Here is a 239,371-nt window from a genome sequence, read left to right on the forward strand (position 1 = left end):
ATGAAAGCAAAAGGGGAAACTCAGAGTAAAGCAACTGCTCAAAAAAAATCAGTCTTTACTAGAACATATTGAGAATACTGCCTGCCCGGTATCCAGGAGGGCATGGTCAGGGCAGTGAACAGCTCTGCAGCATCACAGCGCTGAGGAAATCAGTCAGCCATGTTGGTCATGAATGCTCTTAGGAGTAACAGGACGAACACCCCAAATCCACCCACCTAGAGACTAAGGAGGGGATACGTCTTCTTCTTATTTTAGAATTCAATTAAGTCTTACAGAGTGTCATTTAAAGACTTTGGTATTTCCTTCCTAGAATAAACACACCTTTTTCACAGTGTAATATTCTCTGATTGTGAAGCTGAATTTTTCCATCAGTGAAGACAACGATAGCAGAGGAAAGTGATAGTATAGCGGTACCAATTTCCTCACGTGATCAAGTAGGAAGTTAGTAGATACTTTTGGGGGCTGAACCGTATACCCCAATAAGCTATGTTAAATCCTAAACCTGGTATGTGTGACTGTGACCTTGTTTACAAATAGGGATGAGAAGCTACTGCAAAGCCGTGCAGAGGAGGCAGGAAGTCGAAGTCGAGCAGGGGTTGGGTGGGCACCATGGTTGGCATCGCCACCATCGAGACGGTGAAGCGCGAGATCCCGGCTCTAAAGCAGCGGGCTGACGATGCCCAGGAGAGAGCCGAGCGCCTCCAGCGGGAAGTGGAGGGAGAAAGGCGGCCCGGGAACAGGTTGAGGCCAAGGTGACCTCCTTGATAGGTTAGATCCAGTTGGCTGGAGAGAAGCTGGCCACTGCCCTGCGAAAGCTGGAGGCAGAGAAAGCAGCTGATGAGAGTGAGGGAGGTATGAAGCATATTGAAAACTGAGCTTTAAAAAATGAAGAAAAATGGAACTGCAGGAAATCCAATTCAAAGCATCTAAGCAGAAGAGGGAGATTGGAAGTGCAAGGAGGTGGCCCGCAAGTTGGTGATTATTGAAGGGGACTTAGAACTCACTGAGGGACAAGCTGAGCTGGCAGGGTCCGGTTGCCAAGAGACGGATGAGCGGATCAGATTGATGGACCAGAACCTGAAGTATCTGAGCACTGCTGAAGAAAAAGACTCTCAAAAAGAAGACAAATATGAAGAAGAGATAAAGATTCTTACTGATAATCTCAAGGAGGCAGAGACCTGTGCTGAGTTTGCTGAGAGATCGGTAGCAAAACAGGAAAAGACAATTGATGATTTGGAAGATAAACTGAAAAGCACCAAAGAGGAGCATTTTTGTACCCAGAGAATGCTGGACCAGATGCTGCTTGACCTGAATGAGACGGAGAGCACTGCAGTCCCACCCTGCTGCTGCTCCTCCCCTTGACTCAGACTCCGCCTGAGGCCAGCCTGCCTGAAGCTGACCTTTAAGCTGAGGATTGACCTGTAACCAGAAGGCTGCTTTCTCCTCTCGCTGTACAGCCACGCACCCTACCTCTGGCCCCATGTCTTTTTCCCCAAACTTTCTCTGCCTCTCCCAGAGACTACAGCTGGGTTAGGGGCTGAGCACCTTTGGGAACATTTAAGGGACAGTGAACACAATGCAAGCATCTTTAAAAGCATGCTGTGGGAAGCAGACTTGGCCCAATGGATAGGGCATCCGTCTACCACATGGGAGGTCCACGGTTCAAACCCCGGGCCTCCTTGACCCGTGTGGAGCTGGCCCACGCGCAGGGCTGATACGCACAAGGCATGCCCTGCCACGCAGGGGTGTCCCCTGCATAGGGGCATGCACCCCGTAAGGAGAGCCGCCCAGCGTGAAAGAAAGTACAGCCTGCCCAGGAATGGCACCGCACACATGGAGAGTTGACACAAGATGACACAACAAAAAGAAACACAGATTCCTGTGCTGCTGACAACAGAAGTGGACAAAAGAAGTGCATGCAGCAAATGGACACAGAGAACAGACAACTGGGGGTGGGGGGAAGGGGAGAGAAATAAATAAATAATAAATCTAAAAAATTAAATAAATAAAAAGAACCATTAAAAAAAAAGCATGTTGTGATGTATACATTTTTATAAATATTCCCCGTTTTTGTTGTTGTAGCAACCATTTGTAAAGCATTCTGTGGGGACCCACAGGCCCGGCTTTCCCTAAGTCCTCAGCACAGAGCCACCTGCGTGACCTGGACATGAGTTAAAGGTTAATAACCCTCCCCGGAGAGGACGGGATGTACAGATGGTATCGTAGGTAAACCACAGTCTCCTCAGAGCAGTAAGACTTCATTCCTGCGATAACATCACGAGACCCTAGCAGGAACTCTGCTCTCATACCCTAAGACATGTCTTTGTTCTGAAGCCCCCCTTACATTACCCCTCATTTTCCCACCTCTTTGCAGAGTGCTGTCTTCATGCTCCAGACTGCTGCTATTGGAGACTCTCCTGTCCTAAATCCACCTACAGCTTGTGGCTGACTCAGTGCCAGGTGTGTGCTTTGGTCTCACGGGGGCCCCAACATTTGCCCTTCAGGAGTTAGGTGGGAACAAAGTCCAAATAATTCCACAGATCTGAAGCAGCAATCTAATCCCTTTCTCACTTTTGGAAGGTAATTTTTCAGCCTAAAACCTATTGCCCTCTCCAGAGGGGAGGGAAAGAGGGATGGGCCTGCCTCACTGAGAATGGAGCTTAGGCCAGGGAAAACTCACTGCTCTATGCAAAGCACCAGCCAAACCAGAAAAGCGATCCCAGGAGTTAGCCTTGGTCAAAAAAAGAGTGCTGTTCAGGTTTTCAGGGCAAATGTATTATTATTATTTTTATCATCAGAAGTAATTAATATGGTGAGCCCTATGTCTAAGAAAACTTTCCCCCATCCTTTTACTATCCCCTTCCCACCAGCTCACAGAAGGGATCATGTGCTCCTTATGTTGGGGTGACTGCTGATTTACTCTCCTGCTTGCTTTTTAAAAAGGAAAGAAAAGAAAATTACATTCTTGCGACTGATTCAGCCATACGAAATATCTTTTCACCTTTTTCTGGGTCAGAAGCTGCCGTCTCCAAAAGTGCCATCTCATACTTTGGTTCAGTCAGTGCTGAAGAAATCTTGACTAGCTTCTGGACAAAAAAAAAATTTTTTAACTGTATGTTATTTTGAAAATTTGCTTCTTTGCAGTTGGGGAGCCCTGGCCAAGCCACCTGGCTGTGAGTGCTCTCTGCGCTGTGGGTGGCTGTGTGCTGATCCCTTACAGTTCCTTTCCCCATCCAGTTCCCCCTTTTGGTGAGGTTTCTGTGAGGTCTGTTAGGTGGCATCCTGGAGCCTATTGGCTTAAAATGTACTCTCCTTTGGTGTGGTTTCTTTTGGGAACCAATTGGGAGAAAGAGAAACCAATAGCACAACTGTTTTGATACCAAAAATTGACAAGTTTCTTTTTGAAATAAAGAAACAGTTGATAGAAAGAGAAAGAAAGAAAATATTATTTGCATATCTATCTATTCAAGCTAAAATGAGGTCATCCCAAATTAGGGTAGTCCCTAATCCACTATAGATTGGTGTCCTTATAAGAAAAAGAGGGGAGATACTGACTCAAGGCACAGTGAGGAGAATGCTTTGTGAGAACAGAGACCAATAGGTAGAAGATGGCCATGTGGAGACAGACACACAGATTAGAGTTATGCTGCCTTAACTTGTAGGGCCCCACAAGCTGGAAGAGACAAGGAAGGATTCTTCCTGGAAGGTTCAGGCTGAGTATGGCTTTGATGCCACCTTGATTTCAGACTTCTAAGTTCCAGAACTGTAAGAGAATAAATTTCTTTTGTTTTAAGCCACCCAGTTTGTAGTAATTTGTTACATTGGCCCTAGGACGCATAGTACAGAACAGTAACTTGCTTTCTCAGTATGTTGAGTTTACATGTGGTACTCCTAACTGAAGCAGTCATTTGGGGACCATAAAGGGGGCCAGGCTAATAAAATAAGAAACTACAAATGAAGCAGTGAGAGAAAAAAGTAGAAAGAAATCTGGATCTTTAAGGAGGCTCTTGAGCTACACATTTAACCTGTATGATTAAAAGCTTACCTCTAGATTTCTTTGAAACTTAAACCATTGTGTAAGCCATTTTAAGTTGTTTTCTAATTTTATTTTTAGCCTAAATTATTATTTTTTGTTTGTACCTGCATTATTTTTAAATTAGAGTTAATAGATCACAAGGAATGTTGCATTAAAAAACAATAAAAAACCTAAGAGGTTCCCATATAACCCATTCCCCACCCCCACCACATCATTTTGTAAATTGTGTTTTTTTGAAAATACATACATCGCACACAAAAAATGTTACATTAAAAAATGCAAGAGGTTATTGTATATCCCCTACTCCCCCACCACCCCACTCCTCCCACACCAACAACCTCCCCCATCATTGTGGCACACTCATCACACTCGGTGAACATATTTTGGGGCACTGCTGCACTACACAGATAATAGTTCACCCTGTAGTTTCCACTCTCCCCCAGTACATTCAGTGGGTTATGGCAGGATATAGAAAGTCCAGCATCTGACCCTGCAATACCATTAAGGACAACTCAAAAACCCAAAAAATGCCCCCACATCACATCTCTTCTACCCTCTCCCTGCCCTCAGCATCTACTGTGGCTACTTTCTTCATGTTGATGCTAAAATTTCTTCTATTACTCGTCACAATAGTTTTATAGTAGAATATCAGTAAGTCCACACTAGTCCATATTTTATTCCTCCATTCTGTGGACCCTGGGATGGTGACGTCTTCCCCACCTCTAGATCAAGAGGGAGCTTAAATTCCACATGGATGATGAAAGCAATTCCTCTGCTCACAGCTGTAGGCACTCTTGATTCCCTGGTGTATGGTTAACCATCTTCACCTCCCTGTTAGCTGACCTGGGTAAGACTAATGAACCAGAGAGTAGGAGTCACCACTCTGCCAAGGCACAGGGCCCAGATGGCACATGGGCAGTCCAGAGATTCAAGTCTCCTGAGTATGGACCATCCCTAGTGCCAACCAGAGGTTCAGTAAAAGTGACAGAAGAGGCATGTGTAGAAAATTACATTTGAGTCCAGCTCCATCACACTCAGGAGCACAAATTCCAAAGTAGGGCCCTCTAACATGGCACAGAGCTCCAAATCTATCTGCTTTGACTATATACCCTGTGGATCTCTGTAGCCTTCAGGAGAACCAGTACCTAGGGTTGTATTACTTTGGCTTTTTCTGGGGTCTTGATGACGCGTGCATAAGTGTGACCCCTCTGATGACCTCCCAACTCTTTTTGGAAGACTTTTAGTCATATAAACTCATTTGTCTTTGCCATTTCCCCCTTTTATTCAAGGTCAAAGAGCAGTTTTTAACACTTGATTCAACATATAGGCTGAGATATTCTGCTGGTCTAAGTTGACCCTTTTATTCGAGGTCTCTTTCTAGTTGCTTCTCCAGTTAGTGATTGGTAATAATCCTTTGGCACTGGGGAGGCTCATCCCCAGGAGTCATGTCCCATGTTGGGGGAAAGGTAATGCATTTACATACTGGGTTTGGCTTACAGATTGGCCACATTTGAACAACATGGAGGCTCTCAGGAGATAACTCTAAGGCACTCTACAGCTCTAGGCCTAGTTCATATTTCAGGCACAGAGGCTCCTAAGCATAGTCATCAGTATCAAGCTCATTATTGGACCATCCTTTCTTGTTTCTTTGTTTTTTTTCCAAATTCTACTCAATTTATTCATTTTTTTAAAAATATTACATTCGAAAAATATGAGGTCCCCATTCACCCCCACCGCCCCCATCCACTACCCCCACAGTAACACTCTCCCCCATCATCATGACACATCCATTGCATCTGGTGAGCATCCTTTCTTGTTGATCTTGGCCGTCGCACTTGGGGGATTATTGTTTTTCCATTGGGGAATGAGACAGAGCTCCCCTGGGTGGGAACTCGGCACTCCCTCAGTTGACATTTGTAACTGTAACTACTATAAAAATACCCAACATATATCTTAACATATTTATGTTCCCTATATTTATGCTCTGGAGAAATCCCCCACCCATGTACCCCCCATCAATAACACCCCACACCAGAGTTCCTCCCTTGCCATAGTTGAGCTTCTCAAAATTTCTTCAACAATGAATCCTAATATATTGCCAAATTAAATTAATAGGAAATTGAAATACAGTGATGGATTTAAAGTTTAGAAATAGAATGCATAGTAATTTAGAAATACTAAAATAAAGTAAAAATAAATTGGTGTATTAATAAAATGAAAAATATTATAAAGCTTTGTTTCTAATGTTTTGTTTTTCATCACTGTAGTAGGTGTTGCCCTGTATGTACAGTGGCAAGGCCCTTTTATTACTTCCTCAGTGTCTAAACTCTGTCTTTATTTTTTCCTAATTTTTAATTTTGCCTTCAAAAAAGTTTTAGATCACAATAATTCACATACGCAATATAGGAGACTCCCAGATATCCAACATCAAACCCTTTTCCCCTTCCCCTGCAATGATCTTTTACATGTTCATGTTATATTTGCTGCAGCTGATGTACAAATTTTGAAACATAGCTATCAAACATGGCTCCATTTTGGTTTATATTATTGTTTATATTTTAGACTGTACAGATGTCTAAATTTTTAGTTTCCTTATGTTTTACATTATGTCAGAGTCAACAGACCTGAAGGGTATTGGGAATGAAAGACAAAGAGAGAAGGGAGAAGCAAACAGAGAAAGAAAGAGTGAGAGTAAAAGAACGAGAGAGCTGGGATCAGGGGGTCTGTGAGTAGAGATGCATCAGACAACTTTATTGATTATAAGGGGCTCTTTATATACCACAGTGTACGTGTCTACAAGCAGGACCACGACAGCCTACATGCCAATAAGCACAGACCTAGCACAAACATAGCTTACATGACATTAAGGAGCAACTGGTATTAACTATCAGCATTACCTATAGTCTAAGGAATTTTAGAAAAAAACCTTATCTCAAGGTCTAAATTCTAAGTGTTCTATACATTACAAAAGGTATGAGCTCATCTTTTCTTTCAGCCTTTAACAGCTTTAGCCCATTTGCCGGGAACTCTCGATCACTGCATTCCTTAGGTTGCAAGCGTAGTCTGGAGACAGCACGAGCATGGAGACAGCATGTCTCTCCTTGAGAGGCCACTGTGCCTCAGTTTCCAACATTTCCCCCTTTTTGTTTTAGTCGAGGTGACCATGCCTGTCTTAGGTTGCCCTCCTATAAGGGTCTTACCCGTCATTGACTACTGGCCAAGCTCTTCAATTTGGGGAAATTATTGAAGTGCTTCTGCTAGCACCAGATTATTCACATGTCCCATGGCTGTTACGCTTTGCACTTTTCTTCAAAAGCACTGTCTGGCACAGGTGAGAATCATGAGCAACAGAACAAATATGATTAACCCTACTCCTAAAGCTGACAGGAAATGCTGTGATTTCCACCAATTTACTGGATTAAATTTATTGAAATGAGAAATCAAATCATTAAAGATATCCTTATCATCGGCTACATTAATCTGATTAAGAGACATTTCTAATATCTTTTTTCTGTAATTCTTCTATTTCTATTGACATATTACCTTTATGACCTATCAAATGATTCTCATTTTCCATACTATATCTGATGAATTATATGCAGAGTCATACAGAAATTACTTTCATTCCAACCATACCTCAATCCCCTTAACAAATTTAAATTATACAACTGATCTCCAATATGCAAAACAGCAGATTCTAAATTATTACCCTGATTATGTAAAGCTACCAGGGCAGTAGCAGCAGCTGTAATGATTCCAGTCAGTCCCATAATACTTCTAATAAACAGTCCAATAAAGTGTTTCAAGAATTCTTATGCAGCAATAATTGACTTTCAGAAGATGACTGCCAAATCTACATCATTCTCACTGGTATCCAGATGCACTTTCTTCTTCTGGTCATGGCTATTGTTTCTCCATCTTGCAACACACTTCCTGATATGTATACAAGGCACCATTTTCATAAAACAGTGAATCATTCTTAATAGTTATCTTACCAGTTATGAAAACAAATGGATCTTCAACACAGGCTTTAAAATATGTTTAAGGGTCAAATACTGTCCTGTCTTATTTATATTTCCCAGCCATTCATACGGAGGGGCAATTCCAAAAATTATTTTCCACAAATTCTTTTGCAGGTTATGACTATGAGTGCCATTAGTCCAAGGGGCCAGTATCCATTTTCCTTTGTGATGTTAACAGTTCCTGCCACAGTAGCATAAGTAGAGGGCACACAGGCCCAAAGTCCATAGGCATACACAAGCTGCAAGTTCACAGTTTCAGAATTTGTAAAGTTAATATGATGCATGGCAGCAATTGAAAAATTTTTATGATTAAAGTTAAAATTGCCACAGGTCTCAGTGAAGTATTTTAATTTCTGGCTGTATTTCCACATTTCCCCCTTTTTGTTTTAGTAAAGTAATGAATACAGCTTCAGTGGGTTTGAATAGTGCATCTGAGGGCTCATTCCTCTCAAGAGCAGGAGGGCTCTGATGTCACAGTCATTGGAGTAAGCATGAAGGAACTTATGGGGGATGTCTATGAGCTGTTGGCAAATAACAGGCAGCCGGAACTGCTGGGCTAGGCACCACAAGGTTTGGTACTCATGATGTTCACCTTTCTGGTGGAGCCACTCTGCCTTTTCTCAGGTTTCAGTGGAAGGCCCTGGATCTTCACAAAGGCATCTGTGTCAACAGTCCTAAAAGGGATGTTAGAGGAGTGGCAGGGACATGACAGTCACCTGGATGTTTTTTCATAATCTGAGGGTGATTTATAACAGTCCGTCATTTCTGTCTTGATTTTAGTGTTTGCAATCCACCCCTGGATAGGGATGGCTGTCTTTAGAGTGACCAGACGCTATTGGGTTAAGTCTTTCACTTTTAGCAGGACTTCTTACGCTGCACACAATTGCCTTTTTATATTGTACTTTTGACCTCCTTCCAGAATTGTGATTAAAACTCAAGGGTTACTTGTTTAGAATTTTGCTTTTGCCACAAACTCCACCCAAAACCAATATGGTTGCTTGCTACATCCAATTCATAGGCTAAGTTAGTGTCCACAATTTACCTTCCTTTTATTATTATTTAAAGCAGCTTGCTGGAGGTTTTCCTACTTCCATGAAGGACCTTTCCCAATTAATACATACAATGGTTTTAATATTTGAGACTAAGTGAGAGAAGAAAGATTTTCAGTATTCCAGCAATATTACAAACTACATTAACATGAGAAAACATTGCATTTTATCAATTACAACAGGTTATAGTTTTGTTTTACCGAATTAAACATCACTGAAGAATTTGATAGAGCAGCAGGGACCCTGCAGCCTGTCCCAATTGTTTGCTTAGTTCAGGCTTTTAAGAGAAGATACTATTATCTCTGATGTTTCTTTTCATTCTGAAAAAAGAATTACTGGTTAACATAATGTCATCAGTAGAGTTCCAGCCACCGATTTTATGCAGCTAGATTATTATCGCCATGCCAGGACAGATGGTTGGGCTATGCACACAGCCTTGGAGAAGCACTGCAAAAGTCCCTTGTTGACTTTTCTACAAGTAGGAGAATGCAGGCTGGCTTGACTTGCCTAAGGAAATACTAAAGAAAGTCTTACACATTTTAAAACAAAGTGATAGTGACATAGTTGGATATTAACAACTAGTTTTTTGCAACAAACTAGCAATAATTGTGACTGCTGCATACTACAATGTTGTTTTAATTTATGATAAGAGGTTGTTTTTGTGACACATACTCTTTTATAATAATTAAAACCATAATTAACCACATTGTACTTCTCTTTACTATTATGCTGAAATATTGGTAAATTTATACACTCTTAAGTATTCATTTGAAATTTTTACTCATACTTTAACAGAGGGTTAAAAAATCCTGTTAATTTTATAACACTTTTAAACACTCTCAACTTTTAACATATTAAATGAACTTAACTGTTACTTTAATTTTTCTTTCAAGGTAAAAGAACAAATCTCTTGTAATTAGTTTGAAATAAAAAGCTACTTTTCAGAATTTGATTTTTAGAAAGCAGGTTTAAACATTATTTTCCTTTAAAAGAGATAAGACCTTTTCTTCCTTGAACACTGAGGAAATGATGAGGTTAAAGCACAAGAAGCTGTTTTGATAAAACAGACTCTCTGTATACTGATTATTCAGGATAGAAATTTTCCATAAACTTTCCCAGAACAAACTAATGATTTGAGAGACTTTGAAAAAGGACGAAATTTTTAACTTTGATACATATTACTTGCTACTAAGGCTTTTTCAAACTTTACAGACAGGCCCATCAAATCTTGCTTAACTTTAACCATAAAAATTTCTTTCCACAAACCTTCTACACTTCCAGTATTCATTCAGGTTTTGTCTCACATTTTACTCTTTCACGGTAATCACTCATTTTATCTTAGGATGAAATCATCTCCTGTTTCCTTAATAATAAAAACACATTCCATATATCCTACATACTAAGTTACCAGGCAAACTTCTTACAACATATCATTGCCATCAACACTAAACGAGCTTGTTAAAATAATGAACTTTTCTTCACTTTAAATACTTAGTAGCATGTAATACCAGAAACAGTCTCCTAGAAACCAGTTTGCAGGGAAGACTAGCTGCCAATGAGTTTTCCTATTATAAAATTACCTTTTATTATTGTCATCATCAATTCAGTTTTATACATATTTAATAATGTCTTTCTGGAATTAGCCATTTAAATACCTTAATTTAAACAATGTTTCATTAAACTTCTTATAATTATTTATAACCATATAGATTATTTATTTATAACCATATAGACTATAATCATATTATTTTAAGAAAAAATTTACCTTCACAGAACACATTCCCTTACTTAAAGTTGCCACAATACCTTCTCTAACTTGCCACATGCAAATTAAGTTCCAAGGGTTTATGAAAATTAGCCATCCTATTTTAGGACAAAACACACCTTTTAGAAAAAAACTTATTAAATTTCAGTCAGCATTCCCACAAACTTTTAACCTTCTTTAATATTCATTTAAGTTTTACATCCTTCATTTTATCCTGTGAAGAAAAATAAACTTTTCATTTCAATCTAGGCAAGAACCATTTTTTATGAAAAGACTTAATTTTCTTAATCAAAACTTACAATTTTTATCATTGTAGATATCTTATTAACATATAAACTTATGTATTAATATAATAAACTTAAGTATTAATATAGGCACTTATTTAATTTTTGGCCATTTGAATAGAGCTCTTTTTTAAAATTTTTATTAATTTATATTTACCATCCAGAGGTATCACAATATACACTGACATTGAACGAACAGACAGACAAACACAAAACAATTACAACACATTAACAGAAACATACGGTTTACAATTAACTCATAATTCTTACTTTCTTGGTGTAGCTGTTTTTAAGTTCTCCGTTATATCACATCTTAAGATTTTACTTTTAAAGATTTCTTCTGGAATCCATGTTGCCTGTAACATGCAAGCTTGTGCTTGGAAACATTTTTATTAGTTATCAGCAATCAGTTAAGATAACTTGAGCAGCATAAATGTAGTTAAGTTCTTATTTTGCAGTTTAGACAGACCATTAACACACATTTTTGGATTATTACTCTGGAAGACTATACTGAGACTTGGAATTCCGGAGATTTAAAACTGAAAATTCCTTTTAGACCTTAATAAAAATTTTGTGCTAATTTTATTATCTTGGCTAAATAAGCCCAATCACAATTAGCATGCAAACAAAACAAAACACCAATGTTGCCATGTTTTTCTCTTTTTTCAGTGGCTTAACTCTATTAACCCTCACTAGCCCACAGCTACATTGTCATGCAGACAGCAGGGGGTTTGCAGAGTTGCTGCCAGAATTGTTTCCTTATTTTAGTTAACACTGTAACAGAGAGTTTTCTTACAAGACTGATTTCACTAACAAGGACTTTATTTAGTATATTTGCCTGTTTTAATTTTTCAATAGTTTAAAAGGTTTTGGCTCAGGATGAAACTCGACACCCCTTGCAGATTATTTGTATCTGGTGGTATTACTAGCATGTAATATTATGGGTAAAGCAGATAATAATTGTTTAACATAAGGCAAAGCATCGGCAACATCTGAAAACATTTCTAACTTAGGCTTAGTAACAGAAGGCAATTCAGTAGGTGCAGAGGGTCGTACTGGATACACAGAAGGTATTTCATTAGGACACTTCACTGAGCTTTTGTTGATGAAAGGGTTAATATTAGGATGAGGGGAAAAACCTGACAGTTTCCCATTCACCTCAAGCTCCTGTTCTTGTTCCAATTTACTTTCTTTTATTTCAAATTTACTTATGAGCTTAGAAAATACAGTAATTTCATATTTCTCTCCTTCTTCAGACTGCAAAGGATCTAAGGTAGCAGCAATTTGCTGGCACAAAGTCCACACAGATAATAGTATAGTTTCTCCCTTTTTGGTATGCTCTACATAGCACCCTCATTACCTGTTTCCACTGGTTAAGATTTAAAAGATTCTTTAAATCTGCAGTTTCACTGCAACTCCAACAGTTTTTAAAAGACTTTTCAGTACCTGTGAATATTCTTCCAGGCATCCCGTTTGATTTCCCATACCCTAATGCTAGCAGAAACAAAATCAATTAAAATTCTTACTTTTATTTTCTGACCCAGGTCACTCTACATTGGACATCTCAACCTTTAAGGAAGGTTTCCTGTTTCTGCATTCCTGATATGACCATGGAAGAATCTCTGCTACAGTAACTACTTCAGGCCCCACATTGGGTGCCAGTTGTCAGAGTCGATGGACCCGAAGGGTATCAGGAATGAAAGACAAAGAGAGAAGGGAGAAGGAAACAGAGAAAGAAAGAGCGAGAGAAAAAGAACGAGAGAGCTAGGATCAGGGGGTCTGCGAGTAGAGACGCATCAGACAACTTTATTGATTACAAGGGGCTCTTTATATACCACAGTGTATGTGTCTACAAGCAGGACCATGACAGCCTACGTGCCAAAAATTACAGACCTAGCATAAACATAGCTTACATGACATTAAGGAGCAACTGGTATTAACTATCAGCATTACCTATAGTCTAAGGAATTTTAGAAAAAAACCTTATCTCAAGGTACAAAGTCTAAGTATTCTGTACATTACAAAAGGTATGAGCTCATCTTTTCTTTCAGCCTTTAACAGCTTTAGCCCATTTGCCAGGAACTCACAATCACTGTATTCCTTAGGTTGCAAGTGTAGTCATGGAGACAGCACCAGCATGGAGACAGCATGTCTCCCCTTGAGAGGCCACTGTGCCTCAGTTTCCAACAACATTAGAGTTTACATTTTAGTTTATAGACTTTTATACACTTTAGATGTAAGTTGACATGTCCATCATTGCATGATCTTGTGGAGCACTTCCATTGTCCCCCAGTTGCCCTGCTTCCATTTATGTTATACTTCTCTCCCCCTCCCCTCAGGGCACACTGTGACATGCAATCTTCACTACTTGAGGAACCAGATTTACAGACACTGCAACAAAGCTGAGGGCTGGACATACTAGACTGCTCTAACTGGGAGCAGTGATCCTCTTGAAAGACACAATTCCCTCTCTTTGGGAACATCAGGTCTCCCCAGTATGTGGGTACACTTTCACACTCATTGTATGGGTTTCCACCCAAAGATACAACACATTATGACAAAATGAGCACTCACATACTCCCTAGAACCTAGCCCCTGTACCAGATGCCCCCCCTTTAAGCACCTTCAACACGTGATCCTTCCTTATTATATTTCTAAAGAGTTTTCTCATCAGTATAGTTTCAACCCTATACCTGACATTCTCCAATATTCAATGGTTCCCCCCAGCCCTCCCCCCAATTCTTTGGGCTATCTGACCCATACTCCCAACCCAAGCCCCCCTCAAGCCCACAAAGCCCACCCAAAGTTATCCCTATGCCCCCATCTTATCCCCTCCCTGTACAAATACTTACCTCCAGCTTATCATAGACTTCACCCATGTAGGCATCAGCTTGCAACCTTTTCCTCTCCCCCCAAATTCCTTTAAGCCTATGTTCCAGTCTTTAGTTCTCTGAGACAGCTCAGTTTGATTGTTTCATATCAGAGAGGTTATGTAGTATTTGTCCTTCAATGCCTGGCTTGCTTCACACAACATAAGGTCCTCAAGATTCATCCATGTTATCACATATGTTTGTACTGTATTCCTTCTTACAGCTGAGTAGTATTACATTGTGTGTATATACCACATTTTATTTATCCATTCATCTGTTAATGGGCATTTGGGTTGATTCCAACTTTTGGCAATAGTGTATAATGCTGCTATGAACATTGGTGTACATATATCAGTTTGTGTCCTTATTTTCAGATCTTCTGAGTATATACCCAGCAGTGGAATTGCTGGGTCATATGGCAAATTGATAGTTAACTTTTTGAGAAACCATCAAACAGTCCTTCAGAATGGCTGCATCCTTCTGCATTCCCACTAGCAGTGGATGAGTGTTCCCTTTCCTCCACATCCTCTCCAGCACTTGTACTCTTCTGTTTTTTTTGATAGCTGCCAGTCTTATGGGAGTAAGATGGTATCTCATTATAGTTTTGATTTGCATTTCCCTAATAGCAAGTGATTTTGAGCATTTTTTCATGTGCTTTTTAAACCATTTGTATTTCTTCTTTGGAGAAGTGTCTGTCCAAATCTTTTTCCCATTTTTAAAATGGGTTGTTTGTCTTTTTATTTTCAAGATATAGGAGTTCTTTATATATGTAGGATATAAGTCTCCTATCAGGTGTATGGTTACCAAATATTTTCTCCCATTTTGTAGGCTCTCTTTTCACTTTCATGAAAAACTCCTTTGAGGTGCAAATGGCTTTAATTTTGAGGAAGTCCCATTTATCTATTTGTTCTTTTGCTGCTCGTGCTTTGGGTGTGAAGTTCATGAAGCCATTTCCTATTATAAGGTCCTGTAGATGCTTTCCTACATTGTTTTCCAAGGTTTTTATGGTCTTGGCTCTTCTATTTAGGTCTTTGATTCATCTTTGATTCCTCCAGTTTCATTTTTCTTTTTCAATATGTCTTTGGCTATTTGGGGCCTCTTTCCTTTTCAAATAAATTTCATACTTATTTTTTCTAGTTCATTAAAAAATGCTGTGTTGATTTTTATTGGGATTGCATTGAATCTATAGATCAGTTTTGGTAAGATAGACATCTTAATAAAATTCCTATCCATGAACAGGGAATATTCTTCCATTTATTTAGGCCTTCTTTGATTTCCTTGAACAGTTTTATATAGTTTTCTGCGTATAAGTCTTTTACTTCTTTGGCTAAATTTATTCCTAGGTATTTGATTTTTTTTATTTAGTATTGTAAATGGTGTTTGTTTCTTGATTTCCTCCTCAGATTGCAAATCATTGGTGTACAGAAATGCTACTGATTTTTGTGCATTGAGCTTATACCCTGTGACTTTACTGAACTCATTTATAAGTTCTAGAAGCTTTGTTGTAGACTTCTCAGGACTTTCTATACAAAGGATCATATCATCTGCAAATAGTGAAATTTTGACTACTTCCTTTCCTATTTGGATTCCTTTTATATCTGGTCTCAGTGCTTGAGGAAGTACTTCTAACACAATGTTAAATAGAAGGGGTGATAGTGAGCATCCTTGTCTTGTTCCTGATCTTAGAGGGAAAGATTTTAGGATTTCACCATTGTAAATGATGTTAGCTGTGGGTTTTTTCACATGTACCCTTTATTATGTTCAGAAAGTTTCCTTCTATTCCTATCTTTTGCAGTATTTTCATCAAGAAAGGGTGCTGTATTTTGTCAAATGATTTTTCTGCATCTATAGATATGATCATGTGATTTTTTTCCTTCATTCTGTTTATGTGGTGAATTACATTATTTGATTTTCTTATGTGGAACCATCTTGCATACCAGGAATGAAGTCCACTTGGTGGTGGGGTATAATTTGCTTAATGTGTTGTTGAATACAATTAGCAAGTATTTTGTGAAGGATTTTCACATCTAGGTTCATTAGAGAGATTGGTCTGTAATTTTCCTTTCTTGTGGTTTCTTTGTTTGACTTTGGTATCAGGGTAATGTTGGCATCATAGGCATTGTTTGTTCTATCTCAATTTTTTGGAAGAGTTTAAGCAAAATTAGTGTTATTTCTTTCCAGAATGTTTGGTAGATTCACCTGTAAAGCCATCTGGCCCAGGGCTCTTCTTAGTTGGGAGGTTTTTAATGACTGATTATCTCTTTACTTGTGATTGGTTTGTTGAGATCATCAATTTCTTCCTTTGTCAATGTAAGCTGCTTATGTGTTTCTAGGAATTTGTGCATTTCCTCTAAATTGTCTTTCTTGTTGGAATACAGTTTTTCAAAGTATCCTCTTATGATAGTCTTTATTTCTGTGGGATCAATGGTGATATCACCCTTTTCATTTCTTATTTTGTGTATTTGTATCTTCTCTCTTTTTTTCTTTGTTAGTCTAGCTAAGGCTTTGTCAATTTTATTGATCTTCTCAAAGAACCAGCTCTTCATTTTGTTTATTTTTTCTAGTGCTTTCCTAATTTTTATTTCATTTAGTTCTGCTCTGACCTTTGTTATTTCTTTCTTTCTTCTTTCTTTGGGGTGAGTTTGTTGTTTTTTACTAATTCCTCCAATTGTTCAGTTAGTTCTTCAATTTTAGCTCTTTCTTTTTTTTTTGATGTATGAATTTATGGCTATGAATTTCCCTCCCAGTACAGCTTTTGCTGCATCCCATAAGTTTTGAGATGTTGTGTTATCATTTTCATTAGTTTCAAGGTAGTTATTGATTTCTGTTGAGATTTCCTCCTTGACCCACTGTTTTTCTAAGAGTGTATTGTTTAACTTCCCTATCTTGGTGCCAAATCTGGGCCTCTGGCCCTTGCAGATTTCCAGCTTCACTCCACTATGGTCAGAGAAATTATTTTGTATGATTTTGATCTTTCTGAATTCATTGAGACTTTCTTTGTGGCCTAGCATGTGGCCTATCTTGGAGAATGATCCATGTGCACTTGAGAAAAATGTAATTCTTGCTGTATTCGGGTGTAATGTTCTGTATATGTCTATTAGGTCCAGATTAATACTAATATATTGTTCAAAGTTTTTGTTTCTTTATTGATTCTCTTTTGAGATGTTCTGTCCAATGGTGATAGTGGTGTGTTAAAGCCCCCCAATATAATTATAGAGGCATCTATTCCTTCACTTAGTTTCTCCAGTGTTTGTCTCACATATTTGGAGTTGCCCTTGTTAGAGGCATAAATGTTTATGACTGTTCTTTCTTCTTGAAAGATTATCCCTTTCACTAATATGTAGTGTCCATCTTTGTCTTTCACAACAGTTTTGGATTTAAAGTCTGTCAGTGTGACGGACCCGAAGGGTATTGGGAATGAAAGACAAAGAGAGATTGGGATCAGGGGATCTGAGAGCATTGATTTCTCAAGCTCATCAAACAAGTTTATTAATATCAGGGGCTACTTTATATACCCCAAGCAACCGTGAGAACCAGCAACTATCCTAGCTAACTATTCCCATAACTTCATTAATGAAAACACAGCGCACAGTGGATAAGAAAGTAACTAAAGCCTAAGATGTTCCATTATGTTATTGAAACAAGTATACTCATAAATCTTGTTGCCTAGGTTACTTGAGATATCAAGTCTGGGTACTGCTGGAATGTTGTGTTTCACAGAGAGATTAGCCACCTGCACATACATCTCCAGGGACAGCATGACCCAGTGGTCAGAAAGTAACTTGCTACCATGGAAACAACATGCCTTTGTTTCCCACGAAAGTCTATTTGTCTGATATTAGTATAGCTACACCTGCCCTTTTTTTGGTTATTGCTTGCCTGTAAGATTGTTTTCTAGCCATTCACTTTCAATCTCCTTGAATCCCTGGGTCTACGATGAGTTTCTTGTAGACAACATATAAATGGGTCCTATTTCCTTATCCAATTTTCCAATCTGTGTCACTTAACAGGTGAGTGTAATCCACTGACATTTAGCGTTATTACTTTCAAGGAATTATTTATATTAGCCATATTTTCTTTGGATTTGTGTTCGACATAAGTCATTTGATTTTTTTTCTCTTTTTGTAGTTTCAGTTGTTCTTACACTCTCTTCCAATTCTGGCTCTCCTGTTCTTTTCTTTCCTCTTGCAGAACTTCCTTTAGTATTTCTTGAAGGGCAGGTTTCTTGTTGGCATACTCTCTTAGTTTCTGTTTATCTGTGAATATTTTTAATTCTCCATCATTTTTGAATGCTAGCTTTTCTGGCTAGAGTATTCTTGGTTGGAAATTCTTTCCTTTTAGTATGTTGACTATGTCATACCACTGCCTTCTTGCCTCCATGGTTTCAGATAAGAGATCAGCATTTAATCTTACGGGGCCTTCCTTGTATGTGATGGTTCTCTTTTCTCTTGCTTCTCTTAGTATTTTCTCTTTGTCTTGTGCATTGGATAATTTGACAAGTATATGTCTTGGAGTAGACCTGTTGGGATTTATGCTGTTTGGGGTGCGTTGTGCTTCCTGGATATGTACATGCATCTTCTGCAATAGGTTTGGGAAGTTTTCAGCCATTATTTCCTCCAACACCCCTTCTGTCCCCTTTCTCTTCTCTTCTCCTTCTGGGATGCCTATAATGTGTGTGTTTGTGTGTTTTGTGTTGTCATTCATGTCTCTAAGCCCCTGGTGGATTTTTTCTTTCTTTTTTTGATTAATTCTACTGATTTCAGATATACTATCTTCCACATTACTAATTCTTTCCTCTGCCTCTTCAAATCTGCTGTTACTTGCTGAGAGTGTATTTTTGATTTCTTGGATTGTGCTATTGATTCCCATCATATCCATGATCTTTTTGTGCATGATCACAATTTCTTCTGTATGCTCTCCAAGTGTTTTCTTAATATGCTTAATCTCTTCCTTTACTTCATTGAATTGGTCCATGATACATGTTTTGAGAGCTTTAATTACTTGGTTGATGTTTCAATTCTCTTCATGGTTTTTAATTTGTTCATTGGATTGGGCCATGTTTTTCTGATCATTGGTATGGTCTGTAGTTTTTGTTGCTGTTTGGTCATCATTTTACCTTGTTGGGTTTATTCTGTTGATTATCTTCTTCATTTAGTCTTGGGGTTTAATTAGTTGTTTTAGTGTGCATGTTAATTCTTCTCTTTGTTACTTTTTTCTTCTTATTCTATTTCCTTGTTGTTGGCTAAGTTCCCTTGAAGGAAAATATTAGTCCAGAAAAAGCAAAAGGGGTAAGAAAAGAAAAATATAATAGTAGTATTAATAGTGAATGTTAGCAGAAGAACCATGTGAAATCTAGGAGAATGGATATAGAACTCATGTAAGCTGTGTATAGTTAGAACTGTAAAAAAGTGGAGTACCTATAATGAGATAGTAAACTGAATATGGGGAGGAATATACTATGAATTAAAAGGTCACTGTGGTCAGGAGAGAGGGAAAAAGAAAAAAGAGGATAATAATATAAAGAGTGAATAAATGATAGAAAACAGATCTCTAATGAGATAAAAAGTCAGAAATATTGGGGGCTAAACAGAGAGAGGTGGAATGTAAAAGAAACAATAAATGATGGATGAGAGAATGATGTAAAGGAAGGGGGATAGCATTGGTAGCAAAACCAGTACACACAGAGAAGAGAAAGTTGAGGATGAGGAAGCATAGCAAATAAGAAATGTTGCCTTGAGCAAACACCAATTCTGCTGCAGTCTCGCCAGATCCATACCCAGACACCTCCCACCCTGCTTCCCAAAACAGCCCGGTCCAGCAGGACTCTCTCACCACACAGCCGGTCCTCATAATTTTCTCTTTCTTCGAATCAGTATGTGTGGAGTCCTTCTTCCATCCCCACCATCCTCCAGCACACCTGGGGGGGGGGGGGGTTCTAAAATTTATATTATTCTCTTTCTTCGATTCAGCATTTGTGGAGTCCTCCAGTCTCTACCATTCTCCAGAGTATCAGTGGAGTCTTGCATTATTTTTATCATTTAAAAAATAATTCACCACACCAGGGAGCCAAGAGTGCCTACAGCTGCAAGTAGGAGAATTGCATCCATCATCCATGTGGAATCTAAGCCCCCTGTTGATGTAGAGGGGGACTGCACATAGCCATCCCAGGGTCCACAGGATAGAGGACTAGAGTATGGATTAGAGTGGACTTACTAGTGTTCTACTGGGGAACTATTGTGATAGTAAGGGAAGAAATTGTAGTAGTGATGTGGAGAAGGTGGCCACAGTGGCTGCTGAAGGTAGGGAGACAGAAGAAGAGATATGGGGTGGGGGCACTTTCGGGATTTAGGGTTGTCCTGGGTGGTACTGCTGGGATGGATGCTGGACATTGTGTGTCCAGCTGTGGCCCACTGGGTGGACTGGGGGAGAGCGTGGATTACAGTGTGGACCACTGTCCATGTGGTGCAGTGGTGCTCCAGAATGTATTCGCCAGGTGCAGTGGATGTGCCACAATGATGGAAGAGGTTGTTGATGTGGGAGGGGTGGGGTGGGTGGGATAGGGGGTATATGGGGACCTCATATTTTTTTAATGTAACATTAAAAAGAAAACAAAAAAGAAAAAAATTTTTAAAGAAAGAAAGAAAACAAAAAAAATAATTCAAGGGAATGGGAAAATATATTTTTTTAAGTTTTAGAAAACTCAAAAGTGTAGAAGTTGGTTTCTCATTGTGAAGCAAACAATACAGCTTTCCAACAGCCAAAATTATACCAACTGGTGAATACCAGTATCATGCCCTTCAGAATCATTATCACCATTATTATTTAATATGTTTCTGGGGTCCTTAGTCCATAAATTGAGCCCCCCAACTTGTTGTACCCCAGATCTTTCTCTTGTTCTAACACATGAGCAGGATATTTGGCTTCCCGTCTCCTTCGAGTATTGAATTGAGGATGCTTCCTCAGCATCATGTGGTCATTTGCTCAGTACTCCTGGCTCCAGAATAGGCCATTATTTTGCAGATTAATATTTTCAGGTTTTTTTACCAAAATACATATAACAGGATGACACATTAGGAGGGGCCACTCTTCCCTGTTGTACCCTTTTGCCTACCTGCAAAATGCAAGCACAGAAATCACTTCATGAATGGTCAGGATAATTTCAAAAGGCAATTTCAACATAGGAGGGAAAGTGGCTTCATTTTTCTTAATTATATTTCTTCAGATAAAAAGGTGAAGACAAATGCCTGTCAAATGAAAGTCCCCCCGTGGCCTTCCTATTTCCTAATTTTGTCCTTCTTGCCCCGGCTCAAGAGCACTTACATAATACCTGGTCATCCAAGTTTATATGAGAATCTTTAGTTGCATACGCGAGACATCTATTGGTTTAAAAAAAACAAAAAACAAAAAAACAAAAAACATTCTTGGAGAACAGATAGGGGACTCAGGTGCTCCAGATCTCCATATCTTAGATTTTCTTGGTGATCCCAGCAGATTCTTTAACAACTAAGCCTATCAGAGCAGAGGTTCTTAACCAGGGGTCCATTGACCCCAGGATTCTGTGGAAAGATTTCAGGCGGTCAGTGAGCTTGAATTGAAAGAACTCGACTTATTATCTTTATTTTCTCTGACCTCTGATGTTGAATGCATAAAACTATAGGCTGCTACATTCTGATAAGGGGTCTGTGGTACAAAAAAAAGGTTAAGAACCCCTGTATTAGAGCAAATACTTGCACCTTTCTTGAGGACAGATAAGCCTGAGTAGTTTAATGTAACATTAATCTATATATAGAAAGTAAATACTTTTTAATTAGCAAAATGCCCCATTTCTTTTGAAGCCATTTTTATGTGGAGTGATATTTGTATTCTTTCAGCGTCACAGTCCAAAATATCGCTTTAACTGTTTCCCCTGCCTACCCTTGGAAGATGGGCTGTTCTAGAAGGGTGCAATTGAATCACCTGGTGCTCCTCCTCCTGATCTGGGTGGGGAGGAAAAAAGGCAAAGGGACTGGACAATTTTCCCAAATTACATAAACTACTGAACAGCAGGAAACAAAATTATGCCAAGACAAGTAATTAAAAAGGTACTTGGTATCAATTAAAATGTCTAAAATATAAAAAGGCTATTTAAAAAGTAAATATTTAATACCATATGCCTTTCCTACATAAAGATGATCTTCACCTCAAAATTTAAATAAACTAGAAATCTGGCCCAGCAGCAAGATAAAGAAATGAACTGGAAAGGCGATGCTAGGTCTAAAAGGGTGCAAATCCAAGCCATTTAATAGCACTGCGGCTCACGCCAAGAACCGCAGTTTCTCCTTTCTGTGGTTTAAATAGCGGTGCAAACAGCAAGGGAATCTCGTCGCCTTTGGGGTGTAGTGCAATGCCCCTCAGAATGAAGGTGGAGGTTACACACACACACACACACACACACACACACACACACACACACCCCGGGGGGGCCACTTCGCAAGTACTCGAGGGTTGCTGACCTCGCTCCCTTCCCCCCAGACAGCAACAAGGGTGCCCGGCACCGCGGGCACCCTCTCCTAGAGCTTGAGGCTGGAGGAGATCACCAGCCCTCAAGCAGTTCCGTAACTCCTGCCCCAGCGCCAACACAAGCCGCTTCACTACCTAGAAACCCAAACACCCTCTTCTAGGCCGACTGGCACCCTGGGACCAGCACCCAAAAAAAGCGGGCAACACACTAAAGCAAAAACAACAAAGATACCAAAAAAAAAAAAAAAACTCTACACATGCACAGTGGCACTCAGCATCATGACAGCCCCCAGTTGATGCATTCTGTTTTGGCTACCAACAACTGGTCAGAAAATACACCAGGAAAAAAAAAAGAATCAATAGTAATAAAAAGGAAGCAGACTTGGCCCAGTGGTTAGGGTGTCTGCCTACCACATGGGAGGTCCACGGTTCAAACCCTGGGTCTCCTTGACCGGTGTGGAGCTGGCCTACGTGCAGTGCTGATGCGCATTAAGGAGTGTCGTGCCATGCAAGGGTGTCGCCTGCGCAAGGAGTGTGACCCATAAGGAGAGCTGCCCAGGCGAAAGAAAGTGCAGCCTGCCCAGAAATGGTGCCACACACACGGAGAGCTGATGCAGCAAGATGACGCAACAAAAAGAAACACAGATTCCTGTGCTACTGACAACAGAAGCAGACAAAAAGAAGAACATGCAGCAAATGGACACAGAGAACAGACAACTGGGGCAGGGAGTGGGGAAGAGAAGAAAAATAAATAAAAATAAATCTTAAAAAAAATAGTAATAAAAATTCAAAAAAATTTAACTACAAAAATAACTTTAACAGAAATTCGAATTTTAATAGAAATGTAGAAAACTGCCAAATAAATACTAAGAAACATAAAAACAGTTTTTCATAGAGTTTCAAAACATCCTCCAAAATGGAAACAATCAACTAAGATATTAATTATCTATTAATTTATATTTGCCTGCCATATTCAATATAATTCTAACAAAAATTTGGGAGGAACTTCATAAAATGAACCAAGTTCTCACTAGGAAGAATTAGTTGGTGAAATGAGTCAAAACCATATATTGGAAAAGAATTCCAGATATTAAAATGAAAAATAAATTATTATCATTTTAAGGGTGGTACTTATATTTCATCAGAATAGACAGGAGAACAGAATGGATGGTTGAGAAGCAAATTTAAATATTAATAAAAACAGCTGTCTAAGCATTTAATAAATTGATCCATTTCCTATAACTGACATCAAAATAAATTACCCACGAATAAAGTTCCAAATGTTCAAAAAAATGTTTCAAAAAGTCAAATTGGGAATCTTGAGACTAACTGCTTTTGAATTCAGTGCTGCTCCTTCCCTATACCCTCCTTCCTTTGGTTTTATTAATTGGGGGCAAGTCTATCTCAATCCCTAAAGTAAGTCCTATTTAGAGCCACGACTGTGCCTAATTCGTGTTCATACACACCTAGGAACCTAGCCTAGTGCTGTGCCCACAACACAAACACTCATACGTGTATACATATTGTACACTGCTTTTCAACTTGCTGGTCTTGCCTCCATTGTACATGAGAATCACTGACACCAGCTGAATAAATGAATCTCTGCAGGCTCACACCCTGGACAATGCCATATCAGGGTTTTTTTAATGTGAAAAGCAGCTTAACATAAAAACTTTGTACATCTAAAATTTAAAGAGTGTTCTTGGTATTTTTAAAAGCAGGACCATATTTGAAACCATGCTGTGTGTTCTTGATTCAATGCATTCTAATTTGTGTAACTCATCCTTCAATATCACATATCTCTCCTAAAGCAATTTTAGAGACCTAAGCTCTTACAGAGCTGTCCCCCCCGAGCTTCCAGAGTAAATGTCAGGTACTGAAATAACCTATATTTAAGAGACATGCTCCTATACTTTAAAAGATGTATGTTCCAAATAACATGAAATTATGCCCATTCATTTTTCTCATGATGCTCCAGCAGCAAAAGAAACTTCGTATTTGATTTATATAGAAAATAACAAAACATAGTAGGGTATAAAAAAAAGAACATATTTATATATTTTAAAAGATAAGCAAAGGAAGCTCATTAACATGTCAGCATTAAAGGTGATTTGGTTGATAGGCATCAGAGAAAGTGTAGCTCTTTTCTCCAACACTCTGCATATAATCTTTACCCCTGTGTTTGTGTCTGTGTGTCTATACAAGTATGCAACAAGATTTATAAATTGCTCTGTCCCCAGGAGACAAAGGGGCAGAAGATTTTTACAGAAATTATAAGAAATACATATGAGCATCTAAAATATAATAAGATGTTCAAAAATACTTACAGAAAAAAATAATTATTTATTGCAAGGACAGGATACCACTTTCCCACTGCTTTAAGCAATGCTTAGTGGCAATGCTCCACATGTGTTCATCAATTGCAATGAATGTACCACATTAATGAAAGAAGTTGTTAAAAGTGGGGAAGGGTGGGAGGTGTGGGGAGTGGGGCATATGGGAATCCCTTATATTTGTTTGTGTAACATTTTGTGTAATAGAAGTATCTTTTTAAAAAACAAAAAATATATTTAAAAAAAAAGAAGATGAAATTAGAGTAGTGGTCATGTAGGGCTGGGGAAGGACTGCTAAGGGATGTGGAGTTTTTCTTTTTGGAGTAATGAAATTGCTCTAAAAAGTTTTTGTGATAATGAATGCACAATACTGTGATTAAACTAAAAGCCACTGATTACAAACTTTGGATAGATTGTATGGTTTGTGAATATATCTCAATGAAACTGCTTAATAATTAAATAAATAAATGTGCAAGAATAGCCATAAATAGCAGCTGTGTACATCAGGGGAAGCATAAAGAGATTTGAGAGATGAAGAATTTTGTCTGTTTTTTATTATTAATATTGAAATAATGAAAATGCTCTAATAATAATTGAAGTAATGAATGCACAATTATGTGAGTATACAAAATACCATTGATTGTATTTGGATGAATTGTATTCTTTATTATTATGTATCAATAAAATTGATTTTTAAAAAAAAGAAAACATTTTAAAAAATAACACATTGTACTGGGAAGAATGAAGGAGAATGTGTACTGGAGGATACTTCTCCAGGAGAAAATTTGGTTAAGGAGTATTGAAGAATAAACTAAGAAAGAAAATATCTAGGTTCTTTCTTTAATCTAACTGACCATCTCCAATATTTTTCAGGAGAAAGGGAGATCCCAAAAACGAAGGTCAAGGAGAGGAAAAGTGAAAGTGATGTGGGCTATAGGTGGGAGGCTCTTTGTCTCTTCAGAGATAACCTAAGCTGTCTGTCCCTACTTATGGATGTGGGACGGTGAGAGGCTGCAGTCCTGCCCTTGGTGACCATGGCAACGACTCCAGTCCCGGGAGGCAATTTAACAGTGCAAACTATATACATACCAGTCAGTCCAGGGAAACTCTGAGGGTGGTGATGCTGAAACTTAAGGGAACTTGGACTTGGCCTTGAATGGGAAATATAATACAGCCTGTGCATAAATTCAAAATCATCTAATTCTGTATCCAAGTGTGCCTAGTCTAGAAATCCAGTTAAGTGATATGGGCTTGGAATGTTCAGAAAGGATGTAAGACTGAATGTGTATTCGAGGTTGCATCCAGACAGAATGTGGGCAAGATGCTAATTCAAGCTCACCTGAAATGTGGGCGATATATTAATTCAAAACCTATCTGGTACTCAGGCAAGACTTAACTAAAAAAGAAAGTAGTTTTCTTTGATAAAAGCACCATTTGACTTCCCACCCTGTATAAAAGGAACTTGAAAATCTTGTTTGAGGCTCGGGTTTGAAACAGGAAACTCCCAAGTCTTGCCGGCTGTCAATAAATCATTTTTCCTTCTCAAAATTATTCCTGAGTCCTGGCCTTTCTACACGCAAATAATTGACCCTCTCTCAACTTCTACAACAAAAGGACAGACCCCATTGCTACCCACTCTCTGAATCCCATTTGTCAAGTACAAATTTGGGAAGAGAAGCTATGAACTTTGAAACAAAACTGAATTTGCCTTGATGGGAATATTTTACAATCTGAAAAGATCAGAAAGTTCTAGGACCTGCAGAAGATGTGATTAAGGGTTGAAAAGTAAAAGGTGATGTAGCAAGCCAGAAGATAGTGCTTGAAAACATGTTAAGCCATTTTACGTTTGTGCCACATAGAGTTCAACTGTGCAATATATTTACCAGTATCTTTTTCTGCCTCTCTCCTCTTGCTTAAACCGCCATTTCCTGCTTAATCTTGACATACAGCTCTCAACATGGAGTATAACATATGGTGCTTAATAAAATCAGGAATGAATGAATGAATGAATGAATGAGTGAAAAATGTTCTGGATGCGGTTCTCCACTAATTTTGTTAATTAAATTGACAATAGTTTGGTACATATTCTTCCCAGCCTTTTCCTAATCACATATGCATAAATAGATGTGGTAGTTGGAATTATGCTACCCCAGTTTCTTAATCTGCATTCCTGTGGGTGTGAAACCATTATAAATAGGACCTCTTGAAAATGTTATTTTCAGTTAAGGTTAATCCACATTACTGGAGGCCTTATAGAGAAAGGAAACAGGAAACTAGTAGTTAAAGTTACAGGGAGTAACAAGAAGCCAGAAGTAAGCAGAAAACAGAAGAGCAGAAAAGCCAAGACTGAATTACCATATGAAGCAGAAATACTAGCCAAGAAATCCCAAGAATTGCTGGCATCCAATACCAGAATGCTGCAGACTCTGGGAGCAAGCCAGCCTCACCAAAATCTTGATTTTGGACTTCTTCTAGCCTCAAAACTATGAGATAAGAAATTCCTGTTGTTAAGTCAAACCAACTTGCAGTATTTGTGAAAGCAGCTCTGGGAAATTAAGACAATGAATTCTTTTTTTTAAGTGTGAGAATTCTAAAATATGATAAAAATAGGATCCGTGACTAATATAGCCTGTGCATAAATTCTAAATAGTTTCCAAGTGTACCTAGTCTCTAGAAATCCAAATAAGTAATATAGGCCCTACAGTCTTCGAATGTTCAGTAAGGATGTAAGACTGAATGTGTATTCAAGGTTGCATCCAGAAGAAATGTGGAAGATATGCTAAATTCAAGCTGGCTTGGAATGTGGGGAATATGTGTTAAATCAAGCTTACCTGGAGGAAATAACCTATCTGATATTCAGATAAAACACTTGAAGAAACTTAACAAAAGGTCTTTTTGCATACAAGCACCATTTGTCTCCCTACTCTTATTTCCTCTGTATAAAAGGGACCGAAAAATTTGGGGCTCGGTTTTTATTAGGACGGGAGTCCGCTAAGTCTGGCCGGGCAAAATAAACCAACTTCCTTCTCAGAGTTCTCGTGTCCTGGCCTTCGATACCGCATACACCCAACTTCTCTACAACATGACCATTATTAGAAGATGAAAGGATTTGAGAGACAGCAGCTCAAAGTACATGGGAAAGTAGGGATAATCAGTTTCTTCTTACCAAAGTTTAAAAGAAAAAGTCCTTAGAAAATTATTCAAGCATGCTGACATAAAAATGAAATGTACAAAACAACTCAAAATTCATTGTACTAAATAAAATACAATGAAGCTGTTTTCTTAACATCTAGTTCATTTCCCAGAAATGAAGAATTTACTTTTGCTTTCACTTTCAATTGTAAATATACTCAGGAGAAAAATAGCTTTAAGTTGTCCTGATTTGACACCAGAAATTCTTTCCCTCATGAGAAAAAGTGAAGGAGAGCCAGGGACTTTTTATTACAAAAAGAATAGACTATCGGAGAGGGTAAAGGAGGACATACTGTACCAGATTTTCTCATTCCATTTTGCAAAATAGGGAACACTGAATGGATTTAAGTTAACCTTCCTCCTTTAACATACTGTGTCATCATTTGGGAAACCCCAAATCAACCGACTGCCAGAATCTTGTGGCTTATAGAATTGTATGAAAAAGCCATTAAGAAAAGTGACATCAGCAAAATGGGAGTGTCAGCAGCTCCAAATTCCCATCCCTTTGAAGCTGGTTAGTAAGATAGGGAATCAATAGATGGATCTGGAACCTGGCAAGAAGTCTGTGTGGATGTTGAAACCCCCAAGAGGGCTGTTGGAACGAACACACACACACACACACACACACACACACACACACACACACGATTCTGCCACTCAAAACAAGATTTCCTCCAGAAGCCAGGAGAAACCCCAGATATTCCCCAAGGACTTTATCATTGGGCCCATCTGGGGGATTGATGGGTAGGGTAATCAATCAAAACAGTAAACAGCTGGGACTCTTCCTATGCCATTAGCAAAGGGATGGAATAATTAACAATTCAAAAAGCAGGCCCAAGGCCTGAACGCCCTTGCCTTTACCCTGTACTGGCACCAGACCGGTGCCCATCCTGCCCTGTTCCTGCCTTCTGTGCCCTGCTCTTGCTGTGTCGTCCTCATGCCTCCACACCCCCCCATGGATCAACACACAAATAAAACCTGAGCATTTATAATCTATAATGAGAAACTGTAGTCTGTAAATTAGCCAGCTTTATCTCTTTTCAGCCCTTTCCTCTCTACCTGGGACCCATGATCTCCCATTTCTCTTATCTCCCTACCTTAATAAATTAACGGCCTAACTCACCCAACATGCTCTTGAAATTCATTTCTGCAGCATTTGAAGCAGGCTAGTAAGATAGGGAATTAATAGACAGATCTGGCACAGAGGCCACATGGCTATCAGTAACCCCCAAGAAGGCTGCTGGAAGACCCCTACCCCCAAGATTCTGCCATCCAAAACAAAGGCTTCTTCCTGGGAGCAAGGAAAAGTCCCAGATGTTCCCTAGAGACTCTATCATTGGGTCCTCACTAGGGGATTGATGATGGGGGGAGATAATCAAACAAAATAGCAAACAGCTGAAACCCCCTCCCCTGCCGTTAGCAAATGGGTGGAATAATTGATAGTTTAAAAGCCAGGCACAGGTACAAACAGCAAGATGGTGGCAGAGTAAGGAGCTCCTAGAGTCAGCTCCTGCTATGGGGCAGTTAGCAAACACCCAGAGCTCTCTGGAGCTAGCTGAAGCACCTGTTTGGGGGCTCCAGGAGACCAGAAGAGCATCCTGCAATGTCCTTGAAGGAGTGGAAGGAGGAGACTGCCCATCTGCAGAGAAGACTCATAAGTAGAGCACGCCACACCTTGGAGACCAGTGCCCATCCTCCACTGGAGGCACAAGCCACCTCAAGGCTGTTCCGCAGCTGGAATTGAAAGCTCCACTTCCCCAAAACAGGGGAGGAAGAGACAGTTGGGCACCAATTTCAGCTACTGATGAGGAAACTCAGTGGGCTACAGTATAATCCTGAAAAGAGCTAAAGCTTGAGCCTGTCCAAGTCAAAAAGAGGCCGGGAGCCTCCATCTTAACTCTGTGCCTGGCACGAGGGGAAGTGGGGCAGACTGAAAATCCCAGTGCTGGTGAGGACCAGCTTCTTTCCATCCAGATCATACTGCAGGTCTAGCCTAGGCCCCAGTGCCACCTCCAGCAGGGAGGAAGGTGCAGGGATCTACGCCAGCCTCTCCGGAAATTACCAGCCAAGCTGCGGAGATTGGTGATCACCCTACTCTGGCAGCACAAGCCATCCCAGGAGCTGTTCTGTGACAGAATTGGAAGCTCCATTTCCCAGAACCAGGGGAGGAGGAGACAGTTGGCTGCCAATTTTGGCTACTGATTGCTGGACTTGGCTGGCTAAGAGAAAACCATGGGAACACGGGGGTGTGAACCAGCACAAGTCAGAAAGAGGCTAGTAGCCACCATTCTGCCTCTGCCCCCAGCCTGAGGGTAAGCCTGGCTGTCGGCAGGAACCAGTTTCTTTCACCCAGATCAGCCTGCAGCCTGCCTAGACTTCAGCCCCACTTCTGGCAGGGAGGAGGCTGTGGAGCCCTTCACCAGCCCATATAGGTAACTGCAGGTAACTTTGGCTACCATAGACTGAAAATCATAAGTCTACCAGAGTAACTGCGGTTGTCTTGGAACCACACAACATAGAGTGCTGCCTACACCTGCAGCCCCATCCCTGCCCCATGCAAGGGAGAAAGGGATGTGAAGTTTCATCAGTCTCTCTGGGCAATACAGTCTAGGCCTGCACATGGATTATTCCACATAGCTGTGACTCTGTCCCTACCCCTGGGAAAGGAGAAAGTTGAAAGAAGCTTCATTGGTCCCTAGTACAATGAGGGCAGCTTGAGCCTCCACAGCTTACAGCACCAACTGCATGCTTGGCTCCTACAGCACAACCAGCAAGGGAGAAACGATAGGAAGCCCTAAACTAAAGAGAAAAATTACACCCAGAATATATACTCTAGGAAGCCAGAAGTGAAGATACCAACAAAAAATTACAATCCACACCAAGAAACAGGAAGCTATGGCCTAGTTAAAGGAAGAGGATAAGCCTCCAGATGACATAAAGGAGTTAAGACAACTCATCACAGATGTTCAAACAAATCTCCTTAATACATTCAATGAGATGGCTAAAGCGATTAAGGATATTAAGAAGACATTGGATGAGCACAAAGAAGAATTTGAAAGGATACATAGAAAAATAGCAGATCTTGTGGGAATGAAAGGTGCAATAAAAAAATTTTAAAAAAACCTTGGAATCATATAATAGCAGATTTGGTGAGTTTAAAGAAATGGCCTCTGAAAGTGAACATGCAAAAGAAGAGATGAAGAAAAGAGTGGAAAAAAATTGAACAAGGTCTCAGGGAACTAAATGACAGCAAAAGACATGCAAACGTACATGTCATGGGTGTCCCAGAAGGAGAAGAGAAGGGAAAAGGGGCAGAAGGAATATTTAACTAAATAATGGTAGAAAATTTCCCAACCCTATTGAAGGACAAAGATATCTCTTTCCAAGGAGTACAATGTACTCCCATCTGAAAAAATCCAAATAGACCAACTCCAAGACACGACATACTCATCAGAATGTCAAAGGCCAAAGACAAGAGAGAATTCTGAGCACAGCAAGAGAAAAGCAATGCATAACATATTAGGGATATCCAATAAGATTAAGTGCTGGTTTCTCACCAGAAACCATGGAGGCAAGAAGACAGTAATCTGATATATTTAAGATACTACAAGAGAAAAACTTCCAGCCAAGAATCTTATATCCAGCAAGACTATCTTTCAAAAATGAGGGCAAAATTAGAATATTCACAGATAAACAGAAACTGAGAGAATTTCTATGCAAGAGACTAGAATTTCAGGAAATACTAAAGGGTGTGCTAGAGCCTGAAAAGAAAAGATAGGAGAGAGAGGCCTGGAAGAGAGTCTAGAAATGAACATTATACAATAAAAGTAACTAAAAGAGTCAAAAGAGTGGTGAAAACAAAATATGCCAGATAAAACTCAAATAGTCAGGAATAAACTTAACCAATGATGTAAAGCACTTGTATTCAGAAAACTGCAACTCAGTGTTAAAACAAATCAAAAAAGCCCTAAATAACGGGAAGAACATTCCATGCTCATGGATTGGAAGACTAAATATCATTAAGATGTCAATTCTACTCAAATTGATAAACAGATTTAGTGCAACCCCAATAAAAATTCCACCAGCATTAAAGAAAAAATTGAAAATATGATCATTAAATTTATTCAGAAGGGTAAGGAGTCCTGAATAGCCAGAAACATCACAAAAAGGAAAAGTGAACCCTCATCTCCAGACTTTAAATCATAATAGCTACCTATAGTGGTAAAAACAACATGGTACTGGCCTAAAGACAGACACAATAGACCAATGGATCCAAATTTATGGTTCAGAAACAGACCTTCACAGGTATGGTCAAATATTTTTGACTAGCCTGTCAAACCCATACAGCTCGGGCAGAAAAATCCATTCAACAAATGGTGGTGAAAAAATTGGACATCCATAGGTGAAAGAAAGAAAGAGGACCCTTATCTCACCTCTTTTCGAAAAATTAACTCAAAATGGATAAAAAAACTAAAAATAAAAGAACCATAAAACTTCCAGAAGAAATTATTGGAAAAAATCTTCAAGACCTGGTGGTAGGTGGTGGATCCTTAAAGGAGATAAGAGAAGGACTGAGTGGACAACTGATGTTTAATGTATGTAGAAGTTTTAATTAGCTTTACTGTAAAATTGTGGAAATGTATAGAGTGGATGGTAACACACAGTGAGTAACAGCTAGTTTATAAATGGGGATGTGACTGGAAATGGTAGTCTAGTTAGGTAAATGCCAATTGATAGAATGCTTGAGAATAATCTAGGAACTGGATAGCACAGTAAACCAAGAGGTGGATGAGAATTGTGGTTGATGGTACAGATACAAGAGTGTCCTTTGTTAGCTAGAACAAATGTATATCACTACTGCAGGGTGATGGGAATGTGGAGAAGCATGGGAAAAATACAGCTGGAGTGACCGATGGACTGTGGTTAGCAGTAATAATATAATATTCTTGCATCTATGTAAAAGATGTACTGTGTTGATACTGAGGCAGTATGGAAAATGTGAGCCAAATGTACACTATGGACATGGTAACAATCAGATGATATTATTTTATCTGTAGCAAATGACATACCACATTGTGGTGTGTTGATGGAGGGATGTTGTTTGGGAATTCTGCACATGTGCATGATTGTTTTATAAGTTTACAACTTCTGTCATAAAAAATATATTTTAAAAATAATAATAGGGTATTTTGGGGGAAAAAACACACCAAATGTAAGATAAGAACTATGATTAGTAGTAAGATTTTGACAGAGTTCTTTCATAGTTTGTAACAAACATCTCATGGCAATGCAAGGTATTGGTGGATGGTTGATGTATGGAACCCCTGCATGATGTTATACATGCTTGCTTTGTAAGTTCACAACTTCTACTATACACTTGGTTTATGCATGTTCATATATAAATGATATAAAGATAATAATCAAATTGGTTAGGGGAAAACTATTTTGTTTAGTAGTAATATTTTGACAATGCTCTTTAATCATTAGTTTAAAAAGTTTAAAAACAATGCAAGTTATTGGTGGTAGGGTGAGCTGTTATGTATGTTTGCTGTTATATATGTTTGGTTTGTAACTTCACAACTATTGTACATTTATTGTTTATATATGTTTATGTATGAGTGATATATTTCAATAAATTTTTTTAAAAACCAGGCACAAGCCTGAGCGTGGGCTCTTGCCCTGCTCTTTTGCCTCTGGACCTGTCCCTGCCCTCTGCATGCTGTTCTCACCATTTTTCCTCTGCCATGTGGCCACAAAAGTAAACCTGGGGATTTATAATCTATAATGGGGAATTGTAGCTTGTAAATCAGCCCTCTTTATCCTTGTTCACCCCCATCCTCTCTACCTGGGACCCCTGCTCTGTTATTTTCTCCCATTTCTCTTCCCTCCCTACCTGAATAACTTACTAGCCTACCATGCTCTTGAAATTCATTCCTGCAGCATAGCCAAGAACCTGGATAAAATCCAGTAACAGCATAGTCAAGAACCTAGAAAAAATCAAGTTATACCTCCACAGAAATATCAAAAAGGGGGCAGAAATTGTCAGAACCAGATTTGTCAGCATTCTAGGAAACAGACAATGACTTATAGCAACCAAGAAAGTGCTGAATCAAGAAAAAAAGAGAATGCAAAAGCAGGAAGCTTTGTGGCATTTATTTTACTTGCCCTTGCCCACCCCTTCTCTAGTTCATTTGCAGGCTTAAAGGCAGCCACATTTCCAGAGTGGGATCTTGGTCACTGGTACCAGAGGGAACAGAGCAGACCTCACTCACATTGCCTTTTTCTTTTCTAAGCTGTCTGAGGGCTACCTGAGGACTGAAACAAGATACTCTGTTTCTCATAACTCAGAACACATTCCAAGCAGATAAGCAACTGAAGTGTTAGCAGATGGCTCTGGTTTCTGAACATCTAGGTTCTTGGTTTATGTCACATAAAAGAGTTTAAGGACAAGCCATAGGGTAGGCAAGGGAGCAAAAAGTTTATTAAGAAAGAAGAAAATGAGAAAAGTACACTGTCGGAGGCAGGGAACATGGGTGTACTGCAGGGTGAGCTGGGCGCATGGAGCCCAGGTCAGGGCTTTTTAAAGTCTTTCCTCCTCCTGTACTTCATTATGTTGGGGCAGAGCCCCAGCTTTTTGCTGTTCTGATTGGTTGCCCCACCTGTCATTTTCTCAGGGGCCAATGGTGAGGCCTTTTGAAGGTACTTGGGGCTTTCCCTTGACTCCAAATGGGATTCTCATTCCAAATGAGATTCTTATTGCTGGGATCTCACAGGGTCTTTCCAGCAGCCTTCTTCTCAGGAGGTTTCCAGACAGGGTCTCATGGCCATGTGGTCTGCTGGCTGTGTGGTCTGCCAGGCGGGCCACCTTCCCCCTTTCACTATACTAACCTGCCTCAGAAGTGCTTGAGAACATTGTAAAGCAAATGGTAACAGTTGCTACATTCTACTGGATCTCCACATGTAGAAGAATGATGTTGGACTCCTACCTTACAATATACACAAAAATAAACTCAAAATTAGTGTATGACCCAAATATAAAGGCTAAACCATAAAATTCCTAGGAAAAAGCACGGGCATAAATCTTCATTACCTTGGTTTTGACAATGGTTTGTTAGCTATGATGCCAAAAGCATATACAACAACAACAAATAAATTGGACTTCATCCAAATTTTAAATTTGTTGCATCAAAGGATATGTGAAATTGGAATGATATATGATTTTACGAACCATCTTGATTTGTTCGAGCTTCTGTTTTATCCAGGGAATTATAAAGAAAAAACAGTGGTTAAGTGAAGCAAGCTGAAACACCAATAATTCTATTGGTGAATAATGAATCACCAATAAACCCCCTACCCCACTTTGAGAGGAAGAACTTTAAGAGAATTCAAGCTGACACCATCAAGATTTGCTGATCTTAACCAGATAGCCACAACCTTGATCAACATACTGCTTGCTAATTAGCCAACTGGGCCTCAAGGACACCCTGCTCAAAGAGCCCTGTAGGCCTTAGTACATGGAATGCATGGAATGCACATACCAGGCATTGATAATGTCCCCTTTATCCCTCCCCATTACCCTGACAGCAATATAAGCTGCTCCCCCAACTCAAACTTTTGAGCAGAAACCTCTTTTGATGCTATTCCTGCATTAAAGCAACTCTAGCTCAATAAACTTGCTCTGCACCCCTTTTTTATAAGTCTTTTTATTTTCATCACAACATATATTATCAAGAATATGAAAAGACAACTTACAGAAAAGGAAAAAAAAATTGCAAATCATATGTCTGAAAAGGGTTTGGCATGCAAAATATGTAAAGAACTTCTGTAACCCAGCAGTAAAAAAGACAAACCCATTTTTAAAACGGCAAAGGATATGGCTAGACACTTCTCAAAAGAAGACTTACAAATGGCCAGTAAGCACATGAAAAGATATTCAACATCATTAGTTATTAGGGAAATGCAAAGCAAAACTAAACTGAGGTATATTCTTACACCTGCTAGGATGTCTATCATAAATTTTTTAAAAACCTGAAAATAACAAGTATTGATGAGGAAGTAGAGAAATTGGAACCCTTGTACATGGATAGTTGAAATGTAAAGTTGTACAGACACTGTGAATAACAGGTTGGTAGGTCCTGTAAAAACATAGAATCACCTGACTCAGCAATTCTACTTCCAGGTATATATCTAAAAGAATTGAAAATAGGAACTCAAACAGATATTTTATGCAAATTATCATTGTGGCATTATTCCAAATAGCCAAAATGGGAACCATTCCAATTGCCCATCCAGAGAAGAATGGATAAACAAAATGTGGTATATTCACACAATTGAATATTATTTCCATAAAAAGGACTGAAGTTCTCATAAATGGTGTAACATGAATGAACCTGAAAAATATTATGCTAAATGAAATAAGCCAGACACAGACATTTTTTTTTTTAACTCCACATATATGACATACAAATTCAAAGAGACAAAGTGTAAGTTAGAAGTAACCAGGGGCTGGAGACAGGGAAGAATGGGGAGTTATTGCTTAATAGGAACAGAATTTCTGTTTGAGGTGATAAAATAGTTTTAGATATAGTGATGATGGTTGTGTAACATTATGAATACAAATTAATGCCACTGAATTGTACTCTTAAAAAATGGCTTAAATAGTAAATTTTATGTTCTATATATTTTCCCACAAATTAAAAACTATTAAAAGGCTTAAGATGTATTAATTCATCAGTAAAATGGGCATAATACCTACATCATACCTACATCATAAGCGCATTTTGAGGAGTAATTAATGAATAGCATCTGTAAAGAATTTAGCACAATGCTTGGATATAGTAGGCACTAAGTGCATTTTACTTATTACATCAGTACCTTGGACTTCAAGGCTGGAAGTAAGCAATGATGAAAAGTAAGATGAAATGTGGTAAGAAGTACTATATGAAAATATATTCCATTTCAGTAATAGTCAAAAAGTGCCTATTAAAACAGCATTCCATTTCCCACTAGTCAATTTTGTGAAGATTAAAAAATCATGATTTCACCAGTTAGGAAAAAAGAGAAAGGAACAATACTTTCATAAATACTTGGAGGAGTGGGAGGGGTTGCAAACATTTCTAGCGCAAATTTCATAATACGTCTCAAAAGTCTTAAAAAGAGTATCACTTTTGACCTCCATGTTCTACTTCCATGGTTTTTATTCATTCAGTCAACATGTGTGTTCAAGGCCAGGTCCTGGATTAGATATATGTGTATATTAGGTGCAAGTGTATATGACAGGTCCTTCCCATCACTTGCTGTATCTATAAATCACTAATCAGGTCCTTTGGGAGTATGCCAAATATTTTAGAAAATTAGACCTGAAAAATAATGTGATGCTTTTTCATCCTTGACTTCTCAAAATGGTGCACATTGTATTTCAAATGACCCAATTGAGTTTCTTTTTCTAAGATCTCTTACAAAATGTAAGATCTCTTCCAAAAGTAAGTTTTGATGATGCTGACCCACCCACCAGCCCAGATCTCAGCATTTACCTTATGGTTGTCAAGTCACTGCCTTGCACTCAGTGCTTTCAGTTTCATTTAACTCAAATTCCATTACAGTGGTTGTTTTTTCACAAAAGAGTCTCTGAAGGAAATCCAGAAAACTCCAGGACATTGCAGGGATGAAATAAAAGCATAAAGGTCCAGTGAGAGATGGAGAAATAACAGATATCATTCCACCTAAACTGAGGAGGAAAAAAAGTTAAGAATTCCATCTACGTTCTCACCAAAGTCCCTTTCTTCCCAGCTCTTAAAATCTCTGCTCCAGGACACAGAGCCTAAAATAAGGTTGAGGACAGGAAGAGATGGGATTTATAAGGGCCAATTCGTTTTCTTAAAAATGACCACCACCAAGATAGACTGCAGCTGAGCCCAATTAGGATACCAGTTAAGCTGAAATCCTGGCACTCTTGGGCAGACTCAGTGTCCTAAGTGCCCAATATTCTGCTTTGTGTTGAATTAGGCACCAACAGAGGTGAGGCCTAAATTGAGAGTTTCAAATACTTTAGGATTGTCCTTTTCTGCCTTGACATTGTCAACTGGGGACACGGTTAAATTGCTATTGTCTTCTATAGAACCTGCTCAGACTGCTCAGTCTTCAGCTAAGAGACTCTAAGGGTTAAGAATGCTTTATTTGCTCATGAAGAAAAGCATAGCAAATGAGAGGCACTGTATACGACCCATTGACACTGTTAAAGACAATGAAACAAAGAACTGAAACCCAGAGGGAAAGATGAAGATTGATGAAAACAGCATGTTTTAATTATTGTGCTGAAAATAAAATAAAGACTTAAAAAGGGGGTATATAGAGCAAGTTTATTGAGCTAAAGTTGGGTTAAAGCAGGAGCAGTACCAAAAGGTTGCTACACAAACAGTTAAACTGAGAAAGCAGCTTATACCGCTGCTTGAGACAAAGGGAAGTTGTGGGTGAATGGGGAGGGGCAAAGCAGACATGAGTTACACTGGGTACGTGAGCTAGGAGAGTGCTGTGAACTACAGTAAGTAAGGGGGGGCATTGGGGGAATGTGGACTGTCTGGGCAGGGTTTCCTTGAGGCCCAGTGCCTTAATTAGCAACAAGGATATTGGTGTAAGATTGTTTCCATCTGGTGAAGATCAGCAGACTTTGCTGATGTCAGCCTGATTTCTTTGTTACAGTTCTTCTTTGTGGGTAGGGGTGAGGTCTTTATTAGCGCGGCAAAGGATCATTGGTATGTCAGCCTGGTTCAGTTAGCCTCTGGTTCTTCTTTGTAATTCCCTGGATAAAATAGAATCTCAAGTAAATGAAGATGGTTAGTAAAATCATTTATTAATCCAATTTCAATTAATCATAAGCTTGTACTTTGTTTGGAAGTGGATTTTTTTTCCTTTAGAAATAGTCCTGACTCAGTAGATCTAATTTCTTTGAGCCATTGATTTCTTAACCACTTACATGTAAAATTCTGTCCTGCTACTTTATTGAACATCTTCCTCTTTAAAGAATCTACTGTAGTTTATCAGTAAAGGTAACATCTGCATTTACCTTTACCTTTCCATGCCTTCCTTTTAAGGAGGTACTGGGGATTGAACCTAGGACCTGGTACGTGTCAAGCAGGTACTCAACCACTTCCTGCACTTCGATACCCTCTAGAAAATCCTTTTCTGAATTCCTTGGCATGGCACTAATTTGACTCAGCACCTACTTGTCTGACAGCACTCTCGTTCTCATTTGTCAGCTCCTTCTCCCTATACTCCTCCAGATGGGAAGAAAAACATCAAAAAGAAAACAGAAAACCTAGAATTATATAGCAGGAAATATAATTTCTTAGAACCACTGCTTCTTTACTTCTCCTGGGCTCCTCCTCCTCTTTTAGTTCTTATTTCTTGCATTCTCTTCTGCATTTTTCTCTCCTCTTGCTCTCATTATAATGAAAAAAAAAAATGCATTATTTATTTTCAGTCCCAGCTTAACCCTAAGAACTCAGTGTAACTATTTCCATTTTGTAGAAAACACACTTAAAAATGGTTGTGACCTGCAAAATGTTATGCAACTAATTCTTGCTCCAAGTGAATACTCTGTAGCCAATATATTATATCGACTTTTTGGTGCCTCTATTCATTCTTGCATTTATGCTAATACCTTCATATTCTAAGGGTCTTTTTTATATCTCATCTTCTATATCTTTACTTAACTTTTTGAACATACAGAATACAGTTAAAATAACTATCTTAATGTCCTTTTAGGCTAAGTCTAACATCTAGGTAAGTCCTGCCTTGGCGCTGATTGATCAATTGATCTCCTCATTATGGCTTTTACCAGTCTTTTTTAGTCATCTGATATGCATACACTGATCAGTATTCAGCTGATAATTGGGAGGACTTCAGTTGTGGAAAATTTTCTCTGTGCAGCTGTTTCTTCTGTAACAATGCCCAGGTTTATAGAAAAATTATGCAAAAAGAATAACATTCCCCTATTTTTAACACATTGCATTAGTGTGATACCTTTGTTACAACTGATGAAAGAATATTAAAATTGGCATATTAATGGCAGTCCATAGTATACATTAAGGTGTAATTTTTCCCATGTATAACACTATTATGAGCACCTTCCATTAGTATGGTACAATTGTTATAATTCATGAAAGAACATTTTTGTAAGTATATTATTAACTAAAATCCATCATTTTCAAAAGAATTCACTGTGTTTAACATCACTATGTTTTATCTTTTAACTTTTATTCTAGTAACAAATATATACCTAAAATTTACCCTTTTCGGGAAGCGGACTTGGCTTCAAACCCCGGGCCTCCTTGACCCGTGTGCAGCTGGCCCATGCACAGTGCTGATGTGCACAAGGAGTGCCGTGCCACGCAGGGGTGTCCCCTTTGTAGGGGAGCCCCACGCGCAAGGAGTGCACCCCATAAGGAGAGCCGCCCAGCGTGAAAGAAAGTTCAGCCTGCCAAGAATGGCACCACACACATGGAGAGGTGACACAACAAGATGACACAACAAAAAGAAACACAGATTTCTGTGCCGCTGACAACAACAGAAGCAGAAAAAGAAGATGCAGCAAATAGACATAGAGAACAGACAACTGGGGTGGGGGGAAAGGGGAGAGAAATAAATAAATAAATCTTTTTTTAAAAACTGATTGTCTTAAAAAAATAAAATAAAATAAAATTTACCCTTTTAACCACACTCGCATATATAATTCAGTGCTGTTAATTACACTCACAATATTGTGCTACCATCACCACCATTCATTTCCAAAACTTTCCAATCAACCTAAAGAGAAATTCTATACAAATTAAGCATTAGCTCCTCATTCCATACTCCTAACCCAGCTCCTGTAAACCTGTATTCTAGACTCTACGCATATGCTTATTCTAATTATTTCATTATCAGTGAGAGCATACAATATTTGTCACTTGTGTCTGTATTATTTCACTTAGCATAATGTCTTCAAGATTCATCCATGATGTTGCATGTATCAGAATTTCACTCCTTTTTTATGGCTTAATAATATTCCATCATATGTCTATACCATATTTTGTTTATCCGTTCATTGCTGATGGACACTTGGGTTGCTTCCATCTTTTGGCAATTGTGAATAGTGGCTCTATGAACATCAATTTGCAAATGTCTGCTCGAATCCCTGCTTCGATGTTCTTGGGTCATTGCAATATCATGCAGAATGATTCCAATGTCTCAAAAATGCCCCATGTTACACCTATTCTTCCCTCTTCCCTCCCCTGAGAACCTACAGTGACCACTGTCTTATATATTAACGTAACAAGAGCTCCCATTACTAAAATATTAAGAAGTCTAATTTAGTCCATAGTTGCATTCCCCCCTAATGTTTGTTCATTCCTTTATCTTGAGGATTCAGGGATGGTGATGCCCACTCTGCTTTCAACTGAGAGGGGGCTTAGATCCCATGGGGCAGATGTATGGAACTGTCTTGCTTCCAGTTGTAGATACTCTGCTTCTTGGGATGGGTTTTGTCCATCATCATCCATTTGTTAGTTGTCCTGGGTGACTCTGATGATCTGGAGAGTAGGTGTTGGCTGCAACTCTGCTGAGACTCAGGTTCACCCAACATATGAACAGTCAGAAGATTTGAGTCTCTGGGACATATATTTAACAGGTATAATGTTAACTATAGGCTCAAATAAACGGGGCAAAAGAATTATGTGTAGGAAAATTATAAATGAATCTAACTCTAATACAATGGGGGACATGGATTATCGTGTATTCCAAAATAAGGTCCACTGATTGGGTGCCAATTTCCTGGGGTTGTCTAATCTGTCTATAGCGTCTACATATTTCTAGAGCCCCCAGGAGCACACCTAATCAAGACACTGTTTACTGTGGCACACAGTGAGATTTTCTGAGATGTGCATAGTAGTAACCTCTAGAATGACTCCCGACTCACTTTGAAATCTCTTAGCCATTAAAAACTCTTTTGTATTTAATGTTTCCCCATTCTGATCTAGATATTTCTCCAAATGCATCATTACTTGGTGCTTGGTATTAATCCCTTGGTGCCAGGGAGGCTCATTCCCAGGAGTCATGTCCCACATCAGGGGGAAGGCAGTGAATTTATATGCTGAGTCTGGCTTAGAGAGGCCACATTTGAGTAACAAGGAAGATTTCAGGAGGTAAGTCTTAGGCAGTATATATTACTAGGCCAAGTTTCAATTTCACAAGAACAAGGTCCATAGGTCCAAGCTTCAATATCAAGGTTTTGGTGCATTGTTCCACCCTCCTTTGTTAGACACTGCCCATGTATCCAGAGATTCTTGTCACTTTATGAGAGAATGTAGCAGGACTCACCAGGATGGGAATTCAGTATTCCATCAGTTATTCTGTAGGTCTCCACCTACTGAAACAACACCCCATGACCACATGAACACACATTCCATAGAGGCATGTCCCAGGTGCACCCAAACACACACATCCTCCAGCCACTGACAACCCATACCAGTGATCCTACCCTACCATGGCCGGAAGGCCTCTGCAACCCAAAACCTCCCCCAAAAACAATGCCAACGAAAAATAATAAAATTTTAAAATTAAATAAAAATTTTTTAAAAATTAATTTTTTTGCATTTATGTGTTTCACCACCAAAAAAATCTATTATCTTTTATGTATATTTACAATTTCTTCTGTATGTTCCCCAGTGTCTTATTTTGTTTTTCACTTTATTTTCTCAGAAGCTTTAGGTTATAAAAGTCATAGAAAATACAGGGAATTCCCATACACCCCACTTCCTCTCCTACACACACATCCTCCCTTACCAATAACACCCTACATAAGTATGGAACGTTTGGTACAATCAATGAACAAATATAAAAGAACTGATACTAATCATGGTCAATGGTTTACATTATGGTTTACTCTTTGCCTCATATAATGTATAATGGGCTGTATCCATCATTGCAAGATCTTGCAGAACAACTCCAATGCCCCAAAGATGCCCCATATTCTACCCATTACTCCCTGCCCCTCCCCTCGAACCTATGACAACCACTAAATTTCAATTGTTGAAGAATAACAATTATAATTGCATACATTAACATTGAGGGCTTAACATACTGGTCTGTTTTCTTTCACTGCGTACTGCTTATGTATTCAAGATGTTCTTGCCCCTCTATTTGAGAATGTAGCAGGAATCCCCAGGATGGGTGCTTAATATTTTCTTGTTTATTGTGTGGGTCTCTACCCACAGAGATAACACACTTTGCCAAGATGAACGCATTCACATTCCAAAGAAGCATGCCCTAGGTGCACCCTTACCCACATATACCCCACCACCAACGCCCTGCAGCAGTGACTCTCCCCTACTATGTTTGGAAAAAAAAAAAACATATCCACCATTTTAGTTTCAACCACAATATACAAATCCCCAGAGTTCACCAGCTCCTTCCTCCAGTCTTCCCCTCAGTTCCACAGACAATTCATCCCAAACCCCCCTGCCCTCTGCTCAACCTCACATTCCAGCACCATTGACAACATTCACATCCCTGCATCACCATCACTCCCCTCCACTGCCAAATTACCCTTTCCACCTAATCATGGGTTTTCCCATATTGAGCATCAGCTCACCACACTCTATTCCCTTTCTGTCACCTGATAACCTATTTTCCAGACTCTAGCTCTCTGAATCTGCTCAATAGGCTTACGTCATATCAGTGAGGTCATGCAGTATTTGGCTTTTAGTGACTGGCTTACTTCACTCAAAATAAGGTCTTCAAGATTCAATCATGCCATCATGCATCAATACTTCATTCCTATTACAGCTGAGTAATATTCCATTGTATGTATATACCACAGTTTGTTTATCCATTCATCTACTTACGGTCATTTGGGTTGCTCCCAACTTTTGGCAATAGTGAATAATGCCACTATGAACATTGGTGTTCATATATCTGTTCATGTCCCTATTTTCAGTTCTTCTGTGTATATACCTAGCAGTAGGATTGCTGGGTCATATGGAAATTCAATAATTAGCTTTCCGAGAAACCGCCAAACCATCCTCCACAATGGCTGCAGTGGACAAGATTTCCCATTTCCCCACATCCTCTCCAACATTTGTAGTTCTCTGTGAGTCTAATAGGTGTAAAGTGGTGTCTCAATGTGGTTTTGATTTGCATTTCCCTATTAGCTAGTGATGTTGAGCATCTTCTCATGCAAGTTTTAGCCATTTGTATTTCTTATTTGGAAAAGTGTCTGATCAAGCCTCTTGCCCATTATTTAAATGGGTTGTTGGGCTTTTATTTTTGAGATGTAGAATTTCTTTATATATACTGGATATTAGGCCCTTATTATATAAATGGTTACCAGATATTTTCTCCCTTTGAGTAGTCTGCCTTTTCACTTTCTTGACAAACCCCTTTGAAGTGTAAAAGTTTTTAATTTTGTGGAGGTCCCATTGATCTATTTTTTCTTTTATTGCTCATGCTTTGGTTGTAAAGTTTATGAAACCATTTCCTACTACAGGATCACACAGATGCTTCCCTACATTATCTTCTAGGAGTTTTATGGTCTTGGCTCTTCTGTTTAGATCTTTGATCCATCCTGAGTTAATTTTTGTATAGGGTGTGAAATGATAATCCTCTCTCACTCTTTTGGCTATGGACATGCAGTTCTCCCAGCACTACTTGTTGCAGAGGTCATTCTGTCCGAATTGAGTGTGCTTAGTGGGCTTGTTGATTATCAGTTGACCTTATATGCAAGGATCTATATCAGAACTTTCAATTCAGTTCCATTTGTCATTATGTCTATCCTTGTGCCAATACCATGCAGTTTTGACCACTGTAGTTTTGTATTATGTTTTAAGGTCAGATACTATGAATCCTCCTATTTAGTTTTTCTTTTTCAATATGTCTTTGACTTATGGGGATCCCTTGCCCTTCAATATAACTTTAGCGATTAGTTTTTCCAATTCAGTGAAAAACGCTGTTGTAACTTTTACTGGGATTGCATTAAATCTGTAAATCAATTTGGGTAGGACAGATATCTTAATGATGTTTAGTCTTCCAATCCATGAGCACGGAATTTTCTTCCATTTATTTAGGTCTTCTTTGCTTACCTTTAACAATGTTGTGTAGTTTTCTGTGCACAAATATTTTGTATCTTTAGTTTATTTCTAGATATTTGATTCTTTTATTTGCTATTGTAAACAGAACTTTTTTCTTGATTTCCTCCTCAGATTGCTCATTACTAGTGCACAGAAATGCTACTGATTTTTGTGTGTTGATCTTATATCCTGCCACTTTGCTGAACTTGTTTATCAGCTCTAGAAGCTTTGTTTTTGATTTTTCAGGTCTTCTGTGTCTAAGGTCATGTCATCAGCAAATAGCAAAACTTTTAGTTCTTCCTTTCCAATTTGGATAACTTATGTTTCTTTTTCTTGCCTAAGTGTTCAAGCAAGTACTTCTAACACAATGTTAAATAAGAGCAGTGAGAGTGAGCATCCTTGTCTTGTTTTGGATCTAAGAGGAAAGTCTTCAGCAATTCCTTACTGAGTATGATGTTAACTGTGGGTTTTTATATATACCTTTTATGATGTCATGGAAGTTTCCTCCTATTCCTGTCAGTTGAATTACTTTTATCAAGAAAGGATGGTGTATTTTGTTGAATTCTTTTTCTGCACGATAGAGATGATCGTGTGATTTCTTTCTGTCAATCTGTTAATGTAGTATATTACATGATTCATTTTCTTATGTTGAAATATCTTGCATACCAGGGATGAAACCCATGTGATCATGATGTGTAATTCGTTTGAAGAGTTGTTTAATAACATTAGCAAGTATTTTGTTGAGGTTTTAGCATCCAGGTTCATTAGAGAGATTGGTCTATATTTCTCTTTTGGCATCATTATGTAGCTTTGGTTTATCTTGATGAGCTTATTCAGATGGTTAGCATTTCTTTCTATTCTAGGGTTTTATTTTGTTTTGTTTTGTTTTGTTTTAAGGTTCCTCTTTGACCATTGGTTTCACTTAATCTATATCCTTTTGTTGTCCATATTCCCATGAAAAAAAATTAAGATCATAAAAAAGGAAACAAAGGAGAAGAGAAAAATGATAATAATAGTAATAATAAAAACAAGCTGGAAAATGAACCTTAAAAGAACCAAGAAGAAAAAATAATACAAGTAGAAAGTCTGAAAAATGAAAAAGGATTAAGAATAAAAAATGTAGAGTGGAAAACAGAAAGAAACAGGAAAAAAGAGAAAAAATAAAAGAGCAAAAAGCTAAGAAGAGAAGAAAATGAGGCCTCACAAGAGACGGTAGAACAAAAGAAAAGCAACAGAAGAAAAGATGAAAGAATGAAAAACAATAAACTAAGAAGAGAGAAAAAAGAAGAGGAAAGAAAATAACAACTCCAAAAAAAACACACACCCCCACACACAAAAAAACAGGCTTCTCTCTCACTCAGGCCACTAGCAAACACCCTCAGTTGCTTGTGTTCAACAATCAATCTCCTTGCAAGTCTGCTTTCCCCAGGTTAAGATACCTGGGTATAAAGAAAAGAACAAGGAATTTAAAAAAAAAAAAAAAATCAAATAACCTTAAAAAAAAAAAAAAAAACAACAACAACTCGGTCTAAACTCCCAGTCTCAAGACTGTCTTTCATCTCCTGTTCCCTGAAGCTCCTGAGGTTCTTCTCCCTACTCCCTTTATCACTGGAGCCATTTAGGCTTTGTCTATTTTTTTTTTAAGTAGGTACCAGGTATTGGACCTTGTATCCATGAAGCAGGAGATTGACCACTGAGCTACACCCACTCTACCAGTTAGATTAGGCTTCTGGAGACTTCTGAAGGCTTTCCCTCTTCCTTTGCCTGCCCTCCTTTGCATCAGGCCAGTTAGGTTTCTGACGTTTTTGTATTGCTTCTCCAGGCTTCCCACTCTCCCGAGCTGTTAGGTGCCTGTCGGCTAGCCCTCTCACTGCCCCATTTCCTCTCTTTCCCAGGATGGGTAGGTGTGACAGCCTGCCTGATCATTCCCCCCCTTCCCTCTCCCTGGAGCTGTTTCAGCACCCATTGGTGACTATTTTATTCCTAGTTCATCCACCCTATCATCCCTTCTCCCACACTTCTCTCCCCCTAGATTAGCTGGATGCCTGACCCCCACACTAGTTTGCCCTGCAGCTCCCCCACCTCAAGAGCCTACTGGGTGCTGGGAATCTCCCCCGGTCTCTCCAGGGGTGGGAGACTTAACTCACTCTAGGAACCTGATGAGCACTGGTCTTCCTGCCTGGGATGCAACATGAATGCCCTATCTTCTATGGGTTCCCTTCCCCCACCTCCACCCTGAACAAAAGAGTCTCCCCTCTCTAGGTACCCTTTCCAATTGTCCCCAGGTTCCAGGGCCTCCCTTCTGCCAGTAAACCTACCTACCTTCCCATAGTTTCTGGAGGAGGATGGCAACCTGCCATTCCCTATTCCACCATCTTGGAGCCCCCTTTGACCCATCTTTTAATTGGGTTGTCTGTCTTTTCATTGTTGAGTTGTACGGTTACTTTATATAGTCTTGATAATAAACTTTTATTGAATATGTAGTTTCCAAATATATTCTCCCATTGAGCAGGTTGTCTTTTCATTTTCATGATAAAGTCCTTTCATATACAAAAGTTTTAAATTTTGATGAGGTCCCAATTATCTATTTTTTCTTTTCTTTTTTTTTAAAGATTTATTTATTTTTATTTAGCCCTTCACCCCCACCCTGGTTGTCTGTTCTGTGTCTATTTGCTGCATGTTCTTTTTTGTCTGCTTCTGTTGTCAGCGGCATGGGAATCGGTCTCTTTTTGTTGGGTCATCTTGCTGTGTCAATTCTCCATGTGGGCGGCGCCATTCCTGGGCAGGCTTCACTTTCTTTTGCACTGGGTGCTCTCCTTATGGGACGCACTCCTTGCGTGTAGGGCTCCCCTATGCGGGGACACCCCTGCATGGCACAGCACTCCTTGCGTGCATTAGCACTGCACATGGGCCAGCTCCACACAGGTCAAGGAGACCCGGGGTTTGAACCACTGACCTCCCATGTGGTAGACAGATGCCCTAACCACTGGGCCAAGTCAACTTCCCTATTTTTTCTTTTGTTTCTTGTGTTTTGGGTGTAGTCTAAGAAACCATTGCCTAATACAAGATATTGAAGATGTTTCCCTACATTTTCTTCTAGGAGTTTTATAGTCCTGGTTCTTATATTTAGGTCTCTAATCCAGTTTGAGTTCACTTTTGTTTTTTTTTACAATTTATTTTCTTCATTAGAGAATATTTGGGTTTACAGAACCTTATCATGTGTAAGATACAAAATTCCCATATACCACCTCACCACCAACACATTCCATTGGTGTGGAACATTTGTTAAATTTTATATTCCGTTGTATGTATATACCACAATTATTTATAAATATATTGGTTGATGTACAGTTGGGTGGCTTACAGCCTTTGGAAATTATTAATACTGCAGCAATGAACATCGATGTGCAAATATCTGTTGCAGTCCCTGCTTTCAACTCTTCAGGATATATACAGAATATTAAGATTGCCAGGTCACATATATATACTTAGCTTTCTGGGAAACTCCCGACTGTCTTCCACAGAGCTGCAACATTTTACATTGTGACAAGTGATATATATGTGTTCCTATTTTCCTCATCCACTTCAACACTTATTTTCCATTTTTTAATATTTTCATTTTCATAATAAAGTCCCAGGAGGTACAAACATTTTTAATTTTTATGAGGTCCCATTTATCTATTTTTCACTTTTGCTGCTTGTGCTCTGGGTATAAAGTATAAAACACTATTGCCTAATGCCTGGTCCTGAGGATGTTTACCTACATTTTCTTCTAGGAGTTGAATAGTTCTAGCTCTAATATTTAAGCCTTTGATCCATTTTGAGTTGATTTTTATTTATGATGTGAGGTAGGGGGGGTCTTCCCTTTTTTTTTTGCAAATAGACATCCAGGTGTGCCAACACCACTTCAGCTTTGTTGAAGAGAGTCATCTTTCCCAATTTAAAGGTCTTTGTCCCCTGGTCAAAAGTTAGTTGGCCATAAATGTGAGGGCTGATCTTTGAGCTCTCAATTAAATTCCATTGGTCTACATGTCTGTCCTTGGGCAGTACCTTGCTGTTTTCATTACTGTACCTTTGTAATAATTTTTTTTTTGTAATAAGTTTTAAGATGGGGAAGTATGAGACCTCCAACTTAATTATTCTTTTTCCAAATGGTTTTAACTATTCATAGACCTTTACTCTCGCATATAAATTTGATGATTGGATTTTCCATTTCTGCAAAGAGGGTTGTTGGAATTTTGATTGGGATTGCATTTAATTTATAAATAACTTTAGGTAGGAATGACATCTTAATGATATTTAGTCTTCCAATCCATGAACACAAAATGCCCTTCCATTTATTTAGGTCTTCCTTGATTTCTTTTAGCAATGTTTTATAGTTTCATGTGTACAATTCTTTTACATCCTTATGTATACTTATTCTTGGATATTTTATTCTTTTGCTTGCTTTTGTCAATGGAATTTTTCCTTGATTTCCTCTTCTGATTGTTCATTGCTTGTATATAAAAACACTACTTGACTCGAAGGAGTTGATCTTATATCCAGACAATTTGCTGAATTCATTTATTAGCTCTAGGAACTTTGTTGTGGATTTCCATCAATTGTACCAAAAGTAACCATTTTGTTTTTAAAAAAAGTACAATTATTAAAAAGTGCTTTCAACAATTGTGCCAAATGTTCCATGTCAATGTAAGGTGGTGTTATACAGTGGTCTGTGGGATTCCCATATTTTATGCACGATCGATCTATAATCCCACAGCGTCTCTAATTTAAAAAAAAAGTATACATTCTCTGGGAGGAAGGAAAATGTAAACATTAATTTTGGTCTTTGATATGTTAAGGACGAACAATATAATTTGCACAGTAACCACTAAATGAATTGTACTTGACTGTTTAGCTTTTAGACACTGGTTGAGAAGGATAAAATAATTTAAAATAATATTAACTGGTCCAAAAGACAGTATTAAGATAAAAAAAATAAATGTTCAATAAGGAAAACAAATGGAAAGCACTTAAGACCATAGTTGATCAAGTCCAAAATTAAATTTAGTACAAATGTTTTAATCTGCACTGTCTAATAACATAGTCATTAGCCTTTGTACATTTAAATGCAGCCAATCTGAACTGATATATTCTGTGACTATGGAAAATACATCAGATTTTGCAGACTTATTACAACAAAAAGAATGTAAAATGTCTAATAACTTTTCATATTGATAATATATGTTAAAATGCTAATTTTTGGACATACTGGGTGTAGCAGTTTGATATTATTGATGAATTCCAAAAAGAAATATTGGATTATGTTTGTAAACTGATCTTTTTCTCTGGGCATATTAGATTACATTGGATTCACAGGTTTACTTAATTATGTAAACCTCTTGTGTCAGTAGGGCTTTGAGTCCCCACCCTTTGGTGGGTAGGAACTCACAGATAAAAGACATGGCAAAGGACAGAGTTGAGGTTCTTGATGTTAGAGTTTTGATGTTGGAGTTTGATGCTGAAGCTGGAACCCTGGGAAGAGAGGAACCCAGGAAGCCTGAACCCTGTCAGACATCGGCAGCCATCTTGCTCCAACACATGAAAATAGACTTTGGTGAGGGTAGTAACTTATGCTTTATGGCTTAGTATCTGTAAGCTCCTACCACAAATAAATACTCTTTATAAAAACCAACCAATTTCTGGTATTTTGCATCAGCACCCCTTTGGCTGACTAATACACTGGGTTAAATAAAACATAACTATTAAAATTTATTTCACCAGGGTTTTATGTTCTCTTAATGTAGCTACTATAAAATTTTAAATTACATATATGAATTCTATTCTATTTGGACAGCACCAGTCTAAATGCTTTAGAGAAAACATTAACGGACTGGAAAATGAAACCAAATTCTATGCTATAAAATAATGAAAGGATGGAAAAAGATATATTATTAAAATTTAACCAAAAGTGAGTTGAGTAACATAATTTCCTCAGACAAAATAGAATTCAAGGCAAAAACCTTTACTGAAGATGAATATGGTCATTTGACAATGAGAAATGCTTCAATTTGCCAGAAATATATAAGGAATTTAAATTTGTATGTAACTAATCATATGGCTTCAAATTAATATAAAGCAAAAACTGGAGAACCAGATGGTGAAGAAATAAATCAACAATCATAGTGGGAAATTTTACCAAAATTGTCAGTACTTATTAGAATAAGCAACCAGAAATGTTTCTGTTTTTTTAAAAAAGAAAGCACAGTGAAAGAAATTGTGAGCAACATAATTAAGAAAATTGGCCTAATGAATTGTTCTAGTTTGCCAAAGGGCTGCCGATGCAAAGTACCAGAAATGGGTTAGTTTTTATAAAGGGGACTTATTTGGGGAAAAGCTTACAGTTCCAGGGCCATGAAATATCCAACTCAAGGCACCAGAACAGGAGCTTTCTTACCCTAGTCAGCTGCCACATGGTAAAGCAAGATGTCGAGTGCTCTCTGCCTAGGCCTCTCCTTCCTCTCGAGGCTGTACCAATTCCCAGAGCTCAGCTGTGGACACTAGCCATAGGGTTTGGCTCTTTTCAGGCCTCTGCTTTCTTCCTGAGTTCAGATGCAAGCTATCAGGCACATGGCTCATCTGTCCCTGGGCCTCAGCTCCTTGAGCCTCTCCTTTCTCTCACATGGCAGAATCAAATATGACAAGAGCTTCCTTTTCCTGTATGTCTCCATTTACATCAAAACCAGCAAGAGAGAAGAGACTCAACCTGAGTCATGTCTCACTAATGTAGCTAATTGGAAGGGTCTCACACCCATGCAAAACATATGTTCAAAAACATAATCTTTCTCTTCTTGTGATTCTTAAATTTTTTCAAATTGGCACACAGATATACATAGAATACTGCACTCAACAATTGTAAGGTACATATAGCTTTAAAGTACATCAGAAATATTTTAAAATACAAACTATATTGGAGAATGGGGAGTTATTGTATAATGGGTAAAGAGTTTCTGTTTGGCATGATAAAAAAGTTTTAGAAATAGATAGTGGCAATAAATATATAATATTATGAATGTAATTACTGCCACTGTATTATACTTAAAATTTGTTGAAATGACAAATTTTATCTTTTATGTATTTTACTTAAACTATTTTTTTTTAATGACATGAGGGAAAAACTTAGGAAGTCTTGAAAAACTGATATCTTAGGCCATAAAATAAGTCATAACAAATTTTCAAGGATGATAATCAAACCGAGTATGTTCTCTAGCTCAATAAACCAATGTTAGAAATCAAGATAACTAGAAAATGCAACAAAGTATGAAAATTTTAAGAAAGGAAATCACTGTATATCCAAATGTGCAGATGCAATTAAAGCAATGCTTAGAGGAAAATGATGTTTAATTGCAAATTCATATATTAGAAAAGAAGATAGGAAGCTAATACTATAAGCATTCAGCTCTCCATCTCTTTTTCTAATTCATTGTCTCTCTCCTTTCTTTTAGAGACAGTGAATGGAAAAAGAGTAGTTTAAATCAAACAGATTTCAAAGTTTGAATCATACATCATCATCATCTTAGCTTGAAAGAGTTAGCACATAACCTCAGAAAGAAAAATTCTTGATCTCAGTCTGCATTCCTCTAAGTGTGAACACTTTGTAAGTAAGACCTCAGTGAAGAGGTTGTTTTTAGTTAAGGTAAAGCCCAATTGAAATGAGGGTGGGCCTAAATCCAGATTACTGAAGGCCATTCAAAGAGAGCAGAGGTCAAGGAAAGGAGGAAAATAGAAAAGCCAAGGACATCCAAGGATTGCAGCAGCCACACTAGAATGCTACAACATTTGGGGAGAAATCAAGCCTTGGCAAATCTTGATTTTGAACTTCTTCTAGCCTATAACTGTGAACCACTAAATTCCTGTTGTTTAAACTCAACAAACTCAGACACATGGTAGCTCAAATGCCAAACAAAGGCATTTATTTAACCTCTCTCTGATTCTTTTTGCTCTTTAGATAATGGGGATAATAAATACTCCCTATCATGAAGGATTATTTTGAGGTTTAAATGAGATATGTAAAGACTTTAGACTTAGAAAGGAATCAATAAACAGGAAATATTATGAGATCTGGAGAAAGATTGCTGGGGTTCAAATCTTACATAGTGCTCTGTGATTTTAACAACTTATTAATCTCTTTGTAATATTGTGGTAAATTGTTTATGTTGAGAATTAAGATGACCTGTGTAAAGAATTTACAACTGGACTTGAAACAAATATGCAATAAGTGGAAGCCATCCTCATTATTATACATCATTTAGGTGCTAAGTGCCAGGACCTCAGTTAGGTGCTGAGAATTCATAAGGGTATGAAACGTGGTCATTCCCACAAGGCACTTAGTCCTAACTTCCTATACAATTCCTACACAGTCCATTGTGAATGGGTCTACTATTCTAGGAAACTAGACCTACAATAAAATTATATGAGGTTTTCTTATACTTATGCTTCTCAAACTGGCCCCCAAACTGAAATAAATACCATTGCCTTTAAAATGACTGAATGGGCCATTATTTATTCAACAAAGTCTCTAAGCTTTCATCCAATAATAAAAGGTGATGGTATTGAAAATTAACAAATAACTAGAGTCACTGAATTATTAGGCATTTTCTTACTTTTAGTATAATGTAGAATGACTTACTCATGTAATTGTTGTAGAGAAGTGGGGTGTGTGCGGTATTGAAAGCCAGGACACAAGAACTCTGAGAAGGAAGTTGGTTTATTTTGACCGGCAGGACTTGGAGGACTCTTGTCCTAATAATAACCAAGCCCCGAATAGCATTTTTTGGTCCCTTTTATACAGAGGTTTAAGATTAGGGAGAAAATGGGTGATGGTATGCAAACAGACCTTTGGTTAGTTTCTTCAGTATTTGATCTGAGTATCAGATAGGTTATTTCTTCCAGGTGAGTTGCATATTCCCCACATTCCAAGCCAGCTTGGATTTAGCAGATCTTCCACATTCCATCTGGATGCAACCTTGAATACACCTTCAGTCTTACATCCTTTCTGAACATTCAAAGACTATAGGGCCTATATTACTTATTGGACTTTTAGGGACTAGGTACACGTGGAAACAATCTTGAATTTATGCACAGGCTGTATCATATCTCCCCCCTTTGAGGCCAAGCTTAAGCTATTAAGCTTCGGCCACTATTGTCTGAGTCCCTCTGGACTGACTGGTATGTATACAGAGTCATGAGATGGGCAGTTATTTGTCTTCTTACTATACCATTTATTAGGGTGCGCATTCTGTTTATGATGAAAGGGAGGAGGCATGGAAGCATGGTGCATGCTCCTATGAAGAAGGCAATTATTCCCAGTAGAAGCTTGAAATTGTTTACTATTGACTGCCAGCTTCCAAAGGGATTATTTAAATTCCAACCATTCCAGGTTTGCACTGGGACATGAGCAATTTTTACTATTTTGCTTGTAATTTCATCAATAACCTTTCCAGTGTTATCTAATTCAAGGCAGCAGTTAGAGAGATTGAACTTTCCACAAACTCCCCATTCAGCTGCCAAGAGATAATCTAGGGCAAGACGGTTTGATAGATAGCATTTCTGAATTTAGTTTGCTATTGGGCTAGTAAGTTTAGTGCATAGGCAGTTTCATTAGTTATTATCTCTGCCACAGCTTGTAGGCAGATGATTTGGTTTAGCATATAGATAGGGGTTCGATAACCCCACATGCCATCCTCTGCCCAAGTTGCTGGCCCCTAGTATTGGATTATACACTCAGGGGGCCATTCTTCACCTCCCCAGGTAGTGACAGCCCTTTTTTCTCTTATGTTTTGATATACTGACTGGCTTAGCTCTTTCCCTTCTGTTAAGGGACTGAGGAAGAAAGAGGGTTTTATTGTACCAAGCATACAAGTTCCACACCAGTATCGTGGAAGTTCTTGGAATGCCCCATTTGGGGCAGTAAAGGGGCCCTTTGTGGTGGAGTTCCACACTGTGATTAATTTGGGGAAAGTACGATTATTGAGTACGAGGTCAAATTCATTCCATGTTCCCCAAGGCTCTGTTATATTTGTGGTATAATTTTGGAATTTTCCCCCTGTACATGTTAGGTTTCCAACCACTATAGAGGAGCTTAGGCAGGCCCTTGAAGCACAATATTTTCCTATGACAGAAGTTTACAAGGGCCACATACTATCTCGGGGGACAGCCGGGAGGTCAGCTGCATTATATGGTTGGCTGTAATTGTATTCCCTGGTTTCCCATGGCCATTGGTCTCCCATATTAGTACCGCCACATACACAGCATGAGGAGACATTTAAGGCTGCCCTTACCACTTCGGCCAGGCTTATAAAGAGGTTTCTTGCTGCTTGTGGGATGGAAAAGGGCTTTTCCGTTTCTTCATAGAAAGAGTGGAACACAGAATGGGCTTTATTTGTGAGTGGGTATTCCCAATACCCAACCCAGATGTAGGGTCCTGGGTCTATTCCTTTACCATCAATGCGGAGGCCCATTTAGACTCCCTGAGTCTGCCAGGATTCAGGTTTAAGGATGGTGAGGTTTAAGGGGTTACACTGACCATGTGGGACAGTTAGCCGGGGCCATACCCTTGGTCAGGATAGCCATTTGTTTAGCTATGTCTGTGTTCCAGGTGGCCCAGGTGACACAAGACCAGTAGGGGCAGTAGTATGCACCTATATATTTGCACCAAAAGCCACCCCCCACCTGCCTTGGGCTACACTTTTTATTTCTGGAGCGCACATATACTTATTGTTATGAGTATACCTCTGCTCCCAGCTGAGCCCTCCACAATCTGTGTTCCATGGTATCCCGGAGTCTATAACTTGACATGCGTCAAATAGGAGGGACACTCATTGGTTCTGGCTAGTTACTGGGGTGGAGGAAAGTAGCTCTCCATTTTGATCAAGCACTGTTATTTCCCATTTAGGGGAGACTGTTTGGGGGTCTAGGGTCATAGCAGATTATTTGGCCAGATGCGTTACAGACACTATGGGAGATTCCCTGAAACTGACAGGTGGTTTTCTGGCCCTTGCAGGTGTAATGACTATGGTATATTAATGTGGTGTTGACATGGGCCCCTGTACGCACCTTTTGAATACAAGGCTCACACTCTGTGATGTCGACCTGGAACCAGGGGAGGGTTAGGACTAGAAGTAGGAAAAATAGCCGAAGGGGCATTGTAATGGATTAAACCAGATTGCTAATTTTCGGCTGTGCATGGACCAGTCAGCTTCCAGGGTGTGACTGGAGCAGGGCTCAGTGTTCCCCTTTTTCACAAGATGAGTTTGATTGAGCTGTGGGTATCTGGAATACAGGTCCAGGACTCTGGGGCAGCTCACTTGACTCAGCTATGGTGTATCCACAGGGTGATTTCAGCTACTTTAACTGCAGTGGGGGTGGATAAAATGACAAGATAGGGTCCTCACCATCGAGGGGTTAGTGCAGCTGACTTCCAGTCCTTGACCCAAACTGCATCTCCTGGCTTGTACGGGTGTACGGAGCTGCTTAAGCTAATGGGGGCCCTTTCTTGGATGCAGTGATGCACGTTATGTAAGGTTTTTCCTAAGCTGATCATCTGCTGAGCTATTGATAAGTTTCCTCTTTCCCTGAGATCCCCTTCTATATTTCTGATTAAGGGAGGAGGCCTCCCAAAGAGGATTTCATAAGGGGTTAGGCTCAGTTTTTGGCTTGGGCTGGCTCAAACTTGTAGGAGAGCACTTGGAAGTACTTGCACCCATGTTAGCCCAGTTTCTTGGCAAATCCTGGCAGTATAAGTCTTTATCGTATGGTTCATTTGCTCTACCTTTCCTGAGCTCTGAGGATGGTAAGCGGTGTGCAGTTTCCATTGGATGTGCAGTGCCTTTGCAATCTTTTGAGTGATTTTGGAGATGAAGGCAGGTCCGTTGTCAGAGTCAATCGAGAGCGGTAGCCCATAGCGAGGAAAGATTTCCCTGAGGAGAACCTTAGCTACTTCTTCAGCTTTTTCTGTTGGAGTGGGAAAGGCTTCCACCCAGCCAGAAAACGTGCAAACAAGGACTAGGAGATATTTATAGCTTCTGGATCGTAGCATTTCAGTGAAATCAGCTACTAGATCTTCAAGAGGCATACTGCTAATTCTCTGGACCCCTGGGGCTCCTGTGGGCCCCTGGCCAGGGTTATTCTTTGCACATGTCACACACCATTGGCATACAGCATAGGTGATAGCGACTAGTCTTGGGATGTAGGAGAATCTTTCTAACACTTCCTTAAGATGGGTTTTTCCCAAGTGTGTGTTCTCCTGGTAGTCTTGAACTACAGTTGCTGCTAATATTTGTGGCACAACTATTCTGTGATCAGGCAATGTCCACCATCCATTTTCTCCTTGTGTCCCGCCCTCAGGGAGTATCCATTCTCTCTCGGCTTGAGTATATTGCGGCTCTTGGTGACTCAGAGGCTGCCAGACGAGAGCAGGCATTGTATACTGGAGATCCTGATAATTAAAAGGTTAAGAAATGAGAGCGGTGGCCAGGTTTTCAGATAGGGATCCCTCCCGTGCCACTCCTTTTGCTTCAGCATCTGCTCCGATTTCCCTGGGCAATGGGGCTGTGGCTTGTTTGGTGTCCCTTATGGTGCATTATGACCACTTTGACAGGCTCCCGAACTGCTTCTAGTAGCTCCAGAATTTGTGTGCAATATTTAATGCTCTTCCCTCCTGAGTTAATGAGTCCCTTTTGTTTGTATAAGGCTGCATGCACATGCAGGGTAAGAAAGGCGTATTTGGAGTCTGTGTAGATGTTAACTTTGGCTCCAGCTGCAAGTTGCAGGGCTCAGGTGAGGGCAATGAGTTCAGCTTTCTGTGCTGATGTGTTATCTGGGAGGTGTTGTGCCTCTACTGTGGTTTCAGATGTTACTACAGCATATCCTGCTCGCTGATTGCTGCCCTGCATAAAGCTACTCCCATCCGTGAAGAACTCCATGTCAGGATTGCCAGTGGCTTGTCCTGGAGGTCTGGCTGGCTAGAATATACTTCTTGCAATGTTTCCAGGCAGTTATGGGCTGGAACCCCTGGCTCCACGGGTAGCAGGGTGGCTGGATTTAGGGTTTTTACAAGTTCCAGCTGTATAGATGGATTTTCATATAATAGCGTTTGACATTTAACCAGGCAGCTGTTAGTAAGCCAGTGTGTTCCTTTGGCTTCTAAGATAGTGATTACTGCATGTGGAACCCGGGCAATTATAGGCTGCCCAAGAGTTAATTTTATAGCTTCTACTGTAAGCATGGCTGCAGCTGCTATGGCTTGCAAACATGAGGGCCATCCCTGGGCTACAGTGTCCAGTTGTTTGGACAGATACGCTACAGGTCTGTGCCAGGAACCGAGGTATCGAGTGAATACTCCTATTGTGATGCTTTGGCGGTTGTAAACACAGAGGTAGAACGGTGGTTTAGTGAGGTCTGGAAGTCCGAGGCTCGGTGCTTCCATTAGAGCTTGTTTGAGAGCAGTGAAGGCATTTTTCTGTGGGCTTTCCCAGAGCAGGGGATCACAATCTCCCCCCTCTGTGACTTCATATAAAGGGCACGTGAGGAACCCAAAATTGGGGATCCAACTGTGGCAGAATCCAGCTGCCCCAAGGAACTCTCGTAGCTTCCGGCGGGTATTGGGCTCAGGGAGACTACAGATCACTTTCTTTCTTTCAAGTCCTAATTCACAGCGCCCCTGCGTTATATTATAACCTAGATATTTGACTTGAGGTAGGCCGATTTGGACTTTTTTCTTAGACACCCGATATAGCCTTTTTGCTGTAGATGCTTTAAAAGAGCATGGGTTCCACCAGCGCAGTCTTGATAGGTGAGACTTCCGAGAATAAGGTCATCTACATATTGGAGAAGAAAACAGTTATGGCTTTCTGCTTTAAAGGATTTGAGATCACTGGCCAGGGATTGTCCAAAAATAGTGGGTGCATTTTTAAATCCCTGAGGCAATCGCATCTATGTTAGCTGCTGCTTATCACCTGAGTTTGGATTTTCCCATGTAAAGGCAAAAATTGGCTGGCTCCAGGGTGCTACCTGAATGCAGAAGAAGGCATCCTTAAGATCTAGGCATGAAAAGTAGATTGCCAGTGAGGGTATTAGGCTGAGAAGAGTATAAGGATTAGAAGCCGCAGAATGAAGGGTTATTACTGCCAAATTAACCGCTCATAAGTCCTGGACTGGGTGGTAACGTCCATCAGCTTTTTTAACTGGGAAGAGTGGGGTGTTCCATGGAGACTGGCACAGCCTCAATATACCCTCATTCAGTAATCTCTGAATATGTAGCTGGACCTTTTCTTGTGCTTCACGTGGAACTGGATACTGCCTTATGCTTACTGGATTGGCCGTAGGCTTTATTTCAGTAATAACTGGAGGAATGTCATGTGCCATCCCCATTGGGTTACCCTCTGCCCATACTTCAGGCACATCTTCAAAGGGGAGCTGCATGGCCATGGATTGGTCAGTCTCACTGAGGCAAAACAGTCTCCATTCCTCCTGCAGAGGAAGGGTTAGCGCTCTTTTTGGAGGGTCTTGTGGCCCCATTGTCAGTGTGGATTGCCCTGTGGCATCAAAGGTAATTTGAGCCTGCAGTTTAGACAGCAGGTCTCAACCCAGGAGGGGGACTGGGCACTCTGGAAGATAAAGGAATTTGTGAGTGACCTCCTTTCCCCCAATGTTGCAGGTCCTAGCTTGAAGGAAGAGCCGCTGAACACTTTTGCCAGTTGCCCCTACAACAGTGACTTATCTTTTTGATAGAGGCCCAACTGGCTTGGTCATTACAGAATGTTGAGCCCCAGTGTCAACCATCATACGTATAGTGTGACCCCCAAGTTGGATTCCGACCATAGGCTCCGCGGGGCCGAGAGAATAGGAGCCCGATCTGTCCTAATAATCTCTATCAGAGTCCTCCATTCCTGCCAGCCCAATAATCTGATCTGCAGGTTTCTTTTCTGAATCTCTTCGGACCCAGCGTTTGGGTTGTGATGCCCCACTGGCTTTTCTGGCTAATGTTTTGGCTGCAGAGGCCGGGTCGAGTGACCAGTTGGGACACTCTCGCTTCCAATGTCCATCCTCTTTGCAGTATGCACACTGATTTCACCCTAGACCTGGGCCTTTCCCTCTCCTTGGGGCTGGGGCTTGCCAGGTACTTTCCTTGACACAGGAATGGATTTTTCCACAATTGCTGCTGCCAGAAGATCTGCCTTTTTTTCATTTTTCTATTTTCTTCCCTTCTTGTTTCTGCATCACCGTAGTAGCTACTTCCATGAGCTGAGAGATATTCATTCCAGCAAACCCATCCAATTTCTGCAGCTTTCTTCAGATGTCAGTCTGTGATTGGGCAACAAATGCTGCATTGACCATTGTTTGGCTCTCTGGAGTGTCTGGGTTAAAGGGCGTGTATACACGAAACGCTTCGCATAGTCTCTCATAGAATTGAGCAGGACTCTCGTGCAGAGCCTGTAGAATTTGACTGGTCTTTGCCATATTCACTGCCTTGCGGCTCCCCACCTTGAATCCTTCAACTTAGGCCCTATGGAACGTTTCTAGTCGGTTGAGCCTGACGGTGCTATTCGGCTCCCACAGGGGGTCCTCCTCTGAGAACTGCAAGTGGGTGTATTGATCACTGTCCTAAGTTCCCTCAGGTGGGTGCTCTCTAAGCCAGGTTAGAGCTCCCTGCGTGACACACATTCTCTCTTCAAAGTTCAATACAGTCATTGTAAGTTGTTTACAATCAGCCCAGGTGGGTCTGTGGGTCTGTATGATGGACTGGAAAAGGTCTGTCATGGCCTGAGGCTTCTCCAAGAATGGTGGGGTGTGGCTTTTCCAGTTAAAGAAATCCCTTGTCCTAAAGGGCTGATAGATAAATATCTGGTTTCCCCCCTGAACCTGGCCATCTGCATCGTAAAAGATTGGGGTCCGGGCTTCATGGAGAGGTAGCTGGAAGGCAGCCCTTCTCTCTGCTCCCTCTGCCCCCGGGACTCCCTGTGGTTTAAGTTGCCACCTCTCAGCACCTCTTCCTCACTGATGGGCAATGCTGCAGCGGCGATGCCAGGAGCAACCAGCTGTAAAAGCAGCTGGTCTGCATTTTCCCTTGCAAAAGGTGCCAAAGACCGCTGTGGGGACGGTAAAAGCTGCTGTGGGGATGGTGTAGGGCTCTCAGGTGCAGATGGCAATAAAGGCAGCGGTGGGGATAGTATAGGTGCCCTCTCTGAAGGTGATAAAAGCAGCAGCAGGGATGGTGTGGCCGTCACACTTCCCCGTGTGGGTGATGACAATGGGACACTGCTTAGGCTCATTTTCATTCCTCAGTACTGCCGGGGCAGGAGTCATCAGATAAGGTGGCTGAAATTCATGTTCATATGGCCCTTCTAAAATGGGCGGATCAGCACTGGATTTGGGATGCACTTTCTCTAGGCCCTTTGCATGGTGATTGTTTGGTCTGGTCCCTGGGACGGCACTCCTCGGTTTCTGTATTAAGCAAATTCTAGCTTCCTTAGTCACGCACTTCCCTAACCAAGGTGGGTTTTGGCTCACAGCGTTTTCCCAAGCATCGATGTAGGAGAATTGGTCTGGATGCCCTGGATTCCCAGTTACTGCATTGTGGACTTTACGGATGATCCGGGGATCCAAAGTGCCTTGCTGGGGCCAGCGCATGCCGAAAGTTGGCCATTCTAATTCACAAAGCATCCTAAGCTTTCCTGGCTGAAACCTTATGCTATACACATCTTCACGGAATGCACGGGGGAAGTTTTTCAGCATACAACCTAACGGGGTTTGACTGTGTGTGTTTCCCATTTCCACCCTGTGCTGAAGGTGCACAACAGTCACTCAAGCCTTACACTTCGTCTGTCTCTGGCCACGTCCCTCACGGGAGCTTTCAGCACCTCTTAACCTTAGCGGATCGGTATAAGCCCCCGATACGGGAAAGGGTCCCTTTGCAGGGATCAAGACCGCCCTTGATCGTATGAGGTCACCACGGAACTGCAGACCAGGACTCCGCACTCGCCCCGCAGAAGTGATTTTCTGCATCTCACTCAGTTGCCACAAGCACACGCACACAACCACCCCCCTTCCCTTTCCTCGGACCTGGAGAGGAGACGGCTTCCTCCTGTATTCTCAGGAGTACTAGGGCCTCCCCTTTTAGAGAGCTGATCAGGTTCCCTCCTAATTTTAGAATTAGGCTTTTCCTGCACTATGCCCCCGGGGGTCTTACCAGTCTGATGTGTGGAGCTCCTTGCTTCATTCTCAGGGTCTCTCAAAACTTCCGGTGCCTCCGGTTCATCTGGGAGGGCTCCAGCGAAGACCGCAACCTCTTTCTGGACTCAAATGGGGTGTCCAGGGGTGCCCAGGGCTGGGTTTTGCCCGGGCCCTTCCGACCTCCTCAGAGACGTCAGGAGGGGCAAACAACTGTTGCCGCCTCTGACCTTCTCAGCGCATCCCGGATGAGCCTCCAAAATGTTGTAGAGAAGTGGGGTGTGCACGGTACTGAAGGCCAGGACATGAGAACTCTGAGAAGGAAGTTGGTTTATTTTGACCGGCGGGACTCAGCAGACTCTTGTCCTAATAATAACCAAGCCCGGAATAGCATTTTTCGGTCCCTTTTATACAGAAGTTTAAGATTAAGGAGACAGGGTGATGGTATGCAAACAGACCTTTGGTTAGTTTCTTCAGTGTTTGATCTGAGTATCAGATAGGTTATTTCCTCCAGGTGAGTTGCATATTCCCCTCATTCCAAGCCAGCTTGGATTTAGCAGATCTTCCACATTCCATCTGGATGCAACCTTGAATACACATTCAGTCTTACATCCTTTCTGAACATTCAAAGACTGGAGGGCCTATATTGCTTATTTGGAATTTAGGGACTAGGTACACTTAGAAACAATTTTGAATTTATGCACAGGCTATATCATAATCATGGGCTTGATGTATGTTAACTTTAAAGTAGCTAGGGACAAATATCTGAAATTTATGTCTTTGTTTCTAATACTGATGTGGGCTATGGGTGGGAGGCTCTTTGTCTCTTCAGAAATAACCTAAGCTATCTGTCCTGACTTGTGGGTATGGATGGTAAGACGCTGCAGTCCTGCCGTTGGTGACCACGGCAGTGACTCCAGTCCCGGGAGGCAATTTAACAGTGCAAACTATATACATACCAGTCAGTCCAGGGAAACTCTGAGGGTGGTGATGCCGAAACTTAAGGGAACTTGGACTTGGCCTTGAATGGGAAATATAATACAGCCTGTGCATAAATTCAAAATCATCTAATTCTGTATCCAAGTGTGCCTAGTCTCTAGAAATCCAGTTAAGTGATATGGGCTTTGAATGTTCAGAAAGGATGTAAGACTGAGTGTGTATTCGAGGTTGTATCCAGACAGAATGTGGACAAGATGCTAATTCAAGCTCACCTGAAATGTGGGTGATATATTAATTCAAAACCTATCTGGTACTGAGGCAAAAATTTAACTAACAAAGAAAGTAGTTTTCTTTGATAAAAGCACCATTTGACTCCCCACCCTGTATAAAAGGAACTTGAAAATCTTGTTCTGGGCTCAGGTTTCAAACAGAAAGCTCCCGAGTCCAGCCCACCGTTAATAAACCATTTTTCCTTCTCAAAATCATTCCTGAGTCCTGGCTTTTCTATATGCAAATAACTGAACCCCTCTCAACTTCTACAACAATACTAATATGGCCTGCGCACGAATTCAAACTTATCTAATTCTGTACCCAGGTTTGCCAAGTTTCTGGAAAGCCAATTAAATGACACAGGCTCTATAGGCATTGAATATTCAGGAAGAATATAGACAAATGTGTACTTGAACTTACATCCAGATGGAATGTGGGCGATAGGTTAATGCAAGCTTACCTGGTATGTGGGCAGTATGTTAACGCAAGTTTACCTGGCATGTGGGTGGTATGTTAATCCAAGCTTACCTGGTATCCAAATAAACCCCTAAACCTACTGAAAAACTAACAGTATTTTTGGCACCAAAATCGCTCCTGGCCCAACCCCAGGTGTCTCTTATATAAAAATAACCTAAAAGCCCTACTCTGCGCTCGGTTTTTCTTTTTTTTGGACAGAAGTCCGCTGGGCCCGGCCGTGATAAATCTTCCTTCTCAGAGAATTCCTGCATCCTTGCCTTCAATACACGATCACGGAATCCTTTCTGCTTCCACTACAATACTATGTTTTATAAGTACATAACCTTTAACTCATATCTGGCCTCACATTTATACTCCCTTATCTTACCAAGCCTGAAGTTTGTCAATCATTAACAGCCCCTTGATGGCCCACTTTGTGTAGTTTAGTCACGTTAATGAAGCGATTTACAACCATTTATCTTAGCCCTCTGGTTTACCTGTTACTTCATGGTAATTAAGCAATTTACAACTGTTTAGTTTAGCTGTATCTTAGGTTGATCGAACTACTCACAACTTTATGTATTATCCCAGCCAAACATTGTCAGTTCCTAATGAGTGTTAATTAAGCAATTTATGACCCAGTTTGTAACCTGTAACTGGATGCTTACCCCAGCCAGCCTCTGGGACCTGTGCTTACACACTTCCAGTTAAATTAATCAATCAATAATCTCCTAACATCCCAACAACACTAACTCCAACTTCCTTTGTTTCATGAAATCCCAAATTTTCTCCAATTCAAGGAGAATTGATCTGAGAAATTTCTCCTATTGTCCTTGCTTGTACAATTCAATAAAAACCCTTTCTCTCTTTGAAATCCTGACATCTCAATTGGTCCTTGAGTGCACCAGGTTGATTTCCTAGGTGTTTGTCCAGTGACAGTTCTAGTCAAGAAATCGAGGCAAAGCCATGCACCCATCTACTAGCACAGCTCCTGGCAATTCCTTTTACAGTTGTCAAGCCACTGCCTCACACTGGAACTTTCCATTTTATGTTTGTCTTTTCTTTACAGAGGTGGCTTTCTGTGTTGTTTCCAGTCATTTGCTATCTGAAGAAAATCTAGAAAGCCCCAGTACACCGAAGTAATAAATAAGAGCTGAAAGTTCCAGTGAGAGAAAAAAGTAACAGCTGTTTTCTTTCCAATTTTAAAGGATCTCTTCTCTGGGTAAGATTTGAGCAGGTTGGGAAGAGATTTATAAGGATCAGGTAGTTTTCACTAAAATGACAAACCTACAACAGTGACTGATGCTGAGCCTGGTTAGGACACAAGTTCGGATGAGATCCTGGCATTATCAGGCTGGCAGCAGGTCTGTTAAGTGCCCACTGCTTGTGATCTGTGTTGAATTAGGCACCAACAAAGTTAGAGCCTGAACTGAGAGTTGGAACTATTTTAAGATTGTCATTTCTTTCTTGACACATTGTAAAATGACTCTTGTATTTAAGGAAACCCTGAATGACCCTAGACTGATAAAACTGTAACATGTCTTCTAAGATTTAGCAAGAACAACTTGATATCTATCTCATATCCCCACTTTATTCTCTCACTTATTCTGTCAACAGAGCAATGAAACTCAACACAGCTCTGCGTGGGTATAATAACCTTCAGTGACTCTATGTGCCTATGGAATAAAGCCCATAACTCAAGTTTTAGTCGATCATTCAATCTCATCCTCCATCAGCCCATTTTACCATCTTATGGTGGACCCTGGCTGATTTCTAGTACTGACTTCCTACCATTGTATATTTACTTATTCATTTCCTTTGCTATAAAATACATTTCCTCATCTTTCCTTGCTGAAATTAGAATTATGCTTCAAGATCCATCTGATACAACAACTAATCTGTGAAGGCATGTACAGTCTTTCCAAATGGTTGCTTTTGCAGAGACCCAAGCGCTTTACTGGCAACATTATTTTACCCTCATCACTTCCTGCTTTATTTTACAATATTTGCCCTCTTCAAAGATATAGATTCACCAAAAGTAATAACTTTGCTTTGTTCATCTTCAATTATGTAATACCAATGAGTACCACATTTAGATTCCACGAATCTGTAAAAAGTGCCCCCAAGTGTTGCAGGAAAACATTAGCATTGCTCAAATATAATAATACCAAGTAAAGACAATTTTAAAAACTAACCATCTACTTTCCCAATCAATTCATTAGAGTATGTTTTCACTCTTAAAATTGGGGAGATAAAAATATAAACTCATATTAGTGTAGGAATGCTCCAAAATGTATTCATCAAATGCAATGAATATGCCGCACTGATGAAAGAGTTTGTTGATGTGGGGAGGAGTGGGGGGTGGGGGATGGGCAATGGGGTATATGAGAACCTCATATTTTTTAACATAACATTTTGTGTGATCTATGTATCTAAAAAAAACCACAATAAAACATTTCATTTGCAAAAAAAGATACTTTCCAATAATAATAAATTTGTTGCTATTATATCACTTATCAAAGGAAAAGAGGTTTAAAGAAATCACAGACACCTGGAAGAGGCGCCCCCCAGCCCTCACATGCTGCCACCTCCTTCTCTAGGGAAGTCACAAACACACACTTAAGGGGCCATCCTCTGGCCTCACCTACTTTGGTGTTTGTGCCATTTCATAACCTGGAGAAAATGTACAGTCTAATGAAAGGCACAGAAAGATCTTGAACCCAGACACCCTGAACAAGCAGCCTCAAATGTTAGTCAGAAAAGGAATTCTCAGTGGCAAGCTCCCCTCCACCTGAGTTAGATAAAAACCACACTCAAACAGCATAGACTTGTCTCTCTTCTCCAGTGTGGAGGGGGATATGCAGTGCTGTCATCTATAGACCCTGACCCAATGACCAGCTGTGATGCTACCCATTCCCCTATTCTTTTGGTCTCTTTGTACTGTGTAAGTGATAAAGAGATGAATTGCCCTTTCTGAACTCTTTATAAAAGGATCATTTCCTGAAAGTTTCTGTTGTGCCTTGAACCTGTGCTCCCATGATGCTCAATTATAGCAAATCACTCCACAGGGAAGATTTAAAATTTTCAGTATGAAATTTTATTTTCTGATAGTTTATTGTATGTAGCAGTTTTCTTGATACAATTGTGTAATAAGAATCTTTTTTATAATGCTACAGAAGAATATCTCTAACATCTATCTTTTGATACATAGTATTAACAGTGGATGTTATCGAAAAGCCTATTTCACTGAAATAGATGGTTGAAAATAGAATTAGCACTCATATTATCTTTTCAGTCCACTTAGAGCAATCTGGGCAGAGAAAAACAGCCTGTGAATGAAAGCCCACAAATATTCCAGCAACAAGATATAGAATACCTATATCTATTCACAAGGCAACAGAAATAGTAGTGTAGTGGAAGTAGAGAGGATTCATTGATCACGTATTAAAGGCTAGGATGCAGGAATTCTCTGAGAAGGAAGATTTATTACAACCGGCTGGGCGCAGCAGACTCCTGTCCAAAAAACTGAGCCCAGAGGAGGGGTTTTAGGTTATTTTTATACAAGAGACACACGTGGTGGAGCCAGGAGAGGTTTAGGGATCAAAAAGACTTTGTTAGTTTCTTTAGGGTTTAGAGGTTCATTTGAGTACCTGCTAAGCTTGAATTAGCATATCGCCCACATTCCAGGTAAGCTTGAATTAGCATATTGCCCACATTCTGTCTGGATATAACTTTGAATGCACATTTAATCTACATCCTTTCTGAATATTCAAGCCTATAGGGCCTGTATTAGTCAGGGTTCTCTAGGGAAACAGAATCAACAAGGGATATGCGTTGATAGTAAGAGATTTATCAGAGTCTCTCACCCGGCTGTGGGGATGCACAAGTCCAGGTTCTGCAGGCAGCCCACAACCAGGAGCTCCAGTGAAAGTCCAGTGAAGGTTCTTGATTAATTCTGGGAGATGCCGACTGTCCAAAGACAAGCTGGGAAATTCTCTCTCAATGCTGGAATCACTTCCCCTTTTAAGGCATTCAACTGATTGGGTTAAGCATCACTCACTGCTGATGGTAATCTCCCTGATTGATGTAATTATAACCAGCTGTCTATGATTTGCCACTGCAGTAAAGTCGATGGTGACTAAAGTCCATAAATACCCTTGCACTACAGTTAGCCCAGTGCTTGCTCGACTAAACAACCGGGCACAATTACCCAGCTGAGTTGACACAATAACCTGACCATCACAGGGCCTACATCACTTATTTGGCTTTCTAGAAACTAGGCACACTTGGATACAGAATTAGGTAAGTTTGAATTCATGCACCAGCTATATCAGAAGAGCGACTTGATTACATAATTGTAATTCTGTACCTCAATAAAATTGAATGCAATTTTAAATGCACTTAAATTGCATGTATATGCCTCAAATTCATGACAGAACGATTGCATTTATTAAATTTATATATGATAGGCAAGAAGAACTCTAACACAAGTTAGAAAACAAAATTTGAGAGAAAATGCTTTTAGCAATTGTCAGCATTTTTAAATTGATGGTTGCTTATTATTGCATTTCTCATTTTAAATAAATAGTCACTTTTCAAGTTGTGCTTTTGGTATTATTTTAATTAAAGTGGGCCCCCAAATTACATAAGACTCAAGCCCCCCAAAATCTATATCCTATATCCACCATAGAATACAAAGAAAAAAATACTAGAACAATATTCAAAAAAAATAAATAGTGATTATCTCTGGAAATAATATTAGAAGATATACACATATTTTTATTGTTAGTGAAAAAATACTATGTCAATAATGAGAACTTTTTAAAAGGAGAGATGATATATATATATATATATATCAAACAAAAAAAGCAAATCTCTTCCCTGACAAAAGTACCTCTAAACAGGCTGTTGAACAATTCTCAACCTAAAATTAGTTTATTTATATTCATGGCTGGTTCTCTAGATTTATTGTGCAGGCTCAGAAAACGTAAGCCAACCACAAAAATTTCCTCAAACACTTGCGGTGCAAATCTGAGTTGGGCAGGGACAAACCTGTGTTCCCCAAGCCAAGTTGGTACTAATGGCAAGCATCCCATACCACCTCATCCCATATACTCTGTTCTCCTGCCTCCATTAAAAACCGTGCAAGCCACCACAGGTAACTGTGCCAAAATGTGTGTTCTTTCAATTTTGGATCTCCTCATCCTGTCCCTCACCATTTAGCTTGCTTTCAGCTTTTAAAAACAACAAATTGGTTTCATGAGGAGAGGCTAAAGTGCGGCTAGAGCAGATGAGAATCTATTGGAAAAGATGGGTGCACTGATTCTGTGGAGTCCTAACAATTTCAGAGAGCCTTGTGTTAGTTCACATTGTTCTCATTCTCTGCCCCAGCTTCCTAAATCTTTCCCTGTTATTGCACAGCTAGGTCCATAGGCCATGACCTGGTTCTCAGGCCTTATCCCTCCCTCAGTTATCACTGTCAACACCAACAGTGGGAGAAGAGAAGAGCCTGGTCCTGCCCTGAACTCCACTTTTCCACTGTTTGCCTGAGGTCCTAACATGTAGCTTCAGCCTTCATCCTTGTTTCAGAAATGTAAACATCCACGAAGATAGAGGTCTAGGCTCCCTGACATCTGAGAGAAGTTTTATTATTCTTTGGGATGAGAATTATTAACTAAACAGACGTCTACCTTAATTTCCCAGTGAACACAGTACGACCTACATGAGGGGCATATGGCCAAGTTCAGGATGTAACTGCAAATTGTGGGTTCTTGTTATTCAATAATAGAAAACTTTTTCTTTATTTTCTACATTGCTGTGGAGAGGACACAATCCCAAAAACTGAATTTCTTGCCTACCCTACCCTCCAATCCCTGTCTATAACTAAATTTGGACATGTTGTTAAGAATAATTTAATTCATAGTATGTATAGAATGATTCTATTATTAGAAAACTTACAGATCAATAATGCATGGACGTAAGCCTAGAACAGCATAGACTCCAAAATTAACAGTATTTCTTATTGAAGGGATTGGAGATTATTTTTAAAATTTTTATACTTTACTGTATATTGTGAATTTTTTCAATGATTGTTAATTATTTCTATGATCAAAGAAAAACACCAAAAAACGAATAATGAAGGGGTTTACATTTTGAAAAATATATATATTTGAAGAAAATTTTCTGCTATATACAGGTATTTTAATTCAATTGGTCATGTAATTATTAGACAAGTATTTGATAAGCAATGAGTAAATACAAAATCTGTCATACATTACTGGTCAAGTGGGTACCACTGAATTATTTCTATCATTAGGTCAGATATGAAAGGCTGTTTGGATTGAGAGAATTTAGAGGTCTCCTTGGTTTGGACAGAAACAGAAAACAAACATGCTCTGAAGTGTTGCCTCTTTTATGCCACAGTTATCTAATTGAATTTGGTCTCTTTTGTGGAAAATCTGAACAATTTAAAGTCTAAATTGAAATTAAGATGTTTACCCAAGGGAAGCGGACTTGTCCCAATGGATAGGGCGTCCACCTACCACATGGGAGGTCCGTGGTTCAAACCCCAGGCTTCCCTGACCTGTGTGGAGCTGGCCCATGTGCAGTGCTGATGCGCTCAAGGAGTGCTGTGCCACGCAGGGGTGTCCCCACATAGGGGAGCCCCACGCACAAGGAGTGCGCCCTGTAAGGAGAGCCACCCCACATGAAAGAAATTGCAGCCTGTCCAGGAATGGTGTTGACACAGCAAGATGACGCAACAAAAAGAAACAGATTCCTGGTACTGATGATAAGGATAGAAGCGGTCACAGAAGAGCACACAGCGAATGGACACAGAGAGCAGACAAGTGGGGTGAGAGAAATAAGTAAAAAATAAATCTTAAAAAAAAAAGATGTTTACCCAAGCTGCAAGGAATTTGGGCTAAAATCCTAAAATGGCCAATTAGTGTGTCGATAGAGCTTAGGGCTATATTCAATTCTAATAGAGAAATTGGTCATGGACTCACCTATTCTGTCTGTCACTCCTCTGGCTTCCTTAACATTCTCAGTCTGTCTGATGAATATTTTGCAAATGATAAATTCTAAAGTTTATTCCAACCTTTAATGAGGTTGTAACCTAAATTCTGATGTCAATTTCAGGACACAATTTGAAATTTAATTTCCTGTTATAGATGTGAGATTGAAAGTGAGAGTAGGGCAGGGAAACTTTGATATATAACTAAGGTTAAGAAATCACCTGTTTCTTCTGACCAATGATAACTATTGTTTATATCACGGAATCAAAAATAGTTCCAGAGACAATTGAATTATTTTGTGAACTCTGTATACAAAAGAGATGCACTTACAGCCTACCTTTCAAATCCCTTTCCAGATAAACTGAAGTTATTGTCTGTGGATAAATTTTGGAAGTGATGTGTAAGAATAGTTTGTGGTATGTAGTATATGATTCTATTTCTGAAAAATACTTATGAATCAGGCATAGATAAAATCTTGAAAGAATATATACACCAAAATTCACAGTATTTCTAGTTTATTGAAGGGGTTAGAGGTTATTTTAAAAATAATTTTGGTGTATTATGATTATTTTTGATGGCTTGGAATTTTTTAATCATAGAAATACACTTATAAACAATAAAACATTTTCTATTTTTAAAGAGAAAATCATTTATTCCAAGAAATATTTTTTGAATAAGTTTTATTTATTGGTTATTGCAATTCAATTGGTTATTATTGTTAGGCAAGTATACAACTAGAAATGATTATATACGAAACTGCCATATCTTAGGTCCACTGTGCACTTTCGTTTTACTGATTGCGAGATAGATCAGATAGGAAAGCCTGCTTGGAATGAGTGATTGTACCTGGCTCCCTTGGATTGGGCAGTTCCCGGGAGGTTTAGATATGTTGTAGGGACCAAAAAGTTACTTTATCCTGCTGAGCAAATAAAGAAGAAAAAGCTTCATGACAATAGCAGGTTGAAACTGGGGCAAGTCATTATTTTATCTATGTGGTTGTTTCTCTAAACATTGCAGAATAATCGAGCTGTAGTATTTGCAAGCTGACTCCAATTTACACCCATGGTGTGGTTAATAAATAAATGGATTGTCCTAATCTGGATGTATCACTTTAAGAGTTGGTGATTTTGTTGTGGAAGCAGAGAGATTCAATTATTGCTTATTGAAGGCCAGGACTCAGGAATATTCTTGAGAAGGAAAAATGTATTATGACTGGCGGGGCCCCGTGACGCTTGTCCAAAAACTGAACCCTGAATAGGATTTCTGGGTCCCTTTTAAGCAGAGGATGTAGGAGTGGGGAGTCAAACAGTGCTTTTATGAAAAAAAGGACTTTCCTTTGTTAGTTTCTTAGAGTTTTAAGTGTTTGTCTGAGTACTAGATAGGTTTTGAATTAACATATTGCCCACATTCCAGGTAAGTGTGAATTAACATATCACCCACCCTCCAGGTAAGCTTGAATTAACATATCACCCACATTCTGTCTGGTGTAGCTTTGAGTACATACACATTCAGTCTACATCCTTTCTGAAAATATAAGCCCATAGGGTCTATATTACTTAATTGGCTTTCTAGAAACTAGGCATACTTGGATACAGAATTAGGTAATTTTGAATTCATGCACAGGCTATATTAATTTAGCATAGTAAGCCCTCTATTCTGAATTTACCAAAAGGTTTGTCATTTGCCTAAGGGTTAGTAGACATAACAAAGTCAGTGGTGCTTAGAGTATCTGCTTGGTTAGGAGAGGTGAACAGGATGCAGAACCCATTTATGAACATAAGGCATAAGCTATGCCAGCCCAGTTGCTCATGCCAGCTGTGCAGTGGTCCAGGGTTAGAACTGCTTTCCCTCTTCTCTCTACTGCAAGGAGGATCCTGCCACCTAAACTGACTTCAAGGCTAGATATCCTGCTACAAAATCTCACTGCGTCCACCTTAATGTAAGCTTTTGCGTCAGAGAGGAATCTCCCCAAGTTGCAGACAGGTTGTTAACCATACTTACCAACTTACTTTAAGAAATGTACATATAAGTGGCACCATTTTTTTTAATTTTTTTTTTATTTTTATTTTTTATTTTATTTCTCTCCCCTTTCCCACCCCCCCCCCCCAACTCCAGTTGTCTGTTCTCTTTGTCTATTTGCTGGGTGTTCTTCTTTGTCCACTTCTGTTGTTGCGAGTGGCACTGGGAAGCTGTGTTTCTTTTTATTGCATCATCTTGTTGTGTCAGCTCCCCATGTGTGTGGCACCATTCCTGGGCAGGCTACACATTCTTTCGCACTGGGTGGCTCCCTTTATGGGGTTCATTCCTTGCACGTGGGGCTCCCCTATGCGATGACACCCCTGCATGGCAGGGCTCTCCTTGCGCGCATCAGCACAGCTCCACACAGGTCAAGGAGCCCCAGGGTCTGAACCGTGGACCTCCCATGTGGTAGGTGGACACCCTAACCATTGGGCCAAGTCCGCTTCCCAGTACATGGCAGAATTGATATGAGAGTGTTTTTTTTCCATTGTACCTGAAAACTTGGCATCATTTTGTGGGGTGGGGGATTTAGGCTACCTGACTTCTAACCATCAGGGGCTATTACTGTTACCAAAAGAACCCAATATCTGTGAAGGGCCACTTGGTTTCATCAACAAAAGTGGAGGGAAAAGGACCAAGATGAAGTATTAGAAAGCCCCTGTGGGTGTAGGCAATAAGGTCAGACCCAGAGCCCAGTGGATTCTAGGTCAGCACCCCCATCCCTGGGTGTGGGTTGAGTTAAAGGCAGGGTCACAGTGCCACAAGGGGATGGGGTCCAGGGCAAGTCCCTGCATTTTTGTCACGTGGGGTGACTCTCCTTGAGGGGAGCACTCCTTGCACATGGGGTTCCCCTACGTGGGGGACACCCCTGCGTGGCACGGCACTCATTGCGCACATCAGCACTGCGCATGGGCCAGCTCACCATACGGGTCAGGAGGCCCTGGGTTTGAACCCTGGACCTCCCGTGTGGTAGGCAGACACTCTTATCAGTTGAGCCAAATCTGCTTCCCTGGCATTATATTTTGAATGTATGCTATAAATATAGACTATATTGGTCAAAAGAAAAAGCAACCCATTACTTAGCCTTAGTACTATTTCAAAGTAGCCCTGCCCTACTTTCACAGTCAGTGCATTCATAGTAATTGGAAATAAAGGTTCACATCTTTTGAAATTGACAAAAATAGAAACTGAATAGAGATGGGAATGAATTTTAGAACTCTACACGTATGAAATATTAATAGGACAATGAGAAAGGGAAAGCAAGAGAAAAGATAGGTAGTATCAGCGAGTCCTTGACCAATTTCTCTCAGATTAGAGTTAAATATAGTCCCTGTTTAATCAGGGTTCTCCAGAGAAACATAACCAAGAGAACAGATATAGATTAGATACAGATATAGATATCTGTGAGTATATATTTGTACGTATATATATGTATGTATGTGTTTATATATGTATATAAGGAATTGGCTCACACAAACATGACACTCTATATAAGGAATTGGCTCACACAAGCTGGACACTCCAATAAAAGTGTTGCCAAAGTTCTTAGTGCAAATTACCCAAGAGAAGCTGGCTGGCTAGAAAATCTGGCAAGAACCAGTGCTGAAGTTGAATTGGAATTTCTCTGCTGATCTCTGAAATCAAACCTCCAACTGATTGGATAAAAAGGCTCCCAATATTGCTGAGGGAAATCTCCCTTGTTGTAAGTGCAATCAAATGATTTTACATGAAATCCCATCTTAAAATATCCTCACATTAACAAGCAGGCCAGTGCTTGATCAAACAACTGGATACCAAAACCCAGCCAAATTTACCCAGGAAAGTAACCATCACAGTCCACCTCTTGTCAACTTGACACCCATACACATCACCTTAAACTATATTTAATCTCCAAGAAAAGACAATAGCATTATCACACTTTCACCTAACATGATATAAATGTCCTACGCACAATTGAAATTGCTTGAACCTTTTGCCCAGAAGAGGATGCAAGACTTTGAGGGAAATTCACTCTTACCTTTGATAGCCTATAACTTAAATACTATGATGAAAAGTTACAATACTTATCTTACATGATAAGGGGATTAGAGAAGGATGGAAAAAAAAGATATATGCACTGTATATGTATATATATATATATATATATATATATATATATATATATCTAAAATATTCATGACAAAATAAGGAAGGAACCTCATAACAATTACAGCCCTAGGTTCTGCAACTTGTCACGTGGTCATAAGTGGTATTTATAACTACCTTCTTCCATTACCCATTCCACATTCCCTTTACCCTCAGCAAGCACTTAAGCTGACTGGGGTTCTTGTGGGGGGAGGGGGGGTGGTGACCCAAACCTTTATTCTTCTAGGGTCTGGGCCATTTAGAGTCCTGCCTGAATTAGGCTGCTTAGTTTTCCACTGACTTTAATCTCAAGGCATGGCAGTACTACAAGTCACACTAAGTCATCTCCTATATGCCTGAATACTTCATTTCTGCAGAAATTTCCTCTTAGCAATCAGGATCAATCACCCCAGTCAGGACAGTAACACCCTTCTTTGCCTGTTGATTCCGAAGAAATGAGAACCCCAAAGTGGTCAACTGACAGTCTTACCTTCCAGTTCAATGCAATCATTGTTGTGGGTCTTGATGGAAGCACTCCTCTCTTTGGAACTAAGACCTCTAGACCTCCAGAGCAGAAGGCTGTGGGGACAGGAAGCAAAATTTTTTCTAGTGGATCACTGGTGGTAACAGTAGTGCCCCTTCCGTTTCCACTCCTTGATTCCTGGATCCTTGAATCCTGGGTATCAGAGAAATAGCACCACATATTGGATGCTGATTTAGAGTATATACAGACGTGCTGCTAGGACGGTGGGGTGCAGGAGTCAGTGAAGGATCCCAAGATGGCTGGGCGAAAACTTATGCTTAAAGCCATCGATTGGGTAGCTTTTGGGGAGGTCACACCTCAGAACCAAAAGACCATTGTGAATGCTCTAAAGTCATGGAATGAGACCCTCACTACCAGGTTGGCTAATCTACCTGAGAAGCCCCCAGCAATAGACTGGGCTTAGTACAAGGCCAAGGTGGCCAAGGCCAGCTTGGCGGATGACTTTGAGAAGAAGTTTAATGCCTGAAGTTTCCTGTGCCAGTGGATAAATATACTGCCCTGGTGGATGCTGAAGAGAAAGAAGATGTGAAAAGTTGTGCTGAGTTTTTTAATCTCTTGAAAGTCAGGATTGAGGAATATGAGAAACTGCTGGAGAAGATGAGGAACATAATTCTGTTTGATCAGATGACCACTGAGGACTTGAATGATGCCTTCCCTGAAACCAAATTAGACAAGACAAAGTATCCCTATTGGCCTCATCAGCCGACTGAAAATTTATAAAATTGAGTCTGGGAGGATTCTCTGGCCCTCACATTACAAATTCTGGGCATTAAAAATAAAAATGCTAAAAAAAAAGAAAAAGAGAGTATAAACAGCTTCTTGGAGAACATTACCCCAGCCCTGCAAGGTATTAACAACCCACTTCATGATGTATTTAGTCGTCAAAAGGTCTATTCAAATACCACTCCCCCAAACTTCCTTGTCACCAATTTTCTAATCGTGTTCTTTCCAAATGCCCCACCATCCAGCCAAACCATTAGCCTACACCTTGAATCAATGGACAAATGCACCTCTGGTCATTTCTCCTTCCAAGCAAAATGAACAAACAGGTGCAATGCTCAATATTCTGGCTATTAGGAGGATTTCCCTTCATCGTTGTTCTTCATGGAAGACTCAGAAAGGGGCTATGGTGCTGCGGCAGTCCACTGGTGGGTGTTGACTGTCCATTGTGCAGAACCATCTTTAAACCAGGCCTAAGTTTTCTCTTCTTCAGTCAGCTAACCCCAAGGAACTCCTCAAGAGGCCATAGCTGGAGGCTGGGCATTGAATTAACCTATCCTGCTGGGTAGATTTCTCAGGCAGACAATACACTTTATGGTATCGACAAAATGAGGCTTTTTTTCCTATCGTCATGTACATCACATACAACACCCCATTTTTCTTTTTTTTCTTTGCTGTGTCATCTCAATATTCTTTTCTAAAATTTTCCACTAATGATTATTAGATATACACTGTATTAACATTATTTAGGTTACTTATAACCTTTAACAATTATATTTTAAAATACTTTCAAGGAATATAGAACAAGTAATCCTGTTCATAAAGTACTGAACAGCAGAAGACATGATTGTACCTAAAGAATTAACTAAACACAGTGAATCCTGTAGTGGGCAAGGCTTGTGGTTAATAATATAAATATAATAATATTCTTTCAGGATGTAAAACAAAAGTACATCACTAGAACTGGGTGGTATTAATAGGGTGCTATAAGGCAAAGAAATGTATCTAAAGCAAAATATGGGCCCTAGGTAACAGTAACATTTTAATATCCTTATATCAAATGTTACAGAGGTACCACACCAATGTTAAGTGTCAATAATAGGGGAGGTTTGGGAATGTTGCATATTTTATTACTAGAAAAATGTTACATGTCACAGAAACAACCAAATTTCCTTACAAGTTATACTATTTTATATGGTCAGAAGTCTAAACAAACAGGGCCTTTTAAATAGCTTGAACATTATTATATAGCTAAATACTTCTAGAAATACAAAAGTATCTTGGTTGCCATAGGTATGTTTTCTGGATAGATACAGGCTGCATGACAGTTAACAAAATATTAAACTGTCCTCCTGGAGAAGTCCTACTGCTTTTTCAAATAAGATGGCCAGAAGCTCTGGAATAGATAAGCCTTGCCTAATAAAGGAAAATAGGCTAATAAGCCAAGACCTCAATCTTAATAATCACTCTATGAAACTTATTCCTGTAATAATGAAACTAAGCCTAATTGTAATTAATGCCTAAGAGATACCACCTGAAAACCTCAGTGTTACTCCAATGTGGCCTCTTTCTAAATTAATCACTGAAAATAAACTCATTACCTTCCTCCCACCCACCTCAACATGGGATATGATTCCCAGAGATAAGCCTCTCTGTTACCAAGGGATTATTACTAACAGTTAATCAGTGGTGCATTTGAAGAAAAATCTTGCTCAAAAGGGGAAAATATTAAATAAAATTGAGTTTTATAACAAAGAGATTTCAAAATGAGTCAGGAGGTCATTCTGGTGGTTCACTTACACAGGTCTCAGCCAGACACCACAAAATGCCACAGTAAACAAAGCTGCAAAAAAAAAAAAACTGCTCTTGAGGGCTCTAGGATATCTGGATACCATAAGCAAGTCATATAGCCAATGAAATCGACATCCCTCAGCAGGCTCTCTATAGAAATACCTGAAAAGCTACTTCCCCAATATACCATCATTATATGTAGTTATAAATACTCTACTAATGATCCTTCTACTTCTTTTATTTGAACCTGTAATTTTCAATTTACTTGTTAAGTGTATTTCTCAGATACTTAAAGCCTTAATATTGTTCCTATGCCAGTGAAGCCTTGCAACCCAGCAGATGTGTGGCCAGCTCCTGCTCTGCAATTCTTCAGGGCTGCCTGAGTATCTATAACTGCAAGCAAAATGATTCCTTCCCTCTGCCCCATAATATCTACACCCCTTCTCAGCCTGAAGTACTCGGAGTGGACATCATCCCAAATCTCACAAAAATGAGAAGTGAACAAAAATAAGAGGAGAGTGTAACTGCTGACTAAAGCAGATTTATTATTATTGTAGTGGCTGCCTTATATTAACTGAGTAATATGTAACATTGAAATAAAAAAAATTTTTAATAAAAAAATTTAAAGAAACCAAGAAATGAGTCAAGAATATATATAGTCAAAGCACTATCCCTCATCTGAAAAAAAAAAATTTAACTATAAAGCTCCTCAAAATCAATAAAAGCATTTAAACACTACTGTGGCTAATATAAAAATAGCTACTAGATACATTTCCTACCTAGAAGGAAGTCAATAACCAAAATTTCTACAGACTAGCAAGGTCAAATAAATTATAAAATTCAGCTAGATGTAAAATAACCAAGACGTGATATGGAGAGGACATGCCATGCCTAAAATCAAGCAAATTCAAAGCATTTAAAAATGTTAAAGTACACAGCAGAACTCAACCATATGGCACAGTAAACCATGAGCTCCAGTTGGGTACCCTGCAATAAACTGACATAACTGGTCAGAAAATATACTAGAAAAAGAATTAGGAGCAATATATATTTTTAAATGTTAATGCAAAAATAAAATTATCAAGAAATTGAAATGTTAATAGAAATATAGAAAACTACCAAATAATACTGAGACTAAAAAGGGTTTTGAATAAGTAGAACTTCTAATCATGCTTCAAAATGGAAGCAAACTAACAATCTTGATTATCTATAATTTATTTTATAGTTGTATGCTATAATTAATACAACCCCAACAAAAATTCTGGAGAAACTTGACAAAGGCATCTTAATCTTCACTAACAAGAATTCGTTGGTAAGAGGTGTCAAAACAATGTATTCCACAGCTAAATATCAAAACAATAATGCTTATGATTGTCTCAGCAGGATTTTATAGACAGCCAAAGTAGACACTACCCAAAAAAGTGGGGCTCCTGAGAGCTCTGGAGACACCCAGGTCCTACGGTCATGGCAGATGGCTCTGGAGTTTGGTGTCTTGCCAGTGGACCCTACTTTAGAGTTTGTGCCCCTGAATGTGACAGTGTTAGACTCAGTTTTGTCTTACCTACATGTGCCTCTTCTGTCCCTTGTATTTGAGCCTGTAGTTGGTATTGGAGTTGGTAGTTATACGTCAAAGAGACTTGAATCTTTGGGCTGTTCATGTACCAGCTGGGCCCTGAGCCTCAGTGGAGTTGCAACAGCTACTCTCCAGTTCATTGGACTCGCCCAGGACAACTAACAAGGAGGTGACAATGAACAACCACCATACGAAGGAACCGAAAGAGTCTAAAACTGCAAGCAAGAAGAGTCCCATCCACCAGCCTTACAAGATTGAGGCCATCTCTCAGTTAGAGGTGGAGTGAGCATTGCTATCCCAGAATCCTTAGGATTGGGGAATAAAATATGGACTAGATTGGATTTACTGGTTTTCTATTATAGACTTATTTTGATTCTAGCAATGCAAGAAAATATATCATTGATGTAGAGACAGTGCCCACTGGAGGTGCTGAAGGCAGGGAGAAGGAAAAAGTTGTATAATATGAGGGCATTTTCAGGACTTGGCATTGTCCTGAATGACACTGCAAAGACAGAAACAGTCCATTACATATACTGCCATAACCTACAGAACTTGTGGGAGAGAGTGTATCAATGTAAACTATAACCCATGCTTAGTGGCCATGCTCCAAAATGGGTTCCTCAATGACAATGACTGTACCATATTAATAAAAGAAGTTGCTAATGTGGGGAAGGGTGGAAGGTGTGGGGAGTGGAACATATGGGAATCCGTTATATTTTTTTGTGTGTAACATTTTGTGTAATCTAAGTCCCTTTTAAATAATAAAAAATATATTTTAAGATAAATAAATAAATATAAAAACAAAATATAAACTATGGTCACTTTAATGTGTGATCCTTCCTGAGTTTAATAGGAATAGACACACAACAGAACGGAATGGATGGTCAAGAAACAAATTTGAAATGTAAGTAAGAAAAAGTGTCAAGCCATTTGAAAGGAAATAAAATTCAATTCATTTTGCATAACTGACATCAAAAAAATTTTCACATGAATAAAAGCTTCAAATGCTCCAATTTGGAGTCTTGGGCTTAGCTGCTTCATTCTTCAGAGCTCCTCCCGCCCTGTCTTCTCCATTTCTTTGCCTTTACTATTTGGGTGAAAGCCAATCTCATCCACTAGAATAAGTCCTATTTAGGGCAGTACAGTTTCTAATTAACTCTTATACACACCAGGCACCTAACACCATGCTGTGCACAGGGAACAAATGCTCTCTATACGTGCTAACATCTGGTAGATTGTTTTTCTAATTAGTTCATACTGCCTCTACTGTACATGAGAATCATTGACCCTGAAAAAATTAATGAATCTTGCAGGTGTACACTCTGGACATCCCTGCATACTACACGGAATTCTTTATGTGAAAGTCAGCTTAATATTCAAACATTACACACCTGAAATTCAGAGAAGTTGTTTTGGGAATTTAAAATTTAGGAACATATTTGAGCAAACTACTTTTTATGACCATTGTGTCAATATCTGAGATATGTCTTTTAAGATCACATGCCTCTCCTGACACCACAATATAGAGCCCTTAACACTGACTATCTTATAGACATGTTCCCATCCATTTCACAGAGAAAATGCCATATACCAAGTAAACCTATATTTAATAGATATACCCTTATATTTTAAGAGATTATGTTCCAAATATTATAAATATCTGTCCACCCATTTTTTCATGATGCTAAGACAGCAAGAGAAACATTATTTGATTTTACAGAAAATTTAAAATATATGAGATATTTAGCAATATATATGTATATCTAAGCATATGTAAATTGGGCTGATTAGCATGTCAGGTATAAAAGTGATTTGGTTTTCAGGCATTAGAGAAAACTTAACAACAATCTTTCTGAAACTTGGTCACTCTCCAGCACTCTGACTGCTCCTGTGCCTGTGCCTGCAAGTATAAATAATTATGTAAGAGGGTTTTTAAATTGTTCTGTCCCTAGGAAACAAATGGGAAAAAGATTTCATCATAATTCATAAGAAAACCATGTGAACAGTAAAAGCATAAAATAGTGTTCAAAAATACTTATAGAAAAAGAATTGTTTACTGAAAGGACAAATTCTTTCAGGACAAGACTGGAAAGAAAAACATGTGGTGGTGGAGAAAGTGTCAGAGAATTCATCCCTTCCTGACATACTGGACAGTAATTTTCAGAAACAAATTAAGTGAAGGTACAAGGTAAGTTAATAAAGAAGATTGCTAATTTCTTCCTTTAATCTATCTTACTGTTTCCAATATTTTGCCAGGGAGGAAGGGGGTAAACTGAAAATGAAGGAGAAGGAGGAGAGTGGTAAAAGAGCAGATAGACTTCACTGCCACACACACACACCCCAATCTGCACTGGTCAAGTCTAACTTTGGGGAAGGAGAAGCTAAAAACTTTGAACCTAGACTGAATTTGTCTTGCCTGCAATATTTTCAAAAGTCTCTGGGACCAGGGAAGCAGATGTGGCTCAAGCGATTGGGCTCCTATCTACCATATGGGAAGTCCAGGGTTTGACTCCTGGGGCTTCCTGGTAAAGGCAAGCTGGCCCACACAGAGTACTGTCTCATGCAGAAAGGTGACATAGCAAGATGATGCAACCAAAAGAGACACAGAGGAGAGACAATAAGAGACACAGTAGACCAGGGAGCTGAAGTGGCATAAGAGATTGAGTACCTCTCTCACACTCCAGAATGTGATCCCAGGATCTGTTCCCGGTGCCATCTAAAGAGAAGACAAGCAGACACAGAAGAATGCACAGTGAATGGATAGAGAGCAGACAATGTGGGGGAGAGAAATAAATAAATAAATCTTTAAAAAATTCTCTGGGACCTGACAAAGGTGAATTAAGGATTAGAGAAGAGAAAGGTGATGTGGCACGATTGAAGGCAATGCTTGAAAAAAAGTTGTACCTTTTGTGTTTGTGCCCTACCTCATTCATTCTGTTCAATACATTAGCTTGGATCATTTTCCTTCCTCTCCCTTCTTGCTTAAATTACCACATCCCGTTTAACCTAGTGTTCATTGTTTGCATAATGTAGGTCCATGAATTTTTTAAAAATTATTCTGTTACAATGTATGCAATCTAACATTCCTCCTTCCAATCACTTTCAGATATCAATTTCAGTGCTGTTAATTATGTTTGCAGTGTTGTGCTACCATCACCTTCATCCATTACTAAAATATTTCCATCATTCCAAATAGGAAACCTGTACATTTTAAGCCTTAACTCTCCATTCCCTATCCCATCCCATGCCCTATAACCTATATTCTAAATGCTGACTCTATGAGTTTGCTTATTCTACTTGTTTCACATCAGTGACATTATACACTATTTGTCCTTTAGTGTCTAGCTTTACTTCACTCAACATGATGTCTTCAAGGTTTATTCATGTTGACACATGTATTAGCACTCCAGTCCTTTTAATGGCTGAATAGTATTCCATCGTATGTTTTTACCACATTTTACTTATTCATTGCTTGGTGAACACTGGGTTTCTTCCATCTTTTGGCAATTGTGAATAATGTTACTATGAACATCGATGTGGAAATATTTGTTTGGTCCCTGCTTTCAATTTTTTTGTGGTATATACCTAATAATGGGCTTGCTGGATCATATGGTAATTCTATACTTACGTTTCTGAGGAACTGTGACACTGTCTTCCATTGAAGCTGTACTATTATATATATATTTTTTTTCTTTTTTTCACTGGATATCTATAAAAAATTTTTTAATCATATGATATGTTACACAATATATTTGGTTCATAGTAATGTTATCATAGAGTATTTGTCCTTTCATGTCTGGCTTGCTTTGCGCAACATAATGTCCTCCAGGTTCATCCATGTTGTCATATGCTTGACTTCATTTCTTTTTACAGCTGCATAATTTTCCATTGTGTGAATAGATCACAGTTTGTTTATCCATTCTTCTCTTGATAAATACCTGGGTTGTTTCCAACTTTTGACAATCATGAATAATGTTGCTATGAACATTGATGTGCAGATGTCTGTTCATGTCACTGTTTTCAGTTCTTCTGGATAAATACACCATAGTGGTATTGCAGGGTCACATGGAACTCTATATTCAACTTCTTTAGGAACTGCCAAACAGTCCTCCACAGTGGCTGTACCATTCTGCATTCCCACCAACAGTGAATAGGTGTTCCTGTCTCTCCACATCCTCTCCAACACTTGTAGTTCTCTGTCATTTTAATAGTGGCCATTCTGATAGGTGTGAAATTATATCTTTTTGTAGTTTTGATTTGCATTTCCCTAATCATTAGTAAGCATTTCTTCATGTGCTTTTTTGCCATTTGTATTTCTTCCTTGGACAAATGTCTATTCAAGTCTTTTGCTCATATTTTAATTGGGTCATTTGTCATTTTATGGTTAAGTTGTAACATCCCTATATATATCCTGGATATTAAACCCTTATTGGATATGTGATTCCCAAATATTTTCTCCCATTGAGTTGGCTGCCTTTTCACCCTTTTGACAAAGTCCTATGGGGTGCAAAAGTGTTTAATTTTGAGGAGGTCCCATTTATCTATTTTTTCTTTTGTTGCATGTGCTTTGGGTATAAGGTCCAAGAAACCACCACCTACTACAAGGTCTTGAAGATGTTTCCCTATATTTGCTTCTAGTTGTTTTATGGTCCTGACTTTTATATTTAGGCCTTTGATCCATTTTTTAGTTGATTCTTGTATAAGGAGTGAGATATGAATCCTCTTTCATTTTTTGGTTATAGATAACCAGTTGTCCCAGCACCATTTGTTGAAGAGACTGTTTTTGGTAGGCTTGTCAAAAACAATTGACTGTAAAGGTGAGGGTTTACTTCTGCACCATTTTATATTGACACAAGCAATGAAGGAATCTTCTTCCACTCCAAAACTTATTTTCTGTTTTTCAAAAAATAGTCATTCTAATGGATGTGAAATGGTTTTGATTTCATTTTCCTAATGGCTAATGATGTTGGGTATCTTATGTGCTTTCTGCCTATTTGTATATCTTCTTTAGAGAGATGGCTAGTCAAGTCTTTTACCCATTTTTTAATCATGCTATTTGTCTTTCCATGGTACAGTTGAATGATGTCTTTATATAATCTAGATATTAAACATCTTTGGGATATGTGGTTTCCAAATATTTTCTTCTATTGTGTAGGTTGTCATTTTACTTTGACATAAAAGTAAGCATCCTTTGAAATGCAAAAGTTTGGTTTTTATTTTAATTTTGATTTCTTTCTTTTGTTGCTTGTGCTTTGAGTGTTAAGTCTAGGAAACCATTGCCTAACACAGGATCCTGAAGATGTGTCCCTACATTTTCTTCTATGGGTCTTATAATTCTACCTCTTATATTTAGGTGTTGGATCCATTTTGAGTTGATTTTTTTATATGGTATGAGGTAGGGGGTCCTCTTTTTTTATAGAAATGGAGATGGTTTTCTCAGCATCATTTCAGCATTTGTTGAACAGTCTGTTCTTTCCCTATTGAGTGGTCTTTGCTTCCAGTCAAAAATCAGTTGGCCATAAATGTGAGGGTTGATTTCTGAGCTCTCAATTCAATTCCACTGGTCTATATGTCTTTCCTTGCACCAGTATCATGCTGTTTTGATTACTGTGACTTTGTAATAGTTTTTTGTTTGTTTGCTTGCTTTTGTTTCATGTAGTTTAGGAAGTACCAGGTATTGAACCCAGGACCTCGTACATGGGAAGCAGGCACTCAACTACTGAGCTACTCCCCTATAATAGGTTTTTTGTTTGTTTTATTTTTAAAGAATCTTCAACAAATGGTGCCTGGAGAACTGGATATCCACATCCAAAAGAATAAGAAAGGAATACCATCTCATACCTTATACAAAAATTAACTCAAGATTGAACAAAGATATAAATATAAGAGCCAAGACCATAAAGACCTTGGAAGATAATGTAGGGAAGCATCTACAGGATCTTGTATTAGGGAATGGTTTCATTAACTTTATACCCAAATGCGGCCTCATCAAAATTTTAAAAAATGTTTGCTCCTCAAAATTAAAAAATGGTTGCAGGGAAGCAGATGTGGCTCAAGTGATAGAGCTCCCACCTACCATATGGGAGGACCTGGGTTCAATCCCTGGGGCCTCCTGGTGAAAAAAAAAAGAGAAAGCATGTCTGTGCAGCAAGCCAGTGCCTACATGAGTGCCCACGTGGTTAGCCAGTGCCCTGCGCAAGTGAGTCACGCAGCAAGATGATGATGCAAGTGAGTCACACAACAAGATGATGATGCATCAGAAGAGAGACAAGAGGAGAGTGAAGGTGAAGTACAGCAGAAACCAGGAACTGAGGTGGTGCAATTGACAGGAAACCTCTCTCCCTATCAGAGATCTCCAGGATTAAATCCCAGTGAATTCTAGTGGAGGGTAAATGAGAAGAGAAGACAACACAGACAGCAAAAACAGTAGGCTGGGAGGAGGGGAAGTGAGGGAAATAAATAAAGAAATCTTTAAAAACAAACAAAAACTACAGTTATACCTCAAAGGAGTTTGTTAAGAAAGTGAAAAGACAGCCTATTCAACGCGAGAGAATATTTGGTAGCCATAGCTGACAGGGGTCTAATATTCAGCATATATATATAAATCCTACACCTCAAAAATAAAAAGACAGACTATTTTAAAAACTGGCAAATTATTTGAATAGACACTTCTGTAAAGAAAAATTACAAATGGCTAAAAAGCACATGAAAAGATGCTCAACATCACTAGCTATTAGGGAAATGCAAATGAAAACTACAGTTAGACCGGTGGCTACTAAACAGAGGACTACCAGTGTTGGAGAGGATGTGGAGGAATGGGAACCCTAATCGACTGCTGGTGGAAATGTAGAATGGTGCAGTCATTGTGAAGGACAGAGTGACAGTTCCTCAGGAAGCTAACTATTGAACTGCCACATGATCCAGCAATCCCACTGCTGGGTATATTCTCAGAAGAATTGAAAGCAGGGACACAAACAGATATCTGCACACCAATGTTCATAATGGCATTATGAACTATTGCCAAAAGTTGGAAACAACCCAAATTTCCATCAACAGATGAATGGATAAACAAATTGTGGTATATACGTACAATGGAATATTACTCAGCTGTAGGAAGGAATACAATATATTTTTTTAATTTCTCTCCCCTTCTCCCCCTCCCCCACCCCTGTTGTCTGTTCTCTGTGTCCATTTGCTGCATGCTCTCCTTTTTGCCCACTTCTGTTGTTATCGGTGGCACAGGAATCTGTGTGTCTTCGTTGTTGCATCATCTTGCTGCATCAGCACTCCATGTGTGCAGTGCCAATCCTAGGCAGGCTGAACTTCTTTCACACTGGGCGGCTCTCCTTAGGGGATGCAATCCTTGCCCGTGAGGCTCCCCTACGCGGGGGACACCCCTGCATGGCATGGCACTCCTTGCATGCATCAGCACTGTGCGTAGGCCAGCTCCACATGAGTCAAGCAGGCCCTGGGTTTGAACCATGGACCTCCCATGTGGTAGACTGATGCCCTATCCACTGGGCCAAGTCCGCTTCCCTAGGAAGGAATGCAATATTAAAACACAGGATAACATGGATCAATCTTGAAGACTTTATGTTAAGCGATGCAAACCAGGCACTGAAGGACAAATATTACATGAGCTCACTGATAGGAATTAGACAAATTATGCAGACTCACAGAGCTAGAGTCTGGAAGAAGGTTTACAGGAGACAGAAAAGGAGAAGAAGGTTGTGAACAAATGCCCATATGGGCAAAATCTATGATAAGATGGAAGGGTGTACTGATGCAGTGGATGGGCATTACAGTGGTACAGTAGTACTTTTGGGTTGGGTGGTGCCAGTTTGTGAGGGGGGTAGGGTGGAGAGGGTGGGTTGGGCTGTTCATGGAACTGGGGGGAAGGATGGGGAGGGAGCAGGTAAATTCTGGGGATTTGTGAGTATGTGGTTGAAGCTACAATATTGGGAATGTTCTTTCAGCAAATATGTCAGGAGAGGGTTACTGGTTTAGGGTATTGGATGTGGGGGACATGTGGGAGAAGGTACACCTGAGGCAAACCTCTAGGGATGGTATGAGTATTCCTCTTGTCATAGTGGGTTGTATCAGTGGGTGGAGACCTACATAATGAGCAGGAAGGTGTTGGGCTCCCATCCTGGGAAGTCCTGCTATGTTCTCAAATAGAGGGGCAGGAGTCTCTCGAGAGCATAGGCAGTGCCTAATAGGGGAGGACAGCCTGTATATTAAGCCCTCAATGTTGTTGCAAGTAACTATGAATCTTGTTATTCTAGGAGTGAAGCTCGGTGGTTGCCGTGGGTCCTGAGGGAAGAGGGAGGGAGGAATAGAATAGATGGAATATGGGACATTTTGGGGGTGATAGAATTGTACTACATGATCTTGTAATGATGGATACAGGCCAAGTTAAATTTCATTCAAAATAAGTTTATGGTCCAAAAAGTAAATGATAATGTAAATTATTGACCATGGTCAGTAGCAATGTTTCAATATCTGTACATCATTTGTAACGAATGTACCATCCACATGTAAAATATTATTAAAGGGGAAAGGAGAAGAGGGGAAGGATGTTGGATATATGGGAATCCCTTATATTCTGTACATCACTTTTCTGCAACATAAAGCTTCTTTGAAGACAAAGTGAAAAAAATAAGACACTGGGGGAACAAGTAGAAGAAAATGTCACTGTACATAAAAGTCAACAGATCTTATAGTGATGAAAGACATAATGTCAAAACATTTTAAAATATTTTTTTCATTATTTTATATTTTTCTAAAAAATTTTAAATTTTTATATTTTATTTCTTATTTTTTAAACTACCATTATTATTTTATTATGAATTTTATTTGAGTATTTTGTTGGCTTCATTTTTGAAGAGGTTTTGGATCACAAGAGGGTTACAACTGTGACGGGAAGATCATTGGTGCAGGGTGTCAGTGATGGGAGACATATGGGAAGATGTTCCCCAGGGGCATATTTACACCACATATGAATGTGTTCAAGTGTACATGGGGCATTGTCACAGAGGTGGAGATTCATGCAATAACCCTAAGAATATCGAATTCCCATCCTGAGGAGCTCTGCCACAGTCTCTAATGGGATAGCAAGAATCCCCTGAGTACAGGGGTCCTTGATATTGATGACTGTACTTATGAACCTCTACTTTTGAAATTGAAATTTAGCCTAGTATTACAGAGTGTCTAAGAGTTACCTCTTGAGTCTCCTTGTGTTCAAATATGGCCTTTCTCTAAACTGAACTCAGCATATAAATGCTTTACCTTCCCCCCAATGTAAGACATGACTCCCAGGGATGAGCCTCCTGGCACCAAGGGATTACCACCAAGCACTCTAGCAATGCAACTGGGAAAAGACCTTGAACAAAAGGGGGAAGTTAAAGACAAATGAGTTTATATGGTTAAGGGATTTCGACGTGAGTCAGGGGAAACTGACGTGGCTCAACTGACAGAGCATCAGCCTACCATATGGAGGGTCCAGGGTTCAATACCCAGGGCCACCTGACCCATGTGGTAAGCTGGCCCATGTGCAGTGCTGCTGCATGTAAGGAGGGCCGTGCCACATAGGGGCGCCCCCATGTAGGGGAACCCCGTGCACAAGGAGTGTGTCCTGCAAGGAGAGCCACTCTGTGTGAAAAAGCACAGCCTGCCTAGGAGTGGCACCACACACATGGAGAGCTGACAAGGCAAGATGATGCAACAAAAAAGAGATGCAGTTTCCCAGTCCCACCTGACAATGCAAGCGGAGGCAGAAGAACATACAACTAAAGGACACAGAGAGCAGATAATGGGGAGGGGAAGGGGAGAGAAATAAATTAAATAAATATTTTTTTAAAAAAGACAAATTGAGTCAGAAGGTCATTTCAGAGCTTACATTTATGCACATCTCAGCAGGATCTCATTGACTGCTGAAGTAAATATTGCCTCAAATAGCAGGCTTTCTGAGAGCTCTGGAGACATCCAGATACTATAGGCAGGGTAGAGAGCTCAGGAGTTTGGCACTCTGCCAGTGGGCCCTACTTTGGAATTTATGCTCCCCAGTGTGACAGAGTTAAGCTCAGTTGTAGTTTCCCGACACATGGCTCTTCTACCCCTTCTATTTGGACTTATAGTTACTACTAGAGTTGGTAGGTGTACATGCAAGAGGCTTGAATCTTTGAGCTCTCCATGTGCCAGCTGGGCCCTGCGCCTCAGTGGAATTGCAACACCTACTCCCCAGTTCACTGGCCTCACCCAGGACAACTAAAAGGAGATGATGATGGACAACGACCATCCCAAGGAACAGAGAGAGTCTGCAACTACAAGGAAGATAGTCCTATCCTTCTGCCCCATGGAATCTAAGCCCCCTCTCAATTAGAGATGAAGTGAGCATCAAAATCACAGAATCCTCAGGATTGGGGAATGAGCAAAGGACTAGAGTAGATTTACTAGTATTCTACTACAGACTTATTGTGATTCCAGCAATGGAAGAACTTATACAACTGATATGAAGGCAGTGGCAACTGGAGGTTTTAAGGGAAGGAAGGGGGAAAAATAGGTATCATATGGGGGCACTTTTAGGACTTGTGAATTGTCCTGAATGACACTGCAACAACAGATACAGGTCATTATCTATCTTGCCATAACTTACAAAATTGTATGAGAAATAGTGTAAACAATGTAAGTTTTAATCCATGCTTAATGGCCATGCTCCAAACTGTATTCATCAATTGTAACAAATGCACCACGCTAAGGAAGGATGTTGTTAATGTGGGAGAGGTAGGCAGCAGGATATATGGGAATTCCCTATATTTTTTATGTAACATTCATGTAATCTAAGTATCTTTTTTAAAAAATTAAAAAGCATAGTTAAGAAAGAAACTTTAGATTCCATAAATGATACATCAAAAACACAGGTAAAGGGGATGTTGATGTAAGAGGGGGGTGGGGGGTAAGGGTGGGAAGTGGGGTATATGGCAACCTCTTATGTTTTTTAACATACATTTTGGGTCATCTATTTATCTATAAAAACATAATAATAATAATAAAAATATAGCCAAAAAAAGAATGCAGGGGGATTCTCATATAACCCATCCCCTCCCCCTCCACCACTTTTCTCTATTAAAAACAGGTTCATTAGTGTGGTTCATTTGTTACAATTGATGAACACATATGAAATGTTACTACTAAACTTGGTCAGTAGTTCATTTTATAGTTTATCCTTTGCACCACCCATTTTTACAGGCTTTGACAAATGTACAATGGGCTGTTAATAGGTTTTAAAATTGGGAAGTATGAGTCCTCCAACTTCATTCATCTTTTTCTAGATGGCTTTAGCCCCTTACTCTTCCAAACAATTTTTTTTAAATTTCAAATTATGGTTTTATTGATGCACTTTAGGACAAATGCCATTTGTATGCTTCCTTTTTCTGGAAGAAATGCTGCCATTTATAAATAATCACAGGAAAAAAATTTCATTAGACAAACAAATACAAACTCATGTATTGAGTTTACAAACAATATTTTCTCCTAAAATTGTATTTAAGACATCTTTTTAGCATTGTGTGTGTTACTTATGGTGTGGTGTAGTTTAGCAAATTTAACTGTTTTTCTTTCTCAGTGACAATAACACATGTGGCCAGGAACAGGCAACAAAATCTCTTTCCTAATCCTTCTTCAAACCTTCATTTAAAAATACAAATTCTTCATGTTCCACTACATAAGAACATATTTTAACCAATTTCACAGCCATTAAAGCTTCAGTTTCAGTCATTAATATGAAATATTTCTAATATGGAATGTTCATTTAGAAAGAATTCCATACTGGGATTCCAGTGTTCTATATCAGAAATGCAGAAGGACTTCTCCACTGCTATGTCAGACATTTTATCTCTGTTCATTCATGTTTTTCTTTAATAGTCTCCTAATTTTACTTTTGGATCATCATTTTGGTATATAAGTTTTTTTAAGAAGGTAAAAAGGCAGCCTACTCACTGGGAGAAAATTTTTGGAAACCACATAACAGATATGGGTTTGATACTCATGTTATACAAAGAGATCATACAACTCAGCAATAAAAAGACAAGCAACCCAATTTAAAAATGGCCAAAAGCCTTGAACAGAGATTTTTTTCAAAGAAGAAATACAAATGGCCAAAAAACCCATGTAAAGATGTTCAGTATCACTAGCTATTAGGGAAATGCAGATGAAAACTACAGTGAAATATCATTACACACCTTCCAGAATGGCCATTATTAAAAAAGTGGAAAACTTACAAGTGCTGGGAGAGTATGTACAGAAACGGGAACTCTGCTTCAGTGCTGGTGGGTATGTAAAATGATGCAGCCTCTGTGGAAGACAATTTGGCGATTCTTCAAGAAACTATAAAAATGCCATATGATCCAACAATCCCACTGCTAGGAATATATTCAGAAGAAATGAATCCAAAGATACCAACAGACATTCACACATCGATGTTCATAGCAGCATTATATACAATTGTTATAAGATCAAAATTTATATGCCTTACTAATATGTATTAATAATCCTGGGTTCAGTTCCCAGTGCCTCCTATTAAGTATCAATAAAAATGATTTGTTTAAAAAAAAAAAGATGGAAACCACCCAAGTGTCCATCAACCAATGAATGGATAAACAAAACGTGGTATGTATACATTACATGACAGAATAATATTCAGCTATAAGAAGAAATGAAGTCAGAATGCATATGACAACATAGATGAACCTTGAGGACATCATGTAGAGTGAAATAAGTCAGACACAGGATGACAAAATTATATGGCTTCACTAATATGAAATATATATGCTGGGTAAACACATGCAGTTAAACTCAAGAGTACAAATTATTAAGAAATAGAATGAGGGTTTAGAAGGGAGTATATAGAATTTTTAATACAGTAGATTGTAAATGTGTGAAATTGGATAGAGTCAATGGTAACCCATTGTAGCATATGTAACTAACACTGCTTATGTATAAAGGTGATAGTGGCTGAAAGGGATAGTCTGGGGATGTAAACATCAATTGATAGAATGCAAAAGGATAATCTAGGGACCATATAATATAGAGAACTTGGTGTGGATGAGGATTGTGGTTAATCATACAAATACAAGAATGCTTTTCTATGAACTAGAACAAATGTACAGCAATATTATAAGGGACTAAGAATATGATGATACATGGGAAATATACAACTAATGTAACCTATGTTCTTTACTTAGCAATAATATTGTAATATTTTTACAGTCATGGCAAAGATACTATATCAGTGTGAAGGGTCAAAAACAGGGTGGTATAAAGGGGTATGGGAATTTTCCTCTTCAAGCTATGAAAACATTCTAAAATTGAATGATGATAGCACAACTCTGTGGTGAAACTGAGAGCCACTGAGTGTACACTTTGGATGGACTGTACAAAGGATGGGATGGTATAACACATTGAACTCTGTGATGGATTATGGACTGTGGTTAACAGTGCAAATGAGAAAGTTTTCTCATGACCTATAACAAATATACAATACTAATACATGGTGTTAATAATAGGGGTGTTTGTGGGAAAAATACACCAAATGTAAACCATGGACTATGTTAACAGTAATATTCTGAGAATGTTCTTTCATCATTTGTAACAAAGTTCCCACAATAATGCAGGATGTTGGCAGTGGGGTGATGTATGGAAATCCTATATGTTATTCATGACTGTTTTGTAAACATACAACCTCTCTAAAAAAGTAGGGTGTAAGTTATGGGAACATTGCATATTTTATCCTTCAAAAAATGCTATATGCCACAGAAACAACTAAATTTCCTTGTCAGATATACTGTTGTACTCTGAGTCTTTTCTGGAAATACATGTGAAGAACTTTACATGAGGAACAAGGCTAGCATATAATTTAAGTTCTACCTGTTAATTAAGATAACCCTGGTAAGAAGGTAAAGATGAGATACAGTCAGGTGTCCTGACAGACAGGGTCTCTTGAACATCTTGAAAGTTATATAGCTAGATACTTCTATGAGCTATAAAGGTATCTTTGTTGCCATAGGTTAAGTTTTCTTGATAGAGGCACACACAGTAGTTAATAAAATATTAAATCTTTCTCCTGGAGAAGTCCTGCTACTTTCTCAAGTATGATGGCAAAAGGCTCTGGATTAGAGGGGTTCAACTATGGCAGGGTGGATCACTGGTGTGGGGTGTTATTGATGGGGGACACATGATTGGGAGGGAGTTATTCAGGGCATGTATATAGGGTATAGAAAAATGTTTGGATATTTGTTGGGTATTTTCATAGTACTTACAGTTACAAACAACAACTGAGGGAATGCGGAGTTCCTAGCCATTCCCCAATGGGGCAGCAACAGTCCTCCAAGTGCAAGGGCAAAGATCAGTGAAAGATGGTCCAATGATGATGAGCCCTTGACACTGATGACTATGATTATGAGCCCGAGTGCCTGAAATTTTTACCAGGCCTAGAGCTGCAGGGTACCTAAGAGTTACCTCCTGAGAGCCTCCATGTTGCTCAAATGTGACCTCTCTCTAAGCCAAACTCAGCATGTAAATACATTACCTTCCCCCAGCATGGGACATGGCTCCCGGGGATGAGCCTCCATCGTGCCAAGGGATTACTACCAATCACCAGCTGGTGATGCAACTAGAAAAAGACCTTGAATAAAAGGGGGAAATGGTAAAGAGAAATGAGTTTATATAGCTAAGAGTCTTCAAAAGAGAGTCAGGATGTCATCAGAGGGGTTGCGCTTACAGACTCCTCAACAGGGTCCCAGAGACAGTCAAAGCAGATGTAACCCTAGGTACTGGTGCTCCTGTGGGCTATGGAGATGCACAGGTTCTATGGTCATGTCAGATGGCTCTGGAGTTCAGTGCCTTGTCAGTGGGCCCTACTTCGTAATTTGTGTTCCTGAGTGTGATGGAGTTGGACTCTGATGTGATCTTTCTACACATGCCTCTTCTGTCACTTTAACTGAACCTGTGGTTGGTGCTGGGGTTGATGTGCATTCAGGAGACTTGATGTATACTCTGGACTGGCCATGTGCCACCTGGGCCCTGAGCCTCAGCAGAGTTGCTACTCCTACTCTCTGGTTCATTGGACTTACCCAGGTCAGCTAACAGGGAGGTGAAGATGGTCAACCACCACACCAGGGAACCAAGAGTGCCTACAAGTCCAAGCAGGAAAATCAACCAAGCCCCCTTTCGATATAGAGGTGGAGTGGACATCACCATCCCAGGGTCTACATGATGGAGGAATAAAATATGAATTAGAGTGAACTAACTGGTATTCTACTATAGAACTATTGTGACTAGTAATGGAAGAAGCTGTAGCATTGATGTGGAGAAAGTGGCCATGGTAGTTGCTGAGGGCAGAGGGAAGAAGAGATGTGATGTGATGTGAGGGCATTTTCAAGACTTGGAATTGTCCTAAATGATATTGCAGGGACAGATGCTGGACATTACATATCCTGCCATAACCCACTGAAAGTACTGGGGGAAAGTGTAAACTACAATGCAAACTATAAACCATGCAGTGCAGCAGTGCTCCAAAATGTATTCACCAAATGCAATGAATGTGCCACAATGATGAAAAAAGTTGTTGATGTGAGAGGAGTGGGGATGGGGTGGATTGTGGGGTAGATGGGAACCTCATATTTTTTAATGTAACATTTTTTGTGATCTATGTACCTTCAAAAAAAAAAACAATAAAAATTTTTTTAAAAAGACTCTGGATTATATAACCTTTGTATAAAAAAAATTTTTAATTAAAATTTAAAAAACAGGCCAATAATTCAAGCCCTTAATCTTAATGGTTTCACTTATGAAACTTATTCCCATAATAATGAAAGACTAAGTATAATTAATTCCTAAGAGTTGCTTCCTGAAAACCTCCTTTTTACTCAAATGTGGCCTCTTTCTAAGTCAAACTCTGCAAAAAAACTTACTACCTTCCCCCAAACATGAGACATGACTCCCAGGGATGAGCTTCTCTGGTGCTGAGGGACTATTATTATTTGTTAATTATCGATGCATTTGGAGAAAGACCTTGACCAAAAGGGGTGAATATAAAATAAAATGTACAGTTTTTATGGCTAAGATATTTCAAATCGAGTCAGGAGGTTATCCCAGGGTTAACACATATGCAGACCTCATCCAGACTTCACAAATTAACACAGCAAACACAGCCTCAAACAAAAGCACTCCCAAGGGCCCTAGGGAAGTTGAATACCATAGGCAAACCACTATATATTCATTTATCAATTCCCTGAGCATGATTCTTCTACTCTTTTTATCTGAACCTACAATTTCCAATTTACCTGTTAAGTATATTTCTGAGACTTAAAGTCTTTGGATTGGGAAGTGGATGTGGCTCAACCAGTGGGCACCTGCCCACCACACGGGAGGTCTGGGGTTCAGGTCTTGGTGCCTCCTAAAAGAAGACAAGAGATGCCACCTCTTGACACTGCCTCCTGGTACCACCTCCCAATGCAACAGAGCTAGATTCCATCTCCGCTGCAATGAGCAGCCAGCAGGTGCCACAGCCCATGGGAAGCAGATGTGGCCCAGACCATTGGGCACTCACCTCTCATGTGGGAGGTTCTGGGTTCAGTTCCTGGTGACTCCTGGAAGAGATGAGCAAACAGACTATGAGTACACTGACTAGTGAACCATCTAGGGGAAGGGGGAATAAGTAAATTAAATTTTTTTAAAAAAAAGATTGTTTTGAGAGCTTTAAAAAAAAAGTCTTTGGATTGTCCATATGCCAATTGAGCCTTGAAACCCAGTAGAAATATGGTCAATTCCTACTTTCCAATTCTGCAAACCTGCCCTAGACAATTAACAAAACAATAAGGATGGACCAGCTGTATCCCAAAAACAAGGAATATATTTTCAACTGCTAGCAAAACAACCCCATTCCTCTGCCCCATAATACCTAAGTCCCTTCTCAGCCTGAAGCAGAGCAGACATCATCCTAAACCCCTCAAGACTGAGGAATGAACAAAAATAAGGGAAGAGTATAATCACTGACCAAAGCAGTCTTATTGTTGTTGTAGTTATCTTGCATTTATGCACTAACCTATAAACAATAAATTTTTAAATTAAAAAATACATATATAAAACTTTTATTGTTGAGCAGTCTATATCTCCCTTCAATTCTGTCAGTTTTGTATCACGTATTTTGGTCTCTGTTGTTTGGTCTCTGTTGTGCTTGTAATTGTTTTATCTTCCTGAAGGGTTAGCCCATTTATCATTTTTAAATTTCTCCCTTTATTCCTAGAAACACTTTTTTTTTGTTTTAAAATCTATTTTGTCTCATGAAATTTAGCTACTTCAGCTTTGTTAGAGTTGCTGTTTATGTGATATACCTTTTTCCATTATTTTACTTTCAATTTATTTGTATGTTTGGATCTAAATTGTTTCCCATAGATAGCATACAGTTGGGTCTTCTTGTTGTCTTTTTTTTCTAGTCTAGCAATATCTTCCTCTGGGCTGGATTGGTCAATTTATTTACATTTAATGTTTTTTTTTTTATGAAATTAGATTTATGATTGCTACTTTATTTTTATTTTTTTTCATTTTTATAACAGGTATTTATTTGGGGGTAGGAGCTTACAGTTACCAGGCCATAAAGCATAAGTTACTTCCCCCACCAAAGTCTATTTTCACATGTTGGAGCAAGATAGCTGCCGAAGTCTGTGAGGGTTCAGGATTCCTGGGTTCCTCTCGGGCTCAGCTCTTCTGTTAGCTCCACAAGGTCAGCTCTAGAAGATGAGGCTCTCTAGGCTTGCCTCTCTCCCTGGGGCTCCAGCTTCAGCATCAAACTCCAACATCAAAACTACAACATTGAAAGTCCTCAACTCTGTCCTTTGCCATGTCTTTTATCTACTGGCACCCTCAAGAGCTGCAGGTCTGTGAAGACAGGATTCTGTTTCTGATCTGAGGAGATGGACATCATGTGATGGGCAGGCAGGGACCAGATGTCTCCAGGCCTGGCTGCTGGGCACTGTCTTAGCAGAGCTCCCCCAGGAAATGGGTGAGAGCCTGGACAAGACAGTGTCTACACCAGGTCATCATGCAGGGAGCAGGCACAGTACATTGCCCAAAGGGCCAGTGCAGGCAGAGGTGAGGGCGGCTGCACAGCAGTCTCCACACTCAGGGTCAAAGCCAGTAAAGGCTTTAAATGTTTGAGGAAATATCTGCATAAGAAAATCAGAGCATTCTTGCTGGCTTTGTCTGGAGAGTCATTCTGTTTCCATATCCGGGCTCCCAGCTGGGCGCAGGCAGGCGTCTAAGGAGGGGCCTCTCACTCCGCCTGAGGGTTCTGGGCTGTACCTCGCTGCCGGTGGGCCAGACATGCCCCGCCCCGCGTGCGGGGAGCCCCGGGAGCCCCGCGCGGGGCCTTGGCCCTGCTGGAGCACCAGGTCAGTGTCCCTATGATTGCTACTTTAATTTTATTTCTATATATATCATGTAGTTTTCTTCTATTCCTCCCTTACTACATCCTTTTGTATGAAATGAATATTTTCCAGTGTATCATTTTAATTCCTTTAATAATTGTTTTTATTATTTTCTTAATGGTGCTCTAGGGCTTACCATATGCACCTTAACTTAATCAGAATCTACTTCAAACTTATATCAGGTTAATTTTAGTGAGATATAGAAATATTACTCTTATAATTGTTTTCCCTCATCTCCCTTTTGTGCTACTATTGGTATACATTTTATATCTATATATGTTAAAGCCCAGTAATACACTTATAATTATTATTCTATATACTTTTATGTCTTTTAAATAAGCTTTGAGAAGAAAATATATATGACCAGAGCTTGTTATATCAAGCTTCTTATTTGCACTTCTGGTTCTCATCACTTATTCTTGTAAAGTTAAGTTATCATCTAGTGTATTTCCTCAGCCCAGTACACCTCTGCTCCTGCCCACCCCTTTGTGCTATTTCTTAGGCTGCTCAAGCAAATACCATAAAATTGGTTGTGTCAAACAATGAGAATTTATTGGCTTAAGGTTTTGACATTAAAAGAAAGTCCAATTCTTGCACAATTATGTTTACTTGTCAAGCAGTTTTACTGAGATCTATTCACATACCATACATTACACATTACTATAATCACAAAGTTGTGTATTCATCACCACAAAAAATTTTAGAACAATTTCATTATTCCAAAACTCCACACCCCTTAGCAATCCCTCCCCAGCCCAACATAACGAGTAATCTAATTTCATCTTTATAAATAAATAATTGTGCAAGAATAGTAAGAAATAGCAGCTATGTACAGCAGGGGAAGCATACAGAAATTGAGAGCAGAAAAATTTTGTTTGTTTTTTATTATTCTTATTAAAGTAATGATGTTTAATAATCATTGAAGTGATGAATGCACAACTATGTGATTATACCAAATACCATTGATTGTATCCTTTGGATGGATTTATACTTTATTAATATGTATCAATAAAATTGATTTGTTTAAAAAAATTCTGTAAATTTTTCTTCTCCATGTTTATATCTACTGTTAAGCCCCTCTAGTGAATCTTTCATTTTGGTTTTTGTACTTTCTACCCCAGAAATTTTATTGGGTTTGTTTTATAATTTCTATCTCCTTATTGATATTCTCTTTTTGATGAGACTGTCATCACAGCTTCCTTTATTCTTTAAGCATTTATTCCTTTATTCCCTTAATTCTTTGAACATAGTTATAATGGCTCCTTTGAAGCTTTTGAGTGTTAAATGCAACCTGTGAACCCTCAGGGGCATTTTTTGTTATCTGCACTTTTTTCAGTGTATGGATGACACCTACCTGGTTATTGACATGTACCGTAATTTTTTATGAAAATGGACATTTTAGATAATACACTGTAGCAACTGTAGATTCTGATTTCTTCCCCAAACATTAAGGGTTTTTTGGTTTTGTTTACTTGTGTATTTGTTTAATGAACTGGCGAAACTCTTTTCCTGAAGTCCATTTTCATGGCATGTGAATCTTCTGCTGTTATTCCTCAGAGGGTGGAGCCTTGGACGTGCTTCCTACACAAGCAATAAGGAGAGGCAGAAACTACAGAGTTCAAAGCTTAACAGTTTAATATTTGCATCCCATCTGGGTGACAGTGAATTAGGGCAGGCGTTTTGCTTACTATCCATCAGCCTCCTTATTCTCACTGTAAAATGGAAACAAAACCACTTTTTTGCATGATTATAATCAGAATGGAATTAGATATGAAACATAGCTAGCTCTTAGAAAACAAGCAATAAATAAAAGCGACTCATTTTCAGTCACTTAGCAAACAAAGGGGCAGTAGAGGGAAGTAGTTCAATAAGAGGATTTGGATGGAAATCACATGGATTCAGATTACTTAGAGTGCTGTGATTTTGGAAAAGTGATTAAATCTTTCTGGTTTTCATTTCTATAAATCATGAGGAAATATTTATTAAGAGATTTAAATCATGTAATCCATGTAAAGAAGTCACCTCAAGCCTGGAACAAGTGTACAGTACTGGGATGCTTCACCCCTCCGTGGTAATTGGGTAGTTAAGTGCCAACTCCAGGCCTGGGTGCTGGGCATAAGACATGCCCTTTCCCTCACTTGCTGCATCTTAAATGTCTAAGCAGGTCAAATGTGAGTATGTCAATAATTTCAAGAATTTGAACTAAAAAATTATATGATCCCTCATTCTGGACTTACTAATACTAATACTGACTGCCAAATCTCAGATAAATTTTATTACATTCCAATCCTCCAAAGACCATTTTTTAAAACATCAGATGGTATCTAGAATCTCTTCCTAAAGTGCATTTTGAAGGTCCTAGTTGAGAAATCCTGTGAAATTCATCTACCCTTCCCCCAGGACAGCCCTGGGAAATTCCTTTTACTGTTGTTGACTCATTTCCTTGCACTCAGTGCTTTCAGTTTCATTTTACTCTAAGCAAGTTAGAGAGGTTGCTTGTTGTCTTTACTTCTAATTAGCTGGTGTCTGAAAGAAAACCCCAGGTCACTGGGGCGGTGAAATAAAAGTGCAAAGATCCAGCGAGAGACAGGGGAATAATAGAAATCCTTCTACCTCAGCTTAGGAGAAAAAGCAGGTAAGAATTTTTACTGCTTTCTCAACAAAGCTGCTTTCCTCCCAGCTCTAAAGGGTGCTGCTCCAGGACACACACCAGTGAAGAAGTTGGGGCAGGGGAGGGAAGGGATTTATAAAGGTTGCTTTACTTAAAAACGGCCATCACCAGATAGGCTGCAGCTGAGCTGATGTGGGACACCAGTTCAGATGAAAATCCTGGTGTTATGAGGGTGGCAGCTTGTCCCTAAGTGCCCACTACTCTGCTGATGTTGAGCTAGGAACAATCAGAGGTGGGACATAAACCAAGACTTTGAAATGCAGTACGAATGTCTTTTTTTTCTCTTAGTATTATCGCTGTTGACTGGGGGCACAATTAAATTACCTTTGTGTTTGATGGAATGCTTAGTCCTGTTCTGACTGCAGCTAAGAAATTTAACCAGCTGCAAACGTGTTCTTTTTATGGGAAGGAAAAAACAGTAGATAAGGTGCAGTGTAAACGCTGACACTGTTAAAGACAAAGAAAAAAAAGGAAGTGAAAGATGAAGTAGATTCATCTTCACTTTGTTTGAGAGTGGATATCTTCCTTTAGAAACATTCTGGGCTAACTTAATCCAATTTCTTTGTGCTCACTCACTCCTTAACCCTCTACAACTAAACACCTGCTCCACTACTTGACTAGACGGGCTTCCTCTGTGAAGAATCTACTATAAAGAATCACGAAAGGCAGCATCTTTTTGTACTTGACCTCTGGATACACTCAGCAATTCTCTCATCCAACCTTCTAGAAACTCCTCCCCTGAAGTCCTTGGCTTGGCAATAGATTTGCGTATCACCCTCTTGGCTGACCCTGCTCTCTGTTGTTTGTTAGCTCCTTTTCATCATTTTCCTCCTTCTTTTTCTCCATTTCCAAATGGAAGAACAAAACAGAAACCCTACAAGTGCAAGCCTGGAAATATATTTTATTTGAACAATTTTCTCTCTGGTTTCCTGATGTGTTTCTTCTAATCTCTGAATCCAAATGTCCTGGCCTTCGGTTCTCTTCCACCTTTCCCTCTCTTCTTGCTTTCTCATAATCATCAAGACATATAATAACATGTATTTTTTACTTTTAACCCCAAAACTAACCAACAAACACGTTTTATTACTTCTGTTTTCTAGAAAACAGGCTTAAAGAGCTTAAGTGACATGCTAAGTATCATACAACTACTGTTTTACTCCGAAGAAAACACTTAATAGCCAACACATTTCAAAGTCTTTTGTTTGGTTTCCCTATTGATCCTTGCATTTATTCTATAGTCTTAATACACAAAAGGAGTATGGTAAGAACATATCAAGAATTAGACTTTCGGACTGGGTTGCAGAAGATCAGAGTCAGTTTCCTATATGGGGCACCAAAACTTAGACTCTACATGTATAGATGCCGTGAGAATTGGCTTGCCCTAGAGAGCAATGAAGGTATCACGCAGGGAACATTTAAGGCTAAATGTTTTATAATAGTAATTACACAGGATGTCTTGTATAAGTAAAAAATGTTTAAGAACTCAAGGAAATGTCTTCCTCTCTCACATTGTCTCAAAGCAGAATAGTTTGAAAGCCCCAACTTCTTCATACAGATGTCCCTTCCACTTCCTCAGTTTTTCTAGTTAATTGGTTGGCTATTTTTCCACATCTTTACCATTTCTTTATATATTTCTTATCAACTTTTATTGTCCCAAAATATATAAAAGTTAGACAACTTGGGGGGGGGGGCGGTGCGGGAAGGCAGGAAACAGAAATACTGTAGTGGGAGGGCAGAGAAACCAGACAGAAATTTGTACATTAGGTACTCTGACAGTGTATTAGTCAGCTAAAGGAGTGCTAATGCAAAGTACCAGAAGCCTGCTGCTTCTATAAAGGGTATTTATTTGGGGTAGAAGCTTATAGTCACAAGGCCATGAAAGAGTAAATTACTTCCCTCACCAAAGTCTGTTGTTCCGTGTTGGAGCAAGATGGCTGCCGGTCTCTGTGAGGGTTCAGCCTTCCTCTCCCTCCTAAGGCTCGTGGTCCCAGCTTCTTCCAATCTCAGCTGTAGGCTGGAGGGCTCATCTCTCTCCCCAGAGTTCATTTCTTCCTGGGCTCAGCTGCAGCAGTAGGTTATCAAGCTCCGCTCTCTTCCCAGGACCTCTGCAGTCTACACAGCTGTCTTTCTTCCTCTGCATCCTTCTTTTCTGTGAGTGTCCATGCACCAAGGGCACAGGAACCAAACATCCTACTGATGTGGCCAACTCAAAGCCCTAATCTTAATTTAATTAAGCAAAAGTGATACCTCTGACTTTAATACAATCTAATACACCCAGAGGAACAGACCAGTTTACAAACATAATCCAATAACCCTTTTTAGATTTCATAAATAATCTCAAACTGCCACAAGACAGTTTGTAAAATCTTTGTGGCAACAACTCTTCAGTGGATTAAAATAAAATAGGGACTTTACTCATAGGCTGCCTCAACACTCGAAGATCAGTGGTAAAATAAGGGTCATTTGCACTGTCATAACTCCTTCCCTTCATTACTCGGGGACATCCCTGACATTTGTTTACACAAGATAGAAAGCTTCTCCCTCTCCTCCCTGTGTCCTCCTGAGTTCATGCCCCTGTGAAAGTAAAAAACTACCCAACCTCAGTCTTGCTTGTCAGCTACTACAGCTCCACCTATTACACTTTAAAGCCGTAGTCCCCAGTTCCACCGTCACATTTTGCTCCTTGCCTCCTTGGTTGAGCCTGTGTTCCTGGTGTATTCTCTTCAAGGTTGCTGCTCCTCTCTGTTCCAGGATCTGTAAGTGCTAATACACTAATGAACTTTCCTTCTATATAGCTCTAGAGTCGCTTGTCCTTGCCATATGTTTATATAAAGATCCTTTCTCCTTCCTACACGTACACTTTCTGAGTTAGGTGTGAACGAGGAATTGACTCCTATGTTGTGCTATGTCTCACTCTAAAATCTCCTACGATCCTGTAGGCTGTGGTTTTAAAAGGAAGTGCATCCTGATGACTGTAGACATAAAAATGGCTTTAGGCAGTTTTCTGTGGAAGAAGGGGAAACACTCTGTGGGTGGTAGTGTGCGGTCACCCCTCGGGCTGAAGTGTGGTTTGCTGGCCTGGCGGGGGAGCAGACGCGGCAGGCCTAATTCCAAGCCGCTGCCCCCATAATAGGGTGGCTGGTCGGACTCACCGCCACCCCTGAAGGGAGCTCGGCATGGGCGCAGTGTGCCCTCGGGTCTCCCCTTCTCGGCAGCCATGCTTCCGCGGCCGCCCCTCCTCCCGGATAGCGCCACACGATGCCTTATGAGGCAACACCCTTCTTCTTCTTTCTCCCTGCGCAGGCGCAGGGCAGAAAATTCCAGTCTGCCTCCCCCCCCCACAGCAGCAACAGCCAGGCGCAAGGCGGGAAACTCAAGTCTGCCCTCTACCACAGCAACAGCAGCCACCAATCCCTAAACCCTGCCACTTCCCCCAGCAACAGCAACAGCCAATCCCTAACCACCACCCCTCTCCCTTCCAGTACCTCCCACCAACCTTTCTCCCCAGTAACTGCTTGCGGCAACCAATCAGAACATGGCATAAGCTTCGACCGATCAGCCTTCCCCAGCCCCTATAAAACTGTAGCCACTTCCTCAATAAACTTGGACCTGCGTGTTTACCTCATCTCCGCGGTAGTTCTTCTGCCGTGCGCCCTCCAGTCCTGAGAGCCCCCGACAAGGGCCTGGCCTCCCTTGTCCCCAGTTCGTCGCCTGCTTCGCCGGGCGACCCCTTCGTCGCCGGCTTCGCTGGGCGACCCCGTCAGCCGAACCGCGCAACCCCTGTGAGACCGACCCCTCGTCTGCTGCCGGACCGACCCCTCGTCTGCTGTCGGACCGACCCCTCGTCCCAAGCCGGACCGACCCCTCGTCCAAAGCTGGACCGACCCCTCGTCCGCAGCCAGACCCCACCGCCACCGACCAAACAAGCCGCCGCAGTAGTGGCATTCTGTTGTAGTTGAATCCTTAAAAGCAATTAGGCAGATAGTGGACCAGAGTAGAAGATATTAAACTCTTAGCGGAAGAAACAGAGTCTGCAACTGCAAGCAAGATAGTTCCATCCATCTGCCCCACGGGATCTAAGCCCACTCTCAGAGGCAGAGTGGGCATCACTATTCCCAAATCCTTAAGATTGGGGAATGAACAATGGATCAAAGTAGACTTATTATTCTAGCAGTGGAAGACATTTTATCATTGAATGTGGAGGCAGTGGCCATTGGAGGTTCTGAGGGGAGGGAGAAGCACTTTGGGGACTTGAGAATTGTCCTCAGTGAAGTTGCAATGACAGATACAGGCCATTACTTATCTTTCCTTAACTTACAAAATTCCCGGGAGACAGTGTAAATTATAATGTAACTATAATCCATGGTTAGTAGCAATGCTTCAATATGTACCACATTAATGAAGGATATTGTGGGAAAGTGTGGGAAGGGTACAAGTAGGGCATACAGGAATTCCCTAATGTTTTTATGTAACATTTATGTAATCTAAAGTTTCTTTAAAATAAATAAATAAGATGACAAACAAAAGATTCATATAGGAAGCAATTTTTTAAAGCAGCTTTATCGAGGTATGATCAATGTGCAATAAGTTGCAGATCTTTAAAGTGTATAATTTGGTAAGTTTTGACATACACATACAGCTATAAAACCATTATCGCAATCACATGATGAATGTAGACACTACCCTCAAATGTTACCCATGTGCACTGTAAACTCCCTCTCCTGCCCCCCCACCCTCCATCCCCTGAAACCATTATCTCATTTCTGTCACTGTAGAATAGTTTGCATTTTCTAGAATTATGTATAAATGGAATTATAGAGTCTGTACTCATTTTTATCTTGCTTCTTTGCTATTCATACAGGTTGCTGTGTTTATTATATATTCATTACTTTTATTGCTGAGGAATATTTCACTGTATGGCTATTTGACAGTTTATTTATTCATTCATCTGTTAATGGACACTTGGGTTGTCCACAATAATAACTGCTATTATTGTTCCTTCAACCCTTTAGGGTAATTCTTTCACTGGCAATACTCAGTACTCTACTGATACTCAAGGGAATTTTTGCATTTCTCCAGAGTTCTTGCTCTGCACAGCTCTCTCATCTGTGGTACTCTGTCCTATGCTATTAGCTGCCTTGGTCTCCCTGGACTCTCAGCTCTGTTTGCTTGACTCAGGTAGTCCACTGGTCTTTACCAGAGTTCCCCCTCCCCATGCCATGGCCTAGGAACTCTATTCCTAGGAATTCAGAAACCAGTGACTTATAGGGCTTATCTTGTTGGTATCCCATATCTTACCTGGTATCTGGTGTCTTGAAAATAATTATTTAATATATTTGTCCATTTTTTGGTTGTTTCATGTGGAATGATAAATCCAATGCCTGTTGTGGCAGTTTAAGATTATTTATGAATTCTAAATAGGGTTATTGGATTATGTTTGTAATCTCTCTTCCCAGGGCTGTCTCTATGGAGCATTCTCTCTTCCTGTGTATCTGCTTCTCTGTGTATTTACTTCCCCATGAGAATCTGTTTTATCCCAAAGAGGGCTGGGACTTGATTTTGAATTGCATTCTAATGATGTGGTTGGAATAGAGCCCTAATATTTACACAATTTAATCAGACATCTCAGCTGAATCTAATTCAGTGAAAGGATTATCACACTGGAAAGCAAAGATTGGAAAGAAAAGAGCCATGATTCAACAGAAGATTCTTTATGATTACCTGTCAGGATACAAAGCAATATGCCTTGCCTGACCACAGAACCTAGATAAGAAATAAGCAAACTGACATAGGGCTAAGGTAAGGCCTAGATTACCACATACTGGAGGTAACGGAGAATCAATATACAAGTAAAAACATGAAAAAAATTAAGTGAAAATCCAATGGATGCAACTCAAAAAAGACTTTGACCAAAAGGAGGAAAAGGCGAAGATAACTGAGTTTATATGGCTAAGAGACTTCAAAGTGAGATGAGAGGTCATTCTAGAGATTATACTTATGCACATCTCAGCAGGATCTCATTGACTGCGAAATTAGTCACTACCCCAAATAGTGGAGCTCTTGAGGGCTCTGGAGACACCCAGGCACTATGGTCAGGGGAGATAGCTCACGAGTTTGGTGCCTTGCAGTGGGCTGTATTTTGGAGTTCATGCTCCCTAGTGTGACAAAATTGGACTCAGATGTGGTTTCCCTACACATGGCTCTTCAGTCCCTTCTATTTGAACCTGCAGTTGGTGCTGGAGTTGATAAGTGTACGTCCAGGATATTTAAATCTTTGGGTTGTCCTTGTGCCAGCTGTGCCCTCAGCCTCAACAGAGTTGCAACAGCTACTCTCCAGTTCATTGGACTCACCCAGGACAACTAACAAGGAGGTAACAAAGGACAACCACCATACCAAGGAACCAAGAGAGTCTATAATTGCAAGCAAGAGAGTCCCATCCATCATCTGTATGGGACTGAAGCCCCCTCTCAATTAGAAGTGGAATGGGCATCACCATCCCAGAATCCTCAGGATTGGGGAATGAACTGTGGAATAGAGTGGACTAAGTAGTATTCTACTATAGACTTATTGTGATTCTAGCAATGGAAGAACTTATAGCATTGATGTGGAGGCAGTGGTCACTGGAGGCTCTTAGGTCAGAGAGACGGAAAACAGGTATAATACGGGGACATTTTTAGGACTTGGGAATTGTCCTGAATGACACTGCAATGACAGGTACAGGCCATTATATATCTTGCCATAACCTACAGAATTGTGTGGGAGACAGTATAAACTACAATGTAAGCTATAATCCATGCTTAGTGGCAATGCTCCAAAATGTGTTCATCAATTGCAATGAATGTACCACACTAATGAAGGATGTTGTTGATGTGGGTAAATGTGGGTGGTGTGGGGAGCAGGGCATATGGGAATCCCTATATTTTTTATGTGACATTTACATAATCTAAATATCTTTAAAAAATAGAAAAAAAATTAATTTTAAGAAAAGCTGAGGGAATTAATCACAAGACCTGCTTCACACACAATGCTAAAGTGAATTTTCAGACTGAAATGGAAGTATACTAGAAAGTACTTCAAAGCAGCATAAAGAAAGAAGAATCTGTAGTAAAGGTAACCATTTGAGTAATTGTAAATGCCAGTATTATTGTATTGTATTGTATTGTTTGGTATGTACCTCCACTTATTACTTACTATAAGTGCAAAAATGAAAATGCATAAAGTGTGATAAATCAAGGCTTTTATACATACAATGTACAAAGGCATAAGTGGAAAAAAAATTCTCCAGGATAAAGTATATGTTGGTTCACAAATCAAGCCTCAATAAATTTTTTTTTTTAATTTTTTTATTTTTTATTGACTTTGTAATAATATTACATTAAAAATATATATATATGTGAGGTCCCATTCAACCCCACCCCCCCACACCCCCTCTCCCCCCCCAACAACACTCGTTCCCATCATCATGACACATCCACCGGACCTGGCAAGCACATCCTTGGGCACCTCTGCACCCCATACACATTGGTTCACATCATGGCCCACACTCTCCTCCATTCCATCATGTAGGCCCCGTGAGGATTTACAATGTCCGGTGATTACCTCTGAAGCACCATCCAGGGCAGCTCCATGTCCCGAAGACGCCTCCACCTCTCATCTCCTCCTGCCCTTCCCCATACCCTTTGTCCATTATGTCCACCTTTCCCAATCCAATGCCACCTCCTCTATGCGGACACTGGATTGGTTGTGTCCATTGCACCTTTATGTCAAGAGGAGGCTCAGATTCCACCTGGATGCTGGATGCAATCCTCCCATTTTCAGTTGTAATCACTCTAGGCTCCATGGTGTGGTGGTTGTCCTTCTTCACCTCCATCTTAGCTGAGTGTGGTAAGTCCAATAAATCAGATTGTAGGTGCTGGAGTCTGTTGAGGCTCAGGATCTGGCTATCACATTGTCAGTCCAGAGATTCAAATCCCCTAAATATATCTTAAACCCCAACATTAACTGCACCTCCAGCACATTAGCATGAAAGTCTTATGAAGGGAGATCCCATCTGAGTCCAGATTCATCACACATAAACACCATTTCCAAAGAGGGGCCATCTGCCCTGGTAGTTAACCCCATCGGCCATGACCATAACTCCCATGGGTCTCTTTAGCCCTCAAAGGAACCAATATCTGGGGGTTGTATCTGCTTTATCTGTCTCTCTGACTCTGCTCAGTTGTGCATGAGGGCAAACCTTCTGCCAGCCTCCAGACTCTTTTTTAGAAACTCGTAGCCATATAAACTCATTTCTCCTTTCCATTTCCCCCTTACTTTAGGTCAAACAGCATTTTAAATTCATGGTATTTTATGTAGACATGGATATTCTGCTGATCCGCATTGAACCTTCCGTATAAGGTCATTTTCCAGTTGCATCATCAGTTGGTAGTTGATAGTGGTCCCTCGTTGCCAGGGAGGCTCATCCCCGAAGCCTCAATAAATTTAAAATACTAAAGTAAAATAAAATAATTTTACAAATCATTGGAGTAACAGTGAGATTCAAGAAAGTAGCCATGAGTTGGAACATGGGAAATGGAAATCCTGTTGCACAGCAAAGATTAAAAACCATGTGTTAGCCATAAGGCATGCTTCATTGGTAGGAGCTACTTAAATAGGGCCCAGGGACTTGGGATCAATGATAGAAAACAAAGAAAATATTGACAGGGCAGAGTTGTGTGAGAAATTCTATTAAATAATCTATTACACTATTTTTATTGTGAGTAAATAAAGGTACTGTTTGTGAGTTTATTTTATCTCATAATCAGACTATTTATTATATTCAGGTATAAAGCACTTGGCACTTACTCTGTGCACATGATAAAAACAAATCTTTGTTTAATACAAGAATTAATGAGTGGATTAATAAATATTGAGTTTTTTACATATAGCCAGTATATGTAAATTTTCTAAACCGTATCCTATTTTCCATGTAATGTCAAGTGTAATTTTTTGGTGAAAATTCAAAAAGAAAAGTTTTTCACAATAAATTTCATGGAAAATTTTGGTGATGAGAGTGGTTGAATGTTGATGAATAATCATCATACCAATACTTTCATCAATAGACTACTTTTGTAATACCTATGTTACTTTCCAAAAGGATACAAATGTTCCCAACGATCTCACTGATGCATGCAAAATTTTTGGACATTCTGGGAAATTTTATGACTCCACCTTCAGAAAGCAAAATAATCAAGTAAGAAAGTTCTTGAGCTAATTAGAGACTAGAAATTCCAGTCCATTCCATCTGTTCTTGCAGTGAAGGTGACACCCTGGACATGGCCTCAGAGATCCACATGCCAGGCCCCCTGTGCCTCATCGAGAACATTACAGGGCAACTGAAGGTTAACCCGAAGGCCTTGAAGATCCTGTCTGCCATTCAGCAGCCTCTTGTCGTGGTGGCTATTGTGGGCCTGTACCGCACAGGCAAATCCTATCTGATGAACAAGCTGGCCGGGAAGAAGAAGGGTAGGTGGCACCAGCAGAGCTCAGATGGGCCCCCTCTGTTCTCCCCCACTGCACATCATTGTCTACAGTGATGTAAGGAGAGAAAGTCTGGAGATAGAGATAAACATTTAAAGTTAATCATCAGTCCACAGTTGGGATTTTTATCTTCACTCTGATCTAGAGGATAAAGATCAGCTTACTCTCTTTCCACTTTGTTTAGTTTCTCTTTTTAGAAGTAAAAATGTTCCTTCCCTGAAAGGAATAAGGCAGTAATAAAGATAATCAATGTACATGATAATAAACTATAGGCATTTACTAATATTTTTTGCCTAGTAACAGCAAGCTTCCACTGTTCTTTATTTCCCTATTTTTAATTAAATCTATACTGATGGTGGTTATAGTCATCTAACTTTGATTTACTTTAAATCTTATCTTAATTTCTAGAAACATCTGCTATTAAAACTCCAGCTACTTATGTCTTTCATCCCCTTTGCAGGCTTCTCTCTGGGCTCCACAGTGCAGTCCCACACCAAGGGCATCTGGATGTGGTGTGTGCCTCATCCCAAGAAGCCCAACCACACCCTAGTTCTGCTTGACACAGAAGGTCTAGGAGATGTAGAGAAGGTAAGGAAGGAAGATTCCATTATGGGTTAAGAAGTCCCTCATTTCTGAGTATCTTTTACATTAAATAAGAGCTTTCACTTCACCAAAATACATCATTTTTATTTCTAACATGTTTTAAGACTAAGTTTAGGAACCAGATGTGAGGGAAATATTATAAGCCAGAATTCTAGCAGAAAAGCATGATGATCAGGGGACAGTAATCTAATTCTTAACTACAGACTGTGAGAAAAGCCAGTTAACCCACTTGCATAAATCTTATAAAATAAAATAAAAAACATGGGTCTTTTCCTGCAGAGAATATTAGTTAAGGATTTGGGCCATAAGGTCTTTGAGAATTTGTGTTCAAATTTAAACTGTATCACAACTTAATGGCCTTAGCAAATTATTTGACTTATTTTAGCCTCAGCTTTCTTATTTGTAAAATGGGTGTAATAGATCTCCACATGCCTTATGGTATTGTTTTGAATATTTAATAAGCAGCATCAAGTATATAATAATTGCTCAATAAAATAGCTACAAGTATTATTACGCTTACTGAAATCAATTTTTGCTTTAAGAAAAAAGGAGAAAATTCTTCATTTAAATTGTGCTTAAGGCCTTGGAATGCCCACCAATCTTAATTAATTTGTTTTGCAATTATCTGCCAATAGTCATAAAAAAAGCCTAGTGAGAATCAGTGTAAACCAAAAATACTAATCAGAAAAATTGGTCAAAGGCCTACTAACAACCACTTCTGTTTGGATTTAAGTTTCTCTTATAGCTCATTAGTCTGGAAAAACTCTAATTAAGTGAGCCCGGTTTTATCACTGCTCATCTGTTAAGGACCATGAGAGTGGAACATACTCCTGGTTTAAATACTTTCTGACTCTCAGGGTGACAGCCAGAATGACTCCTGGATCTTCGCCCTGGCCGTCCTCCTGAGCAGCACCTTCGTGTACAACAGCATGGGGACCATCAACCAGCAGGCCATGGACCAACTGCAGTATCCTTTCCTGTGTCACAATAGCCCAAAGTGAGAGGGGGCACCTGTAGTAACAAATCAGAAGCTTGACTGTGAATCCTGGTAAATCAAGCAGGAAAAAAGACATGAGAAATAATTCAGACTCAGAGGAAAGAGCTCACGTACCTACTGATGACCTGACATTTGGGTAAAGAACAAAGATAAAAGGAAGGTTTTAGAATATGTGGGTTCGGGCCCCGTTTGTTTTGCCACCTTTTCTTAGCTTCTCAGCTATGTGACAGAGCTGACTGAGCGAATCAGGTCAAAATCCACACCTGAGGCAAATGAGGTTGAGGATTCAGCCGAGTTTGTGAGCTTCTTTCCAGACTTTGTGTGGACTCTCAGAGATTTCTCCCTAGAATTGGAAGCTGATGGACAAACCATCACAGAAGATCAGTACCTGGAGAATGCACTCAAGCTAAAGCAAGGTAACAAGGACTTACGATTGGAAACACTAGAAAGTCTCATTTTTGAGTGGTGTTTTTATTTACAACTTTCTATATTGTCTCAGATGTTTAATATCTGGATTAATAAATTCAATTAAATTATATCATTCCTCTGTTCTAAGAGCAAGTTTTTCTCTTTAACTTCTCCCTTTCACTTGGTTAGTTAATTTTTATCTCCCTATTGAAGGTTTATGAAGCTGAGGTTAGCCAAAGAACATGGAGTAAAAAGGACAATTATTTGAAGGAACCAGAATAAAGCAAAGCATGAAGAGTATACTAGTCCAGGGGTTGGCAAACTGCAGCCCATGGGCAAAATGTGGGCCAAATGTCTTTGTAAATAAAGTTTTATTGGAATACAGCCATGACCACTCCTTTACATATTGTCTATGGCTGCTTTTATGCCACAGTAGCAGAGATGAGTAGGTGCAAAAGAGATCATCAGGCCTGCAAAACCCAAAATGTTTACTATTTGGCCCCTTATAGAAAAAGTTTGCAAACCATTATATTGGGCAAATCCCCATTTAAAACAAAAAAAATTGCTTTGCAATCATTTTAAACTTACAGGACAGTTGCAAAAAGAATGCAAAACCCATACAGAGGATTTCACCATACACTCCCAGATACACAGATCACCCAATTTTAACAGTTTGCCACAGTTGCCATATCATTCTATCAGTAATCCATCTGTCTATCTATCTACATATCTATTTTCTGAACATTTGAAAGTAGGTTATATGCTTAATGCTCCTTGAACACATAACACTTTCATGCACATTTTCTGAGAACAAGAATATTCACATATATAACCACCTTAAATTATCAAGTTCAAGAAATTTGACATTGATATAGAGCTTATAGACTATATTTCAATTTTTTCAAATGTTCCCATAATGCCTTTGAGCTTGTTCTCCTCCATTATTAGATAACCCAGGATCATGTATTGCAATTGTCTTTGTCTCGTCTCTTGCTTATTTTTTAAAAATTGTGTAAATACATATAGAAACAAATTTTCCCATCTCAACCACTCAGAAACATACCAATCAGTGGGATTAATCATATTCACAAAGCTGCAGTACCTTCACCAACATTCATTACCAGAGCTTTGCCATTACCCCAAACAGAAACCCTACACCCTGTAGCATTAACTCGCCATTCCCCGACTCCATCTTGGTATCCTGTACTCTACTTTCTGCCATATGTTTGCATATTCTAGCTATTTCATGTATGTGGAATCATGCAATATCTGTCCCCTTATGTCTGACTTATTTTACTCAATATGATGTCCTAAAGTTTATCCATGTAGTGGCATGTATCAGAACTTCATTCCTTTTTAAGGTTGAGCAATATTCCCTTTTATGTATATACTACATTGTGTTTATCCATTCCTCGCTGATGGCTGTTTGGATTGCTTTCACAATTTGGCTATTGTGAATAATGCTGCTATGAACATTGGTGTACAGCTATCAAGTTCCTGCTTTCAATTCTTTCGGGCGCATACCTATAATAGAAGTGGGAATTGCCAGGTATTAATAGTATAGTCATTTTATGCTTAGCTTTTTTGAGCAATTACCAATGTTTTCCACAGTGAGCACACCATTTTACACATGCATTTTTAAAAATTATTTTTACTTTATTTATATATTTCTCCTCACCCCCTTTTCTCTTGCTGAGTCTGTTCATCTTTTCTTGTTTTTTAGGAGGCACTGGGAGCCAAACCTGGGGCCTCCAATGTGGGAGGGAGGTATCTAATCGCTTGAACCCCTCCGCTCCCTTTACATACCCATTAACAATATATGAGGGTTCCTATTTCTCTGCATCCTTTAGAGCTCTAGGTATTTTCACAATTTTTAGATAACAGTTATCTTAGTGACTGTGAAGTGGTGTCTTATGGATTTTATTTGCATTTTCTTAAGACCAGGATGTTGAGCAACATTTCATGGGCTTATTGGCCACTTCTATCATCACTGGATAAATTTCTATTCAAGTCCCTTGCTCATTTTTTAATTGACTTGTTTGTCTTTTTTTCTTATTGAGTTGTAGAAGTTCTTTTTATATTCTGGATATTAACCCATTATCATATATATGCTTTTCAAATATTGTCTCCCATTGTCTTTCAGTTTTTGATAATGTACTTAAATGTCAAAAAGTTTTTGATTTTGAGAAGAGGACTTGGCCCAGTGGATACAGTGTCTGTCTACCACATAGGAGGTCCACAGTTCAAACCCTGGGCCTCCTTGACCCATGTGGAGCTGGCCCATGCGCAGCGCTGATGCACGCAAAGAGTGCCATGCCACACAGGAGTGTCCCCCACGTAGGGGAGCCCCATGCGCAAGGACTGTGCCCCATAAGGAGAGCTGCCCAGCGCAAAAGAAAGTTCAGCCTGCCCAAGAATGGCGCCACACACACAGAGAACTCATGCAGCAAGATGACACAACAAAAAGAGACACAGATTCCCGTGCCACTGACAACAACAGAAGCGGACAAAGAAGAACACCCAGCAAATGGACACAGAGAATAGACAATTTGGGGGGTGGGGGGAAAGGGGAGAGAAATTTTTTTTAAAAAATTTTTAATTTTGATGGAAGGCTGTTTATCTACATGTTTTCTTTTTTTGCTCGTATTTTTGGTGTAAAGCCCATTGCTTAATGCAGGGTCATGAAGGTATTTTCCTCTGTTTTCTTCTAACAGTTTTATAGTTTTAGTTCTATGTTAGGTTGTTGGTCTTTTTTGAGTTCATTTCTATATATGGTGTGAGGTAGAGGCCCACTTTCATTCTTTCGCATGTGAATATCTAATTTTCCTGGCACCATTTGTTGAAAACTATTCTTTCCCCAGTGAGAGGATTTGATACCCTTGTCAAAAATCAATTGACAAAAAAACCAGTTGGCCGTGTGGCTTTATTTGTGAACTATCACATAGATTCCATTAGTTTATATGTCTATCCTTGTGCCAGTAACACATTGTTTTGTTTACTGTAGCTTTGTAAGAAGCTTTCCTATCAGGAAGTGTGAATCCTGCAACTTTGTTCTTTTTCAAGATGGCTTTGGCTATTTGGGGTCTCTTACCCTTCCATATGAACTTGATGATTCATTTTTCTACCTCTGTGAAGAAAGCTGTTGGGTTTTTTCTTGAGATTCCATTAAACTGGTGTATTACTTTGGGAAGTATTGATATCTTAAAAATATTAAGTTTCTAATCATTAAGCATAGAATACCTTCCCTCGTTTTAGGTCTTCTTTAATATCATTCATTAATGATTTGTAGTTTCCTACATTCAAGTATTTTAAGTCATTAGTTAAATTTATATCTAGGTATTTTATTCTTTTAGGAGCCATTGTGAATGAGATTGTTTTTTGATTTCACTACACATTTTTCATTGCTGGTGGACAGAAACACTAGTGATTTTTGTGTATTGATCTTGTATCCCATCACCTTACTGAATTCATTTATTAGCACTAGTAGCTTTCATACAGAATCTTCTGGATTTTCTCTATATAGGATCATGTCATCTATAAATATAGTTTTACGTCTTACTTTCCAATTTGGATGACTTTTAATTCTTTTTCTTGCCAAATTTCTCTGACTAGAATTTTCAGTACAATGGAGAATAGCAATGGTGACCGTGGCATTCTTGTCTTGTTTCTAATATTTGGGGGAAAACTTTCCAACTTCCACAATTAAGTGTGATGCTAGCAGTGGGGTGTTCATATATGCCCTTTGCTTTGTTGAGGAAGTTTCCCTCTCTTACTATATTTCTGAGTGTTTTTATCAAGAAGGGAGTTGGATTTTATCAATGCCTTTTCTACATCATTTGAGATGATCTGTTTTGTTTTGTTTTGTTTTTTATTCTATTCATGTGGTATATTACATTGATTGTTTTTTCTTATTGAACCACCCTTGCATTCCTGGGAAATATCACACTTGATCATGGTGAATAATCCTTTCGATGTGCAGTTGGATTTTGCTTAATGATATTTTCTTGAGGATTTCTGCATCTATATTTATAAGGCCTGTAATTTTCTCTTTTTTGCTATATTTTTATTTGGCTTTGGTATTAGGGTGATATTTGCCACATAGAATGGATTGACAGCCTTCTTCTGTCTTAGTTTGCCACAGAGCTGTCTAATGCACAGTACCAGAAATGGGTTGGCTTTTATAATAGGAATTTTATTAGGGGAAAATCTTATAGTTCTGAGGTCATGAAATGTCCAAATGAAGGCATCACCAGAGATACTTTCTCACCTAAGTCAGCTACTGGTGATCCTGGCATCCTGCCACAAGGAAAGATGGCATGTCTGCCAGTCTCTGCCAAAGTTCCCTGCCTTCTCCTCCAGGCCCATCATCTCCCAGAGTCCAGCTGTGGGCAATAAGGCATAGGACACATCTCTTCAGCCTTGAGCTACTCTATAGACCAAGCCTCTTGAGGGCTTTGTGCTTCAGCTTTGACTGCTAGTAATCTTCAAGTCCTCTCTCTCACATGGGTCAAAATGGCAGCTTCCTTTTTCTGGGCGTGTCTTTTTCTGTGTCTTTTTCTGTGTCTCCATTTATATAAGACCCAGCAAGAAAGCAGAGACACAACCTGAGCCATGCCTCACTGACATTGTCCAATCAAAAGCAATCTAATCAGGTGATCAAATCAAGGTCCCTAACAGGAATCTAATGCAATCAAAGGGTTTCACACTCAAAGAAATAATTATTTCAAAAACATTATCTCCTTTTGGAATTAACCAAATTCAAATGTCACTGCCCCTCTTCACTTTTTTGAAGTGTTTGAGGATTGCTATTAATTTCTTGGAGTTCTTGGTAAAATTCACCAGTGAGTCTATCTAGTCCTGGACTTTTCTTTGTTGGAGGTTTTGATTATTGATTCAATCTCTTTACTTGTTTTTTATCTATTGAGATCTTCTATTTCTTCTTGAGTCACTTTTGGTAGGTAGTTTGTGTGTTTCTAGGACACACATTTCACCTAAGTGATCTAATTTGTTGGTGTACAGTTGTTCATAATATCTTCTTATAATCGTTTTTATTTCTGTAAGGTCAGTAGTAATACCACGACCCCCTTCATTTCTTGTTTTTATGATTTGCATCCTCTCTCATTTTTTTGTCAGTCTATTTAAAGTCTTGTCAATTTTACCTATCTTTTCAAAGAACTACCTTTTGGGGAGTGCATGTAGCTCAGTGGTTTCCATATCTGACTGTTTTTGTATTTAGTTGATCTTCAGTAGTGAACCCTTTACAATACATTCTCATGTCCTTCTACGCATATTTTTCTGATATTTTCTTTGTGTTTACCTTGGGTTTAAATTTAACATCCTAAATTTATAGAACTATTACTTGGTTTGATACCAACCTAACTTCAATAGCATATACTATGTTCCTCAACCCTCCATCCCCCACCTTTAGTATAGTTCTTGTCACAAATTACATTTTACTAAATTATAAGTCCCAAACCACTGATCTGTCATTACACTTCATACATTTGCATTTTACATCCTGTAGGTTTGAATTATAAACCAAAAATACTATAGTACTGATATTTATATTTACTGTGCCATGATCTTTACTAGAGGTCTTTATCTCTTCATGCGGCTTCAATCTACTGTCTAATGTCCCTTCCTTTCAATCTGAAGAACTCTCTTCAGCATTCTTGTAGGGCCATTCTAGTGGTGATGAACTCCCTCAACTTTTGTTTATCTGGGAAGGTCCTAATCTTGCATTCATCTTTAAAAGACAGTTCACTGGACATAGAATTTTGGCTTTTTTTTTTCCTTTCAGCACTTAAACAGGTGATCCCACTGCATTTTTGCCTCCATGGTTTCCAATAAGAAATTGGTACTTAAATGTATTGAGGTTCCCTTAAATATAACATGTTGCTTCCCTCTTGTAGCATGGGTCTATTTGGGTTTAACCTTTTGATGTTTGTTGAGCATCTTGGAGTGTATATTCATGTCTCTCATTAAATTGGGGAAGTTTTCAGCCATTATTTCTTTGACTATTCTCCCTTGCCCCTTCATCCTTTTATTCTCCTTCTGTGATTCCTAAAATGCATATTTTGGTACATTTGATAGTGCCCCACAGGTTCCTCAGGCTCTAATCACTTTTCCTCATTTTTAATTCATTCTATTCTCAGATTGAATGTTTAAATTTTCTTTATCTTCAAGTGCACTGATTTTTTTCTGCTGCTACCTCCAGTCTGGTATTGAACCCCTCTAGAGATTTTTTATTTCTGTGGTTTTCAGGTCTGTTTGTTTCCTTTTCATAACTTCCATCTCTGCATGTGATCCTAGAAATTCCCCTGTTCACATGGATATGAATGTCCTCATTCCCCTAGGAAAGAATGCAACACTGTATGTTCTACATCTGATACTCCTTTGCCCCTGGCAATTTGGGTATTTTCCTAAAGCTTTCAGTAAGGGAAAATTGTGAGCTCCCTCTAGGTTCAGGGTAAGTTCTGGAACATGAGCCTGTGATGCATGTCCTGGATCAGTCCTGCAGGCTGCTCTCAGGCAGACTGACATGGGCATACATGCAGCCTAGTTTGTGCACGAAGGTTACTCTGCTCCTTTCAGAACTGGGACCAGGACCTGAACTGGGAGTGTAGGGTGGCTCTTCACCAAGCTGGTGAAGGGATGGGGCTGTAGACAGCAAGGGTGCCAGGGAATCCTACAGTATTTAAGTTGCCTTTACCCTGCTTTTTCAGTGTTTGCTCTATTCCTACAATTCTTTAACTCTTTTCTGGAGCTTTGAAAAAGATGTCTCTGCCAGTTGTGCTGGTAGTTCAAAGTTTCTGTGGAGCAATGGAGCCCTGGAACATCTCACTCTGCCATCTTGATCAGGCTGATTCCAAATCCTTTTTTGTATTTTCCTCCAGGTACAAGTGAAAAAGATAAAAATTTTAATCTTCCCCGACTCTGCATCCGGAAATTCTTCCCAAGGAAGAAATGCTTTATTTTTGATCGGCCTACTCACCGGAAGAAACTTTCCCAGCTTGAGACGCTGCACGATGATGAGCTGGATCCTGAATTTAGGCAACAAGTTACAATCTTCTGTTCCTACATCTTCAGCCATTCCAAGATCAAGACTCTTTCAGGAGGCATCATTGTCACTGGACCTCGTGAGTTCTATTCCCATCATTCCACTCATTGTTAAGGGTAAGAGGGGATGAAGCAACATAAGCTTTGCAAAATGCAAATCTACTCGTATTGTGTTAAGTACAAGATGGTGCCAATATTCCTAAAAGAGTTCCTTAGTCACATGTCTTAGGTGGGAAAAGATAGGAAAGCCACAGAAAATAAGCCCTGCCACTTAATATTGCCCTTGTCAACTAGGTCTGCACTGTCCATTATGGTAGCCACTAGAAAGTGTGGCTATATAAATTTAAATTTAAACTAATGAAAAGTCAAGAAAATTTAAGAAGTCATATCACATGGCCACATTTCAAAGGCTCAGTAGCAAAATGTGACTAGTGGCTACCATGTTGGACAGGACAGATACAGAACATTTCCATCATCACAAAGTATTCTTTTGGCCAACAATGAGCTAGACTGAACCAAATGAAGGATTCCTTTGATTGGGATAGCATCATTTGTTCCACAATATTGATCAAATATTTGCCATGGGATTATACAGACGTAAAGAAGGAAGGAATGGTTCTGTCCTAATGGTGCTTGGGAGTAAAATGAATGCAAACATTAAAAAGTTACAGGCCTATCTTATCAAGATCAGGGATTCACTAAATTTTGGTTATTCATACATATAATATCGTTATCGTACCAAAGGGAAGGTTCTGATTCAGTAGGTCTGGGGCAGGCCCTGGCAGTCAGCTTTCCTAGCAAGTTTCCAGTGATGCTGATGCCATCAATGCTCTAAGGCATACAGATTTTTATAGACATGCTCATGATTACACAGACTAGAGCTGTTTCCTCACCCCAAATGCAATGAGTATCATCATTTATCCTCTACTTGTAGGTCTTGAGAACCTGGTGCTGACCTACGTCAACGCCATCAGCAGTGGGGATCTGCCCTGCATGGAGAATGCAGTCTTGGCGTTGGCCGAGTTAGAGAACTCGGCTGCAGTGCAAAAGGCCATTGACCACTATGACAAGCAGATGAGCCAAAAGGTGCAGCTGCCCACGGAAACCCTCCAGGAGCTGCTGGACCTGCACAGCACCAGTGAGAGAGAGGCCATCAAAATCTTCATCAGGAGTTCATTCAAAGACATAGACCATTTATTTCAAAAGAAATTAGCGGTAATTTTTCTCTCTCATTAATATGGATTAGGCTCTTGGAAAGCAAAAGGACTATTAGAAAATAAAATGGATATTTATGTTGAGAGGATCAATTCTTAATAGAGTTTTTGAAATCATGACAACCACCTCTTGGTAATTATTATAGTAAGAAAAACTAATTTTATCATTATGGACTCAAAGGTTTTTAATTTTTTCTTTCATAGACAAACTAATAATCTTCCTCATAATTTAATTAAACATATGTAATAACATTCAGTGTCTAATCAAATTATATATTCACTGTTACCACACTGCTTTGATATTCTAGCAAAAAAGCAAAGAAACGTGTATTCTTTGTTATCTTGAGCAGGCTTAGGTTACACCACATTTATCCATATGCAATTATTGGTCCAAATTGAAAAGCAGAAGTTTAATTGAAAAAGTATAGCATAAAGCCAGAAATATCCACACTGAAAATCACCCCTAAAGAAAAAGGGACTTCAGTAGTAAGTCATGGTCAGAGGGAAAGACATGGTCTTGCTCAGGTGCTTCTAAGTTTCTAAGGGTCAGAGACTTTTTGAGAAGCATTTCCAGAAATTCTGAGGTCTTGCTAATATCTTTTCCCTGTTATTTGCTTTACTCCCTATTTTGTACATTAAAGGCCCAGCTAGAAAAAAAGCGAGATGACTTTTGTAAACAGAACCTGGAAGCATCATCAGATCGTTGCTCAGTTTTACTTCAGGATATTTTTGGTCCTCTAGAAGAAGAAGTGAAGCAGGGGATTTACTCAAAACCAGGGGGATATCGTCTCCTCATTCAGAATATCAAAAAGCTGAAAAAAAAGTACTTTAAGGAACCCCGGAAGGGGATACAGGTAACCAAATCTATCTGCTAGTTCTGGAGATTTGCTGAATTGCCTATTTGAAACACCATCATGACAAAACATAATTATACACAGATGTGGCTTATTGTCTACACAGCATTCACTCTTTCATTCAATAAACACATACAGGGCTGGTATACCAAATATATTCTAGGTACTCATCAAAGAGTACACACACTTATATTTGAATTATAAATTGAATTATCAAATAATTCACCAGGTTATTATTCTAATCCACTATTATAGTTGTATCTTTTATGTTGCAATGGACAGAAACCCAATGATACTCACTTAAGCAAAAATGGCAATTCATCAATCTAGCTTCAGCCTGGCTTTAATGACAGCTGGATCCGAGATTAAATAACATCATCATCTGTCTGTCCATTGCTTTCCCTGTTCCCCTACTTCCTTCCTCTCTTTCTCCTTCTATCATCATCAATTTGGCCTGCTTTGTCCATGATGGTTTCATTCTTCAGCAAGCTCACCCACATGGGACCACACTACCAACAGCTCCAAACCTAGGGCCCTCGGTCTATAAAGGACAGAGACTCTCTTTTTCTCAGTAGCTACATCAGCCTACTCTAAAGCCCTGTTTACTGGGATGCTTTGGTCATCCCAGGTCAGCGTGGAGCATGTGCCCAACCCTGTGACACCAAGCCTTGACCACCAGTCCCACCAGGGCCAAGGGGGCATGCCTAGAGGGAAAGATGGCAGACAGACAAAACAGGAACAAATGCTCACAGCTAATTCCTACTGCTAACCCCATGTTCTTTGGGTCCTAAGGCTGAAGAGGTTCTGCAGAAATACTGGAAGTCCAGGGAGTCTGTGATTGATGCAATTCTACATACAGACCAGACTCTCACAGAAAAGGAAAAGGACATTGAAGGTGAGGAACGATTCAAGAGAACAGAGTCTCAAAACCTCTTCAAAGTTTAAATAATTTGGCTGGATAAACCTAGGATCATTAAATTAGAGAAAGAGCAGCAAAGATTCATCTTAGCTCCTGGAGTCATTTCTGAGTATGTCAGTGGCATTATGGTTACCCCAAAGGAAAAATCTCAAAGAATTTCCTTTATGAAGTTGACAGCAATATCAAATAAATGTACAAGGAAAACGGAAGTAACACTCCAAATCCTACATGAATTTTTCATGTTTCTTTTCCTCAGTGGAACGTGTGAAAGCTGAATCTGCACAGACAGCAGCAAAAATGTTGGCAGATATGCAAGAGAAGAGTCAGCAGATGTTGGAACAGAATGAAAAGAGTTATCAGGAACATGTGAGACAACTGGCAGAGAAAATGGAGAGGGACAGAGCCCAGTGGCTGAAAGATCAAGAGAGGACTATAGCTCTTAAACTTCAGGTATTTAAATTGCATTATCATGATGTTTCTGTTTTTCTCTTTTCTCTCCACTCTCCCTGAGCACAGACTTACTTTGGCAGCAAAAGCAAGAAGTCCAGGAGAAGGACCTTCCCCACTACTTATACTTTTTAATTCCTGACTGCCTGACTGACCTGGTCTCTGCCTATGTTTGGTATTAAGCTTTTTATTTAGTTACGTCACATTCAGACCTTATTTAGGGTAAATCACAATAAATGGCAGAGAATATCTGCAAACCATGGTAAAAATGTTTTATCTGTATTCTCTTGCTTAATACCATATGAAGCAAGAACTACTATATCACTATTTCTTATGACAAAAAGAGATTCAGACATTGTTAAATAACTTTCACAGAGTCACACAGCTTGGTAAAATATCTGATCTGTTTTCACCACTTAGTAGTGTCAGCAGTGATTTTTTTTCCCCTGTCATTCCAGTATTACTTTAGCTATAAGACCAGAAGAACTCTTCCAACCCCTTTGATCACACTGCATGATGATCTTCCACCCCATCCTGGATACTGTGCTGTTCCAAATTGGGTTGAGTCTGAAGTTTTGTGCATAAATTCAGTATGGTCAGTCTTGGATTCCAATCTTTACCTATCTTTTACTACCCTGTCAAGGTGTGGAGGGTTGGAGCAAATTCTCAGATCTAAGATTCAGAGACCCCACCAGAGTTTGAGAATTCTTTATTTCAGTGTGTATGTTTGTATACATAAGAATATATGTGTGTATGTGGGTATAGAAAATATTCAGTATTGCAATGATAAGATCTTTAGTCAAACATATGATCAAAATTGCCAACAAAGATTATGTTAATGTTATATTAATGCAGGAGGGGGGGAGATCAAGACTGGTACTTAGGTTCATCAGCATCTCATAAGGTATGACCTGAAAAATCTTTCTGTAGCTAAAAGAGGCCAGAAAAAGTAAGTACTGAGCTAGGATGCCTAAAAGAAAGTATAATGAAGTAAGGGTGAAGAAAACTTCAGAAGAAATTCAGTAATGAAAAGTCAATGAATGTGGAAACTAAGTAGAAGTTAGAGATCTTATTTAATGCCATACTTTATTCAGTCTCCATTCATCCCTTTTTAGCAACAGGCCCAGCTACTCAAGGAAGGATTCCAAGATGAGAACAGACGACTTAATAATGAGATACAGAATCTCCAGAGGAAGATGAAAACACCACAGACGATCTGTGCCATATGCTAGAGACCGAAAGAACAGAACTTTCCTGTCACATTTATCCAAGGCATAGTTCAAGAAATTTAGAATTTGGAACAAATGTCACTATACTTGATAATAATTGGGACTTGCGTTTTCATAGTAACAAAAATTTGAATTATTAAATCATGCTTATATCCCTAAAGAGATTTTAAATTGTATAACAAGGATGCATTTAACCTCTACACCAATATAAGAGGCGGCATGAGGTGTAACAAGGACGTATTTAACTTTTATACCATGCAGGAGAAGTTTATTCTTCCAAACAACCACAGTAGAGAAATGGTTACTGAAGAAAGTCCTGGGTGAATGCCTTGGGAAACAGTTGAGAAACAGTTTGCTCAAAAGCACAAAGGGTCCCAGTGGAGGGAAAACCATCCTAGCTTCTTAATGAAGCAAAGTACAGTCTTTAAGCAATAATGTGATTCCTGAACACTAGCAAAAATGCACCAACCTCACTAATGGACTCCAAGCAGATAACTTTATATATAGATCTAGAATCTCCAAATAAGCTCCATAGGAAGATGGGAGAAACCATTAGCATGGGTAGGAGTTGGGTCACAGACAAATGACCTAAAGAAAGCAATTTTCCCTTCTTGCTCAATTTGCCCAGATTATAACTTTAATGGGGCATTTTAGACTTCAGACAATTGACACTGGACTAAACAGAGTAATGTGATAACAATTATGTTTTGCTTATTCATAGCAATGTATAATCTGCAAAGATGGACTTTAAGTGGCGATAGATAATGTGTTTTTAAAAACTGAACTGATTTCATTATTTTCTTATAATCCTAAAGCTTGTGCTAGTATTTTCCCAACTCTTAAGACTCATATTTGAAAGTCTGCTGATTTTCCCTAAATAGAATATGGATTGTTTTTGACACGTTTGACCAATAAATTAATGCTTTCATTATTTCTTAGTACATGTACTCTTTTTTTTCCTCCAGAGCAGAGAGTATTTTTTATTAATATTTTTACTGCCATCTCACTTTATTTATTGATTTTTTATACTTTTTTATTAAAGTTAATAGATCACAAAGAATATTACATTAAACAACATAAAAAAACATAAAAACCATAAGAGGTTCCCATATACCCCACTTCCCACCCCCTCACCCCATCATTTTTGTAAATTGTATTTTTTTGAAGATATATACATCACACACAAAAAATGTTATATTAAAAATATGAGGTTCCCATATACCCTCAAACCCCCTATCCCACTCCTCCCACACCAACAACCCCCTCCATCATTGTGGCATACTCATCACACTTGGTGAACACATTTTAGAGCACTCCTGCACCACACAGATAATAGTTTACCCTGCAGTTCACACTCTCCCCCAGTACATTCAGTAGGTTATGGCAGGATATATAATGTACTCTTTATCCCAATTGTCAAAACTCCTAGATAATTTAAGAATTAAACTTATTTGGGGACTGGAAATGAAATATGTTTCACTAGGATTTTTCTTTGTAATGTTTTTTTTTTTCAATTTCTCACTAAAACATAAAGTATCCTACTTTTATAGCAGTGGACAGTTAACTTTTCTGTAAAGGCCCTGTTTTAGTTAGGTGGAGGCTACCAAGGCAATATACCAGAAATGGGTTGGCTCCTACAATGAGGATTTATTAACTTATAAGCTTACAGTTCCACAGCTGAAAAAAATGTCCAAATCACAGCATCATCAGGTGATGCCCATCTGCTAGTCTCTGCCTCCTGGCCTCATTGCTTTCAGCTCCTGGCTTTCTGTCTGTTCTCATGACTTTCTCTTTCCTGTGTGCCAATGATTTCAGGTTCTTGCTTTTGTGGCTTTCTCTCTCACCTTCTGTGGGTTCCTCTCTGAGTTCCTGGGCCTTTCCTCTCTGTCTCTGTATGTCCATCCAATTTATAAAGGACTCCAGTAAGACCCACCCTGGGGCACCCCTTACTGAAGTAGATTAATCCAATCAAATGGTTTTAACTGAAGTAATTTAATCAAAAGTTCCCACCTAGGCTTCTGGGATGTTGGAGGATTAAAGAGGCAGAGGGATCACTTCTCTCCCAGAAAAAAATAGCTAGAGGACAGGCAGAGATTGTCTGAAGGGCTGCTCTGGGGCTTAAAACACCAGGAGAAAGCCACACATCACCCAGAAGAGAGAGGAGTGAAGGAAAGGAGTCTCAGCTGGCTGTAAAATCCCATGAATAGAGTGAGCAGCAAAAGCAGCAGTGGGTACCCATCCCCCTACCTTAAAACCAAACAGCAGTCTCCCAATTGCAGTGGCTGCAGACAGAGGGGATTACAGGGGTCCTCTTTCCCAAGAAAGCAGAGAGGGAGGGACACAGCTTACAGAAAATTCAGATTTTGGTCAGCAAACTTGGTCTGCTGCATTAGAGGGGTCACACACTTCTAGGTTGGGTGTGACCATGACTTCTTTTGCACTGAGAACCAGCAAGAGGCTAAAGATAATTTGCCTTCTCAAACACCCTCCTTCCCGCCCCTGGCTGGTTGCTGAGGAGGCAGAGGAAAGAAGGGTATGGCTGGCCAAGGGAAGAAAACAGCTTCTGAGAAAGTTTATGGGTGACACTTGGTCAGTCTTGAGGACTTTGCTTCTCCACCACCCACCAGGAGTTACACTGAATCCATTCCCCCAAGCAACTGGGGCCTGAGATGAGAAGGCTCCCAAAGAGTGCCGTCTCTGGCCAGTTCAGAAAAATACACTAGGAGAAAAATAATAAATGAAAGAGGCAAGCAGGCACATTTACTGCTCCCCTCTCCAAGGCCCTTGGACACTGGCCAGCACCCCATTACTGGGTTCTTACCCCTGGTTTGAGCAGTTAAACAGGGGCAATCCTAAATACCTAGAACAAGTTGAACCAAAGGTCTAAGAACAGTGGTAGCACACAGCTACTTAAGAGTAAATCCCTAGATAAGAGAGGGAGCTGAACATTAGATTAAACTCAGTGTAAGAATCAGAAGCCAAGACATCAGCAAAAAATTACAAGTCACACAAAGAAAAAGGAAGATATACCCAAGCAAAGGATCAAATCAAAGTTCCAGGAGAGACAGGACTTGAAATAGCTAACCACTGAGGTTCACAGAAATCTCCTATATCAAATCATGGAGTTGAAGGACAACATGGCTAAAGAAATAAAAGACATTAAGAAGGCACTGGGTGAGCACAAAGAAAAATTTGAAATCTTGGATATAAAAATAACAGCATATGGGAATGAAAGACACAATAAGTAAGCTTAAAAATACAGTAGAGGCATACAACAGCAGATTTGAAATCATGAAGAAGAATAAGTGATGTAAAGGAAAGAACAACTGAAATTGAAAAGAGAGAAGAACAGAAAGAGAAAAGAATGGAAAAAAATGAGCAGGGGCTCAGTGAGTTGAATGAAACGCACCAACATACATGTTATGGGAGTTTGAGAAGAAGAAGAGAAGGGAAATAAGGCTGAAAGAATATTTGAGGAAATAATGGCCTAAAATTTCCCAACTCTCATGAAAGACATAAATATAAATGTCTAGGAAGCACAGTTTACTCCAATTAGAATAAATCCAATTAGACCATCACTAAGACACATAATATTCAGAATGTCAAATGCCAAAGATAAAGAGAAAACTCTGAAAGCAGCAAGGGAAAAGCAAAACATTACATACAAGGAATGTCCAATAAGACTTAGTGTGGATTTCTCTTCAGAAACTATGAAGGTAAAAAGGCAGTGGTATGATATAATTATAGTACAAAAGAGAAAAAACTGCCAGCCATGAATTCTTTATCCAGAAAAACTGTCCTTCAAATATGACAGTGAGTTTAAGATATTCACAGATAAACAGAAACCAAGAGAGCTCATAAACAAGAATCTACCTCTGCAGGAAACACTAAAGGGAGTTCTGCAGCCAGAAAAGAAAACAGGAGAGGGGCTTGAGAAGAATATAGAAGTGAAGACTATCTGAAAGGGTAACCAAAAAGGTAAAAAGATGAACAAAAGTAAGATATGACATATGAACGCCAAAGGATAAAATGGCTAAAGTAAGTAATGCCATTACAGTAATGACATTGAATGTTAGTGGATTAAACTCCCCAGTCAAGATATAGGCTGACAGAATGGATAAGAAAATATTAGCCATCCACATGCTGTCTGCAAGAGACTTATCTTAGATCCAAGGATGCAAATACACTGAAATGAAAGTTTGGAAAAAGATATTTCATGCAAATAGTAACCAAAAGAGAACAGGGGTAGCTATATTGGTGTCAGACAAAACAGACTTTAAATGCAAAAGGTCCCACCTACAGTAAGTTCACACCTCCAGGATAGATTAACTCTAAGGACATGATCTTCTAGGGTCCACCCAGCTTCAGACTTTCCCGGAGCCAAATAGGAAGTATTTAAGGCTTTTCAGGCCACAGTGTCTCTAGCTCAACTACTCAACTCTGTCATCATAGCTTGAAAGGAGCCACAGACAGAAACAAGGCATGGCTGTGTTCCAATAAAATTTATTTTCAAAAACTAGTGGCACCCACAGGCCAAGTTTGTAGATCCCTGCTTTAATAGAAACCTCTTACAATGCTCTAAATACCTGACTTGTCTTGCTTACATTTGTAGGGAACACATAGGTTAGATGTGTATGTTAGATCTTGAAAAAATTATGCAATCTCAAAATATTACATAATAGGAGAAGAGCAGAGAAGCAGCTAATGCCGTTAAATCTGCATGCATACCCTTACTTTTTCTGATTGCTTTGGGGCCTTTTATTTCATTGAACCCCATCCCCCTCATTAGATGGAGAATGCTTCCAACCACAGTTTAGCATGGACCTGCTAAGCAGCATTTCTTCACTTGAACTAAAACTTTATAGGGGACCAGGGGAAGCCACAGCTTATTAGATGGAGGGTTTACATAGGTACATTTCATATTTTCTTTTCCAAGCTGCATTGCTAAAAAGGAATAAAGAAAATACATGTTTAATAGTCAAAGAAAATTCATGGTAGAAAAGAAAAACTCTGCCTTCAAAACAAAATTGTAATATCTAACCATTTAAAAATTAGAAAACTGACACTAAGCAAAACTTACTTCTTCCCCTGCCTTGGTCTGTACCAAATTCCCAATCACTGACTTCTGATTTAGTGTTTTTTCTACGTATCTCCAGGAATAAAACAAAGCTTTCTCTCCCTGGGGAGGCATGTTGTGGTCCTCAATCCTGCTAGGCATCAAAATCAACTTACTCAATATAAAGATTCCCTGGCCCCTCCCCTTCCCTCTCTTCCTGACACAGCAGGTCTGAGATATACTCTGCAGGTCTGTCATTGTACTACAATGACAAGAAAAGGGCAATGCAAAGTTATACCCTTACAATCTGCTGAAGCTACCACAGATTAGGGCCCACATTTGTAACCCTTATGGTGTTCCTGTGTCTAAAGTCTTTCCAGTCTAGAGAAGTACACCTTCCCTTCTTTAAGTGACAGGTTGTTACTTTTCCTACTATGAGTTTAGTGAAAGGAAATATCACCTGATTTACACAGAGGAAACACATCAAACACTGAGATCCTAACAAAACAGAAATCCCTCAGTGAAACCTGTCTATCATATGTTCTGGCTAAGAATCAGCTAGAAAAAAAAAATGGAAAAAAATCACTGTAAAATAAACATAAGGATTTAAAGAATAGTTTTCATCTTTGATAGATCAATTAAGTAAACTAAAAATCAACATTATGACAACTCTATGTGCATTATTTCAATAATTTATTTGAAGTTAACCAATTTCTCAAAAGACACAAGTTATCAAAACTCATCCAAGGTGAAATTGATAACCTGAATTGTCTCACAATTTTTAAAAAAATTTAATTTGTAGTAAAAAATATTTTGAAAAACTATGCTCCAGGTCCAGATGGTACCAAGCACTTACAGAAGCAATTACACCAATTCTACGTGATCTCTTCAAAAAATAAATAGGAGAGAACACATCCCAGTTCAGTCTACAAGGCCAGCATTATTCTTGACGAAGATGAAGACAGCACAAAGAAAACCACAGACCACTGTCCATCATGAACACAGATGTAAAAATCTTAAACAAAATATTGTAAATTGAATCCTGCAATATATAAAAACAATAATGGATCTTAATCAAGTGAGGTTTTTCCCAGGTATGAAGGCTGGTTCAACATCCAAAACTCAATCAGGAAAGCGTATTTGGCTCAACTGATAGAGCATCTGCCTACCACATGGGAGGTCTAGGGTTCAATCCAGGACCTCCTGACCTGTGTGATGAGTTGGCCCATGTGCAGTGCTGATGCGTGCAAGGAGTGCCCTGCCATGCAGGGGTGTCCCCTGCATAGGTAAGCCCTACATGCAAGGAATGTGCCCTGTTTAGGAGAGCTGCCCTGCATGGAAAAACGTGCAGCCTGCCCAGGAGTGGTGCCACACACATGGAAAGCTGACGCAGCAAGACGATGCAACAAAGGGAGACACAGATTCCCAGTGCCGCTGACAACAATGCAAGCAGATATGGAAGAATACACAGCAAATGGACACAGAGCAGAAAACGGGGGGAGGAGAGAGAAATAAATAAAAAATAAGTAAATAAAAATCTTTTTAAAAGAATAACACCATTAAGAGAATTTTAAAAAAACCTCAACCAATGTAATTGGACCATATTAAAAGTCTATATTAGAAAAACCACATGATTATATAAACAAATATAGAAAAAGCTTTTGGCAAAATATAGCACCCAATCATGATTTTAAAAAAAAGAAAAGAAAACAACAAATTAGGAATAGTAGTGAACTTATTCAAACTAATAAAAGGCATCTACAAATGACATGAAACTAACATCATACTTAATGATGAAAGACTGAATGTTTTTCCCTTTAAATCAGGAAGGAGTCAAAGAGGACCACTCTCACCACTCTTATTCAACATTGTACTGGAAGTCTTAGTTTGAAATATGGAAAGAAAAGAAAAAGAAATATAGACCAGAAAGGAAAAATTAAAACATTCCTTATTTGTAGGCAACATGATTGTCAATGCAGAACGTTTCAGGGACTCTACAAAAAACCTCTTAGAACAAATAAGTGAGTTTATCAAGGCCATTAGTTATAAGGTCGTATACATAAAAATGAATTTTCAACAGTATTGCTATATACAAGCAATGAACAACTGGGAACAGAAATTTTAAAAACAATACTATTTACAACAGCTACAAAAAAATACTTTAGGGGAAGCAGACCTGGCCCAATGGATAGGGCATCCATCTACCTCACGGAGGACCGCGGTTCAAACCCCAGGCCTCCTTGACCTGTGTGGAGCTGACCCATGCACAGGGCTGATGCACGCAAGGAGTGCCCTGCCACACAGGGGTTCCCCTGCATAGGGGAGCCACACGCGCAAGGAGTGTGCCCCATAAGGAGAGCTACCCAGTGCGAAAGAAAGTTCAGCTTGCCCAAGAATGGCACCGCACATACGGAGAGCTGACACAGGAAGATGACGCAACAAAAAGAAACACGGTTTCCTGTGCTGCTGACAACAACAGAAGTGGACAAAGAAGGACAGGCAGCAAATGGACACAGAGAACAGACAACTGGGGGGGAGAGGGAAGGGGAGAGAAATAAAAAATTAAAAATAAAATAAAAAATGAAAATACTTTGGTATAAATATAACAAAACATGCACAAGATCTCCATGCCGCCAACCATTCTAACATCAAGAGATTGTCAGGATGGATGATGATCCATGAGCCTCCTTAGATTCCATTTCCTTAGCAGTCCTTAGGATGTTCCTTTTTCTCACTGTTGATGAGAGAAGAAAGTTCAAGACTCTGATTCTAGAGTTAGCCCTGATAAAATCATGTGCTTCACATTGATTAAATTCCAGAGGACACCAAATATACATTCAGTGTTGGGTGTTAGGCATTTCTCCATGTGGAAAAAGGAAAAAATATGGCCCCAACCCAGAATTCCAAATCTAATCCCTATCATGCCCACACACATAAATTCCACCCACCCTTACCACCCACTGAGAGATCTCTGCCAAAAACAAAGCATCGAAGAAAAGACAGGCAAACTCATACTTTTTATTATGGAGATTTTTTTCAAACTTAATTCCGTAACAGTCCCCCCTAGGTAGTTAACACTACATTGAACACTGCAATTGCTTAGGCTAGAGGAATTCATCTATTCCAAAGACATTTGAGGAGTACCTACCAGGTACTGTGCCAAGGACTGGGAAAGAGTCCTCTTTGAAGGAGCTAGCCATGTTTTTTTTTTTTTAAAGATTTCTTTATTTATTTAATTTCCCAACCCCCGCCCTGGTTGTCTCTTCTCTGTGTCTATTTGCTGCGTCTGATTTCTTTGTCCGCTTCTGTTGTCGTCAGTGGCACAGGAAGTGTGGGCGGCGCCATTCCTGGGCAGGCTGCACTTTCTTTCACGCTGGGCGGCTCTCCTTGTGGGGTGCACTTCTTGCGCGTGGGGCTCCCCTATGCGGGGGACACCCTTGCATGGCAGGGCACTCCTTGCGCGCATCAGCACTGCGCATGGGACAGCTCCACACGGGTCAAGGAGGCCCAGGGTTTGAACTGCGGACCTCCCATGTGGTAGACGGATGCCCTAACCACTGGGCCAAGTCCGTTTCCCGGAGCTAGCCATCTTGTAGCAAATACAGATATTAAACAAATAAATTCAGAAAACTGAGAGGGGAGGATTTCTATGGCTTAGAAAAGAATTTGTCTAGTCCCCCTAACCTAAGACATTTTTTAGTATATCTTGACCATATTTTCCCCTATCAGTAAGTTAGAAGAAAATTAAAAATCCAAATTCAGAGAGAGGGACAGGAAAAGAGAGAGGCTGTGGTGTTAACCCAAAATATAACTTTAATAATAAATCATGCATCCAACATCTTTACCCACTAAGTGGATTGGGTTAGTGAAACGAAGAAAAGCAATGAGCCCCATCTAGTGGCCAATATTTTAATTTTTCTTGATACTTTTATCACTACATCTTATCTGAGTTTGTTCATATTTACTGCCTGTTTTCTACAGTAGAATATAAGCTTCATGAGGGCAGAGACATTGTCTAAGGGTATTCACTGTGTCAGAAAACTCTAGAAAGCACTAGACAATAAATGTTTTTTAACAAATGAACGAACTCCTTATATAAACAGTTTATCTTCCTAAAGCCATTCCTGATATCTCTATCTAACAGTTTACCATTTGATCATTTGACACCATATTGAATATTGCAGGAATTTGATAATTATTTATATTCTTGTACCATTTAAAATAGAATCTCCTCCCTCTTCCTCCTCACAAAAGATTTCCTCATTTATTTTTTTATTTTTTAACATCTAGGAAACTTGGTGTTAATTTATGGTTACTGTATTAGTCAGGGTTCTCTACGGAAAAAGAATCAACAAGGGATATCCGTCGATAGTAAGAGATTTATTAGAGTCTCTCATGCAGCCATGGGAATGCACAAGTCCAGATTCCGCAGGCAGGCTGCAACCAGGAACTCCAATGAAAAGCCAATGAAGACTCTTGACAAGTTCTGGGAGATGCTGGCTATCCAAAGATAAGCTGGGAAATTCTCTCTCAATGCTGGACTCGCTTCCCCTTTTAGGATTCAACTGATTGGGTTAAGCGTCACTCACTGCTAATGGTAATCTCCCTGATTGATGTAATTATAACCAGCTATCTCTGATTTACCACTGCAGTAAAGTCAATGTGACAAAATTCCATAAATGCCCTTGCATTACAGTTAGCCCAGTGCTTGCTTGACCGAACAGCTGGGTATGATTACCTGGCTGAGTTGACACAACAGCTTAACCATCATAGTTACTGTTACCACTCTAGCCATCTACCTGTTATAAAGAATGTAGCACTAACTTTAGAACAGCAGCAGTATGGAAGGACATTACAAACTATAGCAAATTGAGAAAGCAAAAGAGACAAATTTCAGAAAACTCTCCAGGAGGTGTTGAAACTAGACCTGTGGGGCAGTTTGACATTATTTATGATAGAAATTGTACAGCTCAGAGTAACTACATATGTATTCATCTGTTTACCTATCTTAAATTGGTTCTTTGAGCTGATCAGAAAGCCATTGCAGTCTTTGAACAATTTTTTAAGAGGGAAGAGGAAGACTGAACCCTCACAGACACTGCCCACCATCTTATGTCAACACGTGGGTGACAAGAGACCTTGGGTGCAGAAGTAGCTCTTATGGTACCTTGAGTTGGACTCTTTAGGATCTTGTGATTGTAAGCTTCTACCCCAAATAAATACCCTTTATAAAAACCAAACGTTTTCTGGTACTTGGCACCACTACCATTTTGGCTGACTAATACAGCCTGTAATAGAGAAGTCTCTGAAGGCTTAAGAGCTCCACTCACTCCATCATGGATATGAACCAGGAATTCCAGAAGCAGTCATATTGAGAAAGGAAACATGATGCCTTCCTGAAAAGAGCAATTTGTACCAGGGTCTAAAGCAGTGATACTCACTTGTGTAGCAACATTTTCTAATATTATTAGCCAGAGGCCACACACATCCTTTATGTCTTGAAGAAAAAAGTACTTGCCAAAATTTTCATGAAAGACACTTTTATAGGTCCCATGTTTGGTTCCCAGAGCCACCTAATGAGAAGACAAGCAGACACAGAAGAACACACAGCAAATGGACATAGAGAGCAGACAATGGGGGGAACAGGGAAGGAGGGGGATAAATAAATTAAATAAATCTTTTTAAAAAAGACACTTTCATTACTATCTTACAAATGGACCTCATGTTTTTAATGAATTTTTCTGACCATACTGGTTTGTAAAGTTGTAACTCATTTTTCCTTTTCAAAAAATTGTTCAAAGACCGCAATGACTTTCTGATCAGCTCAAAGATCCATTGTTGAGAATTATGATGCTATCAACACAACCAAAAGTATGTGTGTATAAATAGATTCACAGGTAAACAGATGAATAGATACATAATTACTCCGAGCTGTACAATTTCTATTATGGCTTTTATAAATATTTAAACTAATATTTGTACAGTTTTTATCACCTGACTGGGAAGCACTGATTTAGTATAATATTCTAATGCACACACACACACAAATGCCTCATTTAAAGCAGCTACGTGAAGCTGAAAAACTGGATATAACACTTTTTTAAAGAAGTGTTAAATTACAGAAAAGTTACATGTAAAATATAGGGAATTCCCATAAAACCTACCCCCATCCCTTCTCACATTTCCCCCATTAATAACATCTTTCATTTGTGTTACAATTAACAAATATTGAAGCATTGCTACTAACCATGGTCTACAGTTTACGTTATAGTTTACACTTTGCACTGTACAATTTTATAGGTTTTGACAAAAGATAAAATGGCCTGTACCCATCATTGCAATATCATGCAGGACAATTCCAGTGTCCCCAAAATGCCCCATGTTAAACCTATTCTTCCCTTTCCCTCCTCTCAGAAACTCTGGTTTCCACTATCTTCATATCAATGTTATAAGTTCTTCCATTACTACAATAATAAGTTTACTTTGTCCATGGTTGCATTCCCCCCTTATGTCTGTTCATTCCGCAATCTTGAGAATTTGAGAATGGTGATGAGAGCTGAGTTAGATCCCATGGAGCAGATGGATGGAACTGTCTTGCTTGCAGTTGTAGATACTCTCTGTTTTGTGGATTGGCATTGTATTAGTCAGCCAAAGGGGTGCTGATGCAAAATGCCAGAAATTGGTTGGTGTTTATAAAGGGTATTTATTTGGGGTAGGAGCTTACAGTTACCAGGCCATAAAGCATAAGTTACTTCCCTCACCAAAGACTATTTCCACATATTGCAGCAAAATGGCTGCTGACATCTGTGAGGGTTCAGGCCTCCTGGGTTCCTCTGGGCTCAGCTCATCTGGTTTCTCCACAAGGTCAGCTGTAGACTGTCAGGTGAAATGTCTCTGTCTCTGTCTCTCTCCCTGGGGTTTCTGCTGTGCCTAAGGAGCTGTCTCTATTCCTCTGTTTTCTTCTCCTGGCTCAGGTCCTCTCTTCCTGGGGCTTGCTTCTCTTTCCTCTGTGTGCTGACTTCCTGGTGTCCAGCTTAAGGCTTCAACGTCAAACTCCAGCATCAAAAACCCTCAATTCTGTCCTTTGCCATTGTTGTGGAAGCAGAGAGATTCAATGATTGCATATGGAAGGTGAGGACTCAGTAATAGTTTTGGGAAGGAAAATTTATTTACGACCAGCCAGGCTCACGAACTCTTGCTCAGAACCCTGAGCCCCGAATAGGATTTTTGAGTTCCCTTTATACAGAGGATGTAGGAGTTGGGAGTCAAATGGTGCTTTGTTTGAGTACTAGATAAGCTTGAATTAACACGTATTCCCCACATTCCCAGTAAGCTTGAATTAACATATTTACTTTGCATTCTCCCTGAATATCCAAAGTCTATAGAGACTATATCACTTAATTGGCTTTCCAGGACTGGAGTGGTTGGCATGGTTACGAAAGGCGGGGCTGCAGTTCTTATTGTTTGACACACACAGCCCAGGTTATTCATGAAGAAACGCACAGCCCCCCACACACAGCCCACATCACCATGTCTTTTATCTGTGAGTCCCCACCCTTTGGGGACTCAATACCCTAATGACATGGCCCAATCAAACCCCTATTCATAATTTAATCACACCCAGGTACAGACCAGATTACAAACATAATCCAATATCTATTTTTGGAATTCATAACCATATCAAACTGCTGCAGGTGTTGTTCATCATCATAATTTTGTTGGTTTTCCTGGGTGAGTCCAATGAACTAGAGAGTAGGTATTGGCTGCAACTCTGCTGAGATTCAGGGCTCAACCAGCTTATGAACAGACCAAAGATTTAAATCTCTGGGACATATATTTAAGGGGTATATTACTAACTATAGGTTCAAATAAAAGGGGCATAAGAACCATTCACCAGGAAATTATAAATGAGTCTAACTTTGCTACACTGGAAAAACAGGTTATCATATATTCCAATGTAAGGCCCACTGACAGGATGCCAGCTTCCTGGGGTTGTCTGTTCTGCCTATAGTGATGGACATAACTCTTAATAGCAGGAATATAAGGTGGAAAAGACCTTGGGAATTTACAAACCAAGACTTCATGTTTCTTTTCCTAGAGCTAGTTCTTCTTAGCATTCCCCAGAATTATGTGACAGAGGAAGAATGCCATTCTTCCTGACTTTTAGTGCCTAGAAGACACAGATATCTCTTTAGAAGCATTTGCATATAATGAGGCATTGTCACTTGGCCAGTCACTCAGTCATTTAATGAACATGCGACAAAACCAATAACAACCACTACCACAAACAAACGGGGTGGCGATTTGAAAGTATATTAATCCCAGAAACATGTTCTTAAATTTAATACATTCCTGTATATGTGAAGCCATTGTAAATAGGCTCTTTTGATGGGGTTACTTCAGTTAAGATGTGACCTACCTTAATCATATTGATGTTGCTGTGGGTGGGAGGCTCTTTGTCTCTTCAGGGATAACCTTAACCTAAGCTGTCTGTCCTGACTTGTGGGTGTGGGATGGTGAGAGGCTGCAGCCCTGCCCTTGGTAACCATGGCAATGACTCCAGTCCCAGGAAACAGTTTATCAATGCAAACTCTATAAATTTTAAATATTCAGGGTAAATGCAAACCAAATGTGCTAAAAGCTTATCTAGAATGTATGAGTCCATGCTAAAAGCTTACCTAGGATGTGGAAGATATATGCTAATTCAAGCCTATTGAGAACTGAAACAAAAGAACCATTTGGCCTTTCCTCTCTGTATAAAAGAAACTCAAAAATCTTCTTTGGGGCTTTGGTTTGCAACAGAAAGCTCCCGAGTCTGGCTGGCCGTCAATAAATCATTTTTTCCTTCTCAAAATCATTCCTGAGTCCTGGCCTTTCTATACACAAGTAATTGAACCTCGCTCAAATTCTACAACATTTTTGGGGGCTCTCCCAGGATTACAAACGAAAACCAGAGACGGTAGCATTTTGCTGCCCCTTCCAAATCCTCAAGGAAGCCGGGTATTTGCATTAAGCAGCCCAGGAAACTAAGGCAGATGGAAAATAAAACACATTTGTTTCCCTCCCTACCTAAGCCCCAGTAAAATAACAATAAGGAGACTTTCACTTAAGCCATAAACTCAGGAGAACAAAGACAGTGGCAACAAAATTACCAAAGTTAGAAGGCAAATGGGCATGTAGTAAACTGACAGTAGAGTCAAGGAAACTGAATCCAAGGGAAACACGTCGACTGACCTCCCACCTACAACATGGGAGGTTTGGGTTCGGTCCCCGGTGCCTACTGGAGAATGGGCAAGAGAGTGAGCCTGCACAACTGGCTGGCAGGGTGAGCTGATGCAAGAAGATGATGCCAAAAGTAACATATGGAGGAAAACACAGTAAGAGAAACAACAAAGCAGGGAGTGGAGGTGGCTCATGTGATTGGGCGCCTCCTCCTCACATGAGAGGTCCCAGGTTTGGTTCCCAGTGATTCCTAACAAAAAAGAAGACCAGCAAACAACAAACAGATACAGCAAATGCAAACAATGAGGAGGTGGGGAGAAATAAATAAAATAAATAAAATAAATCTTAAAAAAAAACAAAAAGAAAACTGAGTCCTACATAAATCATGAATAAAGTAATAAAGTTAAGAAGCAACTAGATTTGCCCCACAGAACTCCCCAAAGCTTCAGGACTGAAAATGGAGAATCAAGTAACAGCTAGATCCCCAGATCCTCAGCCATAGTCTGCACAGCCCCAGCAACTGGTCCTCATTCATGCAAAAGATTAGCAGTTTCGACTATGGAGAGGGTAAACAGAGAGTGTCGGGACTAGGAGTTACCAGACACAATGGATTTGCGGGGGTGGGGAAGTGGGGGCAGTGCTGAAAATAGGGGAAATAAGTGAATAAGCCTAATGAATGCTGAAATCCTCTTTCCTCCCTTGGCCTCCAGAAGAGAAGCAACCTACATCTACACATTCCAGGCTAGAGAATGGAAGATCCTTCCCTCAGGAATCTGACAAACACAGGAGGAAAGAGCCAAAGATACTAACATAAAGGATTTTCCATTAAAAATTGTTCAGTAAAACACCCCAAACAAATCACCACATAATGAAGCATACTTGATTAAGCCCCATCCATGCATTCAAGGCTTCCAATTAACTTTGTAGTACCTCATACTTAATCATGAGCAGAAAATCAATGATTATAGAACATCTGCAGAATACCTCCAACATGAATAATAGAAATCATAAAAAAAAAACAAAACAAAACAAAAAAAACAGGCCAGCCACCTCTGGCCAGGGCCTGGATCATGTGGTAGAAACATGCCAGCCCCCATGTGGTTGTTGCCATCTTTGAGGATCATACAAGGAGCAGAACAGCACCATGATGGACCCGCAAACCGACTGCTCAGCCACTCTAATTCTCACTCAGCCCAGTGTGAAAGGACAAGTTTGAGAAGTATTGGTGTTTGTGATGGTTAAGTTCATGTGTCAACTTGGCCAGGTTATGGTGTCCAGTTGTTTGGTCAAGTAAGCACTGGTCTGATTGCTACTATGAGGACATTTCATGGATTTGAAACATCAATAAGTTGATTGCATCTATGATTGGTTACATGGTACCAGTTCCATCATCAAAGGGGCAGTATTTTGTTCTAACTGGAATAGACACATACCCTGGATTTGGGCTGCTTTTCCTGTACACAATGTTTCTGTCAAAACTACCATCTATGGACTTACAGAATGCCTTATCCACCATCATAGTATTCCACATAGCACTGTTTCTTGTTCAAGAAACCCACTGCACATCAAATGAAGTACAGGAATGGGCACATGCACATGGAATTCATTGGCCTTATTACCATGTTCCCCATCAACCCGAAGCAGCTGGATTGGCAGAACAGCAGAATGGCCTTTTGAAGACTCAATTACTGCATCAATTGGGTGGCAATACCTTGATGCTAGGGCAATATTCTCCAAGAGGTTGTGTATGCTCTAAATCAGCATCCAGTCTATGGCTGATTACATCTACAATCAACTGAGGAGATTGCTTTCAACCAATCAGTTGAAAGCCTTAAAACGAGACGTGATGACTTTAGCGGTCAAAAGGGAAAATTTCCATCTCCCCTTCAGTCAGCCAGCTTCTCTTGGGGAATTCATCGAAAACCTTCATTGAAGTTCCCAGCTTATAGCCTGGCTTACAGAATTTGGATTTGACCATTCGTAAGGTCACATGAGCCAATTCCTATTTTTAAAAATCTCATATTTACATAGCATATACACACACATGTATATATCTCCTGTCAGTTCTGTTTCCCTAGAACATCCTAATACAGTGTTAACTCTTTTTAAAATGTTTGGTAGAATCATCACTGAAACCATCCAGTCCTGGACTTTACCTTGTTGTCAGGTTTTTGATTACTGATTCAATCTCTTTGTTATAGGTCTGTTAAGATTTTCTATTTCTTACTGTGTCATATTAGATACTTTGTATGTGTCTACAACTTTTCCCATTTCATCCAGGTTTTCTCATTCATTTGACTATAATTGTTCATAGTACTCTCTTATGAGACTATATTTCTGTATGGTTGGTAGTAATGTCCCACTTTCATTTTCTTTGTTGGTCTGGCTAAAGATTTGTCCAATTTTATTGATCTTTTCAAAAAATTAACTTTTGGCTTGTGGATTATTGATTTTTATTCTCTATTTTATTTATCTTTGTTCTAATCTCTATTATTCATTTCTTCTAATAATTTTGCGGTTGGTTTGCTTTTCTTGTTCTAGTTACTTTAGATGTGAAGTTAGGTTATTGATTTGTGATCTTTTTTTTGGTGTAGGCATTTAGAGCTTTAAATTTCCCTCTGTGCGCTGTCTGCGCTGCATCCCATAAGTTTATACTTACATTTTCTGTCATCACAAGATAGTTCCTAATTTCCTTTCTGAGTTATTCTTTGACCTATTGGATGTCCAATATGTGTTGCTTAATTTCCACATATCTGTAAATTTTCCAGTTTTCCTTATGTATTGATTTCTAGTTTTATTCTATTATGTTCTCAGAGGAGACTTTGTATGATTTCAATATTTTTTAACTTATTAAGATTTTATTTTTGGCCTTACATATGTCCTGTCCTGAAAAATGTCAGATGTGCTCTTGAGAGGAATGTGAATTCTGCTGTCTGGTGGAGAGTTCTCTTAGGTATAATTGGTTAATAGGGTTATTCCAATCTTCCGCTTCCATATTGATCTTCTGTTTAGATGTCCTATCAATAATTAAAAGTGGTGTATTAAAGTCTCCAACTATTATTGTAGAACAATCTCTTTCTCCCCTCTGTCCATTTTCACTTCATATATTTTGGAACTCTGTTGTAATGTGCCTATGTGTTTATAACCATTGTATCTTCTTGTTGGATTGAACTTTTTATCAATATATAATATCCTTCTTGTCTCCTGTAATTGTTTTTGACCTACAGTCTTTTGGGGGGAAGTGGGATACCAGGGGCTGGGGAATGAATCCAGGAACTCATATGTGGGAAGCCGGTGCTCAACCACTAAGCCCCATCAGCTCCCCTAAGTTGGGTTTTTTGTTTATTTTCCCTGTAGTCTGTTTTTGTTTTTGTTTTTTCAGGAGGCACCGGGAACTGAACCTGTGACCTCCCATGTGGGAAGTGGGTGCTCAAATTCTAGAGCCACATCTGCTCCCTCTACAGTCTATTTTTGCATATAGATTTCTTTAGTTCATTAAACATGTTTAAGACAGTAAATTTTTAAAAAACAAAACAGGTTGTATATATCGTAACAGAATTAAAATAAAATTAAAAATACACGGTACACAAATAGTGAAACTTCAGTTAATCTATGGGCTAGTTAATAGTACAATTATAAAAATGTGCCTCCATTATTATAACAATTGTTCCACACCAATGCAAGGTGTTAATAATAGGGTGGTATATGGGAATCCTATATTTTGGGCATGATTGTTCTATAAACCCACAACTTCTCTAATTAAAAAAATGTTTAAATAGCGCTGAGAGAAGAAAACTTCATACACACACACAATCATTTATATCTTCAAAAAATGAGACCAGGGGAGCGGATGTAGCTCAAGTGGTTGGCCGCCCACTTGTCATGTAAGAGGTCCTGGGTTCAATCCCTGGTACCTCCTAAAACAAACAGTAAACCCAGCGCTCATTGGGAGTGAATGTAGCTCAATGGTTGGGCACCTGCTTTCCATGTATAAGGTCCAACATTCAATCCCTGGTGTGTGTATTCATACACACACACACACACACACACACACACACACACACACACACAAGACTAGCTAGCATAATCATAAAAAAAGAACAGGATATTCTTTTTAAAAATACAGAAGACACTGCACCCAGAATAAATACTCCAGTGTCACCGGTTGTGTCTGGGTTTTTCAATGGGAAAACCAGGTGGATTCACACACTGTGGAAAGGGAATATTCAGGACCCCTAATTAAGCTGCCTCCTGGTTCAGATCAAAGGTCTTTGCTCCCCTTCCTTGCTGTCTTTAAAGGCTGCAGCGTCATCCTCGTCACAGCCTTTACTAAAAACCCGTTTGAAACGCAGCGCCGCCTCTCAAGTGTCCTCGTGATATTGCAGTTTGAGACGAGAGTGACCTCCTGGGGCCGAGGCTTTCAGGGGTCTCCGGTGGCGGAGGGGGTGTCGTGAAGGCGCTGGTTGCCAGGAGAGCGCTGGGCCACCAGCGGGGGCGCAGCCGGGCGCCTCCCACGCTGCCCAGTTCAGGGCCCCGCAATGCCTGCCGCGGACGTGGAGGTGTAGTTTCTAAAGTTTTAAATATTTTGAGGTATCGAAACTGAGTATAACGATTCAGTCATTTAAATGTTTATTTTTAATGGAACTATTTTGATGAAATGAAATTAACATTTTATATTTAAGTGAACTATAATGTGCACATTTTAAAAATAAAGGAATCTGACCTTTGGGGGAAAAAAACACAGAAGACAGATGTGGGCTCTGGAAATTAAAAATGTGAGAGCAGGAATGAAAAATTCAGTTGAAGGTGTGGATAACAAAATTAAGGAAATCTCTTTAATATAGAGGGAAAGAAAAATAGAGACATAAAAAAGTAGAGAGCCAAACCCAGGAGGTCCAAAAACCAAATAACAGAGTTCCAGAAAAAAGAACAAAAAGAGTAGAGGAGGAAAAATCATGAACAGAACAAAAAAAAATTAAGAAAAATTTCCCCAAAATAAAGGGTAGATATTTCCAGAATGAAAGGACCTCCAGAGTTCCCAGCACAATGGAAGAAAATAGCCCCATGCCAGCACATAGCGTCATGAAATTTTGAAGAGAGGGGGTAAATAAGTCTCTCAATCAAGTATGAATGAACAAAGATGTTTTCTGACATGCAAGGAGGGTCTCAAAAAGTTTACTTCCTATGCACTCCTTTTCAGGAAACCATTAGAGTACTGTTCCTCCAAGATGAAGATGTAAACTAAAAGGAAGAAAAGGGAAACAAGAACAGGGGATTCAACACAAGATAGATGAGCAAAGGACCCCCAGGAGAAATAAAAAGACTGCTAGCTAAGATGGAAACAGGTAAGCCAGTTCCAGGAAAGATTTCTTTGCAATGACAAAACTGAGTGTACCTGATGTATCCAAAAATAATGAACTGAGCAATTTAGAAAAACAGGGCTGAACTCATTGCTAAGTATTGAAAACAGAATAAACAAACAAAAACAGTATTTTATCAGGGAAAGAGAACACTGAGCAAAAGAAAAGTAATCATAATATATGTCTCCACTGTGAATACATTTACATATTGAATATTGAATGGTAACCTAAACAACTACACTGAGAAGATGGAAGGAAAATGTGTAGGCAATAAGAAAAGAGTAAAGCCTAACCTTCCACAGCAGCAAGCAGTTAGATAATGCCTAAAATTGAAAACCAAGCAGGAGCAACATAGATGCATGCTATTTGAAGATACAGAAATAAATACCCCACAAAATCAATAAAAAGAGCTTCAAGTGGTTGACTCTGGGAGAGGGAATATGAAGGTGTGTTGTGATTTTTGGTAACAATTCTGTAGACTATCTGACCTTGAATTATATATAACTGATACAAATTTAAACTAAAACTGTGGAGTGACTTCTGTGTGTCAGGTATTATGCTAGTCATTGGTAGCGCACACAGAGGAGGTATACTGGATTCTCAACTGCCCTCTTTTTAAATATATATATATTTTTGTATTTTTAAAGAAGGCTTAGATTACATTGTTACATTGAAAATATAGGGGATTCCCATATACCCCTCCTCTTCCCCTCCCACACTTTCTCATATCAACATCCCTCATTAATGTGGTACATTTGTTACAATTGATGAACACATACTGAAGCACTGCTACTAACCATGGTCTATAATTTACACTTTGCACAATATAATTTTATAGGTTTTGACAAAATGTATAATGGCCTGTATCCATCATTGCCATGTCATGCAGGACAATTCCATTGTCCCCAAAATGCTCCTGGAAGGAACAATCTTGCTTGCAAGTATAGATAAACTCTGTTTTGGGGGATGGTCATTCTTTTCTTAGTGGTCCTAAATGAGTTCAATCAATTAGACAGTAGATGTTGCAACTCTGCTGAGATTCAGGGCTCAACTGGCTTATGAACAGATTGAAGATTTAAGTCTTTGGGACATATATATATAACAAGTTAGGTTCAAATAAAAGGGGCAGAAGACTCATGTGTAGGGAAATTATAAATGAGTCTAACATTGTTACACTGGGAAGCATATATTGCAAGGTAAGGCCCACTGCCAAGGGTGTTGAATTCCTGAGATTGTCTGCCCCACTTATAGTGTCTAGATGTCCCTATAGCCCTTAGGTGCCCTGCTTTTGAGGCACTGTTTACTGTTCAACTTTATTCTTAATATCCCCACTTGTGTGTCTAATAGGCAACTAAAAAATGTCCAAAATATCCCTGATTCCCTCACCCCAGCAATCTTCTTTCACCTAAGTGTTCCCCATTTCAAAAAACGATGATCCATATATATGCTTAAGCCAAAAACAAAAGGGTCTTTTTCTTCTTCCTCTGTTTCTACCCTACTTCCAGCCAACATCATCTGTCACCTAGACTACTGGAGTAACTTCCTAACAGCTCTCCCTGCTTCTATGCTAGTCTACCCACATATCTGTTCTCCAAAGCTCCCAGAGTGTGTTTTCTAAAACGTAATAGAGATTACAGTACTCCTCTGTTTAAGATTATCCAGTGGCTTCCCAATGCACAGTAAACATTTCTCCCCCTCCCCCATCACTATGCTTTAGCCACATTGGCCACACATTACCACTTGAATATACCAAGTTTGTCCCCATATCAGGGTTTTTTCAACTGCTGTTTTCCTTCCCAGAATCATTTTACACAAAGTTGCCTCCTCATCATTCGATTCTTAATTCAAATGTCACCTCATCAGATAAGCCTTTCCTGACCACCCTATTTAAATTATAAACTATCTCCACCCATTTGCTTCCTTTTAGCAATTGTCACCCTCCAAAATTATTTTCTATCTCTGCCTGTCCTTTTTCTGTCTCTTACTACCCAAATGTAAGGTTTAAGACACAGACTTCCTCCGTTTCATTCTCCCCAGTAGTCTCTCTACCCAGATACTCAATTCACATTTGAAGAGTTCCCTGGTGTCACGAAGTAGAATGACAGGCTACAGTGTCATTGGGAACTGGCCATGGTGTTCTTCTGTTAAACCTTGGAGTACAGGTGCGGTCCTGGTGTTCTTTTGGCTGCACAACACTAAGAAATGAATGCCCCTCCCAATGGCTCACGGTGTCTGGGTAGATTCTCTATTGTACACAATGATTTCTCCATTCATCTAATCAACTTCTGAACCTCCTCCTCCCTAGTTGAAGAGTATATTCCTTCAACCAGTAATTATCTTCGTTCTTTCCTCTAGACCTAAACAACAATGTTACTGCCTCTCCCACTCTATCTTTTCATCTCTTAATATAGAGGAGGAAGAAAATCTAATCATGAACTCTAATTCTTAACAGAAATTCTCCTGTAGGTAACCCTCACCACCACCCAGGAGGAACCTACGGTGTTCCTCCTTTCACTTCTAGCCAAGTTTTCTTCTTTATATTTCAAAGTTGGCATTTCCTTTCTCCTTCCTTCTCAGATTCCCCTTTCATTCTCAGTTCTCTACTCAAATTTGTTTTACTTTTCAGGGATATAAAATTCCTTCCTGCCTTTTTCTCATCCTCATCACAGATGACAACTACATCTGCAAACCCTTATTCATACTCTCTTTAGCCTGGGCTTGACATTCCCTCTCTCCAGCACCTTCCAAAATTATTCTAACCCTACCCCTCTCCTTGTGCAAAGTCGGTGCCCCCAAACCAATCAGTCACACACATCCAAACCGAGAAAACCTCATGCCCTAATCTCGGTCATACCCAAGACCTCACCCCATCCCATCCCTTAACTCCAACCGGGCGCCTCCTTCCCGCACCAGCCGGCGCCGTCCCCACAGCCAATCAGCGCCCTCTGTCCAGACCCGTAGCCAATCCCCGGCCACATCCAGGCCCGCCTCCATCCCAACCCCCAACTCCGACCCGGGCTCTCTCTCCCAGCATCGACTCCGGCAGCGGCCCAGCCCGCCCTCGCTCCCGGCAGTCTCCCCACCAGTCCACGCCCGAAGTCCAGACCAGAGTCTATTCACGGCCAGGCCCGCCCCCCCTCCTACGGTCGAACCACGCCCAGGCAGCTCCCTAAACCCAGGCCGGACTGGAACCTGGGGAAGCGAGATTGGAGCTCGAGCGAGGTGAGTGGCAGGTGCGTCGTGGCGACCTGCGTGCGGAGTGATCGCAGAGGTCGGTCGTGTCGCCTCCGGCCGAAGGCAGCGCGGAAGCGAAAGCGGAAGCGGAAGCGGGGATGGGGTGGTTCCTTAGAGCCGTGCTCCGGTTCCTTAGAGCCGTGCTCCGGGCGGGGTTAGGAGGAAAGAACGGACTGAATTAGGGACGGGACTCGGACTCTCCCTTAGGCCGCGGGGCTCCTGAAATCCCTGGTGTGGCGGACAGGTCAGTGGCGGTGAGGAGGGTCCACCCCGGAGTGAACACAGTTTTCTCTGGAAAGGGAATAGCACTTCTGTGACTGACCTAGGCTGGGGCACCTGAACCCCGGTCACAGCCTTGCCCCGTTTGCCCTTGATTTTGCGATTTTGACATTTAGAAAATGCACTGAGGGGTAACATCCACTCCATTTAATCCATAATTGGGGTTCTTAAAACAAAGAAAATGAAAAGGCTATTAATCTACCATATAAGTAAATATCACTGGAATACAGTATTGTTAAATGAAAGTTGAAAAGCAGTCCAGTCTGCTGCTCTTGGAGCAGTCTAGCGGTTCCAACACTCACCCGGTACAGCGTCTCTTAAACCTTTCCGCTGGGGGCTTCTGGGCTACTACCTGCGGGAAGAATTCCACGAGCCACGCAGTTCCAAGTCAACTGTTAGGAAGTTTACCACGTGCTGAGCTGAAACCGAATTCCTGCTAACGTAAACCAGTTATGCTTCTTCCATCTGGGGAAATTTATAATTACACTAACGCCATTTGCATACAACAGCTTGTTTTGGGGGGGGGGGGAAGTGAATGAGTATTGTTCAAACCTAGAAGTAAAACATCGTGCGGGAAACCATGTTAGTCAGCACACCAATGTTAGCTGGTCAGTTCTTTTCATATTTCAGGAGGAAAGAGGAGAACTAGAACAGCGGGCACCTTAGGCATGTCTAATAACAAATAACAGACAGGGTGTATTCCGGGGAGTGTTGTGTTCCCTCCTGAGGAGGCTGACCACTTCCTCGGGAATGACTACTCGCAAGTTGGCTTCAGTAGTATCGAGTTTATTGATTATGAGCTTAATAAAAGGGGCAGTGCCTGGTCAGGCCACTTGAAGTCCCACCCTGGGAGAGGGTGCTCTGCACAGGTGTTGCTTTCAGTGAAGACTCTGGGATTCAGGGCTCTCAGGCGTTGAGTTTGTATGTAAGACTGCTCTATTCTTGTCATGTTGTGACTCTGTTCAATATTGCTTTAATCTTTTGAGTGGTTATGTTATTCTTGTTTCTCACTGTAATTGTCAGGATAGACTTAATAAACTAGATATATATATATATATATGTATGTATGTATTTATATTGCATCCAATTGGGACTCTGGCCGGAGGTAGGCCAGGTTTGTTGGTGTGTCCCCCAGTGAGCTTATGAATGTGTATATGCATATCATGAGGGATTGGGATATAGCAGTTGGACCCCTGTTTATTGACAATCCTTCGCTTACTTTGTATTCTTTCAATTAACAAAGGTTAACTAGATATTTATTTATTTATTTATTTGTTTGTTTATATTACATCTAATTGGGACTCTGGCTGGAGGCGAGCCAGGTATGTCAGTGTGTCCCCTGGTTTGGTGAGCTTATATCTATAGTATATATATCATAAAGGATTATGATGCAGCAGTTGGACTTCCCTGTTTATGGACAATCCTTTGCTTATTTTATATTCTCCCCACTATTAACAGAAGTTTAATAAAATAAATAAATATATGTCTGCATTGCTTTCTTATGCTTGTGTTAGTTGTCATCATATCAATCTATATACATTTATATATATATAGCAAAGCATTATATCTAGCAGAACACAGCTTTTCATCAATTTCAGGATCATTTCTCCTTCAGTCTTGTGCCAAGTGTATTTGGCTAATTTTTTCTACTCTCATTCCATTGATATTGCTTTGAGGCTTATTCTTCCCCCAGTACTCCCCCAATTAGTACCATGTTGTTCACCTCTTAGATACTGTTTTATTAGCATTCCAAATGTGGGCTAAGGAAGAGCCTAAAGTAGAAATGATCTTTCCTTTGGTCTACCTCTCCTCTTAACATGGAGTGTGCATCAGCACCAGCCCTTTTTGCAGGCAGTTCATGTTAATCTTCTTTGAGCTTGCAGTTAACCCTAGACGTTGACTTTGCCAGATTTCTCATTTTAAACAGTCTGTCCCACTGATAACAAATCAAGAGCTTAATTTTCTGTTACGTGCAGTTGAATATGGAGTTAACATAGTGCATAGGTCATAATTAGATTGACTAGAGCACCCTGATTACACATCTGTCACAGAACATTGTTTTCAAGGAGAGACTAGAAAAATACCATGAAAATATTGTTTCAGATAATTCCTTCCACTATTGATGCTACCTAGTAAGAGAGTAATGAGTGAGAATAAAAGAGACCCCAAGTCCAGGCTTTGAGGAATTCCATCATTTAATGACAGGTAGAGGGAAAAGATGGGTTGTAGTATGTCAAAAACCAAGAGTTTCAGGGAGGAGGAAGAGCTTGGTCAGCAGTATCTAATGCAACAGAGAGTTCAAGGGAAGTGAGAATTGTAAAATGTCCACCAGATTTAACAATATTAAAGTCAAAACTAACTTTAGCAAGAGTGGCTTCCATGAAGAAATGGGTGCAAAAGGTAGATGGCACCAAGTTGAAGAGTAAGTATGGGAAACAACTAGTAAGATAACTCTTTTAAAATGATGTTTTGAGGGAAAGTGAGTAACCAACTTTTGATTTGAAGAAGAAATGAGCAACAGGGAGAAGGTAGAATCAAGAGTTTTACTTTTTGCTTTTATTGTTCTTTGATGACAACAGGTTTAAGCATGAAGAATCCAGTTGAGCAAGGAAAGCTGAATATATAGGAAAAGGTAATGATCAATGGAGTGAGGTTTCTGTAGAAGTGGGAGGGAATGAACTCCAAGTCATAGGAGGATGGATTATCCTTCTGTAGAAGAGTCACTTCTTGTATTACAATAGGAAGGAAGAAAAAGGATGTTTTAGATTCGGTATGGGCAAGTTGAGAAAGTTCTCATCTGATGGCTTCTATTTTCACTGATAGAGGAAGCACAAATAGCTGCTTAGAGTGAGGAGGAAGGTTTTAGTTTAGAGGAGTGCAGGAAAAAATGGAAATAATCATTTTAGACTATGGGAGAGAATTGTTACCTAGAAATGCTGGACAATGTTGGTGGTCATTTTGAGATCGATGATCGTAAATTAGTGGTAAAACTAGTCCTAATATTCTGTGATTTTCTTAGGCAGACCATAGCTGCTTGGACCATGAGAAAAATAGACCCTGTAGTTGAATTCATCCATGACTAGGGCTTTAACAGACAGGTGAAAAGGCAAGCAAGGGCAGTTAGAGTAATGTCAAGAGCATTATTGAAATGGCAGAACTGGAATCTAAGCTGGGAGACAAAGGAAGGTGAGGGCTGATTGGGGAAAAGAGCAGTCTCCTGCTTCGATAAAATATTTTAGATTTAGACCAATTGGGGCAAGGTGTGGGGTGTGACGGTAGAAGAAAGTAAGGTGAAATGGAGAAGAGCAGTAGACATGGGATGTCCATTGTTGGATGTGTCTTCTCTGAATACATTGAAGTTACCTTGGCATTGAGAAGAAAACTGTATGCCTTGTGACAAAATCCTTAATGAATGAGAGGAAGTTATCAGCAGGTCTGTAGATGAACCTCAGATGAGGCAGATGTGGGGAAAATAGGGAAACTATTGTCTGGCAGTGATAAAATGGAGAGCAAGAAAGTGATAGTAACCAACATTGAGGAATTTCAAAGAAGTAGTATCTTCAGGGAGCAAGAAGGTTTGAGTTAAACCTTGGAGGGACAGGGAACATTCTGAAAACAAAAAGTTATAATGGACTTTGCTGATTGTGATGAAGCTGTTCCAGAAGACACAAGGGAAAGCTTAGAACATGGTGGAGAAATGAAAACCTGGGTCAGTTGCCAGAAAGTTCATTGCAGAAGTGTGTGTAAAAGACTATGGGATGGAAGGGATATGGGATTTAGGCTTTAGGAATTCGCCAAGAGGATGGATACCTAGCCTGGAGTGAAATCTCCCAAGAGCTGCCGTCTGAGCTCACACACCACCTGCCAGTGACTTAGGAGTATCTTCTGAGATACCTTCAAACCAAGAATTGGTTTAACATCCATTTTGAAAAGTAGGAATACTGAGACTAAGAGTGAGTAACTTGTTCAAGAATGAGGACTAGAATCCAGGTATCCTAATTCCTAGTTCTTCCTTTCCCGTTACCCTAGTTTATCACAAGAAGGTAGAAGGGGCATCTTTTTTCTTTTCCATTTTACTTGTAAGAAAACAATTTGCTTATACATTGTTTGAGTATGAACAAATCAAGCTGAATTTAAGCGAATGGACCTTCATATGCTGGAGAAATATGTTGTCCTAGAGCAGTCAAAGAACTCCATGATAATGAGATTGTCCAATATAACTCTTGTTGATTCGTACGTTTGCTTAAAATTCTCCCTACTGCCCAACCCAGATAATATTTTATTGCTGAACAGAACAATTAATGACACAAGAATAGGTACATCTTCATTTAAGAAAACCTGATCTCCTACCTGAAAGGCATAAAATATGTCTTTACAAAAGAGATAAATATTATATGAAAGGCTCCTTCTCAGGGTTACTTAGGTAGCCTACTTAAATTGGTTTATAATGTGATTTTATGTATTTATTCAGTCATCCTAATATTATTTATCAAGTGTCTACTATGTACCGGGAGTAAAGCAGTGAACTAAACACAACAGAGCTCTGCTTAGCTAGCTTATGTTATAAATTGTGCAGAGTAGAGGAATGATCAGTCAAACAAAGAAACAAAACCTATGCTTGGCAGATTAAAATTGACTGATGTGAGGTAGAATGGCTAAGGGGCTGTATGTAAAAGATTGTGTGGTCAGGGAAGGCTTTTCTGAGGAGGACTTGTTTAAGCTAAGATTTTATCGACAAGATCAGGATTTTATATTCCATTTTTAAAGAAACATCCAATATATTATTTTCACAGTTAAAGCTTTCTGTCACCTTAATATTTGGTAACTTCTTCAAGAGATTCATAACTAGCTTTAGTGATCCTTTGAATCCAGAGACCATGTCTCTTTTTTTGTCTATGATTTATCTGTGAGAGACAGAGCAAATACCATCCACTGATAGAACAGGTTTATATACTGAAGAGAACAACATTTTCAGAGTAAAACCTTAGGAGAAATTTCTCTTTACCTGAATGTCTTTAGAAACCTGAGTTTTCTTTCCACTTAAAAGTGGCAGTATAATAATGGAATTTCCTATTGCCTTGACCTCCCTACACTTACCCATGACTGATAACAGTTTCCTTACAGGTAGAGGAACAATTCGGAATGCACGCCTATTGTATAGCTGGGATCTATTGAAATGGCTTGCCAGGTCTGTGTCAAATCGTTGCAGGAAATATCATTTAAGAAATAACCTATAATTCACTCATATTTTTTATATTTATCAAGGTCCTACTGTCATCCTTTTCAAACAACTTTCCAAAAAACCTTTTTGAAGCAACTTTAATTTTCTGTTGTTACAGGTTATGCCTTTCCTATTATTGATTGTTACCAGATGATTCTGAAATTTGAATAGTCACCAGATGGAGCTATTCTGGATTTTACAGTTGCCAGAAATCTAATTTTTACTTATGGTAATTTAATGCAATTGACTAAATCAAAGACTTTTTAAATTCTCAGATCTCTAGTTTGAAATGGTGTGCATCAATTTGTATAAGCTAAGGGGAAATACATTTATTGGAATGATTCCAATGATGAGAGATTGTATCATACTTGTATTTCATATAAGCTTATGGTACATCAGCTCTAAGTGTCCAATAGTGATTTCTCATATATTTACTTCCTTTTTCAATGTTTCTTTTATCCCATAGGTATGTTTTCGGCCCAAAGAAGACTCTGGTGGTGCCTTGACAGTAGAGCCGAATACCTGAAGACAATTTATCCTTCAAAACTTTGTGGTCTCTGTACTTCTGCTGTAAGTATTGCTTATCACTTACAGATAAAATATTGTACGTATTTTCTGTTGTCAAAAAAAGATGCATATTATTATTGAAATAATGAAAATGCTCTAATAATGATTGAAGTGCTGAATGCACATCTCTGTAATTACACCAAATACCACTGATCATACACTTTGGAAGAATTGTATGGTTTATTAATATGTATCAATAAAATAGGTTTGTTTTGTAAAAAGTACAATTTTCAAGTATACTGTAAATATTTCATTGAAATGAGTATTTGAAAAGGCATCTCTTGTCACTGGCTGAAACTACATTTACTAAGCACCTGCCTGCCTGCCTACGTATTAGGCATTGTGTTTTGTGTTATAAATTCATTATCTCATTTCATCTTCACAAAACCCTTCCAGTTATAGCTCACTATATCTCTCTTTTGCAGATGAGAAAATGGAGGCTTAGATAGGTTTAGGAACATGCCCAAGGTTACAAAGCTTATATGCAGCATAACCAAAATGCTGAACTTCTCTCTGTCTAGTCCTGACACTCCAAAGGGCAGGCTTTGTCCTCTCTAAAAAGAATATTATAGTGATTAAAAACTCAGGCTCCTTGACTTCCAGTTTATAAGAAATATGGTAAATTAAAGAACAGCTTAATAATTATTGAGTGGAAAACAAACAAACAACTCCAGAATGTGAGTCATACTACACACAGGTTATATGAGCCAGTTTCTTCAGTAACTCAGTGGTGTGGAAGAGAGAGGGAAGGCAGTATTTCAGAGTGACTGCTCTGGAATTAAAAGATATTAAGAACCTCAACCACCAGAGACAATGTTGGACCTTGGTGAGAAGCTTGATGCTATTTTAAAAAACAATCAGAGAAATATGAATGTGGACTGGTATTTGAAGGTATTGAGGAATTATTAAGTATAATAATGACATTACAGTTATAGCAGAAAGTGCCCCCTTTTTTTTTTTTTTAGATATATGTGAAGTATATATAGAGGTAAAATGACTTGAGGTCTAGGATTTGCTTTAAAACTAGTCAGCAGTTGGGAAGTAGATGTGGCTCAAGTGATTGCGCTCCTGCCTACCACATGGGAGGTCTAGGTTCAGTTCCTTGTGCCTCCTAGAGAAAACAAGCAAGACAGTGAGCTGATGTAACAGGCTGGCATAGTGAGCTGACACAACAAGATGATGCAATAAGAGACACATTCAGGAAGACATAACAAGCGACACAACAAAACAGGGAGCGGAGGTGGCTGAAGCAATTTGGTGATGTGGGAGGTGCCAGGTTCAGTTCTCAGTGCCTCCTAAAAAAACCAGAAGACAGAACCCAACAAATAGACACAGCAAATGCAAACAATGAGGGAGTGGGAGAAATAAATGAATAAAGTAAATCTTTTTAAAAAATACAAGTTACTCAGCAATTAAAAAGAAAGAAAAGGGGAAAAAGGGAGTGATGCATCCAGGGAGGCAAAATTTTTATAATTACTGAATCTGGGTGATGGATATATGAGTATGTTATATTAGGTTGAATCATTTGAAATTGCCATTTTTGTAGGCAAAAATGGTGAAATATTGGCAATTGCACATGGTTGAACCTAACTCTTTTCTCTCAACTTTTACGTAGTTTTGAAATTGTTAGAGAAAAGGCACTCACTGGGACACAGAGACTGACGATTGCAAGCAGAAAGTTGATTGAGAAGCTCTTCCAATGGAGGTGGTCTGAAAAATAGGCTTCAGCCGGTCCCTGGCAGAAGTGGCAATGAATTTATACAGTACATCTATAGGCGGGAAATGCTTGGTCAATGGGAGTGGCTTGGGTAAGTTCCCCCAATAGGGAACTGTAGAGGCGAATTTTTTTCCCTTATATGATAAGGGGTAGCTGGGCTAGGTGTAGTGAATTCTAGGGATACAGGAAGGGTTGGTGGTGCCATGTGGCTCCTTTGTTTATTATTGTGAGTAAATTAGCTGTATCTGAGCATGTAGGTTCTGGACTGGGGGCTGCTCTGTGACACAGAATGCAAGTCACTGTTAACCATTATAAACCTTGTGATCATTTAATCATGATAAACCTTGTAAGCAAGAAACCTCTAACAGAAATTTTCATAAAAAAGATCATCAACTTCTCCCTCTACATGTAAATAAAATGAATTGTACCTCATCTATGTCTTGAATTCTATCCCTCCCCTTTATTGTGACTTTCCTTAGTTTTTTTTATCCTCTTCCATGTTCAGAAATTACTTGAAGCTGAGCGAGTAGATGAGAATACCCAAGGTAATCCTATGAAGCCATGGTACTAAACTAAGGTTGTTTCTGCCCGGGATTATCAGATGGAGAACCATTTTAGAAGTCCAGGACCCACCCTAAGCAATTTGATTCTATAAATCTGGAGTATGTTTTGAGAAATCTTTCCAGGAGATTCTGATTTATATTCCTGGATAAGAACCACTGCAATACATACTCATTAGACTTAGAGATTATCTAGGAGAGAATTCAACCCTTTCCATCTTTAACAACCACCTCAAAAAAGTCCCTATGGTTCATCAAGCCTTGTGCATTTAAGTCATCTTCTGAGTGGAGAATTTTGGAGAGAGTCTTCCAGCAGCCATCTTGGGGTTGCTGATGTCCACGTGGACTTCTTGCCAGGTTCCAGATCTGTCTATTAATTCCCTATCTTACTACCTGGCTGCAATGTCAGCCAAGTGTTTCAGTAGGACTGGTATATTTTTGCCAATATTATCCAGAATCATTGACAGGTGCTGAGTGGTTTGCACACCTGGCAGGGCTACAGGGGCTGATTGGGGAGTGGGCGCATTTAAAAGGGACCTTCCTTTGACTACGTCTCTACATGTATCATGATCTTACTTTCATGCTACTTTCACTATCATTTTTTTTCAACATAGTCTTATCATTCATATTAATGTAGTGGAGCAGGCTAGTAAGATAGGGAATCAATAGATAGATCTGGAACCTGGCAAGAAGTCCATGTGTCATTCGGTAACCCTCCAAAATGCCTAATTATTGGGCCCTCCTGGGGGATTGATTGGTGGGTAATAAACCAAAACAGCAAACAGCTGGAACTCCTCCCCTGCCATTAGTAAAAGGTGGAAATAATTACTGGTGTAAAAAGCAAGCACAAGGTCTTTTGCTCTCTCTCATACTCTCTCGCCTTCTGCCTGTCCCTGTGTCTGTTCCTGGCCTCTGCACCTGCTCTTGCTGTTTTTCCCCTGCCATCATGGCCATGCAGGTAAAACCTGGGCATTTATAATCTAAAATGGGAAATTGTAGTCTGTAAATCAGCCTGATTTATCACTTTTCAGCCCCTTCCTCTCTGCCTGGGACCCATGATCTGTTTTCTTCTCCCATTTCTCTTCCGTCCCTACCTTAATAAATTACTGGCCTAACTAACCTGATGTACTCCTGAAATTCATTTCTGCAGCATAGTCAAGAACTTAGACAACATCCAGTTAGAGTGGTACCTCATATATTGTTAGAAAAAGCACCACAGTTCATTAGCCAAGGCTACTTTTCAGAGCTCTTAGGTTTTTTGAAATTGGAATCAGATAAAGCAATTCTCAGTTTCTCCGTGGTGAGGAAGTTGGGAAATGTGGGTATGTTTTGTTGTTGTTTTTTTCTCCTATATAAAAAGACTGAGAGATTGGGTAGAAATGTAAATGAAGGAGAGCCCTGATGGGATTTAAGTTCCTGGTTTCAGTTATCACTGAGCCTCTCTTCTTCGCTTGGTAATGTGAACCTTCTAGTAAATTCCCTTCTCACTTAAACTGTTTCAGATTGAGTTTCTGTCACAAAGAAGAGATCTGATTAATGTAGCTTGGTCCCTAAAAGGTATCTAAGCCCTAGTCTGTTTCCCACAATCAGACCTGGAGCATTCTCACTGCCATTCAGTACCAGGTCACCGCTCCTCCTAGAGAAGTAACAAAGTAATCTCATGGAAGCCTGAGCAACCAAAAGAGTTATGCAACACCAAAGAAAAACAAAGAAGAACTTGAAAAGAGAATAACAAACTTTCTTTTTAAATTAATCTATATTTAAACAGAAAAGACATTTACAAAGTGGCTTAAGTGCTAAGAAATAAAGGAAAATGTTACTCAGTGTCATCATAGTGGTAGTTAAACCATTAATAAAAAACGAAGTATATGAAACTTGTATAAGAGAAAATAAAAGCTTATGTTTGTTTAACTTACACAGTGCTAGATAACTGAGGATATCTGTCTTTCTTGTGATCACTAATAGTTGTGTTACAATAGGGCATTCACCTTCCAAATCAATCAGGAGGGAAACAGATGTAGCTCAAGTGGTTGAGCATGCTTCCCATGTACGGGATCTAGGGTTTGATGTCGGGTACCTCCTAAAAGCAAACAACAGAAAAGCCCGTTTTCACTGGGGAACAGATGTAGCTCAGTGGCTGAGCACCTGCTTCCCACATACGAGGTCCTGGGTTCAGTACTCAGTACCTCCCAAAAATAAAATAAAATGAAATTAGTATTACTATACTCATTTTTATATTTAAAAAAAAAATGACGGAAACAGCAGATACCATATGATATGCACAGTACAAACACACACACAACCTACATTTGCAGAACATGAAATAATGAATGTCCAACAATAGGGGAATGAATGAATAAATGCAATACATAAACTAACTAAAAGCAAACATTTTATGGTGACTAAGAGAATTCATAATATGTCTAAGATGCTTTGCTAAGAGAAAAGGCAAAGTACAAAACAAAACAAAAAACATTACACATGATTACAGCTATAAAGACTAAACTCATAAACTTCAAAGATAATAGGTGTTTTGGCCACTCCAGCATCCAGGCACCACATATAAGGGATTCCCTTTGACAAAATGTGCTCACTTTCTCTTCCAGCCTAGTTTTGAATTGCTTGCATAAATCATTTGCTTTTTGTTTTCACCTCTCGAGTCATCAGCTTTGCTTTTTCTGTTTATGGACTTTTCTCATATTCTAACATTTTTTAATGCTGTAAGCTTGACCTCTTTGCATGAAGACTCGAGTAATAGCCCCTGTTACAGATATCTACAGCTCTGATTTCCCCAGTTTCATCCTACCTCACTGTGTCATATCATACTTGCAAAGCCCTCAAAATATATGCAAATGAAACTGGTGCATTAGGGTCCAGGATAGTGGGTAATATTTTTGTTTCTTTCCAAACTTTATTCCAACACCTTTGCAGTAAACAAATCAACGATGACAGAAAGTTCTTTTCCTCATCTCTGCTAAGAGCGTCACCTGGTGGCAAATCTGTAAAACTGTATTTTCAGCCTCAAACAAAAGTAAAATTAAGGATGTTGCTTATTTTTCCACTAGTAGTTTTGTGTTTATTGCATACAGCGTACAATATTGTCAAAGTATGCCAGGACTTCAGTGTACCTTGGATCAGGAGCCACCTCTCAAGTTTAGCTGTTCCAGGAAGTATATGGTCTGTATAGATATTCCCTTATACACCTGCTCATACCTTATTCCCCACCGGTTTCCAGATTTATTTAGTTTAGGATATTGCATTTGGCCAATAAAATGTGAGTAGAAATGATGTGTGTACTTCCAAGCAGAAGCTTTTAAGAGCTTTTTCCATCTGCTGTGAGACTGGCACTATTCCTGCCTGAGACTATTTCTTTAGCTGATGTCTCAAAGTGACAGTGACGTCCAACAGTGCAGCAGGATATATACCTTTATGGATTTATGCCACCAAGATGTGGGGGTTGTTACTGAAGTGTAAAACAACTTAAGTTGACTGGCACAATAACTAACTTAATTTAAGCTAACTAATGCCATAACTTCACTTAATGTGAGCGAATTTTTTTCATTCATTCGTCAGAAATTTATTGGACACTTGCTATGTGCTAGACATAGTTCCAGGTGTTGGACACACATTAGTGACCAAGTTAGAATGAGTCCTTCTCTCACAGAGCTTATAGCCGAATGGAGGACACACACAAACCAACAGAAAATTGCAATGTAAAGGGGAAAGTAAAGTGTTGTAAAATGCTGAAAAAGAGAAAATACTCCATTTAATGAGAGCATATAGGAGGAGCACCTAAATTTGATTTGGGGAATCAGAGAAGGGACTCTGGGAAAAAAATGGAGTCTGACCTAAGAGCTGAAGGTGGTAATTGGACTAGGAGTTGGCCAAATACAGTGACAGGGTGGTAGGGATGGGGGATTGAACGTGCATGGGTGAAAACATCTCAGATATTACAATGTTTTGTGGCCCTCCAGAGTTCAACCTGACGAAATCTTATTCCTCAATATTTAATTGGGTGAGAGGGGAGGCATGTATTGGAATAAAAAAGTCTAAAAAGGCACAAAAGCCTCCTTAGGGAGGCAATGATGAGAAGATGGAAAACACTGGTATAGAAGGACCATGTGGGCAGGAGAAAGATGTATGTATGAAGCTATAGAAATTAGACAGAACATAGCATATTTGAAAAATTAGAAATTGTTGACGAATAGAATTAGAAGGTAGAGGAACAGGAGGAATAGTGAAAAAAGAGGATGGCCTAAACACAGATTATAAAGAAAATTAAATCTGAAAATGCATTTTGACCTCAATTATCTAAATATTTTAAGTGAAGTTGAAGTTTATAGCTAAATCATCTGTGCTGATCATGCAATTTCTTTACATATATATCAGTACTTCACATTTGTCGTCACACACTGAATAAATTAAGCCTTATAGTTGTTTTTAGAGATAGCCAAGGACATTTGTTAAAATATCTTTATCGTGCTGGGACTTTTTAATTTTATAATTATAGTCTCTAGAATGGTGTCATGTTCAGGTGGGTACTTAATCACAATGTTCTTCCTGGAAGGCACCAGTTCTGTCTCTGGAGATTACATGTGATTTTAATTCATTAGCATTTCAAAGATTAAAAATTTGAGAATAAAGAGGTATTTTTCTTGGTCCCATTATTGGGAATAGAATAAGAACAATGGTCTGTTTAATAACCATTATCATTATTTCCCCCCTTATTGATTTAAAATTACTTTAATATCATATTAGAAAATTCTTTGTAAAAATGCTGCCAATCTTCTTTTTTTTTTTTTAAATTTCCACCAGCTTGTTGACAATGAACTCAAAGCTAATTCAGTACTTTTAAGAGAAAATGTAGATTTACTTTTAGAATCTGCAGAACTAAAAAAAATGTATGCTGCCTGCCACGATCCCTGGTTAGGCTGTAACAATAATATTTTTCTGTCAGAGCCCTGCCTTGCTTGGTGTAAGTAGAGTTGATCTAAATCCCTAATATTCTTTTTTTTCCCTCCTGAGATGGTTCCTTCATCTGTTTGCTTGTTGTCTTTGCTCATTGTTTGCACTCGCTGTTTGCTCATTGTTTTTTCTCATTGTCTGCTCGTGCAGTCTGTTTTTCTTTCTTTAGGCTGCACAGGGAACTGAACCTGGAGCCTCCCATGTGGGAAGTGGGTGTTCAACTGCTTGAGCCACATCAGCTCCCTGCTTGTTTTGATTTTGCTTGTTGTTTTTGCTTGTTGTCTGCTCATCATTTTTGCTCCTTGTTTTTTTTCACTCCATATCTGCTCGATGTGTGCTTGGTGTGTGTTTGTCTTCTTAAGGAGGCACCAGTAGGCGGCGGACTTGGCCCAGTGGTTAGGGCGTGCGTCTACCACATGGGAGGTCTGCAGCTCAAACCTCCAGCCTCCTTGACCCGTGTGGAGCTGGCCCATAAGCAGTGCTGATGTGCGCAAGGAGTGCCGTGCCACACAGGGGCATCCCTGCATAGGGGAGTCCCATGCTCAAGGTGTGCACCCAGTAAGGAGAGTTGCCCAGCGCGAAAGAAAGTGCAGCCTGCCCAGGAATGGTGCCTCACACAGGGAGAGCTGACACAAGATGACGCAACAAAAAGAAACACAGATTCCCATGCCGCTGACAACAACAGAAGCAGACAAGGAAAAATATGCAGCAAATAGACACAGAGAACAGACAGCTGGGGTGGGGGGAAGGGGAGAGAAATAAAAAAAAAATAAATCTTTAAAAAACAAAAAAAAGGAGGCACCAGTAACTGAACCCGGGACCTCCCGTGTGGGAGGCAGGCACTCAACCACTTGAGCCAAATCAGCCCCCCCAATATACTTTTAATAGGCAGAATTCCAGTAACACTTCTAGAAGCCCTTATTATTTGAAAAGACAGTATAATGTAATAGATGAGCATGGGTTTTGGCTTAGACTGTCTGGGTCCAAGTTTTTGTTTGAACTTGCTTGGATTTAAATGTTACTAGATTTGTAAATGTGGGTAAATGTGAAAAGGTGGGTGATTTTAACCTCCCTGTGCCTCCGTTTCCACATATGTAACCTGTGGCTAATAACAGAACCTACTACATAGGATTGTTATGGATAGTAAAAGAGTTAACTATGTGAAGCCCTTGAAACAGAGCTTGGTACATGCTGAGTACACAATAATGTTATCTATTATTATTTAGAAGCCCCTGTTGAGTAGGTTTTTTTTGTTTGCTTTTTAAAGATCTCCTTTTTTTAAGATTTATTTTTTATTTTTTATTTCCCCCCTCCTACCCAGTTGTCTGCTCTCTGTGGCCATTCTCTGTGTGTTCTTCTGTGACCACTTCTATCCTTATCAGTGGCACCAGGAATCTGTGTTTCTTTTTGTTGAGTCATCTTGTTGTGTCCGCTCTCCGTGTGTACGGCGCCAGTCTTGGGCAGGCTGCACTTTCTTTTGCGCTGGGCAGCTCTCCTTACGGGGCGCACTCCTTGTGCATGGGGCCCCCTACGTGGGGGACACCCCTGCGTGGCACGGCACTCCTTGCGCGCATCAGCACTGTGCATGGGCCAGCTCCACACGGGTCAAGGAGGCGGGGGGTTTGAGCTGCGGACCTCCCCTGTGGTAGATGGAAGCCCTATCCATTGGACCAAGTCCACTTCCCTGAGTAGTTTTTAAACCATTTGTTGTGTGTTTACTCTATGCCGCATAAGAAACATCCTTATGAACCTATGAGTACATCTTACCTAAAATGATCTTCAGGGCATGACTGAGATATGTGTTAAATGGATGCTTTTTAGTATCATTGTTGTTCTTTCATACCTTTCAGACCTTTAAATTGCCTCATTTTTTTAGGATAGAGTTATACTTTTGTCTTAGGTGAGAAAACACATGTCTAAGGTTCATGAGAAAAAGCTTTGCTTAAGGCATAAATGGGAGATAGGTTCAACTTTACAATTTTGGATTGGAGACTAGGGTTTGTCTTTATGGTACTAATTACTAAATCATATGTACAAAGTGAAAATAGAGAAGAGGAAGAGTTACTCATGATTTTCTGGCGTTTTTTGAATTTCGATTAAAGCAACTAAAAAAACCCTTGCAATATTTATATCTTTCAGAAAATGTCTTTGAAATTCAAAAATGCAAAACGAATTGAAGGACTTGATAGTAATGTGTGGTGAGTATCTTGAGAATACACAATAATAATTTGGTGAGGCTTTTTCCTGCATATTTTTATATACTTAGTTGTGAATTTTTAGTCTTATTAGTTAAGAAGGTGACTTTTGTCTGGAGCACCTTTAACTGAGCTATAATGTATTATTTTCTTAAAAATGGAATCATAATAGCCTTCACACCAAATTTAGCATCTTTGGTTACATGCTAACTAAGACAGTTTACTGAATGACTAGAAGTCAGGGGTCAGTGAACCATCGCTCATAGGGCTGCCACCTGTTTCTGTAAAGAAACTTCACACAGCCACACTCATTTTTTTACATAAAGTGTATGACTGCTTTTTGGCTACAGTGGCAGACTTGTGTAGTTGTGACAGAGACCATGTGGCCTGTGGTCAGATATTTACTATCTGAACATTTACAGAAAAAGTTTGCTAACCACTGCTTAGGCAATTAATCCAAGCCTCAATTTCTTCATCTGTGAAGTAGGATTGTTCTGAGGCTTAAATAAAATAATTCATACAAAGCATTTGTCACTGTGCCTAGAGTATGCTAAGCACTAAATAATGTTAGCTGTACTAACATTATTATTATTAAATTGCCATCTGCACTGGACCTAAAGTGAACAAAACAATTAAAAATGAATTAACACAAGAATTTTATTCTACTGACTTTAGTTTCACTGTTTCTCAAAATTTTTGTTTACATATGGACATACTGGTTTTTTTATTTTTTTGTTTTCAATTTATTGAAGTATAGGACACATACATAGACATACATAAACAATAAGTGTATCCTAATAGTTGTGAACTTATAAAACATATATACCATCATACAGGGACATCATACCTCATCCTACCAACAATACCTTGCATTGTTATGAAACATTTTAAACTAATGATTAAAGAACATCCTACCAAAATATTACTACCAACCAAAGTATCTTACATTTGGTGTATTTTTCCCCCAGCCAACTCTATTTTTTTTATATCATTTATATATGAACATATGTAAACAATAAGTGTTGTGAACTTACAAGGCAAACATGCATAACACCATATAGGGGTCACATACATCAACCCACTACCAAAATCTTGCATTATTGTGAAACATTTGTTATAAATGATGAAAGAATATAATCAAAATCTTACTACTAATTATAGTCCTTACCTAACATTTGGTATATTTTCCCCAAATCACCCTATTATTATTTTTTAAATACTTTCATGACAGAAGTTGTTAAACTTACAAAATAATCATGCACATGTGCAGGATTCCCATACAAAACCTCTCTATTAACACATCACAACGTGGTAGAACATTTCTTGCAGATTATGAGATATTATCATCAGACTATTACCAGGTCCATAGCATACATTTGGCACACTTTTTCCATACTCCACCATTAGATGCAAGAATATTATATTATTACTGTTAACTACAGTCCTTAGGTCATTCCAGTTATATTTTTCCCATGCTTCTCCACATTCCCACCACCCTGCAGTAGTGATGTACATATGCTCTAGCTCATAAAGAACACCTTTGCATCTATACCATCAACCACAGTTCTTATCCACCTCTGGGTTTACTGTTATTCATTCCCTAAATTTTTTTCTAGCTTTCTGACAATTGGCATTTACATCCCTAGACTACACTTTTAAGCCACATTCTGGTTTATTAACCAGCTGTTACTTACTACAGTGTGTTATCGTCACCTCTATACATTTCCACAATTTTACAATAAAATTAATTAAAACTTCTACATACAATAAACATCAGTAGTCCATCTCAGTCCTCCTCTTATCTCCTTTAAGAATCCACCATCTGCCACCGGGTCTTGAAGGTATTTTCCTACATTTTCTTCTAGAAGCTTTATGGTTCTTGCTTTTATATTTAGGTTTTTGATCCATTTTGAGTTAATTTTTGTATAAGTTATGAGATAGGGGTCCTCTTTCCTTCTTTTGGCTATGGATATCAATTTCTCTCAGCACCATTTGTTGAATGGACTGTTCTGTTTGAGCTGGGTGGGTTCGGCAGGCTAGTCAAGAGTCACTTGACCATAGATGTGAGGGTCTGTTTCTTAACCATCCTTCAGTTCCATTGGTTGGTCTGTGTGTCTGCCTTTATGCCAGTACCATCCTGGTTTTACCACTGTAGCAAGGTAATAATGATTTAAAGTCTGGAAGTAAGAGTCCTCCAACATCATTTTTCCTTTTTAAGATGTTTCTGGCTATTCAGGACCCCTTACCCTTCCAAATAAACTTCATAATCATGTTTTCCATTTATTTTTTTTAAATGCTGGTGGAATCTTTATTGGAATTGTCTTCAATCTGTATGTCAATTTGGGTAGAATTAACATCTTAATGATATTTAGTCTTCCAATCCATTAGCATGGATTATTCTTCCAATTATTTAGGTCTTTTTAAATTTCTTTTAAATATGAGTTGTAGTTTTCTGAATACAAGTGCTTGACATCATTGGTTAAGTGTGTTCCTAAATATTTGATTCTTTTAGTCACTTTTGTAAATGGATTTTTTTCCTAACTACCTCCTCAGATTGCACATTATTAGTGCCTTTTAAATTCTATTTCATCTAATGTAAGTATAGGAACTTCTACTTTTTTTTTTTTTAACTTAATGCATGGAGTATGTTTTTCCAGCCTTTTATTTTCAGTCTATTGGTATCCTTGGGTCTAAGGTGAGTCTCTTGCAGACAGGATATATGTGGGCTCATATTTTCTTATCCTTTCTGCCAGTCTGTTGTCTTTCAATTGGGGAGTTTAATCCATTAACATTCAATGTTATTACCATAAAGGCAGTTCTTATTTCACCCATTTTGACCTTTGGGTTTTATCTGTCGTATTTTATTTTCACCACTCTTTTGAGATCTTTAGTTACTTTTTCTGATATAATCTTCATTTCTAGACTCTCTTTTAAGCCTCTCTCTCCTGTCTTTTCAAACTGTAGCACACCCTTCAGTATTTCCTATACTGGACTCTTGGTCACAAACTCTCTCAGTTTCTGTTTATCTGTAAATATTCTAAACTCACCCTCATTTTTGAAAGACAGTTTTACTGGATATAAGATTCTTGGGGGGATGGGGGGGTATATGGGGACCTCATATTTTTTTAATGTAGCATTAAAAATAAATTAATTAATTAATTATTTAAAAGATTCTTGGCTGCAAGTTTTTCTTTTGCAGTATTTTAAATATATCATACCACTGTCTTTTTGCCTCCGTGGTTTCTGCTGAGAAATCAGCACTTAATCTTATTGGGTATCCCTTATATGTTATGCATTGCTTTTCTTTTGCTACTTGCAGAATTCTCTCTTTGTCTTTGCCATTTGACATTCTGATTAGTATGTGCCTCGGAGTTGATCTATTCAGATTTATTCAGATGGGAGGACACTGTGCTTCTTGGACATGGATATCCATGTCCTTCAATAGGGCTGGGAAATTTTCTACCATTATTTCTTCAAATATTGCTTCTTCCCCTTTTCCCTTCTCTTTTCCTTCTGGGACACCCATGACATGTATGTTTGCCTGTTTCTTGCTATCATTTAGTTCCCTGAGACCTTGTTCAATTCTTTCCATTCTTTTCTTCATTAGTTCTTTTGTATGTTTGCTTTTAAAGACTATTTCCTCAAGCTTACCCTTCCTTCCTTCTCCCTCCTCAAATCTGCTATTATATGATTCCAGGGTACTTTAAATTTCATTTATTGTGCCTTTCATTCCCATAAATTCTACTCTCTTTTATGTGAATGCTTTCACATTCTTCTTTGTGTTCATACAATGTCTTCTTAATATCCTTAATATCTTTAGCCATCTCATTGAATTTATTTGAGCATCTATGGTTAGTTGTCTCAACTCCTTTATGTTTGAACATCTATGGTTAGTTGTCCCAACTCCTTTATGTCACCTGGAGGCTTATCTTGTTCCTTTAACTTGCCCTATCTTCCTGTTTCTTGGTGTGTAATTTTTTGTTGGCATCTTGGCATCTGACTTACTAGATGTATTTATTCTGGGTGCAGTTTTCCTCTTTAGTTTAGGGCTTTCTTGCCCTTCCTCCATTGCTGGTTGTGTACAGGAGCCAAGGATATATTTGGTGCCATAAACTCTGGAGCCTCAATCTGCCCTCATTGCCCCAGGGACCAATGAAGCATCTCCCAACTTTCTCTTTTCCCAAGGGTAGGGGTAGGGATAGAGCCACAGTCGTGTGTAATAATCCAAGTCATGCAGACCTAAACTCTAGTTGCCTGGAGAGAATGATGAAGCTTCATGCCCCTTCCTCCCCTGCCTGGGGTAGGGATAGAGCTGCAGGTGTGAACAGCAATCTATGCCATACAGGTCCAAAATGACCACAGTTACCCCAGTAGACTTGTGACTGTTCAGTCTGTGCCAGCCAAATATACCTGCAGTTACCTGGAAAGGCTGGTTCAGGGCCTGCCAGCTTCCTCCCTGCTAGAGGTGGGGCTTAAGCCTAGGCTAGGGCTGCAGTCCAGTTGGGTGAAAGAAGCCAGTTCCTATTATCACTGTGATTTTCAATCAGTCCACCTTCGCCTCATGCCTGGGGTGGAGTCAAAATGGCAGCTACCAGCCTCTTTCTGACCCAGACAGGTTCAAACTTTAGCTGTTCTTAGGGTTATACTTTAGCCAGCTGAATTTATTAATCAATAGCTGAAGTTGGTGGCTAACCACCTCTCCCTTTCCTGTTTTTGGGAAATGGGGCTTCCAACTCCAGCCACAGCACACAGGCAACTTGCGCCGCCAGAGTAGAACGATCACCGGACTCCACAGTGTGGCCTGTATTTTCCTGGAGAGGCTGGTGCAGGTCCCCCCAGGTTTTCCCTGCCAGAGGTGGGGCTGGATGGAAAGAAGCTGGTCCCCACCAGCACTGTGATTTTCAGTCCGCCCCACTTCCCCTCATGCCAGGGGGGGATTTAAGATGGTGGCTCCCAGCCTCTTTCTGACTTGGACAGATAAAACTTTAGCTGTATACTTTAGCCAGCCAAGTTTACTCATCAGTAGCTGAAGTTGGTGCCCAGCCATCTCTTCCTCCCCTATTTTTGGAAAGTGCTTCTAATTCCAGCCACGAAACAGCTTCCCAAGTGGCTTGTGCTTCCACTGGAGGATGGGTGCTGACCTCCATCGCATGGAGTGCTCTGCTTACATATCTTTTCTTCAGATGGGCAGTCCACTCCTTCCATTCCTTCAAGGATGTTGCAGGATGCTCTTCTGGTCTCCTGGAGCCCCGAAACAGGTTTTAGATAGCTCTGGGTGTTTACTAACTGCCTTGTAGCACAAACTGAGTCTAGGAGCTCCTTACTCTGACGCCATCTTGCTGGTTATCTCTGCATATTGGTTTTGCTGCTGCAATTCCATGCCTGTGTTCTCTTGGTTTGATGATAAAATGTTCTTCCTTTTTTAAAATTACAGTCCTTAACCTATTTGGAGTCATAAATTTCTTTGAATATTTGTTGAAAGTGATGAACCTTTTTTCCAGAAAACTATACATCAGCCCATTAACACAATTTCATTTCCAGTTTCAGAGGATCCATGGGTTCCATAATCTGCAAAGTCCTGCTTTCACTAAGGCCTACACTTTCTCCTATAATGGTTATGACCTTTTTTTGCAACCATAGGTAAACATTTGCAAGATTACTAATAAGAAACACATCTGTGGCTATGAAATGGAAAAGAGTTAGCATTTCATACACTGATTTATTTATTTAACAAATGTGCCATTCCCTTTGCTAGGTGTGGAAATATGCTAGAGGAAAAAAAACAAATTTGGTTGATGCCCTTATGGAGTTTACATCTAATCCTCATGGGGTTTACATCCTAACGATCGATTAGAGAAACCAGTATCAGCAAGAATGGTTGAAGAGAGAAAACTGATTAGGAACATTAAGTTCATCTATTCATAGAAAAGTTTTGGCAATGGTTGGTGGTGGTCGTGGCACAAAATTTTCAATATGTTTTGCACCGCTCAATTTTATATTTCAAAGTGGATAAAATGGGAAATTTTAGGTTATATATATGTTACCACAATGAAAAATTTAAAAACAATCATAGAATGTACCCTAATATAAACTATAGACTATAATTATAATAATACTATTTCATCAATTGTAACAAAAGTACCATACCAATGCAAAATGTTAATAATAAGGAAAACTGCAGGCCTGGGGGCATGGGTGGAGGAGTTATATGGGAACTCTGAACTTTCTGCATGATTTTTTTATAAACCTACAAGTGCTCTAATTTTTTAAAAAATGGAAAAAAATAACCAGTTCAGCCATCATTTTATTAGATAAAGTCATTTCGTGGATGATTAAATTTTTGTTGGGAACTCATTTTTAACCTCTAAGACTAAACCAGGGTTTATTTTCAAAGTTTGGAAATAAGACCATGAGATATGGAAAATATAACTTCATAATTACAGTACTGATTAATATCATTAACTATATTTTTTTAATCTCAGGATTGAATTTACCAAGTTGGCTGCAGATCCTTCTGTTGTGAATCTCGGCCAAGGCTTTCCAGATATATCGCCTCCTATATATGTAAAGGAAGAATTATCAAAGATTGCAGCAATTGATAGCCTGAATCAATATACACGGGGCTTTGTAAGTATATCAGGATCACGTGGGCATGAAGGTATGAGCTTGTTTTTTATGTTGCATTGTGTGTACATGCTCTTATTGCTCATATGTAGTTGACTTTCTGGGACCAGTTGTCCAAACCTGGTAACCACTTAGTTTTCTACTTCCAGCCCCTCTATGGTCCTGTTTTGTGCCTTATTCTACTGTTGTTCCAGGATGGGATTCCATGACAATGAGGATATTCTCTTAAGACATATCTTCCCTGTATCATCAATATTTATGTACCCTCATCACTGGCCTCTACCTTTACTTAGTTATTTTCTGTCTCTCTACCCTTGCCCTAACCCCCATCCTTCTGTGATGAAATGCCTGGAATTTCCAGAGATTTCCTAGAGTCACAGTTACCTTTGAAATATATAATCATATCAGTTATTCCTAGAGCCATACGATTACCACATATCGAGCATTTGTCTTTTCCATTTGTGATAACGTGTAAAATGGGGAAGGAGATGATTTGGAGGGTGCCTTTTACAATTTTTGTCTTTTACAGTAGTGTAACTGGAAATCCATAGAAAAGCTTTGCTCTGTAGAGAGGAGCATAGGGGCCTGTATCCCAGGGTTTGGCACTGGTGGGTACCCCTGCTGTCCAGAGAGTCTCACTCCCTGACTGTTATGAAGAAAGCTGCACTGTAAGAGAACAAAAGCTCACCTGATTGTAGAGGAGAAAAGAATTTTATTACCTTGCAAGAGCCGGTGCACGACCTGGATGAAATGGCCAGAGCGCCAAACAAGAAACAGTGACATTTACACCCTAAACCTAACATGCAGGTCCCTCCCCTGTTTCCCATTGATTGGGTACTTCAAGGGTTACAACCTATCCGAGAAGTCTAATTAACTTACACGGGTTCCCTGCTCTGAGTCACTGCTCCCCATTTCCTACATTCTGGTGGCTCAGCGCCACTTTCACTCCTGGTGCTGCTTTCCACCATTGTCCCTGCCCTCGCTTTGGCCCCTCCCTCACTTTTGCACCACTTGTCAAATTCTTGTTGCCAAAGCTGCTAGAGCTCCTTTCCCTCCCTCCTCCAACTGAAGATTGGCTTCACCTTTATATGAAAAGCAAGCTGAACCCTTTCCTTCCACTGACCCACGCCATATACGCCATAAATATAAACACACACACATACAAGATCTATGCATTGGAAACTACAAAACATTGCTGTAATCAATACCTAAATAAATGGAGTGATCTATGATGTTCATCAACTGGAAGACGAGATAGTGTTATGATATCAATTCCCCCTGAATTGCTCTGCATCAGGGTTTGGCAAGCTGTGGCCTATGGGTGAAATCTGACTCACCCCTGGTTTTGTAAACAAAGTTTTTTTTAGAACACATCCATGCCCATTCACTTATGTATTATCCATGGCTGCTTTCACACTGAAATGGCAGACATGATAGTTACAGCAGACTGGCCCACAAAGACTAAAATATTTACAGTCTGGCCCTCTGCGGAAGAAGTTTACTGATCCCTGATGTAGATTAACTCACAATCAAATCCCAGCAGACTTTTCTTTTGGAAATTAACAAGTCAATCTAATATATCTATATATGGAAAATGCAAAGGACCTATATATTATAAGCAAAAATTTCTGAAAAAGAAGAACCATGTTGGTTATTTCAAGACTTATTATAAACTTGCAGTAATCAAGATATGTGATATTGGCTTAGAGACACTTAGATCAATGAAATAGAGTAAAGCATCCAGAAATAGGTCCAATAAATGACCAATTGATTTTTCATAAAGCTGCCAAGATAATTCAATGGAGAATAATATATTGTATTGGAAAAAATAGCTATCTATATGAGGAAAAAAATGAATCTTGACCCTTAGCTCACACTGTACACAAAAATAAACTTGAAATGGAGATAAAACTAAAAATTCTAAAAAAAACATGAGACAGTCTTTGTAGGTAGGCATATTTTTTTTGGACCATACAGTGAACCATAAAAGAAAAAAATGTTTTAATTAGACATCCTTAAAATTAAAAGCATCTATTCTTCAAACTAAATCATTAAGAAAGTAGAAAGACAGACTGTAGAATGGGAGAAAATATTCACAATATGTGTATCTGACAATGTAAAAGAATTCTTATAACTCAATAAGAAAAACATTTTATTTTTTTAATACTTTTTTTATTTTAATTTTTAAATACTTTAGATTACATAAATGTTACATAAAAAATATAGGGGATTCCCATATGCCCCATTCCCTACGCCTACCACACTTTCCCACATTAACAACATCTTTCATTAAAGAAATAGATTTTAATTGGGCAAAAATTTTGAACAGACAGTTCACAGAAGAAGATATTCAAATGTCCATTAAGTACCATGAAAATATTTTTAGCATCATTATTCATCAGAAAAAATGCCGAGTAAAGTTACAGTGAGACACCATTTTGTACCCACTAGAATGGCTGACAATGACTGATAAAAACTGATAAAATACCAAGTGTTCACAAGGATATGCAACTGGGGCTTTTCCTACACTATTGGTTGGAATATAAAATGGTACACTACTTTGAAAAATTGTTTGGCAGGTTTCTTTTGTTGTTGTTGTTGTTGTTTTTCACTTCATTTTCCAAGAAGCTTTAGGTTACAGAAAAGTCACATAGAAAATATAGGGGATTCCCATATACCCTTCCTCACCCCCTACCAACAACATCCTACATGGGTATGGTGTATTTGTTACAATTGATGAACAAACACCAAAGCATTTTTTGGCAGTTTTTAATAAAGTTAAATATACACCTCCTATATGACCCAACCATTCCAGGTAATTACCCAGGAGAAATGATAACCTATATTCACATAAAAACAAACACAAATGTTCATGCTGGTATTATTCACAAGAGCAAAAATCTTGGAACAACCCAAATGTCTATAAACAGGTTAATGGATAAACAGTATGGTATAGCTACTCAATAGCTACTATTCAGCAGTAAAAAGGGATGAAATAATATTATTGAATGTGGATGAATTTAAAATCAATATGCTTGTGAAAGAAGCCAGAAATGGAGTTTATGGTTCCATTTATAGAAAACTCTAAAAAATGAAACCTAATATGTGGTGACAATCCTCAGCAGAAAGATCAGTGGTTGTCAGTGGGGGGAGTTTGGACTAGAAAGGGACACAAGAGAATGTGGGGTTATCCAGGTGTATATACTTGCAAAATTCATCAGCCTCTACCCACTTATACTGGGTACATGGTATTGTATATAAATTGTATCTCAATGAAGTTGAAATAAAACATACTCGTACCTATGACCAAATAATCCCACTCCTAAGGTTCTATCTCATAGAAATAAACACACCAGGACATAAGGATAGATGAATATAGATGTTTATTACATCTATACAGATGTTTTTGTAATCATAAAAAAATTTTAAAAACTAGAAATGACTTGAATGCCCATCACTAAAGAAAGGTTAAATAAAAATTCATACAAAGAAATATTCTAAAGTTATTAGAATGACCTCTATATCTGTTGACCAGGAGGAATACCCAAAGATGTATTCTTAGGTGATAAAAGCAAGCTGCAGGGATATGTTCATACTACAATCCCAGCTTTTGTAAAACAAACAACGTGTGTGTGTGTGTGTGTCTAAGCCTGGAAATGGGTTTGTATTCTTACCAGGCTGTGGACATTGGTCACTGTAGGGGGGTGGCAATGGAGGAAAGTTGAGGAGAGATCACAATTTTTTTCTTTACATCTTTGCCTTCTTTTACTTATTATATGAAGCATGAATTAGTTTTTTAATTAAAATTTTAAGAAAATAAGACAGACCTTCATCATGTTAAGGAAAGATTTATAGGGTTCATGGTTGCTTTTTAGATCAGCTTTTGCTAGTATTTGACAGACTTGGAATTAAATTGAAATTCAAAGTGAACTTTGAATTCTAGGAGGGGTGGCAACCTTTTCTTGCTCTTTCCATAATTTAGGTATATTTTCTAATTTTGAATTTAAGTAATACTTTTCTTTTGCTATCTTTTTTCAGTTTACTTGCTGTGTTATATTACCTCCTTTATTGTTAAATAATTACACCCAGTTTCGCTAATATTAAAATATCGTCTAGTCTCAAAACATGAAAAGTGTGCTATAGTTTTGTTTGTTTTTATTGATATAAGTAGGTGAGGGTCTGGGACATATTGGTCAATGTTCTGAAAGTAATAAAAAGGAGATAAATAAATGCATCTTAGACAAGAATACCTCCTTCTTTACTTAGTAGTTACCTTCTCTCCAGCAACTAGGAAGGGTAGGTTCAGGGAATATACAGTTATTGCAAGTTTTATGGCTTATTTTAATTGGGAGAAAAATCCTACTCTACTCAATATTATTTAATTTTTGTCAAAAACATGCTAGGAGTTTACTTTTATCCAAAGCAAATATTTTGGGGAAATTTTCAGTAATGTAGAAACCTCCAAACGTAGGGAAATTCTCAAGAAATTTAATACTATAAATAAAACAAACATCCTTTGGGTAATTATAAACATCAACCCCCAATTTTAATACTTCCCACAGTTTAGAGCTATATTAACTCCAAGACGTAGATCACATAATCAAGCTCAAGGTTTGTTTTCTTCTTTCTTCTCATCCAACAGGGTCATCCATCCCTTGTGAAAGCTCTGTCCTGCCTATATGAAAAGTTTTATCAAAATAAAATCAATCCAAATAAAGAAATCCTTGTGACAGTAGGAGCATATGGATCTCTTTTCAGTGCCATTCAAGGATTAATCGACGAGGGAGATGAAGTAAGTGTATTAATGTTAATATAACACCTATATTAATCCTTATCACTTGTCATGCCTTTGAATCCATTGTAATTTATCATTCTCTTTTATATTTTAATGATTGTTGAAGTGTAATACGTATGTACAATAAAATATACAAATCTGAAGTGTGCAGCTCAATAAATTTTTAAATAAACATGTAAACACGACTCAAATGAAGATATTTCTGGCACCCCAAAAGGCACCTATGTGCCCCTTCTTAGTGTATAATTCCCCCAGAGGTAACCACTCTTCTCATTTCTGTCACCATGGATTAGTTTTGCTTGCTCTTTAACTTGATAGAAATGGAATTGTATATTACGTACTCTTGGGACCTCTTTTTTTTTCTCTTATCATTATGTCTGTGAGTATCCTTTTTTTTTTTTTTCATGTAGCTCATTCTTTTTTATTTCTACATCCTATTATCCTATTTAGATGAGGGCAAGTAGAAGGCACTAGCAATGATGAGGGAGAAAGAATATTTAGTTTTCAGTGCTAAAATAAACTTTGACTTGAACTCAACCAACACATCTTTGGTCAATGTCTTTTTGTGCCCAGTATTGAGCTAGTAAGGCAGTGTGAGAATATGTAACAGGAAGGGTAAGCAGTTTCTGCCATTTTGTACCGTGACCTAAGGACAGCGTTGGTTCTTGGCTCAGTGATCTCTACCCTTACTTCGCCATTACTGTTCCAGTATCTTTGCTTCAATGTTCTTGAAATCTTTCATTTATTCTAAAATTACTAAGGATCTCCTATGTACTAGGCACTGTGGGAGAAGAGATTTTAAAAAGACACTTTCCACACTTGAATTCCTGCCTTGTAAAGAAAATAGACTTGTAAACAGATTAAGAGGAATGCATGATAGTCAGTTATGGAGACTATTGATTATGCTGGTGAGAAGAGAAAGGCGTGATCAATTCTATGACTGTAGGTCTGGAAAGCTCCCGAGGGGAGTTTCCTGATCTGGTCCTGAAGAAGGAAGTTTCCCTGATCTACACTGCTCTTTTTCTGAACTCCCTTAGTACCTTTTTTCTACTTCTTTTAAAAAAGATATCACCTGCTTGTGTTACGTTATGCTTTTACATGTCTAATTTCCTCTGCTTTGCAAGACAATAAGCTACTTAAGGAAACTTGTTAATGAAGTACAGTCACATGTTCATATTCACAGTCTCATTTAATCCTATAAAATAGTACTTATACTTTTAGATTGGATAAAACCCTAAATTTACTGATGGTATATGAAAAGGGACATTATTGCTAAAAGAGATTTTTAAAATGACACTTGATGTTTGATTTGCTGATCCTTGTCATTTGGTATAAACTTGCCTTTGATTCCCTGGGAAATAGATATTGTGGACATATAAAATTCGAATTGGTGAAAACACACAAACAAGAAACAACAATAACTGAAAAAAATAACAAAAACCCATGTACAATTTATTATATTATGGAGAGGATAGTAATGTTCCACTGAATAATACAAGCCTGATGGTTATACAATGCATTTATTTGCCTGCTTTCAATTTTAAAGATTTTAACCAACCATCATGGGTGTGGACTCTGGGTGAAAGTTAATAAAATTCTTTCTGCTGCTGTAAAAAATCTGCTGATAGCTCGTTATTCTACCCTGGAAACCATTGATAAGGTGGTGTACATTAATATTACTAAACCATGTTGCTTTTGATAAAATTATCCCGATTGATAAACAGTATCTGGACTAGAAGAATTATATACCTTATGGGGACACTGTGTTTTGCTTCCCTGAATGCAGTGGCTCTTGTCACTAGCATGTCCCTTGTGGTGACCCTGAAAGCTATGTCCATAAGATTGTTACCAAAGCTATTGACTCCTATACCACATTAATTATGCATCATAGGATTCAATAGCTTTTATTTACTTGTTTCCTTGCTTATTATAATTCTTTCTCAGTAGGATGTAAGCTCCATCTCAGTAGGATGTTTATTGCTATATCTTCAGCACTTAAAGTAATGAGTGCTTAATAAATATACCTCAAATCGGGGAGGAAAATTATTCCCACCATAAAAAGTAAAAAGTAAAGGCCAACCCCTCTTAATTAAAGGTGGAATGGACATCACCATCCCAGAATCCACAGGTTTGGAAATGAACTATGGACTAAAGTAGACCCACTGGTATTTTACTGTAGACTTATTGTGATTCTAAAAATGGAAAAAATTACATCATTGATGTGGAGGCAGTGACCACTGGAGCTTCTGAGGTCAGGGAGAGGGAAAAAGAGATGTAATAATACAGGGATATTTTGGGGACTTGGAATTGTCCTGAATGACATTGCAATGACAGATACAGGCCATTATATATCTTGCCATAGCCTACAGAATTGAATGGGAGAGGGAAGCGGACTTGGCCCAATGGATAGGGCGTCTGCCTACCACATGGGAGTCCACGGTTCAAACCCCGGGTCTCCTTGATCCGCGTGGAGCTGGCCCACGCACAGTGCTGATGCACGCAAGGAGTGCCATGCCATGCAGGGGTGTCCCCCGCATAGGGGAGCCCCATGTGCAAGGAATGTGCCCTGTAAGGAGAGCCGCCCAGCATGAAAAAAAGTGCAGCCTGTCCAGGAATGGTGCCGCACACACAGAGAGCTGACACAACAAGATGACGCAGCAAAAAGAAACAGATTCCTGGTGCCGCTGATAAGGATAGAAGCGGGCACAGAAGAACACACAGCGAATGAACACAGAGAGCAGACCACTGAAGTGTGGGAAGAGAGGGAGAGAGAGAGAGAGAAAGAGAATTGAATGGGAGAGGGTGTAAACTACAATGTAAACTTTAATCTGTGCTTAGTGGCAATGCTCCAAAATGTGTTCATCAATTGCAATGAATGTACCGCACTAATGAAGGATGTTGTTAATGTGGGAAAATGTGGGAGGGGTAAGGAGTGGGGCATATGGGAATCCCCTATAGTTTATGCAACATTTATGTAAAATAAATACCTTTTTTAAAAAATTAAAAATATATTTTAAAAAGTAAAGTAAAGACCAGGAGCATCAGGCATATTCTTTCTACTTTACCACTCTGCCTCCCTAATTCATTTTCCTTTATGGAGCTCCCACTTTGTATCAGGCACTGTTTTCTACCAGGGCTACAAAGATAGGTCATCTTGGTTCCTGAGAACTTCAAAGACCAGTGAAGAACTTACAGTCCGCCTGAGAGAAGGACCCGTTCCTGGTTAATTCTGTGTTCTCCCCAATACCTACCCCCTAACATAGCACATAGTACTTAGTAGGCCCTCATATGAATTGAATGCCTGGTACAGATGAAAAAGGAACTTTTAGAGTATAAGGGTTTCATATGACTCCAGTGAGGAAAGGCCATGAATAGATATTCACATCCTAAGAAATACAGTAGTAAAGAGTGAAAATTTAGAACAATAATTAGGTACCATTAATTTAACCAATAAAGAGTGAAATGAGACAACCTAATGTAGACTTGTGAAATCATGAATTATTACCAGATTTTTTAAAAGTAATTTGTCTGTATCTGTAAGGTGCCATAAAAATGTTTATATCCTTGAACCCAGGAATATTAATCACATCAATTTATTCAAGAAACTGCTTAAAAATTGAGTAGTTCACTTACAAGTGATCATAACACTGTTATTTATACAAGCTAAAGGTAAGCAAAATGTTCTAGGATTCAGTGGACTCAGGTAGCCATTAAAAGGATAAATATGAAGACTGTAACAACATGAAATTTTCATGACATGCTGCTGGGTTTTAAGAAGGTAGAAGGAAAAATTGAATGTATATGATCATTAAAAATTATGTGTTCAAACTCTCTTTACAGAAAAACAAGAAGTCAGGCATGCCAGATCAGGCCCGGCTGTTAGGGATGAGATAGTGATGGTACTGGTTGGACTGACCCACTGACTTGACAGTCAAGCCAGGAGTGATTGAGTGATAGCAAGTAGGGGCAAAGGGACAAGGAGTACAAGGAGCTAGGATTAAAAAAGGCAGAAAACAGATGTGAGACACCTGGAGGGGAATTGTGAGTATCAGACAAGAGCAATAGCGTCCTAATTACTCATCTCCCTGCATCCACTCTTTGCTTTGGGATGCTTCTGAGGAGAGAAAAATACCTTTCCTTTCAGGAAAATACTTTTAAAATAGTACTTCGTAGAGAGCATTGCCGTCTTTTTTTCCCTTATTGCCCTGCTTCTGCCATTATCTGATATATGGCTTATATTCTAGATTTTATCATTTGAAATAGGTAGAAAGTTCTTAATTTGGGAAGGTGGGACAACACTTTGAGAATGTAATGAAAGTTACAGCCCCTCTCGCCAGAAAAATCTACCCATGCACTTATCAAATTTTGCATGCAATTTCAAGGATCCTCACTGCAAGGGCATCAGTAGATCTCCATAAGACACCAAGAGCTCCAATCGAGACCCCCTGGACAAGTTTATCAAGGTCTATTCCACTCAAATGCTAGCTCCATGAAGGCAAGGACTGCCATTTTCACTGTACCACCACAACACCTTGAACAGTGCCCGGCGCTTAGTAGGTACACAGTAGTTAGTAAATGAATTGATGATTACTATAGTATGTTCTTATTTGTTTTTATTTCAGGTCATAATCATAGTGCCTTTCTATGACTGCTATGAGCCAATGGTGAGAATGGCTGGAGCAACACCCATTTTTATTCCTCTAAGATCTGTAAGTTTGCCAGTATGGTTCACATGCTTTAAGAAGTTTTGAAAACACCGATTACTTTGTCACAGTTAATAGAGAAAATTTCATTTCATTTTGGCATTTACTATTTACCTCTACTCTGGAGGTAATCAACAACCCAATGGAGGAAACTTTTTTACTTTGTTTGCCTGCGTATCTCTTCTATCACTATCCATGCTTTACATAAGTCTACAGTTTTTGTGGTGACATGTCTGTCTCTTCCACTGGATGAGCGAAACCAGGTCAGAGACAGTTACTGACTCACTTTTAGAGAGCTCCTTTTAATGACTAGCAGACCTCAGGGTATATGTCAGGTGCTCAGTAAGTGCTTGCTGAATTATAAATAAAGTGATTTTTTCTATTCTGCTATTAAATTTAGGAAAATGATAAAATATAGTACCATTCTATCACGCATGTTAACTACAGCTATAGCTGGCAGTACATGTTAACTATAGTTATGTATTCTTTCAAGGAAAATCATCACCCTAACAGCTCTTAATGTTGACTATTCATTTTTCTACTGGCCAGGTGTGAGCATGAGACTCAAGCCTTGAACACTCAAGACAGACCTAGAGCCTACTTATTTTCTGGTCACATTCTTTGTCAGTTCTCTATCTAGTTACCTTTGCCACACCTTTCTCTAATTTTTTTCCTTATTAGGTTGTTTATTTGTAAGACAGCAAACATGAATTAATTGAATTAAATCACATCTTCCTTCATGCTTAGAAACCTGTTGATGGGAAAAAATGGTCTAGCTCTGACTGGACATTAGATCCTCAAGAACTGGAAAGTAAATTTAATTCCAAAACCAAAGCTATTATACTCAATACTCCACATAATCCCATGGGCAAGGTAAATAAGTCTTTTATCTCTTTATATAGTCTTCTGATTTATTGTTTTATCATATGTTGAGTACTAATTGGCTCTACTTTTTTTTTCCCCTTAATAATGTATAGGTATATACCAAAAAAGAACTCCAAGTAATTGCTGACCTTTGCATCAGATATGACACACTCTGCATCAGTGATGAGGTTTATGAATGGCTTGTATATACTGGAAATAAGCATTTAAAAATAGGTACTGATTATTACACAGAGTCACAGATCTAAATTTGTTTGTGCATGTGTGCACAACTGTTTGGAAAGAATCCCAGATCAGCTTTAAAATAGTCTTTGTAATGTGTATCTCTCACCAGCACTTGAAAATAGTGTTTGAGAGAACAGTGAGTGAATTAATGAATAGGTTGCAGACTTTGGTGAAGTAAAAACTTTGGGGAAGAGATTTTGTATGACACTATTAAGCTCTGAAACCAGACAAGTAGAAAAAATTCCTATCAGATAAATCAGGTTATACTGAGATAAGTAAGCATAAAAGCTCAAGATATACTTAAGAAATGTAAGTGGTTTGGTTTGTGAGGGTGCTTTGTAATAACTGTCAGGCATGTGAGTGGAAAAGTAAGGTGATTCCCAAGGACGTTGTTTATGAGAATGAAGAATATATACTTTTTGAGGAGGTCAGTGGTTCTGAAATTTACTTACTGGTAGAGCACCTTTAAACCACTTGCTCGCATCATGAAATAGCAGTATATGTATTAAATTCCATTCTGAAACAGGCACAACTTTACTAACAAATTCAACAGGAGAAGTCAGTATAAAAAAATCACAGTTCTGCGCATACTTGTCTCTAACATAGAGCTATCGAATAATCATATTCGAGTCTTTCTGATTTTATTAATATTCTTGGATAAATGTTCATTTGTTTCATTGTCAGTAGAAAGTACCAAAGACTTAAGAAAATTGTGCAGAAGAAAACTTAAAATTGATTTTTAAAATTCTCTACATTTTGTTTGACTGGTACCAGAGTACGAGTGAGCATATTTTAAGAAAAAACGGTGTGACAAGGCACACCCCAATGTGCCTGAATTTGTTTTATAAACATAGGATCCAACTACAGATGAAGGTCTTAAACAAATCAGATGCTCTGGCAGTGGAGATGATACTTCGTACATATTTATTTAGAAGTAAAAATTATAAAGCCTATGTGGAAAGGGAAAAATCAAGTATGAATCAGATGTCTCTAGCTTGGACCATGCAACAGAGTAAGGCCATTAACTACAGGAGGAACTATAGATGTGGGGAAGAATTGAACCAAGGAAATTCCTGGCTCTCAAGCACTTGCCACGCTAAGTTTGAGTGTGTGTGAGACATGCAAGAGCTGATGTCTGGAGACAACTGGAAGTACAGGCTTGATGGTCAGGATCAAATTAGGAGGGGATATATTTTTGGTACACATCAAAATTTTGCTGATAGCTGAGCCCTTGGAAGTGAATTACTTTTGTCAGAGAGAAGCAGAGAAAGAGCCTAGGAATTTGTAGATTTTGTGATGTTAAGACAGTGCAATGTTACATGTCAAAACTGCATTAGAGTCCATTACTACTATCTTGTTGGTGACCTCTGTCCTTAGGTGATTTGAACTATTCTAGTTCCCAGTTGAAAGTCAGACCAATATGGACATTTAATGTTTTGTATATAATTTTTTTGGATTAAACAGAAGGAAAGAGACATCTATCTAATAAACAAAAATCATTTTATATTCAACATAAAATATACATTCATGTCTTTGTGATAAAGCTTTAAATTTTAGTTAAAGCTTTAGAATTTTCATCAACTCGGTTTAGTGGTATTCTTTCCAATAGATCACTTTAAATAATCTTTATTTATTGTTTAAACCTACAAACTAGAAACCCCACTTAGTAAAAGTGTAATTGATAAAGTTATTTGCTAAAGAGATGCAAGACATTTTTAACTCAGATTTTTTAGCTATTAAAACATCTCATAAAGTTAAAACAAGAAAAAAAATGAATACATTATTTCATTATTTAGAGAGTACAATTCATTTGCACTAAAACTTATTCTGTCAAATACTGTGGCCCTTGTTACATGAAAGATACAAAATTGCCATTACATCAATTTGCAATATGATAGTTCTTTAATAAAATACAATAAGACTTTCTAGCCATCCATCATGAAATTAACATGAAATTAACATCATCTTCATGTTGTCACAGAGGCAGTTACCCCTTATATTGCACTCTCCATCATGCCCCTAATCTTTATCTGACTTGTCTTGAAGCCTTAGCTGCCTGTGAATAACAGTTATAGCTGCTTTGGCTGATTTAAGGATAAGTTATAAATGAGAATACAAAGGCCAATTGCCTTTTAGATGTAACTGCAATATAAACTTACAGTATCCTGGATATAGCTTTCTAAAATCATTGGACCTGCACAGGTCATTTGTTTGTTTTTTGTTCGCTTGCTTTTTGCCTATGGATTTCCACTTTCATGCATAGTGCTATAATCATCTATTCTGCCTATCTATTCACAATTTCATAATTTACATGGGTCCTCAAATCTCTGAGATTGAGAGGACATGAATATTTAGATGTCTGAAAATAATTTGTCACTTTTTATTGAAATAGTAGAATTTTCTCTTATTGGATCAGATTCTTGATTAGAGTATCTCTATGTTTCAGTAAAATGGCATTCAGTCAATGAAAGAAACTCATTTTCATTTTCTCCCCTTATATATATATACTAATATACAGATAATTGTTAAAGTAGTATAAAGTTTCTCATAAATCATTCAGCTAATCAGCTTACTCCTTCAAAAAAAAGAGTCATCCCCATTTAAATGTCTAACTAAAATGATCATGAACTAATTACTTGGCTTTTCTTTACATTCTATAATTAGATTTGCTATTTTGTGAACAAAGCCTACATTAGAAATGAAAGTGATTAGTTTTGATTTCCTTTGTATATGACCTATAGTCAGGATTTTACTAAGTGCTCTGGATAGTTCTTTCTATTAGGCCTCCATGATTTTATACATATTTTATTACCTTAAAGGAAGTGACACCTTGTATTATACATAGTTTAGATTTTCAAATAAAATATGTATCATGGTATTCTTTTGGAACACTTTGTAAGACCAGAACCGTCCTGAAACTTAAGGGTTATTGATATCAAATGTTAGAATAGTCCTTCTTCATGTGGGCCCTCTGATTATTTTCCTCTTTTATCTTTTGAGTTTTGTTATATTTCACAGAGAACACAATGATAACTTTTCTGATTTATAGTTTTTCTACCATTACAAATATTGGCAGGTATTTCAGGACAGGCTGAAATTACTTTTGCAACCATTTTGAAGTTTCTTTAGCTACCTTACATTTTAGTAGGTGCTTTACTTGCCTACCAGTAGAGTACTTTAGGAAAGCAATTGCTTAGACCTCCAGCAATGGGTATTTATTTTCCCTTTGTGTATACCAGCAGTTTTAGAACAATACAAGAGCATCCATTGTACCTGTTTTAAAAAACAAGGGAAAAACTTGTGGAATTTTGTGTAAAGAATTTCACTACTTGGGGAATCCAGGAAGCAGTGTTGCATGTAGCTTTCTCAGGAGATTAAAAGAATGGAATTAATTTACCAATGTCCAGCAAAATTCACAAACTCTTGCATTTCATACCTCCCTGCTTTTCTACCTGTATGCTTGTTGCCCCAAATAACTTTCTTCCCCTTCTCTGCCTTGTTATATCCTATTTGGCCTTCCAAGCCCCAGCTCAAGCATTACTGGTTGCCCTAACACCCTCTTCTCTCCTTGCATAACCCTCCATGCCTGCTGCTGTTAGAGTACTCATCACAACATATTACAATTCTTGCTTTACTTGTCACATCCTCCCACTAGACATTAAGCTCCTTGAAGACAGGACTGAATCTTACTCATCTTTCTTTCCTCTGGACCTAGCATAATCTGTCACCTGGTAGTTGTTAGTAAATGTTTGAATAGTAAATGAATGAATAATATTTATTAAATATTAAAGCTATTATTCCACTGGAAAGGTACGATACTTGACTCTATCAATTAGGATTCTTTTGACTGTCACAGCAACTTTAATTACACAGTAATGATATTTATTATCTCACCATTCAGGAGGGTCCCAGGCTTGTACCTCTCTTTTGGGAGTAAAGAAACTTTCCCCAGAAGCTCCCCCAGAAGACTTCCACTAATGTCTCATTGGCCAGAGTTGCATAACAGCTCATTCTTAAAGCAGTCCCTGGCATGGGCGATGGGGATTACCCTTGTGCCAGTTTGGCCATCCCTGGAGCTGGGGTGGCAGCTTCCCTGAAGCATATGGCTATCAGGGAAGAGGGAATGTTTGCCCAGGATTTCTAGGTATTATACAGGCCTGTCAGATTCTCATGTTCTGGTGACCCACCCCAGCACATGCAGGAAATCATGAGGAAGGAACAGGGAAATTAATGTTTAAAAAGGAAAAAATGGGAATTCCGACACAGTGGTTCCAAATATGTACATATCGTGCTGGGGAATATCAGAGCTCCCTGCCCTGGGAATAGGATGAACTTCTTGAGCAGTCTATCTCGTAAGTCCTTGCATGACTTTCTCTGACCAGAACATTGGGAAGGGGTTAGGATGCCTTTTCTGTCAACTAACAGCGTTAGCAGCCCACATTCTGTTGAGTCACTTGGGGTCTGGGCAATGGTGGACTGAGGATCAGGCCAGGATAATTCAGGTAGACCTTCAATTTATGTGCTTCCACTTAGTTCCTTAAGCTTTTTTTTTTTTTTAATGACCCAAAGGTCATTCATTAGTTGAAGAATAGGTAAACCAAATGTGGTATGTCCACACAGTGGAGTATTTTTCAGCCATAAAAAGGAATGAAGTATTGATAACATGCTACAACATGAATGAACCTTGAAAGCATATGCTAAGTGAAAGAAACCAGTCACAGGAGACCACATATTATTTAGTTACATTTAGAAGAAATGTCCAGAATAGGCAAATCTAGGGACACAGAAAGTTGATTAGTAATTGCCTTGGGTTGGGTGCTAATCACTAAAGTGTACTGGGCTTCTTTTGAGGGTGAAAAAATGTTCTAGAATTGATTGTGGTGATGGTTGCACAACTCTGTGAATATACTAAAAGTCACTGAATTGCACACTTTAAATGGGTGAATTGTATGGTATTGGTATTATAGCTTAATAAAGCTGTTATCAAAAAACCACACAAATTGTTGTACCCTACCCCAAGAGATTTTGATTCATTAGGTCTTGGATGGGGCCCAAGAATTTGCCTTTGTAACAAGTTCTCAGGTAATGCTGGTGTTCTTGGTTTGGGAACCATATTTTAAGAACTACTGCTCTAGGAAGACTGTGGAAATCACTCAGGAAATGGGCAAAATAAAGATGGGCTAACCAATAGCCAGGACCACCACCAAAATCATGCCACAGAATTCTTATATTGAACTAAAAGCCTGTTGGAATAGCTATACCAAATGTAATACTTATTTTCATTGAATTAATGTATCTTTTTTAGGTTTTTAGATTATACAGAATGTAGATTAATTAGAAGATAATTTTGTGACATATTTTTCTATTCAGCCACTTTTCCAGGTATGTGGGAAAGAACAATAACAATAGGAAGTGCTGGAAAGACTTTTAGTGTAACTGGCTGGAAGGTAAGATGACTAAAAATCTAATTGCTTAAAAGTGCAGGAATGTATTTTATTTCTTGGAGACTGTTTTGTGTTTTATATGCATATATATTCAGTTTACATAAGTTTTCATATTTGATCTTTTGTGTGTGTGTGTCATTCAGCTCTCATGTTGACCTTATTTTGGAGGAGGGGTTAATCATTTCTTTAAAAATAAAGAAAATCAGATATTTTTTTCATTTTACAGGTTATCAACTAATAACACTTTTCTTTGCAAAGACTTTTCAGATTGCTGCATATTAATATAAAAGGAGAAAAAATAATAATGGGTAATAGTTTAGCATTTACTATGTGCCAGGAACTGTTCTAAGTGCTTTACATTTATTAATTCCTTTTGTTCTCATAACCACATTATGAACTGGGTACAATTATTTTCCCACTTTACAGATGATAAAACTAAAGTACAGGGAAGTTATTAATAAACATTTAACTGAGGTTATACTGCTAATAAATTCACGCCTGCACAAGCAGTAGAACCTATGCACGTAACACTGTATTATTTATTAAAATAGAATTTATCCAGTTGTAACCCAGTTTTCCACCAACCTCACCTATTGTGAGCATGGCTAAGAAACAGAATATAAAAAATAAGGCCTGCAGAGAGAGAGGCAAGATGTTGGCATAACAGAGAGTTCCAAGAGTCAACCCTTTCTACAGTGCAGTTAGTAATCAGCCAGAAGCTATCTCAATCACTTGTTTGGGAGCCTCAGGAGACCAGAAAAGCACACTGCAGCCTCCTAGGAAGAACAGATGGAGGCTGACCATCTGTGATGAAGATTCCATGCTGTGGAGACTGGTTACTGGGGCAGGATGCATCAGGAGCTGCTCCCTGGCTGGAGTTGGAAGCTCTATTTCACAAAACCAGGGGAGGAAGAAAGCCAGGCACCATGTTTAGCTATTGATTAGTAAATTTGGCTGGCTAAAGTCCAATCCTACTGCTTAGACTATTACCCACACCTGCAGGAAGGAAGGTAGACAGAGCTGCATCAGTCTCTCCAGGCAGCTGTAGTCACTTTTGGCCCACACAGACTAGATTTTTGCACATACCTGTGTCTCCATTCCTGCCCCTGACAAGAGAGAGAGGTGGGCAGAACTTCATCAGCTCTTGAAGCAACACAGGCAGCTTAAGCCTGCATGTCATACAATACCAACTGCACCCTCAGCTCCGCCTTCATCCCTGACAAGGGATAAATGGTAAGAAACAGTTGAATAGAAGCTGAAAAATTCACATTAGCTAAACATGATGTAATATTAAGTCCCAAAATAATTTGAACCAAGTATCAAAGAGGAACTTTAGCACAAAGCCAATCAATAGGAAAGCTCTAGACTAAAGTTTGTTTTGTCTCAGGCATGCATGGGTGGTTCAACTCTAGAAAATCAATACACCACATTAATAAATGGGAGAAGAAAAATTACATGATCATCTCAGTTGACATAGTAAAGGCATTTTACAAAATATAGCATCCTTATTTTGATAAAAACACTGTGAAAGATAGGAATAGAAGTAAACTTTTTCAACATGAAAAAGGGTGTACATGAAAAATCCACAGCTAACATTGTACTCAATGGTGAAATACTGAAAACTTTCCTGTTCAGATTGGGAACAAGAAAAGGATGGCTACTGTCACCACTATTGTTCAATATAGTGCTAGAGGATCAATTAGACAAAAATAAGTAAATAAAAAGCATCTAAATTGGAAAACAAGAAGAAAAACTTTCACTATTCACAGATGATATGATTCTATAACTACAAAGTCCTGGAAAATCTACAACAAAGCTACTAGAACTAATAAATGAGTTTGGCAGAGTTGTGCAATACAAGATTAATATGCAAAAATTGGAAAGCAGATGTGTTTCAACTGATGGCATGTCCATCTCCCATATGGAGGGTCCAGGGTTCAATCCCCAGGGCTTCCTGACCCATGTGGTAAGCCGGCCCACGCACAGTGCTGCCGCACGCAAGGCCCCCGTGTAGGGGTGCCCCACGCGCAAGATGTGTGCCCTGCAATGAGAGCCACCCTGTGTGAAAAAACACAGCCCACCCAGGAGTGGCGCCACACACACCATGGAGAGCTGATACAGCAAGATGACACAACAAAAAAGAGATGCAGATTCCCAGTGCCACCTGATATTGCAAGTGGACGCAGAAGAACACACAGTGAATAGACACAGAGAGCAGACAATGGTGGGGAAGGGGAGAGAAATAAATCTTAAAAAAATATATATGCAAAAATCAGTAGTGCTTCTACACACTAGTAGTGAGCAGTCTGAGGAGGAAGTCAGGAAAAAATTCCATTTGCAATAGGAACTAAAGTAATCAGATATTTAGGAATGAACTTAACCAAGGATGTAAAGGAACTATATTCAGAAAACTACAATGCATTGCTAAAAGAAATCAAAGATGACCTAAATTCAAGGAAGTACATTCTGTGTTCATGGATTAGAAGACTAAATATCATTCAAATGTCACTTCTATCCAAATTTATTTACAGATTCAATGCAATCCCAATAAAAACTCCAACAGCCTTTTTTGGAGAAGTAGAAAAGTCAATTATGAAATTTATTTGGAAGGGTTAAAAGGCCTTGAATAGCCAGGAACAACATCTTTTAAAAGGAAAAACCAAGTTGGAAGATTCTCACTTCCTAATTTAAATCATAGTGCCTAGGTATAGTGGTAAAATAGCATGGTACTTGCATGAAGATAGACTATCAGACTAATGGGACTGAAATGAGTGTTAAGAAATAGACTTTCATATTTATGGTAAATTGATTTTGACAAGGCTATCAAGGCCACACAACTGGGTCAGAACAGTCAACTCAACAAATGGTGCTGGGAGAACTGGAATCCATATCCCAACAAAAGAAAGATGACTCCTATTTCACACTTTATACAAAAATTATTTCACAGCGGATCAAAGTCCTAAATATAATAGCTAGAACCATAAAACTCCTAGAAGAAAATGTAGGGAAACATATTCAAGAGTTGGTGGTAGATGATGGTTTCTTAAATCTTACACCCAAAGCACAAGCAACAAAGGAAAAAATGGATAAACAGGACCTTCTCAAAATTAAACACTTTTGAGGTTCAAAGGACTTTTCAAGAAAATGAAAAGGCAGCCTGCTCAATTGGAGAAAATATTTGAAAACCACCTATCTGATAAGAGTTTGATTTCCATTCTATATAAAAAGATTATACAACTCAACAATAAAAGAGCAATAAATCCCATTATAAAATGGCCAAAAGACTTAAATAGATATTTCTACAAAGAAGAAATGTAAATGGCCAAACAGCACGTGAAATAAAAAATAAGACAAAAACGAACAACAAAAAAAAACAAACAAAAAGCACATGGAAAGATGTTCAATACCACTAACTGTTAGGGAAATGCAAATCAAAGATACAATGAGATATCATTTCACTTATTATCGAATGGCCATTATTTAAAAAACAGAAAATGATCACTTGCTAGAGAGAATGTGGGGAGATAGGAACACTCCTATACTGTTGGTGGGAACGTAGAATAGTGCAACCTCTGTAGAAGACAGTTTGGCATTTCTTTAGGAAGCTAAATATAGATCTGCTGTATGATCCAGCAATCCTGCTACTAGAAATATACGAAAATGGATGCAAACTGACTTTTGCACAATGATGTTCATAGCATAATTATTCACAATTGCCAAATGATGAAAATAACCCAAGTGTCCATCAACCAATGAATGGGTAAACAAAATGTGGCATATGCATACAATGAAACACTATGCTGCTGTAAAAAGAAACAGTATGCTGCTATGACAACATGGATGAACCTTGAAGACATTATTGTGAGTGAAATAAGCCAGACATAAAAGGACAAATATTGTATGGCTCACTAATAGGAACTAAATATGATGAGTTAATGCATGGAGTTAAAATCTAAAATATAGGTTACTTAGGGGATAAGATGTGGGCTGACAAGAGTTAGTGATATTTAATATATGTCAGGTTTTTAGTGAGGTTGATTGTAATTGTGTGGAAATGGATAGAGTTGATGGTAACACATAATAGTGAGTTTAACTAAAATTGCTGTTTTATAAACATGATTGTGGCTGAAGGAGGTAGTCTAGGGATATAAATGTTAATTGAAAGAAAGCTAGAGAATAATCTAGGGACTGTATAACATAGTGAACATGGTGGTGGACGAGGATTGGTTAATAGTACAAATGAGGATTGGTTAATTGTAGAAATGTTCTTCTATAAACTAGAACAAATACACATCACTATTAAGAGGTATTAAGGATATGGTAATATAAAGGAAAATTACAATTATGTAACTTATGGACTCTAGTTAGCAGCAATATTGTAAAATTCGTGCATCAAGGCAAAGAAGATACTATATCAATGCTGAGTCAGTTCTATTGTTCTATTGGAGTAAGAAAAATGTTCTCAAATTAACTGAAGTGATGACAGCAGAACTCTGTGATGAAACTGAGAGCCACTGAGTGTACGGAGTGTACAAGGCATTGGGGACCATATAACACAATGAACCATGTGGTGGATGATGGACTGTGGTTAACAGTACAAATATAACAGCAGTCTCTGATGAACTATAACAGATGTACAATTCTAATACATGATGTTAATAATAGGGTGGTTTATGCAAAAAATACACCAAATGTAAGCTTTGCACCATAGTTAGCAGTATTATTTTGATGATGTTCTTGTATAATTTGTAGCAAATGTTCCACAACAGTGAAAGGTGTGTGTGTGGTGGAGCAACATATGGGATTCTGCATCTTATGCATGATTGTTTTATAAGCTTACAATTTTGCTAATAAAAAAATCAAAACAAAAAAAATGAATGTATCTGATTGTAACTTAATTATCTACCAACCTCACTTATCCTGAGAATGGCTAAGAACAGAGAATATGAAAAATAAGGCCTGTAGGACCAAAAGTCTATTTTAATTATTGTTCAGAGTTACTTTATCTATATATTATTCAAACAAGCTTTGTTACCAGTTCTTAGACCTCCAGGTTATCAGAAGGAGCTAATTAGAAGAGGGAAGAAGGCTGATAATGATTGCAGGTGCTGTTTATTGTCTGAAGGTAGATTAGTGACTCTAGTTGGAGGTTTTTCCACAAAAGAACAATATTGAAATGAGTCCAGCTACTAATACTGTATTGCCTTCGTAGTGTGAACAGTTTATGAGTGCATTATTATTAATTATTAAATCCCCCAGATTGGGTATATGCAATTAGTTTTATTTTTTGATTCCTGCTTTTCTCTTTTCCTTTCCTTTCCCAGCTTGGCTGGTCCATTGGTCCTAATCATTTGATCAAACATTTACAGACAGTTCAACAAAATACTATCTATACTTGTGCAACTCCTTTACAGGTAGGTGTCTTAGTAATTTGAGGTTTAATCTTGGCCTTTTGGTGAAGGTTATTATTTTATTGTATTTATTTTTTTCTTTTTTAGAGTAAGTATGTTTATTTTCACATCTGTTATAACTGCTGTTGCAAAGGAGAAATACTATTGTCTTATTTTCCAAGAGATATACACAGAGCAATTTTTTTCTCCAGGGAACTTGTGCAAACCAATATAAGATCTAAATTCTTCACATAATATATAAAACAGGAGAAGCCTCTTCGGATTTATTTTTTGAAGTCTGGAATGCTGGCACTTTCCAGTTAGGCAACAGTTCTTCAGTCCTGTAATCTGGCTCAGAGCTGCTTCTTACTATGGGTCTAGAGCAGCAAGACATGATTTCTTTTTTGGCTTCTTCTTTTCCACTGGTGTTTTCCTATTTATCTGTCTGACCAGATCATAAAATACTCATTAACATTGATCTTTGACTTTGCAGAAAGTTCTAAAAAGGCACAGTTACACCACTGTCTTGCTAAATTTTGGCCCTGTTCTTTGCCAACAACGCACTCATCTTCCAGGTCACATTTATTGCCAACCAAAATCATTGGAACATCTGTGTCCTTAACCCATAAAATCTGTTCTCTCAGGTCCTATAAGTCATTAAATGTGGACTGAGCTGTAATAGAATATACTAGTGTAAACCCTTGGCCATTCTTCATATACAAATCCCTCTTCACTGTAAATTGCTCTGTCCTGTTATATCCAGGATTTTGAGCATACACACGTTGGCAATCCACTTCAACTTGCTTTCTGTAGGAACTTTCTATCATTGGATCATATTTTTCAACAAACATTCCCTGAATGAACTCAACTGGCAAAGCAGACTTCCCCATGCCTCCTGAACCAAGGACCACTAGTTTGTACTCACGCATGGTGTGGTCTGTTTAAATACTGACAATCCCCCCGATCCGGCGCCTCCTCCTCCTCTCCTCTCCTCCTCTCAGCCGTGGATCCTGCCCAGGCTCTGTGCGGCGGTGGCGGCGGTGGCCTCGGGAGCAGCCGTTATTATTTTAATAATGCAGATTTCGATGGACTTAATGTCTTGCTTGAGCAGAGCTTCCTAATATAATTTCGGAATTTAGGGGAAGGAATGTATCACTGTCCTCAAGAATAGGGTTTTTCTATCCATCACATTTTAGCTTTGAACTCAAACATTGCTGGTGGGAGTACAGAGTGGTACAAACCCTTTGGAGAACTATGGCATCACCAATCAAAATTGCTACTTTCTGGGAATTTATCCTGAAGCTGTATCTGCACATGTGAGAAGTTAAGTATGTACATGGCTATTCATGGCAGAAGATGGGAAACATTCCATTGTTCATCTGTAAATAATTGGCTAAATAAGCCATGTTCTAACTACATGGCTTTATTTAGTGTCCTAGTGCGGCTGTAACAAATTGCCACAAATTCAGTGACTTAATAACACAAATTTATCATCTTATAGCTCAGGAGGTCAGAAGTCTGAAATGGGTTTTATGGGGCTAAAGTTAAGGTCTTGACAGAACTGTGATCCTTCTGGAGGCTGGAGGCCTTATACGAATGCTTATGATTACATTGGATCCACCCAGATAATCCAGGATAATTATCCCATCTCAAAATCATACCAAATCACATCTACATATTTTCTTTTGCCATGCAAGGTAGCATATTCACAGGTTCTGGGGCTTAGGACATGGGCATTTTTTGGGGGCAGGCATTATTTTTTTACCACGATGGCTGTTTTAAAAAAAGAGAGAATGAAGAAGCACTGTAATTACTGATATGGAAGAATTCATATCAGTTTGTACAGATCCTTGTTCTTTATGTATGCCTTGACATCTCCTTGTTTGCTCATTCCTGATCTTTTGCCTTCTTGGACACCTGCCTGATCCTTAAAAATGTTGGCATTTTCCCTTGACCCAGTTTCTCTCCTGGCTCTTCTAACTTGCCTAAAGAATGGTAGAGGAGTTGCTACACATGCTGCAATAGCTCATTTCTAATCACTGTTGCATTTAGACCATTTTCCTGGGGTATGAATGATTAGAGCGGGGATTTATACACCTCTGAGAAATGAGAGAGGGTACATTTCCTTCTCCATACAGTGGGTCAGCTTTCATTTCCACTACAGTCCTTCCAAGTAATGGGGAAAGGCTGACTAGTCTATTCTATAGTCATCTTTCAGAGGTAGATTTAGCAAGTCATTCTATAGCTCACCTCGACAGAAAATAACTTGATGTATTTTTGCTTCCAAGTAAGCCATCCTTAAATAACACCTCTTTCCAATTTGAATTTTCATGGTTCATTCTCAGTTCTTCACATTAGATTTATTCATGTCTATGATAACTGATTCCTTCATGGATAGTTTAACACAGGTTCACAGGAAACCAACTGTCATTTCCTGAGTGACCTTTTTGCCAATAATCTTATTCAGATAATCTGTATTTATTTTACCAATAAGCTAAACAATAAATAATGTTACCATATGTCCTTTCTACATTTTTCAATCTTAACACACAGGAAGCCTTGGCTCAAGCTTTTTGGATTGATATCAAGCGCATGGATGACCCAGAATGTTACTTTAATTCTCTGCCAAAAGAGTTAGAAGTAAAAAGAGATCGGATGGTCCATTTACTTGAAAGTGTTGGGCTAAAACCCATAGTTCCTGAGGGAGGATACTTCATCATCGCTGATGTGTCTTTGCTAGGTTTGTAAAGGTTTTTCTTATTTCAAAGATATGGAAATTTATGTGTGAGGTAATAGCAGAATTATGGAAAAGATGTCAAAGTTATATCTGCCTTTTAGCTATGGAAAAGCTATGGATTTTTACAAGGTCAGTGCTTTTTTTTTTTAACAATTATTTTTACTCATGAGTCCTCTACCTTGATTGTTATTACATGGTTATGGAGTCAGTGTTGTTCTAGATAGTCTATGAAACAGAATTTGCTGTCATCTTGTTCTGGTGTGTCATTAAAAATGCAAGTACTTGAAGTTTTATATTTATTTACCTTGTGTTTATTTGGGTAAAATTTTAGTTTCTTTTTCACTAAAAAAAAAATACTATTTTGTTAGAAATATATGATTTCCAGAAATTTTGAAGTCATGGGAGAATATTTGCCATTTCAGGATATATGAAATTAAGCAAAGAAAGAAAATAACATTTATTAAGGGCTAATGGTGTGCCAAGCACCCAAAATACTCTGACGAAAGCACTGTTAGCTCTGTTTCTACAGAGGAAAAGTTGTAAAAAGTTTTCAATAACTTGTCTGAAAAAAATTTGAAAATTTAAAAAAATAAAAAATTAATTTATGAAGAAATATTGAACTAACAGTAAAATATAAAGGAGTAACATACTGTATTATTATTATATACTTGTTATAATTAGTAGCAAATGGTTCACAACAGTGCAAGGTGTTGTTGGTAGTCTGGTATATCAGAGCACTATATGATGTCATGCATGTTTGTTTTGTAAGTTCACAACTTATACTATTCACATATTGTTTATGTATGTTCAAGTATGAGTGATATAGTTCAATAAATTTTTTTAAATAAGAAAAAAAAATAACTTGCCTGAAGTCACACAGCTAGATTTTTAAAATAATACTATCTCCAAAAAGTAATGGACCTTTACATTACCTCAGGCTGTTATATTAAATATAATTTTAATATGCCATATAAATGTAAAGTTAGAATCATGATCATGTTTTATATATAACATACATGTATATTACTTATAACGGAGAACATGTTATAACTGTAATGTGAACAGTAGTAAATTTAGAGGTACTGGGGTTGGGGATGAACTTGGGATCTCGTATATAGGAAGCCAGTGCCCAATCACTGAGCTACATACATCAGCTCCCTTGAGTTGTTTTTTTGTTTGTTTGTTTGCTTGTTGTTTGCTTTTTTGTTTTTAGGAGGCACCAGGGACAAACCCAGGACCTCCCATGTGGGAAGCAGACACTCACTGCTTGAGCCACATCTGCTCCCAGCATAATTTATTCTGACAAAAATTACAGCCATCCTAAATGGTTTCAAATTTTTTAAAGTTTTATTACAGTGAAGTTATGTGACACTGAATTTGAAAAATTGAAAAGCCTCTTATTTATAGCAAATATTAGGAAGCTGAGAAGAAGAAACTTTCAATTTCATAACAAAACAATGATTATTAGAGTGGTTTTTAACTTTATATTTCATGTAGGAATTTTTTCTAATCTTCCTGATGTTAGCAAGAAGATTACTTCTTGTAATATTTCATTATCATCCCCACAGATTTCAGGGAAAAGAGGTTGTGTTCAGATTGAAGGAAGTTTCTCTTTCCTTCCACAAATGCTCATTGCTTCATTCACTGTGAGAGAAGCAGAGGCCGTAGCAAGTAGAAGTTTGGCAGTCCTATTACCACAGAGCTGTATTTGGCACAAACCTAACCCCTTCAGATGTTCTATATCCTGAGATTTGGAAAGCACTTTTACTACATTGGGTCTAAATGTACAGCTCATTTCATGGAATGATAAAAAAGATATTACATGGTTTTCATCTCATGTTTTTGCCTTTGAGTCAGAATTGCACAAGATTTTCAACCTGAATTGCTTTTGGTTTATATTCAAAATGATTTATACTTCATCTGCTTCCAAAAAGAATTTGAGCTTTCTCACACTGAAAGTCCTTCTTTTCAATAATAAATAAATTGAGATGTTTAGATAGAAATAGAAAATCAATGTTACATAGCAGGAGAAAGGAGCAAGACATCTGGGTTCATATAATATTATAATTAGCATTAAGTTGAGACCTAACTTCTTGATAACAAAGGCAAGTGAAAAAATGGAATTTGTTACATAATTCGTAAATGGAAACTTAGCTTTTTATTTTTAAAGATTTATTTTATTTATTTCTCCCATCCCCCCCGCCTCCCCTATTCCCCCATTGTCTGCTCTCTGTGTCCATTAGCTGTGTGTTCTGTGTCTGCTTATATTCTCATTAGGTAGCTCTGGGAACTGATCCTTCCAGAGTGGGAGAGAGGCTATTACTTTCTTGTGCCACCTCAACTTCCTGTTCTGCTAGGTCTTATTTTCTCTCGTCTGTGTCTCTTGTTGCATCATTTTGCTGTGCCAGCTCTCTGCATTGGCCGGCACTCCTGTGCGGGGCAGCTTTCCCACACTGGGCGACATTCCCACACAGGGCGGCACTCCTGCACGGGGCGGCATTCCTGCGTGGGCTGGCACTCCACATAGGCCAGCTTGCCCTCACCAGTAGGCCTTGAGCATTGCACCCTGGACCGCCTATATGGTAGACGGGAGACCAATTGGTTGAGCCACATCCTTTATCCATTTCCCAGAAACTTAGCTTTTTAGGTAAGAAAAATTCTTTTCTGGAACCAAACTTTTTCAAGTAGTAAATTCAAATTTATTACATCGTGGCATTATACATCAAAAGGACCGTAATGCTTTTACTTGTATTATTGCATTGTTCTTAATTAGTTTCCCATTTTATCCTCAGTCAATCTATCCTGCACACAATATTAGCTCACTATTTAACTATCCCATCTTAGATTTTGATCTAGTGTGGTTGTAATTGGAGTGGAAAGAATTTGGGTTAGAAACCCTTTCTGATGATAGGAAATAAAATAAAATAACTTGTCCCTTCTTTATGGTCCTTCTGCTCACTTACACCCATGCTGGTGGTAATGGGAAAGCTATTAATGTCTATACCTCCTACATATGAAGACGTTTGTTTCAATTCACTTTTTTTTCTGTTCAGAATAATTTGAAATGAAGAAATCTTCCATGTACTAAAAGTTGGTCTCAAACTTTCATTTGATGACAGCTTGAGAATAAACTAAACCATAACATTCATGAACACAATTATTTTCCTTTACAGTTAATAACAATAGCTAACTGATTAATATTTGTTGAGCATTTATGATATTGGAGATATTGTGTGAAGAGATTGTTGCCATTATATCCTCTCTTGATAGAGGAGAAAGGTGAGACAGAAAGACAATCAAGTAATTTACGGAAGTTAATCACTTAATAAGTAGTAGCGCTGGGTTCTGAACCCAGAGATCCACATCCTAACCACCCAACTTCTCTGTCTTCTATACCAAGCAACTTTCCAGACCGCTGCACTTCATCCTAGAACTTAAAAGGGGACATTTGATTAGAAGACAAGCTGTTGAATAAGGAGATTATTGTAGTTGTTCTAGCAAGAAATAATATCCCAAATTATGGAAGAGATGGTGGGAATGCAGCAACCAGTTTTCATTCTCATGTGTTATTTAAATATGTTAATGCTATTATGATAAGGTCCAAACACTTAACCTTTAATAAAGAAATGTTTTATTTAGTTCCTTTGAGGATCTCTGGCTCACACAATTCAAAAGAAATAGATTCTAATTTCCTTCTAACTATAAACCTTGAAGATTTCTTTGTTCCCTTCTTTTTTTGAGCAGCATGGCAATAAACTCCTCTTTTCCAAGCTTTGCAGAAATAATTGAGTAGGATGATCAGTGTCAGTCATGCTTAGTTAATACCCTCCTGCTCTTCGTTCTACTCCCATAGTTACTTCTTTGTCTGGGTTATCTTTGTACCTTGAATATGCTACTCAATGTATACTTGTCACATGGAGTTTTTACATAATTTACAGTTGAACTTTTTTTAAGTTGTCATTTTTGTTAGGACCATACCTGAATTAAACACACATAAACACATATAACTTGCAATAGTGATTTATCCTCTCTGTTAATTTCCTCATCTGTAAAGTGAGAGTAGTAACTACCTCTCAGTATTGTAGTGAATACTAAATGAGAGACTAATGTAGCAGGCTAGCAATAAATGGGAGGTATATTATGAACATTTTATATGGATGTTTTTCATTCTCCTTAAAGCACAGGGTGGAATGGAAATAAAATAGTCAAGTAAAACATAGAGTCTTTTTCTTTAAATACAAGTTGAATTTTTTTCAGTGTTAAGGTTATTAAACAGTTGATTTTAAAAGACCCAGTAGTATTTAGTGGATAAAAGAAAGATTATAACTGCCTCAACTTATTTTTAAAACTAAGTCATAAAATTTTATTGAATGAAATAACTATCAGCATTAGTTTCTTTGGGACATTCAAAATGTTCTAAGATTACAACCAGTAAAACTGATACAACATGAAGTGTAGATTGTTGAAAATGAGTATCAGAGAAATATTTTGCATAGACCTTAAAGCAAGATTGAGGCAAGAGAAGAGCAGATGTAGTCTGTGGCTGAGCACCTGCTTCCCATGTACAAGGACCTGAGGTCAATCCCCGGTACCTCCTAAAAAAAATTTTTTTTTAATGGAAAAAAAAAGTTTAGGCAAGAGATAAGAATAGAAATACAAATTTGAAGTTTTTTCCAATTGAAAAAAATTTTTAAGTGTACTATATGAACTTAAGAGGTAAACAATAAGGATATCATTTGGAATTAAACATTCTCCTCAATAGACAATAATGTTAATTATTATTCAGAAATATGCTTTTCATTACTTATATGCTAGATACAAAGCTAGGAGTGAGGATATAGTAGACTGCAAAATAGTGGGCTTACAGTCTAGGCAATGTCTAATTGGAGATATAATTATACTGATGATTACTCTGTATGGAAATTTAGGTGTTATTTTCTTAATAAGGATCATAAAGTGTTTTATTATTTCGCGATTGAAAGGGCATACTCTTCTTCTCTTTCTTATTCTCTTCGCTGTTAAGAAGTGCACAAGCGATCTACCAGATGTATACTAAGTACTGCCTTCGCATATTAGTCAAGCTTATCTGTGAATTCCTCACTCTATCACATCCTGCACTATGAGACTCCAGCAGTTTCTGTGAATATCTACTAAGGAAATTCTGAACCAAACTGGTTTAAATCAGGAGAAAATCTCTGTCTTAATAGACTTAAATGAAGTGCATTTTGTCTTAAGTTAAGACTGTCTAGTTTCTATTGCTGTTTTAGATGCAGACCTCTCTGATATGAAGAACAATGAACCTTATGACTATAAATTTGTGAAGTGGATGACTAAAAATAAGGTATTGTTTATTGCCCTTTGTAATGTTGTGTTGTAATAATTTCATATGAAAAAACACTGACGACATGCTTTAAGACATGTTAACTGTAATTTTGTTAAATGATACTCCACTGGTGGTTATTTGGGGAATTTTAAAAACATTTTTCATTTTGGAAATTGTTGTGAATATTTAGAAATATATATTAGTTTCAATGTCTGTGGTCCTAAATTTAATATTTGAAATATACATAATACTCCTTGTATCTTCATATTTATTTTTCAGAAGCTGTCAGCCATTCCTGTTTCAGCATTTTGTAACTCGGAGACCAAATTACAGTTTGAGAAATTTGTGCGATTTTGCTTCATTAAAGTAAGTTCCCTGTTCTATCAAAATACATTTTTAATATCCTTCGTTCTGATTTATAAAGCACCCATTTTTATCTATTGTTAGGAATTAAATGCTCACATGCAATTTTTTTTTTAATGCTTGAATCATTTATTAGAGAAATGCAAATTAAAATCACAATGAGATACACACCCATTAGAATGGTTATAATTAAGAGACTGACCACACTAAGTTTTAGTGAGGAAATGAAGGAACTGAAACTCCCATGTACTACTAGTGGGAATGTAAAATGGCACAACTACCTGGGAAAACACTGTCAGTTTCTTAAAAGGTTAAACATACACCTACCAAATAATCAGTCATTCTACTCCTGGGTAGTTAGCCAAGAGAAATAAAAGCTTCTGTCCTTCCAAAGACATGTATATAAATGCTCACTGATTTATTAGTGATAGCTCCAAACTGGCTATACCTAAATATCCATCAATAAGTGAATCAATAAACATAAAGTAATATACCCATACAGCAGGCACTACCCAACAAATAAAAGGAATGAATTGTCAATATACACAACACCATGGCTGAATCTTTTAATAATTATGCAGTGGAAGAAGCCAGACTTAAAAGTATATAGACTGAGAGTGGGTGTAGCTCAGTGGTTGAGTGCCTGCTTTGCATGTACAAGGTCCTGGGTTCAATCCCCAGAATGTCCTAAAAAAAAAAGTATACAAACTGTATGATTCCATTTATATAAAATTCTAGGAAATGTCACATGCTTTTTTTTCAACTTTATTTTATACATTTAATAATTGAAAGTATAAACAAAAATTTGAAAGAGCACACAGTTGAATAAAAACATACATATCTCAATTAAATGTACTGGATACTTACAAAAAATTTTTAATAATACAATATGTTACACAGTATATTTGATTCATAGTAATGTAGTCGCACAATATTTGTCCTTTTGTGTCTGGCTTACTTTGCTCAACATGTCCTCCAATTTCATCTGTGAACATGCAATTTTTTAAGTTTTGGTTTGCTGCTATGAAATTAGCTGCCTACCTGTTATATATCCATCATACAATTGTTGTAAAATAACCAGAGAAATGATTGCAAGCCAAAAGCAGATTTGGCACAAAAATAGTTGGGATGCCCAGTGCAGTTTATTTGCTTGCTTAATCACAAGCTGTCAACACAACTGATATGCAATAACCAGTTCAAGGGCATTCAACACACAAGAGGTCTTGGGAACTGGTCTGGTCCGGTATCAGCAGAAGATCTAAAGCCATCAGCTGTGGGTGCTGTTGTGGTGGTGGTGAGGTAGCAAGAGGCCTTGCAGTGCAGCACAGGCCTTTGAGCTGGGAATCAGAGTCACCAGGTGTCAGCCTTCACTTGAAAGGCAGAGGAAGTGTCCCTTTGGTAGGTGTCAAGCAAATACTTATCAAATATGTGAATATCTGGTTATCATTTGTTACACAAACATGTTTTTCTCAATTTGTTTACATTATAAATGTAGTTAACATGTTTACAGTGTTTTGGGAATTCAAGACCATTAATATCATTCTAGTACATACCACTACCAGAAAAAAACTCTACAATATTTAAAAGTAGACAACATAATCCAGGCTCCTATCTCGTAATTACAATGTACAGCATACAATAAAAAAATTACTATACATGTGAAGACTCGAAATGTGACCTGAAAATATTGCCATAATGAATGAACAAAAACTCTAAAAATTAAATGGAATGCCAGAACTTAGAACTATAATATCTGATATGAGAAATTTATGGGGCTTAACAGAGGATTGGAGATGTCAGACAAAAAGTTCTACCTGAATACAGATCCATAGAAACTGCGCAAACTAAAAAGAGAAAAAATTATTTTTGAGAAATGAACAGCGCTTCAGAGATCTATGAGACAATATTGAGTGTTTTTAGCTTGCATGTAATTGGAGTACCAGAAAGAGGGAAGAGAATGTGGCAGAAAACATTTTAAGAAATAATGGGGGAAGCAAATGTGGCTCAAGCAATTGGGCTCCCATCTATAATATAGGAGGTCCAGGATTTGATGCCCAGGGCCTCCTGGTGAGGGCAAGCTGGCCCATGTGGCGAGTTGGCCCATACAGAGTGCTGGCCTGCATGGACTGCTGGCCTGTGCAGCACACTGCCCCGTGCAGGAGTGCTGGCCCACGTGGAGAGCTGACACAGCAAGATGATGAAACAAAAAGAGACAGAGGAGAGACAATAAGAGACACAGCAGACCAGGGAACTGAGGTGGCACAAGAGAATGATCGCCTCTCTCCCACTGCAGAAGGTCCCAGGATTGGTTCCTGGATCTGCCTAATGAGAATACAAGCAGACACAGAAGAACATACAGCAAATAGACACAGAAAGCAAACAACGGGGGGAGGGGGAGGCCAGGAAGGTAGGGTGACAGAATAAGTAAAAGAAATCTTTTTTTTTTAAAAAAAAGAAAGCCCAAAATTTCCCCATATTTGGTAAAAAGCATCAATATACAGATCTAAAAAACTTAGTGATCCTTAACAGGATCAATACAAAGAAAATCTTACCAAGGCACATCATAGTCAAACAGTAAAAGAGAAAATTTTGAAAGCAGCTGGAGAATTCTATGCATAGCATAGTTAGGAACAAAATTATAAATGATAACTGAGTTCTAATCAGAAACAATGGAAGCCAGAATAAAATGGAATGACATCTTTAAAGTGCTGAAAGGAAAAAAGTATATCAACTCAGAATTCTATATCCAGGAAATTATCCTTCAAAAATGAAAAATAAAAACTGAGAGAATTCATCACCAGCAGACCTGTACTAAAAATTTTTCTAAATGTGCTATTGCTATTTTTATGATGTTATTGTTAATAAAAACAATCTTATCCACAACAAAGCTCCTAGAGCTAATAAATGAATTAAGCAAAAGGGTCAGGTACAAGGTCAACACCCAAAAATCAGTAGTGTTCTATACACAAGAAATGAACTGGAAGAAGAAATCAAGAAAAAATTCTATCTACAATAGCAACTAAAAAAATCAAATATCAAAATTAAAAATTTTAAAAACAAAAAAAGAATCAAATATCTAGGAGTAAATACTACAAAACAGCACTAAAAGAAAATAAAGAAGACCTAAAATAAATGGAAGGACATTCCATGTTTAAATATTAGAAGACTAAATATCACTAAGATGTCAATCCTACCCAAAACAATTTTTAGATTCAATGCACTCTCAATCAAAATGCCAACAACCTTCTTTGCAGAAATAGAATAGCCAGTCATCAGCTTTATATGGAAGGGTAAGAGGCCCAGAATAGCCAGAGCCACCTTGCAAAAGAAGAATGAAGTTGGAGCACTCACACTTCCCAATCTTAAAACTTATTTCAAAGCCACAGTAATCAAAACAGCAAAGTACTGGCACAAGGGCAGACATATAGACCAATGGAATTGCATCAAGAGCTCAGAAATTAACCCTTCATTTATGGCTAACTGATTTTTGATAAGGGGGCAAAGACCACTCAACTGGGAAAGAATAGTCTCTTCAACAAATGGTGCTGGACAAACTGGATCTCCATTTGCAAAAAATGAAGAAAGACCCTTACCTCACATCATGTACAAAAACAAATGCAAAATGTTTCAGAGACCTCAGTATATAAATTTTCATTGTGTAGGTTGTCATTTAACTGTCATGATAAAGTCTTTTGAGGCACAAAGTTGTAAACTCTGATGAGGTCTCATTTTACCTATTTTTATTTCATTGCTTGTGCTTTGAGTGTAAAGTCTAAGAAAACATTGCCTAACTAAGGTCCAGAAAATGCCTCCTTTGTTTTCTCTTAGGAGTTTAATAGTTGTGACTCTTATATTTATGTTTTTGAACCATTTTGTAAATTCATTTCTGTAAACCCAAAACGATTGTGGCATATTTGATTTTGCTTTTTTTCTCCCCCTCCCTCCCCAGCCCTTCCTGCTCTTTCCCCCATTCCAAATAATAAAACTGCAAGTCTCTGTAACTTGTTACTGATCAACAGATCATGTATTAGAGTGCTTAACCTGTTTTTCTGGAAGACTTCCATGATATCTGTTTTCTCCAAGCTGCCTAATTACCCCTACATCAATAAACCTTTTTGCCATTGTATAAATTCTGCCCTGCTAAGAACATCTGTTCCTTTAGGATTTGTTTTCTGTAAAAGTCATGTGCATTCCCTGCATGCCTTGGTAATTGTTGTAATTGTTGTAAAGTCCTGTACCTTCTGGTTCTTGAGAAATGCACCCATTCCTTGAGTGCATGCCCCATAAAAGACCCCTCCCCACTGGCTGTGTATGCGATGTCAAGCCTGGAAGGCACCATCTCTCCTCCCACCACCAAGAATAAGGACTAGGTCACTGCTAAACTCATGACCATCTCATCCTCCTGCAACTGAGGACAGGGCCCCCACATAAGACCCCTAAATAAACCACTTGCTGAACTTGTCTGAGTCTTTGGTCTGACATATCCATCCTAGTTTGGCGGGAAGCTGACATTTTACATAGTCCCTGCTATGGTCAGGACAACTATCTTGAAAAAAGAACAAAATTAGAGGACTCACACTTCCTGATTTCAAAATTACAAAAAGAAACAGTAATTAAAAGTATGGTACTAGCTTAAGAATAGATATATAGACCATGGAATAGAATTGAGAGTGAAGACATAAATCTACACATCTATGACAGTTGATTTTCAACAAGCGTGCAAGCCATTCAATGGAGAAGAACAGACTTTTCAACAAGTGTTGCTGGGAAAACTGGAAATCCACATGCAAAAGAATGAATGTGGACTGCACTTTTCACCATATACAAATATTTCAAAATGGATCAACAACCTAAATATAAGAACTAATAGTATAAAACTCTTAAAAGAAAACAGGGAAATACCTTCAAGATCTTAGTACATCCATAGTAGGCTATGGATTTTTAAAATTTTCCAAAAGCACAGGCAACAAAATAAAAATAGATAAAATGGGCTTCATCAAAATTAAAAATGTTTGTGCATCAAAGGATATTATCAAGAAAGTGGAAAGACCTGAAATAAGAACAAGGCCTAGAGCGGCAGTGTACCTAAGAGTTCCCTCCTGAGAGCCTCCGTGTTACTCAAATGTGGCCAGTCTCGAAGCCAAACTCAGCATGTAAATGCACTGCCTTCTCCCCAGTGTGGGACATGACTCCCAGGGATGAGCCACCCTGGCGCTGAGGGATCACTGCTAAGTACCAGCTGATGACATAACTAGAAAATGACCTTGAATAAAAGGTTCAACTCAGACCAGCAGAATATCCCTGTTTACATATAATAACAGGAGTGAAAAATGCTTTTTGACCTAAATTAAGGGGGAAATGGAAAGGACAAATGCGTTTATTTGGCTATGAGTCTCTAAAAAAGAGTCTGGAGGTTATCAGAGGGGTTGCCCTTATGCACACCTGAGCAGAGTCTCAGAGACAGATAAAGTAGATACAACCCCAGGTATTGGTTCTTCTGAGGGCTACAGAGACACACAGGTTTTACGGTCAGGGCAGATGGAGTTCAGTGCCATGTCAGTTGGCCCTTCTTTGGAGTTGGTGTTTCTGCATGATGGAGCTGGACTCAGATGTGATCTCTTTTTACAAGCCTTTCCTGTTACTTTACCAGAATTGTAGTTGGTACTGGGGTTTAAGATATATCTAGGGGATCTGAATCTGTGGTCTGACCATAGGATAGCCAGGCCCTGAGCCTCAATAGACTTCAGCTCCTACACTCTGGTTTATTGGACTTACCCCACTCGCTAACATGGAGTTGAAGAATGTCAACCACTACACCATGGAGCCTAGAGTGCCTACAACTGAAAGCAGGAGGATTGCATCCAGCATCCATGTGGAATCTAAGCCCCCTCTTGACATAGATATGGGATGGACACAACCAATCCAAGGTCCACAGGATGGAGGAATACAGTAAGGATTAGAGTGGACTTACTGATATTCTATTCATGAACTATTGGGGTTACTGATCGAAGAAAATGTGGCATTGGTGTGGAAAAGGTGGCCATGGTGGCTGCTGGGTGTGGGGAATGGGAGGAAGAGATGAGATGTGGAGGCATTTCGGGGACTTGGAGTTGTCCTGGGTGGTGCTGCAGGGACAATTTCTGGACATTGTAGATCCTCCCATGGTCCACTGGATGGAACGTGGGAGAGTGTGGGCTATGACGTGGACCATTGACCATGAGGTGCAGCGATGCCCAGAGATGTATTCACCAAATGCAATGGATGTGTCATGATGATGGGGGAGAGTGTTGCTGTGGGGGGAGTGGTGGGGTGGGGGGTAGGGGGGTAAATGGGGACCTCATAATTTTTGAATGTAATATTTTTTAAAAATGAATTAAAAATTTTTAAAAAGCAAAAAAACAAAAAAAAGTGAAAAGACAACCTACGGAATGGGACAAAATATTTGGAAATCATATATCTGATAAGGGTTTATATCCAGAATATATAAAGAACTCCTCCAACTCAACAACCCAATTAAAAAATGGACCAAGGATGTCAAAAGACATTTCTCCAAAGAAGATATTCAAAAGACCAGTAAATATATGAAAACATGCTCAACACCATTAGCCGTTAAAGAATGCAAATTAACATTACAGTGGGATATACGTCACTACTACTAGGCTATATTAAAAAGATGGAAAATAAATTTAGCAAGGATATGGAAATATAGGAATCCCTGTACATTGTTCATGGCAATGTAAAATGGTGCAGCCACTATGGAAAAACAGTTTGACAGTTCCTCAGAAGGTTAAACATAGAATTACCATATGATCTGGCAGTTCCATTCCTAGGTATGGACCCAAAAGAACTGAAAGCAGAGACTCAGACAGACACTTGGATATCAGTGTTCATTGCAGCATTAATCACAATAGACAACAGGTAGAAATAAGAATCCATCAGCAAATGACTAGATAGACATCATGTGGTATATCCATACAATGAAACTATGAACAAGTGAAGTGCTGGTACATGCAACAATATAGATGAAGCTTAAAGACAGCATGTTGAATAAAATAAGCCATACATAAAAGGACAAATATTATATGATTATCTTGCATGAAATATTTAAAATAAGCAAATTCAGAAACTGAAAGCAGAGTAATGGTTACCAAGGTTATGGGGAGGAAGAAGTGGGAAGTTATTGCTAAATGAGTATGAGTTTTGATTCAGGACAATAAAAATACTCTGAAAATAGTGGTGAAAGTTACATAGTGTTGACATGGTACTTAATGGCAAAGAATTGTCCACTTAAATGGTTAAAATGATTTTTTATGTTATGTGTATTTTGCCACAATTATAAATTACTTATTAAACTAAAGAAAGCACGTTACTATCCCAATGTCATTTGTTGCTTCCATTCCCACCCCCTCCTGGGGTCTGGATCAATTTTTTTTTTTAAAGATACTTAGATTACATAAATGTTACATAAAAATGTAGGGGATTCCCATATGCCCCACTCCCTACCCCTCCCACACTTTCCCACATTAACAACATCCTTCATTATTGTGGTACATTTGTTACAATTGATGAACACTTATCAGAGCATTGCCACTAAGTGTGGATTATAGTTTACATTATAATTTAATCTCTCTCCCACACAATTTTGTATATTATGACAAGATATAATGATCTATATCTGTCATTGCAACATCATTTAGGACAATTCCAATATCCTGAAAATGCCCCCATATTATACCTATTTTTCCCTTCTTCCTCCCCTCAGAACATCTGGTGGCCACTGCCTCCACATCAGTGGTAAAAATTCTTCCATTGCTAGACTAACAATAAGTCTATAGTAGAATAACAGTAGGTCTGCTCTATTCCATTGTTCATTCTCCAGTCCTGAGGACTTAGCAATGGTGATGCCCAGTCCACCTCTAATTAAGAGGGAGTGAAACCAGTTAGTAAGATAGGGAATCAATAGATGGATCTGGAACTGGGCACAGAGTCCACATGGACATCAATAACCCCCAAGATGGCTTCTGGAAGACCCTCCCCAAGATTCCTCCAGAAGCCAGGAGGAGCCCTGGGATATTCCTCAAGGACTTTATCATTGGTATCATTGGGCCCTCATGGGGGATTGATTGGTGGGATAATCAGTCAAAACAGAAAACAACTAGAACTCCTCCTCTGACATTAGCGAAGGGGTGGAATAATTAATAGTTCAAAAAGTAGGCATGAGGCCTAAATGCACTTTCTCACCTGTGGACCCCTATTTCTGCCCTCTGTGCACCGCTCTCGCCATTTTTCCTCTGCCATGTGGCCATGCAAGTAAAATCTGGGGATTTATAATCTATAATGGGGAATTGTGGTCTGTAAATCAGCCTGCCTGACCACCTTTCAGCCCGTTCCTCTCTACTTCGGACCGATGGTTTGTTGTTTTCTCCCATTTATCATCCCTCCCTGCTTGAATAAATTACTGGCCTAACTCACCTGACATACTCTTGAAATTCATTTCTGCAGCATAGTTAAGAGCTAGACAAAATCCAGTAACAGGGGCTCAGATCCTATAGGGCAGATGGGTGGGATTATCTTGCTTGCAGTTGCAGACTCTCTCTATTTCTTGGGATGATCATTATCCATCATCATTTCCTTGTTAGTTGTCCTGAATGAGTCCACTGAACTGGAGAGTAGGTGTTGCAACTCTTTTGAGATTCAGGACCTGACTGGCACATGGAAAGCCCAAAGATTTAAGTCTCTTGGACATAAACCTACCAACTCTAGTACAAACTATAGGTTCAAATATAAGGGGCAGAAGAGCCATGTGCAGGGAAACCACAACTGAGTCCAAATCTGTCACACTGGGGAGCATAAATGCCAAAGTAGGACCCACTGGCAGGGTGCCAGACTTCCGAGCTGTCAGCCCTGCCTATAGTGTCTGGATGTTTCCAGAGCCCTCAGGAGCTCTGCTATTTGAGATAGTATTTACTTCGGTGGTCAATGAGATCCCGCTGAGATGTGCATGTGTGTGACATCTGGGATGACTTCCTGACTCACTTTGAAATCTCTTAACCATATAAACTCATTTGTCTTTACACTTTTCCCCCTTTTGGTCAAGGTCTTTTTCCAGTTGCATTGCTAGTTGGTTCTTCGTAGTAATACCTCGGTGCCAGGGAGGCTCATCCTCAGGAGTCATGTCCCACGCAGGGTTGGGGGTGGGGTGGAGGTGGGGAAGGTAATGCATTTATATGCTGAGTTTGGCTTAGAGAGAGGCCACATTTCTTTGAATCTGAAAAATCCTGTCTCCTACCAACAAGCTACTCTCTGCCCTGCCTAGCTCCTTTGGCCCCTGGTTTAATGGTTTCTGCCTACAGGCCACATGGAACAATAATCTACTTCTCTTGCATCAAAGCTGCATCACATTCCATTTCCACAATAAAGTTAACTGTTCCCTTTGTTAGGCACAGAAATGCCTAAAGTTTTCCCACACAAATTTACTTAAGCAGGCACACCCAATTCTTAACTGTTACCTTTGCATATTATGTATGATTAATTTAAAATTCTAAAGCAGCTTTTTCTTCTACCTGACTTTTCCCCTACTGTCCACCTGGTGTATCATCAGGGAAAGAAAAATAATTTAAATATTAGCTCAGAAAAACAGACAGGAACATATATGGCATGTCTTTTTTTTCTTTAGTTAACTCTAAGGCAGCTGTATTTTAGGTTATTTTCCATAATATATAAGCCTGAGCTATTTTCCATTGGAGGAAATTGATAATTAAGTGCAATTTATGTTTAATTATTTAATGGTTTTAAAGAGAGGTTTTGGAGGTTCCATCTTTTTTCCTTCTGCTATTTGAGGGTAGGGGTGGAAACCATTCCAAAGGAAGAGGAAATAGCCTTGCCTTACAGACTTGGTTGAGGACAGAAGGAAGGGAAGAGAAGGGGAGAGGAGGGGAGAAGAAAAGAGAGGAGGGGAGGAAGAAAGAAAGGGTGGAAGGGTGGAAGGAAGGAAGTTGAGGGAAAAGTAATAACGCAAAAAGCAGTACTTTATAACAATTGAGGGTAAAATCCTCAGTGGCTTTCAAACATATGAAAAGATATTCAACCTTATTCATAATAAGAAAAATGATATCTGTGATGAAACTGAGAGCCACTGAGGGTACAATTTGGATGGGTTATACAAGATAGGATCATATAACACAGTGAACCCCATATTGAATGATGGACTGTGGTTAACAGTACAAAAAAGAGCATTCTCTAATGAACTATGTATAATAAATATATAATAATACCTAATAAAAGGTGTTAATAGTAGAATGGTTTGTGGGAAAAGTATACCAAGTATAAGCTATGGACTGTAGATAACAGGAATATATACATATATATATATATATATATTTTAGATAATGGTAAAATTATGATGATGTTCTTTCATCAATTTTAACAAATGTGTCACAGCAGTATAAGTTATTGTTGGGGCAATGCGTGGGAATCCTGTATAGTATGCATGATTGTTTTGTAAACACACATCTCAAATAAAATTGAAAAAAAAGAAAAATTAAAAGTAAAACTGCAGTGAAATATGATTTTATCCATTAGATTGGAAACAACTAAAGTCTCATCAAATACTATCTCATACATTGGGAGTGGGAGTATAATTTGTAAAATCTCTACAATAGTTTGATATTTTGCCACAATATGGTATCTATCAAAATGTACATGCACATACCTTTGACCCAACAATTCATTTTTAGGAATTTACCTGTGGATTAACTTGCACATTTTAGATAATTTATGTTCAGGGATTTTCACTGAATCATTATGTATAATAGTAAGAAATTATAAATGAGCAAAATATTCACCAGTGGGGGCTGCTTGAATAAATTATGGTACATCAATAAATAAATGAGGCACTCCCCATTTAGTGACAGAGCGTAATCTAAAGGCAAGGAGCAGACAGTTTGTGTAGTATGCTATCGTTTATCATAAAAAGGAAAATATATGTACACACATGCACATAGATATATGCTTATAAATACCTAAAATATCTCTGGGAGATGAATAATAAACTCCCAGTGTTGACTCTGAGAAGGAGAATTGAGTGACTGAGGGAAGCAGGTGGGAGTCTGGCTTACTTAAAAAACAATAACAATATTTTGAAATACTTCCCCCTAGAGTTGCCAACTTATTTACTAATGATGCTCAATCACTCCCAAATAATTTAGTGTTTTTTCCCCATAAACAAGACATTCTCCTATAGAACCCCAGTATAACCATCAAATTCATGAAGTTAACATTGATGTATTATTCCATCTATTCCTCAGACCCAATTCAAGTTTCCCAGTCATCCCACTAATGTCCTTTGTAGCAAATAAACAAATATACCAAGGCTGATATCATGTATGTAAGTAAATCAGTGAATCTATCAGTCCAGGTCAGAATCATGCATTGCATTTATTTGTCACATCTCCTTCAGTTTGGAATGGTTCCTAAGCCTTTTCTTGACATTCATGACCTTGATATTCTTGAAAATTACAGGCCAGTTATTCTGTGGACAGTCCCTTAGTTTATGTTTGTCTGATGTTTCCTTAAAATTAGATAGGGATTATACATCTTTGGCAGATACACTACAGAAGTGATGCTGTGTTCTTCCCATTGCATCCTATCAGATGGTCCATGGTTTCAATTTGTCCTGTTATTGGTGATGTTAACTTTGATCACTTGTGGTGTGTGTCAGGCTTCTCTACCATAAAGGCACACTTCACTCCCTGATTATTAATAAATATTTTGTGGTGATGTACTTTGAGACTATGAAAATATTCCCTGCCTCATCAAACTTTCATTTTATTCCTTTATTTATTCATACCAGTAAGGACTGATGGGTTGCTTTTTCATTCAGTGGGTTATAATTTGTGGTGACTACTATTTATTTTGATGGCCAGATTATCCCAGATTTGGCCATGAGGAGCCCCTGTTAATGGGCTTGTTTCCGTTGATATGTAGCCATCATCCTTGAGTACTTCCTTATTTTCTGGCATAACAAGATTTACCAGGCTCATCTTCTCATGTCCCTACGCCAGTCTAGAATCGGTCATTTCCAGTTAAGTCCTGGTTTCTTTTAGTGGGGAATGGTATTTATAAACCAAGATTTGGGCATTAGGAGTGCTCATTGCAATTAGGGTGTTGCTGCTCTCAGTTCTCCTCCCAGTAGTCAGAGCTAGAGAATATGTGAATGGGCACCAAAAAAAAAAAAAAAAAAAAAGAATATGTGAATGGCATACATTTAGCTATATAAATATACAGATTTACATCTAAATTTGTATCTATATAAATACATTGAAACTACCACAGGGTTTATTTTAATTTTCTCCCTCTCCATACTTGAAATTCTCTTCTTTGACAGTGAAAACTCTGGCCCCATTATCCTCACTGTAATTACTTATTTCATCAGTACCCCAGTAGGTGACCAATCACCTCTCAATACCATTGTCACCTGCCCATCCCTGCATGCACACCCTTTATCCTACTGAGGCTTTGACACTCAGTAACGGGACTGCCACTGCTCCCTGTATCTTCACCATCGTTACCGACCTGGGCTTCAAAACCCTGTGCCCACATACAGCTGTTGCCCTTCTGCAGAGATGCCCCTTCTCTGGGTCTCATTACCCCAGGCCAGTCTGCCATGGCACGTGCTCCCTCATCCCATTCAGGCTCCAACACCTGTGTGCAGCCACGCTACCATACAGTCGCCTCCCTTACCCAACTTGAACGCGACACTTGCAGGCCGACCACGCCGCTGCCTCACCCCACCCATTTGCACAGTGGACACTCCACTCAGGCTGCAGCATCCTATACCATGCTGCCAAGGTTCCCTGCTCCCCGCACACACGTTCACGTGGGCACCTACTTTTCTCAGCCTTACCTAATAGCTTTTGGTCTGAATCATTCTGGCAAAGAGGGAAGAGAATAGAAAAAGTAGAGAATGCAGAAAAGGAAGAGGAGAAGGCTTAAGTTTCACTGTTTCCCTTCAGTTTATTTTGAATTTAATTCCATATGCACACCTCACCTATTCAAAAGGGAAATTAATTACTTGTCAATAATAATAATTATATCTAATATGTTACTAGAATAAAAAAAAAAACTTTTTAACCCATGGAACTGCACAACATAGTGAACCCTAAGTTAAACAGGGACTAGAGTTAACAGTACAATTATAAAAGGTGATTTCATCAATTGTAACAAATGTACACCAGGGCAAGGTGTTAATAATAAGGTGATAGAAAAAAGGTATTATTATTATTATTAGAATTGTGAAGGGGCAGAGTAGTGTGAATAAACTAAATTTTTCTTGTTCAGAGCAAAGAATGGTTGGTATCATCTGAATTTGATAAGTAAAGAAAAGTGTTTATAAGCATATTATTTATACTTTGGTGGTAGCCACTAGAAATAAAATGAGAAATTGCCATAAAAGTTTTTCTTGGGGAATGGAGGGAGTAGTAGGAAGGGATAGAAGGGGGAAGGGGTCCAGAAAACTATTATTTTTCAATGTGAATTCTTCTGTACTATTTGACTTGTTTCTGTAATTATATGTTAATTTGATTCATTATTTACCTGTTTAGGGGGATGGTCTGCCTTTGCATTTTCACTTTAAAAAGTTTTATTCACCTAAGGTTAGATATTCACTTAAATCTTTATTTAGTGCATTTATGGTTTTTTAAAAATATTTTTTCACTGTTTTTTATATTTAAATCTTTACTTCTTGAATTTATTTTGATATGTAATAAGGATTATTTCATTAATTTATAGAAAGAAAGTACACTGGATGCTGCTGAGGAAATCATCAAGACATGGAATAACCAGAAATCTTGATATTTACAGGCTGTATTGATTTTTGTTATGAGGTGACTTAGTATGGAATTATGTAGTGCTGCCACCTGCTGGGATATTGTAAAACAAATGTTTCGGTACAAATGGAATTTAAAGAAATATTTCCACTGTTTTTTCAAAGACCTTAACCCTACTCCTAACAATATTAGGAAGACCTGATTTTTTTTGTTTCAGTTTTAATATATTAAAACCGCTTCCATTTCCATTTTATGATTATCAGTATAGCAAGAAGATAAGAAATCTGAGGTGAGGGTTGATGCTTAACCTCTCTGTGGTTAAGTTACAATGTGACTTCAGTTTCCTCATCGTAAAAGAGAAATAAAAATAGCTCCTTCCTGCTATGGTTGTCTAAATGGATTAAATGTACTAATATGTGTATAGCCTGGCCAACAAAAAAAAAACAGAAATTAATGTCAGCTATTGTCACCTCTCCACCACTGGAAAAACTCCTAACAGGTATACCCCTTTCTATCGCATATCTTTGCTTTGTCTGCCCACCTGTTAGCTCCCTTTCCTTCATTTATCAATGGCCCTGAACTTCACTCATAGTTTTGCTCTGTTTCAAATACTGCCCTTATTTGGCATAACTTCACAGTCCACATGGATTACCTAGGCTTCCATACCTTGACCTCCTCACGTGTGGTGAACGTTCACCTCCGCCACTCCACCTCAGCCCCACACTCCCTTGGGCACACCCTGAGCCTTTCGTCATTCAAGGGAGTTTCACCTTTGAGATAATAAATTAGTCATCTCACACTATAACCACCTATCCTTCCTGCCTCCTTCTCTCCCTCTCTCTTTCTCTCTCTCCTTTCCCTTTCTCTCCTCTCCCCTCCCCTCCCCCTCCCTCTCCTTTCCTCTCCTCTCAAAATATTACCCCTTTAAACTCATTAGAATTTCAAATCCACTGTTTTTCAAAAACTGGTCCATGACCCTCTTACATGAGATTCACCTAGGATCTCTGCTGAAAACATTGTTTCAGTATCTGGTCCTTCCCAGGTGATTATGAAACACACCAAACTTTTTCATTCCTGCCAGTCCCCTTATATCTTCACTCCCTTCCTTGTACAGCTTAGATTTCATTGCCCATCACTTCAGCTAAGATACTTTCGCTGCTTGAATTACTTGCCCCACTGTTCTATTTTATCTACTTGTTAAAAAAAAAAAAAAAAAAAGAAGGAAGAAAGGAAGGGAGGAAGGGAACAAACCTTAATCCTGGGGTCAGATCTCTCTGCCTGCCCCTGGGCTACTGAGCACTGCTGAAGCAAATTGCACCATTGTGCAGGTTCTATCAAACATGAATTCACATTACAACCTGAACTTGACATCATTCGTATATGTACCCTTAGTACATAGTAAGCTTTCTCTGCCTTATACCATGGTAGCAATTCCTAATCTCTCATTTTCCATTCTCAAACTTCTCCATTCTCCTCAAACTTCAGAGCCCACTACCACCAGCACAATTCAGTCTCAGAGAATGACCTAACCTCCTGCTTCTCTGAAAAGCAGCCACAACCACCACCACATCCACAAGATCAAAGCTACCAGACCAGCACTCGCAATGAGGAGCCTGCCAATAAGTCTATGACTTACCTGCAGCAGCATCCATCTTTCTTCATTCCCTCCTATTACAAAAGTCATCCCTTATCCTTCCAAAGACCAACAGGGTTGGGGAGAGGCGTTAGCAGTTAAAATTACCATCCCCGGCCATCCAGAAGTAAGGCCAGGGTCCAAAGAGCCCATCATTATTTTGAAAAGTAATGCAAATTCTATGTAATATGTTTAGCCTGTCTTCCCTTCCTGGGGACTTAGGAAAAAGGAAAGGAAAAAAAAAAAAAAAATTTTTTTCCCCAGGTCTTAAACTTGCTCTTTGCAACCCTGGACTTGTCCAGTGCTAATCCTCCTACTTGTGCTCTGGATCACATTTCTTCTCACAGTCTCAGGGACTTGGTTCTGTCCATTTTCTCTCTCTTCAGGCTCTACTGATGCCCTTCCTTAGCACAGAAACATATTTACATCTTCCAGTCTTGGAAAGTCATTTCCTTTTTATCTTGAAAGAAGTTTTAGGTCACAGTAAAGTCTCATACAGAACACATGGGACTCCCATATACCCAACATCCCCTGCCTTTTCACCCTTCCCATATCAATAACTTTTTTATATGTGGATGGTACATTTGTTACAACTGGTGTAAAACTATTAAAGCATAGCCACTGATGCCAGTCAATGGTTTACATTATGATGATCTACATTCTAGACCATACACTTTTATAAATTTTTGATGAAATTCAGCATGGCCTGCATCCATCATTGTAAGATCATGTAGAACCCTTTCATTGTCCCCTAAATACCCTCTCTTCCATCTACTCTATTCCTCCCTCCCCCCACCCTCAGCGCCCAGGGTGACCACCAGGCTTAATTCCTTGAAGGACAAGATTCACAGTTACTTGCAACAACACTGAGGACTTGACACACTGGTTCTGTCCTACTCTATTAGGAAACGCCCATGTTCTCAAGAGACACCCACCCCTCTGTTTGAGAACATATCTGGCCTCACCAGGATGGGAGTCCAACTCCTTCCCACTCATTATGTGGGTCTCCACCCAATGATATAACACTATTAAATGTTCACTCACACATTCTCTAGAAGACTGCCCTAGGTGCACCCTTGTCCTGAATGCCTTCCCCCCCACATCCAACACCCTCAAACAGTAACCCTTCCTTGTTAGATTGTCAAAAGAGCTTTCCCAGAAGAGCTAACAATGAGGTGAGGATGGACAACCACCATACCAAGGAACTGAGAGGGTAAAACTGCAAGCAAGAGAGTCCCATCCATCAGCTCTATGGTATCAAAGCCCCCTCTTGATTAGAGGTGGTGTGGGCATCACCATCCCAGAATCCTAAGGATTGGGGAATAAAATATGATCTAGAGTGGACTTACTGGTATTCTACTATCGACTTATTATGATTCTAGCAATGGAAGAATTTATATCTTTGATGTGGAGACAGTGGCCACTGGGGGTGCTGAAGTTAGGGAGAGGGGAAAAGGGGTAATATGGGGATATTTTGGGGACTTGGAATTGCCATGAATGACATTGCAGATACAGATCATTATATATCATGCCATAACCTACAGAATTGAGTGGGAAAGAGTGTAATTGTAATCTACAGTGTAAACTATAATCCATGTGTAGTAGCAATGCTCCAAATGTGTTTGATTGCAATGAATGTACCACACTAATGAAAAAGGTGTCAATGTGGGGAAGGGTGGGAGGTGTGGAAAGGGGGGCATATGGGAATCCCTTATATTTTTTTTGCATAACATTTTGTGTAATCTAAGTATCTTTTTGAAAAATTAAAATATATATATTTTTTAAAGTTTACATCACAATAACAAAAAAAAAAGGAAGTCATTTCCTGATCTATCTACTATACTGTTATTTCTTTCCTTCTCTTCAGGACAAAATTTTTTCCTTCCAGCTTCCTTTTCTTCCTTCCTTCATTTAACAAGTGTTCATTGAACTCCTACTATGTGCCAGACACTGCTCTAGGCATTTAGGTTATATCAGTGAACAAAAAAAGATCCCTGACCTCTAGGATTTTCTTTCTCGCCAGGGGAGAAAGAACAGTGAAACTATAAACATAATGAAATACATAATATGTTTGACTTATATGTGATAAATATGGAAAGAAAAAAGGTAGAGCAGGATAGAGAGGAATGAAAGTGTCAGGGAAACATTGGCATTTTAAACAGTGTAGTCCAGTAGTTCTCCTGAAGGGGACAGGGAAGCAAACTTGAGGAGAGAAAGAGCCTGGCAGAGATCTTGGGGGAAAATATTCCAGGCAGAAGGAATAGCCAGTGCCAAGAGTCCAAGCTGGAAGGGTGCCTGGCATGTCTGATAAGATTGGAATAAGCAAGGGTGAGAGTGGTAGGATGTTAGGCAAGAGAAGTAGCAGGAACTCAAGAACTATTGCAAGAATGATGGTTTAATTCTGAGAATCAGTATGCCATTCCATCTTTTCTTTAATACACAAAATAATGTTATTGCAGCATTTCAAACTGGAAACAACCCAAATGTCAATCAGCAGTCTAATATTTGAGAGGTGTATTAATACAATGAAATACAATATAGAGATGAAAATTAACAAACCACAACTACACACAATAACTTGAATGAATGTCACATACTTTTCTTAAGGTTTCCTCATAGTGTCTTCAAAGAATCAGCTGGATGTCTCAGTAGACAGAGTGTTTTATAATAGAATCTAATACTGTGATCATTGAAGTCTAGCATGTCAGCCTCAACCTCGGGGGTTCTAGAATTTCTGTCTGCCCACTGGGATGAGGGTTTCCATGTTTTGGTCAGACAGTCAGGCCTAGGACTGGTCTAAAGGGAACTCCATGTCTGGGTACTCTAAAGGGCAGAGGCCCATCATCCTTTCCACTCAGCTGGAAGGAGAAGGGAATGAATTTTAAATATGAGGTCTATGAGTATAATACTAGACCAAAGAAACTTTAGAGTCTGACCTAATATCCCTGGAACTTTAGAAGGCAAGTCTGGACCTGAGGTTCCAGATACCTAACTGGATATCCAGTCCTCACTGTGATTAGAGACAATGTATTAATAATTACTGCAGTTAGAATCCCGAAGGAGCTGGACAGAGGGGCCTCAGAAACCTGAGGCAATAGGACCAGCATAAGCTCTGTCTGACATTCATCCAGTATCTCTGGACTGATGATTGCTGTTGCTGCTGCTTAAGATATGTGGTCACACACTTTTAAAATGACAGCTGCAACTTGGGCTTATCTAGGTTGAAGTCTCCAGCCTCTTCCTACCTCGTTGAAGGTTGGATACTTGGTCTTCTTAACAGTGTGTGTTTCCAAACTTTTTTTTTCCTGTTTCTTACTTTTAAGAGTACATTCCTTGCACTCTTTCCTTGACAGGATCCCAAGTCCTTGAGATTCTTGCATCTTTTATGAAAGTATCACTCTGTTATGTCAAAAATGGAATGTAGTGACAGCAAAGCTTGAAGTACGGAGACCTATTTAGGTATTTCTGGTAAGAGATCACAGTGGTGGCAATGGAAGAGTAAGAAATGGTCACATTCTGGATATATTTTGAAGGTGGAGCCAACAGGATTTGCTAACAAAGTTTATGTGAACTATTAGAGGAAGTGAGGAATTAAGAATGAGTCCAGGAAGTGGATTTGGCCCAACGGATAGGGCGTCCGCCTACCACATGGGAGGTCCAAGGTTCAAACCCAGGGCCTCCTGACCTGTGTGATGAGCTGGCCCATGCGTGGTGCTGATGCACGCAAGGAATGCCGTGCCACCCCAGGGTGTCCCCCACGTGAGGGAGCCCCACGCACAAGGAATGTGTCTCGTAAGGAGAGCCACCCAGTGCAAAATAAGTGCAGCCTGCCCAGGAATGGTGCCGCACACACGGAGAGCTGGCACAGCAAGGTGACGCAACAAAACAAGACACAAATTCCAGGTGCTGCTGACAAGAATACAAGCGGACACAGAAGAACACACAGCGAATGGACACAGAGAGCAGACAACTGGGGAGGGAGGGTGGGGAAGGGAACAGAAGTAAATAAAAAATAAATCTTTTTAAAAAAGTGAGTCCAATTTTGGGTCTGAGCATCTGAAAGGATTGATTGCTGTCACTGAGATGGAGAAGGCTCTAAGAGGAGCAGGTCTGGGGGAAGATCAGGAGCTCAGATTTTCTCATGTTAAGTTTCACATTCACATTCAGCATTCAGGGGAGATGGGTAGGCAGTTGGATATTCATTTATGGAGTTTAGGAAAGAGACCCAGGCTGGATATATAAATTTGAGAGTCTCTGGCATATTGATGATATGTAAAGACACGCAACTGAATGGGAGTGCCAGATACGTGGGTATAGATAGCAATAAGAGGACTGGAGGCTTAACTCTAGGACACTCCCAATATTAAGAGATTGGGAGAATAAGGAGGTAGCAAAAGAGCTAAATGACAAAAGAGCAGTCAAGCTTTGTGGTATTATGGAAATCCATTTTTTTAAGGAGGAAGAAGTAGTCAATTGTGTCAAAGGATGCTAATGGGTCAAAATGAGAAGTGATCTTTGGATTTAGTGCAGGCCATAAATGATCTTGGTAGAAATTTTTATGATATAGAAATGAATTCTGATTGGAGTCAGTTTAAGAAATAAATGGAAGGAGAAAATTGGAGGCAGCAGATATAGAAAATTATTTTGAAAAATTTTACTATAAAGGGGAATAACTCTTGATAAGAGTTTTCCTCATTTGATGACTCCACTTTCTCACATACACATACCCTTCTTTTACCCTCAATCCCCACTGCAATCTGGATTACATACCCAATATTGTTCTAAATTCTCTAATATGATATGATCTGCATGTCCTTACCTTTAAAGGAAACTTCCCAGTTTCATCTAACTTTCCCTCTTAGTATTTACCACTGCAGACCACTCCTGCCTTCTTCACCCCTATCTTTTCTGGTTCCTGTGACACTGCACACCCTTGAATTGCCTCCTACTTCTCTGGCTGCTCTTTCTCTACTTTGTCTATTCCTTAAACATTGGTATTTTGTGCTAGATCTCGCTCTCTTCTCTCACTAAATGACTTCCTTTACTCTATATATGCTGGTGACCCCTTTACCTGCATCTCCAGCCCAGTCCTTTCTGCTGACGTCCAGCACCCCATTTGTCATCTCCACATGGATGTTTCACAGGCAAACCCAATCCAGTCTGGACTCTTTACCTCAGTGAATAATGCCACCAATACAGTTGCTCAAGACAGACACCTAGAAGTCATTCTTAACTTTTTCTTCAAACCTTTTTCCACACATCCAAATCTTCTGTATCTTATCCTATGTGTCTCTTAAATGTATCACTTCTCTCTGCCCCACCTGCCACCACACTGGTACAGCTCAATATTATCTTTCAACCAGATTACTAGTCAACTTCCTAATGGTTCTCTCTGCCTTGCTCCCGACAATCCATTATCCCTGCAGACTAAATGAGCTTTCTGAAATGCAATTGTGATAATATTACATAAATTAAGAATGTTTATGTTGCAGGTTGTAGAAAGCCTAAAATCATGGGTTTAAGTCAAATAAAAAGAATTTTCTGTCTCAACTGGCTTAATTACAGCTTGATTCAAGACCCAGGTTATGTCACCAAGCTCCTCTGATTGCTATCTCCTCTCAGCTTTTTCTTCAGTTTGCCAACACTAGGATAGTGACATGGCTGTAGCAGTTCTAAGCATCATATAGTCAAACCAGCAAATCCCAGAGGAAAAAAAAGGAGGGGGACAATTTTTTTTTCTCAGAAGCTCTAGCAAATGGTATGCTTTGTCTTTTTGTTTGTTTTTGCTGTTTTTTTGTTTTTGTTTATATTTTGGGTCTTTTTTTTTTGTATTTTATTTTATTTATTTTATTAACGTTCCCCCCCATTGTCTGCTCACTGTGTCCATCCACTGTGTGTTCTTCTGTGCCTGCTTGTATTCTTATTAGACAGCTCTAGGAACCGATCCTGGGACCTTCCAGAGTGGAAGAGAGGCAATTACACTGTTGTGCCACCTCAGCTCCCCTGTTCTGCTACATCTCTTTATTTTCTCTCCTCTTTGTCTCTTGTTGCATCATCCCACTGCACCAGCTCTCTGTGTCGGCCAGCACTCCTGCACGGGTGGCTTTTCCTGCACAAGGTGGCATTCCCACGTAGGGCAGCACTCCTGCACAGGGCTGCATTCCTGCATGGTCCGGCACTCCATGTGGGCCAGCTTGCCATGTGGGCCAGCGTGCCCTCACCAGGAGGCCCTGGGCATCGAACTCTGGACCTCCTGTATGGTAGACAGGAGCCCAGTTGGTTGCACCACATCTGTTTCCCTGTATGTTGTATCTTATTCACCCATACAAATCAGTATGGCCAAGGAGATTGAACATTCCAAATAATTTAGGCCAATGAGAGGTCAATTCCAAAGATAATTTCAACATTGGTTGAAAGCAGTGACAGAATGAAGTAGGGAGGAAATGAATGAAAAGATGTTTTAAATTACTTAACCCCTTAGTTGTTCTCTATTGCTCATAGCACAAAGGCTGCTCTCCTCATGAAGACCTACAATGTACTGCATAATGTGGCATCTTCTTATCTATCCAGATTCATCTTTTCCCAGTCATTTTTTCCTACTGAAAGATCTCACCGTACTGAATTCATTTCAAAAACTCAAAGGAACCCTTTTCTTTCTATCTTTTAGCACATGTCATTTCCTGTATTCAAGAGTGCTTAATTTAAATGGACTAGCAAGAAGATAAGTTATCTGCAAATTCCTAATGTGAGGTCAGAAGTCATTCTATGGCATCATACTGCACAATAATAAGAGAAGGGAACTTCACACAGGAAGTTGGAAGAAAGAGAATATTGCAATCACTATGACTTGGCTATCCAAAAGCTAACACAATATCCACTTCTCTTTAAACTATGTCTATATAGATACTGAAAAGCCAAAATACCCAATTTCTCAGCCTTTCTTGCAAATAGTCAAAAGTGCCTGAGAAAGTGTTTTTTGTTTGTTTGTTTGTTTGTTTTATCCCTTTACCTTTGTACCTTCTTCCTGCCTGGAAAGTAGAAGTGAGGCCTGAAGGGGCAGCAGCCATCTTGCAGTCATGTAGCAGCTAGCATAGGGTCAAGGCCTACATACTAAGAATGGCAGAGCAGAAAAATGGAAAGAGACTGGATCCCTGAAAGCAATTTGGAAACACTACCTACTCCCAGACTTTGTAAGGTATGAGACAAATAATTCCCTAATTGTTTAAGTCACTATAGTATTATTTTTATTTGCAACCATGTGCATTACTAACGATATAGAAGATACAGTACAAAGATCAGCTTTCTCTTCTAGAAGATAAAATGACCTGAGGAAAAGGCTGGAGGTAGAGAGACACCTATCTAAAGGCTACTGCAGCAACCCAGGAAATGAAAGATTTAGTATAAGAGAAAGGAAAATCATGGCAAATCTTTGACAAACCCATGACTCTTTCCCACCATTTTTATGATGAAAATTATTATACACCCACATACTTAACAAATACTTTAAATTAAAAAGTATTGCCACATAAAACAAGGAGTCTTCTTGGTCTCAGTTGGATAAACCCAAGGGTAAAACAAAACGAAAACCTCCACCATGTAACTGAGACATGAGAATTTTATTTTACTGCTGCTCTGAGAATATATCTAATTACTCACTCATGCTAATTAAATAGGAATTTCACCTGGTGACAAACAGCTATCTTGATATATATCAGAATAAACTGTAAAAATAATTGGATTTTCTAATCAATATTAGGGAAGCAGATTTGGCTCAACTGATGGAGTGTCTGCCTATCACATGGGAGGTCCAGGGTTCAAACCCAGGGCCTTCTGACCCATGTGGTGAGCTGGTCCATGTGCAGTGCTAATGCGCGGAAGGAGTGCCATGCCGCAAAGGGGAGCCCCATGTGCAAGGAGTGTGCCCCGCAAGGAGAGCCGCCCTGCACACACACAAAAAAATGCACAGCCTGCCCAGGAGTGGCACCACACACACGGAGAGCGGACACAGCAAGATGACTCAACAAAAAGAGACACAGATTCCCGGTACCACTGATAAGAATGCAAGTGGACACAGAAGAAGACACAAAGTGAATGGACACAGAGAGCAGACAAGGGGGGTGAGGGGTGGGGAAGGGGAGAGAAATAAATAAAAAATAAGCCTTTAAAAAACAAAGAAAAGAAAAAGGCTTATTTTTTTAAAACAATATTAATGTCACCATATTACACAACTGCTACTATTTCTTTACGTTTAGATATAGCATTTTTTTCTTATAATGTCTGAAACCTTTTATTTTTGACGAAAAGGACAAAAGGAAAATTTTGTCCTTTTGTCAATAAGAGTAATAATTTATCTCTCATTAAATTATCTATTAAAAATTTAAATATCATATCTTAGCTGAAGAAGCCTGAGTCATACCTCTAAACATTATAACTCTATTTTCTGTACAAATTAATGAGATGGTTTATTATAACACTATTTTTATAATTATTCTTGAAGCATTCTGCTGACCAATATATGCATGAAAATGTACAGAACTCAAGAAAACTGTTCAGTTTTCTAAAATTCTCTCTAGACTGTCCATTCTGTTCACAACTCTATCCCCAGTCCCTAAAGCAGTTTGGCTAATAGTAGGCATTCAAAAAGTATTTGTTGAAGGCATGAATTACTGCAAATTGAATTTGGCCCTCATGCATAGTTTTGTTTTGTTTCATTTTGAACTTCAGATCTTTCTTTGACTAATTTCTTTCACTTATTATTTCCTAAAGTGACAAAGATTACTCCTAAAACTGCAGATACAATTAGCATGTCTCGGAGTCACTTCAGCTAATCTATAATGTGGGACCCTGCCTGACACCTGACACATCCTAGTCACAGAATATAGGACTCAAAGCTGTACCTAGCTCTGGCTCTGAGACATTTAAACTCAAGAAAGCAGTGGTTTGCATAGCATATTTAAATCATGTAGTATATATGCGCGCACAAAAGCTTGGAGTTTGCTATTATAAAAGGCAGGAATGGTGCATCCATGTACTTTTTGCCTGGTAAGTTTATAATTCTCAACAGGGTCTGGTTCTCCATCAAAAATGTCTCTGCCCCCACCATCCATTTTGGGGAAATGGGCACTTTCCAGGAACACTGTTGATCAGAGTGTAAATTGGTGCAACATTTCTGGTGGGTAATTTAACAATATCGAAATGTAATATGAACATGCCTGTGATTGTTAATTTCACACATCAACTTGGATAGGAGATGGTGTCCGGTTGTTTGATCAATCAAGCCCTGGCCTGATTATTTCTGGGAGGGTATTTTGTAGATAGATTTAAATCATTAGTAAATTGATTCAATCTAAGAATGTTTACATTCTACAATCAACAAAAGAGATTGCCTTCAGCAATGAAAGTAGTCTCCTCTTCTAACTGGTTGGGGCCTTAAAATGAAAGCTGAGGGTTTCAGCAGTCTGAAAGAAGAATTTCTATCTCTGATTGAGCCATTCCTTATCTTCTGGGGAATTCAAAATCACCTTCACCCAGTTTCCAACTTGTGGCCTGCCTACTTGCCAATACCCATAGTTGTATAAGTCAGTTCCTAAAATAAATCTCTCTCTCCTCTCCACCCCACCCCACCCCTCCCATTTCTCTGGGAAAAGCTGACGAATACAGTGCCCTTGGACACCCCAATTCCATTTCTAGGTATTTACCTTTCGATGTGAAGAAGGATGTTCATGACAGCACTGTTTGTAATACTGGAAAACTGAAAACAACTAATTCCTCCACTCTTGGGGGTATAATTAAATAAATTAATTATTATCTAGCCAAAGAAGGTTTATCTCTGTTACTTGAAAAATAAGTAATATGGGAAGTGGACGTGGCCCAGTGGATAGGGCATTCGCCTACCACATGGGAGGTCTGTGGTTCAAGCCCCGGGCCTCCTTGACCCGTGTGGAACAGGCCCACGTGCAGTGCTGATGCGCGCAAGGAATGCTGTGCCATGCAGGGGTGTCCCCCACGTAGGGGAGCCCCACGCGCAAGGAGTGCACCCAGTAAGGAGAGCCGCCCAGCACGAAAGAAAGTGCAGCCTGCCCAGGAATGCCGCCGCACACACGGAGAGCTGACACAACAAGATGACGCAACAATAAAGAGACACAGATTCTCGTGCTACTGACAACAACAGAAGCGGACAAAGACGATGCAGCAAATAGACACAGAGAACAGACAACCGGGGTCGGGGGGAAGGGGAGAGAAATAAATAAATAAATAAATAAATAAAATCTTTAAAAAAAAGTAATAGATCATTGATTGTGATATGTATGGGTAAATTTTAAAAAATACATGGATAGCTAAATGTACTGGGTAAATGTAAAGGCATTTTCCATGAATTTTAATTGTGCAAATTAGATATTGGGCCAAATAAAATATTAGTATAGTTTTTCTTGTACTCAGAATTTTAAACAATTTGAATTCCCAAAAATAAAACATTTACTAAAAACAACCAAACTCCCTAACTGCAAGTCTGGCAGGCCATGTGCTTATACAATCGCAAAATGATGGTGTCACGTGAGATGTAAACAATGCCGCCTTCTGGGCAAGGCACTGAGATGGAAAGGAACTTGACAAGTCCAAGGATCTTGGTAGACGTGGATTCAGTACTGACATCCCAGTGCTAACTGTTTTCTGATATAGCATCTTGTTCAGGAAGTGGGAGTAGCTGTCTATAACAATCAACCAAGTTTCAAAATTATCTTAAGAAATTACATAACCTTTCTCTTTCCTCACTGCATAATCAATTAAATGGAAAAGTATATTTCCATATTTATAGATCCAAGTTCTTTTGAATTCCAAAGAAAGGCACTCAAAGATACTATCTATCATAGTGTAATTTGAATGCAAGCCATAACTAAATTCTTATTAACCTGAAGTATAACTCATAACATCTTTTTCTGGAACAATTTTATAAGAATTTGAAAGAACAAACTAAGTCTACTGATTTCAAATGTAGGGAATTGTGAGCATTTAGTTTAGTGAAAAATCTCATGATCTCTATTGTAAAACCAAAACACATTGACCATGGGTTTATGGGGGAAAGTTTTTCTTTTTTCTTTTCTTTTTCTTATTCTTTTTTCTTTTTCTTTTTCTTCTTCTTTTTTTCTTTTTCTTTTGGAGACACCGGTGATTTAACCCAGGGCTTTGTACATGGGAAGCAGGTGTTCAACCACTAAGCTACATCCACTCCCCAAAAGTTTTTTTCTTAACATTAGTTTCTACATAACAGAAAAGAAAGCAGAAAGGTATAACTAACCCCTCATTCACTAAAAAAGACAAAAACTTAAGAGTCCAGCCAGATATACACAACTGAAAGAATAAAGACAATAACCTACAGACATGTTAATAGCATTTGATGAGAATATGCTACTAAATTGGCTTTAGTGCTATATGATCCAGCAATCCTACTGCTGGATATATACCAAGAATAATGTGCATACCAATGTTCATAGAAGTATTATTTACTTTTGCCAAAAGTTGGAAGCAACCCAAGTGTCCATCAACAGATAAATGGATAAGCAAATTGTGGTGTATATATATATATACACCATGGAATATTACTCAGCTGTAAGAAGGAATGAAGTTTTGACACATGGTACAACATGGATTAATCCTAAAGACCTTATGTTGAGTGAAGTAAGCCAGTCACTGAAGGACAAATATTACATGACCTCACTGATATGACCTAAGCAAATTGAGTAGACTCACAGAGCTAAAGTCTAGAAGACAGGATATCAGGTGACAGCAAGGGAGTAGAATGCAGTAATCCAATGCTTAATGTGGGCAAAACCTATGATAAAGTGAAGGGGGTGGTTTGGCAGTGGAGGGGGGTGATGGTGGTGCAGGCATATGAAATGTGAGTGGGGTCGATAATGCTGGAATGTGAGTGTGAGCCAGTGGAGGGGGTTTGGGTTGGACTATCTATGGAACTGGGGTAGTACTGGAGGAAGTAACAGGTGGACTCTGGGGATTTGTAGGTCTGCGGTTAAAACTACAATGGTGGGAATGTTCTTTGGCAAATATGGCAGGGGAGGGTTACTGACGCAGGGAGTCAGGGGTGGGGGGATATATGGCATAGGGCACACCTGGGGCATGCTTCTATGGAATATGACAGTGTTCCTGTCATCATAGGGTGCTATCTCAGTGGGCGGAGACCCACACAATAAACAAGAAAATATTAAACTCCCATCCTGGGGAGTCCTGCTATGTTCTTAATTAGAGGGGCAAGAATCCCTCAAGAACATTGGCAGTGCCCAATAAAACAGACAGTATGTCAAGTCCTCAATATTAATGCATATAACTATGAATCTTTCTTCAAAAATTGAAACTTAGTAGTTACCAGAGGTTCCAAGAGATGGAGAAAGGAAGAATAGATGGAACATAGGGCATGATTTTTAGGACATTGGAATTATTCTGCCTGATGTTGCAATGATGGATACAGGTGATTTACATTTTGTCAAAATCTATAATAGTGTACGGTGCAAAATGTAAGCCATAATGTAAACCATTGAACATTGTTAGTAGCAGTGCTTCAATATTTGTACTTCAATTGTAACAAATGTACCATACTCATGTAAGATTGTATTAATAGTGGGAAATGAGAGAGGGGATGGGGTGGGGTATGTGGGAACCCCCTATATTTTCTATGTGACTTTCTGGAAAATAAAGTGAAAAAAATAAGACACTGGGGAAAAAATAAATTGTCACTGTACATAAATGTTGTACATAAAAGATAATAGATCTTGTAGTGATGAAAGACACAATGCAAACAAATGTTTTATTTTTGTATTATTTATTATATTTTATTTTTTGTTTTGGGGAGGTTTTGGATTGCAAGGGGGTCACAACTGAGGCAGGGGAGGATCACTGGTGCCAGGTGTCAATGATGGGGGGTGTGTGGGTAGAGGTGCATCTGGGACATGCCTCCATGGAATATGAATGTGCTCAAGTGGTTATGGGGTGTTGTCCTGGTGGGTGGAGACCCACACAATAACCAAAAGAATATTAAATTCCCATGCTGGGGAGTCCTGCGACATTCTCTAATAGAGTGGCAGGAATCCCTAGGGTGCATGGCCAGTGCCTAGCAAAAGAAGACAGCCCAATGCACTAGGCCCTTGATACTGATACTTGTACTTAGGAACCTCATTCTTATGAAACTGAAACTTAGCCTAGTATTATATATTGCCTAAGAGTTACCTCCTGACAGCCTCCATGTTGCACAAATGTGGCCTCTCTCTAAGCCAAATTCAGCATATAAACTCACTACCTTCCCCCTGGCATGGGACATGACTCTTGGGGATGAGCCTCGTTAGCACCAAGTGCCAACTAGCAATGCATCTGGGAAAAGACCTTGAGCAAAAGGGAGAAATATTAAAAACAAATGAGTTTATATGGCTAAGCGATTTCAAAGTGAGTGGGCTGTCATTCTAGAGGTTATGCTTATGCAAGTCCCAGTAGGATCTCATTGACTGCCATGGTAAGCAGTACCTCAAGCAGGAGGACTCCTGAGGGCTCTAGAGACATCTAGACACTACAGGCAACCAACTCCCGCTCTCCAGTTTGTCAGACTCACCAAGGACAACAAACAAACTGACAATTATGGACAATGTCCATCCCCCAAAGCAGAATATCTGCAACTGCAAGCAAGACAATTCTACCCATCTTCCCATGGAATCTAAGGCCCCTGCCATCTGGAAGCAGAGTGGGCATCATCACCCCTAAATCCTCAAGACTGAGGAATGAACAAACATAAGGGGAGAATGCAACCATATGCTAAAGTAGGCATCATTATTCTAGTAACAGAAGAACTTGCAACACTGATATAAAGGCAGTAGTCACCAGAGGTTCTGAGGGGAGGGAATGGGAAGAATAGGTATAACATGGGACACTTTTTGGGACATTGGAATTGTTCTGCATGATCTTGCAATGACAGATACAGGCCATTATACATTTTGTCAAAACCTGTAAAACAGCGGTGCAAAGTATAAACCATTATGTAAACTATAGACCATGATTAGTAGCAATGCTTCAATAAGTGTTCATCAACTGTAACAACTGTACTACACTTATGAAAGACGTTAATGGGAAGTCTTGGTGGTGTGGGGTATCTGGAAATCCCCTATATTTTCAATGTAATATTTGTGTAATCTAAAGCTTCTTTCAAGATAAAAATTTAAAAATAGCTTGAGTGGTTCAAATCCTGAGTTAGAATAGATGAATGTGAGATGTGACATGGACTTCTGTGCTGCTTTTATACTGAATCTTGATACAAATACCATACAATAAAGTCCCTAAAATCAGGGGACTATCACAGCCAGTAGAATGACAGAGAGAGAGAGAGAGAGAGAGAGAGGGAGAGAGAGGGGGAGAGAGAGAGGGAGAGAGAGAGAAATGTTGCCAAAAATGTGGAGAAATGTGAACACTTGTACATTGTTTTAGGATTGTAAAATGGTACAGCTGCTGTGGAAAACAGTTCAGTGGCCTTCAGAAAGTTAAGTATAGAATTACCATATGGCCCGGCAATCCTACTTCCAAGTATATAATCAAAAATTTCAAAGCAAGGACTCGAACAGATACTTGTATACGAATGTTCATAATCATGTTATACCAAATAACCAAGAGGCGGAAGCAACCCAAGTATCCAGCAAAAGATGGATGGGCAAACAAAATGTGGTATAGGCATATAATGGAATATTATTCAGCTATAAAAAGGAATGACGGTCTGATACATATACAACATGGATGAACCTTGAAGATATCATGTTGAATGAAATAAGTCAGACACAAAAGGACAGATATTATATGATTGGGCTTTAATGAAATAACTAGAATATGCAAATTCTTAGAAACAGAAAGTAGATTACAGGTTACCAGAGGCGGGGAGAAAAGGAATTGGGAGTTAATGCTTAATGAGTAAAGAATTTCTGTGTGGGGTGATGGAAAAGTTCTGGTAATGGTTAGTGGTTATGGTAGAACAATATTGTGAATGTACTTACTGCCACCAAATTACATGCTTGCAAGTGGTTACATTGGAAATTTTATGTTACGTATATATTACCACAGTATTTTTCTAAATTGGAAAGTGCGGCGGCTTGCTCGGTCGGTAGAGGTGGGGTCTGGCTGCGGACGAGGGGTCGGTCCAGCTCTGGACGAGGGGTTGGTCCCGCTTGGGATGAGGGGTCGGTCCCACTTGGGACGAGGGGTCTGTCCGGCAGCAGACGAGGGATTGGTCTCACAGGGGTTGCGCGGTTCGGCTGACAGGGTCGCCCGGCGAAGCCGGCGACGAAGGGGTCGCCCAGAAAAGCAGGCGACGAAGGGGTCGCCCGGAGAAGCAGGCGACGAACTGGGGACAAGGGAGGCCAGGCCCTTGTCAGGGGCTCTCAGGACTGGAGGGTGCACGGCAGAAGAACTACCGCGGAGACAAGGTAAACATGCAAGTCCACTTTATTGAGGGAGAGGCAACAGTTTTATAGGGGCTGGGGAAGGCTGATTGGTTGAAGCCATGCCCTGTTCTGATTGGTTGCCGGCGAAAGGTCAGTGGGCGGTACTGGACGGGGGGAGGGGTGGTGGTTAGGGATTGGCTGTCGCTGTTGCTGGGGGAAGGGGCAGGGTTTAGGGATTGGTGGCTGCTGTTGCTGGGGTGGAGGGCAGACTTGAGTTTTCCGCCCACGCCTGGCTGTTGCTGCTGTCGGGGGAAGGGAAAAGGGCAGACTGGATTTTTCCGCCCACGCCTGGCTGTTGCTGCTGTTGGGGGAGGGAAAAGGGCAGACTGGAATTTTCCGCCCTGCGCCTGCGCAGGGAGAAAGAAGAAGAAGGGTGCCGCCCCACTGGCATCGTGCGGCGCCATCCGGGAGGAGGGGCGGCCGCGGAAGCATGGCCGCCGAGAAGGGGAGACCCGAGGGCACTCTGCGCCCATGCCGAGCTTCCTTCAGGGGTGGCGGTGAGTCGGACCAGCCACCCTATTATGGGGGCAGCGGCTTGGCCTGCCGCGGCCGCTCCCCTTGCCAGGCCAGCAAACCACACTTCAGCCCGAGGGGTGACCGCAGGAAAGGAAGAAGTAAAACTCTCTCTTCATAGACAACTTTTTCCTATCCATACAGGAAAGCTACCAGAGTTAATAAACAAAGAAGCAAAATCACAGATCACAAGATCACAAAAATCATTGTGTTTCTATAAACTAGCAGTGAACAATCCAAAGAGGAAATTAAGAAAACAATTCTATTTACAATAAAATCTGTCTCATTTTCCAGGATGCTAAGACATTTGCCACAGGCTGGGTTGGCTTAACAACAGGAATTTATTGCCTCACAGTTACAGAGACTAGAAGGCTTGCTTCCTCCTGGGTCAGCAGCATCCTGGTTGTCTGACAATCCTTGGGTTCCTTGGCTTGCCCATCACATAGGGATGTCCTCTCCTTTCTCGTCCAGGTTCTCACTGACTTCCAGCTTCTGGCTCCTCCCCATAGCTTTCCCCTTTATAAGGCCTCTAGCAGTAGGATTAAGACCCAATTCAATTGCCCATGTCTTAACTAAAATAATATCTTCAAAAGGTCCTATTTTCGGGAAGCAGACTTGGCCCAATGGATGGGGCATCTGCCTACCACATGGGAGGTCCTCGGTTCAAACCCCGGGCCTCCTTGACCCGTGTGGAGCTGGCCCATGTGCAGAGCTGATGCACGCAAGGAGTGCCCTGCCACACAGGGGTGTCCCTGCGTAGGGGAGCCCCACGTGTAAGGAGTGCGCCCCATAAGGAGAGCAGCCCAGCACGAAATAAAGTGAAGCCTGCCCAAGAGTGGCACTGCACACACGGAGAACTGACACAACAAGATGATGCAACAAGAAGAAACACAGATTCTCGGTGCCACTGATAAGGATAGAAGTGGTCACAGGAGAATACAGTGAATAGACACAGGAAGCAGACAACTGGGGGAGGGGGGAAGGGGAAAGAAGTAAGTAAATAAATCTTTTTTAAAAAAAGGTCCTATTTTCAGTGGGTTCACACTGATAGGAATGGGATTACGATAAGAACATGTTCCCCACCCCTGCAGGTTATATAATTCAATCCATCACAGCATCTAAAAGAAGAAAATACCTAGGAATAAATTTAATCAAGGAGTTAAAAGACTTCTACACTGAAAACTATAAAATGCTGTTGAAAGAAATTAAGGAAGACCTAAACAAATGGCAAAACATCCTGTTTTCATGGATTGGAAGACAATATTGTTAAGATATCAATATTACCCAAAATAATCTATAGATTCAATACAGTATCTATCAAAATGCCAGCAGCCTTTTTTGCAGAAATGGAAAAGTTGATCCTCAAATTAATGTGAAATTACCAGGGTTCCCAAACAGCCAAAACAATTTGAAAAAAAAGAACAAAGTTTGAGTACTCACATGCTACAATTTCAAAGCTTACTGCAAAGCTACAGTTATCAAAACAGTGTGGTACTGGCATCAGCATAGACATATCTAACAATAGAATAAAATTGAAAGTCCTAATATAGACCCATACACCTCTGGCCAACTGATTTTTTTAATAAAGATTCCAAGTGCTTTGAAAGGGGTAGGAATAGTGTCTTCCAAAAATGGTGCTAGGAAAACTGGATATCCATGTGTAAAAGAATGAAGTAGACCTCTACCTCATACCCAAATACAAAAAACAACTCAAAAAATAAATAAATAAATCAAGGACCTAAATATAAGCACTAAAACCCTAACTCTCTTAGAAGAGAACTTAAGGGCAAATTTTCATGATCTTTTATTTGGCATTGTATCCTGAGAGATGACACCAAATGCAAGAGCAAAAAAAGAAAAAATAAATTTGATTTCATCAATATTAGAAACTTTTGTGCATCAAAGGAATTATCAGAAAAGTGAAAAAACAATCCATGGAATGGGAGAAAATAGTGGCAATTATATATCTGATAAGGGTTTAATCTCCAGAATATATAAAGAACTCTTCCAACTCAACAACAAAAAGAAACAACCCAATTAAAAAGTAGGCAAAAGGGAAAGCGGATGTGGCTCAATCGATTGGGCTCCTGTCTACCATATGGGAGGCTCTGGGTTCACATCCCAGGGCCTCCTTGTGAAGGCAAGCTGGCCCATGCCCACGGAGAGCTGATGGCCCGTGTCCACGGAGAGCTGGTGGCCCGCACCCATAGAGAGCTGGCACCGCAAGATGACACAACAAAGGGAGACAAACAGACACAGAAGAATGCAGAGCAAATGGGCACAGAGCAGACAGCAAGCAAGTGGCAAGGTGGGGGGGGGAGGCGTATAAGTAAAATAAATCTTTAAAAAAAAAAAAGTAGGCAAAGGACTCAAAGGACTTGAATGGATATTTTTCCAAAGAAGATATACGAATGGCCAATAAGCACATAAGAAGATGTTCAATATCATTAGCCATTAGGGAAATGAATATCAAAAACACAATTGGAACCATTTCACACCTAAAAGGATATCTAATATTGAAAAAAAAAAAAGGAAAATGACAAGTGTTGCAGATGATATGGAGAATTAAAACCCTTGTGCCTTACTGGTGGGAGTGTAATATGGTACAGCCACTATAGAAAACAGTAGGGCAGTTCCTCAAAATGTTAAATATAGAATACCATATGACCTGGCAATCCCACTCGTAGGTATACAGCCAAAGAAATTGAAAACGGACTCAAACAGATACTCCTATAGCAATGTTTACAGCCGTATTATTCCCGATAATAGCCAAAAGATGCAAACAACCCAAGTGTCCATGGATGGATAAACATAATTTAATACATACAATAGAATATTATTTAGCCATAAAAAGGACTGAAGTTCTGAGACATGCTACAAGACTGATGAATCTTGAAAACATGCTGAGTGAAGCAAGGCACGTAAGGAAAATGGCTTCACTTATATGAAATATCTAGAAATAGTAAAATTGTAGAGAGAGAAAGTAGATGAAGTTATCAGAAGAAAAGGGAAGGGGGTAAAGGGAGTTCTTGCTTCATGGTATAGAGTATTTATAAATTAAAAGAAAAAAATCAGTGGAAGATGGCTAGCTCAGTGATATTCTTATGGTTTAACTTGAAAAGCTGCATTCAAATTAACTGACTTTTTTACCTTGAAAAAATGCACCCCAACCAAAGCACCCCATGTAATTGATGGTGAACCATTGATTAAGCTATATTTGGGAATTGCCTATCTCACTGTCTTTCAAAATCCTCCTTGAGAGACTTGGTTTAATAGCAAATGCATTATTGTACTCAAATAATAATAGAAATGACTGCTTTTGTAGTGTCTGAACATGACACTCTGAGCAGACTACCCATTTTGGCTAAGATTAGTGGCAAGGCAGTGGATGGTGATTGCTTTACTTCACAAATGTATGGGGCTAGAGCCTCTCATCTTGCTAATGTGAGAGAGCAAAATCCTAGGCATGAAAAGACAGAAAATAGGCAAAATAAGCAGGTATGGTAGAAAACTTTAAACACTAAGGGAAAAACGGAAATGAAAGCTAGCTATTATGCTAAAACCCTGTTGGTAATCCTCATTAATTTGGGTTAATAATTGTGAAGCTCAGGCTTGATAATGATATTTTAAAATCCTTATTCCATTCAGTCTGCCAATAAATCACACAAACCAAAATTTATTGGGTATCTATTATGTGTGATAAGGCTAGTCACAAAGGCCCAAAGGGAAAAATAAGATGCCCCTAGCCTCAGTGAGCTCACTACAATTACTTTCAAGAACCTGAAGTAACAGAATCAGACCTGGTCAAGTGCTGCTAAGAAGAGGTCCTTGGTAAACAGATTGATTTTAATATCTAAATTGCACTAAGACTTTTGGGACCCTTGTTTACCATTCCCCCATTTTAAAAATGTAGGTTGCTTCCTATTTTATAATATTATAATTAAAATTAAAATTTTCCTAATTTTAGCATTTATCTTGCTTCCATTTTAGATTATTATAAATAACATTGCAATGAACATCTTCATGAATGTAGTTTCCCATATTTTAGATTATTTCCTTATTCCAATTCTCAGAAGTGGAATTACTGGCTCAAGAGTCTTTACCATCTAAATCATTCTTGGAGTATTGCCAAATTGCTTTCTAAAAAGGTTGTGTCAATTTATAATGCCATCTCAAATGTATGGCAGTAATGAGAGAAGCAATTTTTATTCTCATCACAAGGCCATACTTTATAATTAATACTTTCATAGTTTTAATTTAAGATTTAAATGATATGATATCATGGGAAAATAGGTATTCACTTTAAATAATAAGGCATTCACAATGTGATTTTCATGGAAACAACAAATTATAATGTTAAAATTCAGTCTTTAAGAAAGTATCAAGCAAAAGTATCAAGTAACAGGTCACATGAATATGAGTATGTGCCATCTTCTCACTTTCCCCATAGCTCATCAAGGCACTTGAAAACAGTAGAGGACTTTAGAGGCAAACCTTACCTAGGCTAAAATAAATGTACTTGAAAACATTTTTAGGAAATGACAGTCTTGTATATCATTCAATCTTCCCATGTTTTATTATAAAATGAGAAATTATTATAAAATGGTGGAAACAGCCTCAAGACATGTAACAAAACAATACTAAACAGGACAGAAAGACTTTTAATGTCATATACTTAGAGCAAAATGATATCTGTTTAGAAAAATAATCACTTTGAAAGTCAGAAACTATTCATGTGAAAACTACAGTTCACTAAACATACTATACTGAACCAGAAAGTGAACTAATTTCTAGTAATCTTCCTCCCTGATCCTGGAAGGAGATAACTGGAAGTCAACAGTTTTTATTTTTAGATTATTAATGTTTTAAGTCCACATTCAGCTTCTTAGCACTTGGAGAAGTTGCTTGCTTTTCCCAGTGAAAAGGTGGATTTATACTCAAACAGAGGATAAGTCACCAATTCTGGAGAGCCAAAGATTTCAAATAAATAGAAAATAAGCAAATGGAAAAGTTAAGTTCAGGATCACATATGCAAGTACATTTAGCAATGTGATATGAGCCAGACATATTTCAGTTTAGGTAGCACATGGTCTGACAAACACAAGTGTCCTTGTGTGGACAGCTGGCCAGAATATTTTAGATCACAACTGCCCCATAAAATCAAGTCCACATAATTGCTGCAGGTATATAGCTTATCAAGTCCATTTCCCCAATTTTAAAGTCTTTAAATGAAAATTTCTGTGTACTGAGTTGCTATTAGGACGCATACTGCATGGATTATGGAGCCAAATTGCTGGTGTCTAAATCCCAGCTCTGCTTGCAGAGTAGCGGCTTAACTATTCTGTGCTTCAATTTCTCCAGCTGTGGATGGGGTTAGTAATAGTATCCAACTCAAAAAGTTGTTGGGAAGATTAAATGTGTTAATGTATGTAAAGCCTTAAATAATATATGGCACATAGAAAGTACCATATGGATTTGCTGCTATTAATCCCATGATTGTTTTTATTACTATAGTGGTAATAAAATAAATACTATAGTATTTTTAATACTACCAGACTTTAAATAAGGCTCTCATTAAAGAATCAAAAGAATAGTGACCACTTCTACAAAAGTAGGCTGCATTCCGCAGGGCACAGCAATTTATATCTAAGAATATAGTTTTACAGTAACAGTTTCATAATATGCATGCATAGATGCAGGAAATATTTAGAATCAGTCATTCCTTCTTTGAACTCTACCTATACTACTTTCTTACTGTGAAACTCTGGGCAATTTACAGACTTAACCTCTCTAAGCTTTCAGAAGAAAAAGAAGAAGAATATTTGCCTGGCAAGATAACCAAGGAGTCGATAAGATAATGTGTGTGAGGTGACTGACAGAGCACCTGATGCATAAGGATTTCAGGCATGCTGCCAAGAACTCAACTAGGTCTTACTGCCCCAAAAGGGGCTCTCTCTTTTCCCCCTCTGACTCTCTGCCACTAAGTGAGGGGCTCTCCTATTTTTAATGATAAAGACCTGGAAATCTCTGCTGCAAAACCTACATGCTAGAGATGTATTATACTAATACTTGAGGGGAAAATGAAAAAGAAAAAGTCAAATCCAGACATTTAATGTCAACTTCTGAAAAATAAGCAGTCAAAATTGATCCAGTTTCTATTATGCTCTGCTGCTTTCCCAGTCTCTCTGCTTCTAACTCTTACAACATACAGCACCCTTTGGGAGAAGGAAGGAGAGTGTTTGCATTGCAAGGATGAGATATGGCTTCAGAGCTCATTGCTAGTAGAATGCTTGCACTGTCTTAGTTTCAGCAGGGCCTCACTATTCTGTCTGGTGAAACCAAATCACCAAGAAGCAGGCTGAGGACAACGGTCATCTGAAAACTCAGTATGTAAAGATATCATTGATAATGTCATAAATATTAAAATGCTATCTGGAAAATGTTTAAAAGTCCATATTTTTAAGAATTGCACACTAAATTATCTATGTTTGAATTGATTTGTGCAACCCATATATACCTGGCATTTGTTTTAAAATATTTTAGCAAAGAGAAAAAAAAAAAAAAAGAGAAGGAAGAGATACATAAAACTAATGTGGCAAAACCTTGATAATTGATCACTCTGGGTCATGGTATGTGGAGATTTATTGTATTAATCCCTCTAACTTTGAGTGTATTTGAACATTTTCATTCGTGACTTAAAATATTTAAAAATTTTAAAATCCTTCGGGTTTCTAGAAGGAATACATATGGTTCCTTAGCCAACAAGCACATGAGGCTTGTCTGATATTCTAGGGGTCTCACCCCATTCCTGAAGAAGTCCAACAAGACCTGGTCATAAATTTCACTGAATTCTCCATTCTTTCTAGTCTAGCAAAATATGTCTTAAAATTTCTGTACAAATATTTGTCAAATCTTACTGGGCTTAGTGAGTCAGGAGAGAATAGGGACCTAAGGAGGCGGCCACACAAATACCACATGGTTAGAGGCTGAGGCAATGGCTGCCAACTTGCCCCTGCCTGCTGACTCACATTAGGAAGTTATCAGGGGGCAACTACAACACACACCCAGGAGTACCACCACTACCACCACCACCCACCTCATGGACAGAAGCCAGAGGCCAGACGGCAACCCCTAAAATAATCAACCCCCCCAAAACGAGTTTCCTTAGCTTTGTCTCAAATACGCCAATCAGTGCAGACCCTGGAGCTCTGTAGTCCATAAAACAGGGAACCCCAGGGCAACGAATGCGTGTCTCACCCTGTAGCACACCGCACCCATGTCTGGGGTGTGTACTTGTTTTTCTTTTTTCTCATTTCTCAAAAAATTCTTTTTTTTTTTTAAATAAGAGACATACTCCCTTCCCCCAAAAACAGCACCCTTGTCTGTTTGCTCGTTGTTTGCACCCATCTGTTTATTTTTTCTATAGGAGGCACTGGGAACCGAACCCAGGAGATGTGGGAGGAAGGTGCTGAACTCTTTGAACCACATCTGCTTCCCTCAATAAACTTTTTAAAAAATTAATTAATTTATTTATTTTAAAGAAACTTGAGATTGCATAAATGTTATATAAAAAAATATAGGGGATTCCCATATGCCTCACTCCCTCCCCCTCCTACACTTTCCCATATAACAACATCCTTCATTAGTGTGGTACATTTGTTACAATTGATGAACATATATTGAAGCATTTCCACCAACCATGGATTATAGTTTACATTATAGTTTACACTCTGTCCTGTACAATTCTGTAAGTTATGACAAAATATATTAATATAATGGCCTGTATCCATCATTGCAATGTCCTGCAGGGCAATTCCAATGTCCTGAAAATGCCCCCATATTACACTTATTTTTCACTTTCTCTCCCTTCAGAGCCTCTGGTGGCCTTTATCAATGATAAAAGTTCTTCCATTGCTAGAATAACAGTAAGTCTATAGTAGAATAATAGTAAGTCTACTTTAGTCCATTGGTCATTCCCCAATCCTGTGAATTTTGGGATGGTGATGCCCACTCTGCTTCTAATTGAGAGGAGTCTAGATCCCATGGGGCAGATGGATGGAACTATCTTGCTTGCAGTTGCAGACACTCTCTATTCCTTGGGATGGGCATTGTCCATCATCTTCACTTTGTTAATTGTCCTGGGTGAGTCCAATGAACTGGAGAGTAGGTGTTACCAATCTGCTGATATTCAGAGCCCATCTGGCACATGGATGGACCAAAGATTTAAGTCTCTTGGACATACATTTATCCAATATAGTACTAACCTACAGTACAAATAAGGGGAAGAAGAGCCATGTGTAGGGAAATCACAAAAGAGCCCAACTCTGTCATGCTGGTAGCATAAGTTCCAAGATAAGACCCACTGGCAGGGTGCCAAATTCCTGAGCTGCCTGCCCTGTGTATAGTGTCTGGATGTCTCTAGAGCCTTCAGGAACCCTACTATTTTAGGCACTATTTACTGTAGCAGTCAATGAGATCTTGCTGAGATGTGCATACAAATAACCTGTGGAATGATCTCCTCACTCACTTTGAAATCTCTTAGCCATAAAAACTCATTTGTATTTACCATTGTCCCCTTATAGTCAAGGTCTTTTTCCAGATGCATTGCTAGTTGGTGCTTGGTAATAATCCCCCAGTACCAGGGAGGCTCACCTCTGGGAGTCATGTCCTACACCAGGGGTAAGGTAGTGAGTGCATTTATATGCTGAGTTTGGTTTAGAGAGAGGCCACATTTGAGTAACAAGGAGGCCCTCAGGAGTGACTTTTAGGCAACATATAATACTAGGCTAAGTTTCAATTTCAAAATAAAAGGTTCATATCAATATGAAGGGCCCTGTGAA

The 239,371-nt window shown here is 39.0% G+C and overlaps 2 protein-coding genes, 1 long non-coding RNA gene, 1 other non-coding gene and 3 pseudogenes across 15 annotated transcripts; 5 read left to right on the forward strand and 2 right to left on the reverse strand.

The window, feature by feature from the left end:
* The first annotated feature begins 609 nt into the window (after positions 1-609).
* On the forward strand, positions 610-1,362 carry LOC101434396 (tropomyosin alpha-3 chain pseudogene; annotated as a pseudogene).
* Positions 1,363-22,307: 20,945 nt separating this feature from the next.
* LOC111766858 (small nucleolar RNA SNORA68) lies at positions 22,308-22,444 on the forward strand. Its single transcript, XR_002798808.1, has one exon. It is a non-coding gene; the product is annotated as a small nucleolar RNA SNORA68 (small nucleolar RNA).
* Positions 22,445-38,760: 16,316 nt separating this feature from the next.
* Positions 38,761-147,833, reverse strand: LOC131279718 (uncharacterized). 2 transcript variants are annotated; one of them, XR_009187153.2, is made up of 4 exons: positions 147,669-147,833; positions 96,419-96,458; positions 75,675-75,763; positions 38,761-38,848 (listed from the first exon to the last, which is right to left on the reverse strand). It is a non-coding gene; the product is annotated as an uncharacterized lncRNA (long non-coding RNA). The 2 variants fall into 2 exon arrangements; XR_009187152.2 differs by lacking the exon at positions 147,669-147,833 and adding an exon at positions 102,867-102,996.
* LOC101429285 (ATP synthase subunit d, mitochondrial pseudogene) lies at positions 75,964-76,482 on the forward strand (annotated as a pseudogene).
* Positions 100,740-125,146, forward strand: LOC101429719 (guanylate-binding protein 1-like). Of its 2 annotated transcripts, XM_004469685.5 has the most exons (12): positions 100,756-100,929; positions 110,262-110,470; positions 110,946-111,073; positions 111,946-112,055; positions 112,305-112,501; positions 119,390-119,632; positions 120,487-120,767; positions 121,408-121,620; positions 122,413-122,515; positions 122,796-122,989; positions 123,445-123,581; positions 124,102-125,146. In XM_004469685.5, exons 2-12 carry the CDS (start codon positions 110,281-110,283, stop codon positions 124,184-124,186), a joined length of 1,881 nt encoding a protein of 626 aa, XP_004469742.1. In that variant the 5' UTR covers positions 100,756-100,929; positions 110,262-110,280; the 3' UTR covers positions 124,187-125,146. The 2 variants fall into 2 exon arrangements, with proteins under 2 accessions (XP_004469743.1, XP_004469742.1); XM_004469686.5 differs by lacking the exon at positions 123,445-123,581 and having other exon boundaries at positions 100,740-100,929.
* KYAT3 (kynurenine aminotransferase 3) lies at positions 146,828-213,287 on the forward strand. Of its 10 annotated transcripts, XM_071217302.1 has the most exons (16): positions 147,246-147,331; positions 152,491-152,554; positions 152,706-152,816; positions 153,054-153,157; positions 162,536-162,594; positions 169,074-169,218; positions 173,858-174,007; positions 178,633-178,719; positions 179,461-179,586; positions 179,691-179,811; positions 185,191-185,267; positions 190,589-190,678; positions 193,208-193,394; positions 198,659-198,732; positions 198,994-199,080; positions 212,866-213,287. In XM_071217302.1, the coding sequence occupies exons 4-16, from the start codon at positions 153,056-153,058 to the stop codon at positions 212,926-212,928; spliced, it is 1,368 nt and encodes a 455-aa protein (XP_071073403.1). In that variant the 5' UTR covers positions 147,246-147,331; positions 152,491-152,554; positions 152,706-152,816; positions 153,054-153,055; the 3' UTR covers positions 212,929-213,287. The 10 variants fall into 10 exon arrangements, with proteins under 10 accessions (XP_004469744.1, XP_004469746.1, XP_004469752.1 ...); XM_071217303.1 differs by lacking the exons at positions 147,246-147,331; positions 152,491-152,554; positions 152,706-152,816 and adding exons at positions 146,883-147,075; positions 154,770-154,962; XM_004469688.5 differs by lacking the exons at positions 147,246-147,331; positions 152,706-152,816 and adding an exon at positions 146,991-147,075.
* On the reverse strand, positions 191,024-191,632 carry LOC139439554 (ras-related protein Rap-1A pseudogene; annotated as a pseudogene).
* Positions 213,288-239,371: the final 26,084 nt, after the last annotated feature.

This window comes from Dasypus novemcinctus, chromosome 9 (genome assembly GCF_030445035.2).
Source record: "Dasypus novemcinctus isolate mDasNov1 chromosome 9, mDasNov1.1.hap2, whole genome shotgun sequence".
Classification (NCBI taxonomy): domain Eukaryota; kingdom Metazoa; phylum Chordata; class Mammalia; order Cingulata; family Dasypodidae; genus Dasypus; species Dasypus novemcinctus.

Bases quoted from the DNA above. Each gene is read 5' to 3' on its own strand.
- LOC101429719 (XM_004469685.5), top strand. From the start codon at position 110,281: ATGGCCTCAGAGATCCACATGCCAGGCCCCCTGTGCCTCATCGAGAAC. The intron at 110,471-110,945 runs GTAGGTGGCACC...TCCCCTTTGCAG, and splicing joins GCTGGCCGGGAAGAAGAAGG to GCTTCTCTCTGGGCTCCACA. The intron at 111,074-111,945 runs GTAAGGAAGGAA...TCTGACTCTCAG, and splicing joins GTCTAGGAGATGTAGAGAAG to GGTGACAGCCAGAATGACTC.
- KYAT3 (XM_004469687.4), top strand. From the start codon at position 153,056: ATGTTTTCGGCCCAAAGAAGACTCTGGTGGTGCCTTGACAGTAGAGCC. The intron at 153,158-162,535 runs GTAAGTATTGCT...TATATCTTTCAG, and splicing joins GTGGTCTCTGTACTTCTGCT to AAAATGTCTTTGAAATTCAA. The intron at 198,733-198,993 runs GTATTGTTTATT...TTTATTTTTCAG, and splicing joins AGTGGATGACTAAAAATAAG to AAGCTGTCAGCCATTCCTGT.